General features: G+C 43.7%; 7 protein-coding genes and 1 long non-coding RNA gene across 23 annotated transcripts; 2 read left to right on the top strand and 6 right to left on the bottom strand.

Annotated features, from left to right (window-relative positions):
• The first annotated feature begins 5,110 nt into the window (after nucleotides 1-5,110).
• Nucleotides 5,111-16,837, top strand: LOC132513932 (uncharacterized). Of its 2 annotated transcripts, none has more exons than XR_009538584.1 (3): nucleotides 5,111-5,465; nucleotides 5,977-6,120; nucleotides 16,422-16,837. It is a non-coding gene; the product is annotated as an uncharacterized LOC132513932 (long non-coding RNA). The 2 variants fall into 2 exon arrangements; XR_009538581.1 differs by lacking the exon at nucleotides 16,422-16,837 and adding an exon at nucleotides 6,964-7,264.
• On the bottom strand, nucleotides 9,864-11,043 carry C2CD4D (C2 calcium dependent domain containing 4D). Its single transcript, XM_060142352.1, has one exon. It carries the CDS (start codon nucleotides 11,003-11,005, stop codon nucleotides 9,929-9,931), a length of 1,077 nt encoding a protein of 358 aa, XP_059998335.1. The 5' UTR covers nucleotides 11,006-11,043; the 3' UTR covers nucleotides 9,864-9,928.
• Nucleotides 16,838-21,194: 4,357 nt separating the features above from the next.
• Nucleotides 21,195-28,328, bottom strand: THEM5 (thioesterase superfamily member 5). Its single transcript, XM_060141875.1, has 6 exons — nucleotides 28,106-28,328; nucleotides 26,995-27,196; nucleotides 25,308-25,446; nucleotides 22,063-22,173; nucleotides 21,646-21,770; nucleotides 21,195-21,334 (listed from the first exon to the last, which is right to left on the bottom strand). Exons 1-6 carry the CDS (start codon nucleotides 28,226-28,228, stop codon nucleotides 21,195-21,197), a joined length of 840 nt encoding a protein of 279 aa, XP_059997858.1. The 5' UTR covers nucleotides 28,229-28,328.
• Nucleotides 28,329-37,467: 9,139 nt separating this feature from the next.
• Nucleotides 37,468-75,410, bottom strand: THEM4 (thioesterase superfamily member 4). Its single transcript, XM_060138486.1, has 6 exons — nucleotides 75,190-75,410; nucleotides 67,606-67,747; nucleotides 49,649-49,805; nucleotides 48,949-49,059; nucleotides 41,418-41,542; nucleotides 37,468-37,914 (listed from the first exon to the last, which is right to left on the bottom strand). The coding sequence occupies exons 1-6, from the start codon at nucleotides 75,286-75,288 to the stop codon at nucleotides 37,874-37,876; spliced, it is 675 nt and encodes a 224-aa protein (XP_059994469.1). The 5' UTR covers nucleotides 75,289-75,410; the 3' UTR covers nucleotides 37,468-37,873.
• On the top strand, nucleotides 75,197-221,267 carry LOC132513879 (uncharacterized). Of its 15 annotated transcripts, none has more exons than XR_009538579.1 (5): nucleotides 75,197-75,755; nucleotides 76,160-76,269; nucleotides 196,064-196,124; nucleotides 196,667-197,331; nucleotides 221,183-221,267. XR_009538579.1 is itself a non-coding variant. In XM_060138534.1 (4 exons), the coding sequence occupies exons 1-4, from the start codon at nucleotides 75,506-75,508 to the stop codon at nucleotides 118,104-118,106; spliced, it is 441 nt and encodes a 146-aa protein (XP_059994517.1). In that variant the 5' UTR covers nucleotides 75,199-75,505; the 3' UTR covers nucleotides 118,107-118,121. The 15 variants fall into 15 exon arrangements, 8 of the variants coding, with proteins under 8 accessions (XP_059994517.1, XP_059994509.1, XP_059994530.1 ...); XR_009538577.1 differs by having other exon boundaries at nucleotides 75,197-76,269; nucleotides 196,667-196,765; nucleotides 197,287-197,331; nucleotides 221,183-221,246; XR_009538576.1 differs by lacking the exon at nucleotides 221,183-221,267 and adding an exon at nucleotides 207,762-207,882 and having other exon boundaries at nucleotides 75,197-76,269; nucleotides 196,667-196,765; nucleotides 197,287-197,331.
• S100A10 (S100 calcium binding protein A10) lies at nucleotides 145,223-148,748 on the bottom strand. Its single transcript, XM_060138473.1, has 2 exons — nucleotides 148,565-148,748; nucleotides 145,223-145,635 (listed from the first exon to the last, which is right to left on the bottom strand). The coding sequence occupies exons 1-2, from the start codon at nucleotides 148,694-148,696 to the stop codon at nucleotides 145,474-145,476; spliced, it is 294 nt and encodes a 97-aa protein (XP_059994456.1). The 5' UTR covers nucleotides 148,697-148,748; the 3' UTR covers nucleotides 145,223-145,473.
• Nucleotides 181,529-186,744, bottom strand: S100A11 (S100 calcium binding protein A11). The gene is made up of 3 exons (XM_060138462.1): nucleotides 186,618-186,744; nucleotides 182,696-182,848; nucleotides 181,529-181,852 (listed from the first exon to the last, which is right to left on the bottom strand). Exons 1-3 carry the CDS (start codon nucleotides 186,618-186,620, stop codon nucleotides 181,697-181,699), a joined length of 312 nt encoding a protein of 103 aa, XP_059994445.1. The 5' UTR covers nucleotides 186,621-186,744; the 3' UTR covers nucleotides 181,529-181,696.
• Nucleotides 216,553-220,876, bottom strand: LOC132515459 (trichohyalin-like). Its single transcript, XM_060141874.1, is given in 4 exon segments — nucleotides 216,553-217,668; nucleotides 217,670-218,097; nucleotides 218,100-218,461; nucleotides 220,866-220,876. Coding segments are annotated over 4 exon segments (843 nt in total). The 3' UTR covers nucleotides 216,553-217,626.
• Nucleotides 221,268-238,743: the final 17,476 nt, after the last annotated feature.

Raw genomic sequence — 238,743 nt, 5'->3', positions numbered from 1 at the left:
GCCTTGGGGAGGCCAGTCAACTTCAGAGGCTCTGTGAGCCTCATAGCTGCTCCGTGGGGTACCTCAGCCTCGGGGTTCCCTCTTCAGGATCCCTTAGTAATCAGGCCCCCTCTTGGTCTGGGGGGTCCCTCTCGGGTTCCTCCCTCCTTGGGGTTGTCTTGGACCCCCTTTGGGGGGCTGTCTCAATTCTGGAGTCCATTTTTCAGAGCCTCTGGGCCTGGGGGAGGTGTTCATCGCTCCTGGATTCTCTGGGCCAACACTCCTAAGAGGTCTCCGATCTTGCCGGGACTCCACGACTCCTCAGCCTGGCACAAGCCTTTCCCCGCTGGCCTTCCTCGGGCTCTCAGGAGCTGGGCAGTGGGTTGGGGGAGGACACTCATCGGTGGGGGTGGGGTGAGGGGGTGGCTGCACGGGGCCAGTGGGTTGCGAAGGGGTAAGGGGGTGTGGTCCTGGCCGAGGTTTCTGCGGTAAGGGGTTAAGGGTAGGAATGGAGCTGAGCCTCTTCCAGTTCCAGATGCTCTGAAAGTCCCCCATCTCCCCCCACCCACATATGGTCCCTGGTCCTCACCTCCCCCACCTCCCCCACGTCACTCCTTGACCCGCTTTCCTCCCAGGGCCCTGCTCAGCATTTCCGTGGGGCCCTGTGGCTAGGGGGAGGCGAGGCACCGATCAGGATTGTGCTGAGCAAAGCAACCCCCCCACCAGAAGGATGTAGCCTCCCGGTGGCCCCCCAGCCCCTGTGTGACCAGCTCAGGGAGGAGGGTGAGGCTTTTGCCCTCTGAGATCTCTCTGCTTGGAACAGGGAGCTCTAGCAGTTTTGACAGCAGGAGGAGTCGCAGTGAGCTCTCAGGGGGAACTGGTAGGCAATCCAAGAGAGGGCCATAGAGAAATGCAGGTGGCCTCTCCTACCCCAGAGTTGTCCTCATCAATTCAAGGATGCTTAGAAGGCCTTCCTCAGAGTGCCCTCAGGCTGGTAAGGGCATGTGGATGGGACATGAGCTTTGAGACCAAGGTGCGGTGGGTGCATTTTCTGGGGGACTAGCCTCTCCCATGAACTAGGAGGATAGATCTGATGTGCTGAGAGTTCCCTAGAGAGGATGTTACTTGCTAGAATCCATTGGGAAGCCTTTCCTGAGCTCTAACCCCTTTCTCACATGCTGTAGCCTCAGTCTTTCAGGGCCCCAGGACCCAGAGTGTTCCTATCTATGTGTTTCCTACAGAGATGAAGGCTTTCCTGCTCTCTAGCCCTGCACAGGCTGGCCCCAGGCTTGTTCACACCTCGGGATGTGTTAACCACCAAGATGAACACCAAACCTGGCTCTGCCTCCACGAAGCCTGGTGCAGCCTCTCGGAGTCCCTGAGGCCACCCTGCCTCCCCGTCTCCCCGCTGGCCCAGCGATCTGCCCCACCCCCTTGCGTCTCCTGTGCCTCTGTCCAGCAGCTTCCTCTCCTTCTACCATGGCCCGCTTTCACTGTTCTCTCCTTGTTTCTTCGCGATGTTCCCTCTCTCTTCAGGCTTCTTTCTTACCTCTTCCGATTGCCCTAATCTTGAGGTTTCTTCACCTCTGACCCTCCTTTCCCCATCTCCCCATCTCCCCCGTTTTTCTAGGCTCCACCTCCCTTCAGGCCCGGACATCTCTGCCCAGCTCCTCCATCTCTGCACAAGGCACGCGCCTTTCTTTTACACGGACCTCCCTGGAACCCTTGCTAAATTCTTTGCCATCTCTCCACGCCCCAGCACCAGTTCCTACCCCAATTCTCTACTCACAGGTGTGGGTCTTCTTTGCAGCCAGCAGCTCTGTGAAGAGAAGAGAGGGGGTCAGGGCCAAAGGTTGAGGACCACGGAGGACCGAGAGACACTCCCCAATGCCCAGGCCCTCATCCCCACCCCATTCCTTCCCAGCAGAACCTGCCATCTGAGGAGAAGGTAGGACCACCCTCCAGTGCACCCTTCTCTTCACTCTCTGCCCTACAGTCACACGAGGCCTCTTCCAGGTCCTCAGAAGTGCCGGGCTCCTGACTACTCTGGGACCGCTCCACACTATTCCTTCTGCCTGGAATGCCCTTCCCTTGCCCCTCCTCAATCTAGATAACTTTTCATCCCCCAGCTTCCTGATTATGTCTTTTCCTTGGAGAGCTCCTCCTGCCTTTGTGCTTACACACTCAGCACGAGCATTTGAGTTCCTGGTACTCACCACATCATCTCACTGCTGTAACTGTGAAATCTGTGAACCGGGGCTTTCCTGCTAGACAGTGAGCCCCATGGAGGCAGGGACCGTGTCTGCCTTGCTCATCTTGTTATTCTGTTGTGCCTGCCCCTTAGAGGTGCACAATAAATACTCCGCAGCCCAGCCGGAGGTCAATCTCTTGGTTGCTCATTTGTGCCTGAGAGCAGCTGGGAATTCCAGAGGCGTGGTGATTGAGGGTAGGGGAGTGAGGATGTTAGAGGGAAGAGGAAGGGAGAGCTGCAAGCACAGACCCCTGCTATGCCTCCTGCAGGCTCTGGCTCCATTGGCTCCCCAGCCTGCAGAGGACGGGATCCCCCACACCCCGCTGCTGTGTGTGCCTGGTCCAGGGGGAGGGCAGGCAGTAGGGAGCACAGGCGGGTTGATGCGGGGTGGGCAGGGAGGCACAGACCTCCAGAGGGGCAGCTGCTGAGGGGAAAGCCTCAGCTGGAGCACTGTTGGAGTGGGGAGGAGCGTGTCGTTCATTCATTCATATGGTTAGCTTTTATTAAACACCTACCAAGGGAGCCCCTGAGAAGAAGCTTCCCCCGCCAGGCCTTGGTGCATTTCTTACATCCACACAGCGGCTTCTCACAGAGCACAGGGCCAGTCTTTCATTTCAGAAAACCCTGCAGGTCTGCCTTATGCCTCTTACAGTTTCCCTAACCTCTGACTCTGGTCGCTTGTCGTTTTTTTCCTTCTACTTGTCCAGTCCTTGACAGCCCCCGGCTTCGGTTCAACCCACCCGCGCCCCCCACCCCCAACCCCCGCACACACACACACACACACACACACACACACACACACACACACACACACACACACACACACACACACACACACACACACACACACACACACACACACACACACACACACACACTGTCCCTCTGCCCAGGAGATGCTTCTTACAAGCAGGCTTCTTCTACTGGGCTGGGTGGGGGCGGGCGAGTGGACTTGAAGGCCTGGGTTCTGCTGGGGGTGGGGTGGGGGAGAGGACTGCCCAGAGAGGGAGTGGCTCCATCCGGCCCCTCCCGCCTCCCCACCCATCCTGCCTGACTCCACCCAGCTTCCTCCCTGACGTGGCACCGTCTCTTTGGCCTCCAGCCTTGCGCCTCAGAGCAGGCCTGGGGTAGGGGTGGTCCCCGTGCTTGCCCCGGCAGTGGAGTTCTTCCTACACCAGGTGACCCTGCAGCCTCTCCCCCTCAGCGCTCACACCCTGACCTAGCACATGGCCCTGGGATCCTGCAGAGAGAGACTCTGAGTTAGACCATCTGCGGGCCCAAGGACCGCCTGACTCTCCGTCCCCCGCTGCCCCGGCTGAGTGCCCCACATTTTCTGCAGAAATGAGACCCCATCCCCCAGGGCAGTGGGGAGGAATGTGCTGGGGTGGTGGGCAAGGGCGGTGGACAGGGTTCTATTGCTTTCTCGCCGACCCTTTGTCATCCCTAAAGGCAGGACGGCTTCCTCCGTTGCTGAATGAACAGAAAAAGGTGGAGTGGTCAGCCTCCCACTGCTGCCTGGGGTCCCAGCCAGATGAGCAGTGTCTGCCTTTTCTCCCAGGGGGCGCTCACACTTGGGACGTGGACCCTTCCTCCCTCCAGCTTCCCTGACTCTGCTCCCCTCTCCTCCCCCGTCCCAGCCGTCTCTTCCTTCTTCAGCTCTCCCCTTCTTTCCCCTCTCTGTGCTTCCTGTCTCTCCCCCTTCCTATTTCTCCTCCTCTGTCAGGTCCCCAGCCCCTCCTCCCATTTCTCCTTCAGTCTCTATGGAGACCTGTCCTTTCTCACCAGCCTGCCTTCCCCTGCCGACTCATCTTTCTCTCCTTCTCTCTTTGCTTGCCCCTCCTCCCTCCTCACTTCCCGACCAGTCTCTTGCCATCTCTCCCTCTCCTCTAAACCTCCTGGCAGCCCCTTCCACCTGCCTGCAGGGCCCTAGGGCCTCTTACCCTGCGAGGCTCGGTGGTGTCTCTGTGGGGCCCTGTCCATGGGGCAACTCCCTTGGTGCCGTCCTTGCTGCCCTGGCTGCCCAGGAGGGCAGGGAGCAGGGCCCAGGGGAGGGAAGAGGGAGGAGGGAGGGAGCACCTGGCCCAGCATCAGGCAGGGGAAAGGAGTGGCTGGCAGAGCATCCTGGCATCAGGAGGGGACAAGGGGAGAGACGGGAGGAACAGAGTTTGGAGGCTTGAGGAGAAACAGGATAGGTGATGGGAAGGGGGCTAGCATTTATCGATCACCTTCTGTGTGCTGGGCCCTTTGCCGGTCACTTTATGTAAATCCGTGATTTTCTCCAATCCTCCCAACATCCACCATGAGGCCGGCATAGTCGCTCCAGATAACTATGTGATGCTTATAAGGTAAGTGATGCTCAAAGATAGTCATGAGTTGCCCAAGGACTTGCACAAGGACAATAAGTGGCTGAGCTGTGATTTGAACCCAGGTCTTTGTGAGTTTAGAATCATGCGCTTTCTACTTGACCAAGACAGGTGACGGGAACAGGGGAAGTGGGGAGGGGAGAGATGAAGACGGGATGGCTTATTCGGGGGATGGTGCCTCTTCTACAGGATGAGGTCAGACTCATCTCCGTGGTTCTTGGGTTCCTTGAGGCCTCTGCTTAGCCTCTGCCCTTTGCTGCCCTTCCCTAGAATTCCCTGGCTCCCTGGTGCCTCCACATCCTCCTGGTCTGCTGGGGCTGTGGGCAGGCCTGGAGGAGTGTGCTGAGGCAGAGGAGCCATGGGACAGGAGGGGAGCCACGTTGCACTGCACTAGTTGCGGGAAGGAGACCCCCCCCCCAGATTGGGCAGACCCACGCTGAGGAAGGGCTCTGTGGAGAGCTACAGGATACTGCTTCCGCGGGACCCGGATGCCACTAATCTCCTGCACAGACTCAGCCCAGAGTTTGATTAGCTGGGCCTGGCTCTCCTGCTTACCCAACAGGCCGGCTGGCCAGAGGCCAGGCTGCAGTGGGGAGGCTCCCTGGCACCTCCTCCGGCTCTCACTCCCAGCTGGTAAACAGCAGAGCAGGAGCCAGCCACGCCTCAGCCTCGTGACTGCAGCCCACTCCTCCCCGGTGCACGTGGCATCTGGCGTGGAGAGGGCAGGCAGCTGTCCCTTCCCTCACCTGCCCTCCCACCTCACCATCCTGCACTCGTGCCCCACCCTGGAACCGCACGCTCCGCTACCATCAACACCTCCGTTCCTGGGTGGCTCCCAGAGACTCCGGAGGGCTGCAGCTTACGGGACAAAGGTTAGAAGTAGAAAAGGACTTTCCAGCTCCCAGGATGGTTGACAAGGGTGCAGGGAGTGAGGAAGAGTGGAGTGGAAACTTTTGGGGACCTTCCTGTACCGAGAGTCTGAGGGCGTGTGTCTGTTCCTCTGAGACTCTGATTATCCCCGTGTCCTTTTGGTAAATGCATGGCCCACGCGTCTGTGTATACTTCTCTGCACAGAACAGGATGTTGGTCTGTTTTGGGGCTCAGCCCCTTGGGCAAGCTTGGAGTAAGAAGTAAAGCTCTCTAAAGCACCACCCAGGCCAGTGCCCAGCAGACAAGTAGAGCCAGCAAGAGGCAGAGGGGCAGGGTGCAGGGGCTGCTGGGGCAGAGTGTTGCTCTGCTGTCCCCTTCCCTGCCCACGATTGACTTTGCTTCCTCTCAGTATCCTCTCTCTGTGTCTCTGCCTGCCAACCCCTCCATGCTTACGGCTCTTCTGTTTTCTGTGCCTCGGTAGCTCATCCCTCTTTCTATTTTCTCCTCTTTCAGCCTCTCTTCCTCTGTGACTCTGGGTCCCTCAGGATCCTTCTTGACCTACCAAGCATGGGCATGGAATAGAGGCCGTGCAGAGCGCCTGGGGATGGGCACTTGGCCCTGGCATCATGCCAGGCAGCCCTGCCCACCCCAGATATGGTAGGTCTGGCTGCCTCTCTCAGCCGTGCCACTTCGTGCCACTGTGTAAGGTGGGGAGGAAGTGACTGGTGGTTGGGAAGACAGGGTCTTGGCTCTAGGCCTAAGCTAGTCTCAGGCTTCCCAGCGTATCTCTATGCCTTCCTTACCCTAAGCATGGATGGCTGGTGTTCTTTCTCCCTGGGGCAAGTAGGTACCCTGATCATCCTTTTGGGAAGTCCCCCCCTCATGCCTACACTTCCTCCCTCCTGCTCTAATCACAGATTCTTTTCTGGAGGAATCAGTCCTTTCAGAGCAGGGCAGTGGTTATTTCCTCCCCAAATACATTCTCACATTCTTATGCAAGGAAGAGGCTGATAGGGATCAGAGAATCAATTCACCCACCACGTGCCCAAGTTCCCTTATCAGGGGAATCTGAACGCCAGGGGCAAGCAGCCTGGGGGTGTGGAGGGTGGTGGTGGTGGCTTGGAACTGGGGAGCAGTCACCAACTTCTTCTTCCCTTCCTTTCCACCCCCTAGACCACAGAAACCACTTAAAGCTCGTGCAAGCCTGCCCCTCCTGGGAGGGCCTGGGGTGTAAAGGTGGAAAGTTTGTGGGGCCTGGGCAGACTGCATGCCACATACCACCTCAGCTCCATCCTTCGAGGGCCACCCGCTCTGGGAGGCCTGATCCAGTGGTTAAGAGTACCGTTTCTAAGAGGTCCATGCCTGGGGGAGACCTCAACCCACCGGAGGGACTCAGGGAGGGGGCACAGTCCCCTCAGCCATTAAAAAAAAGGACATCTCCGGCTCTATAAACATCTGTAGATCTCACAGTCACCACCCCTCCCCTTTCCTGTTACAAAGGCCACTGTGGGTGGAGGGACCGGTGGGAGTTTGACCTCAGCTCCTGGCCCTGAACTCTCCGTGTGACCCTGCCTGTGGCACTCATCTGTCAATTAACATCTGTGGTCATTTAGACTTGGACGTTGCAAGGAGGGTTGAAAAGCAGGAGCATTGATTTTTGGAGCCGAAAGACGGGTAAGAATGTAGCCTACTATTAGTCCTCAATTACCACATTGTTAAAAAGGGGACAGTAATATCTGTCCAGACTTGTGTCTGTGAACATGCTTTGAGGCCAGAGCAGTCTGCACACAGGAGGGGTTCTTACGACCTTATTTGCCCCAGGGCATGCTTCTGTGGCTTTAGTTTAGCCTGGAAGTTCCTCCAGGGACATTGTGGTCCCCATGTGGGGGTGGGGAGGGGGAGAGTCACAGCTGTGGATACTGAGCGAACTGCTCCTGACTGGAGTGGACTTGAATTCTCACCTTGCGAGCCTCCTCTGAATGGCAGGTGAGGTAGGAGGTCTGGATGGAGCCACAGTCCTAAAACTTCCCTGCAGTCAGGGCTGATCCTCAGGCAAGTTTACTTAACCTCTCTGATCTATCTTCTCCGTAAAATGGTAACAGTAGCCGCCTTACTGAGTGGTTGCAATGATTAACTGGCATAACAATAAAGTACAGAACCTACTGGTACAAAGTACTGTGGTTAAAAAGCAATGTTTCGGTCCCTCCCTCCCTCTTTCCATTCTTACAATCTTCCTTTCTTCTCTTTGTCTGACTCCCTTCCTAATCTCTCTCCTGCTTTATTTTTCTCTAGAACATATTACCAGGTGACGTTTCTACATTTTACTTATTCATTTTGTAAATTGTCTGATACCCGTGTCTGTTTTTTGTTTTGTTTTGTTTTGTTTTGTTTTTGCAGTACGCGGGCCTCTCACTGTTGTGGCCTCTCCCGTTGCGGAGCACAGGCTCTGGATGCGCAGGCTCAGCAGCCATAGCTCACGGGCCCAGCCGCTCCGTGGCATGTGGGATCTTCCCAGACCGGGGCATGAACCCGTGTCCCCTGCATCGGCAGGCGGACTCTCAACCACTGACCCACCAGGGAAGCCCCCCGTGTCTGTTTTGATCACTGCTGTATCCAATGCCCAGAACCTCCTGGCCTTCCCTAAGTATTTGTTGAAGGACTGCATGAATGAAGGGTAAATGGCCTCTACTTCTCTTTCCAGCTACTTTCAAATGGGCGTCAAATCCAGTTACTCACCAAAGGTTGTTAGGGGAGGATTTGGGACTGAAGTAGGACAGTACTAGGGATGGAGCTGGATCTATGGGTGGAATTCACAGGCTGAAAAGATCGGAGAGCTGTCATCCTGGGGAAGGAAGTGACCTGACTGGGAAGTGGCAGCTGGCACTTAGGGATATTATAGTGAGGTGATTAAGAACCCAGAGTCTAAGGCCAGACTGTCTGGGTTTGAATCCTAGTTCTACCCCTCACTGGATGAGTAAAACCCAAGGTCACACTGGATAAAAATATTAGCAATAGTACTTAACCCTCAATGGGGTTGGTGGCAAGTTGTTGGAACGGTTCCTTGCATGGCGATTATCTTGGCGCAGCTGTTAGCACCTAATATTATTTGATCAATGCTACCACCTAGTGGACATCTGGAGCAAGATTTCCCTGGTCTGGGGGGTTGAGGGTGGGGTGGGGAGGGACCTAATCAGGGGAGGGAGAAGGAACCGAGGGGTGCTCTGAATGCAAGTGTGTGTGTGTGTGTGTGTGTGTGTGTGTGTGTGTGTGTGTGTGTGTGTGTGTGTGTGTGTGTGTGTGTGTGTGTGTGTGTGTGTGTGTGTGTGTGTGTGTGATGTTAGCATTACACATGCTGAGGTTTATCTAGATCCAGCAGGCAGGCTTGGCCCTGGTTAGGGCCACCGGGCAAAATGAGAAAGCGGGGAGGGAGAAAGAAGTTGGGTTGGCACAGCGCTTCCCTTCCTCCCTCCCTCTCCCCCTCCCTTCTTTCCTCCTCCAAGCCTGGCCTGAGCCAAGAGGAACCAGCTCCAGGGAAGGTGGGGGAGAGAGAAGAAGGTCACTGCTGACGTCAGGGACATTCAGGTAGGAGGTAAACACAATGTGACCTACATTTATCCATTTTCCACATTCTGCCCCTACTCACTGGGGTAGCGTTTTCTGGGCACCCCTGAGAACAGTTCTCACAGTCCAGTGGGACCCCCTCTTCCCCCAGGACCTCAATCCCTGGGACATTCTATCTTGGTCTTTCATTACCAAGCACTGTTCTAGCTCCTGGCTCCAGCTTTACCCCCAAGGGTGGCACAGGTGTGGAAGGGACAGGCAAGAGAGAGGACACCTAAAGGCATAGTGTGCTAGTCTTACATCCACTGACTCACTCCCAAGACACGAAATTTCATGTCTCTTCAGAACAGATGGGGGGGTGGGTAGATGGGTGGGGTAGTGCTGCTTTCCCCTGTGCAGCCCCAAGGAACCCCCAGCGGAAGGTGGCTTTTGTTGGTTTCAGTCACAGAGTTTTTTTCTGGAGTGACTCAGTGATTGGAGGGCCCCCTGAAGGGGTAGGGACCTGGTTGAACAGGGAACCTAGAACCTACTCAGGCCAGACCTACTGAACTAGTGTCAGGGTCTCTCAGGAATGGAGCCCAGGATTCTTTCTGCATGTTTACCAAGCTCATCCAGGATTCCTGATGTCTGGTTATTGTGATGCTCATTCAAGTTTGAGAACCACTGCTTAAGGTCTGCTCCAAATCAGACAACTGAATGAGCTTCCTCCATCCCGTGTACGGCCAGGGCAGAGGGAGGAGGGTAGGCTGCAGATCTGAGAGCGTAGGGTGCCAACAAGTGGGAGAGATACCGCCAGAGACAAACAGATATTTTATTAGCAAAAATAAATACATGCCGGGCAGATGGAAAGAATGAGGACTGCAGACCCGCTGGAGACCTCCTGAGGAAGAGGCAGTCTCTCAGGCTACAGGCTGAGATGGGCAGGCGCCAGGGAGGCTCCGGGACCTAGCCCACCACGCAGGGTGGGCAGCAGGGCAATCAGGGGCGTCTCACACTCCCCCAGCAGCACGTCCCTGCGGAAGCCTGCTCCCCTGTCCAGCACCTTGGCCCTCAGACTGTGGGCGGCCAGGTCAGGCGGGCCGAGCCCGTCGAAGAAAAAGTCCTCATTGAAGATGGGGTTGGCGCTGCATTTGACCACGCGGCTCCGCTGGCCCCGCGCCCGGGCGCGCGGCTGCAGCCTCAGCACCACGCAGCAGCCGCCGCCGCCGCTCCCGGGGCCGGCCCGCGACCCGGGCAGGCCCTCGGCGCTCACCAGGCGCAGCCGCAGCCGCCCGGGCCAGGCCTGGTACTCGGCGGATAGCCGCAGCTGCCCGCCCAGGGGCTCGAGGCGCAGCACGCTCTCCTTGGCCGGCCGCAGCTGGCGGCACAAGAAGTCGAGGTGGAAGAGCGGCGGCGTGGGCGGCCCCGCTCGGCGCGGCGCGTACGGGCTGGTGTCGGCCGAGCTCGCCTCCTCTGGGGACAGCGAGCGCGGCCTGGGAGGCCGGGGCCGGCCGGGGCCTGGCCGCGGCGAGCCAAAGGGCGACGAGTCGGGCGACGAGGCCGTGTCGCTGTCGGGGGCCCGGCAGAGGCGCAGGTCCGGGGAGGAGACGTGCAGCCTGAACTGCGCAGGGGGCAGCCCCCCGGCCGGGGCGGGCGGCGGCGAGTGGAACAGGGACTCGCGCCGGCGCGTGTGTGGGCTCTCGGGCAGGAAGGCCCAACCTTCGCGGCCTGCCAAGTGCGGCAGCGAACAGGCCTCGGGGAGGCCGCGCCCGTCCACGTCGCGCCCGCCCACGTCGCGCCCGCTGAGGGGCTCGGCGCCGCCTGGGTCGGGGAGCCGAGGCGGGATGAAGAACTGCGGAATGCGATCGGGGGTGAGGACGTTGGGGCAGGCGCGAGCCAGCGGGCACGGGGTGCGGCGCTTAGGAAACAGGCCGGAGGGCGCCCACCGGGCCCTGGGCTCCGCGGCCCCCACCCAGTAGCCAGCTTTCTCCAAGAGCCACATGCGGTGGGGTGGGGGGGCTGAAAGTCCGAGTTGCACGAGGCCGAGAGGGTCCAAACCCAGCGTCTCAAGTGGAGGCCTGTACAAGGAAAGAAGGAAAGCCCAAGGTGGGTGATGCTGCAAACGAGCATCTGGTCTGCCGCCGTGCCCTTCTTTACGGGCCCACGGGGTGCACAAGCCCCTATTTGAGCGGGGTGGGGGGAGGATGGGGAGGGACAAAGGGCGGCAAAGTCGGGGGGTCCAGGGAGAAATAGAGGGAGCCCAGGGCTAGACAGTAACATTTTCGGATCAGGCCTCGGACATCCGAGTACACAGGCTCTCCCATTGCTCCCGCTGGTACTGAAGATGTACACCCACTTCAGAGTTAGAAGGCCTTACACACCCACTAGGAGAATAGAGTAACACCCTCATTAACAAAAGGTCTGTAGCCGCAGACACCGACCCGGGTTCGGAAGCCCCACTCCTATACACTCTCCCCCTGAAGAGACACCGCGGCCCTTGGAGGGTTCACCCCCTTCTCTCATGCCCAATCCAGAAGACTAAGGCTCTCCTCCAGTGTCTGATCTGGCGCCCCTTGGGACTACCCCCCTTTCCCCAGCACCCCATCCCCGCAGGCTGCATTCCCGGGCGGCACCGCAAGCTTCTCCAGGCTGAGCCATCCTTCGGCCCTAGCCACACCTGCCTCCTCTCGCGCCTCCTTCGCCTTCCCGAGCCGTTCCAGGCCAGAAGCAGACTCGCTGCACACTTGGCTGCTGCTGCCCTGCGAGCGAGCACTTAAGGCCGGTTCAAGGAGACGCACCTCTCGGGAGCACAGAATCCCACCCCTCCTAAAGCCCTGACTGTCCCTCTCCCTGCGTCCCAGCCCTACCGCATCCCGAGTTCTGCCGCGAGGGCCCAGCCGTTGCGCCGCCCCTCCCACTCCCCACTCCCTTTCTCCCTAGGAAACCAGTGAGCACAAAGACAGCATTGATCCTCTGCCACCCCCTGAGCTGACTCCGGGAGGCCCCGCCGCCAGCGCGCGCTTACCGCACCCCCTCGCCGCACCTCAGGGAGCGCGAGGTTCCGACTTTCTGCCTGGGAGTCTGAGCCCACGGCAGCAGGCTCGGTCAGGCGCCCAGAGTGCAGGCCTCACTGGTGGGCCGCCTCTGGGTCCTGGCCTCTGGCCAGGAGGCGTTCAGAGCCCCGGGGTGGGGGAGCAGCTTCCTCTCCAGCTTGCTACCCCAGCCCAGTCCTGGGAGGAGCTGGCAGGGGCCTCCGTTGCCTACGTACAACCTCTTTTCCTGGATAAACACAGCTCTGTCTTTGCGGCCGTCAGGCCAGCCTTCTTAACTCCTCCCTTCAGGTTGCTAGCAGCAGGCCAGTCCTGTGCCCTGGGGCCTTCTCTGCTGGGCCCTGACTGCTGGGGAGTTGGGGAGGGCTGCAGTGAAAAGGGAGACAGCCATTAGTGGGCAGTGGCCTCCATCCCTTAATGCTACGCTGGCCCCACCCAGCCCTCCTAGGTGAAAGCCACAGGCACTGCGACACAAATGGTAACTTCTGCAAAGCCCTCCTTGCTGGAATCCTGCCTTGGCCCCGTTGTTCAGTTCTGGAGACATCCCAGTTGCTCCCAGACAGAGTGATTTGTACTGACTGGTTCTCTCAATTACACTGGACCAGGGAAAAGGGACCAAGCTTGAAATTTCTGGACATAGAGACACTGAGGACAGAGCTGTTTCCATCAGTGAGTCAAGGTCAGGCTGTGTCCACCCACCCCCCCATCCTTGTCAGAAGTGTGTTAAACTGTAAACATGGAAGATGTCTCCCCCTTCCTTCCCCTCCTTGAAGGCAGATCCTAGGAGACACGGGCCACCACTGACAAGATGAGACCATCAACTGTATTCCAGGCACACTCACTATCCTTCATTCACTCCTTAGGATGTTTGCATAAGCTACTTCCTCTTCTAGGACCACTTCCCCTTCACCCTTCAGATCTGGAGGCCCTCACTGACATGCTCCCGTTGAAATTAGGGGGTTCTCTTGTCTACTTTCACAGCATCCCATACTTTTTCTTTATGGTACTGTTCACAGTTTTGTTTTGTTTTTTTCTGTGATTTATTGCTGTGATTATTTAATGTCCTCCTCCCTTAGCAGACTGTAAGCATCACAAAGACAGTGCTTAGAACAAGGCAGGTGCTCAAGCAGGATTGTTGAATGGATGAATGATATTAAGCAGAATTGTGTCTGAATTAGTTCATTTATCCCTTCATTGTGCTAGGTGCTGGGGAGACACAGAATGGGGAAGCAGACAGGCAATAACGACAGCAACAAGACAAATTGTGAAACTCAGGAAACAAGATGACTATTCTGACATCTGATACTTGAGGGTTTGGGGGGAGCAAATGTTTCTTTTATGGAGATCCCTGGTGGCACGCAGACCCTCCAATCCTGTGGCTGCTGACTCAGCTCAGCCCTGGTGTCATTTCTGGGGAGGGTGGTCTGTGTGGAGTGCTGCAGCCGAGAACTCACAGCTGTGGCATCAGTCAGGTGGGTCGGGGATCTGAGCTCTGGGACTTACTAGCTGTGTGACCTCTGGCCTGTAACTTAATCTCTCTGGGGTTCACCTTTCCCATCTGAAAAATGGAGAGAAAATACCTAACTCTCAGAGTTGGCATGAAGATTAAATAAGATCACACATGCGCATCAGTTAGGCTGACTTCTGCTAAAAGTACATGAAAAGAGAAACCCCACTTCAATCTGACTTGACAATAAGGACATTTTTGTCTTCTGTGATAAGCAGTCCAGAGGAAGGGTAGGATTTAAGGAAGTTTGATTCTGTGGCTTCATTCATTCATTCATTCATCCATAGTTATTGACTACCTACTATGTGCCAGGCACTGTATACTGCACTCTGGGGATATAGCAGTGAGAAAACAGAGAAATCTTCTGGCTAGATACTTTAGTGGGGGAAGAAAGACCACAGACAAAAATAACTGAGGAAAAAATACAGTTTATTAGATGGAAATCACTGTTGGGGAAAAAATTAAATTAGGGGAGGATCATAGAGGGTGTCAGGAGAGCACGCAATTTTACATAGTGTAGTCAAAGATGGCCACCTTGAGAATGTAACATTTCAATAGCGATATGAAGGAAGTAGGAAGGATACCTGAGGGAAAAGCATTCTAGGCAGAAGCAATGGAAATGCAAGGGCCCTGAGGCAGAAGTATGCCTGGAGTGTTCAAGGAGGCGAAGAGGCCAGTGTAGCTGGAACAGAAGGAGTGATGGGGAAGTGAGGTCAGAGAGAGCGGGGCCAGACTCTTTGGAGGCTTGTAGCATTTGTAACAATTTTAGCTTCTTTTTGTGGTGAGCTGAGAAGTGATATGACTTGACTTATGCATTAAAAGGGTTGCTCTGGTGGCTGCGTTGATAATAGAATAAAAGGGGTAAGGCTGTAAGTAGGGAACTCATATAGGAGAATATTGAAATAATCTTGGCACAAGATGATTGGGGCATGGATCTGTGTTGCGGTAGTCAGTTTCTGGATATATTCTGTAGATAGAGTCAGTAGGATTCCCTGATGGATCCATCCCCATTTAAGAGAAAGAATTATCCAAGGTTCTTGGCCTAAGCAACTGGAAGAATGGAGTTGCCATTTACTGAGAGGGGGAAATATCAGGGGCTCAGTTTTAGATCTATTAAACGAGGAGATGTCTGTTAGACATCTAGATGGAGATGTTGAGCAAGCAGTTGGATATATGAATCCGGAGCTCAGAGGAGAGGCCCAGACTGGAAGTATAAATGTGGGCACCAAGAGAAATGTAGATGGAATTTAAAGTCACAAGATTTGATGAACTGAAGGTAGAAAAGAAAAAGGATCCAAAGACCGAGTCCTGAGGGCCCAACAGTTAGAGTGGGAGAGGAGGAGGAGCCAGCTGTGCCAGATGCTGTGGGAAGGTCCGATAAAATAAGGACTGAGAGTTGACCATTAGATTTAGCCCTGCAGAGTCATTAGTGACTTTGCCGAGACCAGTTTCGATGGAGTGGTGAAGGCAAAAGCCTGATTGGAGTGGGCTTGAGAAAGAATAGAAGGAAGAGAGCAAAGACAACTCTCTGGAAGAGTTCGCTAAAAGAGTAGGGAGAAGTGGGGCAGTGGCCAGAGAGGGAGTAGCATCAAGAGAAAAAAATTTAAATGACAGAAATATGGTATGTTTGCTGATGGGAAAAATCAAATAGAAAAGGAAAACTGATAATGCAGAAGAGAGAAAGGAGAATATTTGGAGCAATATTGCCAAGTAGACTAGAAGAAATAGGTGTCATGCATAAGAAACAGAGCTAAGGGTGGTCCCCTGCCTGCTGTGTGAACAGTTCACCCACAGTTACTGGAGGGGAAGTAGAATAAATTGGTAGAGGTAGTAGGTGGAGAGGTGTGGTAGTGGGAGCTTGCTCTTTCTGAATGCTTCTGATTTCTCAGTGAAACAGGAAGCAAGGTCTTTAGCTGAGAGTGATGATGGGGGAGGAGGTGGTGCTAGGCATTTGAGTAGAGAGGACCAGGAAAGAAACAGTCGCCTAGGAAAGCAGGAGAGTGAATGATCTAGGAAACTGCAGGATGACTGCAGGGCAGTATTACGGGCCCACTTTAGGATAACGATCTAGGCTTTAAAGTGAGACCGGACAGCAAGGTTGTGTGGGTTTTCTCCAGCTGTGTTCAGCTGTGCAGTGCGCTGGGGAAAAATGGGCAGAGATTTGGATTTAGCCAGAGTTATGCTCAATCTTTGACAGTTCATTGTCCTCCTTTCTCTTGCCTTCCATTTCCTTCTCTTGGTGGATATTAAATTAAGGATGCACACAAGGGTGTACAGCAGTGGGATTGAAAACTGACCGCAGATAATCCACAACCTGGCTGTGTTAGTTGGGGTCTGGTGAGGAAAACAGCAGTTGTTAGATGGTTCAACAGAGGGAGTTTGACACAGGGAATTTGTTACCAAGGTGGTGGAAGAACAAAAAAGGCAAATAGGAAGATGAGGGCTGTCTAGCAGGATCTGTAACCATGGAGACACAGCCACTACTTGAGTTGCCTCCCAAAACAGAGAAGGGGAGAAATACCCTGACATCTCCTTACTTCCCACCTTCCAGTCTTCCACCAGCCTTCCAAAGCCAGATGACAAAGGCGACTGGGAAATGTATATTGCAGGCACTAGCCCTCTGCAGTTTAAGGCAGAGTAGGGGAAGGGTGGGGATGAGAGCCATCAAGCAAATGACTGACACACTGGGTAGCCAAACAATAAGACATCAGACCAGGAACTTGGAGATCACCTCATCTACTCTTTAGTTTTTATAGAGCAGGAAACAGACCCAAAGAGAAATGATGGCCAAACAGTAGCAGAGTTGAGACTAGAACCCAGATCTTCTATCTTAAAGAGCATGGTTCTTTCTTGTACCCCAGGGGTCTTCATAATTGAGCAGAGCTTCTCCCTTGAATGAAGGCCCAGGGTGTGGTCTCCGCACCTCTTCCAGCACCATTGCTGCCACTCAAGAACTATGTAGGTGGGCTTCCCTGGTGGCGCAGTGGTTTAAGAATCTGCCTGCCAATGCAGGGGACACGGGTTTGAGCCCTGGTCTGGGAAGATCCCACATGCCGCAGAGCAACTAAGCCCGAGCGTCACAACTACTGAGCCTGCGCTCTACAGCCGCAAGCCACAACTACTGAGCCCGCGTGCCACGACTACTGAAGCCCACGCGCCTAGAGCCCGTGCTCTCAAACAAGAGAAGCCACCGCAGTGAGAAGCCCGTGCACTGAAACGAAGAGTAGCACCCACTCGCTGCAACTAGAGAAAGCCTGCGTGCAGCAACGAAGACCCAATGCAGCCAAAAATAAATAAATAAAATAAATTTATTTTAAAAAAAAAGAAAAGGAAAAAGAACTATGTAGATGACCCAGGGCCTTGACCTCCTTTTTCTCGTCAGTGCCACTGTAGAGGGACACTTAGAGGACTGGGCAGTACAGAGTGCTTTCCTGGGTTCAAGCCAGATGAAGAGACACAGAGGGGACAGACCTTTCCTCCAGGTCAGCAGACAACTGCTACAAGACTCCCTGGGCTTTTCGGCTAAATTGTCCTGTGTCCTTGAGCGGTGGCCTCAGGCAGCATGACTTGGCCACCAATGCTCACTGTAGGTGCTAGCAGGTGATAGGGTTGGTGATATACTGTGTCTTGCAGCTCTGGCTCCTCACCCAGGACCCGTGATAAATGACCTAACTCTGTGGTCTTAGTTTCAGGAAGACCTTAGGGGCCCCTTTTTTAAGAGCTGGTATGAACTATTGATGTCCCTTGCCGTCTGGAACTGGTTGGTCTTACAATTGCCTTATTCACTCTTTGGTTTCTCTTGGCACTTGATTCAGACATTTGGAGAACACATATCCTTCAAGCAGAATAAGCTGATTCGAGCAGAATAACCTGCCACATTTGCCTGGATGGCCTGTTGGATTCCACCCCATCTGCCTATGTAGTAGCTGTAATTCCAATGAATGCACTACACATGGAATTGGTTTTTAAAGTGTGGAGGCAGAAACTCCCCTTGTTTCTGCCTAGAAAGCTGCAATACTTGGCCTCCTGGGAGAAGAGAGGCATCTGTCAAAGCCCTCGACACTAGAGAAGTATTCCAGCAGCTGATGACCTCATTCCCCTTACCAAGATCCCTGCCTGCCCACTTGGCCTTCTCCAGTCAAGGCTGACACTCCCAGCCTGGCTGTGGGGCCTTGCCTGAGAGCCTCCTACCTCTGTAGATTTCCAGCTTTTGCCTGTTTCTGTTAGAAGCTGGCCCCAGTAGAGAAGTGACAGTGTGCATCCAACCTCTGCCATCCTCAACACATGACTTCCAAAGTCATCCTGGGTGTTGACATCCAGTTTCCAGATGAGAGAAGAGAGAAGCAAGCTGTACTTGAGTTTCCAAGTACCACTGTTTCGGTTTCCTTCGTTTACTTGACTGCATAGGAAGGATAGAATATATTTCCCTTCTTCTCTTGGGAGTGTTTAAATGAAGATTAGGTCCTTTTTGACCGTGAATAAAGGACAATATGTTTTTGGTATACACTGATTTAGACTCTGGGCTTAATAGGTTATCAAAGGCAACTGTGAAAGCACAGGAGGAAGAGTTTTTATGTGAGTATATGGGGGAGGGCATAGTTGGCTGCCACAAGATTTCTTGTTATGGCCTCTAGTAAGTCTCCCGTTTTTGGAGGGCACTGGATCAAGTGCCTTCAAATCCACGTCAACCCATCTTTTGCTCGTTATTGAAGACAGATGGCTTAGGAAGTGTGTGGTCTAGTTACTAGAAAGAGAACCTTATCCACCCACCTCTCCACCACTGCTGAATTTGGGTCCAACTCTCTGACCCTGTTCCATTTCATAAAAACTTCCTTCTCTCTGATCCCCTGAATCCCAGGCCCTAGTCTCAGGTCCTGGAATCTTAGCTGAGGCCTGAACTTGAATTCTTCACTTGTCAGGATGAGGGTTTGGACACAGACCCATCCCTCCTCTGCCTATCCTCCTTTCAAACTGAGGCAGTGGCTGCTAGCTACTTACCAAACCTATTTCTCTTTCTTCTACAACATAGAGTTACATCATATTTTCCGGCCAACCTCCCTTGCAGTTTGGTGCGGTCTTGTGACAGAGGAAACACTTTGAAGTTTGGCCCCCTAAACCTCCCTTGTTATTCTCTCTTCTGGCAACTGGATGTCAACACCCAGGATGACTTTGGAAATCATGTGTTGAATCATGCTTGTCAGTCAGGTTCCTGAATGACTGCTAGACACCAAAAATTGGACTTTGTGTGAGTGAAAAGTACAGTCTATTTAAGATACAGGTTAGATTATGGAGATGTAAAGGTTTATCTGTGTCAGCACTTGGCATTACCATACCTAATAATAAAATCCTTTATGACATGTCACTTGGAGCTCTCATTCTTTGGTAAAACTCCTCTAATCTTTGACCCCTCCCTGGACATCCCCTCCACCTACTGGGCTTGATGGAATCCTGCCTATCCCTGTGGAAGCTGCCCAGTTTCCCACCCCTGTCCTCTGCAGGCCCAGAGGAGGCACAGTCTGCTCCTGGGTGGCCATTGCCTCCTCCAGTCCATTGTTCTTCCCCCTCACATCAAACCTTTCCTCCTTAGAAATGGGCACCCCTTCCTCCGGACCTCTTTCCCCACTGATGGCCTTGCCTCCTATTTCACTGAGGAAGTCGAGGTGCTCTGGGATAGATCCCGGCAACTTTCCATCCTGCTCTGCACGCCCCACTTCTTCCTTTTGGTCTCAGAGTCATGTTGATGCTGTCCCGTGACTCCTGTCTCCACTGTGCTCTTGATCCATCTCTAAGACCATAGAGCTGTTCTGTTGGAGGACACCTCTCTCTCTCCTAGGGTTTCAGCCTCTCTCCACTGGCTCCTTCCAAAACAATTTATAAATATACTCAAGTCTCTTTCTTTAAATAACATAACAGCAACAACAACAACAAAATTCCTAGAAAGAGTCATCTAGCTTCACTCTGTCATTCCCATTCAGTTTTTCATCCACCATAATCTGGATTTTGTTCCCACCTCCTGGCAAAGAAGACCACCACCTTCCTCTCTGCCAAGTCCAAAGGCCTCTTTTTAGTTCCCATCTGCCTTGCCTTCTATTTAGCATTTGATACTGTTGACTTCGCCTTCTTAAAGATGGTCCATCCTGTCCTATTCTTAGCTTCCTTAGTGGGTTTTTTTTTTTTTTTTTTTTTTTTGTGGTACGCGGGCCTCTCACTGTCGTGGCCTCTCCCATTGCGGAGCACAGGCTCTGGACTCACAGGCTCAGCGGCCATGGCTCACAGGCCCAGCCGCTCCGCGGCATGTGGGATCTTCCTGTACCGGGGCACGAACCCGCGTCCCCTGCATCGGCAGGCGGACTCTCAACCACTGCACCACCAGGGAAGCCCCCTTAGTGGGTGTTTGATTCTCTGCCCCAGCTTTAAGCCTTAGTGTGACCAAAGGTTCTGTCTTTGACCCTTTTCCCTGTCCTTCCTTTCTCTCCCATCCTGTCACTCTCCTCTTCACTTTCATTCTGCATAATCCACTCCCAGGGATTCGATGTCAGTTTTGATACTGATGACTTACAAATCGAGTCAGTATGTCATCAGTTCTGAGTTCCAAATTACAATATCCAGGCTCCTGCTGGGGATCACCATGCGATGGGGGTTCCATGGGGTTCCATGCATGTGAAACTGAGCTCATTATCTTCCCCCACCTCAAACCTGCTCCCCTGTATTCCCAATGATGCCACCTGGAACCACCAAGCTGGAAACTTGGAGTCATCCTTGAAGGCTCCCCTTCACAGATCCACTACATACAATTAGTGGCAAAGTTCTGTACTCTTTTGTTTGCAACATATTCCATATCTCTCATCTTCATGGCTTTGAACCATGTCAGGTCCTTCCTATCTCTAGTTTGGAGCCCTGCAAGGGTCTCCTAACCAGTGCTCCCACCTTCAGTCTTGCTGACCTCTTATTGCCACCAGAGTCATCTTTTGAAAAAACAAAACTTTATGTCACTCCCAAACACTTTAAAGGCTCCCTATTGCCTACAAGACACAATTCAAGCTCCATTGCAGGGTTTAAGGAGCCTTCCATGGCCTGCACCTGCCCTGACCCCTTCTCTTTCCCTAAACTCCTGCCCCACTCAACACCTTGCTGTTCTCCAAAGTCGCTGTGCTCTTTCATCCCTTTGTGCCTTTGCTCACAATAGTCCCTCTGTTTGGAATAGTCCCCTGCCTGCCTGGTGGATACCACTTAACTTCTGAGACTCCGTTCAAGCACAGCTTCCTCTAGAAAGCCTTCTTTGATCGCTTTCCTAGAGTAAAATTGACCGCCCCCCCCCTTTGTGTCTGCACTGCACCCATAACCAGAGCCACGGTGGGGCCTGGTTATGCCCCCTGATGGGGCACTCTGCTCCCGGCCCACAGTTGTGCATCTCGAGGCCAGGGGCCCTGTCTTTCATCGCTGTGTGCTTGGTGCCTCACCCAGTGCCTGGTCCCTGGCAGGTCTCAGTACATCGCTTCTATTGGTGCTGGATGGGAAGGTGGGTATGTGGAAGGCCCTGGAAGGATTTTCATTTCCAACTGCAGAAGGGTCTTGGACTGTGAACGGGGCTGTGAGACTTTATTTATGCAAAGGAAAGTGCCTTCTCCCTCACTTCACCAGTTACTTCCCGGACACCCCCCGCTGCTCTGGAGTGTGTCCCAGGTAGGCAAGGCGGTTGGCAGTAGGCTCTCCTGAAGGCATAGTGTGTAGTATTGAGATGAATCCTCTTCCAGCTGCAGCTGGAGGAAAGTACCTGCCAGAGAAGGGGGAGCCACGTGGCAGGAGCCAGAGCACGGATGGTAGGAGCTTGATGGGGTGCTCAGAGCATGTGCACCCAGTTACTCAGTACCTGGGTCCTCTCCTGTGGTACAGGTTGGGCCACTCATACATAGAAAAAAAAACCCTAGTTGGGTTTTCCCTCACTTTGTCTGTGTCTCCTGCAAGTACCCAACCCCACTCTAAAAAGCTGGACCCCGGCTTGGGATTGGATCCTTAACATTCCCCTTCTGTTTGTTCTGGGTGTCGGGGTGGCAGGACAGGGCCTGGGGCTGAGGCTCTCTCTACCTGAAGCTTTGGTGTAAATGGTCTGCTGGTCCGTGCTCTGGGCGACGCAGGATATGTAAAGCTTCTGGTCCTCAACCTTTTCCATGCCAACGTTCAGCACAGCCAGAGAGCCCATACGGATCAAGCTGGGAGAGGAGGCGGCTTAGCCCCTCCCTCACATGAACCCCTGGCCGCCATCCCTTTACCTCTCTGTCCCCCCATCCTTCTCTTCATCCCGCCCTGCCTCAAGGACTAAAGTGGTTCTGGGCTCAGGGCCCATCTGCCAGCGACCAGAATCTGACAGCAGAGGTTGCATTCCGGCCGGGAACCAGAGGACCGTGTGGCTGGGGAAGGAGAGTGACAGGCAGGACTTCTACAGCTCAACTGCCACGCATGGCTGTCCCCTCAACGGCCAACACCCCAAGGATCCGTACTTACTTTTTGAACCTGATGTTGAGATTGTGTGTGAACAGCCCCTCTCCAGCCAGGTAAGCAGTTTTAGAGAAGGTCTCGTCTATCATGGCTGCCAGTGACCCTCTGTGGGCAAACCTAGTGGTGGGGGCAGGGGGCAAGGCCAGGGCTGGAACAACCCCACCTCCACCTTTCCCCAGGAATGGAAAGGAAACAGATCTGGATCCCGTCTGATCAAACCAGTCAAAATCAGCTGATTTGTCTTCCATGTCGCTACAGCATGTGTTAGCAACCACTGATACCATGATTTTATTTCACCGGGAAAAAACTTTTTTTGTTGTTAGAGTTAATGGAAAAACCTTTTTCAGATTCATCAGCTAATTACTGGCGGCAACTACCATAATTTGGAAAGGTGCACTCCTACAGGGAATGATAAAGCCCCTGAACTTTTGGGCTTTAGTCTCTAAACCATGACCTTGGGCCAGCTCTCACCCACTAGTCACTATGGCCAGTGTTGAGCCCACATTTTCAAGATGGGTAAACGTGGAACTTAACTTAGGACCTGTAAAGTGCTGACGAGATAGACCCCCGAGCAGTGCTGCCGGTGGAAAGCCGAGAGCCGGCTTCAGCAGGATGATGCCAACACTTGCTTTGTGTATATCACATAAAACTCTCATTCTCACTTGTGTAAGCTGACCTTCATGCCAAAGCTCCATTGCTGGTTAAGCTGGGGACAATAGAAAGGCACCCAGCTGGGGGCCATGCAACCACACCCACCTGGTTTGACTCCTTGCCTCCACGTTCACTACATGTTTGATCTTGTGTAAGTTGCTAAACCTTTCTGAGCTTTAGTTTTCTCAGTGTGAATTGTGAGTAAAAATAATTTCTATCTCATCAGATCAAATGAGGTAATGTTTACAAAACCTCATGTACGCTTCTAGTCACCTCCCTTCTCCTATTGCTTGAAGGAGGGGAAGAGTTGTTGCCAAAGAACCCTAAGCCTGCTCTTCCCTCGTTGTCCTCACTGGCCAGGCAGGAGACCCATCCGCAAGTGTGTAGGTGCTTCAGGGTAGCTCTTGGTCAGCCAGAAGCCTACCCGGCCTCATTGCCTAGGGGCTGGGTGGGTACTTGTCAAGATAATAGAAAATACATATATTGGTCTCTGTCCTTGATTCCTGGCACAGAGCTCCTGAAACCCTCTATTTCCTGGGTGATAAGAGTGTCTTTTCTAATGAGGCAACTCCCGGCTGGTTGAGAGCTGGTCACCAGAAAGACCAAGCCATGATTGGAAGCTTGGAATTTTCAGCCCTGCCCCCCGCCCCTCCCCCAATTCTCTTGAGAAGAGAGAAGGGCTGAAAATAGAGTTAATGATTGATCATACCTATGTGTTGAAGCCTCCATAATAATTCCAATTAGTATGGGTCTCAGAGAGCTTCCAGGTTGGCGAACACATCCACACTAGAAGAGTGACGCACCCCAACACCGCAGGGACGGGAGCTCCTGCGCTTGGGATTCTCCCAGACCTTACCTTATGGGTTTCTTCCACCTGGATGTTCATCCTTTATCATATCTTTAATAAACTGGTAACTATAAGTGTTTCTCTGAGTTCTGTGAGTGGTTCTAGTAAATTAATCCAACCACAGGAGAGGGTTCTGGGAACCACCAACTGTAGCCAAATCAGACAGAAGTTGTGGGTAACCTGGGCACCTACACTTGCCATTGGCATCTGAAGAAGGGTGGGAGCAGTCTTGTGGGACTGAGACTTTAACCTGTGGGATCTGGCACTACCTCTAGGTAGACAGTGTCAGAATGGAGTTAAATTGTAGGACACCCAGCTGGCGTCACAGAGCATTGCTTGTTGTGGGGAAAAATCTGCGAACATTTGGTGACCAGAAGTGTCGGAAGGGAAGTGTTCTATATGAGAGTAAAGGAGACTCACAGGAAAGACAGACGTAGCAGGGAAGAACTGGGTTTTTCCTTACCCAGGAGATAGACTGAACTGGGTTTTTCTAATTTGGCGCTCATTTCTTCTCTGGACCCCCTCAGTCCTCTGGCCTCAGTGTTGGGTGGTCCTCTTCTGACTCCACGGCCCCACCTCCATGAGGCCCTAAATAAAGTCAGCCACACTCCATCCTATCCCTGCCTTCTTGGGGGTGTTCCTCTTCAGAAGGGAGGGGACCCATGGCCTGGGTAGAGCTCTGACCTAGTCCCCCAGTGTCTGCCTGCACTAGTGTGGAAATCAGTGTCCCCATGGAAGATACCTTAAGGATGGCCAAGGTGACAAAGGGCTGCAGTCTGAATCCATGGCCTGTAGAGGTGCTGACATCTATTAAGCTCTTTGAATTCTGTTTAACTGCAATTGAGTCTCTCTCAGGCCTTGGGACCCTAAAGCTTCTCCTTCCCCCTCCTCCCTCTTCTCCCTTGCAGGAATTCTGAAACCAACAATAGCATTCAGTGAGTGTCTAAAGCAGGAACAAGGATGGAGAAGGCAGACACCCGTGGACACGGTGACCCAGTATTCTCGGGCAAGAAGCTCAGGGCCAGCCTGATTTCCCTCGTGAATGTATTTATGTCCAGTGTGAGTTCTTTCCTGGGTCTATTGCCAGTTTGGAGGCAATGGAGTACAGTGGGAGAAGCAATGGACTTGGAGTCCCAGCTCCTGGATTAGAGACTGGTCCTGACCTTGATGGCCTGTGCTACCTTGGGCAAGATGACTTACCTCTGTGTGCCTCAGTTTGCCCATGGATAGAAGGTGAAGTTTGGATAGATGGCCTGATAGCTATATTGTGCTTTATGGTTTATGAGCACATACCTATAGGCCCATAATATCATATCTATCAGCTATTCTGGAAGGTAGATATTATTGCACCGAGATTTAGGTAAGGAGACCAAAGGCTGGAGGTTAAATTGCTTGCTCGGGATCTCCAAGCAAGCCTGACAGAGCAGGACTGGGAGCCTGGCTCCTAATTCCAGATCCTGTCTTCTTCCAAGTCCAACACATCCTTCTCAAAGTGGCTTCTAAGACCCCTTCTTACTGGAAAATTCCCAGACCTGAATAAGGAGGCTCTTTTTTATCTGCACAGTGGGGACTGAACCAGATGACAGAATATCCTTCCAAGTCTGTGAGACTGGAGCCCAGAGCTTCCCACTCCCAACCCAGCTCCTTAGAGAGAGGTACAGACCCCAGAGCCTGGTTGCACCCAATCCATCTCCTGAGCCAAGCCCAGGAAGCAGCCAAAGATGTCCCCCACTGGGCCTGCCTGTGGCCTTACCCTGGGGGCCCCTCCAGGTAGGGGCCTGGTTGGAAAAGACAGACAGACTTCTTCTTGGATGGGTGGAAAAAGATGACATACTCGTAGCTTTGTCCTTCCGTTTCAGTACACCTGGTGAAGATGTGACAGTCACTTTTGTCTGGGGAGAGATGGGGAGTGACAGCTGAAGAAAGGAGTGTGTGAGGGCATGGGGCCCAGTCAGGATGAAGGGCCAGTCGTTCAGCAGCATGGATGGAGCCCGGCCTCAGGTATAGGGCTGAGGAGAGAACCAGAGGACATACAGGCTCTGCTCTCAGGAAACCTTCAATTGGAGAGCAAGGTACGGACCTGTCCTCAGGGCCCTCGGTCTGAGGGGGACACAGCCCTGTCCTCAGGGAGCCCTGAGTCTGTGGGGACACAGCCCTGTCCTCAGGGAGCCCTGGGTCTATGGGGACACAGCTCTGTCCTCAGGGAGCCCTGGGTGTGTGGGGACACAGCCCTGTCCTCAGGGAGCCCTGGGTCTGTGGGGACACAGCTTTGTCCTCAGGGAGCCCTGGGTGTGTGGGGACACAGCCCTGTCCTCAGGGAGCCCTGGGTCTGTGGGGACACAGCTCTGTCCTCAGGGAGCCCTGGGTGTGTGGGGACACAGCCCTGTCCTCAGGGAGCCCTGGGTCTGTGGGGACACAGCACTGTCCTCAGGGAGCCCTGGGTGTGTGGGGACACAGCCCTGTCCTCAGGGAGCCCTGTGTCTGTGGGGACACAGCACTGTCCTCAGGGAGCCCTGAGTCTGTGGGGACACAGCCCTGTCCTTAGGGGGCCCTGGGTCTTGAGGAAGAAACACCTATGAAGTTCCCTGGCTGAGAATAGATGTAGAGTCGGGGCAGGTCAGACTTTAAGAGACCTTAAACATTGAAAATTAAAGTGTACGGTATTTAATTCACATATAATTCAAAATAACAATACTGAACAGAAAAATAAGCACAGAAGAGTCCCCCAAAGTTCTGATTATTTTTCTCAAGGTGACTATAAGAACTATATCCTTTTTGGATGGAATCCAAAGTCTTCAAAAACTTTTGGTGCACCTGCTTTGTTTTTTCCCTAAACCCAATGTACCACCCATTCATCACTGGGCTGGAAGAACACATATGTGCATGAGAGAGACAAGTTAACACACACGCGTGCTCACACACACGCACACGCAGAGAGATCAAAGTGGAAAACTCTATCACTCGGATCTGTGGGTGTTTCAGGAGAGCCTCTGGGCCTAGCAGAGCAGGGATGGTGTGCGGAGGTCTGCAGTGGTCAAGGGAGAGTCCTCAGACCTTTGTGGGGTGGGCAGGAGGACTTGGGATAAGGCTTGAGAGTAAGGGAAGCAGCCCTGGTGAGAAGGCAGCGGGGCAGGGAGCTGAGTCAGCAGTTCTCCAGTGGGTGCACTCTGGGCTGGGAGCACAGGTAGCTGCTAGGGTGTGCTCTCTTCCCCTGGGAGGAGGGGAGCCAGGGGCCTGAGAGGATGCTTTTCTCATCCACCTGCCTGGGGCTGCAGCGGGAGGGGCGGAGTTAGCAGAAAAAACTTCTGGCTGAGAACTGGCACAGAGCTTGTGAATTTCCTTTTTGAGCGACTCTGACCACAGGGAAGGGGGCTGGCTGATCTGACCCTGGTGGGCTGGGGTGCATGTGTGCCAATGGGCCCTCTGCGCCCAGGCCTTACCTGAGGAAACTGTTAACACTAATGGGAGCTTGAGCCCCTGGATGTGGTTTCTGTTGGACTTGAAGGAGGGCAGTCTGATCCAGCCATCGGCCTTAGTTTTCTCCAGAAATTCGTGGTACAGGTTCAGCATGTCTGGACACCAGCTGGCATTGGGGAGGGCATAATTCTTCAAATCTGTCTTCTCCTGACAGAATCTTGAGACCTGGGCAGGAAAAATCAGGGAGACTAGACAGCTTCCTGGGAGGTGGGCTGCTGCTTGGGCTTCGGGACCTGTAGGTAGTGTGCTCCTGGGTTCCTGGGCTCTTCAATCCCTTCCGCCAGTGTTGACTTGAGGGAAATGGCCCTTGGGGACTCCTGTGGGTGACCAGGGAAGGGGACACTAATGTGCAAAGGAAGGGAAGGAAAGGCATGGGGGCTGACAGAGGCATGCTGCTCTGTGGTGGCGCATTAAAATTGTCCTGTTTTAAAGCCTGTGAGCTGTTCTTTGAGGCTGAGAACAGCTAGTATTAGCCCCACCTTGCAGATGGGGAAACTGAAGAAACACGGCTAAGGTTGCCAAGCTTGTGAGTGTGCGAGCTGATGGTCAGACTAGAGCTCATCCTGGGACACTGTCTACCCTGGGGGTGTGACCACAGGTGAGGACCACTGTTATCACCCCCTCACTTCAGGGGCTACTCCAGCTCTGTCCATAGCCGTGGGCCTGCCCGGGGAAGGGGGGCTCCTTTGAAACCTGTTTTGGGTGCGGTACCTTCTGTGGGATGAGGAGGGGTCCTCTGTGATGCCGGATGCTCATGCACCAAACGCACCCATGGGCAGTCGGCCGCACGCAGGGTCCTTTGTCTGGGGGTGTCGCAACTCAGCTGCAACAGTCTGAGTGCCATAGGAGGAAAGTGAGTGGTGGCCACACAAGATTCAGATCAGGTTGAAAGTAACCTGGTAGTCTTAGTTGTGGATCTGGGCTACTTGGTTTCCTTTGCCAAATCAAATAGCTCCCAACAAACTGCTCACCTGCCCCGGCCACAATCTGGGAAGAGGAGATTTGGGGTGCTCCCTACACCCGCGGCCCCCAGGAGAAGGGCTGCCCATCTGGCTGAGCGGGGCACTCACTCACCAGGGAGTCCATGGAGGATCCGAATGCTGAGGCAGGGCTGAACGTGGGCAGGATGTAGGGGCCGCCAGGAAGGGCTCCGTGGTGGCTAGGTCTTGCTGCCACCTGGAGGCCTCTTCTCATCATGGCTGAGTGCTGGGATCGGGTCGGCAGGGCTGCGGCAGCGAGGCGAGTGGTGCACTTTTTCGTCTGCACCTTGGGGCTGTCGGGGCCGCCACCTCTGAGAGAAGCCTCCCTCTTTGTCACAAAGCTTTCATTAGCAAGCTGCCACCGCAGATGATTAGGCAAGGCTGGGCTGGTTTGATACAACACCCATAGATGCTTGGGGACTTTACCTGGTCCAGCGTCACCCCCCAACCCCAGCACTTGGGGAGGGGCAGATGCTGCTTGGGCATGAATGCATAGCAGGATTGGCCTGAGTTCAGAAAGAAATATTTATTAAAGGAGCAAAAAAGTACATAATGAAATCTTATAGCGTATATGAAACTTTGGAGAGTTGCCCCGGAGTTTTTCTGGGGAGAACTCAGTCATATTCCCAGAAAGATAAGGGAGGTCTAATCCTTGATTGGAGGCTACTGGTGGAGTGTCTGCGTGTGTTGGTGGAGTGTTTGTGGCAGGTGCTCTGCAGCAAGACTCTGAAACCTCTGGTATGATCCTGGGACTCAGAAAACTAACTTGCAGCCCTCAGCCACTCCCTTCTTCTATCTCATGCAGAGGGCAGCCCCGGCAAGCCTCCACCTGCTGGTTCCTGGTGAGGACAGGGTGGGGAGGCGTGGGGTGGGGTGGGGGGAGGCCTTGGAAGGGGAGGCCGGAAAATCATTCAGGGAGGGAGCAGCTTAGCAAGGGCATTCTGTGCTTTGGGAACCCCAGGGAGCGGGTGATGGCAGCAGACAATGCTGGGAGTGAGGCAGGGAGCGGGGCAGAGGAGGCTTTGCTGATGACGAGCCTGGAAAAGAGCCAGCTTTGAGTGGGGGAGTGGGGAGGAGTGTTCAGTGAGCATCTGCAAGGGTGCGTGGTATTTCTTGTACTGAATTAAAACTGCCAGTTTTCAACGAAAAGTCCCAGATTTTAATGCACTAGAATAAAGTGTGTTCTAAAGGTCAGAACTATGCAAAGATGAAATTATAATGATGATGATGATGATGATGAGTTTGGTAGGTTCTGAAAGATCTTACTGATTTAATATGGAAATTTAAAGACTTTATCCCACCTCCTGTAGTTAGCTGTCCTAGAAGACTAGGATATAAATGTTTTCGTCATCTCTTGTCAAGGTTTGAAGGAAACTTCTTCAAGGACCGGGGGAACCCAGTTTTTTGGTTGATTTAGTCTCTGGGTCTAATCATAAATATTTGAGTTAGTTGTCAACATTTAAAAACAGGGAGTTGGGACTTCCCTAGTGGTCCAGTGGTTAAGAATCCACCTTCCAATGAGGGAGACGTGGGTTCCGTCCCTGGTCGGGGAACTAAGATCCCCCATGCCATGGGGCAACTAAGCCCGTGTGCTGCAACTAGAGAGAAGCCCTTACACCACAACTAGAGAGGAGCCTGTGTGCCACAACAAAAGATCCCACATGCCGCAACTGAGACCCAAAGCAGCCAAAAATAAATAAAATAAAATAAAATAAAACAGGGAGTTTCATACAAAGCAGAAGGCCAAGGACCTCCAGGTAAGTGGAAAAATCTGGCAACAGGATCTTCATTCCTTTGCAGTAGCCGTGGAGAGGATGAGGATGCCCCGTGTCCTCTGGCTTGCCCCACCCTCCCCTGATACTGAGCATTTCTTCATTCCCTCTGCCAGCCTCTATGTGTGATACTTGATTTGGGAGATGGGACTCGAGGAGGAGACAGGAGTGAAAAGGGGAATCTTAGAAAGGGTAGACGGACTGAAGGGGAGGCTGAGGAAGAGGGAGTAGGGAGAAGGAGAGGGATCCACAGGGGGCCCCGGAGGCTGGAAGCTGATCCCAGGAAGGTTGTCCCAGGAGGAGGCAGGGTCTGTCATCCCAAGAAGAATCAGTAGCTGAACCTGGGAATGGAAATCCTTGTTTCATTGCCTGAGTTCATTGTCTGCTTCCTGACACAGAGCTCCTAAATCCCTTGAAGTTTCCTGGGTGACAGGAGTATCTTCTGTTCCAATGAGGTGACTCTGAGTGGACTCCAGATAGCCTCAGGAGTGGGGGTGGTCACCAGAAAGATCAAGCCATGATTAGAAGCTTGGGATTTTCAATCTCACCTCCCATCCTTCAGGAAGGGGAGGGGGTTGGAGACTGACTTAATGATCCATCATCCCAACGTGATGAAGCCTCCATAAAAATCCCAAAATTTAAAAAAATTCCTGGTTGGCACACCCCACCTCCATGGGGACAGAAATTCCTGCGCTCAGGATCCTCCCAGGCCTTGCCCTATGTATCTCTTCATCTGACTGTTCATGTGTATCTTTTATCATACCCTCCATTAAATCGTAAGCTGGTAAACGTAAGTAAGTGTTTCTCTGAGTTTGGTGAACTGTTCTAGCCAACAATCAAATCCAAGGAGAGGAGGGCTCATGGAACCTCTGATTTGTAGCCAAGTCAGACAGAAGTTGTGGGTACCTTGGTGACCTATTACTTGCGACTGGCATTTGAAGTGGGGCACAGTCTCGTGGGACTGAGCCTTTAACCAGTGGGGTCTGCACTAACTTTGGTTAGTGTAAGAATTGAATTACAGGGCATCCAACTGGTGTTGCAGAGAATTGCTTGGTGTGGAGGAAAACCCCACACATCTGACATCAGAGGTGTGTGTGAAAGTAAAGGGGAAACACAGGAAGCCTTTCCTGTAGGCACCCTCCTACGTTACTAGTTGTTTTGCAATTTTTGGTTAAGTCAACTTTCAAATCCTTACATCATCATGATTACAAAAATTTTGTTCTCAGCCTTGCCATATGCTATAGTTAGTTTTTATTTCTTGTATAACGTTTATTTTCCTTGAATTGATAATATCTAAGGTTCAACTGGATGCTGTGGTCCAGGAGAATACAGGGAAATTAAAGGACAGTGGTTGAGATGACCAGCCTCCATTTCCCAGCTGGGAGGTGGGGAAGAGTGAAAATAAAAGAAATGAAGATCTGGCGATGTCTGTGATATTTAAGAGCAGGAATAATGGGATCAAGGGTATGACAGATGGAAGGTAATTAGAGAGAAAGATATCTGAGGAGAACGTCTATGGGGATGGCAAAATCGTATGTGGGGTGCTGAATTCTGGTGGCTGGCATAAGATGGAGGAAGTTGGTTGTCCAAGGCCATCTAGGAAGAGAAAGATTAGGATTGTGAAGAAAGCGCTCTTTTCCCCCTTTTGGACTCCTTTCCCACCATTTCACACATCTTGTGGATTCTTTCTGCAACACAGAGCTCTTCCGACACGTGGGCTGGGAATTCACCTACCCGGGGAGGTGGAAAGGTGCTTGGCTAGTGTCTCGAACATGGTCTTTGGCCACAGCCCTTCTCCTTCTGTGTGAACTCAGCTCAGAGAGAACAAAGAACACTCGGCTCAGAGAAAAAGCTTCTCCCCAGACCTGGATAAGCAATTAGAAAACAGGGAAGTCAGTGAAGGTTCAGCGTAATTCAGAACTCCTGTTGGATTCTCATTTAGCTTGTTGTCTGCCTGGTGCATTTCCTGTTTGGGACCTTGTGGGGGAATGTTGAGTTTGGGGCTTCTCTGGCTGAGACATGACAAATCCCCAGAAGCACATCCTGGGCCTGACCTGGCAGGTGGTGCCCAGAAGAACCAGCGGTGGTGTGCTGGTAAGTGGTAAGGGATTAACAGCTCCTGGTGGGGCGGAGAACTCTAATTGGTAGCATTTGCCAGCTTTTGTTGTGTAAATATTCCCATGATGGCTGATTTCAGGCTACCAATATGATGCCACTGACCCTGACCATGAGGCTGGGAAGAGGTGTGCTCAACCAGCTCTTGCAAGCTGGTAGGCACTGGCTCCGGCACACCACTGAACTGGAAAATTCTTTGGCTTGGAGCAAAGCAACACGGGTAACCAAGGCCGTGGTAGGTTTGGCAGGTCACTTCTTGGTCCCGGGTCCTCCCAAATGTAAACTCGTGCCCTCTTCTCTCTTTTCAAGTTCCCTTCCCTCACAAGACTGACTATGCAATAGCACTTAGTCTCCCCAGCCTTCCCTCCTCCCTTGCTGCCTGCCAAACAAGTTCATAGGACATTTTTTTGTTTAAAGATTTTTGTGTTGTTTCAAGACATTTAAAGAGGAAAATTATAACATTTCCAGAAATCTTACAAAGTCCTCCTCATCTTGGGGGGAGCTGGAAGTCTTCTCAGATCATTCTGGACATGTGGTGGATCTCCCCTGATGGCCAGCAGGGCTGGCTGGCTCCCTGCTGTGATGGGGGATTCCCAGCACTTTGGAGGGGTTCTGTCTGGGATGACACCCATCTGGCCTTTCTGGATGAGGAAGGAACTTCCCTGGTAGCCTTCCTAGACACCATTGCTATTTAGTGCACTGTGAACTGAAATCCCTCCTGAAGACTCGGCCCTATAGGCTCACACAGGGCAATTTCTGGAGGGCTCCCTGACTGCCCATCTCCCTATCAGTTCATGGCTGATCTCCAGACTCCCGCCCAGGCTGGTCCTGCCCTCAGGGACACTTGGTTTCTTGACCTTCTTATGAGCTAAGCGTCAGGGGGCAGGCTGGACATGAGCCGCTGTGCACTCAGAGAGCGATGGGCAAACTTGAGGGCCCCAAGAGGGGGCTGTGCTGGCCATGTTCCATTCAGGAGTTGCCACCATAGAATCCAGGCCCAGTTGCCAGCTCTTCTCATTTTCCCAAAAAAGCCAGCACAAATCCAGATTTTTATGTGAAAACTTCTAACGTTTAAATGTTGCAACTAATGTATAAAAATTTTGCATGAGCCAGACTCTGATTGGATCTTGTCTTGCACGCAGCTGATCATGTCCCCTGGTTCTAAGCTCATTCTTGGGCCTTTCTCACATCGCTCTTCCAGAAGTTTCTTGCTTGTCTGCCCCAGATCTGTCCTCTCTGAGTCCTCCTAGGTCAGCTGTCTTTTCCTGGTTCCCTCTGGGAGGGGCTTTCCTGAGATTCATTTTATACTCTGGTACCCACAGTGGGCCCTTTGGAAAGGAAAATATGTTGGAACTGATTAATCATTTGGCTCTACGGTGCTTCAGGGTTTTTGCTTTATCCAGTTTCTAAGGTTCTTGGTCTTTGCTGTGGGTGGGAAGTGCTAATGGGAGGCTCGGCCTCAGGCTGGTCAAGACAGGAGAAAAAGCTGTCTTCACCGAACCTGGGACACCGGGTGGAGTTAAAAGCAGTTGTTGCTAAGTACTCTGCCCAGAGGGGCTCTGGGTGGGCTGCTGGGATGCTCACCTGGGAGAAGAATAACACAGGGAAGGCAGGGCTGTGGCAGAAGACCCCATGCCCAGGGGAGCTGGGAAGCTGATGGGCAGCTGCTGGCTCCAAGTGCTGCTGCCTGGTGTGGTCACTGGGCTGAAGGAGGGGGGCCCCCCCGGCAGAGTACAGGGTCAGGGAACTAGGTCAACCGAGGGAAGCCTGAGCTCCTCCCAGAAACGTGAGAGCTCTCCCAACTGCTCAGCTGGAACTGATTTCCTATTTGTGAAATGCTAAGAGGCAGAGAGAGGCAGGATCTCTAAGCTCAGAAAGTGACAAATCCTGAAGGTGTGTGTGTGTGTGTGTGTGTGTGTGTGTGTGTGTGTGAGAGTGTGTGTGTGTGTGTGTGCGTGTGTGTGCGCGTGCACATGTGTGCTCATAGGCCTGGCCAGGCCTGCACCTGAAATTCCCCCTTTCTCATACCCAATCACTTGAGAGGTGGTACCTTCAAAACCAATGGGACAGTCACATCTGTTCTCCAAGCGTGGGGTACAAAGTAAGGTCACATTCATTTTATTTATTTATTTATTTAACATTTATTTATTTATTTGGCTGCGCCAGGTCTTAGTTGCAGCCCGCGAGATCTTCGTTGCCACGTGCGGGACCTTTAGTTGTGGCATGTGAACTCTTAGTTGTGGCATGCAGGATCTAGTTTTCTGACCAGGGATCGAACCTGGGTCCCCTGCATTGGGAGCACAGAGTCTTAACCTCCTTGTGGCACAGTGATTAAGAATCCGCCTGCCAATGCAGAGGACACGGGTTCGAGCCCTGGTCTGGGAAGATCCCACATGCCACGGAGCAACTAAGCCTGTGCGCCACAACTACTGAGCCTGCGCTCTAGAGGCCACGAGCCACAACTACTGAGCCTGTGTCCCACAGCTACTGAAGCCCACCTGCCTAGACCCATGCTCTGCAACCAGAGAAGCCACAGCAATGAGAGGCCCGCGCACCGCAACCAAGCTGCTCGACGCAGCTAGAAAAAGCCTGAGCACAGCAACGAAGACCCAACACAGCCAATAAATAAATAAAATCATATTTTTGCTTTTACTAGAAACACCTTATCATAATAGTATTTTAAATGAGATCAATGAAACAGAATACGTCAGTCAGTTTTATGCTTGTAATGTGACTGACAAAGGACTCCTGGAATGTAAGTGACAGCTCTGCTGTTTTCTTGTGTTTGCTCTTCAAAAGTTTGCTTTACTCAAATTTGATTTTACAAAAGACCTATATTAGTACCTGTTTTCACTAACTGAAAGGTACCTGAAGAGGATTTTCGCTTTTATGAAAAAAGTTGAAAAGCAAAAGTAGCATTCAGCATTTTACAGCCAGCCTTTTATTTTTTTTATTTTAAAAAATTTTCTTGGCTGCCGTGCTGCATGGCATATGGGCTCTTAGCTCCCTGGCCAGGGATTGAACCCACGCCCCCTTCCATTGGAAGCACGGAGTCTTAACCACTGGACCGCCAGGGAAGTCCCTACAGCAAGTCTTTTAGATGTAGTGGGTACCCTGAGCAGCAGCAAGAGTGGCACTGCCAACTCCTTCCCAGGGAACTACACTCAACATCCCAGCAACAAGCAGCCACAGCTTTGAAGTGTGTCTGTGAGCATCTGTGCTTTATCTCAATTTATTTGCAAGATGTATCCTTAGGTAATTGCTTCTTTGCTTTACACTATTTCAGTTTATGAAAGGTTTCATAGGAACACTGTACTTTGGGATAATGGGGGAAACATGTACTTGCAGTTTTCTCAGTTACTTAAAAAAATTATTTATTTGGTTGCACCGGGTCTTAGTTGTGGCAGGCAGGCTCCTTAGTTGCAGCATGCCAACTCTTAGTTGAGGTATGCATGTGGGATCTAGTTCCCTGACCAGGGATCGAACCCAGGCCCCCTGCATTGGGAGCGCAGAGTCTTAACCACTGCGCCACCAGGGTAGTCCCTGTACTTTCATTTTAAGTATTACCTTTTTCAACAGCTTTGTTGAGATAAAATTTAACATACAATTCACATGTTAAAGTATATAATTCAATGCTTTCTGTATATTACATTAAATTTTAAAAGTTGTGGTAAAAAAATATAACATAGAACTAGACAGTTTAACCACTTTCAAGTGTACAACTCAGTGGCATTAATTACATCCACAATATTGTGTAACTATCACCTCTATTTCCAAATCACCTCTATTTCTATCATCCTGAAAAATTCTGTACCTATTAAACAATAACTCCCTATTCCTCCCTCTCCCTAGCCCCCTTTTAACCTCTATTCTATTTTCTGTCTCTATGAATTTGCCTACTCAAGAGACTTCACGCAAGTAGAATCATACAATATTGGTCCTCTTTTGTCTGGCATATTTTGCTTAGTATGTTTTCAAGGTTCATCCATGTTGTAGCATGTGTCAGAATTTCCTTCCTTTTAATGGCTGAATAATATTCTATTTTATGGATTTTACTTACCCATTCATCTGCTGATGGACACTTGGATTGCTTCTATCTTTTAGCCATTGTGAATAATACTGCAATGAACACTGGCATATGAGTACCTGTTTGAGTCCCTCTTTTCAATTCCTTTGGAATGGCTGGGTCATATGGTAATTTTATGTTTAGCTTTTCGAGGAACTGCCAAACTGTCTTCCATAGTGGTCACACCATTTTATATTCCCACTAGCATTGTCTGAGGGTTATGCCAACACTTGTTATTTTCCACTTGAGTTGTTTCCACCTTTTGGTTATTATGAATAATGCTGCTATAAACTTTTGTGTACAAGTTTCTGTGTGGACATATGTTTTCATTTTTCTTGGACATATACCTAGGAATAGAATTCCTGGGCCATATAGTAATTCTATGTTTAACCTTTTGAGGAACCACCAAACTGTCTTCCATAGCAGCTGCACCATTTTGTATTCTGACCAACAATGTAGGAGTGTTCCCATTTCTTCATATTCTCGTTGACACTTGTTATTTTCCATTAAAAAATTATAGTCATCTCAGTGAATATGAAGTGTGGTTTTGATATGCATTTCCTTAATGACCAATGATGTTGAACATATTTTCATGTGCTTGTTGGCAATCTGTATACCTTCTTTGGAGAAATGTCTAATCAAGTCCTTTGCTCATTTTTAAATTGTGGGCTTTTTTGGGTTGAGCTTTAAGAATTTTTAATACATTCTGGATATTAAACCCTTATCAGATATATGATTTGCAAATATTTTCTCCCATTCTATAGGTTGCCTTCCTACTTTCTTGATAATGTCCTTTGATGCACAAAAGTTTAAAATTTTTATGAGGTCTTGTATGCTGCAACTTTGCTGAATTCGTTTATTAGCTTTAGTTTTTTTTGTAGATTCTTTGGGATTATCTACATATAGACCCTGCCCCACCACCCCAATTCATATGTTGAAATCCTAATGCCCAGTGTGATGGTATTAGTAGGTGGGGCTTTGGGGAAGTGCTTAAGGTGGAGCCCTCATGAATGGGATTAGTGTGCTTATCAAAAAGGATCCAGAGAGATCTCTAGCTCCTTCCACCAAATAAGGACAGGTGAGAAGGTACCAGATATGAACCAGTAAGTGGGCCCTCACCAGAAGGTGACCATGTTGGCATCTTGATCCTGGACTTTCCATTTTAACTGTGAGCAATAAATTTCTGTTTTTTATAAGCTACCTGGTCTGTGGTATTTTGTTACAGAAGTCCAAATGGATTAAAACACTTAGGAAATGAATACAGGCTCCTTCCAGTGATGCTATTACCAATACTATGCTATTGGTAAGATACAATAACACAACCTATGTTAAAATGGCACAGTAGTTTAATCCTTAGAATCCAAGACAACAGATGTGAGGTATCCGATCCTACAGGAACTAGTTGTGTTTCCTATTGTAGCCAAAAAGATTTGTTTAGATACAACAAAGCTGGTTTTGTAATTTATAATGCACACACACACAACACACACACATACACACATATTCGTGCACCCACATATTTATTCCTTCCTTTGGTTTTCTGGCATTTCCAAGTTTGTGGTAAAAGTTTCAATATGATTTTTTTCTCCAGAATGCAATGGATCAGACATCACACCTATGCAAACTTAAGGAGCCCATTCAAATTTTAGGAGAACCAGACACTTATCCTAAGGAGACAGAAAGAACTGCTGATACTCTCACAGGGAGTGTCTCTGTGTAAAAAAGTTTGGAAGGTGGAAATGGAGCTCCTGGAATTGTATTCAAAAGACTTGTTTAGGAAGGTCCGTGTTAGCAGGCTTCACCCGATGGGGGATTCAACAGTGGGTGAGTAGAATAGGACTGAAGACAACTGCTTCTTCTGGAGGAAGGACAGCCTTACGCAGATTGGTGTGGAATTCACCAGAAGCTTTTACATCAAACTTTTTTCAGGATCCAGCTTTATAAATAAGCCTAAACAACAAAATAACAGAAGATGATTATAAGTCAACTGACTTCAATCTATCTGATGGGACTTCTCTAAGTAGAAATACATATATACACACACAAAAGCACTTTGATTCATATTGGTACATTCAGGATATCTGCCCACTCTCATTTTTCAGCCAAATTAAGAATCAACTTTTGGGGACTTCCCTGGTGGTCCAGTGGTTAAGAATCCGCCTTCCAATGCAGGGGATGCGGGTTTGATCTCTGGTTGGGGAACTAAGATCCCACATGCCGCAGGGCAACTAAGCCCACGTGCCGCAACTATTGAGCACGCAGGCCACAACTAGAGAGCCCATGTACAGCAACTACACGGCCCACGTGCTCTGGAGCCTGTGTGACACAACTAGAGAGAAGCCCTGCTCCACAATGAGGAGCCTGCGCAGCACAGTGGAAGATCCCGCAAGCTGCAATGGAGATCCTGTGTGCCCCAACCAAGACCCAACACAGCCGAAAACAAATAAAATAAAAATAATAGAATTTAAAAAAAGGAAAGAACCTTAAGAAAATTTATTAAAAAAGAATCAACTTTTGATTCTCACAATACTGTATTAGCTCTCCTGGGTAAAGAGGTCCTCTGCCTCTCGGTCATTTCATGGTTCATTACCACTTCCATTAGAGATAGTCAAGGAAGTGAAAGGAAGTAAAATTACAACTGAGCCATCTGTTACCTTTATGATACTGAAAGGTTTAGTGAGACAGAAAGTATAAACCACAGCCTGGAATAGGATTTTTACATTGACTGTGGATTCAAATTATTCATGATCTTCCTCCTGCTTCTTTTATCTATCATTCCAGCAAACAGCTGACACTTAAGGGAAAAATAAATTTCTTAAACAAGATACAAGAAGCATTAACCATAAAGGAAAAAATTTAATAAATGTGACTATATTTACATTAAAAACTTCTGTTCATAAAAAAGATAACTTAAAGCAAATAAAAGACAACTTATATACTAGAAGGAGATATGTGCAACTTATATAGCCAACAAAAAGATTCGTTTTATAAAAAATAAAGAATTCCTATAAATCAGTTAAAAAAAAAAGAGGAAAAAAACCAATAAAAGAGGCTGAGAAAACAGGAATTTCACAGAATAGGAAACAAATATGGTCAATAAATATATGAAGAGATGCTCAGCTCCATAGGTAATCAGGGAAATGCAACTTTAGATCAAACTGAAATACCATTTTATAACCATTTGATTGGCAAAAATCAAGAAATTTGACTTTACCAATTGCTAGAAAAGATAGGGATCAACAGAATGTCATATATTGCTGGTGGGAATGTAACTTGGTACAGCTTTAGAAAACAGTCTGGCATTTCCCTGTAAGGCTGAACACTCTTATACCCTCCAACCCAGAAATTCCACTCCTAAGTATATGCCAAGCTCTTGCCCATATACACCAGCAGGAGACATGAATAAGAATGTTAATAGTAGCGCCATTCATAATAGTCAGAGGCCCACCATTAGAGGAAGAGATAAATCCATTGTGGTATAGTCACACAATGGAATATTATACTGCAGTAAATGAGCAAACTTCATAGCCAACAACATGGGTGAACTTCAGTAACATGAAGCTGGGTACAAAAAAAAAAATCAAGTCCCAGAAAAGCACATATAGCACAATCTCTTTTCTACAAAGTTCAGAAACAAACAACTAAACAATATATTACTTAGGCACAAATATATTCTTTTTTTTTTTTACAAATATATTCTTAATCAAACTTAAAAAAAAACCCAGTAAGGTATAAAGGAATGAAAATCACAAAATTCTAGATCAGAGTTACCTCTGAAGGAAAAATAGGAGGATGAGGTGGGGAAAAGTAATTAGGTAGGGATATAATATTATTAAGATTCTGGTTCTTGCTTGATTGTAGGTTTCAGGATGTTTATTATTAAATCAGAAAAATAAATACATTAGTGAATGAGTAAGTAAAAGATGACCATTCACGTACCAATAATGGCTCTGTATCCTAAATCAAGGATTCTGAGTGACCCAAACATGTGCATCTGAGGTCCATTAAAATAAAAAATAAAAACAACAAAAAGGGACTTCCCTGGTGGTCCAGTGGTTAAGACTCCATGCTCCCAAAGCAGAGGGCCCGGTTCGATCCCTGGTCAGGAAACTAGATCCCACGTGCTACAACTAAGATCTGGAGCAGCCAGATTAAATAAATAAATAAAACAAAACAAAAAGCATTGGATATCTAAATTGACTTGTCTAAGTCTGAAGCTACTGAAGGTGAGGCTTCCAGGACCCCTCACTTGCAAAGGCCCTGTGACAGCTGACGATATACTAAGTTACTCATTACAACAGTATTTGCAAGAGCAAAAGACGGAGAAAATATCCATGTCTAGTATCTCCAACTCCAATCCAACACAACAGTGCTCATTCTTGTTAACTCTTTTTCCATATCTGGAACGCCTCTGATGTGAGAAACCTAGCTCCCGTCACGGCTGCCAGCCTGTGCAGACGCCACCCTCTCCCTGTGGGCTCTGACACCCACGCTGCTCCCCATGGGGACTCCTTCCTTCCCATAGTTGGGCTCTGCCATCCTGTGCTGGGCCACTCCCCTGTGCAGACACCCTCCACTCCACTCAGGCTCCCAGACAGCGATGGGCTGCTGTAGCCACCCCTCCCTGTGGCTTCCCCCTTATCCCCCAGCCTACCATGCCCGACTCTATCTAATAGCTTTAGAAATATTTAGGAAGGAAGGAAGGAAGGAAGGGGTGAAATGGAAGGAAGAAGAAAAAGGCAAGAGAATGGGAAGAACCTCTCTACCTTTTCTACACTGATGATAACATAAACACACTCACTGTCCTGTAGCCTGTGTTTTTCACTCAATATATAGTAATGACATATAGCTGCATATCATACAAAAAGGAGTTTCCTTATTCTTATTTATGGCACCACAATATTCCACAATAGTTTTTATGGCACACACAATATAGTTTATGGATGAACTGTAGTCTCTTTACCTGGTCTCCTATTGATAGATATTTATGTTTTGCCAATCTTTTGCTAGTCCAAATAACATTGCATGAGTAGCACAACTACTGGAACCCTAGAGCAACCTTACACATTGTAACGTTGCACACATGTTAGTATACCTATGGGATAAAATCCTGAAAATGGGTCAAAAGGAACATGACTATAATTTTGAGAGATATACCAGCTCTCTACCAGCAACCTAACACATTGTAACGTTGCACACATGATAGTATACATGTGGGATAAAATCCTGAAAATGGGTCAAAAGGTACATGACTATAACTTTGAGAGATATACCAGCTCTCTACCAGCAATGAGTAAGAATACCTTTAACTTGTTCTTTGCATGCAGGGAATTAAGAATTTCTTGGCATGTATGGGTTATAAAACCAAACCAAAACAAAACGAAAACCCCCCAAAACAAAAAAACCCAAAATAAATTAAACCAAACCTAAAATAGAAAGTGGCAGCTCCTTACCTGTTGCCTCTGAGTACAGGATCTTCTCATCAACACTTCGAACAGTACAAGAAAGAAAGAATTTCCTCCCCTCAATTTTATCAAGTTGGCTATTTATCACAACAACAGAACAGAGGGGGATAGGTCTGCAGAAAAAAAAAATGAAAAAATCCAGCTTTTATCAGATTTATGTAGCATTGAGAGATGATCAGGTGCATGACAGGGGTGGAAATTTATGATACCTGGTATCAGTGGGTGCTGTTTTAGATAAAATGCTGACACCACCAGTTGCTCACACCCCCTTCCTCCCAAGCACCATTGCGCTCAGGTAGCTCCTGGGCACCCAGTCCAGAGACTGCTGTTGTGGGTTAGGTTCAAAGAAATCACCAGATGATTCCAGCTCTGCGATGGCAGAGGCTGTCCCATCTGAAGGGAGCTGAAATCCTTTAAAGAAATGAAAATAGGACCATGGGATGGTCCCAGTCAGCTTCTCTCATTTTCTCTGTCAATCTCTGTCAATTTCTCACCCAATCCCCTTTAGAGTAACTGTCACTAGAAAGACACTGAATAACAAACTCCTGGTAACAGCTTAATGTGCTAATTCAGTGCTGTCCAACAGAACTTTGTGATGACAGAAATGCTCCACAGCTGAGCTGTCCAATATGGTAGCCACAGATGGCTACTGAGCACTCAAAGTGTGGTTATTGTGAATGAGAAACCGAATCTTTACATTTATTTAATTTCTATTAATTCAAATTTAAATTTATATAGCTATATGTATCTAGTGGTTACAGTCACCTCTGGGAATCTTAGAGATATAGTACTATAATGAAAAAGGTATCTCTTTAAAGGTATAATTTTAGTTGGTAGAAACATAATGTAGAGTAGGGAGATGTGTTTTATGTTCCTATAGTACCATCATGTGGGTGAAGGAACTACTCCATGTGGAAAGGAAATTAACACTCTGATTACCCCTCTGTCCAGTTTTTGCTCCCAGTAGATTTTCCTGAACTTCTCGATGGAACAACTGAGCTTTGCCAATCCAGGATTTACTAAGACCCGGGGGACATTAGGTGTTCTTGCCTGCTCAGCATCTCCCTTTCCTACTAACGTTGCGTCTTTCATTTATCCATCTGTCCTACCCCTCACCACACTCTCTCATTCACACACCTACATTCCCCTTTCTTTGGGGAATCACCTCAATTTTCAGCCCATGTAGGTTAACTAGAGTTGACAGCTGATTCCTACCCCCCATGCCCCCTGCCCCCCCCGCCCCCCCAGTGACTGGTTGTGCAGGTGGGCATGGGTTGAAACTGTCAATCCTGGAGCTTGTGCTGCAGCCCTTGGGGCTGGGTTCTTTTTCTGCTGGAGTTGCTAGGCTTGCAAGATACAAGCCTGCCTGGTAGCTGTAGCACTACATTGGGAAAGGCTACCCGAGGATGAAGAAGACCTAAAGGAAAAGTGTGGCTGAGACACAGGCACAGATTCCTAATGGCATCATTGAATACCTGCACCCAGCCATAACTGTCTTCTCAACATGTAAGCCAATATGTTCCTTTTTTCCTTAAGCTATTGTGAATTAAGAGATCTATCTCTGGGACTTCCCTGGTGGTCCAGTGGTTAAGAATCTGCCTTCCAACGCAGGGGACACAGGTTTGATCCCTGGTTGGGGAACTAAGATCCCACATGCTGTGGGGCAACTAAGTCTGCGTGCCACAACTACTGAGCCCGCCTGCCTCAACTAGAGAGCCTGCGTGCTGCAACGAAAGATCCCACATGCCGCAACAAAGATCCCATGTGCTGCAACTAAGACCTACAGCCAAAAATAAAATAAATAAATAAATAAAATAAATATTAAAGGGCTCCCCTGGTGGCACAGTGGTTGAGAGTCCGCCTGCCAATGCAGGGGACACGGGTTCGTGCCCAGGTCCGGGAAGATCCCACATGCCGTGGAGCGGCTGGGCCCGTGAGCCATGGCCACTGAGCCTGTGTGTCCGGAGCCTGTGCTCCGCAATGGGAGAGGCCACAACAGTGAGAGGCCTGTGTACTGCAAAAAATAAATAAATAAAAAAAAAATAAAAATGAATATTAAAAACATTACCACCACCACCGATACATTAAAAAAAAAGATCTATCCCTTACAATGAAAAAGTCCTTGAATAATAAGAGAAAGGAAAAATACAAAATAATATAATAACTGTTTATAGAGTATAATTTTCTAAAGTTCACATGAATCTCAAGGGACCCTGAATAGCCAAAGCAATCTTGAAAAAGAAGAAAAAAGTTGGAAGTCCCACACATCTTGATTTCAAAACATATTACAAAACTACAATAATCAAGACAGTGTGGTACTGGCATAAAGACAGACATATAGATTAATGGAATAGAACAGACAGCGTAGAAATAAACCCTCTCATATATGGTCAAATGAATTTCTACAAGTGACCAATACCACTCAATGGGGAAAGGACAGTCTCTTCAAGTGGTGCTGGGAAAACTGGATATCCACATGTAGAAGAATGATGTTGGACGCTTACCTTAAACCATATACAAAAAATAATGTGAAATGGACTGAAGACCTCCATTGGGGAAAAGCTTCATGACATTGGGTTTGGCAATGATTTCTTGGATATGACACCAAAGGTACAGACAACAAAATAAAAAAAATAGACAAATGGGACTACATCAAACTTAAAAACTTCTGTGCATCAAAGGACACAATCAACAGAGTAAAACAGCAACCTAAAAAATCGGTTGCAAATCATATATCTGATAAGGGGTTAATATCCAGAATATATAAAGAACTCCTACAATTCAACAACAAAAAAACTCACAAAAACCTGATTTAAAAAATGCTTCTTCAAGTGAAGGACATGAATAGACATTTCTCCAAAGATGATATACAAGCATACGAAATGGCCAGCAAGCATACAACAAGCATACGAAAAGATGCTCAATGTCACTAATCATTCAAAAAATGCAAATCAAAGCACAGTGAGCTATCACCTCACATCTATTACATTGGCTACTATTAAAAAACAAAACAAAACCCAAATAACAAGTTGTGGTGAAGATGTGGAGAAACTGGAACCCTTATACATCGCTGGTGGGACTGTAAAGTGGTGCAGCAGCAATGGAAAACAGTATAGTAGTTCCTCAAAAAATTAAAAGTAGAATTACCATGTAATCTAGCAATCCCACTCTGGGTATACATCCAAAAGAACTGAAAGCAAGACCTCACAGAGATCTGCACACCCATGTTCATTATAGCATTATTCACAATAGCCAAGAGGTGGTAGCAACCCAAATATCCATCAACAAATGAAAGAATAAACAAAATGTGGTATATACATACAATGGAATATTATTCAGCCTTACAAAGGAAGGATATCCTGTTATATGCTACAACATGGATGAATCTTGAAGACATTATGCTAAGTGAAATAAGCCAGTCATAAAAAGACAAATACTGTATGATTCCACTTATATGATGTAACAACAGTAGTCAGATTCACAGAAACAGAAAGTAGAATTATGGTTGTCAGGGGCTGAGGGAAGGGGGATATGGGAAATTATTGTTTAATGGGTATAGAGTTGCAGTTTTGCAAGATGAAAAAGTTCTGGAGATCTGTTTCACAACAGTGTAAATATACTTAATACTACTGAACTGTACATTTAAAAAAGGTTAGGACACTAAATTTTATGTTATGCCTTTTTTTTAACTATAGCTAGAAATTTAAAAAATATTTTAAAAATATAAGGCATGAAAGATGTTAAATCTAAAGTATCAGAGTGAACTCATGACCTTATTAAACATTAATACTTTCCAGCTCTGACACTGTAATAGCCTAGCAGAAAGGTCATCCTGCCCACCATGAGAATACATGTGGAACAATCTAATATTTTTCTGGTCTTTAGCACTATTCTCCATTAAAAGGAATCAGGGATCTTTGTAAACTAGCTATTCTATGTCTTGGCACAGATGAACCTTACTGTTGTTAGAAGTAAAAGTAATGATAATAACAACAATGTTAATGATAAAAATAACAAGCAGCTAACACTTACTGAGTACTTGTTATGGGGCCAGATTCTGTCCTAGATGCTTTGCATGGGTTAATTCATTTATTGCTCACAATGACCCTATGAGGAAGGTATTATTATCCTCTTTTTAAAGATGAGGACATTGAAGCACAGAGAGGTTAAGTAACTTGTTGAAGGTCACACAGCTAATAAGTGGCAAAATGGGCATTTGAACCTGTTCCAATGTCTGTCCTCTTAACTAGTGATTATACTGTCTCTCAGGAGACAAGAGTACTTAAAAGCTAGCACAAGGAGTCAGATAGCACAAGAAGTCAGTCTAAAGAGACTTCTATCGGCCAAATGTAACATAAGCATAGAAAAGAGGGTGATAATTGTAGTTAACTACATTATGGAAAGTTCCTAATGATTCTCAAAAAAAGGAAAAGCTAGCTCAAGGAGTATAAAACCATAGCTATAATTCAAGGACAACTATGATAGGATAAGTTTAATTTTTTAAGCAGTTTACACATAGAGAAGAGTATTGACAAGTAAGTGTTTCTTCTATGAAGTATGTATCTGTCTTATATGTATTTTACTCTGTAGAAGTAGGAAATGGTAGACACAGAGTAAGGGGTGTGTACAGGTAAGGTTTGGGGAGGCTGTATTCAAAGAATTATGCTTACACACACCATGGCATAAGCAAACCAATAGTTTTCTTAGCTGTAAAGTGTGGGTAGAGGTATGTAGAGGATACCTATGTTCATCAAGGAGTCTTTCATGTGTTAGTCAAAAAGGCTTGAGAGTCTGCATGAACAAGGCAAAGACTTGTACAGCCCTTAGCATCTGCATCAGGACTGTTACCTCTTATGTTCCCCCAAAGTGTGTGAGGTGCAGGTGAGCTGACAGGTGAAAAGAATATTTATGCACATTCAGTGGATTTACATCCATGGATGTATGCCATTTGGGTGTTCAAAGTCCTGCATAATCTCCATAAGAACCCCCAATAATCCCCTCCTCCACACCAATAGGCAGAGAACTGTGAGGAAGCCAAACAATTCTGGAAAATGCAAGAATTATTCCCTTAACAAAATGCAAGAATTATTCCCCTAACAGAAAGGACTGATTACAGAAAAGAACCAGCTAGAAAGAAGGTGAATGTCTTGCCCAGTTGAATATCCCTGAAAGAAAACTACATAGACACTTGTCCTATCTCCTGAGAGATGTTACCTCTGCCAATTAAATGAGATGCATTTAATTGTAGGTAATCAGTAAACCAAGGCAGAATAAATAGGACTAAGACAAGCAGATTTAGATACTAAATAAGGGGAAGTACTAGGTTGTAAGGACAGGTGTAGATTTGGAAAGTCCCCTGACACAGCAAGGAATCCTCAACTCCAAGAGGAGCTCAGCCTCATGAATTCAGGCTCATGTTCCAATCATCTTCAAAGGCAAAATCCTGTCATATCAAGAATCACCAGGTTGATGGATTAGAACCTACAAATTTCGCTGATATGAGTTGGTTTCTTTACAGTCTGACACAATTGCCATAAGCCTGGGAAGTTTATAAGAATGAGTTATTCTAACCTCAGGAAAATATAGGTATTGACAGCCTGAAGAAATTAATCAAACCCAGAATGAAAAACATTTAATAGGCTAAGTGTAGCTGAAATAATAAGTTTTGTAATCACTGAGATAATTTTGCTTAGAAAAAACTACCATACTAGGCTTCTTATTTTCTTTACTGAATTAGTTAAATCTGATTATGTTTTTAATTAATGCTTTAGTATTTAAAATAATTTATGTTGTATTATTTATAAGCATGGATTTATTAATACGTCTGTGGTTGTGTTAGTTGCTGACAATGAATTTATTTGAGGTGATAGTGATAGCAGTTAAGGGACCACTTTCCCAATCTCCCTTAATGCTAATGAGATTAAATGGGTGTGCTGTGTAGTACTTCCAGGAAGTCTCTTTGAAAGAGAGAAGACAGCTCTTCCCCACCTTCCTCAATCCTGCTGTGTAGGACATGTGATGATGGCTCTTGCTGCCACTCTGGACTGTAAAAAGATGAGCTACAAAGAGCCTGCATCTCTGGGAACCAGGGAGCTGCCATACTAGATTTCTTTCACATGATAAATTTCTATCTTAAGTCATTTTTATTTTGAAGTTACTAATATTGGCAGTTGGGGAGGAGGAAGTTAAAGCAGCTGGCCTCCAATTTATTCAGTGTGTGTGTGTGTGTGTGTGTGTGTGTGTGTGTGTGTGTGTGTGTGTCTGTGTGTGTGTGTGTGTGTGTCTGTGTGTGTGTGTGTGTCTGTGTGTGTCTGTGTGTGTGTGTGTGTGGTGGGGACCAAAGAGAAACACTCCTGGGAAAAAAAAGGAGGCAAATGACCCTGTCTAATTTTTTCTCACTGGGCCTGCAGGTAAATAGACCAGGAGTTGGCAAACTATGTTTCACTGGCCAGCTGCCTGTTTTGTAAATAAAATTTTACTGGAACACAGCTATACCCATTTATTTATATATTGTCTGTGGCTGCTTTTGTGCTACAGTGGCGAGTTGACTAGTTGTGCCAGAAACTGTATGGCCTGCAAAGCTTAAAACATTTATAGAAAAAGCTGTGATGACCCCTGAAATAAACTAATGATATTTGCTAGGGGGAAGAGTCCTTTTCTATAGAGTAGGATAGTAGCCCTGAGTAGGATACGCCTGACTAAGTATTACTTAAAGTATTCAATAAGTAAACCCATAATCTATGAAGCATGGCTCCCTGATGACTGCCACATAAGCCATACAACTCTCGGGTATAAAATGGAGATGTTCCTACATGCTTCCTACTGTGTGAAATAATAACCCACAGAACCTCGTTTGGAGATCTCTATTGAACTCTGTTCTTAAACTCTGTTCTGCCCTATTGCTCTCTTTCTCTGTGCCTATGCCAGTATCCATACTATTTGACTTAGAGATATAGCTGCATAATTGAAGAATTAAATAAGCTCATGCTGAGCTTTGTTTTTGACGGATACCAAACTTTTCTTGCTGCCCTTTTACTTCTTTGTGCGAAGTTATGTAAAACTTACGTTTTGTTATGTAGTGGATGTTGGTGCTTCACTCAGATCCCCTTCAATCCTTTTTTCACCTTTGTTTTTTGGATATTTTTCTTACAGCCTGCTTTGCTCAAACACAGTGAGCAAGAAGTACCTGGGAATTTATAGTCCCCAGGATAGCCCTTATCCTATGATGAACGTGTGAGAGAATATGAGGACTCCAGCTCCCTTGCCTGAGGTAGGGAAAATACTGAGGCACACATTTCACTCCAGAGTTCCTTACATGATCAGGCTGAAGCTACCCTTTGCAGGACTGAGCGCCTAACCTTGGGTGGCTTCTTCCCCTTCCTTGTCCTTCTTCTCCTACACCCTAGATAGTTTCCTCTGGGAGTACTTCCTTTCTTGCATAGAAATCCTTTTCTCAGGGTCTGCTGCTGGGGAACCTGACTTACGACATCTAAGAAGCAAAGAATACCCATGACTTTACCTTTTAAAATTGATGTTGAGATTGGCAGTCATGACAATTCCCCCAGGTATAGCTGCACACATACCAACAGTAGCATCAATCATTGTTGCAATGGCACCTCCATGAAGGAATCTAGTTATAAGAGGAAAAGAGAAATGTGTTCGCAAGTTCTGAAAACAGCCCCTTAAGAGAGAAAAATTATCCAAGCCTCCCATATAATCTACTTCTGAAAGTTCCACTTAATTCATGTTCAATGTACTGAATGTCAAATTATATCCATGTTCTCACCTTCATTTTGTTCATAGCATAACACTGTAGTATTTGTAACAAAGCCAGAACCTAATGATAACCAGGTCACAAGCAAGCAAAAAGCTAAAATCCAATTTAGAAAATTTATATTATGTTTTTATTAAACTAACTATACACATCATTGTTTAAAAATTTAGGAAATGAAGATAAACAGAAGAAAAAGAAATTAAAAATTATAAGGCTATCTAGTGACAAACCAATATTAACATGTTAATGATACTCTCTAAAATTATACTCTTTTGCCCTATGTCCTATACTTCTGTCATTTAATAATTTACAGTAAACATCTATCCATGTCAATAAATATAAATCTACATTACCACTTTAATGTCTTCATTGTAGTCCATGGATACAGGGCGATACTATAAGATAACAACCTCTTAGATCCGCATTTCTAGGCTATAATTCTTACCCAGGTACCCCTTGCAGATAAGGACCTCCTTGAAACAAGCAAACTGTCCTTTTCTCATCATCATTATAGAATATCACATATTCAAAGCCCAGGCCATCTTCATAGCCTCTGGTGAAGAGCTGGGCCTGGGACAGTTGTTCTTTCACAAGCTTTGAGTCTGTAAGCAAATGAAGTGGATGGGCACATGAGAAACAGGTATGAGAAAAATACCATGACAGAGACAAATATCTGTACCCTGCAAGAATCACAGGTCAATGGATGATTGATTAAAATGCCAACCAGGTGCAAAACTGAAGGGGCTGGGAGGGTCCCAAAGAAACAGAATACAGGATCTTTGCTCCAGTGGAATTAGTCTAACTGGGAACATAGTAAAAATAAATGAAATCAAAACAAAGTACTAACACATGGCAATCATGAAATATAGTACATAAATACAAAGGGTACATGGAATAAAATAGTAAGGTATAGACAGAAATCCTTCTTAGAATAAGTGTGATTTAAATGAGATTTAAAGAAAGTGAGTAATGTAACAGTAGAGAGGTTTTCCTTGCAGACATGAGTTTAGCCTGAGCAGAAGATAGTTATCATACTGAATCAGAAACAGAGGCAGGTCAGCCCAGTATTCAATGTGATTATGACTCCTGAGTCTCCAACTCAGGGTTAGAACCATTAGGGCTCATGAAATCAAATTCGTGGGTTGTAGGCAGACTTTAAAAAGAAAATGAATGCTTCACATATATCCTGGATAAGTACTAGTGTGCTCATTTAGATATGTTTTTTTTCAATTATACAACTGTGCACAAGTTGTGTGTTCTGGGTTGTGAGTCAAAATGTAGGTAACTTCAAAATAAAGACTGAAAGCTACTGCTGAGGGAAGGGCATGTTTGTCCTTTAATACCCATTTTAAGATTTAATTCCCCAAACTCTTAGCTTTCTTTCACAGCTCATTATGATTTGCCATCTATAACGGTGATTCTTTTATTGATACCAAATTTACATTTACAAACTTGGAAAAGGATATGAGATGAGAAGATCTGGGAGAAGTGGGGAGGACAAGGGAAGATATTATTTAGGCCTTGAGCATCTGGGGGCAGGCACCCTGTCTCTTGGACTTTGTGTGCTCAACAACTGGCAGATAGGTACATACTATATGCGCTCTAGCAGTGGTTGAGAAACTGAATGATTTGGAAGGCCAGACAAAGAAACTTAAAATTGAGAATCAGTCTTGTGGTACAGTAGAAAAGAACCTTGTTTTGGAAGTTGGGAAATTTTTCATGACTTAGCTTTGGCCTAGAATTTGCTCCCTTCTCCATACTTTATCCATACAGTGAGGAGATAAACCTAAATGACCTATAAGATCTGTTCCAACTCTAACACTCTGGGACTTCAGGATAAGATAGGCATCAAACCCTTCTAATTTTTTAGCTAGGAGTTCAAAATTTCTGGTTTAGATTACTAAACCTTGAGGTTACCTCATAAAAATGGGAAAAATAAAGATGGTGGGGAAGTCTGTTAGAAATGCAGAATATTGGGCTCTACCCCTGACCTACTGAAGCTGAACCTACATTTTAACAAGATTACCAGGTGCTTCATATCCATGTTAAAATCTGAGAGGAACTGATCTTTTAAGACATGGGATAACACTGAAGGTAGCAGAGGAGTAACATGATCAGATCTGAATTTTGAATCACTCTGCTAGCTGGACGAAAGGAGAGGGATAAGAAAGATGAGTGAGAAGATCACTGAAACACTATAAAATCACAATCACCCAACTTTTCTGCTTGTGGGGTGATTTTCTCCAGCTATGTTCAGCTACGTGAGGGCCTGTGCAAATAAGAGATAGCAGATGTTTAGATTCATCCAGGGCTGGGGTTTTCCTAGATAAGTACGCTACAGAAGTTCAGATAAAAGAAGGCTATGGGGACAATGAGAAAGTAGAGGACTCAATGAACTGAAGGTATTAATGAGGCCAAAGAATTTTTTCTGTGGGGCCTTTGAACAAGTAAGCTGGAAGGAAAAAGGCGGTGGTCAGAAAAAGGATGTCTAAATGTGTGGATTTCGAGGTTGTGCACTTTCTGAAGATGATAAGGCTCAAGATGTCCTCGGGAGTGCATTGCTGGGGCTGTGTAAAAGAAAGGTCATAGGTGGTGAGAAGGTAAATAAACTGAGGAGCCATGGTGTGGATGGTGGGTTGCTGAGAATGGTGAATAGAGTTGGGTAGAGAGGAAAACAGTTAACCAGGTGCTGAAATACTCAGCATATAGGGAAAGGTTGGTAGATGATAGCTACAAGAAGGGGAAGTTGAGGGTGATAAAGTCGGAAAAAGTGAGATGGTATAAACCTCAAAAGGAATGGGGGTTTTCTAAGAAGGAGGGGAAATAATAATTTGAAAGCAAGTATGGGTAGCAAGGAGGACCTCAAACTCCTCCCTCTTCTGAGAGGGTCAAGTTTCCGACAAGAGACGATAGTTAGGTTGGATGAAGGGATGAGCAGAAACATGTGGGAACTGAACCCTGGAAACTACAGACATTTAAGGAGTGGGTAGAAGGAGAAAGGGAAAATTGGTCAGAGATTTGTGAAAGCCAAGAGACAAAACATTTCAAGGAGAATGAGATTAACAGTTAGGTCCAGCACAGTAAGGGCTGAAAAATGCTCACAAAATATGGCAATTAGGTCGCTAGTGGCTTAAGTGAAGAAATTTCAGTAGAGCCATTAGAGTAGAAGCCAGATTGCACTGGGTTAAGGACATTCAATTAATTTTGTGATATGATAAATAGTTAGAATGGAATTAGTAACACAAATTACTAATTTCCCCCTTCATTTGTAAAACAGAGTTAATTCTTATTTCTCTCTATATTGGTGGTTCTATAAAGAAACTTATGAACTCTACCATTTTTCTTGGTTAAGGTAGTTTTATTTTTGTTTCATTCATTTCTTTGGCTGTGTTGGGTCTTCATTGCTGCACGGGCTTTCTCTAGTTGCGGTGAGCAGGGGCTACTCTTTGTTGAGGTGTGTGGATTTCTCATTTCGGTGGCTGCTCTTGTTGCAGGGCATGGGCTCTAGGTGCGTGGGCTTCAGTAGCTGCAGCACATGGGCTCAGTAGTTGTGGTTTGAGGGTCCTAGAGCATGTGAGCTTCAGCAGTTGTGGCGCAAGGGCCTAGTTGCTCTGTGGCATGTGGGATCTTCCTGGACCAGGGACTGAACCCGTCCCCTGCACCAGCAGGCGGATTCCCAACCACTGCGTCACCAGGGAAGCCCCTGTTTCATTCATTTCTTCAGCAAATATTGAAGTATTCAGCAAATACCATGAGGAAACTGAGGCAAAAAAAGGTAAAGTAACTTGCTCAAGGTCACACAGCTTTAAGTTGTAGAACCAGAATTTGAACCCACTCACTATATTTCAACCATGAAATTAGTTAAGTTGTCAGCTTTTGGATGGCCTCTAAAGGCGTGTGACTGCATGAGATTACCAAGAGAGTTTAGTGAAGCAAGGAGTACTAAGGATTGAGACATGGGGCACCCTAACATTGTTTGAGGACAAGGAGGAACTGGCAAAAGAAACTAAAAAGGAAGAACCAGTGAAGTAGAAGACTGTGGTGTCCTGGAAGCCAAGTTCAAGGAGAAAGGAGTTATCAGCTGTGCCAAAAGCTGAGCAAGGTCATTGGTTAGGAACATGAAGGTCACTGGTGACAGTAGTTTTGATGGAGTGGTGGGAGTGAGAGTCTGCTTGGAGAGGTTTAAGAGAGACCAGGGAGAGAGAAACCCAGTTGTGGCATGTCTGTACACTGATGAGAAAGATCTAGCAGAGAGGGATATCCTTAAGTAGGCCAAAGGGATAGAATACAGTGCACCAATAGAAGGCTTGGCCTCTCATAAGAGTACCGTCAGTTCATTCATAACAGGAAAAAGCAGAACATCGGGCACAGACGCAGGGAAGAGGGTAAATGAGGTAGGGGTTGCTTGGAAATTCTCTTCTGATTGCTTTTGTTTTCTGTGAAACAGGAGGCAAGGTCAGCTGAGAGTGAGGCTTCAGAAAAAGAAGGTAGGAAATAGTCATCTAGGAGAGCAGGAGAGTGAGTAGACGAGGGAAAAATGAAATATGATTGTCAGGCAATGTTAAGGGCCTACTTGAGGTCATTAAAAAAAAAAAACATTGGGCTTCCCCGGTGGCACAGTGGTTGAGAATCCGCCTGCCAATGCAGGGAACACGGGTTCGATCCCTGGTCCGGGAAGATCCCACATGTTGCAGAGCAACTAAACTCGTGTGCCACAACTACTGAGCCTGTGCTCTAGAATCTGTGAGCCACAACTACTGAGCCCACGTGCCGCAACTACTGAAGCCTGTGCTCCTAGAGCCCATGCTCCACAATGAGAGAAGTCACCGCAATGAGAAGCCCGTGCACTGCAACGAAGTGTAGCCCCTGCTTGCTGCAACTAGAGAAAGGCTGCGTGAGCAACAAAGACACAACGCAGGCAAAAGTAAATTAATTAACTAATTAATTAATAACAAAAAATAAACTGGTGGCTTAGGCTACCTCGGGGAGTTACTCACTTTTCCCTGGGCATCTCCCAGGTATACATGAGGTATATGTGCTAATAAACTTCTGGTTTTTCTTTTTTCTTTTTTAAAGAAAGCAACGGGCAGAAAAGAAGGCAGTCCACTGTTCCTCCCAATTCCTATATGAGGGATCTCCTTTTTTTTGTTGTTATTAAAGTGCATTTAGTTTTTTCACAACATGTATCACCATCTGACCTACTTTGTTTTTTTTTTTAGTGGTTTGTCTCTCATCACTAGAGTGTTCACTACAGGAGGGAAGAGATTTTAGGTAAAAAAAAAACCAAGTAGAGCATCTTAAGCAGGTTCCCTTGTGTGTGTTTCTTCCCTTCCTTCTTATCTTTCTTCGTCCTACAAATATGTATAAGGCACTTACTATGTATCAGGTACTGTTCTAAGCACTGGAGATATAGTGGGGAATAAAACATACAAAAATCTCTGCCCTTATGAAATGTCAACTATGAATTGGTATTTTCCATTGGCACTTGCCATCTACCTCTGCAAGGATTAAATCACGTGCTGCTGCAGCTGCTGATTTTCGACACCCCCTGAAAGGAGTTCAGCGTGGAGAGCAGAAATGAGGCATCCTGTGCTCTGGGAAAAACTGGCAGAAAAGGTCTTCAGATAGTTAGATATTTTCAGGAGCCAATTTTATGAGCCCAATTCTTGTATCTCCTCATATCTAGAAAAGCACTAAAATCCTTCACGGTGACGTCTGCTCCTTGTGACTGGCAGTAACCTTCACTAGAGACTTGCTCGATTGCATGCAATCCCCCTCCACCAAAATCACATATATACTTATCTTCCTCCCCTATCTCTTTGGAGCAGTTTTTCAGAGCTATCTGAAATGCTGTCTCCTGGGTTGCAGTCCTCATTTTGCCCAAAATAAAACTTAACTCGCAACTCTCACGTTGTGTATTTTTTTTTCAAGTTGACAGTTTTATGGCAACCACGAAGGGACCCAGAGTGGACTTCTCTCCTTCACCTAAACTGTACGAGGAACCGGAGCCTTGGTACCAGCAGAGAGGCCCCTTGCACCCATCTGCCTCCTTGGAGAGTCCAGATGAATTTGGGTAAGTCTCTCCTGGTTCTCAGATCTCCCGTGTTGGTTGATGATCCTGAGTTTTATTTGGTAGAGTAGCAAGTACCTGCCTCCTCCCAGTTGAAAGATATGGGGTGGGGGCCCTGGTTAAAAGATACCAGGGAAATATCCACCCAGTTGAAAGATACTGGGGGAGGCTCGGTTGAAAGATACCAGGGAATACTCACCCAGGTGAAAGATACTGTGGAGGGGGAGCTGGTTGAAAGATACCAGGGTTTGCTCAGTTGTAGGAGACTGAGTGGTGTGCACTGAGTAGTTAGGTAAGAGGCCGATCTGATGCTTTTCCTCAGTTCAGCTGCCTTAATAGAATTTGTCAAGATAAAAGTGAAGATATTATATGAGAGCTTTGCTTCGAAGAAAGGGCACAAGAATCCTCCCAGCCTGTTCTGGCTTTCTCAGTCGCCTGAGAAATTTACGAGAGTGGTGGAGGCAGGGTCCTCATGCCATGCAGTGATCCCATAGGGAAACCTACTCATTAATTAAAAGGCTTCCTCATCCAGGGGCATGCATAAGAATTGGCCATTCAGTGATCTGAGCACCCGCGGTGGCGTTAGACCAGTGAAGGGAGAAACTGAGACATGTTAAGAGGGCTGAAACAACTCCGGGGTGATGCCTAGAGGAGCTAAGCTCACAAGCAGCACACTGGCCCACCACACAATTTCACTAGTCAATTTTATCCCTGACAAATTCAACTTAAAATGGGAGATAGAACATTCAGTTTCAGACACAGAAACAAGGGGCATCAGAAAGCCAGCCTCTGACTAACACTCCAGGCAGGTTTATGTATGTACAAAACTCATATTTGCAAGTACCTACTTAATTGGGGAAATATACCAAAGGAGATCTCAACCTAAAATGACCAAATTGGGGTTCTTTTGATATTTTAAAATTAATATTTTTGCACACACAGTTAGAAAAAAGCCAGTCATGAGATCAAACAGACTGAATGGAATGGTTACTTTGATTGGTATCTAGAAGCTTCTAAAAGAGGAAATGATAGAGTAACTTCTTTTCAGGAAACCAACAATTAATTACTTGAAACTATATCAGACCAACTTTTTAAAACCATTAAAAAGAAAGAAAAGGGGGTATCTATGAAAACTATGAACCTTCAATTGTGCCACTTAAGTACACAATGCCAGTCGAAGGTTAACCAACCCCCATTTAATTCCCAACTAGTAGAGAAAGCTAGCTTGAAGGAAAAAAAGAACCTCAAAAAACAGAAACATATCTCTTCAGAATTCTGACCCTGAGGAACAAGTCCTACTAGGAGAACTTGATTTTCTCTCCCTGTGCCTTGAAACTAGGGCTCTCAGGAACAATGATCTTATATAGACCAGCTCTAAGTCCTGAGTCTGAGGAAAATACAGGGAACAAAGCCTTTAAAATTCTTTCTTATTCCAACTGTTAGTTATAAACTAGTGAGTTTTACATTTTGATATCTGATTCATGACTAAGTTTAGAAAATGAAGCTATATAGATCTCTCGTTGTGTCTCTCTAGATATATGTATGTCTCAGTATGTGTGTCCCTTTGGATAATGCTGCTGAGGTTAATTTGTAAATGACCTCTACTTAACTGGCTTAAGAAAAAGTAAGCACTAACATTCACAGAAAGATAGACAAGATGAAAAGGCAGAGGGCTATGAACCAGATGAAGGAACAAGATAAAACCCCAGAAAAACAACTAAATGAAGCGGAGATAGGCAACCTTCCAGAAAAAGAATTCAGAATAATGATAGTGAAGATGATCCAGGACCTCGGAAAAAGAATGGAGGCAAAGATCAAGAAGATGCAAAAAATGTTTGACAAAGACCTAGAAGAATTAAAGAACAAACAAAGATAAACAATACAATAACTGAAATGAAAACTACACTAGAAGGAATCAATAGCAGAATAACTGAGGCAGAAGAACGGATAAGTGACCTGGAAGACAGAATGGTGGAATTCACTGCTGCAGAATAAAGAAAAAAGAATGAAAAGAAATGAAGACAGCCTAAGAGACCTCTGGGACAACATTAAACGCAACAACATTCGCATTATAGGGGTCACAGAAGGAGAACAGAGAGAGAAAGGACCCAAGAAAATATTTGAACAGATTATAGTCAAAAACTTCCCTAACATGGGAAAGGAAATAGCCACCCAAGTCCAGGAAGTGCAGAGAGTCCCATACAGAATAAACCCAAGGAGAAACATGCCGAGACACATAGTAATCAAATTGGCAAAAATTAAAAACAAAGAAAAATTATTGAAAGCAGCAAGGGAAAAACGACAAATAACATACAAGGGAACTCCCATAAGATTAACAGCTGATTTCTCAGCAGAAACTCTACAAGCCAGAAGGGAGTGGCATGACATATTTAAAGTGATGAAAGGGAAGAACTGACAACCAAGATTACTTTATCCGGCAAGGATCTCATTCAGATTCGATGGAGAAATCAAAAGCTTACAGACAAAACAAAAGCTAAAAGAATTCAGCACCACCAAACCAGCTCTATAACAAATGCTAAAGGAACTTCTCTTAAGTGGGAAACACAAGACAAGAAAAGGACCCACAAAAACAAACCCAAAACAATTAAGAAAATGGTAACAGGAACATACATATCGATAATTACCTTAAATGTGAATGGATTAAATGCTCCAACCAAAAGACACAGGCTCGCTGAATGGATACAAAAATAAGACCCATATACATGCTGTCTATAAGAGACCCACTTCAGACCTCGGGACACATACAGACTGAAAGTGAGGGGATGGAAAAAGATATTTCATGCAAATGGAAATCAAAAGAAAGCTGGAGTAGCAATACTCATATCAGATAAAATAGACTTTAAAATAAAGAATGTTACAAGAGACAAGGAAGGGCACTACATCATGATCAAGGGATCAAACCAAGAAGAAGATATAACAATTATATATGCACCCAACATAGGGGCACCTCAATACATAAGGCAACTGCTAACAGCTATAAAAGAGGAAATCGACAGTAACACAATAATAGTGGGGGACTTTAACACCTCACTTACATCAATGGACAGATCTTCCAGACAGAAAATTAATAAGGAAACACAAGCTCTAAATGACACAATAGACCACATAGATTTAATTGATATTTATAGGACTTCCATCCAAAAACAGATTACACTTTCTTCTCAAGTGTGCACGGAACATTCTCCAGGAGAGATCACATCTTGGGTCACAAATCAAGCCTCAGTAAATTTAAGAAAACTGAAATCATATCAAGCATCTTTTCTGACCACAACGCTATGAGATTAGAAATCAATTACAGGGATAAAAACATAAAAAACACAAACACATGGAGGCTAAACAATACGTTACTAAATAACCAAGAGATCACTGAAGAAATCAAAGAGGAAATCAAAGATACCTAGAGACAAATGACAATGAAAACACGATGATCCAAAACCTATGGGATGCAGCAAAAGCAGTTCTAAGAGGGAAGTTTATAACAATACAATCCTACCACAAGAAACAACAAACATCTCAAATAAACAATCTAATCTTACACCAAAAAGAACTATAGAAAGAAGAACAAACAATACCCAAAGTTAGTAGAAGGAAAGAAATCATAAAGATCAGAGCAGAAATAAATGAAATAGAAACAAAGAAAACAATAGCAAAGATCAATAAAACTAAAAGCTGGTTCTTTGAGAAGATAAACAAAATTGATAAACCATTAGCCAGACTCATCAAGAAAAAGAGGGAGGGAACTCAAATCAATAAAATTAGAAATGAAAAAGGAGAAGTTACAACAGACACTGCAGAAATACAAAGCATCCTAAGAGACTACTACAAGCAACTCTATGCCAATAAAGTGGACAACGTGGAAGAAATGGACAAATTCTTAGGTATAACCTTCCAAGACTGAACCAGGAAGAAATAGAAAATATGAACAGACCAATCACAAGTAATGAAACTGTGATTAAAAATCTTCCAACAAACAAAAGTCCAGGACCAGATGGCTTCACACGTGAATTCTATCAAACATTTAGAGAAGAGCTAACAATCCTTCTCAAACTCTTCCAAAAAACTGCAGAGGAAGGAACACTCCTAAACTCATTCTATGAGGCCACCATCACCCTGATACCAGAACCAGACAAAGATACTACAAAGAAAAAAAATTACAGACCAATATCACTGATGAATATAGATGGAAAAATACTCAACAAAATAGTAGCAAACAGAATCCAACAACACATTAAAAGGATCATACACCATGATTAAGTGGGATTTATCCCAGGGATGCAAGGATTCTTCAATATATGCAAATCAATAAATGTGATACACCATATTAACAAACTGAAGAATAAAAACCATATGATCATCTCAATAGAGGCAGAAAAAGCTTTTGACAAAATTCAACACCCATTTAGGAAAAAACTCTCCAGAAAGTGGGCATAGAGGGAAACTACCTCAACATAATAAAGGCCATATATGACAAACCCACAGCAAACATCATTCTCAATGGTGAAAAACTGAAAGCATTTCCTCTAAGATCAGAAACAAGACAAGGATGTCCACTCTCACCACTATTATTCAACATAGTTTTGGAAGTCCTAGTCACGGCAATCAGAGAAGAAAAAGAAATAAAAGGAATACAAACTGGAAAAGAAGAAGTAAAACTGTCACTGTTTGCAGATGACATGATACTATACATAGAGAATCCTAAAGATGCCACCAGAAAACTACTAGAGCTAATCAATGAATTTGGTAAAGTTGCAGAATAAAAAATTAATGCACAGAAATGTCTTGCATTCCTATACACTAATGATGAAAAATCTGAAAGAGAAATTAAGGAAACACTCCCATTTACCACTGCAACAAAAAGAATAAAATACCTAGGAATAAACCTACCAAGGGAGACAAAAGACCTGTATGCAGAAAAGACACTGATGAAAGAAATTAAAGATGATACAAACAGATGGAGAGATATACCATGTTCTTGGATTGGAAGAATCAATATTGTGAAAATGACTATACTACCCAAAGCAATCTGCAGATTCAATGCAATCCCTATCAAACTACCAATGGCATTTTTTACAGAACTAGAACAAAAAATCTTAAATTTTGTATGGAGACACAAAAGACCCCAAATGGCCAAAGCAGTCTTGAGGGAAAAAAATGGAGCTGGAGGAATCAGACTCCCTGACTTCAGACTATACTACAAAGCTATAGTAATCAAGACAATATGGTACTAGCACAAAAACAGAAATACAGATCAATGGAACAGGATAGAAAGCCCAGAGATAAACCCATGCACCTATGGTCAACTAATCTATGACAAATGAGGCAAGGATATACAATGGAGAAAAGACAGTGTGTTTAATAAGTGGTGCTGGGAAAACTGGACAGCTACATGTAAAAGTCTGAGATTAGATCACTCCCTAACACCATACACAAAAATAAGCTCAAAATGGATTAAAGACCTAAATGTAAGACCGGACACTATAAAACTCTTAGAGGAAAGCGTAGGAAGAACACTTTGACATAAATCACGGCAAGATCTTTTTTGATCCACCTCCTAGAATAATGGAAATAAAAACAAAGATAAACAAATGGGATCTAATGAAACTTAAAAGTTTTTGCACAGCAAAGGAAACCACAAACAAGACGAAAAGACAACCCTCGGAATGGGAGAAATATTTGCAAATGAATCAACAGACAAAGGATTAATATCTAAAATATATAAACAGCTCATGCAGCTCAAAATTAAAAAAACAACCCAATCAAGAAATGGGCAGAAGACCTAAAGACATTTCTCCAAAGAAGACATACAGATGGCCAAGAAGCACATGAAAAGCTCCTCAACATCACTAATTATTAGAGAAATGCATATCCAAACTACAATGAGGTATCACCTCACACCAGTTAGAATGGGCATCATCAGAAAATCTAGAAACAGCAAATGCTGGAGAGGGTGTGGAGACAAGGGAATTCTCTTGCACGGTTGGTGGGAATGTAAATTGATACAGCCACTATGGAGAACAGTATGGAGGTTCCTTAAAAAACTAAAAATAGAATTACCAAATGACACAGCAATCCCACTACTGGGCATATACCCAGAGAAAACCGTAATTCAAAAAGACACATGCACCCCAATGTTCATTGCAGCACTATTTACAATAGCCAGGACATGGAAGCAACCTAAATGCCCACTGACAGACCAGTGGATAAAGATGTGGTACATATATACAATGGAATATTACTCTGCCATAAAAAGGAATGAAATTGGGTTATTTGTAGAGATGTGGATGGATCTAGGGACTGTCATACAGAGTGAAGTAAGTCATAAAGAGAAAAATAAATATCATATATTAACACATATATGTGGAACCTAGAAAAATGGTACAGATTAACTGGTTTGCAGGGCAGAAATTGAGACACAGATGTAGAGAACAAACGTATGGATACCAAGGTGGAAGAGTGGCAGGGGTGGGGAGGTGGTGGTGGGATGAACTGGGAGATTGGGATTGACATATATACCCTAATATGTATAAAATGGATAACTAATAAGAACCTGATGTATAAAAAAAAAATAAAATTAAATTTAAAAAAAAGTAAGCACAAATCAAACAATTCTAAATACAAGAGAAATTAAGCTAAATGAATTTCAGGTTCATGTGAACTGGGAAATATTCAGTATTAAATTAATATCTGGTATTGATGTTTTAAGTTTGTTGATCTAATTAATACAGACATGTTTTTAGAGTCATCAACATTAAGTGTAATACTTTTATTGTACCTAGGTGTAATATAAGCTAAATAAAACCTTGTTATATCTGTTACAAATATGTCAGCAGGGAAAGTAGCTTGATGTGAAGAAACTTTTAAGGAAAGAAAATGTAAATGAGATAGGTGCTTTTAGATAAACTCTATTAAGAATAATTATGCTTTACGAATGTCTATCTAAAATAGTCTCTCCAGGTTCTGGTAACTTGAAATTGTAGAGTTGTGCTAAATTAAGTTAAGTGATGGAAGCTTATTGAATAGCTAGGTCATTCCCAAATAAAATAAGATACTGAAACATTAATTACTGAACATTGGCTTCTTTTTACAGAGAAACAAAAGGTATTTAGGATTATAAATGAATATGTTTCGTGCCACATTCTCTAAAGAAAGCAAATGTTTTTAGAAAATATCACTGGTATTTATGTTCACCAATCTACAGAATGCTAATGTAAAGGACAGTTCATAATTGCTTACTTAGTTTTCAAAAGAAATTAAGGTTTTAAGAGCTGAGGATTCTAATTTAAACATGTAACTAAAGTTAACAGAAATAATAAAGGAAACATTTCAGTATACAGTAGGAAAGTAGGATGTATGTTTCTAGTAAAGAAGTCATGAGGAATGGAATCGCATTTTTTTAAGGGAAAAGGAAGTAGGTCTGACTTATAGCTGGCTGTTTCTGAATGGGAAATAAAGTGATGGATACAGAAAGTCATAAAAAGCTTTGTGGAAAGGGGACCCTGAGAAAAGAGTTTTGTGCATGGTCTGGATTGACTAAGGTTAAAATAAATTTAATTGAGTAAATGAATGTTATTTATTTATTATTATTTGTTCATTTATTTTTGGCCGTGTTGGGTCTTTGTTGCTGCACGTGGGCTTTCTCTAGTTGCAGCGGGTGGGGCTACTCTTTGTTGTGGTGTGCAGGCTTCTCATTGTGGTGGCTTCTCTTGTTGTGGAGCACGGGGGCTCTAGGCATGTGGGCTCAGTAGTTGTGGCTCGCGGGCTCTAGAGCGCAGGCTAAGTAGCTGTGGTGCATGGGCTTAGTTGCTCCGAGGCACGTGGGATCTTCCCAGACCAGGGCTCAAACCCATGTCCCCTGCATTGGCAGGCAGATTCTTAACCACTGCACACCAGGGAAGTCCTGTAAATGAATTTCAAAAGTAAGCGGGTGCAAAACTTGAATTTGTTTTTCTCTCTCAAGAGGGCAAGATTTCTGATAATGTTGAAATGCCTTTGATAACAGATTTCAAGTTTCTTTACCTTATAAGTGATCTGTTCTGTATTTGCCTTTGGAATCTTTTATTGTTACTTGGGCTAAGTGAATAACTATTGTTTCACAGTGACTTGTGATCCTATCTGACTGAGTGTTCGAAATCCTTTTTGATATTTTTTGACAGAACTTCCTTAATCAAATTTTAATGACATCCTTTTGACCTCTAGCTAACTCTGGGATGCTTCAAAGGGCCCCTGATACATCCCAAAGAGAGATGTTAAACTAATTAGATTCATTTGGTATGTTAAATTACATGGGAAGTAATGTCAAATGAGTAATAAATCTTCTTAGGTTATATTGTATGGTAAATGTTACTAATAAAGATATCCTAGAAATTATATGGAGTTCCTAAAATTCTGATATGTCCTGGTAAAATGTTATCAGTCATAATTCTAGTTATTATCTTAAAGTGTTGTATGTCACAGTAGTAACCAAGTTTCTTTGTTAATTGCATTGTAATCAGATTTTAAACGTGCCTTAAGTTTTCTGTCATTATAGACACAGTTTCACTCTAATGTCTTTGCAAAAATGCTTCTTCTTCAAGAAAACTTATAGAAAGGATTTTTGGATAAATACAAGTTTCTGACTTTCAGACCATAATGCTGAACTGGGTAAGAAATTGAAGAATTCTAATGGGAAACCTGATGGCTTCATAAAGCTGTTAACAAAAAGGATTAGTTACATAGGACTGAGTGAACTGGTGAATATGGTTGTAAATTTTATGGTTTCTATCTGAAAAATTACTGGTTTAAATCTGTGTTTTCCAGGTGTAAGGAAAACCTTCCCCTCAAACTAATTATGACTTATAGTAATTTGGTAAATTATACCTTTGTAAGCAGGATTGAAACATTTATCTTTGCTATCTGTCCGCTCCAGACACTGGAAACTCTCAGGTTGCCAGTAGCTTTATCAGATAAATTAGGAAGGCTACCTCACTAACAGGTACAGAAAACTCAAGGTATTTTGGGACCTTGAAAAGGGAGGAATTCACCTAGATCTGTTAGGTGAAATCTGTGATAAGCCGTTGGTGACTTTCTTAGCCCTGAGAGGTATTTTAAAAGTCCAGCCTGAGACTCCTTATAAAAGTTTCAGCAAGCAAAAATCCTATATGATCAATTATAGTTATATATCATCAGACCAAGTGTATTGAGACCAGATTTATTTTGCAAACAAATTAGTCTTAATTTGGTTATATTTGGTAGAAATGAGGGTAATTTTAGAGAGAAAAAGATGTTTCAATGAATGTTAAATCCCAGTTTTGTTAATGGAGGTCTGTATTTACTAAGACTCACTTCCAGGATAGTTCCTTGTTGCTATGTTATATTGATATAAAGTTAAATTGTATTATTAAAAGCACACTCTAAGTTTGTTTTTGAAGCTTATCTCAGTAATCTATCTTTGGATGAAGATCATTTGCCCTATGACCTGCAACCAGGGGACTATGTATATTGGAAAAGACATCATTTAAAGGACTCACTCCAACCCAGATGGAAAGGCCCTCACCAGGTACCCTTAACTAGCTCATGTGCAGCAAAACTAAAGAGATCCACTCTTGGATTCATATTTCCCACTTAAAAAGGGCTGCTGCATCGGACTGGTCTATAGAGAGGACTGCTGACCTCAAACTCACCTTAAAACACCGCTCAAACAGAGGAAACTACACTCACACCAGGATGAGAAGAAGACAACATCAGAAGCAGACAGCTTACCCAAGATGCTGGACCTGATTCGTATTATCATTTATAAAGTTTTCTTGACTTCGCAGACCTTTGCATATAAATCAAATGTTTTCTATCATGGACACGATCCTATGCTAGTTTAAAAAATCAATCCAATTGTTGGGTTTGTGGCCAATCACCTTTGTCTAGTACTTCTGGATTACCTTGGTGGATTGCTCTACTCCAAGCCTCTAATTGGATGGTCCTTAGGAAATTTATTTCAGAAGAAAGAAAGTTCAGTCCTGTTCAGGCTACTCTTGATATTACTAGATGGGATCCCCTCACCTAGACAATTAATAATACCTGCTCTGACCCTGGCCATAAAAAAATGAATTTTCCTCTAAAGTTACTCAAGCTCAATCAGAGCAACAGCAAAATTTCAGCCAAGGAATAAAAGCTCCCGCAATTATGGGATGGATTTATGTGGTTAACACCAGGCTATGGTCATTTAAGTTTTAAGGCACCCTTTTACCTTGGGAACAATCAAATTATACTAAGGATAACCAGCGTAGTAACTAGGAAATTGGGCTGGGAGCCTTATGGACAGTGACAATACACCATTTCCCTGAAAGATAACGATTGGTACAGAACAGACTAAGTCAGGTGAGCTGAAGATATACTGGGCTGTACCTAATGGAAGTTCTTGGCTGAATTCTCACTTATGACTTTAATAATATTGCTAGCTATGTTATTTGCATTTTTCCTGTTTTACAAGATTGTTGTTTCTTGCATTACCAAATGTGTGACTGAGCCTCCAACAAAAATATATAGTTTTATATGAGATCAATGATTGTAATACTGTAACTCTAGATATGGGAAGATACGACAAGAGGGAATTTTCCTGGACCATAACAGATTAGTAAGACAGGTGGTCCAGAGTCTTTAGTTACTGTTAAAAGACCTAGTCCAGTAATAGCACACTGAGTGGCCTATCAGCAAAATCTTCACCAGACCTAGGAATGAGCCTTCCTAGCACCATGGGACAAAATGGTCATGAAATGCCTCCCAAATCATGGTCAAATTTATGACCATGAGGAGGCGCTGTCAACTACAAATTGGCACTTGCCATTGGCACTTACCAACTCCCTTTACAAGGATTAAATCATGTGCTGCTGCAGCTACTGATTTTCAACACCCCCGGAAAGGAGTTCAGGGTGGAGAGCAGAAATGAGGCGCTCTGTGCTCTGGGAAAAACTGGCAGAATAGGTCTTCAGACAGATATTTTCAGGACCGATTTTATGAGCCCAATTCTTGTATCTCCTCATATCTAGAAAAGCACTAAAATCCTTCACGGTGATGTCTGCTCCTCGTGACTAGCAGAAACCTCCTGCAAAAAAATATATGCTTGATTGCATGCGTTCCCCCTTCACCAAAATCACATATATACTGACCTTCCCCCCTACCTCTCTGGAGCAGTTTCTCAGAGCTATCGGAAATGCTGTCTCCCGAGCTGCAGTCCTCATTTTGCCCCAAATAAAACTTAACTCGCAACTCTCACATTGTGCATTTTTTCTTAAGTCGACAGAAGCAAACACTCTAGTGGTGAGAGACACACTGTTAAATAAACACAAGGCATGCCAGATGGTGTTAACTGCTGTGGAAAAAATAAATGTACCTTAATAAATGTATATTATTAAGTGAAAGAAAACAATCTGAAAAGGCTACATACTGTATGTATTCTGGAAAAGGCAAAACCATGGAGAGAGTAAAAAGATCAGTGGTTGCCAAGGGTTCGGGAGAAGGAGGGACAGATGAACGGGGGACACAGTGAATTTTTAAGGCGGTGGAACTATTCCGTATGTTATATGTCATTATACATTTGTCAAAACTCATCAAGTATTACACAGTGAACCCTAATGTAAACTATGGACTTTAGTTAATGTATTAATACAGTCTCACCATTACAACAAATGTACTTTACTATCGCAAGATGTTAATAAATGGAAAGCTGGCAGAAGGAATTAAGGGGTATATGGGAACTCTGTTCTTTCCACTCTTTTTTCTATAGACCTGAAACTACTAAAAAAAAGAAGTCTATTAATTAAAACACATACACACACACACACAAAGGACAGGAAGTGCAATGTGTATGTGTTGGAGGTGGGGTAGTTTGCCTTGGGAGTTTAGAGTCTGGGAGATGAGGGGATGACTTGAGTACTCTGAGCTGCCTAGGGTGACAGAGCCATATATTGGGATAAACGGTAAACTGAGGTTAGTGATGACAGCCTCAAGACAGAGAGGTGATGAGAATGTGGTAGGGTGGAGTCTTTCTGGGGTCCCCTTCCTGATAATGGTGATGATGATGCCACGGTGGGGGCATTCTTATTAATGGCAACAGACTTCATGCTCTCCCACGATCTGTGAATTTTATTGAGATTTCTGGCCTATAAAACTGGAGAATATAGCAAACCCCCTGCACTATCCTCCTTCCTTTTTCAAGTGGTAACAAGTACTTCAATCTGATCTTAGTTTTATATTTGATATTTAAATATTCTTTATGGGAGTGTACCTATTCCTACCAAGAAAATAGGTTTTGAAATCTTCACTCTTTTGAGTATATTTACTTTTATATGAAGGTAAACGTTCCCAGGAGCCGTCTTCACATTTCTTCATGAACTGGTCAAAGAGGAGTCTTAAGTCCTTGCTCCAGCTGGGGTTGGGGAGAGCATAGTCCTTAGGAATGACTTTCTCTGTAGAAAACCACCTCTAAAAGAAAGGAAAAAAAGGAGAGTAATGGTAGGTACATCCTATTTCATAACATATTCTCTTATTTTCTAAGACTATCTTGCTGCTTTTCCTCTTCCCAAAAGCTTTTTTTTTGTTTGTTTTGTTTTGTTTTGTTTGCGGTAGGTGGGCCTCTCACTGTTGTGGCCTCTCCTGTTGCGGAGCACAGGCTCCGGACACGCAGGCTCAGTGGCCATGGCTCACGGGCCCAGCCGCTCCGCGGCATGTGGGATCTTCCCGGACCGGGGCACGAACCCATGTCCCCTGCATCAGCAGGCGGACCCTCAACCACTGCGCCACCAGGGAAGCCCCAAGCTTGTTGTTTTGAAGTGGAAACAAATTTCTAGGATCACCTGGTCCTCTCTCCTTGGGAGAATTGGGAGATTGAGAGAGGATAAATGATTTGCTCAATGTCACCCAACTAGCCATTAGCAGAGTTGGTATTAAGCCCAGGTCTGCAGACCCCCTTCTTTTTTTTAAACCTTCATCAAACACAGGTCAGCCACGTCAACTACAAACCGGCACTTGACATCCACCTCTACAAGGATTAAATCATGTGCTGCTGCACCTGCTGATTTTCAACACCCCCTGAAAGGAGTTCAGGGTGAAGGACAGAAATGAGGCATCCTGTGCTCTGAGAAAAACTGGCAGAACAGGTCTTCAGATAGTTAGGTATTTTCAGGAGCTGATTTTTTTTTTTTTTTTTTTTTTGGCGGTACGTGGGTCTCTCACTGTTGTGGCTTCTCCCGTTGCGGAGCACAGGCTCCGGACGCGCAGGCTCAGTGGCCATGGCTCACAGGCCCAGCTGCTCCGCGGCATGTGGGATCTTCCCGGACCGGGGCACGAATCCGCGTCCCCTGCATCGGCAGGCAGACTCTCAACCACTGCGCCACCAGGGAAGCCCCTCAGGAGCTGATTTTATGAGCCCAATTCTTGTATCTCCTCATATTTAGAAAAGCACTAAAATCCTTCATGGTGACATCTGTTCCTTGTGACTGGCAGTAACCTTCACTAGAGACTTGCTCAATTGCATGTACTCCCCCTTCACCAAAATCACATATATAGTGACCTTCCCCCCTGCCTCTTTGGAACAGTTTCTCAGAGCTATCTGAGATGCTGTCTCCCAGGCTATAGTCCTGATTTTGCCTCAAATAAAACTTAATTCGCAACTCTCATGTGGTGCATTTTTTTAAAGTCAGCAGCCAGGAACTGGTGATAAAGAGAGATGAAGGACAGACAGTTTTCCTCCAGGTAAAAAGTGTTACCAGTGGGAAACACACAGGAAGCCAGAGCACAGGGGAGAGGTATTCATCTGAGATTGGGTATTCAGGTAGGGGTTCTTTGACTTGAATCTTCATTAGACAAGCAGAAATTAGCCAGATAGAAAGGGTATTGTAGGCAAAGGAACACTGTGTGCAAAGGCAAGGAGGCATGAAACAGTTTTGAGGGGCCTTACAACAACCATATGAAGTAGGTACAAATTATTATCCCCATTTTACAGATGATGAAACTAAGGCCTCAAGGAAGCTTGGCATTGTTTCAGTACAAGGGGAAGAGCAGATGGCTGTAGAGACGTAGGCAAGTGCCTGACTGTGAGAAGCTTCTACAACAAGTTAACTGGTTTGAATTGCATCTGCAGTGCTCTCGGAGGGATTTTAAATAGGGGAGTGACAAGATCAGATTTGGCCATAATACAAAAGATAGTGGGAGTGATTTCAAGATTGGAATCAGAGGGCCCTGTCTAGAGGCTACTGGAATAACTCAGGTGAAAAATTATGAATGCATGAAGCAGAACTTGGTGACTATTTGGATAAGGAGAGTGAGGGAAGAGGAAAAATACAAGAGCCAATCTCAGGTTTCTGAACTGTTCAACGGAGTAGGTGACAGACCCAGATGTCAAGAAAGAGAATACAAAGATAGAGGAGGAGGGGGCTGGAGGGGGAAAGTTCTTGGTGTCATAATAACCACAGCTTCCACCAGTGCTATTTCTCTGTAGCACTCAGCACTGCTACCACTCCAGTGCCCACACAGCAGGTGGAAAGGTACATGGGCCCTGGAGGACTTGGGGGACAAAGTGTCACCTACAAAAGAGCTGGACAAAGCAAATGCCCATCGGCACCAGAAAGGAAAATCAGTTATTTTGACTTCTGCAGAAATCCTGGAACATTAAGATCACAGAAGCTATCAACTCTGTGGCATTCTACTTCCAGGCACCCTTATCAATTCATTCAGATTCAATGTACCTACAACACCGGGACTACACCCCAGGGTACAGGGAGGTGCTGTTATTGTGATGGAGGAACCAGCCAACCAGCCTTCTGCTGACCTCTGGGCTGGCTCTGATCCTGGCCTGATGGTAAGAATTTAGGGAGCCTGTCCCAAGAACTCTATGGAACTAAAAACTTCCCTGCTAACAAAAGGAAGTCTTGAATTCCTGAGGGGAAACATGAGTAGGGTTGAGACCACTCCACTCCCTAGCTCAGTATTTGTACCTTTGTTTTTTCCTATGGTTTTGGATTGGCTTATCCCTTCAGCCTTTCAGCTCAGAAAATCTGGGAAGGAAAGAAAAGAAAAACAAAAATTTTTAACCCACTCATTATCTCTCCATCTTAATATAACTAATGGTAAAATTTTGATATATTTCCTCCAAGTTATTTTTTTTAATATTTATTTATTTATTTATTTGGCCGTGCTGGGTCTTAGTTGCGGCATGTGAGATCTTTGTTGCCACGTGCAGGATCTTCAGTTGAGGCATGTGGGGTTGCAGCATGAGGGATCTTTTAGTTGAGGCATGTGGGATCTTAGTTGCAGCAGGTGGGATCTAGTTCCCCGACCAGGAATTGAACTCGGGCCCCCAGCATTGAGAGCTTGGAGTCTTAACCACTGGACCACCACAGAAATCCCTCCTCCAAGTTTTTTTAACTACAGCTTTTCTTAATATACTTGTAATCTCAGTAAGAAATATAATTTTTCTTTTGCTTCATCACTTAAAATTCTTTAGTGTTCACTTTCTCATGCCCTTAATCTCAGTTACCACCATTTTCAACAGCAGAAAAATAGTCCTTTAAAATGATATACTATAATTTACTTAAACATTTAAATTGTACATGTAAATTGTTTCCAATCTTTTGCTGCTTTAAATGAAAAGGATCATTGGAACACTATGAATATAGTCTTTTCTCTACTTTTGTTTATTTCCTTAGAATCCAGTCCCAATCATATAGTTTTTTTTTCTCTTTTTATTTAATTTATTTTTCAAAGCTATTACTCATGTGCCTATTCTTGCCATCAAATTCCAGTATGCACTGATGGCTTTTTTTTTTAACATCTTTATTGGAGTATAATTGCTTTACAATGTTGTGTTAGTTTCTGCTGTATAACAAAGGGAATTAGTTATATGTATACATATATCCCCATAACCCCTTCCTCTTGTGCCTCCCTCCCACCCTCCCTACTCACCCCAATCATGTAGTTTTTAAAGTACATAAATTCTAGAAGTAACCTAACACACACAATTAGTCATAAATTAATATGTATTGACTAATACCTGTCAATTAAGAGGTAGAATAGGATGTGTAAGCTTTGGAGTTGTAAATTTGGGCTTACCGCATCCATAGGTCTCATCTTAAATAGGGAACTCTAGGTTTGATCGGTTCTAGCATCCTTTCATGGACCAGTGCAACACAGATAATAAAGGCTTGTAGGAATTAGAATGACTCCCTTGACCCTGGGCTCTCCTACCTGATTGTAACTTTTAAAGTCTGGGGGATTCAGCTAAATGCAACAATCTTTTTTCTTCCCCCCCCTTTTTTGGCACTTCATGGCATGTGGGATCTTAGTTCCCTGACCAGGGATCAAACCCACTCCCCCTGCAGTGGAAGTCCGGAGCCTTAACCACTGGGCTACCAGGGAAGTCCCGCAATGAACTTTTTTTTTTTTTTTTTGGGCGGTACACGGGCCTCTCTGTTGTGGCCTCTCCCGTTGCGGAGCACAGGCTCCGGACACGCAGGCTCAGCGGCCATGGCTCACGGGCCCAGCCACTCCGCGGCATGTGGGATCTTCCTGGACCGGGGCACGAACCCGTGTCCCCTGCATCGGCAGGCGGACTCCCAACCACTGCGCCACCAGGGAAGCCCAAGAAAGGAGTCTTTAAAGAATCATGAAGGTGGTACTTGAGTGGCAAAGTACTTTTTCCATTATGGGGAGGCTTAAGGAGTTTTAAGCAAAGCAGTAACATGAAATTAGGTTTTAGAAAGCTCCCTCTGATGTAAAGGATGAATTGTAAGGTGAGAAGCAATGGTAAGGAAACCAGTTAAAAGACTGTGTAAAGGTCCAGGAGAAATGTGGTCAGAAGGTGAACTAGGTAGAGAGGAATGAAAAAGATTTAAGAGATATTTAGGATATTGGGACCAAGGATTGTGGCGTGGGGACCAGGGATTTATACCCAGGGTCAACTTGAAATCACGTTGGGAGGCACTGACTGCAGAACCTTGTTGACAAGCTACATAAATCCAAAGAAAACACTGTGTGATGTGATCCTTATGGTCCAGGAACGAAAGACAGCTGTTCACTGTGTTGTCCTTGCTGCAGCCAGTTATTTTTTAAACTTAATGTTCACAAATAACATACCTGAATCAAAGTTCTTTGAAGTAGAACTCAAAGATGCTGAACCTGACATTATTAAATAACCTGTGGAATTCACTTATAGCATTAGAATTTCTGTGAATAGCAACAATGTTCAGCCTTTGTTAGATGCAGCAAACCAGTACTAGATTGAACCTGTGAAGAAATGTGTGTTGATTTTTTTCAAAGAACAAGCTGATGCTTCCAATTGTCTTGGTATAAGTGGGCTAGCAGAGTGTCTACACTGTCCTAAATTGAACGCAACTGCAGATGACTTTATTCATCAGCATTTTACTGAATTTTATAAAACTAATGAATTTCTACAACTTGATGCCAGGTGAGTTACACATCTCCTCAATCAGGACACTCTAACTGTGAGAGCAGAGGATCAGGTTTACGACGCTGCAGTCAGGTGGTTGAAATATGATGAACCTAATTGCCAGCCATTTATGGTTGACATCCTTGCTAAAGTCAGGTTTCCTCTTATATCGAAGAATTTCTTAATTAAGACAGTAGAGGGGCTTCCCTGGTGGCGCAGTGGTTGAGAGTCCGCCTGCCGATGCAGGGGACGCGGGTTTGTGCCCCGGTCCGGGAAGATCCCACATGCCGCAGAGCGGCTAGGCCCGTGAGCCATGGCTGCTGAGCCTGCGCGTCCGGAGCCTGTGCTCTGCAACGGGAGAGGCCCCAACAGTGAGAGGCCCGCGTAACGCAAAAAAAAAAAAAAGACAGTAGAAGCTGAACCACTTATTCAAGACAATCCTGAATGCCTTAAAATGGTGATAAGTGGAATGAGGTATCATCTCCTGTCTCCAAAGGATTGAGAAGAACTGGTAGAAGACACAAGGCCCAGAAGAAAGAAACATGACTACCGCATAGCCCTATCTGGAGGCTCCCAACTTTAACCCAAAGTTGAAAAGAGAAGTATATTCCGCACGAGCCTGGAAGTGAGACTGTAACTTTAGAATTCTCTTTTGATGTCTTTGTTCTTATAAATGGCCCATACTTAATGCTCTTTTTTATATTCAACCACAAGTCTTTAGACTTCAAGTGGAAAAATTTAAATAACTGCCAATAAAAACATCCTCATTTCGGGGCTTCCCTGGTGGCGCGGTGGTTGAGAGTCCGCCTGCCGATGCAGGGGACGCGGGTTCGTGCCCCGGTCCGGGAAGATCCCACATGCCGCGGAGCGACTGGGCCCGTGAGCCATGGCCGCTGAGCCTGCGCGTCCGGAGCCTGTGCTCCACAACGAGAGAGGCCACAACAGTGAGAGGCCCGCATACCGCAATAAAAAAAAAAAAAATCCTCATTCCATCAATTATTAGTTATTCCCTAAAGCTAACACCATTAGAATCCCATTACAATATTTATTAAATGTTTCTATTAGAAGTGCCAGCCTCTCCTTTCTTTTTGCTAAAAACTTCACCTTAAAATTTTTAACATTTACTATTACTTATTTTAATATAAGCTGGTTATCTTTATTATTTCTAATATTAAAACAATCAAGGAAGCTGATTTCATTATAAATTATTATTAGTTACCTTGACTCTCCCAAAGTGAACATTATTTCATTATTCATTCAAGCAGACTGCTTAATAATAAGGACTGTATAGAAATTGTTTTAACATTCTTGAACTTGGGACTTCCCTGGTGGTCCAGTGGTTAAGAATCTGCTCTCCAATGCAGGGAACACGGGTTGGATCCCTGGTCTTGGGGAACTAAGCTCCCACATGCGGCAGGGCAACTAAGCCCGTGCACCACAACGAAAGATCCCGCATGCCACAACTAAGCCGTAACAAAGATCCCGCGTGCCGCAACTAAGACCTGATGCAGCCAAAAATAAAATAAATCAATATTAAAAAAAGAAAGTTCTTGAACTTAACATTTTCAGAGATGTTAAAATGGTTTTAACTATCATTAAATGGGATCCACTTGTGTGTGTCCTTTACGAGTCCAAAATGATTATTTTCATTGAACTGATCTCCTTCAGAGAGGACAATTTAAGCAGTACCACTTAATTTAATTATCTAGAATTAAGCCAATATCCCTATAAACTACTATCTTTAGATATTCCTTGCATATAGCTGGTGAGAGGCAGCAAATATCTGTATTGATTGCTGACTGAAAAATGGTAAGACAGAATATCTTAACAGTTTTTCTAGTAGATAAGTAAAGTAGTAGATAAACTAGTAGTAGAGAACTAGGATTAAACCCTTGTTAGTGACGTACTCTTCTCCTGAGGGTATAATGTAATGGTTAGGAGGCAGACTGCTTCGGTTCAGATTCCAACTGTACCACGTGTTTTCTATGTGACCTTGCTTAAGGCACAACCTTTCTTTATTAATATTAGTAGCAGCTGCATTCCTTGACCTGCTAACATGACTCAAGCATCCTGCACACTTATTCAAAACGGGTCACCCCACCTAGAAGGGGGGGTGGGAGGGGAGGCTCAAGAAGGAGGAGATATGGGGATATATGTATACGTATAGTTGATTCACTTTGTTATACAGCAGAAACTAACACACCATTGTAAAGCAATTATACTCCAATAAAGATGTTAAAAAAAACAACAACAACAAACGGCGTCACCCTCCTGTGCAGTTTTTTACGGCTTGAATCTCAGGACTGAAAGATCCGCTGACCCCGTTAACATTGATGCCTCTTGGAGCTGATGTTAGCTTTTACTCTGAGGTCAGCTGGCTGAGGAAATGGATAAACAGCTGAACATATCCATATCACAGGGTTGTTCCTGACGGAAAGTCACACCCTCTGCCCATTTCCGCCGCCCAGCGCCCGGGACTTACCCGCGCGAGTACCGGGTCCCTCGCAGCGGGGGACGCGCCTTCCCGCCTGCCGCGCAGGGCCCGGAGCGTGCGCAGTGCCGCGGTGCAGCTCCTCAACATGGCTTCGAGCGTGCGCGGGGCTCCGGCCGCCGGAAGTGCGGCGGCTGGCTCCCGGGCGCGGCAGAGGCCGACTCACCCAACCAGCCACCCAACGGCCCGCTCTTCCTCTTTAACTTAGGGGAGCGGAGGGCGGGGCGTGAAGGCAGCGTGGGCGTCGGCCTTTTCGTCCGGTAAAATCCTAGGCCAGCCTCAGGCGCCGGAGCCACTTCCGGAGCAAATGTCAAGCCTCGAGAGGGCGGCTGGAGAGGCGCGCGCGGCGCCGGCGGGTCGGCGGCCTGGGGAGGACCAGGAGGTCTGGGAGGGCGGGTCCGCGGCTGCAGCTCACGGCCCTCGGCCCCTCATCCCAGGCGGCCACGCGCTACTAATGAGGATTCGCTGGCTTTTTTCCCGACTCGCGCCGGCCGACCGAATTCTGTGCTCTCTGTTCCGTAGTAGTTCTACCTCCCGCAGAAGACTTAAGCCGTCAGGTGGGTAGGAGCGCACACAGCGGATTGTAGGAATAGAATATTTTCTTGGAGGCCATGGACAAATCCGTGGTTGGGATTGATCTGTAGAGAGACTTCTGGGTGCAGAGGACATACGCTTAGAAAGCTACGTTCTCCACCTCTTGCGCCACCCCTCCACACACACCCTTAAGGCTCCGGGCAGAGCTAAAAGTCCTCGAGTCTGGCTTTTTCAACTAGAAATTGTAGCAACACCTGACGGATGTATTCATCTCTTAGCTTTGGAGACATATCTGAGCTCCAAGTCCCACTCCACCACCTAACACCTTGTACGCTCTTTAATTGTACCTGGGCCCTTGTTTCTTCATTGTTGTATTAAAAAGAATATATCAAGTTTTACTTGTTGCCAGGATCTTCTCTTTCAGTAGGAGTCACCGAAGTTCGAAGTTACTTGAAGTTACCTTGTATTCACCTCAGAAAGAAAGTACCCCCAGGCCAGTGGTGTGTTGAAGGTGACTTGAACAGTCTCGTTAAAATTGTAAGAATTCGGCTAGCCAATCCTTAAACACTGCCATTATTAAAATTTAAATTATATAAACTTACAATTAAGTAATATTAAAAAAAAATGAAGGTATTTTAATGACACTCCCCAGTCAGTCCCCAGCAAGTGTCCTTCTGACCGGTATCTTGGAGCCAGTAGGAGACCAAGTTTGGTTCGAACGCAAAGGAAGTCAAAGAATGAAGAGGTGGGAGTTCAAGCTCTCAAGTACGTGCTGTTCCCCAAAGGCGTTTGGCTGGGGCTGCTTTATAGGGTTCTTTTGGATTGCAGGGGCCTGTGCAGCACTTCTGGACAGGGGCCCAGAGCTGAGGTGCCAGGCCCAGCCTTTTCACACTAGGAACTCTGGTCTGAAGGGCCTGGTGTAAGATCTCTGCATGCAGCACCCTGTGAACAAGTGAAACTGGACTAAGCACAAAGAAAAATAAAAAGGTTAAACTTTGTCTTATTACCCAGATTCTATTTTTATTTCCCGGGAATTGTTAATGGGCTTGGCCGGTGACAGTATTAGATACTAAAAACTGTAACTACCTAATTATTTTTACTACATTTTACTATTGTATGTGCTCTTGAGGTTATTTATTTTTATCTCATTTGTATGGGGGGGATACTAGGCACACATCTTCCCAACATCGCATTTAGTCACATCACAGTGGTAGCTTAAAATTGACTGACTGGGAGTATTCACTTAGATACTGCAAATGAGGGCCTTCCTTTCTTACCTTATTAAATATTTACCAATATACCACAGTCTTAGTCCATCCCGAGGTGAAGTTTTAAGACTCTTAATGGTTACTAGAATAACGGGTTACGAGAATTGCTTACCCCCAGCACATCATTACACAGTATTTTCCCACCAACACAGCTGTGTAACTACTCACATAGTAAAGGTGGGACTGGAGGGATTAGTATCAGGAGAGATTTATCAGAGATAAATAAACTTGGCTTTGGGCTTGGGTCTAAGTTCAGAGAGTCCCCTTCTACTTTTTTGTGTGTGTGTGAGCAATTAGTATCAGATATTTTCCTTGATTACATGATCTTCTCCATCAGTTTGTCAGTAGGAAAGAATGCCCGGTGTATTTTAAACCCACCATATTAACTGGGAGTAAGGATATAGCATTCTGAGGTAGAGGGAATTTGAGAGTTAAGGCGTGTAAGAAGAACTCAAACTGAAGATGATTTGGCATAAGGGGTGGCTGTTGATATTCTGTAATTTTAGGAGACTATCTCATGGCCCCCCTTCCCCCAACACATGTACCATACCCTCTATCTCTAAGAGAAGTTGTCTCCTTTTCAGTATAGTATTCCAGTTTCCTGAGGGCGTGGACAGTGCCAAATTGTCTTGTTAATTGTAGTACTTCTTTTAATAACTCACACACATTGCTTCAATACTTGTTTAGCAGCAAGAGCCCGAAGTATTTTTTGTGTTTATTGTCTTTCCATGTGGTGCGTTCAGATAGAGGCACATTATAAAACAAACCCATAAATCAGGATGACTTCTGTTAGTGAATAAGAAGATAGGTTATACAGATAACTTAAAATTGTATATATGTACAGATTACAATGTAGTTAGAGTCCATCAAAACCCATAAATAGACTCCAGCCCTGCTAAGATTGTAAATGTACCAACAGCTCTTCTAGGTCAATTTCACTCAGTATAACTTTCAAATTTGTCAGGTAGTGGCAGTGCATTTGGATCCGTCACCCACACTCTGACCTGGCTTCCTCACCAGGTATTTATCAGAGGTATTCATGTTGACAACACATGAAATGTCTGGCCGAGTTTGGAAGGAGATGGGGCGGATGACAGTCTAGGAATAGGATTGGTAGTCTTGGAAATGGAAGTTTTTCTTGGATGTTTGTGTGGCTTACGCAAAGAATAAATTTTCATCCTTGTTTTTGATAAAACTGTGCTTTAATGAAATAAGCCCACTGTGTGAAACTTGTGTTTTCACCATTCTCCTTTCATACTGTAAACAGCTTTATAGAGGTTTAATGGGGGCATATAATAAACTGCATGTATTTAAAGTGTACAAGTTGGTGAATTTTGCTACATGTAGACACCTATGAAAACATCACTACAATCAAGATAATGAGCCTGTCACCCACAAGTTTCCTCATGCCTCCTACCCTCAAGGCAAACACTGGTCTGCTTTCTTTCTTTTTTTAAAAATAAATTTATTTATTTTATTTTATTTGTTTTTGGCTGCGTTGGGTCTTCGTTGCTGTGCACGGGCTTCCTCTAGTTGCTGTGAGCGGGGGCTACTCTTCGTTGTGGTGTGCAGGCTTCTCATTGCGGTGGCCTCTCTTGTTGCAGACCACGGGCTCTAGGCAGGCGGGCTTCAGCAGTTGTGGCACGCAGGCTCCGTAGTTGTGGCTTGCGGGCTCTAGAGCGCAGGCTCAGTAGTTGTGGCTCACGGGCTTAGTTGCTTTGAGGCATGTGGGATCTTCCCAGACCAGGGCTCAAACCCATGTCCCCTGCATTGGCAGGCAGATTCTTAACCACTGTGCCACCAGAGAAGTCCCTGGTCGGCTTTCCATCACTTATAGTTTACAATTTCTCACGTTTTAAATAGAATCATATAGTATATACTCTTTTTTAACATCTTGATTGGAGTATGATTGCTTTACAATGTTGTGTTAGTTTCTGCTTTATAACAAAGTGAATCAGCTATAAATATACATATATCCCCATATCCCCTCCCTCTTGCATTTCCCTCCCACCCTCCCTATCCCACCACTCTAGGTGGTCACAAAGCACAGAGCTGATCTCCCTGTGCTATGTGGCTGCTTCCCACTAGCTAGCTATTTTACATTTGGTAGTGTATGTATGTCCATGCCACTCTCTTACTTCATCCCAGCTTACCCTTCCCCCTCCTCGGGTCCTCAAGTCCATTCTCTATGTCTGAGTCTTTATTCCTGTCCTGCTCCTATGTTCTTCAGAACCATATATATATATTTTAGATTCCATATATATGTGTTAGCATACGGTATTTGTTTTTCTCTTTCTGACTTACTGCACTCTATATGACAGACTCTAGGTCCATCCACCTCACTACAAATAACTCAATTTCATTTCTTTTTATGGCTGAGTAATATTCCATTGTATATATGTGCTACATCTTCTTTATCCATTCATCTGTCGATGAACACTTAGGTTGCTTCCATGTACTGGCTATTGTAAATAGTACTGCAGTGAACATTGTGGTACACGACTCTTTTTTTTTTTTTGCGGTACGTGGGCCTCTCACTATTGTGGCCTCTCCCCTTGTGGAGCATAGGCTCCAGACGCGCAGGCTCAGCGGCCATGGCTCACGGGCCCAGCCACTTCGCAGCATGTGGGTGGGACACGGGGCACGAACCCGTGTCCCCTGCATTGGCAGGCGGACTCTCAACCACTGCACCACCAGGGAAGCCCCATGACTCTTTTTGAGTTATGGTTTTCTCAGGCTATGTGTCCAGTAGCAGGATTGCTGGGTCGTATGGTAGTTCTATTTTTAGTTTTTTAAGGAACCTCTGTACTGTTCTCCATAGTGGCTGTATCAATTTACATTCCTACCAGCAGTGCAAGAGGGTTCCCTTTTCTCCACACCCTCTCCAGCATTTCTTGTTTGTAGATTTTTAAAAAATTTTATTTATTTATTTTTGGCTGCATTAGGTCTTCATTCCTGCACGTGGGCTTTCTTTAGTTGCGTCAAGCAGGAGCTACTCTTCGTGTGGTTCATGGGCTTCTCATTGTGGTGGCTTCTCTTGTTGAAGAGCACAGGCTCTAGGCCCATGGGCTTCAGTAGTTGCAGCATGTGGGCTCAGTAGTTGTGGCTCGTGGGCTCTAGAGTACAGGCTCTGTAGTTGTGGTGCACGGGCTTAGTTGCTCCATGGCATGTGGGATCTTCCCGGACCAGGGCTCAAACCCGTGTCCCCTGCATTGGCAGGCGGATTCTTAACCACTGCGCCACCAGGGAAGTCCCGCCAATACCATACTGTCTTGATTCTTGTAGCTTTGTGACGAGTCTTGAAATTATTTTCAACTTTGTTCTTCTTTTTCAAAGTTGTTTTGGCTATTCTAGATATTTTGCAGTTCCATATGAATTTTTTAAAATTATTTATTTATTTTTGTCTGCATTGGGTCTTCGTTGCTGCGTGTGGGCTTCTCACTGTGGTGGCTTCTCTTGTTGTGGAGCATGGGCTCCAGGTGCGTGGGCTTCAGTAGGTGTGGCTCACTGGCTTCAGTTGTTGTGGCTTACGGGCTCTAGAGCACAGGCTCAGCAATTGTGGCACATGGGTTTAGTTGCTTTGCGGAATGTGGGATCCTCCCGGACCAGGGATCAAACCCGTGTTCCCTGCATTGACAGGCAGATTCCTAACCACTGCGCCACCAGGGAAGCCCTCCATATGAATTTTAAAATAAGTTTGTCAATACCTACAAAAAACCTGTTGGGGATTTGAATTGACATCTTAGCATATTGAGTCTTCTCATGAGCAAGTTATACTCATCAACAAAACTTCTCATGAACAGGTTGTATATCTCCATTTATTTAAATCTTTTGTGATTTCCCTCAGCTATAATTTGTAATACAGGTCTTGTACATCTTTTGTAATATTTATCTTTAGGTATTTCATATGTATTGATGCTATTATAAATAACATTTAAAATTTCAATCCCTGATTGTTTATTGCTCATATATGGAAATACAGTTACTTTTTAATATATTGATCTTATATCTGTAAACTTGCTAAACTCATTTACTAGTTCTAGTAAGTTTTGTTTTTAAAAATTTTTTTTATATAAATTTATTTTATTTTTGACTGCGCTGGGTCTTTGTTGCTGTGTGTGGGCTTTTCTCTGGTTGCGGCGAGCAGGGGCTACTCTTCTTTTTGGTGCACGGGCTTCTTGTTGCAGAGCATGGGCTCTAGCCGTGCAGATAGTTCTGGTAACTTTTGATTAGATTTCTTAGATTTTCTACATGGACAAACATTTTATCTGCAACTTTTAATAGATTCCTTAGATTTTCTACATAGATGATCATGTTATCTGAGTTTTACTTCTTCCTTTACTCTCTGGACAGCTTTTTTCTTTTGCCTATTGCACTGGCTAGAACCTCATGTACAGTGTTGAATAGTAGTGATGAAAGCAGATATGCTTGCCTTGTTGCTGATCTCAGGGGGAAAGTATTCAGTCTTTCACCATTAAGTATAATGTTAGCTGTACGTTTGTTGTATTGATAGATGCTCATTAACACATGGAGAAATCCTTCCTATTCCTCATTTACTGAGAGTTTTTATTAGGAGTGGACGTTGGATTTAATCAAATGCTTTTTCTGCATCTATTAAGATGATCATGTCGTTTTTCTTTTTAAATTTGTTTAATATTGTGAATTACTCTGATTGACTTTGAATGTAAAACTAACCTTGCTTTCCCCAGATAAGCCACATGAGGGTTATTGGTCTGTACTTTTCTTTCCTTGTAATATCTTTTTCTGGTTGTGATATTAAAGTAATGCTGGACTTATAGAGTGAATTGGGAAGTATTATCCTCTTCAATTTTTTGGAAGAGTTTGTGTAGAATCGGCACTTTTTTCATAAATGTTTGATATAATTCACTAGTAAAGCCACCTGGGCATGGAGTTTACTTTGTGGGAAGGCTTTTAACCATGCATTCATTTTCTTTGATAGATGCAGGGCTATTCCTACTGTAAGAAGCTTGCAATAGTGTAATTTCTTCTCTTCTGGCCTTTATGCTCTTTTTGTCATGCATTTTACGTTTGTAAATGTTAAAACCCTCACAGTACATTGCTATTATTTTTGTTTATGCAGTCATTTGTCTTTTAAAGAATTTTAAATAATAAGAAAAAAAAATCTTATTCATTTAACCATGTAGTTTTAATTTCCGGTGCTCTTCATTCATTTGTGGAGATCCAGATTTCCATCTGGTATCATTTTCTTCTGCTTGAGAACTTCCTTTATTTTTTGTACTGTGTGTCTGTGTGTGTGGTATGGGGTTCTTCTAGTGGGTAGTGTGGTAATGAGTTCTTTCAGCTTTATGTGTTTGAATATATCTTTATTTTACTGTCACTTTTGAAAGATTTTTGTTGAGTATAGAATTCTATGTTGACAGTTTTTTTTCCTGTCAGTATTTTAAAGATACTGCTCTACTATATTCTCACTTGCATTCTTTCTTTCTTTTTTAAAAAATTAATTAATTTATTATTTTTATTTTTGGCTGTGTTGGGTCTTTGTTGCTGTGCGCAGGCTTTCTCTAGTTGTGGCGAGTGGGGGCTACTCTTTGTTGCGGTGCGCAGGCTTCTCATTGGGTGGCTTCTCTTGTCGCAGAGCATGGGCTCTAGGCACGCGGGCTTCAGTAGTTGTGGTGCTTGGGCTCAGTAGTTGTGGCTCACAGGCTCTAGAGCGCAGGCTCAGTAGTTGTGGCTTATGGGCTTAGTTGCTCTGCGGCATGTGGGATCTTCCCGGACCAGGGCTCGAACCTGTGTCCCCTGCATTGGTAGGCGGATTCTTAACCACTGCGCCACCAGGGAAGCCCTCGCTTGCATTATTTCTGTTGAGAGATCTGATGTCATCTTTATTTTTGTCTATATGTGAGATGTCTTTTTTCTTTGGATGCTTCTAAGATTTTCTCTTTATCACTGTTTTTTTTTTAACCAATTTGGTTATGATGTGCCTTGATGGTTTTTTTTTTTTTTTTCATATTTCTTGTGTTTGGGGCTCATTGGGATTCTTGGATCTGTGGATTAATAGTTTTCATCAAATTTGGGAAATTTTTGACTATTATTTCTTCAACTTTATTTTCAGTTCTCTTCTCTCTCCCCTTTCTTTTAGGGACTCCAAATACTTGTATGTTAGGCCACATAACATTGTCTCACAGCTCACTGTTGCTCTTTTCTTTCTTTTTAAGTTTCATTAAAAAGATTCTATTTTCTGTGTTTCATTTTGGATAGTTTATATTGCTATACCTTCACGTTAACGAATCTTTTCTTCTGAAATATGTAATCTGCTATTAAATCCCATCCAGTGTATTTTTCATCTAACACATTGTACTTTTATCTCTAAAAGTTTGATTTGGGTCTTTTTTTATATCTGCCATATCCCTACTTAACCTGTTGAACTTATAGAATACAGGTATAATAACTGCTTTAATGTCATTTTATGCCACTTCTAATGTCTGTGTCAGTTCTGGGTTGGTTTCGACTGGTTGATTTTTCTCCTCAATATGGGTTGTATTTTCCTGCACCTCTTCAAGCCCGGTGATCTTTATTTAGATGAGGAAGAACTGAATGCCAGACATTGTGAATTTTACCCTGTCAGGTGCCAGATAGTTTTGTATTCCTGTAAATCTTGAGCTTTGCTCTGGGATGCAGTTAATTTACTGGGAAACAGTGTGACCCTTTTGAGTCTTGCTTTTAAGATTTGTTAGGAAGGACCAGAGCAGTGCTGAGTCTGCGGCAAGGTTTCTCAACCTCAGCACTGTTGACATTTTGGACCAGATAATACTTTGTTGTCCTGTCCACTGCAAGATGTTTAGTAGCATCCTTGGCCTCCCCACTGGATGCTAGTAGCACCTTGCCTCTAGTCCTGACAAATCAAAAATGTCTCCAGATGTTACAGACATTGTCCCCTGGTTGGGGGCTGGGGAAGCAAAATTACCCCTGGCTGAGAACCATTAGTCAAGGGTTAATGATTTCCCACTACTGAAGAAAGACCTTTTTGATACTCTATCCAATGCCCTATGAAACATGATGTTTTCCAGTCTAAACTGTTGGGAACAGGCTCTCTTCCTGGCCCTCTGTGAGTGCTGGGCACTGTTTACTCTCATTCTTTCAATAGTTCTCTCCTCAGCATCTGTGGGATAGTTTCCTCACACAAAGGCACCAATCAATACTCTGAATACACTCTGCAGATCTCCGGAGTTCTTTCTCTGTACAGGTCTGTCCTCTCTAGCACTCTGTCCCACAAACACTAGCCACCTTGGGTTCCCCATACTCTGAGCTGCACTTCCTCAACTCAGGAGTCCAACAGGTTCACCTGAGTTCCCCTCCCCTGTGTGGCAGCCTGGAAACCCTCTTAAGTTAAATCGTAGGGCTCTCTCCTCATTTGTTTCCAGTCTCTCAGGGATCACTGTCCTTCACTGGCTGCTGTCCAGTATCTTGAAAATTGTTGTTTCATATATTTTGTGTGGTGGTGGTGTTTTTTGTGGGGAGTGGGGTAGGGTCAGTGTTCTTTAAGGTGAGAGGGTAAATCCAGTCCTTGTTACTGCATCTTGGACTACAAGTTGGTCCTTTAATTTTTAACCTTAAACTGGGTGCCTTATTTCCTGGTAAACTTCCCCCCCACCCCCGGTAAACTTTTACATTACTTTTTTAAAAACTGCAAACTTAGACCTCTTTATAAAACAGAAGTCAGAATGAACGTGAACATATAAGCTATAGTGGACCTTAGATATTCTTGAGAGTTAAGTTTCAAGACCTTCACAAATCTCCAAAATTTCCAATATTACCATTGAGGGGGAGCAGAATATGTGACCCCAAAATATACCACTTTGGCATGTGGATTTTAAGTTGATGACAAACAAGGCCCAACAGACTTTGGAAGAGCTGTTTACCTTCCCCTTAACTGCCTAAAAGAATTTAGATTGACAGCAGGAAAAGAGCTAATACCAAAGATAACTTTTTATCAGAGAGACTTAGCTATGTGGTATGGCAAACATTTGTTTATCAAATATTTGCTCACCAAACATTTGCTCTTCTCATCCTCCTGTGAATTGCCTTCCTCCCGTTTGAAGCCCCAGACCCTTACCCCTTCTTCTTAGCTGAGGGTGGCATGTAAACCTCAATTGCCTGAGTATCTTTGGGCCTCCGATATGCATGAAATTTGTTTTTCTTCTGTTAATCTGCTTTATGTCAATTTAATTATTAGACCAGCCAGAAAGGAAGAAGGGAAAAGTTTTCCACCCCTACACTGTAATATACCATCTCCTCTAAAATTTAATAAAGTAGGAAACCAGTGGTGATCCATTGGTTAGGACTCAGCGCTCTCACTGCCGGGGGCCCCAGGTTCAATCCCTGGTTGGGGAACTAAGATCCCGCAAGCCACAGGGCTCGGCCAAAAAAAAAAAAAAAAAATTAATGAAGTATAATGGAAAAAATTTAAGAGGTACCTTAATGAACCATGAACATACATGAATTTTTAAAATTATTATACTTATTATGTAATGAGGGGGCCAGTGAGATGTACAACTATTTTAAAGTAGAATTCAAAGAGCAAATACATAAATGCAATCACATATGCTAAAATGGATTTGTTAATACAAATATAAATTCACAAGGTAATAATTGCAAATTATTGCAAATACACAAGATAGAGTCAGCTACCCTCATCAGGAGTTATTTGCACTGTTGTCAACTCTCAATGTGAACATACATGAATTGTGAGTTAATCTCAAATTTATATTTCCTGGTTATAAATCTAGGGATCACCCTTGACCTCTCCTTGTTTCACATTCCTATACCCCATTCAGTTAGCGGACACTTGAGTTAACCCTGTAAGCCAGTGGTCTTCACATTTTTGTTTTTTTGCTAGAATAACCTGAAAATAATTTTGAAAAATTATGTATTCTCATACATCTTAAAATTGATATTTAAATTTTTTCTCATAAACTTAGTTATAAGGTTTATAATTTTTGTGTATTGTATAATGAATATGTACTTTAAATATATTTTTGTCAAAATCTTATGGCTGCATATTTAGCTCATTTAAGTTTTGGAAAATGTTTGCCATATGAATTAATTGGCAAAATCAATCCTCACTGGAAAATCAGTCAGTGAAATCAATCTTTCTATTAGAAAGAGGTCTGTAATTTTTCAATTCAAATAATGGTGTTAATATGTATCCCTCTGATAACCATTTCACTTTTGAATTTTAAATTAAATTCGGAACCTTGCATTTATACGTAGCCTGGATGACAGTAAGATGCTGCCTTGTTTAATATTTCTTGCTGAATTTCTCTCTGATTTGTTATCACAGGACTCTTCCTCAGGAAGGACTTATTCTTGACTTCTTATCCCCGGGACAATGCACCAAAGTGAGATGCTGGGTAGGTGAGGGAACATAGTGGGAGAAGGGTGGCTGTGAAAGGGGAAGTTGGAAAGCAGACTGCAGGGTAATTTTCAGGCAGATACAATTCATTTGCATCATTACTATTTTGGTGTAGTATCTAGAGTTGTTGTGTGGTTTCTTAAAATGATTTTCATCACTTGGGGGAAAGGGAGATTTCTACCTTGGGTGGCCAGGTAGAAGGTGTTATCATTTCCCAACTATCATGTGCTGTAGCCATACAAGTCCCCTTTCAGCTCTGGGAACATCCCAAGCTCTTTCCTGCCTCAGGGCCTTCTTGTGTGTTCTTCAGCTGGCAGTGCTCTTTCACTCCATTTTCTACGTAGCCAACTCCAACTAATCCTTTGCTGTCAGCATAATTGTCACTTTCTTAGTGAGGCCTTCCTTGGCTAGAGGGTTTACTGTGTGTCAGACACTATACTAAGTGCTTTACATATAATATTTTATTTAATATGATTAGGTCCTCATTAAATTCTTCCATAATGGCTGGAACTTTTCCTTTAAAGCACTTATTATAGTTTGTAGTTAAATATATATTTCTCTGCCTCTCTCAGGAGACTATAAGCTTTCTCTGTGTCTCTTTGGCTCACCCCTGCATCCGTAGTGTCTAGTACAGTAACTGACTGATCATGGGCACTCAGAAAATAGTTGTTGAATGAAAAAATGAATCGGAAACATTTGGAAAGAGGGCTGGGGCTTTTTATTTTTCTCTCTGAACCCTCTCTCTTTAGGTTATCTCATCAATTCTCAATTTAAACACCATCCATATGCTGATGCTCCCAACTTTTTACCTCCAGTTCAAAGTTCTCTTTAGTTAATCATCTGGATAATTGTGTGAAAGAACCATTATTATCCCTATTTTACAGATAAAACCCCTGGAGAAAATTACATGGTCCAGTGCTATCATCAAATGTAGGGTTTCATGGATGTTATAATGCATTCCTAAGAAGGTTCTACTATATCGTTCTCATTACAGAGTGCTGGATCAGTCTTTTTCAACATTACTTTCATTGAATTCAGAGTTAAAGACTCCCGTAAGATTTGTTATGTAAAGACACCTGGATTGGTTGATCCAAGCTGTTAGATAAAGATTCTGGTAATGAGTGACGTCTGTTGTACTGGATAAGAAGCATTCTTTACAGAATTCTGTTTAACAAAGCTTATTTTCGCCTTGGTATGCCATGAGTAATAAAAAGCACCATTTATAAATACTTACAAATGCCCAATACAAATTTTAAGGCACCAACATGTACATAAAGAAACAAATCCACTTCTGTAGTTGTGGCATTACTATAGGCCATACTTTCTTTACTTTTGTATAAAACCATTTAGGATTAGACACTAACCCAAATGCCTTAAGAGTCTTGGAAAGGAAAGCTACAATAGATTAACAATAACACTGTCTCTGTATGAGTTACTAAATCCCTGAGCAGGTGAAGTCTGAGTTAAATCTTGAGGGGCAGATGGGAGTTGGCCCAGAACTGAGGTAGGAGAGGACAGGACATTGCACGTGCTGGGTGTCCAGGCATCATCCTCCATGCCAGAGGACAGCATGGGAGTCACTCAAATTCAGGGAACTACCAACAGTTTCTGTGAGGTTTGGGCATTGTTAGGACAGGGGTGTAGGGAGAGAGATGAGGCTGGAGAAGCAGGTGGGGCCTTCAAGATCCTGAAGGATCATTACCACCCATACTAATATGCTGGGGGTTTACTCTGGGCAGCGGGAGCCAAGGAGGACTGTATGTCCTCTGAGGGTCATTATCTGATCGATATTTCAGAAAGATCATGATGGAGACTATTAAAATTGTATTGGAATCAGGAATATACTTTAGACTCGTGGGGGTGGGTGGGAATGAAGGGATTTGGTAATGGATGAGACCTGGGGCATGGAGAGAGGAGGAGTCAGGGTGTCACTCGGTTTCTGAGCTTGGATGGGGGATGGTGGAAGGTACTCTTTGAAGTGGGAAAAGAAGTGTTTGGGGGCAGAGGGAAGAAAGGTGAGCTCTGTTTTAGAGATACCTATGGAGATGTCCAGTGTGCAAATAGAAAAGTCAGGAATTTGAGAGACCTGAAAATGTCTTTTGATTTAATGACACAGAACATATTAGCGACCTGAACAAATGCTGATAATGTGAAGTGAGGCTGGAGGCCAGACTGGAGGTTGCAGAGGGATGAGTGGCATGTGGACAAATTCATACAAACAGGAATAGAATGACTGAGGAGGGGAGAGGGCAGCAGCCAGGGGTGAAGAAAGGATTGTTTGTTTTTTGAAATAAAGATCTTTCTTTGTTTTTTTTTTAATTAAATACAGAGAAAATATCAATTGTACATGCTGAGAAAATTTAACAACACAGAAGTTATAAAAATAAAAGTAAAAACTTATCAGCCTGATTTTTGACCAGACTCTTCAGCTGTGGGCCTGGCATCTACCATTAAGCACTCTCCACTTCTGGCCCATTTCTGTTTAAACCTGTTCAAGCCTCTTTCACCCAAAACAACAATCAATAATTATAGTAGAAACCCTCACTCCTATACTACTAACCCATTGCTATCCCTTCTCTTTCTACCATGGCCAAAGTTTTCAAGAAGAAAAAACAAACACATTTTTCAACTCTTTATGTTCAAGCCCCAGGTACTGTTTGAATTGTCATCCACAACTACTAAATTTAGTAGATATTTGTCAAGCCTTGTCTTATTTAATCTCTTCACAGCATTTAATAGTATTGATTACTTTCCTTTAAACTTCCTTTTCTCTTGGTTTCCTCAGCATCAACTCATCCAAGTTTAATTCCTATGTCTCTGGAAATTTGCTTCTTTGTGGAATCATTTACTTTCTTATTGAATTTTGTGACATCTGTCCTCTGCCCTCTTTTCTTTTCATGTGGCATGATCTGGCAGCCTTAGTTATTCTTTAACTACATTGTGGAACAAAATTTGGGTTCAAATCAGACTCTGTCCCTTCCTGACTGAATGTTTGGTTTTTTGAAACAATGACCAATTCTCCAATTTTCCGATACCAACTGGGTGTTCTATCATTTATTTTTTTTTAATTTATTTTTATTTTTTTGTGGTACGCGGGCCTCTCACTGTTGTGGCCTTTCCCGTTGCGGAGCACAGGCTCCGGATGTGCAGGCTCAGCAGCCATGGCTCACGGGCCCAGCCACTCGGCGGCATGTGGGATCTTCCTGGACCGGGGCACGAACCCATGTCCCCTGCATTGGCAGGCGGACTCTCAACCACTGCGCCACCAGGGAAGTCCTCTGTAATTTAATTCAATTATGACTCCAACTATCTGGAGTCAGTACAGACCCTGGATTCAGGGCTCAGTCTCACAAGACTGCTCCCACTTCAGATGCCCATTGCAAATGGGGTGCCCAGGTTACTGCCACTTCTGCCTGGCTGACTATAAATTCAGGGATTCTCATGTCCCTCTCCCTGTACCCCCCACCCCAATTCAATAATTCACAGAACTCAAGAAAGCATATAGTTTCCATAACAATTTTATTATAAAGGATATATAACTCAGGGACAGCCAAATGCAAGTTCTAGGGTAGAGGTGAGAGGGTGGAGGGGCATTAGTGCAGAGCTTCCATGCCCCCTCAGCATACTACCCTCCTAGCACATCAAGTTCACCAACTTGGACTCTCCCCCAAACCTTGTCAGAGTTTTTATTGAGGTTTCATTACGTAGGCACAATTGATTTACTCATTGGTCACTGGTGATTGAATTCAATCTCTAATACCTCTCCCCTCTCCAGAGGTCAGGGGGTGTACTGAAAGTTCCAAGCCTCTGATCACATGGTTGGTTCCCCAATCCTGAAGATAATCTAGGGCTCTGCCCTGAGTAACTTCATTAGTATAAATTCAGGTATGGTTGAAAAGGGCTTGTTATGAATAAGAAAAGACACTCTCACTCAGGAAATTCCCTTTATGTCTGGGGTATTAGACTCTCTTAGTTCTTTTTCCATCTCTGGCTGTTCCTTCTGTCTCCTTTGAAAGTTCATCCTCTTTCATTAAAACCTTAAATGTTGGCAGTCTTTAAGATGTGCTTGATTCATTCATTCATTCATTGAGTTTATTCAATAAAGTGTTTATTGAACATTTACTGTATATCAGGTTCTCTTCTCAGTGCTAGGGATAGAGCAGTCAACAAAATATACAAATATTTTTAAAAAGTCATTTATGGGGGCTTCCTTGGTGGCGCAGTGGTTAAGAATCTGCCTGCCAATGCAGGGGACATGGGTTCGATCCCTGGTCCGGGAGGATCTCACATGCCACGGAGCATCTAAGCCCCTGCGCCACAACTACTGAGCCTGCTCTTTAGAGCCTGTGAGCCACAACTACTGAAGCCCACATGCCTAGAGCCCGTGCTCCGCAACAAGAGAAGCCACCACAATGGGTGGCTTCACCCATTGTGAAGCCAACAATGAGAAGCCCACACACCACAATGAAGAGTAGCCCCCACTCGCGCAACTAGAGAAAGCCCGTGCACAGCAACAAAGACCCAACTCAGCCAAAAATAAATAAATAAATTTATTGAAAAAAAAAGTCATTTATGGATGTTATGATGCATTCCGTAGAAGGTTCTGCTGTATGTTCTCATTGTAGAATCTGGCCTGGTCTTTCTCAACATTGCTTTTGTTGAGTTCAGAGTTAGAAGATGATCAGAACTAAGGAAAAAGATTAAAGCAGGAAAAGCTGATAAGGAGTACTAGAATTGGGGATTGGGTTACAATTAAATAGGGCAATCAGGGTAAGGCCTCCCTGAAAAGATGACATTTTTAACAAAGACTTGATGGAAATGGGGGAGCTAGCCATTTTTGTATTTGGGAAGATGACAAATGCAAAGGCCTAAGGTGGGCGTATGCCTGATTTTTCAAGGCATATCAAAAAGGCTACTGTGTCTACATCAAAGTGAGTGGAGTGTATGGGAAGAGCTAGTGAAGGCCAAATTATGTAGAGCTTTGTTGGTCATTGTAAGGATTTTGGCTCTTACTCTGAATGAGATGGGGCACCACTGGAGGGTTTTGAGTAGAGCAGGGACATGATCTGACTTACACGAGCTAACAACAGTGTTACCTTGGCTGTTAGGTAGAGAAGAGACTGAAGGGGTGACTTTCTTCCCTCAACCCCCAAGCCAATTTCTTTCCTATCCCACTTTGGAAAGCAATTTCTACCATCCAAGCCCAGGAACCTGGATGGCATCTGACTCCCCCTTCTCTCCCATACCTTACATCCAATCAGTTACCACTAATCAGGGAGATCAGTCATGAAGTTATTGCAGTAGTCTAGATGAGGGAGGATGTTGGCTTGGACCAGGGTGGGAGTGATAGAAGTAGTTATTCCAGATGTAATTGAAGGTAAAGGCAACAGGATCTGCTGATGAATTACAAGTGGAATGTGAGAGAAAGAAACAAGTCAGAATGATACCAAGGATTTTGGCCTAAGCAACTGGAAGTGTGGAATTGTCCGCAGTTGAGACGGGGCAGACAGTAAGGAACAGGTTTAGGGAAGAAGATCAGGAATTCAGTTTTGGATGTATTAGGTTTGAGATAGACAAAAAGACCCATGCAATAGAATAGAGTGCATAGACACAGACCTACACATATGTGGACACCTGATTTACAATGAAGGTGTCATTGCAATTTGGCAGAGAAAATATGGTCTTTTTAACAAATGGTGCTGGATCCATTGGATGGCTGATGGAAAAAAAATGAGCCTTGACCCTATTATATCGCATGCACAAAAATCAGTTCCAGATGGATTGTATATGTAAACATGAAAGGTACACTAGTAAAGCTTCTGGAAGATAACATGGAAGATCTTCATGACTGTAGAGGCAATATTTCTTTCTTTTTTTTTTTTTTTAACATCTTTATTGGAGTATAATTGCTTTACAATGGTATATTAGTTTCAGCTTCACAACAAAATGAATCAGTTATATATATACATATATTCCCATATCTCTTCCCGCTTGCGTCTCCCTCCCTCCCACCCTGCCTATCCCACCCCTCCAGGCGGTCACAAAGCACCGAGCTGATCTCCCTGTGCTATGCGGCTGCTTCCCACTAGCTAACTACCTTACTTTTGGTAGTGTATATATGTCCATGCCTCTTTATCGCTTTGTCACCGTTTACCCTTCCCCCTCCCCATAGCCTCAAGTCCATTCTCTAGTAAGTCTGTGTCTTTATTCCTGTTTCACCCCTAGGTTTTTCATGACATTTTTTTTTTAAATTCCATATATATGTGTTAGCATACGGTATTTGTCTCTCTCTTTCTGACTTACTTCACTCTGTATGACAGACTCTAGGTCTATCCACCTCATTACAAATAGCTCAATTTCGTCTCTTTTTATGGCTGACTAATATTCCATTGTATATATGTGCCACATCTTCTTTATCCATTCATCCGATGATGGACACTTAGGTTGTTTCCATCTCTGGGCTATTGTAAATAGAGCTGCAATGAACATTTTGGTACATGACTCTTTTTGAATTATGGTTTTCTCAGGGTATATGCCCAGTAGTGGGATTGCTGGGTCATATGGTAGTTCTATTTGTAGCTTTTTAAGGGACCTCCATACTGTTCTCCACAGTGGCTGTATCAATTTACATTCCCACCAACAGTGTAAGAGGGTTCCCTTTTCTCCACACCCTCTCCAGCATTTATTGTTTCTAGATTTTTTGATGATGGCCATTCTGACTGGTGTGAGATGATATCTCATTGTAGTTTTGATTTGCATTTCTCTAATGATTAGTGATGTTGAGCATTCCTTCATGTGTTTGTTGGCACTCTGTATATCTTCTTTGGAGAAATGTCTATTTAGGTCTTCTGCCCATTTTTGGATTGGGTTGTTTGTTTTTTTGTTATTAAGCTGCATGAGCTGCTTATAAATTTTGGAGATTAATCCTTTGTCCGTTGCTTCATTTGCAAATATTTTCTCCCATTCTGAGGGTTGTCTTTTGGTCTTCTTTATGGTTTCCTTTGCTGTGCAAAAGCTTTTAAGTTTCATTAGGTCCCATTTGTTTACTTTTGTTTTTATTTCCATTTCTCTAGGAGGTGGGTCAAAAAGGACCTTGCTGTGATTTATGTCATAGAGTGTTCTGCCTATGTTTTCCTCTAAGAGTTTGATAGTTTCTGGCCTTACATTTAGGTCTTTAATCCATTTTGAGCTTATTTTTGTGTATGGTGTTAGGGAGTGATCTAATCTCAGACTTTTACATGTAGCTGTCCAGTTTTCCCAGCACCACTTATTGAATAGGCTGTCCTTTCTCCACTGTACATTTCTGCCTCCTTTGTCAAAGATAAGGTGACCATATGTGCGTGGGTTTATCTCTGTGCTTTCTATCCTGTTCCATTGATCTATCTTTCTGTTTTTGTGCCAGTACCATACCGTCTTGATAACTGTAGCTTTGTAGTATAGTCTGAAGTCTGGGAGCCTGATTCCTCCAGTTCCTTCTTTCGTTCTCAAGATTGCTTTGGCTATTCGGGGTCTTTTGTGTTTCCATACAAGTTGTGAAATTTTTTGTTCTAGTTCTGTGAAAAATGCCAGTGGTAGTTTGATAGGGATTGCATTGAATCTGTAGATTGCTTTGGGTAGTAGAGTCATTTTCACAATGTTGATTCTTCCAATCCAAGAACATGGTATATCTCTCCATCTATTTGTATCATCTTTAATTTCTTTCATCAGTGTCTTATAATTTTCTGCATACAGATCTTTTGTCTCCTTAGGTAGGTTTATTCCTAGATATTTTATTCTTTTTGTTGCAATGGTAAATGGGAGTGTTTTCTTGATTTCACTTTCAGATTTTTCATCATTAGTATATAGGAATGCCAGAGATTTCTGTGCATTAATTTTGTATCCTGCCACTTTACCAAATTCATTGATTAGCTCTAGTAGTTTTCTGGTAGCATCTTTAGGGTTCTCTATGTATAGGATCATGTCATCTGCAAACAGTGATAGCTTTACTTCTTCTTTTCCGATTTGGATTCCTTTTATTTCCTTTTCTTCTCTGATTGCTGTGGCTAAAACTTCCAAAACTATGTTGAATAAGAGTGGTGAGAGTGGGCAACCTTGTCTTGTTCCTGATCTTAGTGGAAATGCTTTCAGTTTTTCACCATTGAGGATGATGTTTGCTGTGGGCTTGTCATGTATGGCCTTTATTATGTTGAGGAAAGTTCCCTCTATGCCTACTTTCTGCAGGGTTTTTATCATAAATGGGTGTTGAATTTTGTCAAAAGCTTTCTCTGCATCTATTGAGATGATCATATGGTTTTTCTCCTTCAGTTTGTTAATATGGTTTATCACATTGATAGATTTGCGTATATTGAAGAATCCTTGCATTCCTGGAATAAACCCCACTTGATCATGGTGTATGATCCTTTTAATGTGCTGTTGGATTCTGTTTGCTAGTATTTTGTTGAGGATTTTTGCATCTATGTTCATCAGTGATATTGGCCTGTAGTTTTCTTTCTTTGTGACATCCTTGTCTGGTTTTGGTATCAAGGTGATGGTGGCCTCGTAGAAGGAGTTTGGGAGTTTTCCTCCCTCTGCTATATTTTGGAAGAGTTTCAGAAGGATAGGTGTTAGCTCTTCTCTAAATGTTTGATAGAATTCGCCTGTGAAGCCATCTGGTCCTGGGCTTTTCTTTGTTGGAAGATTTTTAATCACAGTTTCAATTTCAGTGCTTGTGATTGGTCTGTTCATATTTTCTATTTCTTCCTGATTCAGTCTTGGCAGGTTGTGCATTTCTAAGAATTTGTCCATTTCTTCCAGATTGTCCATTTTATTGGCATAGAGTTGCTTGTAGTAATCTCTCATGATCTCTTTTATTTCTGCAGTGTCAGTTGTTACCTCTCCTTTTTCATTTCTAATTCTATTGATTTGAGTCTTCTCCCTTTTTTTCTTGATGAGTCTGGCTAGTGGTTTATCTATTTTGTTTATCTTCTCAAAGAACCAGCTTTTAGTTTTATTGATCTTTGCTATTGTTTCCTTCATTTCTTTTTCATTTATTTCTGATCTGATTTTTATGATTTCTTTCCTTCTGCTAGCTTTGGGGTGTTTTTGTTCTTCTTTCTCCAATTGCTTGAGGTGCAAGGTTAGGTTGTTTATTCGAGATGTTTCCTGCTTCTTAAGGTGGGCTTGTATTGCTATAAACTTCCCCCTTAGAACTGCTTTTGCTGCATCCCACAGGTTTTGGGTCGTTGTGTCTCCATTGTCATTTGTTTCTAGGTATTTTTTGATTTCCTTTTTGATTTCTTCAGTGATCACTTCATTATTAAGTAGTGTATTGTTTAGCCTCCATGTGTTTGTATTTTTTACAGATCTTTTCCTGTAATTGATATCTAGTCTCATGGCGTTGTGGTCAGAAAAGATACTTGATACAATTTCAATTTTCTTAAATTTACCAAGGCTTGATTTGTGGCCCAAGATATGATCTATCCTGGAGAATGTTCTATGAGCACTTGAGAAAAATGTGTATTCTGTTGTTTTTGGATGGAATGTCCTATAAATATCAATTAACTCCATCTCGTTTAATGTATCATTTAAAGCTTGTGTTTCCTTATTTATTTTCATTTTGGATGATCTGTCCATTGGTGAAAGTGGGGTGTTAAAGTCCCCTACTATGAATGTGTTACTGTCGATTTCCCCTTTTATGGTTGTCAGTATTTGCCTTATGTATTGAGGTGCACCTATGTTGGGTGCATAAATATTTACAATTGTTATATCTTCCTCTTGGATCAATCCCTTGATCATTATGTAGTGTCCTTCTTTGTCTCTTCTAATAGTCTTTGTTTTAAAGTCTATTTTGTCTGTTATGAGAATTGCTACTCCAGCTTTCTTTTGGTTTCCATTTGCATGAAATACCTTTTTCCGTCCCCTTACTTTCAGTCTGTATGTGTCTCTAGGTCTGAAGTGGGTCTCTTGTAGACAGCAAATATATGCGTCTTGTTTTTGTATCCATTCAGCCAATCTGTGTCTTTTGGTGGGAGCATTTAGTCCATTTACATTTAAGGTAATTATCGATATGTATGTTCCCATTTCCATTTTCTTAATTGTTTTGGGTTCGTTATTTTAGGTCTTTTCCTTCTTTTGTGTTTCTTGCCTAGAGAAGTTCCTTTAGCAGTTGTTGTAGAGCTGGTTTGGTGGTGCTGAACTCTCTCAGCTTTTGCTTGTCTGTAAACGTTTTAATTTCTCCATCAAATCTGAATGAGATCCTTGCTGGGTAGAGTAATCTTGGTTGCAGGTTTTTCTCCTTCATCACTTTCAATATGTCCTGCCACTCCCTTCTGGCTTGCAGAGTTTCTGCTGAATGATCAGCTGTTAACCTTATGGAGATTCCCTTGTGTGTTATTTGTTGTTTTTCCCTTGCTGCTTTTAATATGTTTTCTTTGTATTTAATTTTTGACAGTTTGATTAATATGTGTCTTGGCGTATTTCTCCTTGGATTTATCCTGTATGGGACTCTCTGTGCTTCCTGGACTTGATTAACTATTTCCTTTCCCATATTAGGGAAGTTTTCAACTATAATCTCTTCAAATATTTTCTCAGTCCCTTTCTTTTTCTCTTCTTCTTCTGGAACCCCTATAATTCGAATGTTGGTGCGTTTAATGTTGTCCCAGAGGTCTCTGAGACTGTCCTCAGTTCTTTTCATTCTTTTTTCTTTATTCTGCTCTGCAGTAGTTATTTCCACTATTTTATCTTCCAGGTCACTTATCCGTTCTTCTGCCTCAGTTATTCTGCTATTGATCCCATCTAGAGTACTTTTAATTTCATTTATTGTATTGTTCATCGTTGCTTGTTTCATCTTTAGTTCTTCTAGGTCCTTGTTAACTGATTCTTGCAATTTGTCCATTCTATTGTCCATTCTATCTCCAAGATTTCGGATCAACCTTACTATCATTATTCTGAATTCTTTTTCAGGTAGACTGCCTATTTCCTCTTCATTTGTTAGGTCTGGTGGGTTTTTATCTTGCTCCTTCATCTGCTGTGTGTTTTTCTGTCTTTTCATTTTGCTTATCTTACTGTGTTTGGGGTCTCCTTTTTTGCAGGCTGAAGGTTCGTAGTTCCTGTTGTTTTTTGTGTCTGTCCCCAGTGGCTAAGGTTGGTTCAGTGGGTTGTGTAGGCTTCCTGGTGGAGGGTACTAGTGCCTGTGTTCTGGTGGATGAGGCTGGATCTTCTCTTTCTGGTGGGCAGGTCCACGTCTGGTGGTGTGTTTTGGGGTGTCTGTAGACTTATTATGATTTTGGGCAGCCTCTCTGCTAATGGGTGGGGTTGTGTTCCTGTCTTGCTAGTTGTTTGGCATAGGATGTCCAGCACTGTAGCTTGCTGGTCGTTGAGTGAAGCTGGGTACTGGCGTTGAGATGGAGATCTCTCCGAGATTTTTGCTTTTGATATTATGTGCAGCTGGGAGGCCTCTTGTGGACCAGTGTCCTGAAGTTGGCTCTCCCACCTCAGAGGCACAGCACTGACTCCTGGCTGCAGCACCAAGAGCCTTTCATCCACAGGGCTCCTTAATTTGGGATGATTCGTTGTCTATTCAAGTATTCCACAGATGCAGGGTATATCAAGTTGATTGTGGAGCTTTAATCCGCTGCTTCTGAGGCTGCTGGGAGAGATTTCCCTTTCTCTTCTTTGTTCTCACAGTTCCCAGGGGCTCAGCTTTAGATTTGGCCCCGCCTGTGCGTGTAGGTCGCCGGAGGGCGTCTGTTCTTTGCTCAGACAGGACGGGGTTAAAGGAGCCGCTGATTCGGAGGCTCTGGCTCACCCAGGCCGGGGGGTAGGGAGGGTCACGGAGTGTGGGGCGGGCCTGCAGCGGCAGAGGCCGGCGTGACGCTGCAGCCTGAGGCGAGCCGAGCGCTCTCCCGGGGGAGCCGTCCCGGATCCCGGGACCCTGGCAGTGGCGGGCTGCACAGGCTCCCCGGAAGGGCGTGTGGCTAGTGACCTGTGTTCGCACACAGGCCTCCTGGCTGCGGCAGCAGCGGCCTTAGCGTCCCATGTCCGTCTCTGGGCTCCGCACTCTTAGCCGCGGCTCGCGCCCGTCCCTGGAGCTCTCTCAAGCAGCGTTCTTAATCCCCTCCTCGTGCACCAGGAAACGAAGAGGGACGTAAAGAGGCAATATTTCTTAACAAAATACAAAAATTGCTAACCATAAAGGAAATATATTGATAAATTGAACTTCATTACAGTTAAGAATTCTTATTAATTGAAAGATACCAGTAATCATGAAAAGGCAAGCCTCAGAATGGGAGAAGATATTTGCAAAAACACACATCTGATGAAGGACTTTAAGTATAAAGAACTCCTACACACCAATAAGGAAAAGTCTAACAACACACATACATAAGACTTGACCAGGCACATCAAAAAAGAGGATATCCAAATGATTAGAAAGCAAATAAAAGGGTACTCATCTTTCTTAGTCATCAAGGAAATGCAAATTAACAGGTACACACCTATCAGAATAGGTGTGTATAGAATAGAATAGCTGCTAAAAATAGCTGCTAAAAAATAGAATAGCTGCTAAAAAAACCCTGACAATACCAAATTTTGATAAGGAAGTGGAGAAACTGGAATCCTCATGCTCAGCTAGTAAGAGTTTAAATTGACAAAACCACTTTGGAAAACTTTGGCTGTATTTACTAAGGCTGAACATATACACTCCCTATGACCCAGCAGTTCTATTCCTACGGTATATACCTAACAGAAGTGACTGAAAGAGACAAGGAAAAGAATGTCCATAGTAGCGTCTTTTATAATAGCACTGTAGTGGGAGCAACCCAAATATTGACCAGCAGTAGACCGGAAAAGTTGTGGTAAACGCATACAGTGTCTTTACTGCAATGATGAAGAATAGACCCAACAGCCTGGTCAATCTCATAATATTGAGAGAAAAAAGCTAGGCACGCAAAGGTATTTTTAAGTTTCATTTCTACAACCTTTGAAAACAGGCACAACTAAAATGATAGAACTCAAGATGGTTTTACCTTTGGGGAGGTAACACCATTGTTGATAAGGAGAGGTCACAAGGGGATCCACAAGGATGCTGGTAATGTTCCACTTCTTGAAATGAGCCGTGGTTACATGGGTATATCCATTTGTATAAACCCACTGAGCTGCACGTAAGATTTATATCATATTCTTAATGTCTTGCAGCTCATTTTGAAATAATAGGTTACCGCTTTGGTCTGTTTTGTGGGTATGTCTTTCTGGATGCTCTGTTGTTTGTAGGGATGTTATTCTGTTCCTTACTCTTTTTTTTTTTAACATAACAACTTTGTGAGAATTCAACCTAAATCCTTTTTTGTTGCTGATTTTTATGTATTCTTCCTGAACTTTTAGAATGAGGCAGGAAAGCTTTTTATAACTTCACAAAGACCCCTCTGTGTTTTGGTATAATGTTAAAAATATGAAGCCTGCTTTCTGAGATTTGTGGGATCTGTTCTTCCTGGACTTTGATCAGGACCTTACCTCTCTCTTGTCCTTGTCCTGCTCAATTTTGATTCTACTCCCTGCATTTTCTCTCCAGGAGGGGGCCCTGTTCTAGAAGGAAACCCTGGGAGTTGAGTTCTGAGAGTTCATAGGGGCCAAACTGCCCCAGCCTCCTCAGTCCTTACTGGGTACCCTTTGTACTCTCCCAGTTTCACCTATGCCTTCTGTGCCTGTTGCTCTTTTGGAGTTCTGTTCTCAGGTCCATCATACACTGCCTCATTTCTTCCTTCTTCTCACACATGCTGATACAGTGCAGGTTTTGTGACTGTTGATTTGTCCCTGCTTGCTTTCATTTGGGGGTTCATGGGGATACTTCATCATTAAAGCTTTACTGTGAATGTCCGTGGGGTTTAGTTTTGCTTTCTAGTTGCTTATCTGATTTTATGTGAGGATTCAGAGATCGAAAAGCTGTGCTGCTGCCACTGCTGCCGCTATTTTCCCAGAATCTCCTGTATGTATATTTTAAAAAGACTTTATTTTTTAGAGAAGTTTTAGGTTTATAGAAAAATTGAACAGAAAGTACAGAGAGTTCCTATATATACTCCCTCTCCTCCAGTTTCTCCTACTATTAACATCTTGCATTAGTGGTACATTTGTTATAATTGAAGAACCAATAGTGTTACTTAACTGAAGTCCATAATTTACATTTGTGTTCATTCTTTACGTTGTATAGTTCTGTGGTTTTTGACAACTGTGTAACGTGATGTATATTATATTTCTATAAGAGTTAAAAAGCAGAATCACCCTCTGCTTAGAAGCAGCTTACCTGTTTCTGGTACTGAGACCTTAAGACATGGATTTATACAGAGGTTCTCATAGAGGGGATTCTATTCAATATATAATGAAGCAAAGAACTTTCTCAAAGACAGCAAAAAGTCTCTCAAGGGCTCTACCATGTAATGTCTCTCAATATAAGCAATGGCACTGAAGTCCAGTGAAAGAAATTCAAGGCGAATGGAAGAGACCCAGCAGGGGAGGCAAAACAAAATAGTATATGTATACAGCTTTCTGATAATCTGGCCTAACTCAGAGGGTAATGTACAAGCATACCTCATTTTATTGCCCTTCACAGATATTGTATTATTTTTTTTTACAAAGTGAAGGTTTGTGGCAACCATCTGTTGAGCAAGTCTGTTGGCGCCATTTTTCTAACAGCATTTGTTCGCTTTGTTTCTCTGTGTCACATTTTGATAATTCTTGAAATATTTCCGACTTTTTCATTATTATATTTGTTATGGTGCTCTATGATCATTGATCTTTGATGTTACTATTGCAAAACAATTATGACTTGCTAAAGGCTCAGATGATGGTTAGCATTTTTTAGCAATAAAGTATTTTAAAATAAAGGTATGTACTTTTTAAGACATAATGTTATTGCACATTTAATAGACTACAGTATAGTGTAAAAATAACTTTTATATGAACCAAAAAACTCATGTGACTTGCTTTATTGTGATATTTGCTTTATTGCAGTGGTCTGGAGCCAAACCCACAGTATCTCTGAGGTATGCCTGTTCTGAGACTTATATATACTTTAGGTAATCCTACATAAAAATGTTGATAGATATTGAGAAGCAACAGCAACGTTATAGAGCTCTTTGCTTATTAAATATTCTTTCTCCAGTGCATGCCATTTTTTAGGAGCCTTGAGAAACTATAAATCTGGATTTTTAGGCTGATATTCTATATGGGGAGAGGTGGGCTTTAAGCATGGTTAATAGTCCACTGACAGCTGTGATATCTTACTAGTTGTGGAGACATGCATTGGGCATAACACCAGATTCCTTATAGCATTTTTATTACCCTCTTTTTGTGTCTCTGTGGAACTGCTTACAGCTATATATTCCATAAAGTTTGTGGTTTTAATCCTTCCACTTAGATTATAGTAACTCTGCCTTCCATTTCTTTCTTAAAATTTTTTCCCCTTTCATTTCTTTTAAAATTACCTTATAGTATCACTGAGCACACACAAAAAGAACATCACAGAATTTGCTGACAATTTTGATCAATATGTTCTCACCAAAATGCACATTAACCTTAATAGCCAAAAAAGTTTCCTATTGATGCTGGAACAAACAAAAAAACTTAGTGGCTTAAAGTGACAAAAATTTATTATCTTATAGTTCTGGGGTCTTTGAAATGGGTCTCATGGGGCTAAAATCGAGATGTAAGCAGGGCTGGAGGATTTGCGGGAGAGTCTGTTTCCTTGCCTTTTCCAGCCTCTAGAGGGTTCCCGCATTCCTTGGTTTGGGCCCCCAGGCAGCAATTGTATATAAATCCAACCTCTCTTTATGTTATCACAACTCCTTTAACTCTTCTGCCTGCCTCTTTCACACCTTAAGGACTGTTGTGATTACACTGAGCCCAACCAGACAATCCAGGATCTCAAGATCCCTAACTCAGTCACATCTGGCAAAGTCCATTTTGCCATGTGGGGTAACATATTCCAAGGTTCTGGGGACTAGATGTAGACATCTGTCAGGACCCACTATTCTGCCTGCCACAAATACATTTAGATAATTATCTATTTCTTCCATTTACTTTTTAAAAATTGAAGCATAGTTGATTTACAATATTATATTAGTGTCAGGTATAAACATAGTGATCCATATCTTTATCGATTATACCACATTTAATTCTTCCATCCTGAATCCTCTGAATTTCTGGTCAGTAAAATTTTTGGTAATTAGAAACATCCTTTGAGTAATTAGGAAAATTTTATACATCATTATTTCCTAATATACTTTAAGGCTATTTTTCCTTAATAAGCTAATAGGTATGTTTATCTCAATACCTAATAATAGTTTGTACCTTTAACTGATGACCACTGTCTTATTAGGGGCTTAGAAGAACTTCAAAATTTAGTCTGCTGGGCCTCACACAGAGATAGATTTCTCCATTATTTAACCTTTTTGGTTTCCAAATTGGGTATAAAAGAGCCAACAGATATATAAAATGAGATCTTGGCAACTCTTTCCTCTTCCATAAAAAGAGTGGTAAGATGCTCCCCTCGTATTTCTACAATTCTTATATCCATGGCAGGACTAAATATGCTAGAGGATGATGAAGTATGTTTAGCGATTCAAACTAGCTCAGAAATTACCACCAAGAATACCTATCTAACTAGTTCTCCTTGAAACCTGGACTGTAGTGCTTCTCACCATCAAATCTTCTGGAATAGCAGAGGGGATAGACTTTTGAATTGTTACTTTTGGGTGCTCTGCCAGTGTGGCTGTGCAGCAGACACATGAAGAGTGGCTAAAGAGCAGTACCTATGTCCTCCCCCAATGGGATTAAGGTCAGAGAAAGCAGGTTCCAAGGCACAGAAATCTATTGTGTGAAAAGTCTGTAGGTGGAGGCTCTGCCAACTTTCTAGGGCTGCAAGATGATAGCACTGTGAGCTCTAAGGGCCCTCCTGGAAAATGCGTCACACGGAGGACAGTGCTTTCTCACAGGGGAGCTGACAGCTGCAGGTAGCAAGGGCTCTACCTCTAGAACTTCTCACTTCAGAGCACAAACCACAGAAACTACAACCATCTTTAGCATGGAGGAATAGGCGAAAAAACAAAAGGAGAGAGGGAGGAAGAATAAAGAACATAAGACTATTATTTACATTTACTTGGTTTCTGGTATGACAAGGGATATAGAACTCTTAATGTAATATTTCAGTATTTTTCTCTTTGGAATGAGGTAATAAAAGCTACCACTTACTGAGGAGCTACCAGGTACTAGGTATTGAATGAGGCACTTTATACCCATAATATCTCACTTTATCTCATAGCAACTGATAAGTCTGTCTTGATATCTCCATTTTAAAGGTGAAGAAATAGCTTCAGGAGATTAATGAACTTTCCCAGGATCACACAGTTAGTAAGTTATAGAGCAGGAATTCAAACTCAGGTCTTTCTGACAATATAAATCATGGTGAAATATCTCATTTCATAAATATGAGGAATTCCAAGGCATAATCTCAATATCATTCCCAGAAACATACACTTGTTGAAGCCTGTAGTTGCTCTCTCTCATTGCTGGACCCAGGTTTCTATGTAAAGATTAAGCACCATCTGGTAAATCACATTAAAAAAGAGAGCAGTTAGACTTGAGGACCTGCAGGGGGCATCAGAGGACCACTGAGCCTTAGGACTCAGCACAATTCAGAAAGAAGCCAAAGGGCACTGTGACTAGGGGTGTGGCTCTGCGTGTGGGGATGAGGGGCAGGAATAAAGTGAAATGAAGCTGACAGATGGAAGGAGATGTCTCACTTTGCTCCCTGCTGTTTTCCTACCACATTTCTGTTCCTCTTTTTTTTACATTTTTTGTTTTGTTTTCATGCTCTTTCAACTTTCTTCCTAATCCTGTCTACCATTAATTGCATTTTACTCTCCTCCCTATTTTTTTCCCCTTCCCTTTAGGTTATTCCTCTCTCTCTCTTTTTTTTTTTTTGGCTGCAGCTGCGGCTTATGGGATCTTAGTTCCCCGACCAGGGATTGAACCCGTCCGTGGCAGTGAAAGCACCGAGTTCTAACCACTGGACCTTCAAGGAATTCCTTTTCTCTTATTTTTAAGAACCTCAAATTTGTCTTAAAATGTACTCATTTAAAATTGTCTCTACACATGTAAATTATAGGTAACACTGGCCTTCCCTGGTGACGCATTGGTTAAGAATCCACCTGCCAAACCCATGCACATATGGTCACCTTATTTTTGATAAAGGAGGCAAGAATATACAATGGAGAAAAGACAGCCTCTTCAATAAGTGGTGCTGGGAAAACTGGACAGCTGTATGTAAAAGAATGAAATTAGAACACTCCCTAACACCATACACAAAAATAAACTCAAAATGGATTAAAGACCTAAATGTTAAGGCCAGACACTATCAAACTCTTAGAGGAAAACATAGGCAGAACACTCTATGACATAAATCACAGCAAGGTCCTTTTTGACCCACCTCCTAGAGGAATGGAAATAAAAACAAAAATAAACAAATGGTACCTAATGAAACTTAAAAGCTTTTGCACAGCAAAGGAAACCATAAACAAGATGAAAAGACAACCCTCAGAATGGGAGAAAATATTTGCAAATGAAGCAACTGACAAAGGATTAATCTGCAAAATTTACAAGCAGCTCACAACAGCTCAATATCAAAAAAATAACCCAATCCAAAAATGGGCAGAAAACCTAAATAGACACTTCTCCAAAGAAGATATACAGATTGCCAACAAACACATGAAAGGATATTCAACATCACTAATTATCAGAGAAATGCAAATCAAAACTACAATGAGGTATCATCTCACACCAGTCAGAATAGCCATCATCAAAAAATCTACAAACAATAAATGCTGGAGAGGGTGTGGAGAAAAGGGAACCCTCTTGCCCTGTTGGTGGGAATGTAAATTGATACAGCCACTGTGGAGAACAGTATGGAGGTTCCTTAAAAAGCTAAAAATAGAACTACCATACCATGCAGCAATCCCACTACTGGACATATACCTGAGAAAACCATAATTCAAAAAGAGTCATGTACCACAATGTTCATTGCAGCTCTATTTACAGTAGCCAGGACATGGAAGCAACCTAAGTGTCCATCGACAGATGAATGGATAAAGAAGATGTGGCACATATATACAATGGAATATTACTCAGCCATAAAAAGAAACCAAATTGAGTTATTTGTAGTGAAGTGAATGGACCTAGAGTCTGTCACACAGAGTGCAGTAAGTCAGAAAGAGAAAAACAAATACCGTATGCTAACACATATATATGGAATCTTAAAAAAGAAAAAGTTCTGAAGAACCTAGGAGCAGGACAGGAATAAAGACGCAGATGTAGAGAATGGACTTGAGAACATCGGGAGGGGGAAGGGTAAACTGGGACGAAGTGAGGGAGTGGTGTAGACATATATACTACCAAATGTAAAATAGATAGTGGGAAGCTGCCGCGTAGCACAGGGAGATGAGCTCTGCTTTGTGACCACCTAGAGGAGTGGGATAGGGAGGGTGGGAGGGAGACGCATGAGGGAGGAGATATGGGGTTATATGTATATGTATAGCTAATTCACCTTGTTATAAAGCAGAAACTAACACAGCATTGTAAAGCAATTATACTCCAATAAAGATGTTAAAAAAAAAAAGAATCCACCTGCCAATGCAGGGGACACGGGTTCGATCCTTGGTCCAGGAAGATCCCACGTGCTGCGGAGCAACTAAACCCGTGCACCACAACTACTGAGCCTGCGTTCTAGAGCCCGAGAGCCACAACTACTGAGCCCACGCACCACAACTACTGAAGCCTGTGTGCCTGGAGCCCATGCTCTGCAACAAGAGAAGCCACCACAGTGAGAAGCCCGCGCACTGCAATGAGGAGTAGGCTCCATTCGCCACAACTAGAGAAAGCCTGCACGCAGCAACGAAGACCCAACCGAAAAAAAAAAAAAGGAACACGGCAGCAGCACCGACATTATAAATAATTACTACCAAGAGAGGAGAATGCTAAGTGCTACTGGGTGCTCATTGGGTTTTTTTTTTTGGGGGGGGGGGGCGCTGAATTAAAATGATATGGAATTGGGTAATTCACTGGCAGTCCAGTGGTTAGGACTCTGTGCTTTCACTGCTGGGGGCCAGAGTTTAATCCCTGGTCAGGGAACTAAGATCCCACAAGCTGCGCAGTGCCACCAAAAAAAAAAAAAAAAAATTGAAAGTAATAGCAATACCTATACCTTAATTTGGAAAAAAGGGGAAGTTTAACAAAGGTGCTTTGAATTGAGATGCATTGAGATTGTGCTTTCTTTTACTGTTTTAGAGAACATTTTTCAGTGATCTAACTTCACGTAACTGCTTCCTGCAATCTAAAAAAACTTATGGACTCAGGCAACCTAACAAAACCCATCCATGAAAGGTAGTAAGCATTAAATTCTATTTAGACTCAAGGATTACAGACAGTTAAAGATGAATGAGACCTCAGAGAGCATCTAGTCACCCCCTTTCTCTCCTGCAGTGACTGAATCTCCTTGAGACCAAGGACAAGGTCGCATTCTTTGACTCCATAAAGCCTAGCCCAAACCCTCATCAGTAGCAGGTGTTCTGTAAATACTTGAATGAGAACACTTGAGGCCCAGAGAGATGACTGGTTCTTATAACTCCATATAGCAAGTCTGTTGTGGAGCCAGACTCAGATGGCGGTCTCCTGACCCTTGCTCACTGGTCTAGCTTGTCCATCTTGAATCACTGCAGCACCACCTTTGCACTCATCTGTCCACCTGAATTTAAAACCAGCTGTGGGCTGTGTGTGTGTGTCTGTATTCTGAATTCTGCTTTTTTCATTTAGTAATATTTTATACTTTCAGGTATATTGGTTCTCTATTGCTGCTGTAACAAATTACCACAAGTTTAGCAGTTTAAACAACACAAGTGTATTGTTATCTTACAGATCTGTAGATTAGAAGTCCAACACGGGTCCCGCTGGGCTAAAATCAAGGTGTTGGCAGGACTGTGATCCTTTCTAGAGGCTCTGTGGGAAAATGTGTTTCTTTGCCCTTTCCAGCTTCTAGAGTCTACTCACATTCCTTGGCTCAAGGCCCTTTCTTCCATCTTCAAAGCCAGCAATCTGTACCTTTCTTTAATCACATCTTCCTTGACTCTCACTCTTCTGCCTCCCTCTTCCACTTTTAAGGACTCTTGTGACTACATTGGGCATACCTGGATAATTCCTAGCTTAAGGTCAGCTGATTAGTAACAATTCCATCTGCAACCTTAATTTCCCTTTGTCATGTTATCTAACATATTTTTATGTTCTGGGGATTAGGACATGGACATCTTGGTGGGGGGGCATTATTCTGTCTGCTACATCAGTTCCCAACATAGCTAACATACTTAACATCTATTGACTAAAGAATTTGTTGTTTGCATAATCTGTTGGTTAATGAATTCTCTTTTAATCGTGGGCTCTGAGTATGGTCCTTCCATCACTTATGGTCCAACATCCCCTTTCATAACAAATACTTTGTAATGATCCCTTTACTCTCCTGAAACAAAATTCATAGATAATATAACATCTACATGCATAACTTAAAAAAACCTAACATCCAAATAGTCATGTAAAAGAGAAATAAAAGGGAAGTAATTTATAACAAAACACTATCAGTTCCAATATGTAATTGCTCAGGCATAGCTCCCTTAGAAGACATAATGATGCAATAAGAATCTTGCAAGTACACATAGAACCACTGTGATTGCAATAGCTATAGATACTGGCTGATACAGGTATGCTGATGACACAAATCATTGTTGGTCATCTAATTTTACAAAATGTGAACACTTCTTAGGAAGGTTCTGAATAACATAAAGTTTATGATAGTTGCATTCCTGGAAAATTCAGTAATATTTAAGCTGTGTAAAAAATGCTTTGCATTTATATGTGAAATGGAATTAGGCTCCAGGTTCAGATAATCGAAGTTTTTTCACCTACATGAAGACTGGGAGGATATATAAAGTTGTGTAGGATGTGGGGCCGTTGACCATTGCACTGACCCATGAATTGCAGAACATCTAGTATCTAACGCCAGCCCTAACCCTACCCACTGAGTGCTGGCAGTGCTTGCTGATCATCAAAACATCACACTTGTAAATTTCCCAGGCTAGAGGTGACATCATGCTTGATGAGAAACACTGGTTGATGGGGTCAGCATTTTTGAGTTACCAGTGATTTTCACTGGGAGAGATGATAATAATAAAGTTGACATTCGTTGAGTACTAAGTATGTGCCATCCACTGTTCTAAATAAATATTTAATCTATTTAAACTCATTTAATCCTCACAACAACCCTACTAGGTAGGGTCTATTATTATTCCCTATTTACAGATAGGGAACTTGAAACTTACTAAGTTTAGGCAACTCATTCAAGAAAACCTAGCAAGGGAATTTCCTGGTGGTCCAGTGGTTAGGACTCTGTGCTTTCACTGCTGAGGGCTTGAGTTCAATCCCTGGTTTGGGAACTAAGATCCCACAAGCCGTGCTATGTGGCCGGGAAGGAAAAAAAAAAAGAGAAAGAAAAAAGAAAACCTAGCTGGTAAGTAAAGAAATCGGAACTCAAACCTGGGCAGTCTGGTGCCAGAGCCTGTGTGAGTAACCATTGCACCCCACTGCTTTACATCAGAAGCTGGTCAGTCTTGAATCACTTCTCCCCAAATAATAGTGATTCCATTATAATTTATCAGCGTGTCCTAAGCTAATCTGACTAAGCCTGCTGCTGGGGAAATTGATCAAGATATTTGACTCCCTTTCTAGCTGTCCTGCCCCATTTCTCACTTATACACACACACACATGGCAGTCACATTTTTTTCTTTCCCTCTGGCTCACTGAAAGGAATGATGATATCAAAGCTACTGTAGATCTCTGAGCGATGGTAGTAAGGACTGGAGAAAATGAGTCAGGAGCCATTCATTGGAAAGATCATGTGTGTGTGTTGTCACTACAGATGTAGTAACTTGGTTACAGTTGCTTGGTAACTATTCACCGTTATACGTAATTAAAAAAAATTGAAACTGGCTCTGGTAAAAGTCTACACGGCTTTTTCCACCGCTTTTACAATCTCTAGTTCTCACTACTGTCATGGGAAAACAAAACAAAAAGCTAGTAACTCCATGCTTTACCTTTCCCCTTAACTCCTCCCTTGGGTTTGGCAGCCACTAACACTCTTTATGCCAAATTTTGCAGATTCAGACATTTGAATGCAGGGCATGGAATTGCTTCACAGTAGCTTTTTAGATTGCTAATTTTAGATATTTACTGGCAAAACTGTAACACTCCTTCACTGAAGGAGAAGAATTAAATACATTTTGTATTTGGAGTGGTCAACATCCTACCACACTGATTTTTTTAAAAAAATAAATATCGTATATATGTATATATTTTTAAATAAATTTATTTATTTATTTTTGGCTGTGTTGGGTCTTCGTTTCTCTGCGAGGGCTTTCTCTAGTCGCGGTGAGCGGGGGCCACTCTTCATTGCGGTGTGCGGGCCTCTCACTGTCACGGCCTCTCGTTGCGGGGCACAGGCTCCAGACACGCAGTCTCAGTAGTTGTGGCTCACGGGCCCAGCTGCTCCACGGCATGTGGGATCCTCCCAGACCAGTGCTTGAACCCGTGTCCCCTGCGTTGGCAGGCAGATTCTCAACCACTGTGCCACCAGGGAAGCCCTACCACACTGAATTTGAATGTAGTATTACCCCTAGTCTGAGAGGTGGGACCGGTGGAATCCCAGGATTTTAGGCCCGAGGTGCCAGTAGAGCCCCACTCCTCAGCTAGAGTGCATGGCTGCCCCGTGACAAATCCCCAAGGTGTACTTGCTCTGGGACCTTGGGTACGTTACTCACAGTCTTCAAGACTCACTTTTCTCATCTGTGGGTGGAAATAGTACTAGTCTCTAACTCAGTGTTGTTGTGGGGGGTGAAATGAGATGATGGGTGTCCAACAGCCAGGCCCGTGGGCACCTAAGCAAGGAGTAGCGTGGGACACTAACTTAATATCATGAGTGCTCCAAGGTCACCAGACCTTTAAAGGTGAGATGCAGATGTTCAGGGGGTGTCATTAGTGGTCAGAGGTTATGAATTACATATTTAGTCACCCATGCAGTCCCTGAAAAACATTTTAGTAATTTGTCAACTTTAAAAATCGGGAGATTTCATGTAACAACCTGAATTTCTGGCTTCTCTTAAAAATGTGGGAATATCTGTAAATCTGCCGTCTTTCCTACCTGGCAGCAATAAACCTGAACTGAGATGGGGTTGTACCCCCAGGCACTCTCTCTTCATTTGTCACCTGCCAGCTCCAAGCATTTGAGTTAGCTGCTACCCGGTATGCAGAACATCTTAACCAGTGCCTGTACCTAGAAACTGTAATAGCCATTGTGTGTCCAGCCCTTCCCACGTAGAGGAGCTGGGAAGCAAGAACCCAGTAAAGCAGAGTTACTGAAAGTCACATCATCCAAGAACTCCTGTAACTGAACTGGAGTATCAGTAAGCTTACTAGTATTAGCAGCTTTAGGCCCATTCTTGAGAAACATTTCAAGCTAGTGGACAAGAATGTATTTACATGCCCGTCACATTGGGGTATTTAGCTGGAAATTCAAAAGGAAGTTCTCGAATCAGGAGAATGGCTCTGGTCAAATAGTATTTATATGGCCTGTCTTTTTCCCTTTTCTAATACATCGAGACAAAGCCTAGTTTTGAAATACTCCTGGATGCCTCATTGATCTTGATGGGGGAGGGGAGAGTGGGAAAATAGGAAATTCTCAAAATACTCTTAAAACATGATTGATAGACATCCTTGATGTAACTGAACACTTCTGCCATAGAGTATGAAATGAGAGAAGTGGCAGTAAGCAAGGGGCAATTTGGGGCCCTTTGGCACTTTATTCTCCTCATGAGTACCTGCCACAAGGCCCTGCAATTAAATAAGTAAATATGCAACCAGGTCAAATAATCCTTTTTGCTATTGCAAAAAAAGCTGCAAGGTAGATTACCCATGGCCCCCCACTGCCCCCCTGACTGATACCTCTAGACCCCTGTGGCTGATGGCAGCTTGCACCCCTCTTGCTGAAGGGTACTGTGAGTTAAAACAATGGGGATTGGGTCCCCTTCCTCAGAGCTGGCCATCCTTGCATTAGCGGATTCATAGCAAAGAAGGAGGTGGCTTTATGGTTCGTTTCTCTGAAATCCATCTGACCCCACCCGACTCCCCTTCAAACTTGATCCAGGTGCTTGGTTGGGACTGTGATCTGAGTTACAGGATTTTAAAAAGTGACTGTGCTTGACTTTGCCCTGTTAGGGCTCCAGTATTCTGCGGAGGCCCCTTTGGCTGTAAATACTTCAGAAAAACTGAACATGAGGAACATAGAGACAAATTAGATAAATTAAAAAAAAAACTTTTTATATAGTGATTTCCCAGTTAGCAAGCAAACTGTCCTCCCCCACAAAGCATATTTCAGAGGTCAGGCTGAGCTCAGGTAGAAATAAGTAAGCTCAACTGAACGGCAAGTTCTTAAATCTAAGATTGAAATGTGTGGCAGGATGTCCAGGAAGCACCTGGCATGAATTAGTTTCTTTGATCCTCACAATCACCTTAAGAGGTAGGAACTATTACTATCCCCCTATTTTGAGTAATGAAACTGAGGGACAGAGAATAAGGTAACTTGCCCAGTCCCAGAGCTAGGAGATGGCAGAGATAGGGGATGAGCCCAGGCAGCCCCACTGCAGGGTCCGCACTGTGACGGTGAGATGAATTTCTGGCCACCACAGGTTGCTGACCTCTCCGGGGCAGGCCTCACAGTGACAGGCTGGTGCACTTGTTTATTGTGGCATAGCCATTTTGCATCATGACACAGCATAATGCCATAAGCCCACAGGGACTTCATCTTACCTTTAATGACCTGAATTAGGTCTAAGAAAACTGCTAGCCAACAGTGACAGAATACTTAAATCACTTCAATGCCTTAAAAAGTGATTATATTTAATTCTCTTTGCTTTTGAATTTAGGTTCAACCAAATCTCTATTCTTAGCTGCACATTAAATGAATGTGGTCACTGCCTCCCTTTTCATCTTCTTAAATAATGGCTCTGGACCCAGAGTTAATAGCCCTTTCTTGAGTTCAAACAATTCAAACAGCAGATGGGGCATCCTGGCAAATAAGGACATTTCTTCAGGATATAACGCTGTCCTTGGTGTCCCTGATGGCCCTCTGTTGGTAGGATAGGTTCTGTGGGTTGTGTTTCCAGTAATGGCGGTGGACTTGTGCTGATCTGTCCCCAGCAGAACACCCCTGTGATGAGGGCTGGGATTTGTGAGATGCCTGGCCAAAGTGGGCCAAATCTGTGGTTGTGGAAGAGTGAAGCTGCCTGCCTGGTATAAGGAGGAATTTAGGTTGATTGGCACCAAACACAGAACTTTCTCCATGCATCTGTGTGTGGAGCATGTCCGTCCTACTAGTTGGTCTCTGCTGTACCACTTCTTCCGTTTTTTGCTTATTTATCAGTTAACCTTCAAATTAGAAATCCATCCTGTTTTAGTCTTTAAAGCCTTGATATAATTTGACTTTAGTTGGGAAAACAAATAAACCAACAAAGAACACAATCAGACAACTTGTGAGGCTCCCCCTCTCCTATAAGCTGTGGTAATCAGATATAGCTGGTACGAGTGTGGGTTCTTGGATCAGGCTGCCTGAGTTTGAATCCTGGCTCTGTAACTTACCAGTTGTATAACCTTAAGCTCTGAGTGTCTCAGTTTCTTCATCTGTAAAACAGGAATAATAATAAGTGATGCTGGAGGATTAGGATGCCTCATAGTAAGACCTCAGTAATTATTATCTCTATTTCCCATCTTCCTCAGGTCATTCAGTGTTGTCTGTGACAAAGTTAAAAGTTATTTGTTTTGGTAACAAAAAGTTACTTTTATTGTTTTGGGTCTCCCTCTTTTCTTTTTGCCTCTTGCACTGCTGTATGACAGCTCTGTCGTACCAAATGGCCTCTTCCTGTGATTAATATTTCAAATCTATAACTAGTCAAATAAACAGAAACAAAAAATAAATTAAAATGTACTTAGTACTAAGTACATAGTACTTAGTCTAACCTCACCCAAGTGAGGGCAGATGCTTGGCTATTGCCATGGTGATGCACAGTATTTTGTAAAACACTTGGCCTGGGGGACAGGTGATGAGTCATACTCATGGCTGGGTGGGGAGAGGGCAACTGCTTTCAATTAAAACCGCCAGCCAGACCAATAGCTGAGGTGGGAGACTCCCCTGTTTCCTGCAGTAAATCAGAGACATCTCAAGTCTGGGGGTTTGGTTGTACACATGGTTCATTTGCCGTGTGAACATTTTCTCCTATTTTCTTCCTCTGGGTAGAGGGAACTATAGATACCCTTTTGCTCTTCCATGTATGTCAAGAAACTGCAAACTTAGTTCTGATAAAAATAAGGTCTGTTTTCCCGTGCAGTCCTGACACAACTAAACCTAGAAAAGGCTTTTTTTGTGAGCTGCTTCTTCGCTCATTCCCTGTCTCTTCACACATACTCATTGTCCGTAAGTAAGGCATGCTGAAATGTGTTATTCAGCATTTTCTTTTTAGTAGGAGTTAAGCACATGGGAGGACATTTTTCAGACAGAAGTGTTTGAACAACTACAGGCATTGTAATTTCAGGATGGAAAATCTGTACCAGATACTCTGGAATTTACTATCTGGCTGAAGTCAGTAAATCCGCATCAAGCAAGCTGAGAAGCAGAGTGACATGCTATCCCCTGATTAGGATGTGCCATGGGTCTCAAGTGGTTCGTCTGGATTAATATTGCTCAGTTGTCATTGATCATCCATAGCATATTGGGCAGGAGCAGAATTTACATATGCCCTCTAGGTCTTATTGAGCTGTCGTCATGCCCAAGGTAACAGGCTAGGCCACGAGCAGAGATGTAACCACTCTAAAACACAGCTCTTACCTTCTGAGAGTTTCTAATCTAGGCGAGAGAAGACAAAAAAAGCAGGAAAAAATAATTAGCAATAATATGATGCACAAGGTAATATAAAATGAATAGTATCAGCAATGGGTGGTGGTACATGTGTGGAAGAGAGAGAAATCGCCATGGGTTGTGGTCAAGGCAGGTGGGATTTGAGATGAACCTTGAAGGATGGGTAGAGAAGGGGGAGAGGGCACTCGGGAACGGGAAAGACAAGAGCAACATGCAAAAGTCGAGTCTCAGCACTGGAACTTGGTCTAGGAAGGGGTGTTAGCACAGGCCTAAGGAGGGTCAGAAACTGAGGACAAGGCAAGGCATAGGTGGGGGGTGTTATTAGCCTATGGGGGGGGGCGGTCAGCAGCACAGAGCCTAATGATTGTGGAGCCAAACAAAACCAGGAGACACATGTAGAATCCAAAGGAGGCTATTTAAAAATTTGTGAGTTATGGCCTTGCCAAGAAAGGAAAAGACGAGGAGAATACAGAATTTGGTCAACTCAAATCATGCAATAAAGCACAAAAGTTTACAACGTAATTCCATTAGGATCAGAAGATCTGATGATATTACAATGACTTGAGAGCCAAATAGAAGGTCTCACTAATAGAAAAAAAATCAAAAGTAAAAGCAAAATATACTAAATCTACGAAGTCAATTTTAAATTACTTAAGGGCATTTAATTAATTTGTGAAGACACACCTTAAAAGTGATTGTTGAATTTTGCTTGATTAATAACTAGAATATGAAGATTTATACTAGAAATACTAGGCTTTAAATTTTAACTTTAATAAACCAAATGTTAATCTTAAAAATCAAAGCATCTGCAAATCATTTTTTCTCTGTACAACTGGACACCAACAACCTGATCTTGGTGTGGGGCAGGTTTCAGTAGCAGACCTTCTGGGGAGGAAAACTGTGGCTGCTGCTGAAGGGCAGGGATGGCTGCGGGCCCAGCGCAGCGTGGAGGTGTCCACGGTAGGCCAAAGGTTGTTCAGGCCGGCAGGTGGTGAGCACCAGAAGAGGGCTGTCAACCGTTGGGCTTGAGGTTTGGGGAGGGAAGCATGGAAAGGAACAAGATACAATGACAGCATAGGGTCCCGGGCAGGAAATGGAGTCAGCTGTCAGACATTCTAAGTGGCAAAAGGTCTTCTCTCAGAAGGTAATTGAGCACAGGGAAAAAGAGAACTTCTTACAAGGAAGAACATGTGGAAATCTAACTAAATATTTTGCTTTTGCTTTGTATCTAATGAAACCCTATGTAACCATGAATAGAACTGGTACTGGTCTCTTTGTTATACTGGACATTAATTATCATTAATCTGGACCTTTAAGTAGAATTCAGTGTGCGCTGAGATCGGGCCACAATTCAGAGGCTTGATGTAAAGCACATAAGAAAAGGAGAGCTTTTAAAAAATAATAACTGATTTAGGTCCCGCTGCTGACCAGCTGAATCAGAATCCCTGGGGTGGGGACCTGGCATCACGGGGTTTTTTTTGTTTTGTTTTGTTTTTTTGCTGTACGTAGGCCTCTCACTGTTGTGGCCTCTCCCGTTGCGGAGCACAGGCTCCGGACGCGCAGGCTCAGCGGCCATGGCTCACGGGCCCAGCCGCTCCGCGGCATGTGGGATCTTCCCGGACCGGGGCACGAACCCGTGTCCCCTGCATCGGCAGGCGGACTCTCAACCACTGCGCCACCAGGGAAGCCCCATCACTGTTTTTTTAAAAAGCTCCCCTCATGATTTTATGCACATCCAGGGCTGAGTTTTTGAACCACCAGTGTGATGGAAACCATGTTCTGAACTGGAAGCTGAAAGACTAGTCTTAGAGTCCCTGGTCTGAAATAGCTCACTGTGTATCCTCAGGGAAGTCATTTTGACTCTCTGGTTATCTGTTTACTTCACTAAATAAGATTGGTCCCTAACTAGTTCCAACATTCTGTGATTCACTGAGGAGAAACTGCTTACTTTATTAGCTCAGATACTGACCTGTCCACAACCACAACCCAATGGCCCACTCATTCTGGAGGAAGTTCACACCGGAAAGAAGATGCTTGTAGTCACTCCAGAGGCAGGCAGGGCTGGTCAGGAAAACAAATGAGAAGAGAAACAATAGCAACAACTAAAGCAGACTCTTCCCTTGGCTTGCCTGCATCCTTGTTTCTAAAGTAAACTTGAGGGCTTCCCTGGTGGTGCAGTGGCTAAGAATCTGCCAATGCAGAGGACACGGGTTCAAGCCCTTGTCCGGGAAGATCCCACATGCCATGGAGCAACTAAGCCCGTGCACCACAACTACTGAGCCTGTGCTCTACAGCCTGTGAGCCACAACTACTGAGCCCGCGTGCCTAGAGCCCGTGCTCCGCAACAAGAGAAGCCACCTCAATGAGAAGCCCGCGCACCGCAACAAAGAGTAGCCTCCACTCGCCACAACTAGAGAAAAGCCTGCGCACAGCAACAAAAACCCAATGCAGCCAAAAATAAATAAATAAAATAGATACAACATTAAAAAAAATTAAAAAATGAAATGAACAGGCAAAGAATAATTAACTCTCAGGAGGCTTATGTCTTGTGTTAATTTTCTACTGTTGCTGTAACAAATTACCACAAATTTAGCATTTTAAACAACACAGATGCATTATCTTATAGTTCTCTAGTTTAGAAGTTTGACATGGTTTCACAGGGCTAAAATCCAGATGTCCACAGGCTGCATTCCTTTCTAGAGGCTCTAAGGGAAGACTTGTTTCCTTCCCCATTTGGGTTGTTGTAGTTCCTGCTGTTGTAGGACTGTGATCCCTGAATCCTTGCTGGCTGTCAACTGAGGGCTATTCTGGAGACCACCCACGTTCCTTGACTCATGCCCCCTTTCCTCCCTCTTCAAAGTCAGCAATGGTAGGTTGAGTCCCCCTTACCCTTCCAATCTCTTCTTCTCCCCTTTCTTCTCTCTAATCCAGCCAGGAAAGTTTCTCAGGACTAGTGTGATAACATGGAACCCACGCATATAATCCAGGATAATCTCCCTATTTTAAGGTCCTTAACTATAATCACATCTTCAGAGTCTCTTTTGCCATGTAAAATGACATATTCACAGGTTCCAAGGATTGGGATGAGGATGTGGGGGTGGGGGAGCATGGGACGAATAAGGCAGTTTTCTGCCCACACTATGCCTCTAGGTGAAGATTTTTTTAAAAGATAGGAAACAGGAGTGGGAGTTTGTGGTATGGGGTAGGTCTGAGTTTTATTTTCAGAATCACTGCCTACTGATCCTGGAGGGGATGAAAATATTTATCTGATATAAATGATTTCCCATAGTAGGTAGAAGGGAATCCCAGACACTGAGAATGATAGGTTTCGTCTTTCTTTTTAGTTCAGGCATAAGGAAATAGCATGTCTAATTCTATTAGTGTACATTCTTTGAGAGCAGGCATCAGGGGCTAAAAACACCCTACCTTCTGGGCAGAGCTTTTCATCCCTGTCCCATGGAATTCTCTGCTTTTCTAGGGATCCTTTTTAGAAAGAAGGTCTGGCCCTGTTGGTTATGCTTAATTTGCTTCCAGTTCATCTTCTTTAGCACTAACAACATCAAGGAATGGAATTTGGGGCATTGACAAAATGAATGAAAGAAGCTTCAAAAAAGATGAAAATAATTTCTATTTTTCAGATCCTCCATATATTTAGGATCTGAACTCCAGGTTGGATGGCTTTGAACTCTTAATACAGGCATGGCGAGGATCTATTTGTTCAGTAAGTGTTTATTGGGTGCCCACTGAATACAAGACACAACAAGTCGAAAGATCTCTGGGAGGAAGAGGCAGGGTGGTGTTCTAATCAAAACAGGCATGGAGCCAACTCTGTGTTCTTGTGAAAGGGCTGGGCTTGTTGACTTGGAGTGTGTGCACCTCCCACAATTGTTTGATGGAAGAGAGGACTCTGAGTCTCCCTGGAGTTATGTCCCTTAATTATGTAGTCAATTAATTATTCAAAAGATTGCTTCCACTTTATAGCAGGAGGAAAAAAGATACAGTCTTTTGACTTTTTCTTAGCTTTCTTAGAAACATTTTTTCCTGGCACACTCTGGCAGAGAAAGGAAACAGGTTTGTTTTGAAGAGGATGGAAATATTGCATTCCAGTGCTTTCTACTCTGGTGGTTGATTCTGATAAGTGGAATTTGGAAAATGTTGCTGGAAAAAAATGATTTTTCCCGATCTTCCATTGAAATGCTGTGCATGACTTTCTCTATGTTAATTTAACAGTTTCTTTGATTTGAAGGATTTCAGTTCTGGATATTGCAGTGTGCCAGAGTGGGAAAAGCACAGACGAAGAGAGACACATGGGCCTAGATCGAAACCAGCCCTGCCACTCCTGGGTTATATCTTATTTTGTGGGTCACTTAATCTCTCTAAGATGTTGATTTCCCTGTGAGGGAAATGAGATAACATCCACCTGTATTAGCCGGGGTTCTTAGTTTATAACAACAGAAACCAACTACACATTTAATTGCACACTTAAGCAGATACGGATTTATTAAAACGGTATTGGATAACTCATGGAGTCTCGAGAAAGGAAAATGTATAGGAACAGGAGAGGCCAGGCAGCTGCCAGGACTACAGGGGAAGTATGTTACAAATACTTCTCCTCCACAGGTGGAGACAGCACTGTCCTGTAGCTAGACACTGATGCTGCTGACACTGGACACTGGATGTTATATGGTACCTTTGCCCTCTCTGCTTATGGAAACTCAGGATTGCTGCCCCCCTACCCCGCCACTGAGTCAGTGGATTCTCTGCAGTCTCTAACTAGTGTCACTAACTTCCAATTCAGTGTTTGGGGCAAGGTGTGTCTGCTTGGAGAACTTAGGTCATCTGCTGTTCTCTAGCAGTGAAGGAATCTGGGAAAGCAAGTATGTAGTGTTTCAGCTTTCAGTGAGAGGTGGGCTCTCCCCATTCACCCAAACTCTGAAGACTGGAAAATTTCCAAACACAGGAAGAGCATCCAGATGCCAGGTAGCCCAAAAAACCCCCACAAAAAAACAAAAAACACCCCCTACTGGAGTCCATTCCATTGGTAGCCCAACAGTGACCTACCTCCTTTCCCCTATATTTATACTTCCAAAAGAAAAAATTTCTCCCACTCAACATAACGCAACTATAATTTGTATAATTTAAAATGCTTTCACTTTTCCCCCAAGGGGTATACAAAAGTCTCATTTATTCATCTCCATGTTCAAGATCTGTAGGTGGTGTCCATTCCTTCTTCAGGTCTAGCACGATCCCATCTCAATGTTCTGTAATATTACAGACTGAGTTGTAAATTTAATCATCACCAACGTACCCTATGTAAGAGAGAGAAAGAGAAAATTAGTTTAAATATGTATTTACATATATATCATTGCAAGAAAGAAACTATGGATAAATGCTATATTCCATGCTACTGCATCAGGTCACAAGGCCAAAGTAAGTATTTGACTTCCCTCCTTCATTCCCCCATTCCACACCCTTTTATCTTGGCAGACTGATGTTCTTTATACAGTGGTGGTGTGACCCAAACCTCCACTCCTGGGGATCCAAGCCTTTGGCAGTCCTATCTGTATCTTTTCATTCTGGTCATTGGACATCATGGCAGTACTAGGAGTTACCTCAAGGATCTCCTGCATCCAGCCATCCTCTTCCCAGCCTTATTATATGGCAGCATCCCTATTTCCTCTTAATAGTCAGGGTCAACCATCTCTAACAACTCTGTAACAAGCAGAAAGCCATTTCACCAATGGCATCAGGAGTCTGACCTTGTAGTTGGCTCTTCAGGGCATGTTGAGATCTGCTCTGGTCAAAGGCTCAGGACGATGAGTGTCGGTGTGGGTCAATTGATAGGAGATGAACTGGCTTCCCCTTGTGCAGTGCCTCACTCAAATGGCAGAATCATCGGGGGAGGCTGTAACAGTCTCATTGGACAAGGAGGGAGTGGCAGCTTTGGTTGATGAGTGAGAGTGAGATTTTTGAGTGCTCTGAGTTGGCCAAATGATACCATATTTCCCAATTCCAGTACAGATATACCTTGGAGATATTTTGGGCTCAGTTTCAGACCACTGCAATAAAGCAAATATCGCAGTAAACGGAGTCACACAAATGTTTTGGTTTCCTGTGCATATAAAAGTTATGTTTACACTATACTGTAAGGTGTGCAATAGCATTAGGTCTAAAAAAACAATGTATATACCTTAATTAAAAAATACTTTATTGCTAAAAAGTGCTTACTATCATCTGACAATGCAGGGTTGCCACAAACCTTCAATTTGTAAAAAATGCAATATCTGTGAAGTGCAATAAAGTGAAGTGCAATAGAACGAGGCATGCCTGTACTTGGAGTTAAATTCTTTATGCTCAGTGCCCTGAATCTCTGCCGTTGTTGATCTCAAAAGGTCTTGCAAGGCTATGAATTGAACACATAATTTGGTAACCCACAGAATCAAACTTTGTGATGTTTTTTTACTATCTCAGTCTCGTGACCATAAGAGATAAGAGTTTTATATTTATTTTTTAAGCATTTAAAAAATTGTGGTAAAATACAGAGGAGAGCTTTAATTTTTGAGATATATAGTTTTGGATTTCAGTCTACGTTGTGCAGGTAAAATGTAGGAATTTGTGCTTATTATTGTCTTCGTTCTGTCCAGTAATATTAGAAGAAACCACTCTACTACACAGTCCTTGGAATGGAATTCCCTATACTGTTCATATTGGTCTATGATTGTTTTGGCCGTCATATCTTCCCTGCTTTGGTTCTTTATGCCATGTGACCACAGGTAAGCATTTAATTAGCAGAGATTCTTCATAGTTCCTGCTTCTCTGGGTCACTAGCTTCTGATTCAAGTCTGGATCTGTCTATCTGATAGGTGGCCCAGGTTTCCTGCTAACTTCCTAGTTGTAAGGGAGTCTTAGAAAATGAGTACCTGGCTTCCCAGCCTTTTAGAGGGAGCCAGACTGCGTCCCACAAGACTCCTAAGATAGAGAATTCCTCAAACACATGCAGGGATTTCAGATGCTGGGCAGCCTGAAACCTGTCCAGGGTTTACTGCAATTCCTTATGAGGTTGTTAGGGAGATTAAAAAAGATGATATATATAAAGCATCTAACATAGTACCTGGTATGTATTACATCTCAATCAATGTTATTTCCTAGCATCTCCCTGGTTAATAAAATTATCAGGACTGTGAAAATATAGTTAGACTCAAGCATTGAAACTATGATGTATGATTCATCATTCATATCAAAGTTTAATAGGCAGGCTAGGAAAGGTTATATTAAGGCATTGCCTTCTGATACTTAGAAAACTTCTATTTTTGGTAGAAATATTGACATTTTAATTGAGGAAAAGTGTGAATATACTAGTCCCTCAGCATCCATGGGGGGATTGGTTCCAGGACCCTCAGCGATACCAAAATTTGCAGATGTTCAAGTCCCTGGTATAAAATGGCATAGTACAGTCGGCCGTCCTCATCCAAGGATGCGGAACCTGCGGATACCAGAGGGCCGACTGTATTCAACTTTTTCCCTAAAAAGTTCTTTAATAAAATCAGTTCACCTATTTTTATCTGGTTCTTGTTATTATAAAGAAGATTAAAAATTAAACAAAATTGAGTCCATCTTCATCCATAGAAACTTGTTTAGACTGGACATAGATTCTGTATTGCGTTGATTTCTCATTGGACAGGAACTTGTTCCTGCTTGCTGTTGCATCTGGGTGTCTGAGTTGGTTTTGCGTGTTTGGTTTAAATTTATGAATATGTGTGAAAGGATTAGTAAAAATGAGAAAATACTGTTTTGACCTCCTAGCCAAATCTGAAATCAGAATGAAATTGTTCGTGAATTTTCTAGTCACAAGCTGCATTGAAATTAGAGGCCCCAGAGGCATATTTATTGGCTTGGAAATATTATCTTCATCTGTTGGCTTCTATAAGCAGCAAAAGAATGTCACCACTGAAGATTTACTCTGCATGACTTGTGATTCCTTCACATGTATATACATGCATTAGCTCATTCATCAAACATTTATTGAGCTCCTAGTACATATTGGATATTTTGTAGACTCAGAAAACACATGAAAAGACTTGGTCCCTGAACTTAAGGAGTTCACAGTCTAAAGGTAAGGTAGATGTTTAAAGCAAGTAGTTGTAGTGTAGTATGATGGTCCATGTATGTACAAGAAAAGTGGTGGCTCAAAGGAGAAGATGGTTAACTATAGTGAGGCAGGGTGGGGGATGTGGATTTGCAGAGGAAGAGGGACTTGAACTGAATCTTGAAGAATAACATAAGGGTGCCCTGGGAGAAGGGGAGAGGGCATTTCAGATAGAGGCATGGCATGTGCACAAGCTTGAAGGCATGAAGTTGCCTGATGCTTTGGGGAACTGCAGGTAGTTTGGAGCATAGAGTGAGAGAGGGAATGGCAGGGGATGAGATTGGAGGGGTAGGCTGAAGCCAGACCTTGGTGGGCCTTTGATGCCATGCTGAGGAATGTACACTTCATCCTAAAAGTACTGGAGAACCATTGATATGATTTAAATGGGGCAGGTTTGAATTTAGAACAGTGACTCTGAAAGGCAACTGTATGATCAATGGGAAGTGGAGATGAGGGTGGAACAGAGTGAAATTGGAGGCAGGGAGATCAACAAGGGCAGAGAATATTGCGACGGTCCTTGTGAGAGAAGCTAGCAGTGTCCATCTTTGACTCTGTCTCCATTCAATACGATGAAGGTATTGGAGCTGTAAGCTACAATTCAGTTTCCTGCAGCAGGTGGCAGAGGCAGCTAGCTGACCACCAAAGATCTGTGTTCCCCTTCCATGGCCTAGGGCAGTTGTTGGGAAGCAGATGCCCAGCCAGGAGCTATGTTTGCAAGTCCCTGACCTTGCATCTTGGTGGGGACATGTGACTGGTACTCACAGAGGAATGTAAGTGGAAGGGAAGTTGTTTACTTCAGGGCCAAGGCAGTTAAATATCAGATGTGGGCTCTTCATACTCTCTGTTTTCCCTTTCCCTCCTCCCCGCTTGTTGACTGAAGTCCCTGAGTTGCCACTTGAAGGAGAGCTGCCAGGCCTGATTGGACTTTATTGTGCTGTTTGATGCAGCAGTTAACCTACTCTGATACAGCCTCTCTTCTGTTGCCAAATTACAGAAATTTGTTATTAGACTTTGAGGATCTGCTGCTAACTTATTAAAGCTAACCGTAAATTAGTTCATCCAGTTATGGATTATTTTGACAGTGATACTATCCAAAGACCTACATAATTTGTGTCCTATTTATTGAAAGCTATTTTCATGATTTCTGGAGTTGGAGGTGGGTCCATTCTGTGTTCCACAGAGTCTCAGGTGACAACCAGAAGGAAGTTGAACCATAGCATCGTATGCTGCTTCTCTGAACTGTGTCTTGCCTGTTTGGCTAAGTTATGCTGTAACTTGTTTTTTTTTTTTTTTTTTTTTTTTTGCGGTACACAGGCCTCTCACTGTTGTGGCCTCTCCCATTGCAGAGCACAGGCTCCGGACGCGCAAGGTCAGCGGCCATGGCTCACGGGCCCAGGCGCTCCACGGCATGTGGGATCTTCCCGGATCGGGGCACGAACCCGCGTCTCCTGCATCGGCAGGTGGACTCTCAACCACTGCGCCACCAGGGAAGCCCTGTAACTTGTTTTGAACACTGCTTCAAATTCTTTCCTTTTCATTTCCACATATATTTTGGGGCAACTATCATGTGCCAGGCACAGTCATAAAGTTTTGCTTTGGGCCTAGAGCTGTGCTAGATTGTTTTGGTGCAGTAATGAACAAGTACTCCTGAAACTTAGTGAGTGCTGAGGCAGAGAATTGAGGAAACTTTTACAAAGTGATATGATAAGTGCTATGTTTGGGAAGAACAGGATGTTCTGAGAGCAGATAGAAGGAACACAAAACATGAATTTGGAAATTCAGGAAGGCTTCCTGGAGGAAGTGACATTTAAGCAGATATTTCAGGGTTGAATAGGAACTAGTCAGATGAAGAGTAGGAGATAGAGTGTTCTAGGAGAAGAAAGATAGAATGTGTAAAGGCCTAGAAGAGCAAGAGCATGAAAGGAGCTGATAGAAGGTCTACACACCTTGAGAACAGAGTGCAGATTGGGAAGTGGTAAAGGAGGAAGCAGGGCCCCAGTGATGAAGGGAATTGTAGACCGTGTAAGGGCACTATCTTACGTTGAGGTACCCTGAAAGCAGCAACTGAGGCAAGGGTTTGGGCAGAATTAGTTTATTTGGAAGGTGGTTCCAGGAAGCATGGTGAAGCAATGGGGAAGTAAGACAGAGAAGGAAGAAAGCTTGTAAAGGCTGTATTAAACAGCAGGGTACTGCTCTGGACAGCTGAAGCTCAGTGCCACTGGAGACCCCTGAGAGACCGTGTAGGACATGCCTCTTAGTTGTCACATTGATGTGAGGAAGGAGGCACATTTATCCAGCACTCTTGTCCCTCGTGGGTTGGAGGTTGCTCCTGGGGACCTGCCCCAGCTTCTTAGAGAATGCCCTCAGGCAGGCTGAGAGGCACAAAGTCATTGCCTGTATGGGAGCGGTCTGTAGGTGATATCCAGGGTGGGCCAATGGGTTGTGAGCAGGGCACTAACAGCAACACCTAAGTTTCTAACTTTGCCCTAAGAACAAATGGAATCAACTGCAGGGTTTTCAGGAATGCATTTTAGAAAGCTCACTTTGGCTGAACGGAGAGGGTTGATTGGAATGGGGCAAAACTGAAGTAGACAGATGAGTTAAGAGTTACATTAATAAAATTGCCCTTCTGCTTCAATAAGCCCAAGTGACTTTTATTGTTTGAACCAAGAACCCCCAAAAGGTCAGCTTTTTATTTGTGGGGTGGGCTAGTGTAGGAAAAATGATGAGTATAGGTTTTTTAAAAATTAGACTTTATTTTTTTAGAGCAGTTTTAGGTTCAGAGCAAAATTGAGCAGAAAGTACAGGGATTTCCCATATACCCCCTGCCTCTACCCACACACAGCCTTCTCCCCCTTTATTAACATCCCCCACCAGAGTGGTAAATTTGTTACAGTGATGAGCCTACCATGAGGTATCATTACCATCCAGAGTCCATAGTTTACATTAAAATGTTCACTGTTGGTGTCGTAAATTCTGTAGGTTTGGGAAAATTTATGATGACATGTATCTACCATTATAGTATCATTCAGACTAGTTTCACTGCCATCTGTGCACCACCTGTTCATCCCTCCCTACCCCTTAGCCCCTGGCAACCACTGATCTTTTTACTGCCTTTTCTAGATATAGTTGGAATCATACTATATGTAGCCTTTTCAGATTGCTTCTTTCACTTATATGCATTTAAGTTTCCTCTGTGTCTTTTCATAGCTTATAGCTCTTTTTAAAATAAATAGCTAAATAATATTTCATTGTTTGGATATACCACAGTTTATTTATACATTCACCTACATCTTTGTTGCTTCCAAGTTTTGCCAGCTATGAATAAAGCTGCTATAAATATCCACGTGCAGGTTTTTATGTGGACATAAGTTTTTTCAGCATGTTTGGGTAAATACCAGAGCATGATTGCTGAATTGTATATTAAGAGTATGCTTAGTTTTGTAAGAAACCTCCAAACTGTCTTCCAAAGTGGCTGTGCCAGTTTGTATTCCTACCAGCAATGAGTGAGAGTTCCAGTTGCTCTACATCCTTGTCAGCATTTGGTGTTAATCAGAGTTCTAGATTTTGGTCATTCTAGGGTATATGTAGTGGTATCTCATTGTTGTTTTAATTTTCATTTCCCCAGTGACATATGATGTGGAGCATCTTTTCACATGCTTATTTGCCACCTGTATATCTTCTTTGGAGAGATATCTACTAAAGTCTTTAGCTCATTATTTAATGGGCTATTTTTTTTCTTATTGTTGAGTTAAAGAGTTCTCTGAATATTTTGGATAACAGTCCTTTATATGTCTCTTGCAGATATTTTTTTCCAGTCTGTGGCTTGTCTTTTCCTTCTCTTCTCGCAGAACAGAAATTTTTAGTTTTAATAAAACCTATCTTATCAATTCTTTTTTTCATGGATTGTGCCTTTGGTGTTATCTAAAAAGTCACCACTAAACTTAAGGTCATTAGATTTTCTCCCATGCTATATTCTAAGAGGTTAATAGTTTTGCATATTACGCTTAGGTCTGTGATCCATTTTGAGTTAATTTTTATGAAGGTGTAAGGTCAGTGTCTAGATTAATTTCTTTTGGCATGTGGATGTCCAGTTGTTCTAGCACCATTTGTTAAGAAAATCATCTTTGCTCCATTGTATTGCCTTTGCTCCTTTGTCAAAGATCAGCTGACTGTATTTATGTGGGTCTATTTCTGGGCTCTCTTTTCTGTTCCATTGATCTATTTGTCTGTTCTTTCACCAAGTCATCCAGCTTTGTTCATCTCCTTCAATATTGTGTTGGCTGTTATTTGTCTTTGCCTCTCCGTATAAACTCTAGAATCTGTTTATATCCACAAAACAAATTTCTGGGATTTTAATTAGGATTGCATTGAATCTATAGATCAAGTTGGGAAGAACTGACATTTTTTCTTCTTTTTCTTGAAATATAGTTGCCTTACAATATTATATTAGTTTCAGGCATACAACATAGTTTTTGATATTTGTATAGATTATACTACATACAAAGTTATTATAAAACGTTGACTATATTCCCTGTGCTGTTCATTACATCCTTGTAAGTTATTTATTTTATACTTAGTAGTTTGTACCTCTTAATCCCCTTCACCTATTTTGCCCTTCCTGCCACCCTTCTCCTCTCTGGTAGTCACTAGTTTGTTCTCTGTATCTGTGAGTCTGTTTCTGTTTTACCTGTTCATTTGTTTTATTTTTTAGATTGCATATATAAGTGAAAACATACAGTGTTTGTCTTTCTCTGTCTGACTTATTCACTAAACACAATACCCTCCACATCCAGAAGAACTGACATCTCGACAATATTGAGTCTTCTATCTGTGAATGTGGAATATTTCTCCATTTATTTAGTTCTTTGATTTCTTTCATCAAAGTTTTGTAGTTTTCCTCATAGATCTTATACATATTTTGTTAGATTTATATCTAAGTATTTCATTTTTGGGGGGTGCTATTGTAAATGGTATTGTATTTTTAATTTCAAATTCCACTTGTTCATTGCTGGCATATAGGAAAGCAATTGACTTTTGTATATTAACCTTGTATCCTGCAACCTTGCTATAATCACTTATTAGTTCTAGGAGATTGTTCTTTTTTTTAACATCTTTATTGGATATTAGTTCTAGGAGATTGTGTTTTTTTAACATCTTTATTGGAGTATAATTGCTTTACAATGTTGTGTTAGTTTCTGCTGTATAACAAAGTGAATCAGCTATAAATATACATATATCCCCATATCCCCTCCCTCTTGCATTTCCCTCCCACCCTCCCTATCCCACCCCTCTAGGTGGTCACAAAGCACTGAGCTAATCTCCCTGTGCTGTGTAGCTGCTTCCCACTAGCTATCTATTTTACATTCGGTAGTGTATATATGTCAATGCTACTCTCTCACTTTGTCCCAGCTCTCTCACTTTGTCCCAGCTTACCCTTTCCACTCCTGGTGTCCTCAAGTCCATTCTCTACATGTGCGTCTTTATTCCTGTCCTGGCCCTAGGTTCATCAGAACCTTTTTTTTTTTTTTTTTTTTTTAGGATCCATATATATGAGTTAGCATACAGTATATGTTTTTCTCTTTCTGACTTCACTCTGTGTGACAGACTCTAGGTCCATCCACTTCACTACAAATAACTCAGTTTCGTTTCTTTTTATGGTTGAGTAATATTCCATTGTATATATGTGCCACATCTTCTTTATCCATTCATCTGTCGATGGACACTTAGGTTGCTTCCATGTCCTGGCTATCGTAAATAGTGCTGCAGTGAACATTGTGGTACATGACTCTTTTTGAATTATGGTTTTCTCAGGGTATATGCCCAGTAGTGGGATTGCTGGGTCATATGGTAGTTCTATTTTTAGTTTTTTAAGAAACCTCCATACTGTTCTCCATAGTGGCTGTATCAATTTACATTCTCACCAACAGTGCAAGAGAATTCCCTTTTCTCCACACCCTCTCCAGCATTTATTGTTTGTAGATTTTTTTTGATGATGGCCATTCTGACCGGTGTGAGGTGATACCTCATTGTAGTTTTTGTTTTTGTTTTTGTTTTTGTTTTTTTTTTGCGGTACGCGGGCCTCTCACTGTTGTGGCCTCTCCCGCCGCCGTGGAGCACAGGCTCCGGACACGCAGGCCCAGCGGCCATGGCTCACGGGCCCAGCCGCTCCGCGGCATGTGGGATCTTCCAGGACCGGGGCACGAACCAGTGTCCCCTGCATCGGCAGGGGGACTCTCAACCACTGCGCCACCAGGGAAGCCCTCATTGTAGTTTTGATCTGCATTTCCTAGGAGATTTTTTTGTCAGTTCTTTTGGATTCTCTATATAAATGATTATGTCATCTGTGAACAAAGACAGTTTTACTTCTTCCTTCCCATTCAGCCTATCTTTTGTTTACTTTTTCTCTCTTATTGCATCAGCTAGGACTTTCAGTATGATATTGAAAAGCAGTGGTGAAAGGGGGTATTCTTACTTTAATCCTGATCTCAGTGGGAAAGCTACTTGTTTCTCAGCATTAAGTATGATGTTAGCTGTAGGGTTTTTTTGGTAGATGTTTTTCATCAGGTTGAGGAAGTTTCCCTCTATTCGTAGTTTACTGATAGTTTTTATTACAAATAGGTGTTGGGTTTTATCAAATGCTTTTTCTGTATATGCTGATATGATCAAGTGATTTTTCTTATTTAGCTTGATTTGGTGGATTACATTAATTTATATTTTAAAAAAATTTTATTTTATATTGGACTATAGTTGATTTACAATGTTATGTTAGTTTCAGGTGTACAGCAAAGTGATTCAATTATACATATACATATATCTATTCTTTTTCAGATTTCCCATATAAGTTATTACAGAGTACTGAGTAGAGTTTCCTGTGCTATACAGTATGTCCTTGTTGATTATCTATTTTATATGTAGTAGTGTGTATATGTTAATTCCAACATCCTAATTTATCCCTCCCCCCCCCACCTTTCCCCTTTGGTAACCATAAGTTTGTTTTCTAAGCCTGTGAATCTGTTTCTGTTTTGTAAGTAAGTTCATTTGTGTCATTAATTGACTTTTTTTAAGTTTTTTTTTTTTAATTTTTATTTATTTATTTTTGACTCTTTTGGGTCTTTGTTGCTGCACACGGGCTTTCTCTAGTTGCGGCGAGCGGGGGCTACTCTTGGTTGTGGTGAGTGGGCTTCTTATTGCAGTGGCTTCTCTTGTTGCAGAGCACAGGCTCTAGGAGCCTAGGCTTCAGTAGTTGTGGCATGTGGGCTCAGTAGTTGTGGCTTGCGGGCTCTAGAGCGCAGGCTTAGTAGTGGCGAACGGGCTTAGTTGCTCCATGGCATGTGGGATCTTCCCAGACCAGGGATCAAACCCAGGTCCTCTGCATTGGCAGGCGTATTCTTAACCACTGCGCCATCAGGGAAGTCCTATATCATTAATTGATTTTTGAATGCTGAATCAACCTTGCCTATCTGGGATAAATCTCCCTTGGTCGCTGTGTATAACTCTTTTTATACATTGTTGAGTTCGATTTGCTAATGTAGGTGGCCTTTGAACAATGAGAGGTTTAAGGGCACCCTCCCCACAGCCAAAAATCTGTGTTTAACTTTATGGTCTGGCCTCTGTTTCCATAGTTACACATCTATGGATTCAATGATGTGGTATTGAACTACTGCATATCATGTGGTACTGTAGTATGTACTTATTAGAAAAAAACTCCATGTATAAGTGGACCCATACAGTTCAAACCTGTGTTGTTCAAGAGTCAACTATATTTTGTTGAAGATATTTGCATCTGTGTTCATGAGATATATTGGTCTGTAGTTTGTTTTCTTGTAACATCTTTGTCTGATCTTTGTATTAGTGTAATGCTTGCCTCACAGAATGAGTTAGGACGTATTCTCACTGCTTTTCCATTCTGAAAGAGATTATATATAGAATTGGTGTACTTCCTTAACTGTATGGTAGAATTCACCACTGAAACAATCTGGGTCTAGTGCTTTCAGATTATCTATTCTTCTTCTGTAAACTTTGACAGATTGTGTCTTTGAAGGAATTGGCCCATTTCATCTACGTTATCAAATTTGTGGGCATAGAGTTGTTTATAGTATTCCTTTATTATCTTTTTAATGTCCATGGGATCCGTAGTGATGTCCCTATTTCATTTCTGATATTAGTAATTTGTGTTCTCTCTCTTTTTTATTTTATTGATATTTTCAAAGAACTAGCTTTTGGTTTTGTTGACTTTCCCTATTGCTGTTTTCAGTTTCCTTGGTTTCTGCTCTAAGTTGCTGTCTTCTTCTTCTTTTTTCTGCTTACTTTGGATTTAATTTGCTCTTCTTTTTCTAGTTTCCTAAAGTGGAAGCTTGGGTATTTGATTTTTTTTGGCTGTGTTGGGTCTTCATTGCTGTGTGCAGGCTTTCTCTACTTGTGGCAAGTGGGGGCTACTCTTTGTTGTGGTGCGCAGGCTTCTCATTGTGGTGGCTTCTCTTGTTGCAGAGCATGGGCTCTAGGCGTGTGGGCTTCAGTAATTGCAGCACTTGGGCTCAGTAGTTGCGGCACACGGGCCCTAGAGCACATGGGCTTCAGTAGTGGTGGCACGTGGGCTCAGTAGTTGTGGCTCACAGGTTCTAGAGTGCAGGCTCAGTAGTTGTGGCGCATGGGCTTAGTTGCTCCGTGGCATGTGGGATCTTCCCAGACCAGGTCTTGAGCCTGTGTGTCCTGCATTGGCAGGTGGATTCTTAACAACTGCGCCCCCAGGGAAGTCCCGGTAATTGATTTTAGAGCTTTCTTCTTTTATAATATATGCATTCAATGTTACAACTTTCCCTCTAAGCACTGCTTTCACTGCATCCCACAACTTTTGATAAGTTGTGTTTTTATTTTTATTTAGTTCAAAATATTTTTAAGTTTTACTTGAGATTTCTTCTTTGACACATATGTTATTTAGAGGTGTGCTTTTAATCTCCATGTTATTGATTTGTAGTTTAATTTCATTGTGGTATTAGAGCAGTCATTGTATGATTTCTTTTAAATGTGTCAAGGTATGTTTTATGGCCCAGGATATGGTCTATCTTGGTGTGTGTTCCATATGGACTTGAGAAGAATCCAACTGTTGTTGGATGAAGTAGTCTATAGATGTCAGTTATATCCAGTTGATGGTACTGTTGAATTCAACTATGTCCTTACAGATTTTTTTTCCTGTTGCATAATTGAATACAGTGCTATTATTATTTTGAACAATGTATTTTCTGTTAGATCAATTAAGAATAAGAAAAATAAAAGTTTTAATTTTACCTTAACGTACTCCATTTCTGATGCTCTCTCTTTCTTTATGTAGTTGCAAATTTCTGACCTATATAATTTTCCTTCTCCCTAGAAAACTTTTTTTTTGTATATTTATTTATTTATTTGGCTGCGCCGGGTCTTATTTGTGGCACACGGGATATCGCTGATGTGTGCAGGACCTTTGTTGCAGCATGCGGGATCTTTAGTTGAGGCACGCATGTGGGATCTAGTTCCCTGACCAGGGATTGAACCCAGGCCCCCTGCATTGGGAACGTGGAGTCTTAGCCCCTGGACCACCAGGAATGTCCCGAGAACTTCTTTTAACACTTCTTGCAAGACAGATCTACTGGCAACAAATTCCTTCAGTTTTTGTTTGTCTAAGAAAATCTTTATTTCTCCTTCATTTAAAAAAATTAATTAATTTATTTTTGGCTGTGTTGGGTCTTTGTTGCAGTGCATGGGCTTCTCATTACGGTGGTTTCTCTTGTTGCGAAGCATGGGCTCTAGGCGCACGGGCTTCATAGTTATGGCATGCAAGCTTCAGTAGTTGTGGCTCACAGGCCCTAGAGTGCAGCCTTACTGGTTGTGGTGCACGGGCTTAGTTCCTCCGTGGCATGTGGGATCTTCCCAGACCAGGACTCGAACGCATGTCTCCTACATTGGCAGGCAGATTCTTAACCACTGTACCACCATGGAAGTCCTCTCCTTCATTTTTGAAGGGTAATTTCACAAGATACAAAACTCTAGGATTTTTTTTTTTTTTTTTTTTTTTTGCAGTACGTGGGCCTCTCACTGTTGTGGCCTTTCCCATTGCGGAGCACAGGCTCTGGACGCGCAGGCTCAGCGGCCATGGCTCACGGGCTCAGCCACTCCACGGCATGTGGGATCTTCCCGAACCGGGACACGAACCCGTGTCCCCTGCATCGGCAGGCAGACTCTCAACCACTGCGCCACCAGGGAAGCCCCTCTAGGATTTTTTTTTCCTCTGAACACTAAATATTACACTCTACTCTCTTCTTGCTTGCATAATGCTGGGTGTAATTCTTACCTTTGCTTTTCTATAGGTAAGGTGTTCTTTCCCTCTGGCTTCTTTCAGGATTTTTTCTTTATCTTTGATTTTCTGTAGTTTGAAAATGATATGCCTAGGTATAGTGTTTGGGGCATTTATCCTGCTTGGTGTTCTTTGAGATGCCTGGATCTGTGGTTTGGTGTCTCACATTGATTGGGGGAGTTCTCAATCATTGTTTCAAATATTTCTTCTGTTCTTCTCTCTTTCTTCTCCTTCTGGTATTCCCAATATGCATATGGTACACCTTTTTTAGTCATTCTACAGTTCTTGAATATTCTGTTTTTCTCAGACCTTTTTTTCTTTGCTTTTCAGTTTTGGAGGTTTCTACTGAGATATACTCAAGCTCAGAGATTCTTTTCTCAGCCATGTCCAGTCTACTAATAAGCCCATTCAAGGCATTCTTCATTTCTGTTGCTGAGTTTTGTTTTCCTTTTGCTGTATGCGGGCCTCTCACTGTTGTGGCCTCTCCCGCTGCGGAGCACAGGCTCCGGATGCACAGGCTCAGTGGCCATGGCTCACGGGCCTAGCCGCTCCGCGGCATGTGGGGTCCTCCCGGACCGGGGCATGAACCCATGACCCCTGCATCAGCAGGTGGACTCTCAACGACTGTGCCACCAGGGAAGCCCTGTTGCTGAGTTTTTGATCTCTTTTCTTTTTTGCTGTTTCTTAGAATTTTTATCTTTCTGCTTACATTGCCCATTTGTTCTTGCATGCTGTCTATTATATCCATTAGAGTTCTTAGCATATTATTCATAGTTGTTTTAAGTTACCTGTCAGGTAATTCCAACAACAGTGCCATATTTGAGTCTGGTTCTGATGCTTGCTCTGTCTCTTCAAACTGTATTTTTTGCCTTTTAGTATGTCTTGTAACTTTTTCTTGATACCCAGACATGATGTACTAGGTAAAAGGAACTGCTGCAAATAGGCCTTTAGTAACAGTACTGGTAAGGTGTCAGGGGAGGGGAAGCATTCTGTAGTCCTGATCAATCTCAGTCTTTTGGTAGGCCTGTGCTTCTAGACTGTGGACTTCACACATACTTCTCAGTTCCTCCCTACCTCCCTTTAGGTGGAACAAGGTGGCTACAGTGGGCTGAAGTTTGGTATTTCCTTCTCCCAACTGTGGAAGGCTAGAGCCAGCTGGAGTTGGGTGTTTCCCTTGCCTCAGGTCAGTTAGGCTCCGATAAAACCCTAGCAAGTTCTGGTTTTAATAGTTTCTTCTGAGGACAGACCTTGTTAAGAAAAACAGAATGCTCTGGAGTATTTCATAATGGTTCGTTCCTCTTCTCCCCGCTGGAAGCACTTTGGGATTTTTCTTTAATAGTCACTGTGAGAACCTGGTGGAACTTCAGGAGCTAAACTTTTTAGAAGTGTGGGGGCCTCCCAATGACTGGGCCTCCCTGGAGTTTTTGTCTTTCAGACTTGCCCACATTGAGCCTCCAGTAATTTATCAGTTACAGTTCAGATGTCCCTACTCTGACACTGATTCTTATGGACGTGTCTGTTCTAGTGGGTTGTGATTCTTTATATTCTCCTGTTGACCTATCCAATTTGGGGGGCAGTGGTTTTCCCTGTGACCTCACTTCTCCCATGGATCTAAGAAGAGTTTTGATTTCTCAGTTTGTTCAACTTTTTACTTGTTGTTAAGGTGGAGTGCTGACTTCCAAACTTCTTACATGCCAGACTGGAAACTCATGACTGTAATTTTTATGTTGAGTTTGAGCAGCCTGTGGAACATCCAAGTGGGGTTTTTACAATATTGATGGTAACTGAATGGGGGAAGAGGTGTGGTGAATGAAACTACCCGGGGCAGAGTTAATGTGGGAAGAGAAAAGGGCCAAGGCAATATCCTTAAGAAAGATCAACATTTAAGGAAGAAGAGATGCCAACAAGGGAGAATAAGAATAAACCTGAGAGGCAGGAGCAAAATCGGAAGAACGAGACCTTGTGGAACCCAAGGGGAGAATGTTTTAAAAGAAGGAATAGCTAACAAGAGTGAATCCTGCTGAAAGGTCAAATATATTAAAGGCTAAAAATTATCTATTGGAGGGAGTTTTTTGGTAGTTTAGGCGAAAACATTTTCAGTGGAGTGGTATGGACATAATGTAGAGCAGAAAGAATTAGGAAGGAGGAGGTGAGGAAATGGAAAGAGCAGGTGAGATTAATTTTTTTTCAAGAAATTTGTGGAATATGAATCTGAGGGAGTAATTTTTTCTTCTAGTAGGAGGATTTAGGCATACATAAACACTGATGGAAATGAGTGGAATGAGCTGGTAGAGGGAGTGACGGGAAGAAGGTATAGAAGAGAGTAGATGACTGGTGGAGTGAAATCTCTTAGAGGTCAGGGAGGAGCTGAAAACTAGAGCACAGGAGGAGGGATTAACCCTAGGGGGAAGAGAGATGTCTGGTCTATTTGAAAAGGAGAAAGGCAGGAAAGAATCAGTGTGGGTTATATATTATGGCATTTAGTCATTACAAAACTCTACAGGGATGGATATTGTTTTCCCCAATTTTCAAGTTACCCGGCAAAGTTAGATAACTTGCTCAAAGTCAAAAAGGAGAACCTAGGTCTTCTGACCCCTGGGTTGCTTTGAACCCAAACTGTGATGCTCACTTGTCTGCAGTGTTTTATAAGCTTAAGTTCCCCATAGGAAGTCCCCTGAAAATGCCTAACATTTAGTTACTCCCTTGTTTTATGACTTGATAAGCTAGAATGGAAAGAGCTTTTACTGGCACAAATGTGCGGTGTCATTTGGTAGACATCTAGCAGAAGAGGCTGCCCTTAATTAATGTTTGACCAACTCAGTACCAAAGGTCTGCCTTTTCTCGCTGAGAAAGACTTTGCTAGAATAAAGAACCTTGCTTCTGCCTCTGTGTATGGCTGAGAAACACCAATATGCATATTTTATATAATTATCTCCTTTGTTCCTCCTAACAGTCCTGCCACTTGGATATAATTGGGTCTGTCTTACAAATGAGAAAACTGAAGCTCAAAGAGGTCAAGTAACTTGCCCAGGGCTACAGAGGAGGTGGTGAAGTAAGCGTTGAACCCAAGTCTTTGTGACTCCAAAGCTCTTGCTCTTTCAACAAAGCATTATTTTGTGTAGCTTGAGGGTAGGGAGGGACCTGCTGGTTGGAAGGTGAATTATGTGGCTTTATAATATTCCCTGGCATATAACCTGTCTACCAGGATTTTGTCTTTCTCCTTCCAACTTCCTAAACTTAAACTGAGAAAAAGTTGCATGACTAATAATAGTCAATATTTATATAGTGCCAAGCATTGTTCTAGGTGTTGTAGACATAGTAACTTAATCCTAGAGCAATGCTTTGAGGTAGGTTCTGTTATTGTCTGCATTTTACATAGGAGAAAACAGAGGGACAAAGAGGCTGAGTAACTTGTTCAAGATTACATAGCCTGTAAGTAGCAAAGCCGGAATTTGAACCCAGAAGATCTGGCTCCTGAGTGTGGACTCTTAAACAATTATGATATTGCCCTGCAGGCTGGGACTGTTGGTCTCTAATGACGAGAATAACTGGACTTGATTCTCAAATCTGTTTTTCTGACTTCTTCCCCGTCTACTCAATAGTTATTTGACTAAAGGCATAGACTTCGGAGTCAGACCTAGGTATGAATCACAGTTCTACCACTTAAAAAGTTTTGTGACCTTGGACAAATTGCTTAACTTCTCTGCAGCTCAGTTTCTTCATCTGTAATGTGGGGACAATAAGAATACTCAACTCAAAGTGTTGCTGTGAGGATTAAATGAGATAAAGCATATTAAGAGCTCAGCAGATGCCTGGCCAATAGAAAATGGGCAATAGGTGGTACCTGTTCTTACCGATATGTCATAAAGTTGACAGTAACAGGCAGGATTTGAGCACAGGTCTGCTTGACTCCAGAGCCCTAACGTTAAGTACTGTACCAGGTACCTCCCAAGCATTCTCATCACAGGGCTCGCAAGCCCCTCTCCCAGGCTTCTGGGATGTTGTCAGTGGACCTCTCAATCTTCTGTCCACTCAAGCAGCTCCTCTGACCCCTCCCTCTTCCTGTTCCCACTGTGATGAGTGGTCAGTGCTGAGAAGGCAGAACCAGGCCTAGACTGAGAGTTGGAGGCCAGTGAAGGAGGGATAAGAAGGCAAAACCTGGTCCATGAAGTGTAAGTGGAGGCCACAGGAGCAGCCAAGGTCACACACCTGACCCACAGTGTTGCTGACAGATCCCAGCAGGGAATGTGCAAAGTCTATGGGCTAATGCCAGATCAAATTCAGGATTTGGTTTAGACAAATCCTCGTATATAATGATTCACTGCAGTTGGGCTTCTTTTGGAAGTCTGCCACCCCAGCCCCCAGCCCAAGGGGTCAAGCTTGCATAGATTTTGAAGGTGCAACTAATACTTCTATTTTCCACCCATTTTAATGGGTCATCGAGTCCTGTTACATTTTTAAAATACTTTGTTTTGTGTTCTGGTCCCTGGATCTGTGACCTGAGAATGCCTGGTGGGAGTGGTGCTGCCTAGGAGACTGCAGTCGTGTAGAAGGTTCTAGATTTTTCAGGGTGGTCTGAGAAAACATAGATAGGGAGAATCTCTGTTAAGGAAGGAAGTCAGTATTGTTAGCATGCAAAGTGTGAGTGTGCCTCAGTCCTAAAGTTGGAGCAGGGCGGTAAATAAGAGCATAAACAAAGAGGTCAGACATGGGGGAGACAGGAGAGTGAAGGGCCCAGAGGGTCAGGGTAACTGGTGGGGGTCTAAGGGTAGAAGGGGTGTGAGGATGCTGGAAGCTTGCCACATGGGGCTGTTTGCATTGCATGGGGTGAGCCTGGCTGCCCAATGTGGGCTTCTCAAGTGGATCCTCCAAAGTGCTGGTTGTAGCAGAGGAAAGTGAACACCTGCCTTGTGTGTGTGTGTGTGTGTGTGTTGTGGGGAGGTATCCAAAAGGTGCAGCCAAAAGGAACACCCTGTAGGAGGGAATTTTCTTAGAAGTCCTGTGTTTTATGCTGAAGATCTGTTTTAGTATAAAATTGTTTTAAATGACACCATTAAGTAAAGTGGGTGCTCCAGAAAAGTGCTCCCTACTGAGGCTATAACTTGAGTAAACTCTGTCGTTGACTGTCACCCAAAACCCCCTGGCCACAGTGTGAAGAAGCACAGGCTTAGGGAATCCTTAGCAGATCCTAATTATCTGCTGTTTATCGTATATATTCGGTGTGAAGAGTGGCCTTTGAAGAATAAATTCTTCTTCAATTCCAGTACCCATCCTCACTTTCGATATCATTCTGTCTGTTTGCATCCACCTCATCCTTACATTCTTGCCTCAAGTACTCTAGTCTGAACCTTAACTTATCTTACTCAGATTATTACAATATGCACATAAAACCTTAAGAGAATAATGTGAAGCTTTGATTATTAAAACAATACATGTTTACTAAAGACAGGAAAGTTCTTTAAAATATTTTTTAAAACAATGAATTATTTTTTAAAGTATAATTTTATTAATTTTTTGTATCTCTACATGGACTCAATTTCTAATGATACAAAAGGACACATAAATATTCTCCTTCCCAATTCTTGTTCCTGCAGCCATCCTGTTCTTTCTGGGAATCATCCAGTTTCATCAGTTTCTTGTATATTCTTTTTGGATATGTTTTTTGCATATTTAAGTAATTATGTGCTTACATTCTCCCCTGTCATTTCTTCACAAATGGTCGTTTAATAGACACATAGACAGACAGATGCATACTCTTCTGTACTTTATTACTCTAATACTGTGTCTTGGAGACCATTCCAAATCAGCACATTGAGATCTCCCTAAGTGTTTTCACAGCAGTCCAGTGAGCAGTAGACTTGATTGGTAGGTCTCTAGTCTCTCCCACATCTGTTACTTGTGTCGCATTAATTGTGCTGAAATACCACTCCCTTGCTCAACACCTTGATGAATCCTACCAGCGGCCCCCACCCCCCATTAGCCGTGAGGAGGTCCGTGTCCATCCTCCATCTGACAGCACTCCCATCCCAGGTCACAGCCCTGCCAGGCTTCTCACTGCTCCTTCTTGCCTTTCCATGTTTTCTATGTGTTCCTTTCTGTTCTTCCCAGCCTTCCCTGCCCAAAGTGGATCTTCCTTTCAGTCCTTTGTGGCCAAGATGCTTCCTCCATGAAAGCCCCAACCCTCAGAGCTAACACCACTGATGCTATTTCTTTACCTCACACACTGTCATGTATTGTTGCTGTGATATGTACAGCTCTTGTTCCACCAGACTGTAAACTCTTTGCAGGCCAGTGACCACATTTTCTGTGTCGTTTGCTACTCCTGTAGTGCTTTAAATCACATCGTTGAAAGGAAATTTTAACATTTGTAAAATTTGTAAGAATGCCAAGAAACCTGGCTCTGTGCGCTGACTCACCCAGGATTGGGTAGGACAGAGCAGAGTCCTCCCTGCTGAGACCAAAGCTGAATCATCTCCCTCCTCCTTCTAGAAGAACAGGCTTGAGGCTAAGTGCTATTAATGCTCATTAGAGCCTTGATGGATATGCCCAGAAGAGCTTGAAAGGGACAGGCTGAACCTTTGCAGGAAGAACCCGAAATGCAGGGGCTGCTCATTAACGTGACAAATAGGATTTTTACATTGAGCAGTACAAGTTCTGTGTCTGGAGAGCTAATTGAAATTATTTTTCCACCTTTGGTCAATCTTTTTGAAAGGATGATGTATAAATGTTAAAGAAAACTTTAATAACACAACCATTTTTACTTCTACATAACTCTTCCAGACTTTACCCTAAAAAAATATAGGATAGGGACTTCCCTGGTGGCGCAGTGGTTAAGATTTGCCTGCCAATGCAGGGGATACGGGTTCGCTCCCTGGTCCAGGAAGATCCCACACACCACGGAGCAACTAAGCCCCTGCGCCACAGCTACCGAGCCTGCACTCTAGAGCCCTTGAGCCACAACTACTGAGTCCGCGCGCCTAGAGCCCGTGCTCTGCAGCAAGAGAAGCCATCGCAATGAGAAGCCTGCGCACCACAACAAAGAGTAGCTCCGGCTCACCGCGACTAGAGAAAGCCCGCGCGCAGCAACGAAGACACAACACAGCCAAAAATAAAATAAATTAATAAATTAATAAAAATATATATATATAGGGTAGCTACAGTTGGAGTGAACATTGCCATTTTGCAGGTAAATGGGACTCATGGTGGGAAACAAGGTGAATTCGTGTTCCATGGAGGCAGCTTTCTCACCCAAACCTTATGGCCCCGTCATCTTGATTTTCTCCCTCTCTTGGTTTTGGCATGACTTGGCAGAGGTCAATATTTTTCCTTCCTCCTCTGTTTTCAGAGCTTCTTAGAAAGACAAATAAGAATCCCCACCCTGCTTTATCTTTTGTAGCTGGAATGTGACTGGAATGTGAAAGCTAGAAAAAAGTGGGTAGAACATTCACAAGAACACATTTTCTGCTGATTACCTCCTTTTAAACAAAAGGCTCATCTCTGTCTCCCAAAGGAGTAGAGATAACTCAGACCTTAGATTTGTAGAGTTTTTAATCCAGTGACCTCACCCACCACACTTCTCATATCATTTACTATTTCCCAGTTATCATTCACTTATCACCTCCTACCTTTCCTGTGCCACCTACATGCACTTCCTTACGTGAATACACTCCATTCTAGCCTGCTGGACTGTGAAAGGCCTCCCAGGTGTTCTTTGTCTGGATATTACTTTGTGCTATCATTACCATGTCCAGAGATGCACCAGGGAAGAGTGGTTAAAACCTTAGATGGTCTAGGTTCAAATTCTGCCCCCACCACTTATCAGCTTGGTACCCTGGTCAAACCACCTGTAAAGTAATAGCACCTACCTCATAAGCTGGGAGGAGCAATGAGTTAATATTTGTAAAGCACTAGAACAGAACCTGGATTGTAGTAAGAACACTATTATCCAAATTTCTTCTACTCTTTGAAGACCAGATAAGATCCTACCTCTTTTACAAAACCTTCTCTGACTAGTCTTGCCCAGCCCACAATGATTTCTTACTCTTTTGAATGTTATAACATGCAAATAGCATCTTGACACAGCTGCAGAATGGAAGGAAAGAAAGAAGAGAAATAAAGAAAGAAAGGAAAGAAAGAAAGAAAAAGACAATATCTGAGTTCAGATCTTGACATTGTCACTGTGGGACTTTGAGGGAGTTACTTGAGTCTTAGTTTTGTCATCTGTAACATGGATATCATAATACCATAAGAGGGTTACTGTGAGGGCTAAATAAGATAATGTTTAAGAAGTAACTCATACAGGTCTTGACTCATGGTAGACCCTCAATAAATACACATGCGCTTTTTTTTTTTTTTTTTTTTTGCGGTACGCGGGCCTCTCATTGTTGTGGCCTCTCCCGTTGCGGAGCACAGGCTCCGGACGCGCAGGCTCAGCGGCCACGGCTCACGGGCCCAGGCGCTCCGCGGCATGTGGGATTTTCCCGGAACTGGGCACGAACCCATGTCCCCTGCATCGGCAGGCGGACTCTCAACCACTGCGCCACCAGGGAAGCCCCTCACGTGCACTTTAAAAAAATACTATTTAGAATTTTGTTTCCCAGATTGCAAAAGTAGAATTATTATAGAAAATTTAGGTAACGTAGCAGTGTGTAGAGAAGAAAATTAAAATAAGCTCATAAACTTGTTTTGGGAGACAACAATTTCCCAGGCCAGTAACTCCTACCTTGGAAACCAAAACACACGTGGGTATATTTCCTTTGGTCTTTGTGTGTGTATGCAGACACATATTTTAAAAAGGGAAGAATCCCATTATATACCAATTTTGCTGTCTGCTTTACTTTACATAGACAATTCCCCATCTTATTTAATATTCTTCAGTCATGGTTTTCATGAGTCATATAGTATCCCATGTGCATCTACACTTAACTTATTTAACCATAACCGTATCGTTGGACATGGAGGTTTTATTTGGGTTTTAACTATTCTAAAGAATGCTGCGTTAAACATCTTTGCATATGAATCTTTGTCACTATCTTTGATTACTTTGTTACGAGAAATGCTTAGGGATAGAAATATTGGATCCAAGAAAACACATCAGAGGATCCTGGTACCTACTGCCAACTTTTGCCTCCTCCGGAGGTTGTATAAATTACATTCTTACCAACAGTGACCAAGGGTGCCCATCACATCTCACTTTTGCCAATCCTCTGTTGTGTTGTTATTTAACTTTTTGTCTGTTTTATCTATTCACTTGCAACCCGATTATAATCTCTCCGAGCAGGCCCTGTTCTGCTTCTTTATATCTGCCACAGAACTTTGCTTGGTGTCATTCATATAGTCCCCCTCGTAAATATTTGCCAAATGACTGAACTTCTATTCACAACTATTCCTCTGTGGTTAAGAGCCAGAGAAGTTACCTGAACAATCACTTTCAAATTGGTCGAATTGAGAGAGAGGTTTATATACTTGCCCTTGGTCTCCCACTGAGATGAGTTGGATAGAAAAGTATTAAATCACAAGTAACTGGCTCATGGTCAGGGTCCAAGAGAGAAAATGAGGTGTTTTTCAAGGTCAGCTCTGCAGCATGTTTGAAACTGGCTTTCTGTAACTGTTAGTTGTTCTTCCTTCACAGCTGGGTGTGGGGAGGGGCAGAATCTGCTTTTACAACTCAGCCGTGTAGCAGAATGAGTGGAATTTTCCAGATGGTTCCTCTTGATGACTGTTGGCATAATTGCAGCTTTGCCCCTGGGAGCCATTAGGCTGTGGCTCCGAAAGCCTGAACGGCTGTTTCAGCAGGTCAGATTGTGGGAGCCCTGTGTTTTCGTTGGCATGGAAAGCCGTGTAGGATTTCAAACCATAAATAGCCTTTTAATTTTCCTTGTACTAGCTCCCTACTAAGTGCTTCAAGCAATGAGGCTAAGGTGAGAAAAAGTATGTTATTGTCCACTTTCCCTCTCCTCTCCTCCCAGCCCCACCACACACACATCTCAAATACAGTGACTCAGATGATTCCCTGGCCAGAGCATCTGAGGCCATGTGCTGGGGATAATACGTTGCTTTAGAAATTTTTAGACTCTACAAATCCACTGTGAAGATGAATGATACTTCCTCTCTCCTAGCCACAGAGCCCTCTCTCCTGGAATAGTTCTCTTTCTGTTTTCAGGTAAAGAGGCTTAGCGTGTGAAAGCTTGCTATGGATTTCGGGACATCTGAGCCTATAATATCCCTGTGTTACACTTTCACCTCCCCATTTGCAAACTGAACACCAATTTTATAACACCCAGTAAACACAGTTGCCCCAGGATGCAGGTGGTGTAAACTAAAAGGGTAAATTTGGACTGATACAAGTTTGCCTTACTGGGATGGGCCAGTTTGCTTCTCTATTCCCTGTAGCTGTCAGAGGTTATCTTTTAAAGTCTCGTTTCCTTAGAGCAATAATCTCTTTAACCTACAGGTTGGAAGAGTTCTTATTTTTTTAAATTAATTTTTAATAGAGTATAGTCACTTTACAATGTTGTGTTAGTTTCTGCTGTACAGCAAAGTATATCAGCTATATGTATACATATATCCCCTTTTTTGGATTTCCTGCCCATTTAGGTCACCACAGAGCACTGAGTAGAGTTCCCTGTGCTATATAGTAGGTTCTCATTAGTCATCTATTTTATACATAGTAGTGTATATATGTCAATCCCAATCTCCCAATTCGTCCCACTCCCCCTTCCCCCCTTGGTATCCATGTTTGTTCTCTATGTCTGTGTCTCTATTTTTGCTTTGCAAATAAGTTCATCTGTATCATTTTTCTAGATTCCACATATTAGCAATATTATACAATATTTTTCTCTTTCTGACTTACTTCATTCTGTACGACAGTCTCTAGGACCACTGGAAGATTTCTCTTAGAATTAAGAATTGTCACTGTGGCAGATATGGTGGACCAGCATGCCAACTCCTAGTGTGTAGAGGTTGGAAAATGTAAAACTTTATTTGCCAGACTCCCTTGCACATCACATCAGGTTTTGATGTGATTGAGTTTCTGGTAATGAGATGCATTTCTTTGATACTTGGATGTGGGAGCCAAGTCATGTGTGGAAAGAGGCAGGGTAATGGGTACCCATATTTGGTAGTGTGGACTGTGCCATGGGTTGTGTGGTTCTGGAGCTGCTAGCTTTAGCAACGGCTTCCCAGTTCAGCAGGCAGCTTCCTGAGCCAGCAGCTCCCTTGGGGGCCCAGTTCTATAGCACGGATTTGGGAATCACTCCTCGAGTCAGTTCTTTAGCTGGCCAACTTCCGCTCCTCCATTTAATATCTTGTAGTAAATCCTTCTCTTTGTAAACCTGCTGACTGATATAACTCTATAGCAGCAAAGCTATCTGTTAACTATAGCTAACAAAATAAGTTGTCTTACCTTGTTCATTTGTTGGCTGAGACAAAATAAAATCGTTGGAATTTTATCTTTGGCCTTGATTTTATTACAGATATCCTTTCCCCAAAGATAGTTTTGGACTATCCTGTTCCCTTTTGCATGCTTTTCCTTGTGATGGTGGATGACCTTATATTGAACTTTCCCCCAGAGTTATATTGATGTTTCCATCTTCATTGACCTATTTAATTGGGACAATTTCATGTGCCAATTAATACCTCATCTCTCCATAAAAATATAGAATACTGTATTATTAATAAGCATAGCTATTTAATAATAGCTGTGGAATGCATATCTGCTGAAGCTTGTAACAGACACAGAAAGGGCTGGGAGAAACATTCTGCTATTTATCAAGACATAAGTACTGGCATTTCATTTTCAACAAAAAAGCACCACCCCATTATATTATAAATCATGGCTAGCCTATTTCCTGACATCTTAGTACAATCATGGCATCTCATGACAGCTCTAAAAATGTTAATGTTATATTGTTAGAGGCATCACACTAGACTGATTTTGATTAGTTGTCTTATGGAACTATTCTTACCCTAGTTTGCTGAAACTTTGCTATGAAAAATGGACTCAGACATCTCAGGCATACAAAGTGCTGGTTGGAAAGGCACTGATTTAACTGGGCAGGACTATGCTCAGGAATTATAAAGGTGGAATATACCCTGAAGTGCCTTCTTTTAATCCTTGGAGTTGTTGTCCTTCAGCCAGGAACAGCTACAGGGCAGATCAATTTGAGAAGTTAGACTCCAAGCCTGAGTGGAGAGTGCTTTCCCATTTTGCAGGTTCTGTGGAAAGAGCTCTGCCTTGCGCTAGATGCTTAAGGGCATGTGGGCTCTTTGTGAATGAAGCAGGGAACAAACATTTCTGAAGAAGAACAAACATTCTGTCTCAAATTCAGAACTAAAAAAGGAATTTGTTTATTGAGGGCAAGAGGATGCAAGCAATATAAAAATCAAAAGCTTATCTGGCTTTAATTGACTTTTCTTTCTCTGCTTCTCAAGGTGGAGCTGGATTTTATTTGTACATTTTCTAAGGGTCCCAATCTGCTCAGGAAATCCTTATACAGGGGTAGCTGTGGGGCAGATTCCTTAAGTGACCCTTTATGAGAATTCTTATCAGGGTGGGAGTAATTGCTCAGTGCTGCCTACTTCTTTCCCTTCTGCTTCATGTGTACTACAAAATAGTCATTGCACGCGATGGTGAGCCCAGCGATTAGTGAAAAGAAGCTCTGGAAGCCCACTTTGCCGTCTCGGCACTGGTCCAGGTCCTTCATTATTTTGTCCACAGCCAGAGGGTCTTTTTGATTCTGAAAAAAAAAGACAGAGGCAAGAAATACGAGTCAATGGTTGCAGTGATGAGCTTCTTTGATTTGTACTGCTGACAGCTATATATATAATCTCCTAATTATTTGAATTCTTGCTTTAGGTCATAGTGATCTTTGGAGGTCGTCTAAATGTATTTTTCTGCTTTGAGGGAGCATTTCAGTAAATTCATATTTATCAAGCTAGGAAAGAGGTTTCCATGGCACTCTTTTATATAACTCCACTCTTTTATACAACTCAGGGACTAGAAACAGCCTATTTCTAGAAAGAGGAGATTCAGTGCCAGAGAAGGGAGACTCACGACTCTGAACTCTCAGTCCACTTAGAAACCAGCATGCCCTTCTGACATGCTTTACTTACAGTCCAACTGTTACAATTTTCAAAATCACAAAATTCTGTCTGAGAACCACCCCAAATTCCCCCATTTTTTAGTTTAAACTTATATTCTCTGGACAAGCTTTCATTCCTGATAGCATGGTCAAGTCCTTAAAGAAGGAAACTCCTATGAAAGACCTCATGCGATTATTTAGGGAGTAAATTTCAGATCATTGTCCTATGGATTTTAAAGAGGTGTTAATGATGCCCTGGGGTGTGTTAGGTTTAAAGAGTTCAGGCAGATGGTCCTCAGTTCTTGGCACAGCTGAGGCCAGTCTAGGGTGGCTTCCTATCATATTAGCCAGGTGACCTAGAGTAAGTCACACAGCTTGGTGGGCCTTCGTGTAACAACTAAGAATTGAGGTTGGACTAGAGTGTTTCTAAGATTGCTTCTGTTCTTAATAAGTTGGTCAATCTATGCCATCCTATATACTCTTTGCTGGATGTACTCTTTGTTTTACACTGGACGTACTTCAAAAGCAGTATGTGTGATGGAGTTATAAAACTCCCCATGATTCTCAATGCCTAGCATGAATACATGGAACTAAGATGAGCAGGTAAGATCCCCTTTGTTTTTTCTTTTACTCTGTTTTCAAGGTGATTGGCTTGATCATTCCTTTTCGTAGTGATGATGCTTAGAAGTGGGAAAGTGTGGTTTCTCCTGTAGGGTCCATGCCATCAACCAGAGGGAAATATGGCCCTTTACAGGTGTTAAAGGACTCAGGTAAAATATTTATGAATTTCATTGATTGTATAAATGAGTGAGGGAACTGATACTCAGTGTCTCAAGTGTGCTGGATGTTTATAAAATGCACTCAGAAATCCCTTAAGGTAAAGCAGCATTTCCTACACGCCCTAAGCAATCAACTATAACCTGTCTGTGCAGCTACATCTGCTTTTGGTGGGTTTCAGTTAATTCTGGCCTTAACCCCAGCTTCCTGGCCGTGGTCAGGAGTGAAATTTGGATGACGTAAGCGGTCAACTTTAGAAACAAAACGATCTGTGAATGCAGCGAGTGTGGGTGTGCTTGGAATTATGACCCCATGCTTAGAATAAATTATACTGCCATGTTCAGTACTTGGTACTGAACACTTTATGTTTACCAAGCCACAAAGCCTTTAGGGAGGAAGGATCTTCGTCTCATGTGATATCATCCTGGCTTCTAACTTATGCGACAACACAATTAATGAGTGTTCAGAAGTAGACCGAGAACGCCTTTGTTTGTGTGATGGGCAGGTTTACAATGAGCACATTTTGTCTTTGAATTTTATGCTTGCCTGGAAGGGTCACAGAAAGTGAAAGTGGTCTTGGAGATAATCATGTCCAGCCTCTCATTTTCCAGAGGCAGGAACTGAGGTACAGAAAGCTGAAGCAACCTTCCCAGTTAGGGTCCTGGTCTGGGGCTCTATCACAGAACTGTACAAAAGCAGAACAACTGTATCCTCTAACTCATTCTGGGATAGAATTGTGGTAACTGCAGCTCTGAGATACTAGTTAAGCTATTTATATCTGTTTATCTGACTGGTATTGATAACATGTAAATCATCATGTACTACAAAACCCTATGTTTAATGAGTCAGGAGTCAGGGGCTTGATTAATGCTGTTTACCAGGCAGATGACAAGAGGCAGAACCCTGTCTTTTACCATCTCCTCCCTTCACCCTTTAGAGGCTAATGCACACCAAACACAGTACTGATCCCTTCAAATGGCTCTGGCTGTGGCAGGGAGAGAAGGGCCTGCATTTCAATCTAATATTTTGTTAGGCAATGTTTCACCTTCAGTGAAACGCAACAGCCATCTCTTGAGGGCCTATGATGTAAAAGGGCAACTGTGCCTTGTTGCCTAATGTCCTGAGTGATGTATCTGAGCTCATGGCAGATCCTCTTCTGGTCTTCACGGACCCCTCGATCTGTCAATGGTGAGGCATAAACTCAAACTGTGCTCCTGTCTCATTGTATTTTCAATGTGAAAAGAAGTTATTTCTGGAGTGCCGCTTCGCACTCATTCAGCAGATACTTGACACCATTGCTTTAGAGCAGTGTTGGAAAAAAATTTTAAAGCCTTTATCTAAAGGGATTTAATTTAAGAAGGGAGATTCAAGTTGCTCAAAGTGGATGTGACCAGGATGTGGTACCTCCAGTGCCAGGTTTATGGACCCGAGGGCAACAAGGCAACCTGGTTGATTACTCTGGTGAAAGGCCTTCTTTCCTGCAACTCTGTCTCAATGGACACAGATGACTCCAGATGGATTCCTTCTAACACCTTGCATTATGGTGATTTGTGTGTAGTCTCATTTCACTTCCAAACTGTAAGCTCCTTGAGGGCAGGGGCTGTGTCTTCTTTACCTTCTGTTTCCTCCCCTAGTATCTTACAAACAGTAGGCATTCAATAATGTTTAATAAGTAAATGAATGAAAACACCTTTCTAGTAGTGACTTCCACAGGGAAGGGCTGGAAAGAGGAAGGGAAAGGAACTAGGGCCCAGAAACATTGATTTTTACATCTGGTCTGGTTCTTTCTGAGCCTTTCAACACTTACTTCCAAAAATCCAGGGAACTCCTTTTCCATGAGTACTCTCAGGTCCTCCTTTGTTAAGTAGCCTTTATCCCCAGCAAACTTGTGAAATGTGAACATCATGGTTTCCATGGCGTGTTCCATTTGAGAGGGCATTTTGGTGAGGTCTGTTGGAACCTATTAAAGGATGTAAAGAAACAATTTACATTAACTTGTAAGTGACATGAATTATCAGTCTTTTGAGAATGATTGGAAGAGGGTGATAAGCTCATTCATTCAGTCCTTTTCAGCTGTAAAATTCAATGAATATAAGGACCAGTTCACTGAGGTTTTATGCCTCCTGCTGATGGAAATAGGCAGTTTAGGTATTGGTGCTCTGAATAAGGGATTTATCTAGTTGCCTGCTAATTTTGCATAAATCACCTAATGAAGAATAAAAACACTAATTATTTGGAAAAGCAAGATCAGTGCCCCTCCTTTTAACTGACAAAGCACCTACTGAAAGAACAGACGTTTCTCCATTTCTCTTAGCGCTGGTAAATGGCACTCTTCAATATGGATATGGCTGAATACCAACAACCCACACAATCAAGCCTGGTTAATATAAAAACTTCAACTCTCCAAGCTTAACTAGGTAACCTTGTTCAGTCATTCTAGGGTTTAGAAATCTGCTTAAAAATGAATTTTGTCTCCTGAGCATGTATTGGCCTCACTGCGTGGCTTGCGGGATCTTAGTTCCCCGACTGGAACTGAACACAGGCCACTGCAATGAAAGTGCTGAGTCCTAACCACTGGACCGCCAGGGAATTCCATGTATTCTTTACTAAAGTTCTGAACTTGTTATTGATTGTAACAAAGACATTTGCATCTTTGGTAGTAACATGCAGTTGCCCTACCCAAATAAAAGCTATCCAAAGCCCGTTATCTACTTCCTTGAGAAGGAACAAGTAATAGTATATCCTCATTCCTTTGGGGATCTGATATACTTTTGGCAGCACTAGACAAAAGAGCTGCTCTCACAGTCTGGGGTGGAGTGGGAAAGGAAGAGCTTTTCATTGTGAATAGTTTAAAACAAAGTTAAGGGACGTCCCTGGTGGTGCAGTGGTTAAGAATCCGCCTACCAATGCAGGGGACGTGGGTTCGAACACTGGTCTGGGAAGATCCCACGTGCCGTGGAGCAACTAAGCCTGTTTGCCACAACTACTGAGACTGCGTGCCACAAGTACTGAAGCCCACACACCTAGAGCCCGTGCTCCGCAACAAGAGAAGCCACCGCAGCGGGAAGCCCATGCACTGCAACGAAGAGTAGCCCCGCTCACTGCAACTAGAGAAAGCCCACCCGCAGCAATGAAGACCCAACACAGCCAATAAATAAGTATATAAATAAATTTAATTTAAAAAAAAAGAAAGGAAAGGATTTGTCGGATCATTATATTCAGGTATAATAATCTAGGGGCATATGTCTCATCAAGACCCAATGCCTGGTACTTAATAGGAGCCCAATGAATTTTGCTTAACTGGAGAGCATGCTTCAGCCAGAATGGAGTAGCTTTGGCTAACACCACCTAAAATCATTACTGGATAGGAAACAGGTGAATTTGAATTGAGACTGTAATATACCACTCCAAAAAAAAAAAACCCACAAAAAAAACCCCGTCAAGAATAAGTTTAGAGCAGAGATTGAAGGAGAGGCTGGCAACTTCCCCTGAAGAGTCTCAATAGGAACCGGAGACATGCTTTCAGTCTGGTTCCTTCCGCTGACACATGCATACTCAACACAGATCCGTAAATGCTGTCTGTTACAGAGAAGGTGGAGTTGGTAAACATGAGGATTGAAAAATTACACTTTAAGAGTCAAAAGTTCTACCCCTTAATCCCCAGAAAAGTACAGAAATCAGCATGCCAAAGAATGCTATACTCTAGAGAATGCTATAAACCAGAATCTGGCATGATTCATCTGGAAAGCAGTTCTCTTGGAGAGAGCAGCCAATTCAAGGTCCACTGTGGGATGAATTCCAGGGGAACCACACCCTTTCCCCTCTCTCCTGACACAGCCAGGATCTGGCTTCAGATGGCAGTGGGCTTAGAGGGAGTCAGCCTTGCCTGGATTGGCTCTGGAAGTCCAGCAACATAAGAGAACTGAACTGAATGAGTCACCCATGGGAGAAGGCTGTGGCATCCCACCCCAGTTCTGAAATATCTCAGGAAAGGAGTCAGCCACCACAGAGGTTTAAAAATACCCGTGCCCAAGCTCAAGTGGCAGAGCACTTCACAACAAATGCCCAAAGATCCCAGATACTGGAACTGGCTGTGGGACACCTAGTTCACATTCTTCACAGGGCAGAGCAGAAGGAAAATGCACTGCAAAGCCAGAGAAGTAAGAAAGGGAATACAGCAGGGTAAGGACCCCTAAAATAGGAAACAGGCTAATTTAGGAACCTCTAAGAAATACAGCTTGTAAGCTGAGGAAGTCCTGGCCACCCCTGAATACCTTCTTCAAGAGAGTGAGGCCAGTCTTCCTCTAGTGAGCACTCAGGTCACTCCAAACCCACCCCGGGATTGTCTATGCTCATTATGAAGTTACAGAGCTTTCCTGCCCCACTGGATCTCCCTCTGCTGTTTACTCAGCACATGGGCTGTGGACACCGCAGTCAGCACAGACTCCGTTTGTTCTGCAATAAGAATGTAGATCAGGGGCTACTCAGGAGATCTAAGGTTGTGAAAGTGAAAACAGCTTTGAAAACCAGAGATGACCACCCTCTCATCAGTAACCAGGGCCCCTGAGGGCACTGACCTGGGCTACGAGCAAGTTATTCCGTTTTGAAGGTGAAGCAAGTACACTGGTTTTAAAGTAAGATGAAGGAAAAGGGGAAGATGTGATTAATACTGTTCTTTCGGCTAGTGGATGAATCATACAGCTCTTCCAGAGTGCAGCGGTTGACCTACTGAGTCAGCCTGCCTGGCCCTCCCATTTTGGGCGGGGCTTGCCCGTCCTGGGCTGACGGAAGCACTGACCATTGGTTGCTAAAGCAGCAAGCAATTCAGGAACTTGAATTCGCCGTTTCCACCGCCCCAGAAGAGTCCCACCCCGGGACTCTATAGCTTCTGGATCGGAAACACTTCCAATGGATAGCCTTGGGCCTGGGGTTGAGAGGCCGCAGCGTCCTCTCTGTTCCCCAGACAGCCTACTCCGGCACCTGAAACACTCCATCCAATCAATCATTTGCCCGTCTCTCTATCTTAGATTTAAGTTCCTCTACGTTAAGAACTGGAAATTATTCAGTTCTATCCACTAACAACTAAATAGTGGTTTAGTGTTTGCTAATGAATGAATGAATCAATCAAACAATTCCCTTGGCTGGAGCTGAGGTGCAGGTGTGATTACCGGGTCTGGGCTGAAACCCTTGAGGCTGGGAGCTCTGTGGGAGGAGGTGAGGGCTGGGAAGGGCCAGGAAAGGGGCGGCCTATGAATGAACCGCAGAGTACATTCCATAGCAGAGTACATTCCCTAGCGGAGGAGAAAACGGTGTGTCCTGCTAAACAGGTCTGGTCACCCAACGCGACCTGACTTTTCTTTCTCTTCTCACTCTTACCGTTTTCTTGAGTTTTGGTTTATCCCATTTTACTGCTCTCTCACTGTCAGCTCCACAGGCTCTAACTAATTCATCATTCACTCACCTTTTATTGAATCATTTTATTCTGATGTCTGTGTATCTCCTACACAGGTCTGAAGAGTGGAAGCTCACGTGTCTTTCTTGGTGTAGTTTTCTCTTCCGAAAAGAATTCTGAGCTTTACAAATTTACAGTGGTGGGAATTCAATTTTCCATTTTTTCTGTTCCTTCACCAAGCACCTACTTTGCATGACCCTGTCACGGTGTTAGGCACACATGGGTGTGCTCTCCACCACCTCTATCCTGTGATGCTTGCCTCTGGGGAGTTCACCAGCTACGGTCATACTATTTTAAAATATGTCCTGAATTCTAGTTAACTGTGTTCGTTTCTTTCCGCACTAAACTGTGGGCTCCAGTAGCAGGGTCGCATAAGCTAGCACCCTGTCCTCAGAGCCTGCTCAATGAATCAGTAAGAAGGAAATTGACAATAATGTAAATTTTGATCCTTCTGGGAGTAGCAGGGAAGTAGGAGGCCTCCTTAGAAAAGTGTCTGCTCCTAAGTAATACCAAATGTTTGCTCTGGACCCATGCCCAGATCCAGGCCATAATTTCAAAAAGGAGACTTCCAAAGAGCAAGAAGTCTGATCTACTTTGCTGTTTTGTGTCTTGTCCATACCCTACTTTTCTTACAGCCCACCCAGAAAACAATTGGCAGAATGTCGGTAAAAACAAACATCTGTTATCTAAAATGTGTTTTAGGTTTCCTTCCTTTTGCTTTGAGGAATTTAAAAAGAAAAAAATTGGGGGGGTGGGATGGGGAATTGAACCCAGAAGGCATTCTTGATTTGATCCCTAAAAGGAATTCAGAAGAAGTGAGTGGAAGCAATGAATCTGATCCAGGCTGTCTCTCCCACCTTTCACCAAATGTAAAACTTTCCCACTGAAAAAAGTGAGCAGCAAAAGAAAAGCTCCAGATGCAATTCAACAGGAGAACTCTGAAGCCGTCTCCACCCTAAAAGAGTACATCCAGTTTTCCTTGAAGAGTTGTCAGGCATCACCAGAACTGGCAAACAATAGCCACTGTGACAACTGCTATTAAAACCACTGAAGGGCTAGGAAGTGCTGAAAATTGTTAAAAATAAGCAAATTCATTCTTTTTGCTTTTGATGTGAGATTCCTAAATTGTTGAGTCCCGGGAAAATGAGAAGCTTAAGAAAGATCCTAATAAAAAGATCAGTCTAGCTTTCCCAGCACTCTGAGTGCTAATCTGCACATTATAACTCTGAAAGGATTCCATTGTTTCCCTCAACTTTAAAAGACTAGACTGGATCAAGGCCATACCAAGTGGGTAGTGCTCTAAAAAATTCACATTTTTGGAGCTGTCCATGGAAAGCAAGGAGGCACTCAGTCTCAGCTCCACCTAGCGCAAGGCCTGACCTCACTGGAGTGGCTGCTGGAGAGGCTGGACAGGGGCCAGACATGGAAGGAAAAGGGGCCATCTGATGTATGCAGGAAAAGCCAGGGAAGACCATCACCTAGAAGTCAGGGTGCTATGCTCAGTAGACCCTCAGGAAAATTGAAGAACCAAAATAATCTCCAAATGGTATATCAAGGACCCAGTGAAGAAAGTAGCTTCTGGCTGTCAAGGAAGGAATACATCATTTGGAAGAGATGATTAAATAGAAACTGGAGAGGAATCTGTGGGGGCAGGGCTGATGAAGAAATTCCAAATGAGTTATACGAACTCATTCCTGCCCTAATGCCTGTCATTACCTTTTGCAATTTGCTGAAACACGCTGGAGGCAAAGATCATTGACAGAGTGTTGAGCCTGGCCTCACCTGAGGTGCAGGATATAAAAATCCACTGCTGCAGGTTGAAACTCAGGCTGCAGGGGAAAAAGCATCTGCAGCAACTGCAAACCTCTTAACGGGAAGAGCTACCTCCCAAATAAAGCCAGGGCAGCCTGCCAGCAGGCATACAGGCCGATAATCCAGCAGCAGTTCTGCCACGGCCATACCAGTCTAACTGCTGTCTTCACCCACAGTTCAGTCAAGAAACCTCTCCTTCAGGTTGCGGGCCAAGTCCTGGTGTGACTCACTTCCTCTTGGAAGATGCCCTCTAAGATGGCACAGTTCCCCTTTTCCTTCAGGGAGTGTTCTGTCTGAACCATCTGCAGAGAGGATCTGGAACCATCCGGGCCACACCCACATGGGCTTACAACTGAGTCACAGGCCTCCACTAGGAGAATCCGGGAGCCCTTTGTGCTAACCACGCCCTGCAGAAAGCTCCCAGCGAAGGGGGTGGGCTTAATGTATTCCAGAGTCCGGCCCAGGGCTCGGCTGCGCCTGGCACGGGGCTTGCTGCTCTGCTTTCCCCACCATCCCGGCCCAACAAGGCAGATTCCGGGTTTCAGTTAGGTGGAGTCCGGCCGCGGCTAGAGAGTGTGGTATCCAGACCTGGGGGAAGCGCCCCTCCTCTGGCCAGGCTCAATTGTGACCAGGTACCTACAGCTCACTGCACTGGGACAGATTAGTCTGGGTTAGAAGATCCTTCATTAAGCCTGCTCTTCCTCTATCTCTGTATAGTTCCACTTGTTTAAGACAGCAAGAAGGGATCCCTTTCAGTACAAAAATCACTTCACACAGGTTTCACATGGGCTTCCCTCCCCCTCTTACCCCCACACCTCAGCAAAACTGCGTTATAAAGAAAACTAATAGACTTTCCTCCCTCGGTCGGCAGTAAGAACCTTCCCGTCTAGCAGACAAACAACAGGAAGCCCAACCTGAAGCATCGGGGAGAGGGGCTGAGGGGTGTCCTTTGGGTAGGGAAACCGCCAGCCCTCCCCGAGCCTGCACGGGCCGTCCATCTAGGAGGTGGCTACGAACATCTGGACAGAGGTCAGCCTGCAGCCGGAGCACACAAAGAAATACGCCGGCCAGGACAGGGGGCCAGAAGCGGGGGTTCGGGTAACTGGGGAGACTAGTCGAAAAGTAGGAAAGTGGGTGTAAAAAAAGATAAACCGAAAGGTAGGAGAGAGCAGACCCCGGGTCAACCAAAACGGAGGTACAGTAGTGAAGGACAAGGGCTCCCTCCCGCCCCCCCCCGCGAGGATCTGGGGGGTCGCGCCGGGGCGGGTCGGGGGCGCTGCTCGCCAAGCCGGGGTGTGGCCCAGATACCTCCCCATCTACAGCTGATCCTCGACCAGGCCCCCCGGCGCCCGGGACACCCGGCGAAGCCAGCCGGGCGAGCCAGAGCCGCCGATGCGGGGGTTTCCACGGGCGCGGGGTCTGGGGCTGGGGACCGCCCGGGACCGGCGGGCGGAACTCACCGTAGCAGGAGGCGCGGCGGGGACGCTCGGCAGGCGGGGGTGCTCGGCTGGCGGGGGCGCTCGGCTGGCGGGGACGCGCGGCCAGTGAGCAGAGCGCCGCGGGCTGGGCGCCTTAGTAAGTGGGGGCGGGGAGCGGGGGAGGCAGGAGGAGCCTGGGCCGGTGTCAGGGCCTCCGCTCACCCCACCCCTTCTCCTCCCTCCTCTTCCTGCCCCCGCACCCAACACTCACACCCCGGGCGCAGCGCACACACCCTTCTTTCGCTGTGCGGAGGAGCCTCGCTCCAGGGCTCCACACCGCCCCCAGTGAGAGCAATACTGTAAACTTCTCTTCCTACTCAAATACTCTGGAATATTTTAGGACATCCCCACCCTCGGCCATGCCCTTCCTCTCGGGTTTGGTTTTAGAGAGCGAATGAGTGTGCAAATCCAAGAATCCAGCCATTCTGCGGGTGGAGCGCGCTGGCCCAGAACCAGATTGTAAGCGCTCATCCGTAACCTACGGGTCTAGGAATTATTTTCTAGATGATACTGCAGGGAGGGGCTCGTGGAGTCCTAACGACCGCGAGGGCGTCAGACTTGGTTGATTTCAGATAAGGCCCTAGGAGGTCAGTTGGGAGGGTCTCCAAGGCCTGGGCCCCCAGTCCACGGGCAGCTCTCAGAGAAGGCGAGTTCCCTGCCGGCGCCTGCTCGCGGAGTGGAGGGGGGTGGTTGCCGTTTGGTGGCTAGTCAGCTCGAGGGCGTTACAAACCCTTTGTTGAACTGGAGATTTACCCCTCTTAGTGTGAATGGTTTCTGTCGTAGTTGATATTGTTAAAACCTGTTTCAGGGTCTCCTTTTTTTGTCCTGAAATTGGCCTGTTTGGTCCTCAAACTCTTTAGAAGAAATTTAGAGAAAACCTAAGTGTTTCCTAGCTGACGCTATTCCCCCCGCCATTTTTTAAAAAAAATATTTATTTTTTTGGTTGCACCAGGTCTTAGTTGCAGCAGGAGGGCTCCTTAGTTGTGGCACGCAAACTGTTAGTTGCGGCATGCATGTGGGATCTAGTTCCTTGATCAGGAATCCAACCTGGCCCCCTGTACTGGGAGCACGGAGACTTATCCACTGCGCCACCAGGAAAGTACCCCCCCCTTTATTTTAATTGTGGTTTAGGGTTAAATGCAAACTACTAGCAGCTGTTGTTGGAAAAGGGCCCAGTCCCAAGTCTTGGGTTTTCCTTTGTTCCCAGGGGAGGTCCTGGGAGGAGTGAGTGATCCCAAAGGAATGAGCAGACTTGGGGAATCCTCCAAGTGCCTCTAAGTGACTAATCTTGGCTCTTGCCAGGAAAAAACTTGGATTTCAGCTCTCACTCTGCTGGATTCCTGCAACACTGGTGCTGAATGTTCAGGGGGGCACTCCTGCAAAAAACATAGGCTTCCTAAATTCTTGCTAGGCCCTAGGTTACAGTCAAGAATGGAGAAAATTCTAGATCCCTTTAGTTCCAGGAAATATGCAACTGGGTTTCGAATGAGAATACCTGAGTTCCGTATACTGTAGACTCCTTATTTGATTTCTTCATTTGATTCACAAACATTTAGGAATGCTTAATGTATGTGCTAGGGCCTGGGGATTCAGAAATCAAAGAATCAGTCCTGTCTCTCAAAGAGCTTCAAATCTTGTTGGAAGATAGATTAGCAAATGGCTAAAATCCAGTGAGCTCAGTGAATGGTAGAGGACACGAAGGGACACTGTGAGAACATTGAGGAGGGGCCTCCAAGTCCCCATGGAATGGTCGCAGAACAATTCCTGGAGGAGAAACATTTGATAGACGTTCTTAAAATAATAATAACGTTTACCATGACTTTTTTTTTAACATCTTTATTGGGGTATAATTGCTTTACAATGGTGTGTTTCTGCTTTATAACAAAGTGAATCAGTTATACATATACATATGTTCCCATATCTCTTCCCTCTTGCGTCTCCCTCCCTCCCACCCTCCCTATCCCACCCCTCCAGGTGGTCACAAAGCACCCAGCCGATATCCCTGTGCCATGCGGCTGCTTCCCACTAGCTATCTACCTTACGTTTGTTAGTGTATATATGTCCATGACTCTCTCTCGCCCTACCACAGCTCACCCTTCCCCCTCCCCATATCCTCAAGTCCGTTCTCCAGTAGGTCTGTGTCTTTATTCCTGTCTTACCCCAAGGTTCTTCATGACATTTTTCCCCTTAAATTCCATATATATGTGTTAGCATACAGTATTTGTCTTTTTCTTTCTGACTTACTTCACTCTGTATGACAGACTCTAGGTCTATCCACCTCATTACAAATAGCTCAATTTCGTTTCTTTTTATGGCTGAGTAATATTCCATTGTATATATGTGCCACATCTTCTTTATCCATTCATCCGATGATGGGCACCTAGGTTGTTTCCATCTCCTGGCTATTGTAAATAGAGCTGCAATGAACATTTTGGTACATGACTCTTTTTGAATTTTGGTTTTCTCAGGGTATATGCCCAGTAGTGGGATTGCTGGGTCATATGGTAGTTCTATTTGTAGTTTTTTAAGGAACGTCCATACTGTTCTCCATAGTGGCTGAACCAATTCACATTCCCACCAGCAGTGCAAGAGTGTTCCCTTTTCTCCACACCCTCTCCAGCATTTATTGTTTCTAGATTTTTTGATGATGGCCATTCTGACTGGTGTGAGATGATATCTCATTGTAGTTTTGATTTGCATTTCTCTAATGATTAATGATGTTGAGCATTCTTTCATGTGTTTGTTGGCATTCTGTATATCTTCTTTGGAGAAATGTCTATTTAGGTCTTCTGCCCATTTTTGGATTGGGTTGTTTGTTTTTTTGTTATTGAGCTGCATGAGCTGCTTGTAAATTTTGGAGATTAATCCTTTGTCAGTTGCTTCATTTGCAAATATTTTCTCCCATTCTGAGGGTTGTCTTTTGGTCTTGTTTATGGTTTCCTTTGCTGCGCAAAAGCTTTGAAGTTTCATTAGGTCCCATTTGTTTATTTTTGTTTTTATTTCCATTTCTCTAGGACGTGGGTCAGAAAGGATCTTGCTGTGATTTATGTCACAGAGTGTTCTGCCTATGTTTTCCTCTAAGAGTTTGATAGTTTCTGGCCTTCCATTTAGGTCTTTAATCCATTTTGAGCTTATTTTTGTGTATGGTGTTAGGGAGTGATCTAATCTCATACTTTTACATGTAGCTGTCCAGTTTTCCCAGCACCACTTATTGAAGAGGCTGTCCTTTCTCCACTGTACATTCCTGCCACATTTATCAAAGATAAGGTGTCCATATGTGCGTGGGTTTATCCCTGGGCTTTCTATCCTGTTCCATTGATCTATCTTTCTGTTTTTGTGCCAGTACCATACTATCTTGATTACTGTAGCTTTGTAGTATAGTCTGAAGTCAGGGAGCCTGACTCCTCCAGCTCCGTTTTTCTTTCTCAAGATTGCTTTGGCTATTCGGGGTCTTTTGTGTTTCCATACAAATTGCAAAATTTTTTGTTCTAGTTCTGTGAAAAATGCCAGTGGTAGTTTGATAGGGATTGCATTGAATCTATAGATTGCTTTGGGTAGTAGAGTCATTTTCACAATGTTGATTCTTCCAATCCAAGAACATGGTATATCTCTCCATCTATTTGTATCATCTTTAATTTCTTTCATCAGTGTCTTATAATTTTCTGCATACAGGTCTTTTGTCTCCCTAGGTAGGTTTATTCCTAGATATTTTATTCTTTTTGTTGCAGTGGTAAATGGGAGTGTTTTCTTGATTTCACTTTCAGATTTTTCATCATTAGTGTATAGGAATGCCAGAGATTTCTGTGCATTAATATTGTATCCTGCTACTTTACCAAATTCATTGATTAGCTCTAGTAGTTTTCTGGTAGCATCTTTAGGATTCTCTATGTATAGGATCATGTCATCTGCAAACAGTGACAGCTTTACTTTTTCTTTTCCGATTTGGATTCCTTTTATTTCCTTTTCTTCTCTGATTGCTGTGGCTAAAACTTCCAAAACTATGTTGAATAAGAGTGGTGAGAGTGGGCAACCTTGTCTTGTTCCTGATCTTAGTGGATATGGTTTCAGTTTTTCACCATTGAGGATGATGTTGGTTGTGGGTTTGTCATGTATGGCCTTTATTATGTTGAGGAAAGTTCCCTCTATGCCTACTTTCTGCAGGGTTTTTATCATAAATGAATTTGAATTTTGTCAAAAGCTTTCTCTGCATCTATTGAGATGATCATATGGTTTTTCTCCTTCAATTTGTTAATATGGTTTATCACATTGATAGATTTGCGTATATTGAAGAATCCTTGCATTCCTGGAATAAACCCCACTTGATCATGGTGTATGATCCTTTTAATGTGCTGTTGGATTCTGTTTGCTAGTATTTTGTTGAGGATTTTTGCATCTATGTTCATCAGTGATATTGGCCTGTAGTTTTCTTTCTGTGTGACATCCTTGTCTGGTTTTGGTATCAAGGTGATGGTGGCCTCGTAGAAGGAGTTTGGGAGTGTTCCTCCCTCTGCTATATTTTGGAAGAGTTTGAGAAGGATAGGTGTTAGCTCTTCTCTAAATGTTTGATAGAATTCGCCTGTGAAACCATCTGGTCCTGGGCTTTTGTTTGTTGGAAGATTTTTAATCACAGTTTCAATTTCAGTGCTTGTGATTGGTCTGTTCATATTTTCTATTTCTTCCTGATTCAGTCTTGGCAGGTTGTGCATTTCTAAGAATTTGTCCATTTCTTCCAGATTGTCCATTTTATTGGCATAGAGTTGCTTGTAGTAATCTCTCATGATCTTTTTTATTTCTGCAGTGTCAGTTGTTACCTGTCCTTTTTAATTTCTAATTCTATTGACTTGAGTCTTCTCCCTTTTTTTCTTGATGAGTCTGGCTAGTGGTTTATCTATTTTGTTTATCTTCTCAAAGAACCAGCTTTTAGTTTTATTGATCTTTGCTATTGTTTCCTTCTACCATGACTTTTAAATCTGATTGTAAAAAAGATTACATTCTTATTGTAGAAGGTTTGGAAAATATACTAATGTATAAAAAAGAAAATAAGATTATTTGTAAACTCATGGACCAAAGAGACATACTTTTATATATTTCCTTTGATGGAAGAAGTTTTTACATTATGAGGTATGGGGAAGCCATTTTGGCTTATACATGATTTCACCTAAACTTTATGCTAACTAGAACAGCCTATTTTGTGGCCAAACATGCACTGTACATCTGCTTTAATCATTAAAGAAAAGAGTGCATTTAAAAAATCAAAATGGAGTAAGTGTGGCTCAGGCATCCTAAATGGAGTTGGATGGCCATTGTGAATGTGATTTCAGATAGTTCCTACATCGTTAAGAACTTGAATTTTCTGAACTGTATCAGACTCAAGAACACCACCAGCCCCTCTCAAAACAGTATCTGCTAGGGACTTCCCTGGTGGTCCAGTGGTTAAGACTCCTCGCTTCCACTGCAGGCGGCGCCGGTTCCATCCCTGGTCCGGGAACTAAGATACCGCATGCTGTGCAGCGTGGCTAAAAAACAAACAAACAAAACAAACAAAAAACCCAGTATCTGCTAGCAGCTGCCAGCTGCAACCTCATGGTCTTAAGGTCTTCCTTTGTAACTGTGCAGCCATTTGGGGCACCAACCAACCCTTACTTAATAAGCACACTTACTTCTTGCCAGATCTAATTTTAATTCTCGACAAACAACTTATGTAATTTTGCAGTTTTTGCGTTTATAAGCCTCCTCATTTGTAGTCCAGTGGAACACAATTTAAGTGCTTCTTGAATCTGTGTCTCCCTTGATATCATCCTCAGTTTGGCTCAAATACAACTATTTTTTATTCCTTTTATAGATTTTTTTTGATTATTTCTGTCCATACCTTTTAGTCTTTTTATGCACATATATTACATATATAAATGTCAATAAATATATATATAATTTGGGGATTTAGAATTATTTATTTTTGGCTGTGTTGGGTCTTCGTTGGGCGCACAGGCTTTCTCTAGTTGCAGCAAGCAGGAGCTACTCTTCATTGCAGTGCACGGGCTTCTCATTGCAGTGGCTTCTCTTGTTGCGGAGCACGGGCTGTAGGTGCGCAGGCTTCAGTAGTTGTGGTGCACGGGCTTAGTTGCTCCACGGCATGTGGGATCTTCCCAGACCAGGGCTCGAAGCCACGTCCCCGACATTGGCAGGTGAATTCTTAACCACTGCGCCACCAGGGAAGTCCAGGGAGGATTTTTTTATTTTGAAAATTGACCCCAGAAGGGATTGTTGAATTTGATCCTTAAAGGGAATTCAGAAAAAGTTAATTGAGGCAATGGATCTGTCTCTCCCACCTTTCACCAAACTTGCTCACTAAAAAAGTGGGCAGCAAAGGAAAAGTTCCAGATGCAATCCAATAGGAAGAAAGAACTCCAAAGCTTTCTCTACTCCAACAGAGTACATCCAGTTATCATCAGAGTTGTCAGGCATCAGCCAGAATTGGCAAACAATAGCCATTGTGACAGCTGCTATCAAATCCATTGGTGGGTTGGGTGGTAGTTATTTAGTGAAGAGCTAGGAAGTGCTGAAAATTGTTAAAAATAAGCAAATTCATTCTTTTTGCTTTTGATGTGAAATTCCTAAATTGTGACCACACTGATTATAAAATTATGTATTCTATTTTGTCCCATAATACCTTATCTTTATTACTTTGTATGTCACTAAATATCAAGAGCATGATTGTTCATTTACTCACTCATTTTTTTTTTTTCCCACTCAACAAGTAACTACAGTTGGCTGTCCATATCTAGGGGTTCCTCATCCTCAGATTCAAACAACCATGGATCGAAAATTTTCAGAAAAATAATTCCAGAAAGTTCCAAAAAACAAAACTTGAATTTGCCTTTCTGGCAACTATTTACATTGCATTTACTTACTATTTACAACTATTTGCATGGTATTTACATTCTCTTGGGTATTACAAGTAATCTAGAGATGATTTAAAGTATACCGGAGGATGTGTGTAAGTTTTATGTGATACTGTACCATCTTATGTAAGGGACTTGAGCATCCATGGATTTTGGTATGGGGGGAGTTTCTGGAACCAGTACCCACAAGGGTACCAAGGGAAAACTGTATTCAATTACACTGTGGCTTCTCTGCTCTCTTCTTCGGCCTGCTGGCCAGATTCTGAGGGCTCCCACATCTTAGTGGCTGCAGCTCCACAAGATGGACAGGACTTCCAAAGTCCTGGGTTTCCAAAGCATTGTATTAATGGTTTGAATCATAGTTGTAACAAAAGGAAACTTTATTCACCAATTACAGAGCCCTAGTAAGGAGTCACAACAGTCCTCCATGGCAGTTCATTTGAGAACTACCAATTTACAGTTGCCTGGTCAAGACTCTTTGCTGGCAACCCCCAAAACAAAACAAAACAACAAACCCCCAAGTGTGGCTTTACTAGTACACCCTAAATAGGGAAATACAATTTATTAAACATTTCCCATATTTTTCAAACATTTAGGTTGTTACCAATTTTTTACTGTCATAAATAATAATTGTATATAAAAGAACTACTTTTGAATAAACATCTTTGCCCATGTTTATTTTCTTAGGATAGATTCCTATCAGGGACTGTCCTTTTTGTTTGTTTGTTTCTGGGGATCTTAAAGGACCAGTAGGGTTAGCCACATTCTGTGGGTGGGCAGATAGGAGGGAAAAGCATGTGCCAGGGCATGGAATTCTGAGGTATTGTGTCTATTCCAGGAATTGCCTCAGTTCTGCATGGGGAGAGTGCTAAGTCCATTAGGGCCTCAGATGGGGATGAGTCTCAAGAGGAAGTGCCTTTCTCCAGGGCACCTGGGATACTCTGCTTGTTATTGAACCAAACTTCGCTCTGCTCGCCAGTGTACAGTAAAGTCAATCTACTGACCCCAGGTTGTGGCGAAGGAAAGTGCAACGTTTATTATAGGTGCCAGACAAAGAGTCCGGGCAGCTAATGCTCAAAAACCTGAACTCCCCCATGGGTTTCAGAGAAGCATTTTTATTATGTTTTACTTTTTAAAATTTATTTTTATTGGAGTATAGTTGCTTTACAATGTTGTGTTAGCCTATTGTACAACAAAGTGAATCAGCTACATGTATACAAATATCCCCTCTTTTTTTGGATTTCCTTCCCATTTTGGTCACCACAGAGCATTGAATAGAGTTCCCTGAGCTACACAGTAGGTTTTCATTAGTTATCTATTTTATACAAAGTATCAATAGTGTATAGATGTCAATCCCAATCTCCCAATTCATCCCACTCCCTCTTCCCCCCCTTGGTGTCCATATGTTTGTTCTCTACGTCTGTGTCTCTATTTCTGCTTTGCAAATAAGATCATCTATACCATTTTTCTAGATTCCACATATGTGCATTAATATATGATATTTGTTTTTCTCTTTCTGACTTACTTCACTCTGTATGACAGTCTCTAGGTCCATCCATGTCTCTACAAATGACCCAATTTCTTTCTTTTTTATGGCTGAGTAATATTCCATTGTATATATGTACCACATCTTCTTTATCCATTCCTCTGTTGATGGACATTTAGGTTGGGGAAGCATTTTTAAAGGCAAGGTGAGGGAGGGGAGTCGCAGGGTGTGTGATCAGCTTGTGCACAATTCTCTGATTGATTGATGGTGAGGTAGCAGAGCTGTGTCACAGGGGTTAACATTATCAATCCTCAGGCTCCGGTAGCTCTGGGGGCTACAGTGCTCATGGTCATCAAGTAGTTAACTTCTTCCATTTGGTGGGGGTTTTAGCATCTGTAAAACAACTCAGGAAATGTGCATCAGATACTGTTATCTATATACTTCAGATAAGAACTAAAGATTCTGTGACTGCCATATGGCCAATCTACTGTTTAAATTCTTATCAGTTCTCCTGGCCCAACTGCTATTTTTGCCACTACATGTTCACATCCTTTCAGTCCTTAACTCTTGAGTCAGGCTTTTGTGACTCAGGGGCGGCCTGGGAGACTACAGCTTTTCTACAGAAAGGAGGCAGGCAGAGGACAAGGTGGTGAAGGGTCTGTCCCAGGAAAGTTCTATAGGGTCCTGCTCTGTTACGTGCTAAAGAATTTGGAGTTCATTTCTGAAGGTGACAAGGAGCCACTGAAGAATGTTAAAGGGGGAGTGAGTGACTCTCCCACTTACCAGCTGCGTGGCTCTGGGAAAGCCATCTCACCACTGTGAACCTGAGTCTCCTAATGGGTAAAATAGGGATCGATGCCTATCGTCTGGGGTGATGGCAAAGAATGAACTGGCTCATGACCACGAGGCATCCAGCTCAGCCCTGGTATGCAGCAGCTTCTAGGCAGCAGATTAGATTCTGTGTGATCCCTCCCTGTGGAGAAGAAGCTTTAAGGAGGCCAAGCAGGGCTGTTCTGTGGCCCAAGGTCCCTGGTGTGGGATTTGTGGGTGAACACCTTTGAGCAGGCATCCTGCTAGGGCACTGGGAGGACTCCATCCAGGCTGTGCTAGCTGTGCTAACTTACCTCTTGGAGCAGCAGAAACTGAAACCTTTTTTTTTTTTTTTAAACACAAGAGAACTCTTAGCTTGTGGTTGGAAACCATCTGCTTTCTTCTATTGGTGAGCTGCAAATTCTAATGATTATAATCTATCAAATATTTACAGAGCACCTATTAATACCTGGAATCTTCTGGCTACTGGAGATATGTCAGGGACCAAGACAGACAAATTTCTGCCCTCATAGGCCTTTCATTCTAGCGGGAAAGGCAAATAAAATACAAGTAAAATGAAACTAATAAAATTTTGGGTAAGTTGTAATGAGTGCCTTGATGGGAAAAACAAGGATCTGAGTGAGAGAAGAATCAAAGTAGAGAGTCAGGGAAGACTACACTGAAGAGGGGACATTGGAACTCAGACCTAGAGGAAGAAGAGGAACTAGGGTTGCAAATAAGGGAGGGACCAGGAGGAAGCTTTCTGGGTGGAGGGAAAAGCACATGCAGAGGCTGGGAGGTGGGGAGGGGCTTGATCTGGGATGGGAATTGAAAACCACCAGTGTGCCTGTGTCAAGGGGAGCACGGGGGAGGGGGACTGGACATTCGGAGAGACAGTTTGGCTACATATCACAGGGGTTAAGAATGCAGGCTTGGGGAGTGAGTCATATTTTCTCTGCCGCTCATTAGCTATGTGATCTTGGACATGTCACCAACCTTTCCAAACCTCAGTTCTCAACTGGAAAATGGACTCAAAAGGAATACCTGCCTCCTAGGAATATTGTGGCTATAAATGAGTAAATACTTAGCAGTGTGCCTGGCACATAGTAAGTGCCCCACTCCTGTTAACTATAATTATTATTAATAAGTGGAGGGCAGGTTGGAGCCAGACAGACTTGTGTTGAAACCTGGCTCTGCTGCATGATTGCTTTGTGCCATAGAAAGTAAGCCTCCATGCCTTCTGTCTCCTCATCCATAAAATGGACTTCATATTCCTATCCTGGTTGGTAAGTTATTATGGGGATTATATGAAGTGATTTATGTGCAGCCATCCTGAAGGTAGCAGCCAACCTCTCAAGGTCTTTTAATTATTTTAAAGTATTTTCCCAAATACATCCAGCCTCTTTTTAAACACTCAAAAAAGAGACAGACAAAACCTTAATGAGGGACTTCCCTGGTGGCACAGTGGTTAAGAATCTGCCTGCCAGCGCAGGGGACACTGGTTCAAGCCCTGATCTGGGAAGATCCCACGTGCCACGGAGCAACTAAGCCCGTGCACCAAAACTACTGAAGCCCGAGTGCCTAGAGCCCGTGCTCTGCAAGAAGAGAAGCCACTGCAATGAGAAGCCCGTGCACTGCAATGAAGAGTAGCCCCTGCTCGCCGCAGCTAGAGAAAGCCTGCGCGCAGCAACGAAGACCCAAAGCAGCCAAAAATAAATAAATTTATTTAAAAAAACTTAATGAAAATCAGTCACAAGTTTGCGGGTCTACTTATGTTATGGATTGGGGTAGTCGACAAAGAAAAACCTGGGAATTCTAGCCTTCCTCTTCCATCTTCTAGTCATAAGGGACTCTGATTTTCCAGAGCTCTTCAAAGGAGGAAGAAAAAGGATGCTGTACCTTGAGTTAAGTAATCAGTCCAGAACAGAACACCAGCTTGTCTGGACCCCAAGAATGCTTGGAGTTGGGGGAGAACTCTGCAAGATGAGACCTGCCCATCATGGGCTGTAGTCTGCCAGTCTCATATGCAGTTACCTTTTCTTTATTAAAACTTGAGAGGAAGTGGTGTTCCAGACAGAAATTCTGGGGGCTGTATGAAAGAGAAAGTTATTTAAGCCCCAGATACTCTGTGTTCATGGATAATGGAATGTGGCTGAGGAGTTCTCAGACCCACAGAAATGTGACTCCATGGGGCCCTGGTGACACAAACCCCTTGTGAAAAGCTGGCCACTTAGTATGAACTGGTGCCTCAATAGTATTAGCCAGCAAGTAGCTCTGGGGGTTCCAGGCAATCCTGTTTGGGGGCTGGAAGCTAGGGGAAGCTGCTGTGAGGCACCGGGGAAGTGTAAGCTTGGTGGAGATTTGTGCTAGGAGAGGGTGTGTCCTTGCTTCCTAGCTAATGCTGTGGGACCCTCTGGTGGCTGCAGAGTGAGTAGCTCTGCAGTTGGGTTTGCTTTCTCCTGACTGGGCCTGGCAGCATATGGAGCAGGAAGCCTTGTTGAGAAACCCGAGGGATGAAGATGGTGCTGGGAAGTGTTCAGAGCTGTACTGAGATGGAGGCTGTGATTTAGGTGGGAACCCTGCCCCAGTGGCTCATTCCTTTGGTAGCATTTCTCAGGGCTTGAACAGTGGGAACAGTAATGCTCTGTGTACATGATGAAAAAAAAAAAGCATGAAAATAGAGACATTAGGTTGAACTAGCGTTTGGTGCTATATAGATAAAAGCCTCAATCGGGACATAGAATTCAACCAGTTTTATTGGTTGGCTTTTAAGCGCATTCATTCTAACAGTTTTGGGCACAGATATTCTGAAAGCCAAAGTGCCTGGATATTGGAGGATATACTTGCTGGTAATTAATGGGGGGCATCTTTGAGGTCTATATTGGTCATGTCCTATAAAAAGAAAAATGTAATCCAGGTCTCGCTTATTAAAAATTAACATAATAATTTTATAGTCTACAAAGCTCTGTCTCATGTGTTATTTTTTTTGTTCCTTATAATCACCCCAAGAAGTATTTTAGATCGATTAGAATTATGATTATCGTTATTTATTGAGGTTTACATATATTATTTCTAAGTCTCATAAAATCCCTGTAAGACAGATGCTAAGTGTGTTTTCAGATGAGGAAAGGAAGCTCAGAGAGTTTAAATAATAACTTACCTAAGGGCATCTGTATGGCCCTATTAGAACCCAGATAAGCCTACTGTTAAAGCCTCCCTATTGCCACCACCACCCTCTACTTTTTTGGGGGGGTAGAGCAGCAACAGGACAGCTGCTTAGGAACGTAGCCATAATCTAGGCAGGAACATGGGAATATTCCCAAATAGCTCTAATAGGAGGTAGTGTGTGTGGCCAGTGTTGCATGGGTGTAGACAGTAAGACCAGCAACAATTTAGAAGAGCAGGCTTCCTTTGCTGGGATCCTTAAGAATAACTTCATGGGAGATAAGATTTGAAGAGAGCCTTGAACACTGGGTCTCTATCCCATTTGATAGGCATCGATGGGGCATGTGGAACAGGTGCTGAGAGGAGGACCATCCTCTCAGCACAGAGGAGCGAATGTGTGGGACAGGTTTGGAGAAGGATCAAGTACAGCTAGAAAAAGGGTTAGGGTGAGGGATAAGGGCTAGATTATTGATGCTTTTGAGTTGCAGACTAAAAATTTAAATTGTAGACACAACTAAACAGCAGAAGCCAGAGCCACTGACAACCGGAGGTGAGAGAGAATGGGGGCCAGGAGATGATGGGGGTGAAGCTGGTGATGATACAGGCCTGCACTGGAATGGTGGTGGTAAGAGTAGACAGGAAGGTACAGATCTGAGAAAAATCTGCAGGAAGAGTCCTGCCATTACTGAGCTGCAGGGCATGAGGGAGAGGGTGAGCACAGCTACCCAGAATTGTCCAGCCCGGGCACCTGGAGTATTGTGGTACCTGCCCAATGCGGAGAGGAAATACTGGCTTCGGAAGGAAGGTGATAAAAACGCTGCTGGTGGGATTTCTAAGTGGAAATGACCTGCTTTGTGAGAGTGTGTAGACACAGGCTGTCCCAGTTGTCTGTTTCCCTGAGCACTGACCTTTGGCTACCTGTGCGTGTTTCATGGTCAGGCAGGGTCCTGGCAGGATTCCACTCCTGCAGAGTTCTTCCCAGCCAGGCTCAGTCCACATCCCCTGGACCCCAACACCATTCACTAGCAGGCAGACACTAGCCCCAGGACCACTGCAGCCCTGCAATCTGCCGTGGCAAGACACAGCCAACACATCAGCAGGCCAGAACAAGCCCTGGGAGCCCCCTGGACCCTGGCTCTCTCTACCAACTGGCCAACACAGCCTGTGGGCCCCTCAACCAGTGGTCCTGGGATCCAGCCCCACCCACCAGCGGGCTGACACCAGCTTCAGGACCCCCAGGGCCCTGTAACCAGAGACCACTGGGCCCCAGCCCCGGCTACCAGCAGGCCAACACCAGTTATGAGACACATTGGACTCTTCAGCCAGCCACCCCAGGATCTATCCCCAATCACCAGTGGGCTAGCATCAGCTTTGGGACACCCCGGAAACTGTAGCCATCTGTGTCAGGAACCAGCCCTGCCTACCAGCAGGTCAACACTAGATCTGGGAACCGTGGCTTCACAGCCACCCACCCTAGAACCTGGCTGTGCTCACCAGTGTGCCAGCACTAGCCCTAGGACCCCCCTGGGGTTCTGCAGCTAGCCGCCTTGTGACCCAGCTCCATCAACCAGCGGCTGGCAGCCTCTGCCCAAGGCAGGGCCTGGCAGCCAACTGGACAAGGGACGAGCCATGCCAGCAGACTACCCACAGTAGTCAGTCACCACAACAGGACCCACGCAGCCCACATATAAGGGGTGCCCCTGGATCATATAGCTCTGGTGACCAGAGGGGAGTATGTTGCTGGACACAGGACATCTCCTATAAAAGGCCACTTCTCCAGGGTTGGGAAATATAACCAACCTACCAGATACATAGAAATATAAACAACAAATTAGGCAAATGAGGCACCTGTTTCAAACAAAGGAATATGATAAAATCCCAGAAAAGCTAAGTGAAGTAGAGATAGGTAATGTATTCAATAAAGAGTTCAAGGTAGTGATCATAAAGATGATCAAACAACTTGGGAGAAGAATGGATGAATACAGTGAGAAGTTTTTAATAAAGAGAAAATATAACAAAGAACTAAAGAGATGAAGAATATCTGAAATTAAAAAAATACACTAGAAGGAATCAACAGTGGATTAAATAATACAGAGGAATGGATCAGTGATCTGGAAGACAGAGTAGTGGAAATCACTGAAGCTGAGCAGAGAAAAGAAAAAAGAATAAAAAGAGATGAGGATAGTTTAAGAGACCTCTGAGACAATATCAAGTGTACTAACATTTACATTATAGCGGTCCTAGAAGGAGAAGAGAGAAAGGGGCAGAGAACATGTTTGAAGACATAATAGCTGAAAACTTCTGTAACCTGGGAAAGGAAACAAACATCTAGGTCCAGGAAGCACAGAGAGTCCCAAATAGGATCAACCCAAAGAGGACCATACCAAGACACACTGTAATTAAAATGGCAAAAATTAAAGAGAGAATATTAAAAGCAGCAAGGGAGGGGCTTCCACTACTTCTGGTGGTCCAGTGGTTGAGAATCCGTCTTGCAATGCAGGGGATACCGGTTCCATCCCTGGTCGGGGAACTAAGATCCCACATGCTGCAGGGCAACTAAGCCCATGCACCACAACTACTGAGCCTGTGCGCTGCAACTGGAAAGAATCCCGCGCACTGCAATGAAGAGCCTGCGCACCGCAATGAAAGATCCCACATGCTGCAACTAAGACCTGATGCAGCCAAAAATAAAATAAATAATAAAATAAATAAAGCTTAAAAAAAAAAAAAACAGCAAGGGAAAAGCAACATGGGAACTCCCATAAGGCTATCAGCTGACTTTTCAGCAGAAACGCTGCAGGTCAAAAGGGAGTGGCACAATATATTTAAAGTTATGAAAGGAAAAAACCTACAACACGAATACTCCACCCAGCAAAGCTCTTGTTCAGATTTAATGGAGAGATCAAAAGTTTTACAGACAAGCAAAAGTTAAGAGTTGAGCAACACCAAACCAGCTTTACAAGAAATGTCAAAGGGGGACTTCACTGGTGGCGCAGTGGATAAGAATCCGCCTGCCAATGCAGGGGACGTGGGTTCAAGCCCTGGTCCAGGAAGATCCCACATGCCGTGGAGCAACTAAGCCCGTGCGCCACAACTACTGAAGCCCACGCGTCTAGAGCCCGTGCTCTGCAACAATGAGAAGCCCGTGCACCGCAACGAAGAGTAGTCCCCACTCGCCACAACTAGAGAAAGCCCGTGCGCAGCAACGAAGATGCAACGCAGCCAAAAATAAATAAAACTAAATCTTAAAAAAAAAAAATAAAGAAATGTCAAAGGAATTGCTCTAAGCAAAAAAGAAAAGGTACAACTAGAAACATAGAAATTACGAAAGGGGGCTTCCCTGGTGGTGCAGTGGTTGAGAGTCCGCCTGCCGATGCAGCGGACACGGGTTCGCGCCCCGGTCTGGGAAGATCCCACATGCCCCAGAGCGGCTGGGCCCGTTGAGCCATGGCCGCTGAGCCTGCGCGTCCGGAGCCTATACTCCGCAGCGGGAGAGGCCACAACAGTGAGAGGCCCGCGTACCGAAAGAAAAAAAAAAAATTACGAAAGGAAAAAACTCATTGGAAAATGCAAATATATAGAAAAAGTAGTAAACCAACCATGCACAAAGCTAGTAGGAAGGTTAAAAAACAAACGTAGTAAAATCATCTATATCTGCAATAAATAGTTAAGGGATACACAAAACAAAACAATATAAAATATGATGTCAAAAACAATAATCATGGGAAGAGGGAAGTAAAAATGCAGGGCTGTTAAAATGCATTTGAAATTAAGACATCAGCAACTTAGAATAATTATATATATATATATATACACATACACACATATACATATATATGTATATATATATATATATATATATATAGACCTCATAGTAACCAGGTTCTACCATTCATTAGCTTTGAGACTTAGGCCAAGTTACCTAACCTCTCTGAATTTGTTTTTTCATCTTCAAAGTGAGGATAATAATAACCAATATCTGGGAAAGCCATTGCACTTTATTATACAAATCATTTTTGTATATTCATTCAGAAACTTACTGAGTGCCAACTATATGCCTGGCACTATCTAAATGCTGAGGATATAGAAATATAGAAAATATAGGAAAATATAGAAAGACATAGTCTCTGTCTTCAGGAACCCCGCTCTAGTAGGCCAGGCAGACAAATAAAACATGTAAGGTGAAAAGTATTGTGGTCAAAGTGCTTCTGGTTGTTGGCTGGAGTGCAGAGAAGAGAGCAGAGATAGGGGAGTTGGGGAGGCTTCCTGGAGGAGGAGCCACTTGAGGCTAACCTGAAGGATGAGTAAGAGCCAGGTGAAGAAGGTGGGGGGATGAGGGAATAAGGGAGAGGCATCCAGAGAACCACAGATGATTTGGAAGGTTTGGTGGGTACTTGGGATGTGTGGGTACATGGGAGCTTCAGGAGATCAAGACATAGAATCTGTAAAGGGCCAAATCACAAAGAGCTACTGGTGCTGAGTGAAGAAATCTGAACTTTATTTTGAATACTGTGAGGAACATTGAAAGCTTAATACTTTTTTTTTAATACTTTTTAAAAATAATAAATTAATTAATTTTCACTCTGCCGGGTCTTAGTTGTGGCACGCAAGATCTTCTTTGTGGCATGCAGGATCTTTAATTGTGGCATGTGGGATCCTTAGTTGTGGCACGCGGGATCTTTTAGTTGCGGCATGTGGGCTTCTTAGTTGCAGCACATGGACTCTTAATTTCAGCATGCATGTGGGATCTAGTTCCCCGACCAGGGATTGAACTCAGGCCCCCTACATTGGGAGCATGAAGTCTTACACACTGGACCACCAGGGATGTCCCGAAAGCTTAATACTTATATACCTTTTTCTGATTATAAGAGTAAACGGTATCCATTGATAGAAAAATGAAAAATACAGAAACATATAAAGAACAAAAGGAGCATCCAGAGATAACCATTGTTCATATTTTGGTAAATATAGTTGATGAAGTTATATATGTATGTCTGCTATATCCTGGCTACTTAACATGTGGTTCATGGGCCAGCAGCAGCGGCATCACCTGGGAGCTTGTTAGAAATGCAGAATCTCCCGTTCCACCACGGACTCAGGGAATCAGAATCTGCAGCTGAAATGGAATGAAGCTGCATGGCAGTGTATTCTTTTTTTTTTTTTTTTTTTTTTTTTTGGCAAACGTGCATAAGTATTTACTTAAATCATCATTGATTGCTTTTATCATCATTTAAAAATTTTCAACATACAGATACTTACAAATGTTAGATTTATATCTATTTCATTTTTGGACCTTTCATAATTGATACTGGTTTTAAATTTTTGGTTTCCAGTTATTCATTATTTGTATCTAGAAGTAGGATTAATATTTTTGTGTTGATTTTTTATCCTGTGACCTTGTTAATCTCACTTATTAGTTCTGGAAAGCTTTTTTGTAGATTTCTTGGGATTTTCTAAGTAGACAATCAGGTTTTCTGTGAATAAGGACAATTTTGGCAGTGTATTCTTAAGTGCCTCATGGGTAGTGAAGTAGTTGAGGGACAGGGGGAGTCACACTGGTCAGACTAGGAAGGGAGGCTTCTCAGAAGACCTGAGACTTGAGGTAAGTTTTGTAGAATATGTGGTATTAGGCCAAATAGAGGGGAGGGAAACAACAAATGGATTAGTGGTCAAGATAGGGTTTGGAAGTGTTTTAGTCAGAGTTCTCCAGAGAAACATAACCAAGAGCATATATAGATACATATAGAAGGAAATTTATTATATCAATTGGCTCATGAGGTGATGGAGGACGAGAAGTCCCATGATATGCTGTCTGCAAGCTGGAGATCCCGGAATGCTGGTGCGATAATGTAGTCCAAGTCCAAAGGCCTGAGAATTCGGAGGGCAGATGTTGCAAGTCCCCACCTGAGTCTGAAAGCCAGAAAACCAGGAGTGTCGAAGTCTGAGAGCAGGAGAAGGTGGATGTCTCAGCTCAGAGAGGGCAAATTCGCCCTTCCTCTGTCTTCTGTTCTATTCAGCCTCTCAAGGGATCTGATGCTGCCCAGCCACATCGGGAGGACCTTTTGCTTTACTCAGTCTACCAATTCAAATGCTAATCTCTTCCAGAAACACCCTCACGACATACCCAGAAATCATATTTTATCAGCTATCTGGGCATCCCTTTTTTTTTTTTTTTTTTGCGGTATGCGGGCCTCTCACTGTTGTGGCCTCTCCCGTTGCGGAGCACAGGCTCCGGACGCGCAGGCTCAGCGGCCATGGCTCACAGGCCCAGCTGCTCCACGGCATGTGGGATCTTCCTGGACCAGGGCACGAACCCATATCCCCTGCATCGGCAGGTGGACTCTCAACCACTGCGCCACCAGGGAAGCCCCTGGGCATCCCTTTTGCCCAATCAAGCTGACACATAAAATTAACCATCATGAGGAGTCAGGCAGACTTGGCCTTGCCTCTTATTTGCTGTGAGACCTGGGAAAACTTCTCAGTCTCTCTGTGCCTTAGTGTCTTACTCTATAAACTAGGCATTAATAATCGTGCTTATATTATAGAATTGTTGAGGAATACTTGTTAAGATATAATATATGTAAAGCTCTTAGACACACAGTAAGTACTTAATAAGTTTTAGCTATTAGAATTATTACTATTAATGCCAACAATAAGGGTACAACATTTAGGACATGGAAGACAATAAATTTAAGTTGAATCATGTCAAATTGAATTCCATGTGAAGGAAGAAACAGCAAAGGTGCAGAGGTAATCTATTTGTTGTTCCCCTCCCCTCTATTTGGCCTAATTCCACATATTCTACAAAATTTACCTGCAAGCTGGAGATCCTGGAAAGCCGATGTGATAATGTAGTCGCAGTCCAAAAGCCCGAGAATTTGGAGGGCAGATGGTGCAGGTTCAAACCAGGTTGAAGAGCTTATTCTTGTTAAGAATGCAGAAATTGGACTTCCCTGGTGGTGCAGTGGTTAAGAATCCACCTGCCCATGCAGGGGACACGGGTTCGAGCCCTCGTCCAGGAAGATTCCACATGCTGCGGAGCAACTAAGCCCGTGCGCCACAACTACTGAGCCTGCGCTCTAGAGCCCGCGAGCCACAACTACTGAAACCCACATGCTTAGAGCCTGTGCTTCGCAACAAGAGAAGCCACCGCGATGAGAGGCCTGCGCACCACAACGAAGAGTAGCCCCCGTGTGCCACAACTAGAGAAAGCCCGCGCGCAGCAATGAAGACCCAACGCAGCCAAAAATAAATAAATAAATAAATTTATTAAAAAAAGAAAAAAAAAAGAATGCAGACATATAGGCCAGCTAGGAGTGCTAGTTGAAGTGTGACTGGTTATGACTTTCATTGATGGGAGAAACTAGGGACATAAGAGGAGAAGGTCAAAGACTGAGTTTGAGTCTTAAGGTACAGAAAGAAGAGTGGGCAAAGGAAACAAAAAGGATGAGAGGTTGCTAAAAGGAAGAAGGGATCCTTGAAGAAAGGTCTGGTGCAGGAAATGCACTAGATGATCTAGGAACATCTTATACCAGGAAGAAGGAAGTTATCAAAGACTACTAGGGTCATGTCATAGGAACTTAGGCTCCACCTCAAAGGAACTCCCACTGGCCAAACATGAGACAGTATGAGCATTGATAAGGAAAACAATGGAAACATATTTAATATGCTTAATTCCATGAGTTACTAATGATACTAAATAATGACAGCAAAACGATCTCATTGCTCACTTTTTTTTTTTGGCCGCGCTATGCGGCATGCGGGATCTTAGTTCCCAGACCAGGGATCGAACCTGTGTCCCCTGCATTGGAGGCACGGAGTCTTAACCACTGAACTGCCAGGGAAGTCCCCCATTGGTCACTTTTAGAGGATGCTAGGTAATGATTCTGACACCAACTACTGTATGCGTGTTTTTTTCCCCACATGACCAAGCGGTTCTCTGACACCAGCTGGGTGTCCTATGATTTAACTCAATTCTGACACTATCTCCCTGGAGATAGGGTCAGATCCACATGGTAAGGGCTCAGTCCTTTCCCTCCCCTCACTTCAGAGCCAACTGAAAGTCCAGGTTGTCACCTGTGCTTCTGACTGACTGGCTATATTTTGGAGGTTCTCATGACCTCCTGCTTGGGTTCCGTCACTTTGTTACAGTGGCTCACAGAACACAGAGAAACATTTTATTTATTAGATTACTGGTTATATAAAGAATATAACTGAGGAACAGCCAGGTGGAAGAGATGCATAGGGCAAGGCTTGCGGGAAGGGGCTCAGAGTTCCCATGTCCCCTCAGAGCGCTCCCCTCTCTCCTTGTCTCCATGTGTTCACCAACCCAGAAGTTCTCCAAACCCCGTCCTTTTGGGTTTTTATGGAGACTTCATTACATAGGGCTGATGGATTAAATCATTGGCCATTGGTGATTGAACTCAATATCTAGTTCCTCTCCCCTCCCCAGAAGTCAGCAGGGTGAGAACAAAAGTTCCAGCCATCCGTTCAGGAGGTTTAATGGTGATGAAATGAGGAGAGGGTCGCTAGCATTTATGAAGCAACCTCTGCTGCCTAGGTGATGTTAATGTACACCTTCTCCAACTTCCGCATTTGGTTTTCTTGCTCTGTCAGAAGTTAATCTCTTTGTGGACTGGATTTACAACGTTCCTGAGTTGTCTTTGTTTTGCATTCCTACCAGAAGTTCTGGTGACTCCATGCATCATGTTTAAGATAACGTTGACACTAAGTCGCTGTGAGGATGAAATATGAATCTGGCAACAGCAACATTTCTCTCTGTGTGGGCTGCAGTCTCAGCCGGGAGAGGTGCGGCGAGGGCCCGGGATTATCGTTGTTCCTCTCCGCCCTCGCTGCCTGTTCTCACAGGGTGCTTCAGTCACTGAGAGCCAGTTCCCAGCCAGTGCAGACTTGTCTTTCCCTCTCAGAGTCTTCTTTCTTGACTGTGGCCATTCAGGAATGTTTTCACTGGTGACTAGGGGAGATTAGAGACAGCAGAGAAACAAAGCGTGAATTATTGATCTTGCTGTACAGGTGTGGTCCTCTCTGTCTCTCTGCCCAAATTCCCAAAACATCTCTCACTAGGTTCGTGGAGAGTACAACAGGGTCGTTGTGAGGTGGGCGGGTGCAGTGAGTCAGTGAGGTCTTCCTGAGGTCTAGCGGGCGGGGACAGATCCTCCCGTCATCACCCCAGCAGGGTCAGGAATTGTTGGTGAAACGTCCAGCTTCATGATCCTTTATATATCTGCATGACTATATATTTCACGTATAGACTCTCTATTTGCTTCTCTTTTTTTTTCCTACTTCATGTATCCCTGTTCTTGTTTTATGTATCCTACTTCCTGCCTGTATTTATTTGAACATTTTAAACAAACTCATGTTAAAGTCCTTTCCAGATTGCTCTCTCTCTTTACTTGGGTGCAAAGTCTCTCATCTTTTGCACATACTGATAGCCTCTCATGTGCAGTGTAATGTTTGTAATGTTTGTAATGTTTGCAGCCTATTTTAGCAGGATTTGTCTTCTGTGGAAATCCTCCAAATGCCTGGGGTGTCTCCATGAGGTGGTTTGCATTTGCCTAGGGTTTTATTGTGTTTACTGCTCTGGAGCACTTTTAAGGTAATTTCTTAGCCTGGAGATTCTGTACAAAGCAGCAATGTGTGTTTGAGCCCCATGCCTCCAGGAAGCACAAGTGCAGCATTTTGACTTCTCTCAGATAACTTTGTTCCCCCTATGGTTTATTCTGAGTCTTGTCTGGGGTGAGTTTTTCAGTCTTCATCACTGATAGGGCAACTCTTTAGTGGTTTGTCTCCTTTAGCTAAGAGCTCCTGTTCTGCAGCCTAGGTTCACATGACCTCAATTCTGGCATAATTACAACTGTGGGTTCCTTTTTTGCTTTGGGCATCTGGATATTTCTCTTTCTGAATTTTGAACTAAGTATTTAAACTTATTTTGGAGGGGGGTGTCCATTTTATCCAGCATTATTTGCAGTAGGAAGGCGCTTGCTATATTTGCTCCATCGTCAATCTTGACAGAAGTCCTAACATCATGGCCCAAACCTTCCGAAAAAGGGCTAGATCTTTGCTTGATTTTTTTTTCTTTTTTTTTTAAATTCTACATTCGGTCTGGCAATGTTTTTTGTTTTTTTGTTTTTTTTTTTTTATGTGGGCCTCTCACTGTTGTGGCCTCTCCCGTTGCGGAGCACAGGTTCCGGACGCGCAGGTTCAGCAGCCATGGCTCACGGGCCCAGCCGCTCCGCAGCATGTGGGATCTTCCCGGACCGGGGCACGAACCCGCGTCCCCTGCATCGGCAGGCGGACTCTCAACCACTGCACCACCAGGGAAGCCCCTGGCAATAGTTTTTTGGATGTGAAACCAGGAACACAGGCAGTAAAAGAAAAATAGACACATTCAAAAATAAAACTTTATCAAGATTAAAAACTTTTGTGCATCAAAGGCCACTATCAATAGAGTGAAAAAGCAACCCACAGAATGGGAGAAAATATTTGCAAATCATGTATCTGATAAGGGATTAATATCCAGAATATATAAAGAACTCCTACAACTCAATAATAAAAAACCACACAACCCAATTAAAAAATGGACAAATTTACCAAATTGTATACATAAATTATGTGCAGTTTTTTTATACCAATTATACCTCAATAAAGTCGGGAAAAAATGGGCAAAGTACTAGAATAGATATTTTTCCAGTCGAGATATATGTGACTAATAAGTACATGAAAAGCTGCTCAACATCACTAATTACTAGGGAAATGCAAATGAAAATAATGAGATACCATTTCATGCCTGTTAAGTTGAATATTATCCAAGACACAGAAAATAACCAGTGTTGGTGAGGATGTGAAGAATTGGACATTGCTTGTACATTGCTGATGGGAATGTAAAATGGTGTAGCTGCTGTGGAAAATGGCATGGTGGTTCCTAAAAAATTAAACACAGAATTTCCATATGATACAGCAATTCCACTTCCGGGTGTATAATCCAGAAGAATTGAATGCAGGGACTCTAATGGATATTTGTACACCCATGTTTATAGTGGCATTATTCTCAGTAACCAAAAGGTGGAAGCAATCCAAGTGTCCATTGGTGGGTGAATGGATAAACAAAGTGTAATATATACATACAATGGAATATTATTCAGCCTTAAAAAGGAAGGAAATTCTGACATGTGCTGCTACATGGATGAACCTTGAGGACATTATGCTAAGTGAAATAAACCACTTACAAAAAAACAAATATTGTATGATTCCACTTGTATGAGGTACCTGCAGTAGTGAAATTCACAGAGACAGAAAGTAGAATGTCTGTAGCCAGGGATGGGAGTAGAGGGGAGTGGGGAGTACAAAATTTCCGTCATGGAAGAAAAAGTTCTGGAGATGAATAGTGGTGATGGTCGCACCACAGTGTGAATGTACTTAATGCTTCTGAACTGTATACTTAAAAATGGTTAAAATGTTAAATTTCATGTTATGTAAATTTAACCACAAAAAAAAAATTTAATAAATTAAGGATATATACTAAAAAATATTTATTTGCATTAGCGTTGGCACTTTATCCTCTGCTTCTCTCTCTGACAGGAGTTAACTCTGTGGTAGGGAAATAATAATCTCACCTTTCTACGATGTGATAGATATTCTCTTTGCCCCTCCATATCCACTTTCTATGCTTCTCTGCCCTTCTCAGCTTTCCAGCTGGCTTGTCCCATGGGAGTTGCTGGCAGGAGATCATGAAGATGGGAAGAGAGAGAAATCGGTATTTATTCCCCTGGCTCCCTCCTGCCGCCTGTGGTCTGATAGTGGCCGTATTTCTATGAACAAGGCCACAGCATCTGTGGGGACCCCTCTCCCTTGCCTATGGTTCTTGCTAGCTTCCAGTAACTGCTCCTTGGTTTGCCCAGTCAGGCCTAGTGGTGGTAACAGCTTCCTAATTTTGCTAGTCCCTGGTGCTTTGACATCCCTTCTGTTTCTCTTATCCCTGAGCACAACTTTGTAATAGTCTCTTCAGTAAACTTTCTTCAGTGACCCTGGTGAGTGTGCATGTGTTTCCTGTGGGAACCCTGACTGATATGCGTAGTGTCCCAAGTCTGATTTTATAGCACTATCTACTTTTTCAGACCCACTATATGCCGGGCACCACACTAGGTACTAGTGATACAGTGATGCATTTAACTAGATCCCTTTTCCTGAGTTCAAAGTCAAGTCTGGGAAGACATCACTGTTGCGATACAGAGTGATAAGTGCTGTAAGAGAGGTGAGAACAGAGTGCTGTGGAAGCACAGTATAAGGGGAGATGACACTTGTGCTGCTCTATAGAGTACGAAAAGGTGGGAAAGGGGCAAAGGGCTTTCAGGGCAGCAAGAAGAGATTATGAAGGGACAGAGGCACAGCACTTAGTTATCAGCTCAGGAGTATTTGGCAAGTCTAGAGAGAAGTGGAAATGAGGCTGGAGAAGGGGTTAGGGACCCACCATGAAGGCCCTTGGGTGCCCAAAGATAACTGTGGATTTCATCTCGCTCATTAAGAGGAATCAATGCTTGGTTTTAACCAAGGGAGTGACATCATCAAGTTTGCCTTTAAAAACTCTTTGGTCACAGGGTGGAGAAAGGAGTGGAAGAGATCAAGCTGGGGCAGAGAGAATACGAGTTTATTGGGAAATGGTAGAGACTGTCTTTTCTGAAGGGTAGGGACCAGTAGCTAGCTGGCTGGTTAACTTAAAAAAAAATCAGTTAAAATGGGTATTCATAAAAATATTCTAAATATTTAAACTTAAAACATGTACATTTACCAATATTTTGCTATACTGCCTTTCTCGCATAAATCACACTTATGATTTTCAGTTCCTTTTTTTAAAAAAACAACTTATTACTTATGTATTTATTTGGCTGCACTGGGTCTTAGTTGCTGCACGAGGGATCTTCATTGCAGCATGTGGGATCTTTTTTTTTTTAAGTTGCGACATGCAGTATCTTTAGCTGTGGCATGTGAACTCCTAGTTGCAGCATGTGGGATCTAGTTTCCTGACCAGGAATCAAACCTGGGCCCCCTGCATTGGGAACGTGGAGTCTTAGCCCCTGGACCACCAGGATGAAGTCCCAGTTCCTTTAAGTGGAGGAATTTAAAGATACTTGTGAGGCAATCTGAGTGAAAGATGCTTCTAGATTTTTATGAGGCTTTTCACATTTGTTTACAGTTGTTTCAGCTACACCTACATCAACCACAGTTATCTTCAGTGAGTTTCTCTAATCAAGTTTTTGAAAAGAATTCAATTTGGCTTTCAGAAAGACAACAACTATCTTTTTGCACTCATAGTTCTTTGTTTGTTTGTTTATTCGTTTCCCCCCCCCCCCACTAGAAGGTAACCTCAGTGAAGGCAGGAACTTATCTGTCTTGCTGACTGTATCTTCAAAGCCTATGACAGTGCCTGTAGTAGGGGTGTATAGACGTTTAATGAGTGAACAATAAGTGATGTCTCTCCATCAGTCTGAGTAATTTAGATGATTATGTTGGTATCATTAGTCATGATTATTTATACACCCAAGATGCATTTTTACTATTTACTTTGCAACTTCTGGTAACTGTTTCCATCAATCTAATTTATATTCCTCCCAGTCATCTCCCTCCCTTGCACAAATTTACTGACTCTCCAGTGTGTGCTTTAAAAAACAATATTGTTTTATTACTACCAGCAGGAGTGGCCTGCATGGGGTGGTGGGTACACTGGGCTCAGGGTATGTGTGGGCTGTGAGGGGTAGATGATAATTGGGAGGCTGAAGGAAAGGGAGTGGGGCTGGAGGCCAGGCCCAAAGGCTCCTCCGATTTACTTCCGGGAAGAGGTAGACTTAATAAAGGAGTCATGGCAAGCTAGGGCCAGGCCGCCAATAAGATTAAGAAATTCTTGGAAATCTAACTGTCCATCAGAGTCGAGGTCCAGCTTCTTCATCATGCGGTCAAGGACACCAGGGTCCTTCTGGTTCTGCAAAGATAATAATAATAATGATATTAGTACCTTTATATTGTACTTTCTAAGATGCTTTCAAAAATGTTTCCACATTTTATTCTTACAAGAGTGTGAGGTACCGGGTAGGGGTTATTAATATTCGCACTTTTCAGAGACAGAAACAGACTCAAACAGGTGAAGTGAGTGGCCTAAGCGGAAGACCTAGGACACGAACCCAGCTTTTCTAGCTCCTAGTCCAGGGTTCTTTCTGTGACCATCAGGGGTTACTCAATTTTGTAAAAACTGTGGAAAACTTTTTCTAAGTGTTGCATGCAACTCCAATATACAAACTACATAAAAGCAGAGTGACTGGAGGTGGAAAGAGGATGCGGGCCCTGCCTAATCAGCCCCATCCTCCACTCATCCAAGCCCCCAGCACATACACACACTTACATCCACTGGTTACATATGGCTACTTAATTAATTTAGAAAGTCAGTCCTTTAGTTGCTAGTGGCTACCATATCAGGTAGCGCATATATAGAACATTAATTCCATCACTACAGAAAGTTCTACGGCTGCCCTAGAGGCTTTGGGGTGGAGGAATAAAATTTGAAAACTCTTCTATTACTCCATTTACCATTTTGTAAGCCCCTCTCCTTAAATGAAAAAAATCACTGTTCCCTATGTCTGTGTAGTTTGATAACTTTGATCTTTAGAACATACTTTATTCAAAGAAGAGGAGAACAGAAGGTCCTTTAATAGTCATTCAGAGCTTACTCAGCCCTAGGGGCTCAGCTGCTGTCCTTCACTCCTAGCCATTATCCCAGGGTCTTGTTTCATGCTGTGTGTGGCCTGGGGGTGGGGGCAGGGACCAATACCTTTGTGAAGGCACCCAGCTCTGTATTCATGAAGATAAGGAACTCAGCCTTGGAGAGTTTGCTGTTGTTACCGTCCCTTCCAGCATGCCTTTGGAAAACAGCAATCAGAGACTCGATGCACCGTTCAGTCTCTGTAGGGCTCAATGTTTTTGCCTTTGGAAAAAAAAATTCAGGGTTCAGACAAGGGCAAGATATCAAAAGCTGGGTGCTAGAGAAAACTCCAGAGGATCTTGTCTCTTCATTTTGGGTCAAGCAGTTTCCTGAAAGACTCGGTCGTTGTTTAGGGGGCTAAGGGGCCCAAGACAATCACAGAAAGTCACATTCGGTGAGCTTCCTCCCCACATCTCCTCACATGTTTATTCCAGGTGAAAATTAGTGAGGGTAAATATGGAGCATGCTGGTATGTTTGAAAGCAGTAGACTGCCTAGATGAGCGTGAGGTGACAGGGTTTACTGATATTTTTAGAATGTGTGGATAAATATATGTATAACTATATATCCACAAATCCATATACATACCAAGCATTGTCTATAGATTAAAAAGTTCCCTATTTTCCAAGAGTATATGGAGGCTACTGTGATAAGTGAAATGGCATTTCTTTTTAAAGGAATACTGAATTCCCAGGACTCATACATTTTCTAGAAGAAAACTAAAAGCATAGTTATTATTGTGTATGGGGTAGGAGATCTGAGAACTTTATGGATGTTGGAAAGCAGCTTTCGTATTTGAGAGAACCCCTTAATTTTACACGTGAGGAAACAGGCATGAGAAGGGAACTGACATGGCAGAGCTACTTCTACAATCTCAGCCTCCAGGTTGCTTTCTGCAGCCCTTGGCCTTTGCTCCTTCTATTCCCAGATGCCACTAATTCCCACAGAAAAGGCTGGCGGAACTTCTCTGGTCACTTCACACCAGGAAGGTTGATATGGGGGCTCTTAGGTTGCCGCTCACACAGCTCCCATCGCATCTACGGAGCTGAACCACAGCTGTGGTTGCACTAGAAGGAGCACAAGGTTCATATCCTGTTCTGGGCTCTGCTTTCCTTACAACAGATGTGTTCAAGGAAATTCTGTCATGCCGAGTCTGCCCCTCATTCCAGCCAGCACCTAGGCCCCAGACGTGAGGAACTCGTGGGCTCCCCCTGGTGGATAAGAGGGGGAACTGCAGACTTTCTGGAAATCTTGCAGGGCCACACCCTTCCTCCAAAGCTTTCTCTCTGGACATTAACAATGTCTACATTGGATGGTGACATTCGCAATGTGGCACTTAGCCCGTTAATCTGTTCTTGGGATGGACTTCCTGGAGCCCAGAGCTGGAGACTTTCAGGCCCCATAATTAATATGTTAAGGATTGATGTGAGCCCTGTTATTGATCTGAGCTCTTAGCTGCACAGCTGCCAGTCTCCTTCCCTCCTTCAGTCTCTCCAGGTGCTTTAACTGCCTAGCCAGGTGCCTGGTGCTCATTGCATCCTGAAGCATCTATAAAGCCCCTTCTGGAGATCTATTCTTCCTCAACGGTCACATTGTCAGAACTTTTTCTTTAGAAAAGTGTTGGTAGCTTCAGAGTTTTGGTGAGAAACAAAATACCACAGCCTAGAAACAGATGTGTTTGCACAACAGCTTTTCTTACCAGGACTACAATCTCACAGTCTTACTAACGTGTCAGATTACAGGAACAAGGCTGACTGGAAGGGCACACCAGATGGGGTAGAAGGTTCCAGGTTGAGGAGCAAGGGCTTTGTGATCTTTTTCTAGACCTACAGATGTGTCCTCTGCCTCTTTTCTTTGCGGAATTCAGATTGCTTTTTGATTTTCCAGTTTCAAAGTGGCTTTCTGCTTTTCCTTTTTCTCTCCTTAACGTCAATCTTGACAGATTTTTTTTCCCCTTTAAAACTGTTGCTATCAGCCACATGGAGAAAGTTAAAACCCCTGCATTTCTTCCCAGAGGTAATTTCCAGAGGAAAAGAAACACAATTATCAAATTACTTAAATGTAATTGCAAAATTTGTAGTGCTGGAGGGGCAGAGAGGCCCAGAGACAGGAAAGCTTTGCTCAAGTTCGAGCAGTGGCTGAAGGAGGAGATCTCCCGCTTGGATGGAGGCCAGTGCTCCCCATCACTGCATCCTCAGAGTTGTATTTGATGGGAACAATGATAGGAAGGAGAAAACAGCGTGATAAATGGGTGCTGTGAGAGAATTAAAAAAATGCATGCTAGGGACTTCCCTCGTGGTGCAGTGGTGAAGAATCTGCCTGCCAATGCAGGGGACACAGGTTCGAGCCCTGGTCCGGGAAGATCCCACATGCCGCGGAGCAACTAAGCCCGTGTGCCACAACTACTGAGCCTGCGCTCTAGAGCCCGTGAGCCACAACTACTGAGCCTGCATGCCGCAACTAGTGAAGCCCGTGCACCTAGAGCCTGTGCTCTGCAACAAGAGAAGCCACCGCAATGAGAAGCCCTTGCACTGCAACAAAGAGTAGCCCCCGCTCACCACAACTTGAGAAAGCCCACGCACAGCAACTAACCCAACGCAGACAAAAATAAATGTTAAAAAAATGCATGCTAAACACTCAACATTTGAGAAAGTTAAAAAAAAAAAAAGTAACGCCTGAAAAAACTCAAGTATTGCAGTTCTCATTCTTAACTAACATGCTCCCTTTCCTCCCAAGGAGCCCTGGTGGCATCCACCTTCCGCCGGGGCGGTCATTCCAGGTCTTTACCACTTGGTGGTGCTGGGTCTGCCTTTTCTATGTTCCACGGGACATTGATTCCTCGCTTTCGCACGGAAAGGAGAAAGCGCAGTCGGGGGTACAGACTGGCAGACTAAAGCAGGGGTTGGCAAACGTGTTTTGTAAAGGGCCAGATGGTATAAGTTTTAGGCCAGTGCGGCTCATATGGTCTCTGTCACTCTGCTTTTGTAGCAGGGCAGCAACCACACAGAAAACTCATGAATGGGCGTGGTCGTGCGCCAATAAAACTTTATGAACACTGAAGTTTGATTTTCATATAATTTTCACGTGTTACAAAGTATTATTCTTCCTTTGACTTTCTTTCAACTATTTAAATATGTAAAATCCGTTCGTAGCTCGTGGGCGAACAGAACCCCGATTTGGCCCTTGGGCGGAAGTTTGCAGACCTCCCTTCACTAAAGAGAGGCCAAGGAAGAGGCAGATATTGGAGGTGTATTAATGGAAAAGATAGAAAAGAGTTCAAAATGGGGATGGCAGGAGCTGAGAGAAGAAAAACAGGAGACGGGGTGAGCACCTAACAAGATGGTGGGCTAGGGGGAAAAAGAAAGGAGGAGGGGGCTTCCGGTCGCCGGGCTCCTCCCACATTCCTGGGCGCCGCTCGGCTAGCTGGGACCCGCTTCAGTTTCAGTCTCTGCGCCTTGGCCGTTTGCCGGTCGTTTACCGAAACTCTGATTTCCCCTAGGGGTCAGACCATTAGGTCTGAAACGTTCCCTTTCTGGTCTCTAGAACTGTACATAACTAGCGTCGCCGCGCAGAATTCCAACCCCTGTCTTTAGGTCGTACCCCGGGCTCCGCGGACACCGGCGGCGAGGGGCGTCCCGCACCGGCCGGACACCCCTGCCCCCGTCCCGGCTGAGCGAGGGGTCGGGGCGGCTTCACCCTGTGCGGGGCTCCGAGCGGGGCGCGGCTCGCAGTGCATTTCCTCTATCCCAGCCCTAGACCTTCGCCTGGAAAACGAAAGAACCTCCCGTTGCTACCCCTAGGCTGTTATTACAGGTATAATTCAGGGCTTCTTCCTTCCATCCGCTCTTTCCTAATTCCCTGCCATAGATTAATTCGTCCTGCTCTGGTTCCTAACACGTCCCTATAAAAATCAAAGACCAAGTCTGGTGAAAAGTATGCTGTTGCTTTTTTCTTTTCATGCAAGAGGAAGACAAATAAAAAGCGCGGCTTACCATGTTCGGAGAGGAGCGAAGCACGGGGCTGCGAGCGAGGAGCAGCGAGGCGCGCACTGGGCGGCGGGCCGGGTCTGCTACTTCCCCGGTCCGGCCCCACCCGGCTCCGCCCCGCGCGGCTTCCGCCTGACTCACGCGCCCCCTCCTCCGCTCCGTCCGCCGCGGCGCGGATCCGGACGGGTCACCGTTGCCTTTCTTTGCCAAGCACACGGCTTCACCTTAAAACTCACACAAAACCCATTGTCCTCGCTGAGCCCTAAATAATCTCTCTCCCCTGTCCCGTGAACCTTGAAGATTTTGGACTTTTCCGAATTGAAAGTTTTGCATAGCGGTCTTCTGGAAGTCTGTCCAAGTCTGTGGGTCTTTTCCCTGTACAAGCTCACGAGCTCATTCTGGTCATTCATGTTAGACAGGCAGAAAGGTCCCTTTGAAAAACGTGCAACGTGGAGTGTGGGCTATAAGTTCCCTAGAAACCAGGGCTGTCTCTTTCGCACTGGAGACGTTAACAGACTAAACGGTAGTTAGTGATTTGTGCCAGCTGCAGCACCGTTGTCTCAGACTTCTCTCTAAACCGAAAACAGTTAAAAAAACAAAACAAAGCAAGACCCTAGACCCCAAAGAACTGCAACGGTACAGTACTACTGCAAACTACTGAACCCTGCAAGTAGGGCATTTATCTGTGTGCAGTTGGCAACGGAGTTGGGGGTTGTATGAAGAATCAGAAGCTCTGGGTTCTAATCCTAGATCTGTAATTACTTCGTTGCAATACTGCCCCTCAGTTCTCTGAGTCTCCATTTCCTTACCTGTAAAAGTAGGTGCCCTTTCCTTTCCTACTTCACAAAATTGTTATGACTATCAGATAAAATGATGTCTTTGGGCTTCCCTGGTGGTGCAGTGGTTGAGAGTCCGCCTGCCGATGCAGGGGACACGGGTTCGTGCCCCGGTCCGGGAAGATCCAACATGCCACGGAGCGGCTGGGCCCGTGAGCCATGGCCGCTGAGCCTGTGCGTCCGGAGCCTGTGCTCCTCAGCGGGAGAGGCCACAACAGTGAGAGGCCTGAGTACCGCAAAAAAAAAAAAAAAGACATGGCTTTGGGAGGGCTTCAAAAACGGGAATAGATGCAAAGGAAAGATAATGGGCTGCAGGGCATTGTGTAAACTGCTTCCTGGCATCCCCTCTGCTCCTGCAGCTTCAGCTGGTCACTTCTGATCAGACCTTCATCTCTTCTCACCTACGCCAGACCCACATTTTCAGTTGTTCTTGAATCCACTTGAAAGTCTCACCTGAGCCTCAAACTCAATTCAAGAGATACTTGTTTTCCCTAAATCTGTTTCTCTTCTGTCTTCCTTACCTCTGCTAATGGTATTGCCACTCTTCTGTTCTCCCGACTTGAGAACTTTGGAGCCAGGTTTTGACTCTAAATCCCTTTCTTACCCCCAAATGTTATCGAGTGCCAAGTACCATCAGTTTTTTTTTTTTTTTGCGGTACGCGGGCCTCTCACTGTTGTGGCCTCTCGCGTTGCGGAGCACAGGCTCCGGACGCACAGGCTCAGCGGCCATGGCTCACGGGCCTAGCCGCTCCGCGGCATGTGGGATCTTCCCGGACCGGGGCGCGAACCCGTGTCCCCTGCATTGGTAGGCGGACTCTCAACCACTGCGCCACCAGGGAAGCCCCATCAGTTTTATTTTTACACTTTCTCTTGGATCTGCCCCTCATATTTTATAGTCTCACCTCCAGTGTTCTAGTTTAGGTTTGCATTCCCTCTTTCCTCCAGTTTCCTAACTGGTCTCTTGCCCTCCAATCTGTTCTATTGACTGTTAAAGACACATTTTTCTAATGTACAGCTCTGATCAAGTGCCTGCTTAAAAACGAAACACAACAAAAGAACCAAACAAGATGGCTCTCTAATGCCTTTTATATCAAATCCAAACTTCTTAGCTTCTGTCTGGCTTTGAAAATCCTCTTTAACCTTAATTAATGAATGACTCCTTCAATTTATTCATTCAAAAAATATTTTTGGAAAACTACTATGTACCAGGCCCACTGCTAGGTACAAGAGATACAAACATAAATGTGATATTAATGCCTGCCTTTGGGGTGGTCTATGGATAGACTTTAGACCTATGGTGTTTTGGGGGGTGTTCCATGGATGGCTGCTGGGATCCACAAATACCCTAAAGGTATATGTGAAATTTTCTGCATAAGAGAACTTCTTCTTCAGAGCTTTCATCTGTTTCTCAGAAAAATCTATGATCAAAAATAGTAAAGAATCATTGGTCTAAATTACTCCATACCTGAATCATGGGACCTCCCATACAACATTCCTCTTTAAGGAAAAACACCCCATTTATTGCCTCTGCTGAAAATCCAGCCCCATTAGTGAATTTTTGCATGATTTGACCCTGTGCCCACTGTCACAGCTGATTGGATTGAGGTTAGTGCTAGACTCAAGGACTGCTAGTCCATAGAATGGATAGTAGTCGATGTTTCACGACGTGACGTGAAAAGATGAGCTGGGACCCTTCAGCTTTTTGGGAAACTGAAATTAGCAACACATAGCAAATTAGGCATTGAGAAAAGTGAAGCTGAACATTTGCATGGACAGAATCATGAGGTCACGGCAAATAAAAATTATGAAGAAGCAGACACCATAAATAAGTAGGAGCTGTGAAGTTTGGAAAAAATGTGCAGAATAGTGTTCTTGTTCTCCCTGCACCTGATTGTTTAGTTTTCCTGATTTCATGTAAGGCCTCTATTCTTTCAATAACTTCCCTGCCCTATGAGGTAGCTTGAGTGAAACCAAAGAAAAGAGCTGAATCAAATAAGTATGAATTCTCCAGAACCAGGTTGGGGAATCAGCCCCGCCCAGTGAGGGCTGTCTGTGTTGACAACTCACCAGGGTCATGATGAAAGGGGTTTTCAGTTAAAGGAGGGGAGAGTTCAGGAAGATGGCACGCAAAGTAGAATTGGCAAAGTAGGTAAATGGTGTGTCAAAGTGAAGGGCTAAAGTGGGCAGGGAGCTGAGGATGAGTGAGGGCTGGTAAGTTGATACCAAGAGACAAAAATGAGGTACAGATGAGTCAATTTATTCAGGAAATAAATGTGGGGACTTCCACTGTGCAGGGTAATTCTTATGTGCAACCTGAGCTCTGTGCAGGGCTGGGCAGGATCTTAAATGGATACAATAATCAACCATAATAACAGGGGTGTGACCAAGGCACAGTGATACTGCTGGGAATGAAGTGAGTGGTTAACTCTGGAGGAGCAGAGAAAGTGTTGTGGAGAGAGTGATGCTTGAGTTGGGTAGTGAAGGATGAATAAGAATCCACCAGGTGTAAAAAAAAAAAGTAAATAAAAGAATTCATCAGGTGGATGGGCACAGTGGTGAAGCAAGGTGAAGTCAGTATAGCACAGTGCTGCAACATATTATCTGTATGAGCTCCAGCATGTCATTTATCTGCTCTGTGCCTTGGTTTCCTCAACTATAAAGTGGAGAGTAGTAGTACTCACTTCATATGGTTGTTGTGAGGATGAAGATGTAATCATGTAAAATACTTAGAACGTAGAGTGGTGTCTTCAGAGGAACCCTTCCGTAATGGCTTGTGCAAAAGTAAGCAGGGGGGAAGCATATGTGTATTCTCAGTACTTGCAGGTGGTTCGGTAGTCCTGGGCTTTGGGTATGGGGTGATGGTAAATGTGAGCCAGGAGCTGTGGGACTGAGCCTGGAGAGGTAAGGGTCAGAGCACTAAGGGCTACGCTTGGAAATTTGGATTGTATCTGAGGGTTATCTATCAAGAACCACTGAAGATTTTAAATCAGGAGATTTGATCCCCTTCACCTTTTGGGAAGCATAGAAAATGTACCAGAGAGGAGGGAGACTAGAGGCAAGGAACATATTAGGATATTGTTGCAATAACCAAGGTGAGATGGCCATGGAGGTGGGGCAGGGAATTTCCAAGTACCGAGAAGGCAAAAGCAATCAAACTTGGCCTCTGCTTAGATGTGGGGGGTTTGGAAGAGGGATGAAATCACTTTAGGAGAGAATAGGACCGGGAACAGTCACATTTACTTATAGCTCTTCAAATCTCTGTCTCACCTCAGGGCCTTTGCACATCTGTCTGGTCTGCCTGCAGTAGTCTTTTTCTCATCTTAGTCGTCTTGGACTCTCATAACAAACTCCCACAGACTGACTGGTTTAAACAGAAATTTGTTTTCTCACAGTTCTGGAGGCTGGAAGTCCAAGATCAAGGTACTAGTCGACTCAGGTCCTGATGAGGGCTCTTTTCCTGGTTCGCAGATGGTTGCTTTCTCGCTGAGTCTTCACATGGTGGAGAGAGGGAGGGTTCTCTGTCTTCCTTTTGTTATAAGGCCACATTCCTACTGAATTAGGGCTCCACTCTTATGACATTTAAGCATTTAATCATTTAACTGTAATTGCCTCCTGAAGACCCTATATCCAGATACAGTCACATTAGGGCTTTAACATATGCAAATTTTGTTGTTGTTGTTGTTGGGACAGACACAGTTAAGTCCATAGTGTCATCCTTCATATAACTTAGAAATCATCTTCCCTAAGCATTCCTCATCTCCTAAGAGAGTGCTAGGTATCTATGCAAAAAAAGAGTTAGCATAGCTGCCCGAGACTGCTGTCCTTGGAAAGGCCTGCTTGCAAGGCTGGACTTCGGCTGGCATCTGGGAACTTGGATTTCAAGAGGGTTCTCATCTGTTCCCTCACTGTGCCTCACTGTGCCTAAGGTGGCTCATTGTGCCTAAACTGTTGGTACAAACAATGTAGTTTATGCCAAGCACCTGCTTTCCTTCTGGGAGTTTGGAGTTTTCCAGTACATGCTGGAGAGAGTGTGCGAATGCAACCAGCCTCCAGTAAAAGCCTTGGGCACCGAGTCTCTAATGAGGTTCTCTAGTAGACAGAACTTCGCATGTGTTGTCACAATTCAAAGCTGGAGGAATTCAGCATGTCCTGTATCCACTATACGTTCCCCCATAGCTCCTTGTACTGTAATTCTTACTATACTCTACGGTCATTTTCTGTTTACTTGGTTATTTTCCTCACTAGACAGCAATCTACTTGAGGGCAGAGCCAGTATCCTGCTTACTGCAGTGTTCCCTTGAGGGGGTTCACAGGGTATGGAGGAGTCACCAGAATAGGAAGGCACATGTACAAGGTTGAGATGATACAAACGATAGAGCAAGGTCTCAGGAGCTATGGTGGATGAATTACTCCACAGAGTGGAAGAGGGGAAAATGAGGAGTGAGACTATAGAGGGACCATAGCCTTGGGAGGGCTGCAGAGGAGTATCCTTCCTGATACCCTTGTTGGCATACGAAGAGGGAGGTAAGGACATGCTTGACAGAGCCCACAGGATTTGAGTAGGAGACTTGAAGAGGTTCTCTATGGTCCCAGAGGGAAATGGAAACAGGAGCTGACTCAGATGGCTGAGTGGTGCAAAATCTTAGGAAGCTATAATTTTGCAGTGACTCTAATACACATGATTGTATGATTGTGAGGCTGTATGGCTTTCTTCTGGTGTGTTTAGAAATCTAGTCACCGGATCCAAGAGAGAGGCTTGTGAAATAGGTTTAGGGTTTTACAGAATGGATATAACAAAAGGATAAAGCAGTGAAGGAGTTGAGGGTGTGGGTGAGAAAGTAATCCACTTGATTGGGCATTGAGTACAGGAAGAAAAAGGAAGGAGTGAGGACATGGAAGGTGGGTGGGCACAAAAAAATTTCTCCATAACATCAAAGAACAAGTTAAATGGAAAAGAGGGATGGAGAGAGCTGGGGATTTAAGAAGTTATTCGTATAATACAAACTTCCAGTGAGTTTAGTAATTTGTAGATAGAACTCTTATGATGGCAAAATCCAAGCATGCCTAAGGGCCTCAAACTGACTGCAGTGTATGTGGCGTGGGCATCAAGGAGGGAGGTCAAGAGCTATGAGGGTGGGGCATTGGGTAGGTGATCCTCGTCAGTGCTGAGCTCAGCCGGGATGATGAGAGGAGCTGGAGTGGAGAGCAAGAGTGTGAAGCAGGTTATGCTGTCTGAAGTGAAACAGGTATAGAACGCTGACAGGTTGTGGCAGGGGTTCTCAGCGTGTCATCTGCCACTTTCCTTTCTATGCTCCATGCTTTAACAAATGGAACCACTGTTTATCACTCAAAGATCCTCTGTACTTTCTTACCTCTTTGCTGTTACCCAAGCTTTCTCTGCCTTTGAAACATCCTTAATTTCAGTTCCCTCTGATGAAATTCTATGGCTCCTTCAATGAAGTTCCTCCTTCATGAAGCTTTTCTGATCTCCACCACCCACATTTACCCTTCCTTCCATAATATTTTGTAAATTGTTTCTTGTGGGGAGGGATTTTAATATTCTGCTGTGTATTACAGGGATTTATGGTAATAGATGTATCTTTTCTGATAGCATGTGAGTTCCTTGAAATTATGGATCCGTCATGTTCATTTTTGTGTCATTCATAGCCATCTGCACATAGTAGGACCCAGTGAACATTCATGGGATTGAACAAATAGTATGATTTCAGAGTAGGGGCTGTATTTGGTTTAATTCTGTGTGATTTAACATTCAGGACAATGTTAAATAATTGTTCCAAGAATTGTTGACTCTTTGTTTTGTTTTTCTTTTTGGGGGGAAGGATCGCAAGCTATTTCTGTTAAGAGTTTTAAATTTTATATAAGTTAAGTTATTCAGCAAGTATTTATTAAGTACCAGATCCTGTGCTAGGGCCTGAGGGTACAAAGATAAAAAAGTCATGGTTCCTGCCTTTGAGGATCCCCAAATCTAATTTGATTAATAAAACAGGAATGGGCTGGGATTTCCCTGGTGGCGCAGTGGATAAAACTGCGCTCCCAGTACAGGGGGCCCAGGTTCCTTCCCTGGTCAGGGAACTAAATCCCACATGCATGCCACAACTAAGAGTTTCCATGCCACAACTAAGGAGCCCTGGAGCCATAACTTAAGGAGCCCTGGAGCTGCAACTAAGACCGGGCTCAACCAAATAAATTAAATAAATAAATAAGTATTTTTTTAAAAAAAAACAAAACAGGAATGGGCTCCTTCTAGAAACTGAGTCATCTGCATCAGAAGGTGTACACTCAGTCTCTTGAGGCTCTTCCCATTTAAGTCCTGGGCTGGAAGATTTACCTCTTGAAGATAAGGACTGTAAGGGGAGAGCCTTTGATTTCTCCCATAATCTGCAGTGCTTGCCCACAGCACTGAGGCCACATTTGCAATATTAAGGAATGACCCGTCAATCTCTGAGGCCACTGTGATGTAAATGTAAATGCTGGACAAGAAATCTAAAGGTCTGAGTTTGAGTTCCAGCCCTCTCCCTAGATAAACTGTTTTTACTTCTGAGCTTCAGTTTTCCTTGTGTAAAATGGTGATAGCAATAAAGGAGAAAATAAATATAAAAGGGCTCTTCAAATGGTGGTGTGTTATACAAATGTTAATTACTACTTGCAGTATTGCTGTGTGGATTAAATGAAAGTGTGCTTTGTAGGCTCTACTTTGCAGATCTTGGTGTCACTATTGTTATCCCTTCAAGCCCTTGTCTTTTCACTTCCCGTTGCCTCTGCCCTAATTGCTGGCCCTCACTAATTCCCTCATTTGTCCTATGGTGATGGCATCTTCAGGACAGACATGGAGTTCCTGGGCAAGCTGGTGGAAGTTAACTGCTTTCCTCCATTGTCTGCACACATCTACATTTTCCTTCATATTCTTCTAGACATCTTTCATGCTGGTGGCTGGAAACCATTAAAGTCCTCCACATAGTTGTTTTTAGTCTCCAACTGTCGTTAGGCAGAGTTGAGAAATTTTCTCTTTCACAATGACCCACAGCAAATAGTTGCATGTATGTTACATTTCTACTCCGAGGAGGCCACACCATATCAGATCCATGTCTAATCCGTTGTGATCTGAATGTGTCATCAAAGTGTTCTCAGTGGATCTGTATTGCTCATTTTTTGTCCAAATTTTTCATCTTGGAATTCAAGATGAAATTCGAATCCCAGCTTCTGTTTTTTCATTATTTTCTTTCATTTACTGCGAACTCTGGTCAAGTGGGAACTTTTCGCTATTGCCTGTAGGCAGGGTTGATCCTCCTGCCGGTTCTCACTGGTTGCCCACACTAGTTGTTACAATATTGAAGTTCTTCTCTACCAGTTGCTAAGTGTCCTCTCTAATTTTTTTAAATTAATTAATTAATTAATTAATGGCTGCGTTGGGTCTTCGTTGCTGCACGCGGGCTTTCTCTAGTTGCAGCGAATGGGGGCTACTCTTCCTTGCAGTGCACGGGCTTCTCATTGTGGTGGCTTCTCTTGTTGCAGAGCATGGGCTCTAGGCTCACGGGCTTCAGTAGTTGTGGCACACAGGCTCAGGTGCTCCGCAGCATGTGGCATCTTCCCAGACCAGGACTTGAACCCGTGTCCCCTGCATTGGCAGGCGGATTCCTAACCACTTGCCCACCAGGGTAGCCCTGTCCTCTCTTCTTGCCTGAATCCCTGAGTGCCATTCACCTGAAGCCCCAGCCACCTCAGTCCCTCTCCTGGGCCATGTGATTCCCATAATCAAGTAACTTAAGGATTAATGCACGGAGTGGTGAGGGTCTCTAGGACTTGCTCCAGCCTCGTAGCCTGGCCACTGTTAAGATTGGTCAGTGCTAGGTCACAGTTTGAATATCTTCCTGTCTTTAGGAGCCCCAGAATTTCCCACTTACTGATTTTTTTTCTTGTGTTTCCTTCCTTTCATCTGGAATTTTCCCTTCATCTTCTCATGTCCAAATTCTACCTGTACAAAGACCCAACTCATAAAGAACCTTCTCCAGGAAGCTTTTTACTTATCTCTTCCAACTAAAAAGGATCTGTCTCTTCATTGATCTACCACAGCCTTTTATCTGCACTTTTTTTGTGGCATGTATTACAGCCTATCTTGAATTATAGCTATTTAAGTATGTACCACCTTTTTTCCTGTTAGACTGTCAGCTCCTTGAGGACCAGGTATAGTATAATGCCTTTTTTGTGGGGCACCACCCGCTCATCCTAAATGTCATTCAAACTACTACTACCCATACTCTGGGTCTAGGACAAGTGTGTGATGGGTTAGTAGTAGGCATGAGGACTTTTATGTGACAAATGAAGAATTTAAAGTTCTTGTGGTCTGCATTGCAGTCTTTTTCAACAGTTTGACATTTTTGTGCAATAAGACTTCCTTCTGATTCACCTCTCCCTGGTCCCCATATCCCCACCCCCCAGCTCTTGGAAGGCCTAGGAGTGGGCAGGTTAGTTCAGCTCTGTTCCCAGGCTTTAGAGAGAAAATATATGAGTTAGGGTGCTTTTGGGTGAAGATAATAGGAAATTGACTTAAGACAGTTTAAGGAACCATAACATTATTATTTATTGTCTTTACAACAGGAGTCCCCCGGAGCAGAAGAGCAGGGTTGATTGATTCAGCAGCTCAGTGATGTCATTAGGGGTGAGATTCTTTCATCTTTTTATCCCATGATCCACTTTACCATTATAATCATAGGTGACACATCCAGGGCATGTATTTTCTTGTTCACATCTCGGGGGAGAGACTTGCTTTTCTTTTCCAGAAATCCTGAACAGCCTTCTCTTAAATCCCATTACCTCACACAGTTTAGGCCTGCCTATCCCTGAAGGAATAGATGGCCAAAGGGATGGAATTACCTCAATTAGCTGAGACAAATTGTTTAGGGATGGAATACCTCAGTTAGCTGAGACAAATTGTTTAGGGATGGAATGGGTGTTGGGGAGCTGTGTTGGGAGATTATATTTTCCAAAAATGGCCGTAACACTGTCTGCCCTCCCACACGCCCTTCTTACAATGTGACCCTCACACTCCCCTCCTCAGGAGGTAGGATCTATGTTTCCTCCCCTTGAACCTGGGTGGGCTTGTGGTGACTACTTTGGAGGTGACACTATGTGATTTCTGAGACTTGATGTTAAAAGGTGACATGGAGTCTATCTGCTTCTCTCTTGGGGTGCGCACTCAAGGAAACCAGCCACCATGCTGTGAAGAAGCCCAAGCGGCCACATGGACAGACCCATGTGCAGGGAAACCACCAGCCAGCACTGAACAGCCAGCCGTGTGAGGTGTGCTATCTTGGAAGTGGATCCTCCAGCCTCAAGCTACCCCACTGACACCATGTGAAGCAGAGGAGAGCCGTTCTATGAGGCACTAAGTTTTGGGGTGGTTTGTTATGCGGCACTAGACAGCTGGAACAGGGGTGCACTCTGGAAAGAACTGTGTTTCCTCAGTGCTTTCTCTGGTGTCTTACTCTTTTTGTCATTGGATTAGTTAGGTATCAAGGGCAAGGCCTAAAGTGAGGAAAGAGTTGAAGCCTGAAAGGAATTTTATTGTTTAGTTCAACTTATTCGCTGTCTGGGATTTCTATATGGGATTTGGGGGTTCATGATTTATAATAACAAGCAGTGATTTTGCACATCTCCCTTGAGAAGTTGCAGTAGGAGATGGCTGGTTGTGATTTGGATGTTCAGGATCCAGGGAAAATAATCAATGACAACTATCTACTCCCTTTTTACTTAAAGTACAGCCCACCCTGGAAGGAGTAATCCTTGTTAAGGCATCTTCTTAGCCGTTTTGCCTATTCTAGGCACCAGGATCTTGACTCGCTGTCAGAAGGGTCCACTCAGCTCAAGTAAGTATTCCCCAGAGTAACTTATTTATTTGTTTTAATTGAAGATGAGAATGACTGAATTCACACTTCAGAAAAATCTATATACTGTTTTTAAAGTGTTAACTCAATCATAAATATATAAGTAATAGAGTAATATGGTGTTATTTATTTATTAATTTTTTTTCTGTGTATTTTATAATTATTCTTGTTTTATTTTATTTTTTTTCACATCTTTATTGGAGTATAATTGCCTTACAACGGTGTGTTAGTTTCTGCTTTACAACAAAATGAATCAGTTATACATATACATATGTTCCCATATCTCTTCCCTCTTGTGTCTCCCTCCCTCCCACCCTCCCTATCCCACCCCTCCAGTCAATCAGAAAGCACCTAGCTGATCTCCCTGTGCTATGCGAGTGCTTCCCACTAGCTATCTACCTTACGTTTGGTAGTGTATATATGTCCATGCCTCTCTCTCGCTTTGTCACAGCTTACCCTTCCCCCTCCCCATATCCTCAAGTCCATGCTCTAGTGTTATTTAAATGGTAACAAATTCTGTGTCTCTTAGGGATCTGACTAAACTCCTTAAGTAGGTGTGGTTAAAGGAATTATTGCTGTCTTGATCTTCTACTTTGTAATCTTGAGTTTGCTTATTTCCCTGACTTTTATGTACCTGCTCTTTGCCTTGCTGCCTCCGTCATATGATCCACATCGGTCCTTTCCTGATATTCAAAGCTCCTACTATGAAGTCTAAGAATTTGTTGACAATTTCTTAAAGTTCAGGCTTCAAGCACTGTCTTCACCAGCTAATTGGCGGTTGCAGACTTGAATCTCTGTTGAGTGCATTTTACAGTGTTCTGCTAAAGTGGCCTGTTCCCGGAATTGGCTTTCCGTTCTCTGCACGTCTTTTGCCCTGCAACCTGGCAACAGTTGGGCTTATGTAGAACATCTGAGCCTTTGGCAGGAAGAGAACAACTTCTAGATTCCAGAGGAGAGAATCTCTCCTCTTTCTCCTCCACTGATCAAATGTGGAGGTAACTTTGGTTGCTTCCTGAATTATAAGATGAGACATCCCTAAGACTTTGGTCCCTCTGGGTTTTTATTATTTCAAGGTTTCTGTTATTCGGACCACTGAGATACTCAGTAAGTATTTGCTGGGTGAATGAATGATTTTCTTTTTTTGTCTAAATTTATTTAAAAATTTTTTTTAGTCTACACAAGCCACACTTTATTTATTTATTTATTTATTTTTTATTGAAGTATAGTTGCTTTACAATGTGTTAGCTTCTGCTGTACAGCAAAGTGAATCAGTTATCCATATACATATATCTCCTCTTTTTTGGATTTCCTTCCCGTTTAGGTCACCACAGAGCATTGAGTAGAGTTCCCTGTGTTATACACAGGGAACAGGTTCTCATTAGCTGTCTATTTGAATGATTTTCTATGGGTTGGAATTCTTGGAGCTGATTGCATTAGAGATAAAGAAGCTGAAGTCCAGAGGGGTTGCAGGAATTGGTGAGGACTCTTTAGAACTAGGTCTCCGGCTTTACTGTAAATACTTGCTCATCCTAGGACTCAACAGACCAGCCCTTTCTTTCTGAAGGTGATCCTGATGGCCTCTCCCATCCACTCCCCATCCAGTAGAGCTGACCAGTGTCTCCACAGTACCCTGATGTCCTTGACTGCTGCAAGCAGTTATTTATCTACGCGTACATCTCCTCCTGTTGAGACTATAAGCTCCTTGAAGATGGACGCCATATCTTAGTTATTTTTTTTTAATTAACACATAACGCAGTTGTGGCCTTCAATATGTAAATGAACAGATGAAAGAGTGAGTGCATATAGTGACTGCATATCTTGGATTTTTCTCCTGTGATAGTGAATTTCAGCCCTTCTGTAGACCTGTCAGATCAAGTGCTTCAACACTTTATAATAAAATATTTTCCTTAGACATTGTATATATGTCTGTATATATGCATTTTAATTGTTTCTCTTAAAACTCATTGTTATTATTAGAAAAAGAAATACAGGCTTATTATTGGAAGTTCCAATAATGTAGAAGGCTTTAGAGTGAAAAGCAGCAGCTTCTCGTTCCTTCTAGATACACTACCCTCTGTAATCTGTTTCTTGAGGAGTTTATTTTGTTTGATTTACATATATGGAGTCACACTGTGTATAATCATTCACCACTTACTTTGTTTTCACTTAATGATTTATTATGGACATCTTTTCATATCAGTGCATATATTTCCACCTTATTCTTCTTAATGACTACATAGCATTCTATAATACAGATATAATATCAAAGGTCTAGTAGTGGACTTTTACTGAAAGACAGTTAGATGGTTTCATTTTTTCCCTAAGAAATGTTCCAGAAATCCTGTACACATACAGGTATAACTGAGGAGAAATTCTTGGAAGTATTACGGAATCAATGGTTTCCCTGATACGAGCATTTAAATTTTTAACAGATGTTGCAAAATTGTCCTTCAGGGGTTAGTAGTTTTTGATACAGAAAGCAAGTCACTTCTTAGGTCTGTGGATCAGCAAGTCAGCTGAGGCATAAAACACCAAATGGGTACAAAGGAGTTAAATGCTGTGGTACATTTTTGTGTTTTATCCTAGATATGAGGCATTTCTGGAGCCCACTGGGAATGTTGCTCTGGTTCTGGTTGGCTTCCTTTAGCCACCCTTTCCTCATTTCCAGCCCAGCCTATAGAGCTCCCTTTGCTCCACTGTGAGCCTCTCAGCACTTGGCAAAATCCCCCTCTGTTGCTTAGTTACCCCTTGATAAGGAGCCAAAGCAAAAAAAACCCGTCAGCCCGAGGAACAGGAATTTCCCGTTTCTCAGTCAAGCCCCTGCTGCCAGAAAGGTCTATGATTTCCCAGTTATTATCCAGAGTGTGGCCTCTCCTTGTGGTTTGCTGGGTGCGCTTTAGAGGAAGAGAGAAAAGCAAATGCTCTTTTAGAGCAAAGCAGTATGAATTTTTAAGTCGTAAACTTAAAACACGAAAGAAACCAGGTTAAACAGGCTCACAATGTGAGGATGGGAAGGTTATTTAGTCAGTAAATATTTATTGAGCACGTACCCTGTGCCAGTTCAGAGCACCAAGGCACAGACTGAATGTGTGAGGGAGTGTTGGGCACAGCAGGGCTGAGTGCCGCTGCGCCTCCTGTTCTGGTCCCACAAATCAGGAGCAGAGAGGAACCCTGTCTCTAGTCTGTCTCCTGATTTTCGTCCCTATGGAGGAAGACCCACTGCTCTGTCTCTCCCCTCCAAGCCAGGCTGGTCAGTAAGAGATCTAGCAGTGGACCAGGAAATGTGGTGGTTTTGATGGTCTGAGTGGAAAAAATTATGTTTGCTCGTGCAGATTTGGGGCCTGGGGCAGGGTAGAGGCTCAGAACCACTCCCCAGGAAATGACTCAGAAACATGTACTGTCTGAGTTGCAGCTTTCCTTATCTCTCTGGAGAGCTTGTGGGTGGGTCCCTGAGTAGAGCTGCTATGGGCTCAATGATCCCAGCCCTCAGGGTGGTGCGGCTCTGTTCCACTCAATTTCCTGAGTTTGGACACCTTGGTAGCCAGAACTCTAGTAATTTAGAGATGTGAGCACCACCTGTTGTCACAAATCTTTGGGGGCTCTAAAAATGCCAGGAAGCCGTGCCCCAGCAGTTGCCAGAGAGAAATGCTGTCATGCTACCTCACGCTCTCCACCCACCATCATTGTCCACAATCCCAGAAGGTGGCAGCCCTATGGCTTCAACCGTGGGCACAGCAGCCGGGGCTGGAGTTACTGTGGGTCGCAGAGCTGGTGTTGGGAGGGTGGGGAAGACAGACCTAATTCATTACAGGTTTCACCTAGAAGGAGTTGTCAAATTATAGGAGTCACATGACGCCTTACACCCTTAGTATACCAGGAAAAATAATGATCACCATTTACCATCTGGGTCCAAGGCACTCTTTTTAACTATCTATCTATCTATCTATCTATCTATCTATCTATCTATCTATCTATCGAATCTATCTACCTACCCACCTATCTATCTTTTGAATCATTTTATAATTTATAGAAGAAGAAGGAAATAGTAAAAAATAAATTTATTAGAAATTATAATAAGAATTTAGATATAGCAAACTCAAATATTTGTTCCATATTTTCCTGGATTTGAAGATACACACACATACTCACTTTGTGTGTGTGTGTGTTTGATGTGTGTATACATTCACACACACACATATATAGGCTTATATGTATGTGTATCATCTTTATTCCATAATTGCAAAACATTTTCATTTTTAGATTTATAAATACCAAATAATCCAATGAATGTTTTTATTTCTATATCACCTATTTCTTCCCAGTTGCCTTGTTACACACACCTGTCTTCAGCATTGTTATGGCAAATATATCAAGTACATTTTAGTGCATAAACGTTATAAGAGATGAAAGAATAAAGTCACATGTCTTTTTAGCAAAATGGGATAATTAAGGTTCATGCATAATATTGTGTGAAACAGTTCTTCCTGTTGAATAACTAACTGGATGAAAATACCATATTTCTTTTTGTCCTTAGAAACATATTCTTCACTCTCTGATTCTTGCAAGCTTATTTGGAGGGCAGCACAGCTACTTGTATTACCTTTATGAAATAATGATCTTCTCTACTAGGGAACACCATCTTCCTCTACCAAGCATTCAGCTTTGGGAGAGACAGACACCGAGGTGTGAGGAGGGCAGGCTGCACCCAGCTAGCCAGCCAGAGCAGCAGAATCAACCCTGGTAATCAGCGAGGTGACAATATCTCAATGAGACCATGTGTCGCTCTCCCATGCAATGATCCCTGAGCTTGAGTAAATTCACTGAGAATACTGTCATCTGAAGACTCAAAGTATGAGATTTCATTTGTTTGATCAATTTTGCCATGCATTAGAGAGTTTTGCTATGGGTCTCTTTGCATTTATCTTTTGATTCATGAGATAGTTGAGAGATGTGTTCTTTTGCCAATTTTCTTCTCTTTGCCATTAAGTGAAGAAAATGAAAAATTCTAATTATTCAACTGTGTTCAAGAAAAACTAAAACAAATACAAATCAACACCATACATTTATGTATTTGTATTTGAAAGATTTGTATTTAAAAGATGATGCAATGCTTTGGGTACCTCCTAGGAAAACTGAAGGATGTTGCAGATGCTGTCACAGTGATGATTTGTTTCACTCTTGCAGTATTCTTGAAGCGTTCCCATCATTGTTGTTTTCTTATATCTTGAAATGTTTCATGATAGAGAAAAAATATGATCATTAAGACCTCAAACTGTAGCTTAGATTTCTAAAATGGTCCAATGGACCCATATGATAATCACAAGACAGAATGAGTTTTATTCTACTTTTTTTTTTTTTTTTTTTTTTTTTGCGGTACACGGGCCTCTCACTGCCGTGGCCTCTCCCATTACGGAGCACAGGCTCCGGACGCGCAGGCTCAGCGGCCATGGCCCACGGGCCCAGCCGCTCCGCGGCATGTGGGATCTTCCCGGACCGGCGCACGAACCTGCGTCCCCTGCATCGGCAGGCGGACTCTCAACCACTGCGCCACCAGGGAAGCTCTATTCTACTTTTTAAAAAGTCAGTCAGTCTTCCCTAGTTCTTTAGAAGAACTGTAAGAAAGAATAAGACTTATGAAATATAAATCTTTGCAAATAGACAGGACTGCTGAAAAAGGAAACCCTAAATATAAATTGTATGCTTCTTTAAAGCTTACAGGGACTTCCCTCGTGGTCCAGTGGTTAAGACTCTGTGCTCCTAATACAGGGAACCCGGGTTCGATCCCTCGTCAGGGAACTGGATCCTGCATGCGGCAGCTAAAAGATCCCGCATGCTGCAGCTAAATGATCCCACACGTGGCAATGAGGATACCGTGTGCCACAACTAAGACCCGGGGCAGCCAAATAAATAAAAAAAAAAAGCTTACAACAAAAACCAATGTTTGTCTGACATCATAATTTCCTTTTTTTCCTCCCAATATCTGGAGGCTTTGTTGGGGAAGAGATCAACCACTTATGTAGAGGTGAAATGGTTCTCTTTCCAGGGTGGCAGGTGTCATTAGCTCAGAGCCTGGTACCATGGTCCTATAAGAACTGACATGGACCTCACCTCCTTATCTGCTTTCACCTAATGGAGTCCCTGATCCCCTTGTTTCTCTGTCTGTTGAATGCCTCTTTTCCTGACCTCCCAGGCTGGACTCCATGGACCACCTGAGTAATTCAGTCAACGACAGTCTCATTTCCCTTCAGTTCTGTCTTGAAGTGGTTGTCTGTCCAACAGGACCCTCATGACCCTCATCGTATCTTTGCTGCACCCGCTCAGCTGTGGTCGGGTCCAGTGGGGAAGATCAAGTAGTCATGGATCCTGTTCTTTCCACTTTAGCCTGTGTTCTTATCAGCCCCTTTACTTGTCTTTGGTTAATGATCTTCATTCCCCTCAGGGACCTCTCCACATCTGAAGATGCTTCTTCTCATCTCTCATCCTCCCACCTCTGCAGGGGGGCTTTCCTCCTAATTCCTGGAGAAACACAGGCCCTTAGGCACAGTTTTCCTCAACTTCTGCCATCCACAGTCATGTCTTCTTTCACACCCATCCTGACCTCTTTCCCCCCTTCTCTTCTAGGCCAGCACCCTCCTGCCCTTGATCCTGCCTCTTTTGTATACTCTCCGACTTTGGCCATAGTTTTCTCCTCTTTTCTGTTTCTTTGATCCCTCTCTCTAGGGGCTCCTTTATCATAGTCTATTAATACACTCTAGTTTCATCAATGTAAGAAAAAGTCATTATTTCCTATGTATCAGGCAGCAGACAAAAACACACCAGCCACTATTATTTCTTTTAATTGAAGTACAATTGATTTACAATATTGTGTTAGTTTCAGGTGCACAGCAGATTCTTTTCCATTATAGGTTATTACAAGATACTGAATATAGGTCCCTGTTCTATATGGTAGGTCCTTGTTGTTTTATCTATTTTATATATAGTAGTGTGTATCTGTTAATCCCAAACACCTAATTTATCCTCTCCCCACCCCAACTTTCTCCTTTGGTAACCGTAAGTTTGTTTTCTATGTCTTTGAGTCTGTTTCTGTTTCGCAAATAAGTTCATTTGTATCATTTTTTTAAGACTCCACATATAAGTGATATCATATGATATTTGTCTTTCTCTGTCTGACTTACTTCACTTAGTATGATAACCTCTAGGTCCATCCATGTTGCTGCAAGTGGCATTATTTCATTCTTTTTGTGGCTGAGTAATATTCCATTGTGTATATGTACCACATCTTCTTTATCCAATCATCTGTCAATGGACACTTAGGTTGTTTCCATGTCTTGGCCACTGTAAATAGTGCTGCTATGAACATTGGGGTGCATGCATCTTTTCAAATCAGTTTTCATCTTTTCTGGATATATGCCCAGGAGTGGGAGTGCTAGATCATATGGTAACTCTATTTTTAGTTTTTTAAGGCACTTCCATACCATTCCCCATAGTGGCTGTACCAATTTACATTCCCACCAACAGTATAGGAGGGTTCCCTTTTCTCCACACCCTCTCCAGCATTTATTACTTGTAAACATTTTGATGGTGGCCATTCTGACTGGTGTAGGTGATACCTTGTAGTTTTGATTGGCATTTCTCCAATAATTAACGACGTTGAGCATCTTTTCATGTGCCTGTTGGCCATCTGTATGTCTTCTTTGGAGAAATGTTTATTTCGTTCTTCTGCCCATGTTTTTGATTGGGTTGTTTGCTACACACCAGTTATTTTAACAGAAAGAATTTAACAGAGAGACTCGTTAACTAGGTAACAAAGGGTAAAGAGAACTCTAGGGAAGTGGTCCCCAACCTTTTTGGCACTAAGGACCGGTTTTGTGGAAGAAAATTTTTCCACAGACGGGGTGGGTGGGGGATGGTTCAGGTGGTAATGTGAACGATGGGGAGCAATGGGGAGTGGCAGATGAAGCTTCGCTCTCCTGCCTGCCACTCACCTCCTGCTGTGCGGCCTGGTTCCTAAAAGGCCGTGGACCCTGCAGCATGGGGGTTGGGGACCACTGCTCTAGGGTATATGAAAGTAGCAATTTCAGGAACCAGCAGTTACCCCCACGGCTAACTTCCAAGGGGAGAGGTTAGAATTATCAGAAGGTTGGAGGAGGGGGACTGAGACTTAAGCCTCTGAGAAGGGGTGCCTCTTGCTGGTGCAGAGGTCTCAGAGCTGGTTCTGTGAGGTTGGAAAGACTGCACACTGGATTCAACTGCCTTTGGGGAACAAAACCCAAGCTAGTTCAGCTTCCTCCTGCAGGGCTTCTCAGTTGCGAATACATGGTTCCTTTGTGGGGAAACTGCCCTGCTGGGTGAAGAAATGAAGCTGGCATGACACTGCAGTGAACCAGAAGCCAGGGGGAGTAGTAAGTTCCTCTCCTCTTCCGGTCTCCCTCCAGGGTCCCCATTGGCAGAGGTAACTGGGATTCAGCTGCAAAGTGGAGTCCCAGCTCCAACACCCCAAAGTATGCACGGAAGAGTGGTTTTGAAGCCAACAGATACTAGCTTAATAACTGGTGCCCCTACTCTCCTCTCTTATTTCTTAATTATACATCCATATGTGAGTAGTTTTCATGCAACATCTGCCCTCTCTCAGCTCCCACTCATTTCCTCAAGCTTCTGCAATTTGGCTTTATTATCATCATTCTAATGTACTTCTTGAAAAAGGCCTCCTAATGACCAAATCTCCTGGGCCTATTTCTGGGCTTGTTTCACGTGGCCTCCCTGAGTGAGGGGTATGAATGACATTGTGGATCTGTCCTCCACATGCTAGCTTCTGGGATTGCTCACATCCCTGTCTCTCCATGTACCTCTATGGTTGTTTCTTCTGCTTCTCTTTCTGGGGTCCCTTCCTTTGCTTTCCCCTTAAACGCTGGTGCTCTCCAGGCTTCTGTCCTCGGCGCCCACCCCACTCTTCTTATTGTGCATCCCCCGCCCCCAACCCTGGGCATCTCATTCTGTTTCCTAGTTTTTTTGTTTTTTTAATATTTATTTATTTATTTCGTTGCACTGGGTCTTAGTTGAGGCAGGCGGGCTCCTTTAGTTGCGGCTTGAGGGCTCCTTAGTTGTGGCATGCGAACTCTTAGTTGTGGCATACATGTGGGATCTAGTTCCCTGACCAGGGTTCGAACCCAGGCCCCCTACATTGAGAGTGTGGACTCTTAACCACTGCGCCACCAGGGAAATCCCTGTTTCCTAGTTTTTATTATCACTATGCTTTAACAATTCATTTTGCAAACTACCTTTTTTTTTTTTTGGCCGCACCGCGTGGCATGAGGAATCTTAATTCCCCAACCAGAGAGCGAACCCTTGCCCCCTGCAGTGGAAGCGCGGAGTCTTAATCACAACAGGACCTCCAGGGAAGTCCTGTTTCCTAGTTTTAACCAGCACTTATATACAAGTTGACCTCCAAATCTTTATCTCCGTACTCCATAGTCCACTGGCCATCTCCACCAGGGTGTCTAACAGCCACATCAAATTAAATATGTCTAAAGGTGAGCTCATCATCTTGTCATCTTCTCCTTCATATATACTTCTGTTTTCTTTCCCTTTGAAGATTTTTTTTAGGCCAATGAGAAAAATGTCCATATTTAAGTCCATTTTCTGTTCTAGGGTTTTTCATAGTTTTGTATTTTGAAGATTTGAATATACAGAAGTTAATGAAAAATTGTTTCAACAAAATATTATGATTTCATAGGAATGTATATTTTATAAACAGTGCTTAATAGAGCATGTAATAGACTATCACCAAATAATGTAATTACAAATTAATAGTACATCAGTGATTTTCTTAAGCACAACATGGAGCTATGCCTGTATTTCCTTTGAACTTTGATTTTTAGTTTTTATCTCATATCATGCCCAGTCTTTCATGTCTTGGCTTTCATGAAACCTAAGATGATATTGTTCTCCTTCAAGATTTTCATCACTTTCACAGCATCAGTCAACTCTTCCTTATTCCATACTGTGCAGCACTTTCTTCATGGCGAGAGATGACTCTTAGGATTGAAAGAGGAAGGAAAGTCAAGACCTTATCAAAAAACTGTACTTTTAGTAGATTGTGCTAACGCAGGTGTCACACAGCCCTGGGATTTGTGGTCCTTCAAGCACATAGTTTCTAATCCACTTCAGCCAGCACCCCCCACCCCCACTCCACCAGTGTAATGATATTAGCTGCTATTTAGTCAACATTTATTGTGTGCCAGGAAAATCCCCGCCCAGGGTTAATATTTTACATACATTTTCCCTGATCCTGACAATAAACCTATGAGGTAAGTATTATAAGCCTCTTTATAAAGATGAAGAAACTAAGGCTCAAAGAGTTTTTAATTAATTAACTAATTGATTGATTGATTTTAGTTTTTTTTTTTTTTCAGTCGCTCTACGCGGCTTGTGGGATCTTAGTTCCCTGACCAGGGATCAAACCCGCACCCCCTGCAGTGGAAGCATGGAGTCTTAACCACTGGACCACCAGTGAAGTCCCCAAGGCTCAAAGAGGTTTTTTTTTGTTTTAACTGCACATATTTCTTTTTTTAAAAAAATTTAATTAATTTATTGGCTGCGTTGGGTCTTCGCTGCTGTGTGTGGGCTTTCTCTAGTTGCAGCGAGCAGGGGCTACTCTTCAGTGTGGTGCGCATAGGCTTCTCATTGCAGTGGCTTCTCTTGTTGGGGACCACGAGCTCTAGGCACGCAGGCTTCAGTAGTTGCGGCGTGTGGGCTCAGTAGTTGTGGCGCATGGGCTTAGTTGCTCTGCGGCATGTGGGATCTTCCCGGACCAGGGATCAAACCCGTGTCCCCTGCATTGGCAGCCGGATTCTTAACCACTGTGCCACCAGGGAAGTCCCATCAAAGAGTTTTAAAAAAATCTCACAAAGCCAAAAAAAGAGGCAGATGTGGAGTTGGCTCTGAAGCCTTCCCATGCTTTTGTGCTGCCTCTTGTCACAGCCCATGGGTGCTCTGGTGTGATATCTGTGATCTGCTTCAGGAATGCTCATAAGTACACTCCATCTGGCCAAGGAAGCCTCTAGCATATTCTCACACATCATATCTGATATGCCCCCTGCTCTGTCTACACCCCAATGCTCCCTAGCAATCTCCCATCCTCAGTCTTAGAGATGTACATGCAGCTCTATCTTGTCGCCTAGCACCGTGCTTCCTTCCTCCTTATAGCGCTGTTTATTTATTTCTGATGAGGGTATGCACTTCCCTCATGTATTCCATCCACAAGTCTTTTCTCCCCAAGTCTTGGAAATTCAACAGTTACATTTATTGAGCCCCATTATATGCTTTTCATTGTGCTGGGTGCTAGGGATAAGGCATCATACTTTCCCCTTTGAGTCACAATATCAGGTCCAGTCTGTTCACTGCTGTATCAATTTCTGGAGTCCTAAGTATTACATCTGGCCCCCTTAATTTTCTCTTGTGAATTACTGGGTACCTCTCACCTGTCATATTGTAGTTGACATCCTTTAGAATAACTATTCTCGCAGTTGTGCATAGTAAGGGGTTTTAAAGATGTTAGATGAAATGATAAATGTTAAATGCTATTCATATTCCTTCATAAATTGAATATGTGTTCAATCAAAGTGTCAACTACAAATATATAAGCAACATCATTACTGTTTAATTGTGAATTCACCCAGCACGCACCCTCAGTCAAAGCCATTTATTTATACTATAGTAACCTGGTATTAGGAATCATATCTGTGTTCAAGGTAGATTAAGTTAGGTCATATTTGGAATTTTTTTTAAAAAGTTAATTTCCCTTTATTATTTATTCAGCAAGTACCTATTGGAGACCTTCCTGTGCCAGAGTCTTTTCTAGGGCACAAGAATTTAGTAGGGAACAAAACAAAGTCCCTGATCTCACAGAAATCTCATTATGCATATGTATTTGTGTACCTGTTACAAAAATATAGAAATTGCTGATAAGAAGGAAAGAAAGAAAGAAAGAAAGAGAGAGAGAAAGAAAGAGAGAGAGAGGGAGAGAAAGAGGGAGGGAGGGAGAGAGGGAGGAAGGAAGGAAGGAAGGGAGAGAGAAAACACAATTCTATCATCCAGGTTAATTTTTCAGTGTATGCTCTTCCTGACTTGTGTTCTATGCATATGTAAACATTCCCTTTTCACACAAAAGTGGGATAACATTTGATTATTTTAATGTGACTATACATTGTAAATACCCTTTCATATCACTGAATAATCTACCTCCTTGTTTCTAATGGCTGCATGAGGTAATTGGAATCTATTTGATTAGAATGTCTAGCTGGCCAAGAGCATTCAGTCCCTAACTGTGAGAGTGTCTCCACTTAAGTACATTCCATTTGTTTGAGGATGGTTCTCAGAATTTAGTATGCATAAGACTTACCTTGGGAGCTTATTAATGATTCAGACACTTGGGCTCCACGCTCAGAGATTCTAATTCAGAAGGTCATGAATCTGCATTTTAATAAGTCTCAGTCACCAGCTAGGTGCTTAGGAGGTAGGTAGTCCCAGAGCCCTCTCTGAGAATCTTTGGTATGACTTATAGGAATAACATATACAGGCATAATTCCCTTCTTCTCTTCATGGGGGTCTTGGGAGTTAGGTTTCCCTCAAGGTAAGTTGGTTTAAGCTACACTAGATATTTAAGAGAACGAATCAGAGGGTTGGATTTGGGTTGGTAGGAGTCAGAGCTGGCGAATATATCACACCAAGTCTAAGGGACAGGGACACGTTTGGAACCAGGACATCAAGCTGAAGGTCAGCAGACAGGAGTTCCTGGATCAGAATGGAAGCAGTGAGGGGATTCTAGCCATGCCTATCAGATAATGCCAGGGGTGCTATTCTGTGCTGTCTTTGTGCTGTTGGGGGCTTGATCAATGGGTGGGTCAGCTTGGCTTAAAGGTGTAGAGTCAAGGAAAATGAAGGTTTGAAAAAGGCTTTGACATATATTGTCCATAGGTCAGCCAGAAATGGTCTGACTCTCAGAGCTGAATGAAATTAACTTGAACCATCTCCACACTAAATCTTGTCCAGCAGAAACTCCAAGCCTTCTGGGTGATCTCTGTGTATTCCTGAAGCTCCTATTCTCGTGGCGGCCTCCTACCTGTATTGGCTTTCTGCTTCCTTGACATGGATAATTCAGCCTCTTTTTAGATTTCTACCAAAAAACCACCCACACAAGCATCTGTGTTTATTTTAGATTTGGGGGTCCTGGGAAGGGGTACATCACACCTCACACAGCCTTCCGCCACCTGTGGACTCCTCCCTCTTCTTTTCCTCTTTCCTCTTGGAAAAACCCAGATTTCTCTTTCCATGACTAGAAGTTTATCAGTCATCTTTTATCACTTATACACACCCTCTGGGTCTTGCCTTCCACTCTGAACTTATGTCAAGACATTTTTCTCAGCAGCTCCACTTCAAAGAGATATTTTGTTATTATAATAACAACACATTCCTGTGCCTGTACCCACCCAGAGAGTGGGATGGGGAGGGGTATTCATTTCTAGATCTAAGGTTACCTGATTGGCCAGCTGCAGGCTCAGCAAACTGCAGGCTGGGAGTCGGTAGCTAGTCCTCAGTCTACAGCCCTGGTCATTAACAAATGAATAACCATCTCTTAGCACTGTACAACTCCACTGATGGAAGTCAAGTTATTTTTGTAGTTTCTATCTTGGTCTTTCCTTCCATACAGGAGTTTTCTTCATTTTTTAGCAGGTGGCTGGCAGGGGAACACCTCTAGGTAGTGATTTTTGAAACACTTGCCCTCCAGAGCTGGCTGTGATCATGAACAGTATTATAGATGCTGAAATGAACACAAAGCGTGTAGTGGATACCACCCTTCCTTTCAGGGAGATTTTATGGATGAGAGCCACATTCTAAGAACTATTTATTCACATGTTACAACATTGCTGAAATTCAGATGTGTTTTAAAATTGAAAGCCACATTTAATATAGTGCTCCCCTATCCCCCCAACAAAAATGATGCTTTTTAATCAATGGTGCCTCTTACAACCCACAATATCTTAGAATAAAGGGAATGCAGTAGGCACACCTATCCGTAAAGGATCTGGGTTTCAGAACCGTGCAGCACTCTCCGCCTTACAACCTCAGTTACAGATGAATGGAAGGCGAGAATTTCCTGTCCATTGGCAATTCCAAGAAGGAACACACAACATCACCTCTTCCTGTCAGCCCAGGGTCAGGGCAGTGCAGTGAGAGGTCCTTTCCACGTTCCCTGTTGCTTAATGATGGATCTACTCGGGACATTGCAGTCAGTCACCACGAGGTGGCGCACAAACCCTAGGCATGAAGTCTTGAGGCCCACATGCCTCCCAGACGTGGGTGGTTCTTTCTAGATGGCCGTTAAGAAGCTGCTGACTTGCTCTATTACATGGGTGGGCAGGCTGAGCCGGTGTAGGCAAAGACTCCGTGGAGCAGCTGGAGGAGGGTTTGGGCAGCATGAATAGGGAGAGAAGTTAGGATTCGTTCATTAGAGTAACAATATCTGTCGAATGAATGCCTACGATTGCCTAGATGGATATGGGTAGAGAATATAAGACAGGCACAGTCCTCAGCCCCGTAGAATTTGTGGTCTAGTAGAGTTAGCATAACTAGTGTACTTCAGTGGAAAGAGCAAGGACATTTGGTTGTTATGGACTTAATTCATATGCTGAAGCCCCAGCACTCAGTATCTCAGAATGTGATTATATTTGGAGATGGGGTCTTTAAAGAGGTGTGATATGGTGATTTGTAATAAACATGTATTTGGTTTTCATCCCCATTTGGGGCACAGAGCTCCTAAAATGCTTGGAATGTCCCAAGTGCTGAGAGCCAGAATGGTGTCTTTTGTTAGGTTGATGAGGTAACTTTTGAAAAGCACCTAATGATGGGGGCTGGCTACCAAGAGAACCAGCCACTTGATTAGAAGGTTGAACCTTTCAGTCCATCCCCCCGACCTCTGAGAGGGGAAAGGGGCTGGAGGTTGAATCAGTCACCGTTGACCAATGATTTAATCAGTCATACTTTCATCAAAACCCAAAAAGGACAGGGTTGGGAAAACTTCCATGTTGGTGAACATGTGCAGATTCCCAGAGTGTGTTGTGCCTGGAGAGGGCATGGAATCTCTGCACCCTTTCCCTACACCTTGCCTTATACATCTTTTCCACCAGGCTGTTCCTGAGTTATATCCTTTTGTAATAAACCGGTCATCTAGTGAGTAAATGGGTTTCCTGAGTTCTGAGCCACTCTAGCAAATTAATTGAACACAAGGAGGAGGTTGGGGGAACCTCTAATTTGTAGTCAGTCAGTCAGAAGTACAGGTAACAACCTGGGCTTGCAACTGGTGTCTGTAGTGTAGCTATATCTCATCTCCTGTTTCTTTCCCAGCCAAACTTCTGGAAAGAGCATCCAGATTTGAAAATATCTTCTTCATAAAATACTAAATTCTCATAGTTATGCTTGGATATGTTCCTGAGCTTTTTATTATGTTGCATTGACCTTTTCTCTTTCATTTTAATTACCACTATTATTGCAGTATTTTAATTACTTCAGCTTATGATAATTTTAGTATACAATAATATGATATAGTATAATAACACTATGTGTACTACATAATAATATTATATAGTATAATAACAATATAGTATATAGTAAGCCCTATTATTGACATCCTTTCCCAAATTTTCCTGCCTGCCCTTGCTTCTATATTTTCTGATAAATATTAAATCACTTTTTTTTTTTTTTTTTTGCAGTACGCGGGCCTCTCACTGTTGTGGCCTCTCCCATTGTGGAGCACAGGCTCCGGATGCGCAGGCTCAGCGGCCATGGCTCATGGGCCCAGCCGCTCCGCGGCATGTGGGATCTTCCCGGACTGGGGCACGAACCCGTGTCCCCTGCATCAGCAGGCAGACTCTCAACCACTGCGCCACCAGGGAAGCCCCTATGGCAGATTTAATAAAGAAATTGTCTTTGAGCAACCAGGACCTGCTTGTACCTGTACAATGTCAAAGGATAAAGATCATCAAAATACTGATAGATTTCCCTAGAAGCATAACCTCACCTTCCATGGTATATTAGTTTTCTAGGGCTATTATAACAAAGTGCCAAAGACTGGGTGGCTTAACCAACAGAAATTTATTTTCTCAAAGTTATGGAGGCCAGAAGTCAAAAATCAAGGTGTTGGTAGGTTTGATTTCTTCTGAGAGCCATAAGGGAAGGATCTGTTCCAGGCCTCTATCCTTGGCTTGTATTGGGTTGGCCAACAAGTTAGTTCACTTTTTCTGTAACATGGCTCTAGTAGTGCTTAGCTGTCTTTAACTTCATTTGAAACAATTTTGTTAGATTGTATTATGACAGCTGTCATACCAGCGTGCATGTAAAAAAAACTTATCAAAATTGGTGAATTTTTGTGTAGCCATTTTAATATTGAAGATGGAAGAAAAAAGCAACATCTTCGGCATATTATGCTTTATTATTTCAAGAAAGATAAAAACGCAACTGAAATGCAAAAAAAGATTTGTGCAGTATATGGAGAAGGTGCTGTGACTGATCGAACGTGTCAAAAGTGGTGGGCAAAGTTTCTTTTTGGAGATTTCTCGCTGGACCATGCCCCACAGTTGGGTAGACCAGTTGAAGTCGATAGCAATGAAATCAAGACATTAACTGAGAACAATCAATTTTATACCACGCAGCAGATAGCTGACATACTCAAAATATCCAAATCAAGCGTTGAAAATCATTTGCACCAGCTTGGTTATGTTAATCGCTTTGATGTTTGGGTTCCACATAAGGTAAGTGGAAAAAACCTTCTTGACCGTATTTCCACATGCAATTCTCTACTTAAATGTAACGAAAATGTTCTGTTTTTAAAACAAATTGTGACGGGCAATGAAAAGTGGATACTGTACAAGAATGTGGAACAGAAGAGATCGTGGGGAAAATGAAAGGAACCACCACCAAGCACACCAAAGGCCGGTCTTCATCCAAAGAAAGTGATGTTGTGTACATGGTGGGATTGGAAGGGAGTCCTCTATTATGAGCTCCTTCTGGAAAACCAAACGATTAATTCCAAAAAGTACTGCTCCCAATTAGATCAACTGGAAACAGCACTTGACGAAAAGCAGAATTAGTCAACAGAAAACGCATAATCTTCCATCAGGATAACACAAGACCGCATGTTTCTTTGATGACCAGGCAAAAACTGTTACAGCTTGGCTGGGGAGTTCTGATTCATCTGCCGTATTCACCAGACATTGCACCTTCAGATTTCCATTTATTTTGGTCTTTACAAAATGCTCTTAATGGAAAAAATTTCAATTACCTGGCAGACTGTTCCTGGCACCTGGAACAGTTCTTTGCTCAAAAAGATAAAACGTTTTGGGAAGATGGAATTACAAAGTTGCCTGAAAAATGGCAGAAGGTAGTGGAACAAAAGGGTGAATACATTGTTCAATAAAGTTCTTGGTGAAAATGAAAAATGTCTTTTTTTACTTTAAAACTGAAGGAACTTTTTGGCCAACCCAATAGATGGCCATCTTCTTCCTATGTCTTCACATCATTTTCCCTCTGTCCTTGTCTATGTCCATATTTCCTCTTCTTATAAGGACACTATTCATGTTGGATTAGAGCCTACCTAATGACCTCATTTTAATTTGATTACCTATGTAAGTACTCTACCTCCAAATGTGGTCACATTCTAAGGCACTGAGGCTTAGGACTTCATCAAATGAACCTTTGTGGGGACATAATTCATAAAACGTGGAGACCAGCTTTTCCATAACAGAGCATAATAAATCCTCAACCCCATTTTCCGGCAGCAGCCAAGGTGATGTTAATAGAGCTCCCAGTTTATAGTTAAGCAGACAGTTGCCCAACAGCCTCAAGGTTCTGACCATGCATATACATTATCCTTGTGGAGCAGGAATGTTGGCCTGCCAGCATGTTCTCCTGCCAGCATGCTAAAAGTAGAGCCCTAGGGCATTGGCTGGCTGATTTTTAAGTACATGCTATTATAACTGTGACAAAACAATACTTTCTTCTTTGGAAATTGGCTCTTTCCTCATCTTGTGAAGTGATACAAGAAGTGAAGGGCTTTGATTGTTTTTATCATGATTATTATTGTTGAACTGTAGCTTAGATGATGATGAGTGTGTATTGCAGGAGCATCCTGGGGCTGGCACTTATAAGGAGGCTCTGGTATGAGTGCCCATTGAGAGGATCCTGGGGAAAGCCAGTGAGGCTCTTTCCAGGGTTTCTGTAAAGGTTCTTAGTAAGTAAAAGCATATACTTACCTTAATAGGGAAGTACTTTTGCAGATAGAAATCATTTGAAAGAGACAAAGCTCCAAGTCAGTATCAGGGGATTCCCAGGTTTTATCTTTGGTGGGCATCTGCTATTTGTGTTAAAGTGAGAGGGAGGCTTGTGCTCCTTGCAGAAAATGCCACCTTACTCTATCAGAATGATATTCAGGAGCTATAGGCTTAGCTTTCTTGTCTCCACCATTGACCAAAATGTTTAGTGTCTATAACTTAGGAAATCTTCTCAACCGTGACCCTCACAATTAGAAATGATACTATCCTGCATCAGGGCCTTCTCGGATTTACTCCTAGTTACCACGCTGTGAATACCGTGGTATAGAATATAGATTCCAGCAGGTGGCACAGGGGTGTTTGGATCTTTAGAGGATAATCTGATACTTTTGGCCTGATTATTATTAAGCACCTTCTGACTAAGTCACCTCATGGATTGTGTTGCTTAAATCAAGAGGTCATTTAATTTCTGTAATGCTGAGCTGAAGTTTCAGGCCATTTTCTACTTTTGCCTCATCAGACTTCAGAGACCAAGAAGTTGCTGTATTCTTAGAAGAAAATATTAACACACACTGGAAGCACCATTATTTGTCATGAGCAGTGAGTCACCGCAAGAAAGGGCAAAGAAAGCTGTAGGGTCAAGAATAAAAACACTTGGAAAAAGAATCCTAGCTTGGGGATGGAAATAATATAGCATTCACCCTAACAGAGAAAAATGGTTTGGGAAAATAGAGAGGTTTTTTTTTTTTTTTTTTCTTTTTTATACTTAGACATAGATAATAGTAACCAAACACCCTTAAGTGATTGGAAACTTATGTCAGTTCCCAACCATTAAATCTTGAGTTATGGTTTGATGCATAGTTAAAACAGACAAAAAAAATAATTGTTTGCCAAAACATTTATTATTTTTTACACAGTGCAATTATTTTAACAAGTATGTCTCCAAAGTAGTATCAATAGGCCTCAAAGGATTGTGGGCTGATGGGTCTTGTCAAAGGGCCTCCAGGGACATGCCCCTCTGTCCACAAACATTCCCCCTTCCCTTCCCCAAAATGCTCTGTGATCTCTGGTTGGCTCTAGAGCAAGGTAGATGTTTACAGGATCCTGAGCAGGTCCCCTCTCAGCTAAAATTAACAAAGGTAGTAATATTCTCAAGCTCATCGAAGACTGGGGGAAAGGAACTGAGCACTACAGACTACAAGCAGACATGGTTTTAAGGTTTGAGCTCTGGAGTTGTTTGAGAAACACCTTGCTTTTGCTTCATGAGATTTTAAATACTTATAGAGTTAAGTGTAAAAAAAATCGAATTCAAATTCTAAGTCTTCAAGCTAAACCTTATTCTTAACAGATATTTCTTCCAGTTACGGGCTGATTTCACAGGGAGTTTTTCTGGAGAAGCCATTCCCCCTGCACTATTCAAGCATTGTTGTAAAAATTCAGTCCCCTGGCAGAATCTGTGCTAATTATGCTACAAAAAGTGACAAGATATTTGGAGGTAAATATTAATGTAATTTAGGCCCAAGAAGAAATACCAACTTTAACATCAAATATATCTGAACTCTCTACAAGATGGATCAACAAATTAAAAAACAGACCCATTCTTTTGAATCTCAAATCTACATAATATTCTTGTTACTTTTGAAAGCAATAAATGAACGTGTTCCCCAAACAAAACTCCTTAAAGAAATGAAATGGCTTATATGTTTTTAAAAAATGCACACCACATCTGCACCAAAGAGCAAAGACATCCTGCAGTAAAGAACTACTTAAGGAAGAATAAAAGGCAGGAGTACAAAGTACATGAAAGAGTGTAGCTTAAGATTTTGTAAAAAAGAGATATTCTAACACTAGAGAGTTTTCCCCCAACCGGAAACATTAGAGTCATTTGTTACTTAGTGTTTCTCGTTTTCCTTTGCTCGAAGCTTTGGCAGGTGTCGGGATTTGGCAGCATCTCTTAAAGGCGGTATTGAGATCGCTGCTCTTGGATGTACTTGTAACAGAGGGCTGGAGCGCACCGGGGCACTGGCAAACTGACGCTTGCCGGGCTCCAGAACCTGCCGACGGCCCTTGTCCTCCTCCCAGACTTGGCTGCAGCTCTGCTCCTCCTGCTGCTGGCGGCGGAGCTGTTCTTCTTTCCGGAGTTTTCTCTCCCGCTCCTGCCGGCGCCTCAGCTCTTCCTGCCCCTCGCGCTGCCGCTGCTCTTCTTGCTCGAGGAACTTACTGTCCTTCTCCTGGGCGCGTCGCTTTTCTAACTCTCGCTCCTGCCGGAGCCTCTGCTCTCCCTCTAGGAACTTCCTGTCTCTCTGCCTCGGACGTCTCTGTTCTTCCTCTTGCTCGGCGCGCCTAAGTTGTTCCCCCTGGGAGAAGGCATCCTGTAGCTCCTGGCGGCGCAGCTGTTCTTCCCTTTCCCGGCGGAGCTGTCCCCCTCGCGGAATTTTCTATCTCGCTCCCGGTGAAGCTGTTGCTCGCGTTCCGGCCGGCGCAGCTTCTATTTCTCTTCGCGGAACTCTCTGTCTTCTTCCTGATGGCGTATTTTCTCTTCTCTTTCCACTCTCAGCAGCTGCTCTTCCTCTCGGAAATTTCTGTCTCGCCTTTTGGCTTCCTTTTGCTCCTCCCTCTCCAGCAGTTCTTCAGCTGGGAATTGCCTTTCGCGCTGTTGCCAGCTCCTCCTCTCTTGCTCTCGTTCTCTTACCTCTTCTTGTTCATCCTGCAGGGGCCACCGATCCTGATGGGATTGTCTCTCCCGCACCTGGGAATCATCCAGTTGCTGGATCTTTTCTTTATTCTCTCTGCGTTTGGAGTAAACCCTGTTCTTACGAACTTAATTTTCCTTTTTTTTTTTTTTTTTTTTTTTGCGGTACGCGGGCCTCTCACTGTTGTGGCCTCTCCCGTAGCGGAGCACAGGCTCCGGACGCACAGGCTCAGTGGCCATGGCTCACGGGCCCAGCCGCTCCGCGGCATGTGGGATCTTCCCGGACCGGGGCACGAACCCGTGTCCCCTCCATCGGCAGGCGGACTCTCAACCACTGCGCCACCAGGGAAGCCCTCTGGGGGAGTGTTTTGAAGAAAAGTTTTTATTAAAATATAGTGGATTTACAATGTTGTGTTAGTTTCAGGGGTACAGCAAAGTGATTCAGATATATATATATATATGTATGTATGTATATATATATATATGTATGTATGTATATATATATATTCTGTTTTAGATTCTTTTCCATTATAGGTTATTACAAGATATTGAGTATAATTGCCTATGCTATACAGTAGGTTCTTGCTGTTTATCTATTTTATATATAGTAGTGTGTATATTTTAATCCCAAGCTCCTAAATTAACCTTCCCCCCCTTCCCCTTTGGTAAACCAAGTTTGTTTTCTATGTCTGTGAGTCTATTTCAGTTTTGTAAATAGGTTCATTTGTATCATTTAAAAAATTCCCCATATAAGTAATATATTTGTTTTTCTCTGTCTGACTTACTTCACTTAGTGTGATAATCTCTAGGTCCATCCATGTTGCTGCAAATGGCATTATTTCATTCTTTTTTTAAGGCTGAGCAATATTCCATTGTGTATATATACCACAACTTTATCCATTCCTCTGCTGATGGACACTTAGGTTGCTTTCACGTCTTGGCCATTGTAAATAGCGCTGCTACGAACATTAGGGTGCATGTGTCTTTTTTTTTTTACATGTGTCTTTTTGATTTATGGTTTTCTCCAGATATATGCCCAGGAGTGGGATCGCTGGATCATATGGTAACTCTATTTTTAGTTTTTTAAGGAACCTCCATACTGTTCTCCATAGTGGCTGCACTAATTTACATTCCCACCAACAGTGTAGGAGGGTTCCTTTTTCTCAGGGTAACTTTTAAGAATCCACATAGCTCAGGTCACAACACAGACCTATAAAATTAGAATTTCTGGGAATAGAATCCAGGCACCAGGGATTTTTTAGAACTCTCTTGATGATAAAGTGGCAGCCAAGGTAGAGAAGCACTTGGCATAAGGAAGGAAGAGTGGGAAAAGCCTCATAAAATGTGGCAAAAAGAAGCTCACGAGGGAGCCTAAGAAGAAGTTTCCTGAGAAGTAGGAGAAACTGGAGAGAAGGGGATATGGATACTTAGGGTGTGAGAGGTAAAGAAGAAAGGAGTGCGCACCCCTCTTCTACATAATCTTCAGTTGCTTCTTAAAATGGCCCTTTCCTATAGGTACCTAATCTGTTTCCTATTCCCTGCATTTAACTGGGTAGATGTTCATCTGTATCTCTACTCAAACTACTCCTGATGCCCAGGATTCCTGCCCTTTTCCAGATGTCAGTCCACATCCATTCCATGTATAAGACTTGGTTCAAAGCTCTTCCTCCAAAGATCTGGTTAATTTTATGAGATTCTGATTGCTCCTATTTAGATAGTCCCTTATGCATTTAGTTGTTTATCAAAGATGGCCAGCTGTGGGGCAGTGCAGAGTCCTGGACATAGACACTGTGGATCCGGGTTCAAGTCCTGGCTCTGCTGCGAGTTAATTGTCTGGAACTTTCCAGTGATGTCATTAAAGCTCATTAGTTTCTTTACTGTAAGGTATTCAAATTTATAACTACTTTGAAGGGTTGATAGAAGTTTTATGGGTGAGAATGTAAGAAAGCTAGACATGTGTTATAGTATAGGGTAGTATTATTAAATTTTACACTTGTTAGAAGCTTGCTTTGCAATCATCCCGAAGTCTCTCTCTCTCTGAGTATTTGTTTGATTTTCTAACTGTATTATAAACTCCTTAAAGTTTTGACTTTAAAAACGGCTGTTTTGTTTCTTTTCTGCCTCCCTAAAAGGGACATAGTGTGCTGTTGAGATTCTTAGGCAGCCATATGTTTGCAGGCTCATGCTGGTTAACCAAGTGCAGCATCCCTGATGATGTTGCTTCCGGGTGCAGGAAACTTTGTGCAGGGACCAAGAGTCAGATGACCGCCTGCACAGACATGGATATCATTTGGGTCACTATCATCTAGTCCAGATCTGTAGGCTCCAAACACACAAGGGAAAAAGTCTAGGTATGTACAGGAAATGGGAAAGGATTGAGGCAAAACCATCTGATGGCTCTCTCCAGCTTGTTCTGAGGAAAATTCAGAATCCTTAAGCCTACCAGACATGATTAGTGGGTCTACAGAATGACCTCTCTGACCTCGCCTCCTGTGACTCACCCCTTGCTCATTTTGTATCCACTTGTCACTTTACTATTCCCTGAACATACCCAGCAGCATGCTGCCTCAGAGCTTTTGCAGCTGCTGTTCCCTCTGCCTGGAATGCTCTTCTCCAGGCATTTGTTTCTTTCCTTTACCTTCTCCAGGTCTTTGCTCCAATGTTACTTTCTCAGCAGACCTACCCTGACCACCCTATTTAAAATTGTGACCCTCAATCTTCCTTATCTTCCTGCATTCCCTTTTTTCCACTGTAGAAATTGCCATTATCTGATGTAAGATGTATTTTACTAATTTGTTTCCTATTGTCTCTCCATTAGGATGTAAATTCTACAAGAACCATATTTTCTATGTTTTTTTTTTAAACTGCTGCATCCCTGGTGCCTGGAAGATTCTTGGAACATAGTAAGTACTCAATATTTGTTGATGAATGAATAAATTAGTAAATGAATGAATGAATAAAGTTTACTTATCAATGGCCAAGATTTTTTGAACTGGTAGAGACCCATTAGGTCAAGGAATCTGACTCTATTCCTTACTTTGGTTTCCTCTTGGTTTCTTTACAAGGTTTTATTTAATCAAATTACCGTGAAAACTCGTATTAATTCCTGTGGAACAATGGCTCTTTAGCCTTCTGGATTTTGTTTGTTTGTTTTCTCTCAAAGGGAATAAATCCTAAAGAGGAGTTTCCTGAATCTTACTTCAAGCTCTCTCCTCTTCTCCTCTTCTTTTTTTTTTTGCGGTACGCGGGCCTCTCACCGTTGTGGCCTCTCCCGTTGCGGAACACAGGCTCCAGACGCGCAGGATCAGCAGCCATGGCTCACGGGCCCAGGTGCTCTGCGGCATGTGGGATCCTCCCGGACCGGGGCACGAACCCGTGTCTCCTGCATCGGCAGGGGGACTCTCAACCACTGCGCCACCAGGGAAGCCCTCTCTCCTTTTATAACTCCTGAATGTGGCTCCTAGTCTTCCTACCTGTCTTTGGAAGAAATTTTCTAAGAATAGCCAGCCTTTCCTTTGAACTTCAAAGACAAATGAAGAGAGAGAACTAGGAAAATGTGGTTTGTATATATGTTAGAACTCTCTGATGAGGTTGATAGGGTTGGAAGAGTTTGGATGAATTTTCAGAAGCTAAAACAATGAGGTACTAGTGAAGGGATATTTGAACTTGCCTCTACTTCTTTCAGAGTGAATGTACAAGTGCATGAACCATTGGTCCTACCCAAGAGAGCTGCTGTGGTATGATCCAAAAGCCCCTTGGTTCTATGCTCAGACACATGGAGGGATTAAATGTGAAGTTCGATTTCTTTTATTTCTTATCTGACTCACCACAAACTCATCCAGCTACACCATAGGTGGGAGTAAGGCAATAAGTGACAATTGATAAGTGACAAGAGATAAGTGACAATATCTCAGAGCTTTATTGTTTTAAAACCAGTTCTGACAGAGGTTGGGAAACCATCTGGCAAGAACACCAAGGTACAAACAGTGACAGCTTTATTTCTTCTTTTCCGAGTTGGATTCTAGTACTGGCACAAACACAGAAAGATAGATCAATGGAACAGGATAGAAAGCCCAGAGGTAAACCCACGCACATATGGTCACCTTATCTTTGATAAAGGAGGCAGGAATGTACAGTGGAGAAAGGACAGCCTCTTCAATAAGTGGTGCTGGGAAAACTGGACAGCTACATGTAAAAGAATGAGATTAGAACACTCCCTAACACCATACACAAAAATAAACTCAAAATGGATTAAAGACCTAAATGTAAGGCCAGAAACTATCAAACTCTTTAGGAAAACATAGACAGAACACTCTATGACATAAATCACAGCAAGATCCTTTTTGACCCACCGCCTAGAGAAATGGAAATAAAAACAAAAATAGACCAATGGGACCTAATGAAACGTAAAAGTTTTTGTACAGCAAAGGAAACCATAAACAAGACGAAAAGACAACCCTCAGAATGGGAGAAGATATTTGCAAATGAAGCAACTGACAAAGGATTAATCTCCAAAATTTACAAGCAGCTCATTCAGCTCAATATCAAAAAAACAGACAACCCAATCCCAAAATGGGCAGAAGACCTAAATAGACATTTCTCCAAAGAAGATATACAGATTGTGAACAAGCACATGAAAGGATGTTCAACATCACTAATCATTAGAGAAATGAAAATCAAAACTGCAATGAGGTATCACCTCACACCTGTCAGAATGGCCATCATCAAAAAATCTACACACAATAAATGCTGGAGAGGTGGTGGAGAAAAAGGAACCCTCTTGCACTGTTGGTGGGAATCTAAATTGATACAGCCACTATGGAGAACAGTATGGAGGTTCCTTAAAAAACTAAAAATAGAACTACCATACCACCCAGCAATCCCACTACTGGGCATATACCCTGAGAAAACCATAATTCAAAAAGAGTCATGTACCACAATGTTCATTGCAGTTCTGTTTATGTTAGCCAGGACATGGAAGCAACCTAAGTGTCCATCGACAGATGAATGGATAAAGAAGATGTGGCCCATATATACAATGGAATATTACTCAGCCATAAAAAGAAACGAAATTGAGTTATTTGTAGAGAGGTGGATGGACCTAGAGTCTGTCATACAGAGTGAAGTAAGTCAGAAAGAGAAAAACAAATACCGTATGCTAACACATATATATGGAATCTGAAAAAAAAAAAAGTTCTGAAGAACCTAGGGGCAAGACAGGAATAAAGACGCAGATGTAGAGAATGGACTTGAGGACACGGGGAGGGGGAAGGGTAAGCTGGGATGAAGTGAGAGAGTGGCATGGACTTATATATACTACCAAATGTAAAATAGATAGCTAGTGGGAAGCAGCCGCATAGCACAGGGAGATCAGCTCGGTGCTTTGTGACCGCCTGGAGGGGTGGGATAGGCAGGGTGGGAGGCAGGGAGACGCAAGCGGGAAGAGATATGGGAACATATGTGTATGTATAACTGATTCATTTTGTTATAAAGTAGAAACTAACACACCATTGTAAAGCAATTAAACCCCAATAAAGATGTTAAAAAAATTTCAATTTTCTTAAATTTACCAAGGCTTGATTTGTGACCCAAGATATGATCTATGCTGGAGAATGTTCCATGAGCACTTGAGAAGAAAGTGTATTCTGTTGTTTTTGGATGGAATGTCCTATAAATATCAATTAAGTCCATCTTGTTTAATGTGTCATTTAAAGCTTGTGTTTCCTTATTTATTTTCATTTTGGATGATCTGTCCATTGGTGAAAGTGGGGTGTTAAAATCCCCTACTATTATTGTGTTACTGTCGATTTCCCCTTTTATGGCTGTTAGAATTTGCCTTATGTATTGAGGTGCTCCTATGTTGGGTGCATAAATATTTACAATTGTTATATCTTCTTCTTGGATTGATCCCTTGATCATCATGTAGTGTCCTTCTTTGTCTCTTGTAACAGTGTTTGTTTTAAAGTCTATTTTGTCTGATATGAGAATTGCTACTCCAGCTTTCTTTTGATTTCCATTTGCATGGAATATCTTTTTCCATCCCCTCACTTTCAGTCTGTATGTGTCCCGAGGTCTGAAGTGGGTCTCTTGTAGACAGCATATATACGGGTCTTGTTTTGTATCCATTCAGCCAGTCTATGTCTTTTGTTTGGTGCATTTAATCCATTTACATTAAAGGTAATTATTGATATGTATGCTCCTATTACCATTTTCTTAATTGTTTTGGGTTTGTTATTGTAGGTCTTTTCCTTCTCTTGTGTTTCCTGCCTGGAGAAGTTCCTTTAGCATTTGTTATAAAGCCGGTTTGGTGGTGCTGAATTCTCTTAGCTTTTGCTTGTCTGTAAAGGTTTTAATTTCTCCATTGAATCTAAATGAGATCCTCACTGGGTAGAGTAATCTTGGTTGTAGGTTTTTCCCTTTCATCACTTTAAATATGCCCTGCCACTCCCTTCTGGCTTGCAGAGTTTCTGCTGAAACATCAGCTGTTAACCTTATGGGGATTCCCTTGTATGTTATTTGTTGTTTATCCCTTGCTGCTTTTAATATTTTTCTTTGTATTTAATTTTTGATAGTTTGATTAATATGTGTCTTGGTGTGCTTCTCCTAGGATTTATCCTGTATGGGACTCTCTGTGCTTCCTGGGCTTGATTGACTATTTCCTTTCCCATGTTAGGGAAGTTTTCAACTATAATCTCTTCAAATATTTTCTCAGTCCCTTTCTTTTTCTCTTCTTCTTCTGGGATCCCTATAATTAGAATGTTGGTGCATTTAATGTTGTCCCAGAGGTCTCTGAGACTGTCCTCAGTTCTTTTCATTCTTTTTTCTTTATTCTGCTCTGCAGTAGTTATTTCCACTATTTTATATTCCAGGTCACTTACCCGTTTTTCTGCCTCAGTTATTCTGCTATTGATTCCTTCTAGAGACTTTTTAATTCCATTTATTGTGTTGTTCATCATTGTTTGTTTGCTCTTTAGTTCTTCTAGGTCCTTGTTAAACGTTTCTCGTATTTTCTCCAACATATTTCCAAGACTTTGGATCATCTTTACTATCATTACTCTGAATTCTTTTTCAGGTAGACTGCCTATTTCCTCTACATTTGTTTGGTCTGGTGGGTTTTTATCTTGCTCCTTCATCTGCTGTGTGTTTCTCTGTCTTCTCATTTTGTTTAACTTACTCTGTTTGGGGTCTCCTTTTCTCAGGCTGCAGGTTCGTAGCTCCTGTTGTTTTTGGTGTGTGCCCCCAGTGAGTGAGATTGGTTCAGTGGCTTGTGTAGGCTTCCTGGTGGAGTGGACTGGTGCCTGTGTTCTGGTGGGTGGGGCTGGATCTTGTCTTTCTGGTGGGCAGTACCACGTCCGGTGGTGTGTTTTGGGGTGTCTGTGAACTTAGTATGATTTTAGGCAGCCTCTCTGCTAATGGGTGGGGTTGTGTTCCTGTCTTGCTAGTTGATTGGCATGGGGCATCCAGCACTGGAGCTTGCTGGCCGTTGTCATGGAGCTGGGTCTCAGCGTTGAGACGGAGATCTCTGGGAGAGCTCTCGCCAATTGATATTACATGGGACATGGGGCCAGAAGGTCTCTGGTGGTCCAGTGTCCTGAAGTTGGCTCTCCCACCTTGGAGGCTCAGGCCTGAGACCTGGCTGGAGCACCAAGACCTTGTCAGCCACACGGCTCAGAAGAAAAGGGAGAAAAAAAGAAAGAAAAAAAAATTGAAAGAAAATTATTAAAATTAAAAAAAATAATAAAAAGAAGGGAGCAACCAAACCAATGAACAAATCTACCAATTATAACAAGTGCTAAACACTAAACTAAGATAAACATAAAAATCAGAAGCAGGTCAGTCGCAGACAGCAAACGCCAAGTCTACAGTTGCTCCCAAAGTTCACGACCTCAATTTTGGGGTGATTCGTTGTCTATTCAGGTATTCCACAGATGCAGGATACATGAGGTTGATTGTGGGGATTTAATCCGCTGCTCCTGAGCCTGTACAGAGAAATTTACCTTTCTTTTCTTTGTTTGCATGGCTCCTGGGGTTCAGCTTTGGTTTTGGCCCTGCCTCTGTGTGTAGGTGGCCCTCTGTCATCTGTTCCCGCCCGGACAGGAAGTGGTTAAAGCAGCGGCTGATTAGTGTGCTTTCGCTCACTCAGACTGGGGAGAGGGAAGGGTATGGTAGTCATAATTGGGATGCGGGGCAAGCCTGCAGCAGCAGAGGCCGGCGTGACGTTGCAACAGCCCGAGGCACACAGTGTGTTCTCCCTGGGAAGTTGTCCCTGGATCACGGGACCCTGGCAGTGGCGAGATGCACAGGCTCCCGGGGGACGTGTGGATAGTGACCTCTCTGCTTTGCCCTCCGCACCCCTGTGGCTGTGCTCTCCTCCATGGCTCCGAAGCTTCCCCCCTCTGCCCCCTGCAGTCTCCGCCAGTGAAGGGGCTTCCTAGTGTGTGGAAACCTTTCCTCCTTCACAGCTCCCTCACACTGGTGCAAGTCCCATCCCCATTCTTTTGTCTCTGTTTTTTCTTTTGCCCTACCCAGGTACATGGGGAGTTTCTTGCCTTTTGGGAAGTCTGAGGTCTTCTGCCAGCGTTCAGGAGGTGTCCTGTAGGAGTTGTTCCACATGTAGATGTATTTCTGATGTATTTGTGGGGAGGAAGGTGATCTCCGCGTCTTACTCCTCCACCATCTTGAAGGTCCCTGGGATGCTATATTTTAAGGCAAATATCAAGAAATGAACCTAGTAGAATTCTATTAATACCTTCCAAAAATGAGTATGCTCAATTAAATTCATATTTGTGGATTGATATCAGTATTTGGCAATATGTATCCATGTGAGAAGACATTTTAAAATATGAAATATGTAAAATTTCATTACACAGCAGCAAAAGCAGATGAATATTTGCAATAGACTTTGGTGTTAGGAAAAAATAACTTTGAGCTTCAATTAAATGAAATATTACTCCTTAAAAAGGAATTGCAATTTTTCTCATTGGTAGACCTCTATTAAAAAAATTGTATTCAATTATTATTTTTATATTTCGAATTTTGTCAAAAGATGGTGGAAATTTGTTTTCCCTCTTGTTATGTATAAATAACTATGTAATATAGTCACAAATGCCTAAAATATTTATTATCTGGCTTTTACAGAAAGTGTTGGTCCACCCCTAATTTCATCTATACTGGAACTGTCCAGGGCCAAAACAAACAAGCAGACAGGCAATGACCAAAAGATCCCATTTTCCTGAATCTCAGTTAATACTTAAATCCTTAGATGAATGAATGTAACAAAACAGAAACAGACTCAAAGATACAGAGAACAAACCCGTTGTTACCAGAGAGAAGAAGGGTGGGGGAAGAACAAAGCAGGTGAAGGGGATTAAGAGGTGTAAACAACTAGGTATAAACTAAATAAATTAACAAGGATGTAATGTACAGCACAGGGAATATAGCCAATATTTTATAATAACTTTATATGGAGTATAATCTATAGAAATATTGAATCACTATGTTGTACACATGAAACTAATATAATATTGTAAGTCAACTACATTTCAATTTTTAAAATGTTCTTAGTCTTGCAGTTTAGTTGATTTTTTTTTGTGCTGCCATATCATCAGTGAAGAGCAAGGTCATCAGGTCATTGTGGAAATCAATTTTAATTTGCTGTGAGTCCGTTCTGTACAACAGAATAATTAAGCCCTTTATTTGCAGAAAGAAACCCAAGGTTTTCAATAAAGAAACCCAAGGCTTTGGTGGTCTGAACTGGCTAAGCAGATTTTTGGGATTTTATGGGAACTGTCTCCTCTGAAGCAGGTAAATGCCTCTGGGGATGGGAAGGGCAGAGGTTGAGGAAATCCTCTGGAGTGCTTGAAGTGGCTGTGGAAGGGAGTGAGTTCAGAGGCCTTTGAGCATACCTCGGATGATGGGAGAGAACAGAGGGGCCTCCTGAGTGGGGACAGAACCCTGGGATCCAGGCAGGAACGAGGCATGGTCTATAGCTCAGCTCAGCCCCCTCCCTGGGTCAGAGCTGATGCTTCTCCTTCTGTGTTCCCTCAGACCTCTTTTCTCTGCTCTTTGTATGTTTGTGTTCAAGAAGGCGGGCCGTAACACTATTTTACCGATGAGGAAAATGAAGCTCAGAAAAGCTAAGTAACGAATCAGTAACTTAACTGACATAGTCAGTATAAGGTGGAGCGAGGGCTTAACCCAGGACTCTGCCTCCCAATGCAGTTCCCTTGCTCTCTGACTAGCACTATGCTGAACACGGTTAGGTTCTGAGCCCTGTTGCTTGATTGATCGGAGGGTCCCCGAGAGGACTTTCCCATTCAAATGCTACTGTGCTGCAAACCCAGCATTAGATTTGCTCATTGCTTTCTTGAAGCACCCTCTTTCAAAATGTGGATTGGTATCTTAAGGCATTAACGCTCTTAAGTAAGTTCTTTTCTTTGTTTACTCACATCCAAGACAAGAATGTTCATGTTAGGAGTTTTACAAGCAGGATGACAAGTGTTCTGAAAAGGTAAGTGAGGGAGGCTAAAGTCAGATTTTCCCTTTTCATAGTTTTGTTCAGGGCCTCACAGGACTCATGTCACATGAAAACCTGTTCTCCTTCTGAGGGAAGGGAGAAATGAATCTGGACTCTTCCAGGTAATCTCAGCGGTTAGTCTGCACCTCACAAAGTGCAGGCCCCTCCCTGTGCCCCTCCCCATGGTGGTGTCCAGCCTCTGATGGAGGAGGCCCTTCCCAACAGGCAGCCTGTCCCACACCTGGGTAGTTCCAGCCGTGGGGAATATCCATCTGCTTGGAGCTATAATCTACCTGGGAACTCTGCTCCTTGGCTCCCATTCTGCCTTCTGAAACAATGTAAATCAAGGCTCATAAAATTCTTCCTCCTTCTTTCTGATTTCAGAAACAATTGTCCAGTCTCCCTCTTCCATCTCCTCTTCTCTGTTTCTATCTCTTCTGTTAACTTTTTGTCACGTGACGAGGTCTCCGGAACACTCACAATCCTGGCTGCCGGCTCTGGTCATGCTGTAGTTTGTCAACTCCTCTCATAAAGCTGGCACTCAGAACTCATTAGTCACATTAATTCACGTTTATTTATTCAACAAACATTTATGCGAGCTTGCTCTATGCTGAGTCCTGGGCACGTGTCTGGGGGATGTAAGGTCAGATTCAGTTCCTGACCGTGGTGCTGATCAATTTAATAATCAAGTAATCAGACTCATTCTCTCACTTCCAGTCTGTCTGTCTCACCCCCTTTTCTTCTCTTTGAGGAAGACGCAGGCAGAGACAGGCCAAAGTTGCACAAAAAGAGTCTTGGCAAAGGCTCTGGAGGAGTTTTGAGGCACATCTCTCTAGACTCAGCCAGTTCTGGGGAATGTCTGGGCAGCCAGCCATTTTTCACAGATGTCACGGGGTGCCCCTCAGTTCCCTCTAATATCTTTCCTGGCCCCAGAGCATCTGTTTGAACCAAGGCCGGATCAGTTGTCCCAGGCTGGCCCACTGGCTGAGTCTCAGAGTTCTGGCTCCACTGTGGTCGGAGATGGTGCAAGTCAGTGTGGCCCCTCTTGCCAGCCTCAGTGTACTGACAGCTCGGGTGCAGACCACATGGCAGTAGCGAAGGAGACTTTGCTCCGTGGAATCTTGGGCTCCTCCCCTGGGCTCATAAATAACAAAAGAGGCCAATTGATAACAGTATTATTGTTACTCTTTTTTTTTTTTTTACCTGAGTGGCACCTTTATTGCACTTGGTGAACCTACCTTGACATGTCATTATTACCCAAGGTCCATAGTTTACATTAGTGATTATTGTTACTCTTGTTGCTCATGTTTCATTATTGTTGTTATTACTGTGCACTGATTGTTCTGATCATGAAAAATCTAATGAGGAGTTTCATCTCAGCCAGACACCCTGGGGCCTGGTAGTTCACCCAGGTCAGAAGAAGCCAGAGGGCATTCTGAAAGGGCCATACCTGAAGAGTATGCCCCCCCCTCCCCCAGGTGACAGAGCTGGAGCTGGAGCTGGAGCTGGTGGCAGGGTTCTGACTTTACAGAGGATGAGGCACATTGGGATGAGAAGACTGAATGGCCCCTTAGTCAGACTTGAAAGGAGTTTAATTTCAACCTATCTCCCACATGGTAGGTCAGGCAGCACGGGGCCCACCCCCAATGTTCCTTCCTGCCCGAAGCACTGAAGACCGGGATATGGACTGTGACCCAGTTATTAGAAGGGAAGTGGGTTATAAGGTCAAAAGAGCTCAAGATCGAGGCCAAAATTAATAGGCACAGAAAGTCTGGAAGATAATAAAAGGTAGAGGGACGGTGATATGATGGAGTTTTAGGTTCCTCCTGGGCCTTGGATTCTTGCTTTGAAATCTGTTTGTCCTCCTAGCCCTGGAGCACTTTGGAGCTGGGGTTGAGCACTAATCAGCCACTCAACCCTGGGTTCTAGTGCAGAGTCCTTCACTGCCAAACCATCTGCCCTTGGGCTAGTTATTCCCTCTCTGTTCCAGCTTCCACTTTTGTTGACTCAGGAGCCATAGAGGGGAAGTATGAGTGTCTATAGACACCTGGTGAAAGTTTAGAGGAATTAAAGCCACTGCCATCAGGGAACAGAGCCCTGTATACATTGCTCAGGTGTGTTTCATGTGCCCCAAAGCACAGCCTGGGTTTGGAAGCTAAGTTAGTCAATCTGATATTTGTCTGAGGAGTTCATCCTGGGAAGATGGTCCTGTTTTCTAATTCAGGTTTGTCTAGAAATTTATCCTTGTTCCTGGCCCAAACGTTCACATTTGGTTTGATTTTACTATTCCCAAGACTTCTGCAAAACATTTCCTTTCTTGGTCCCACAGATTTTATTCTAGAGATAAAATGCTTGTGGATCTGGGACTAACACAGCATGTGAAACATACCAGAAGTATTATGGTGTTTAGCAAGTCTTTTGAGTTCCTATTATCATCCCCATTTTATAGATGAAAAAACTGAGGAACAGAGAGGTTAAATGACCTACCCAAGGTCACATAGCTAGTCATGGAGAGGGAGAGGATTTGAACACAAACGGTATACTCTAAATCTCTACTTTTTTTTTTTTTTTTGCGGTACACGGTCTTCTCACTGTTGTGGCCTCTCCCGTTGCGGAGCACAGGCTCCGGACGCGCAGGCTCAGCGGCCATGGCTCACGGGCCCAGCTGCTCCGTGGCATGTGGGATATTCCCGGACTGGGGCACAAACCCGTGTCCCCTGCATCGGCAGGCGGACTCTCAACCACCGTGCCACCAGGGAAGCCCCTAAATCTCTACTTTTAACTTTGAATAAACCACTGACTGATTGACAGTCATGTATGTTTCCTGAGGGATCCCGGAAAATGTCTTACTCCAATATATGTTTTCCATCAAGGGTGTATAATTGTATAGTGTTTACCATCAAGCTTTGCCCCTTCTCAGTTTCTTATAGTACCTATGAAGGGTTACATCGATCCATGAAAGAGAATTTATTCATTAGATGTCTTCATCGTCTTATTGAATGGAAGTGGTAGAGGGGCTAGAAGGAATTGTTAAATTGTACAACGAAATGTCAATAAATCGCATCCTACCCCCTGCTCTATTTCTGAACAGGGTTGGAAAATTAAACAGGAAGAAAGTGTGGTAGCCAGAATGCCACTTTCTTGCTGATAGACATTCAGTTATAGGCTGTGGCTCTAGGTCTGTTGTTAGGGCTTGCTCATGGTAGACCCCATGGTTAGGCAGAGTTACCCACCTAATGCCAGCCCTGGGCTGGGGCAGGCCTCCCTGCACAGATGTAGGTCCCTGTTATGGCATGGAGGATCTCTGCAGCTCCCAGTAGAAGAAGGGGAGACCTGAGCCGATCATGCTTACAAAATTTAGCAATCAGTTAAGTCTTTCTACCATTTCGGGGTCAAAGACAAGAAAGGGGTGGAAAGAGGCCAGGCGTGGGGAAAGGCACTCACATCCTGCAGAGACCTTAGACCTTCTAGTCATGCCCTCTTATCCTACAGATACAACAGAATTCCAGGGAAGGGAAAAGACTCTGATAAGCAAGTGCTGCAAGGTCATCAGGGAGAGGAGCTAGGAAACTAGATATCCTGAACTGGGGACAGACTCCACCTACTTTGCATTACTTAGTTCTCCAGGAAGAATGAGCAGTGGGAATGCCCCAAGACCTGGTGTGCAAGGGCCCTGGTGGGAAGGGGAAAGAGGACAGAAGCAGTGAAACCGGGGTGAGTGTGCCTACGGAATAGGGCATAGAGTGACCCCTCAGCACTTCAGAGCATCAGGTATTGGAGCCAAACGTTCTCTCCCCTGCTGTCCTCCTCACAGCTCCACCTAGTGTCAGTGTGGAAACTGGAAGGACTGCTTGAGATGACCCACTCTATTGGTCAGAGTTCTCCAGACAAACAGAACGAGTAGGATGTGTATATATGTAGGAAAAGGTTTATTATAAGAAATTGGTTCATGCAGTTATGGAGGCAGCCAAGTCCAAAATCTGCAGCTTGGAGACCCAGGAGATCCCAAGGTACAGATGAAGTCTGAAGGCATTCCACTGGAGAATTCCCTCTTGCTCAGGTTGGTGGCTCTTTTTATTCTATTCAGACCTTTAGCTGATTGGATGACACCCACTCAAAGTGCACTGATTTAAATGCTAATGTCAGGCAAAAACTCCCTGCAAGTTGACGCATAAAATTAACCATCACACCCACGTATTCCCCTCATCGTCCTTGGAGGGCTGATAGTTTTCCCGGATTTAAGTCATTTGAGTACCACTACCATGATTTTTTAGTGCAACATCTGTTTATTTTTTATTCAATATCTCCTTTAAACCAATGTTAACCACTCACTTTAAAAAAGTTAGCCTCATAGCAAAATAATATTCAAGAAAAGGGGTTGTTGTACTCGTAATTTCTTTCTAAAACACCCAAGAGTAAATAAGTCAAGCATTTCAAAAAAGCGTACTTAGCACCTAAAACCATCTTGCATCCTCCTTTTGGGAAACACTGTAATCAGGGCTGCAGTTGAGGAAAGAGCCCGAGGCCCCGCCTGACCACCAGGGGACGCAGTTGTTCGCCTTCCCGGAAGCCCGGGCTTTTATCCCACCTGGGGGTCTCCCCCACACCCCTCGGGGCGCTGTGCTCTCTGCCCTGGAGTGGCTGCCCCGGAGCGCCCAGACCCGGGCCTCCTGAGAGGCCCAGAGCTGAGCCCTGCGGCGCCAATGGGGAGGGGCTGCTGGGGCTTGTCGGGGTGGTCAGGCCTGGACTAAGCGCGGCGTCCTCCGAGATGCGGAGGATCCTCGGATCAGAGGCCTCCCCGCGTCGGAGGTGGAGCGTGCGGGGTGGGCGGGCAGCCCGGCGGCCTCCTGCGTAGCCCTTCGCCCGCTCGGTGGTGCGCCTGGAAACTGCGAGAGGCCATGCCTCAGGCATCCGCCCTCAGAAGCGCTGCTGCCCGTGGCGTCCCCCGGCCTGGCCTGGCCTCGCCTCGCCTCGGAGGAAGTGGAGGAAGCTGCTTCTGGGAAGAGGGATTGCACTTCCGGAGAGGGGGCGGGGCCCACCCTCTCAGCTGAGAAAGGCAGGTGGGAGCATCTGAGGCCTGGAAACAGCTCACATGGCCTTCTGGGGAGCGTCATCCTTCTTCTCTGAGGTGAGCAGGATGAACCGGGCGGCCCTGGGAGCCAGAGCCCAGGACTGAGGTCGTGCCTGGCTTGGGGGGTGGGCTGGTTGGCCTGGCACACCTGCCAGCACAGGCCCGCTAGGCCTCCCCAAGCGCCACGTGCACATCACGTCTTGGTTTTTCTTATCGATATTTTAATTTAGATGGGTTCACTGTTTTACTTAAACGAAAACATTTATTTTAAAAACAAACTTTCTGGGACTTCACTGGTGGCGCAGTGGTTAAGAATCCACCTGCCAATGCAGGGGACACGGGTTCGAGCCCACGTGGCACATCTGCTGAAGCCCGTGCACCCAGAGCCCGTGCTCTGCAACAGAAGAAGCCACCGCAATGAGAAGCCCGCGCACCACAACGAAGAGTAGCCCGCTCGCTGCAACTAGAGAAAGCCCACGCTCAGCCACGAAGACCCAACGCAGCCAAAAATAAATTAATAAAAAACTTTCTTCAGTTATAAAATGGTAGTAATGGTATGAGCGTCAACGGCTTGATGACGTTTAACAGATTAAACAGAATAGTACATGAAAGTTCTTTAAACAGTGCCTGACACATAAGAGCTTAGTAAGTAGTACTTACTGTTATTATCGTAAGTGGAAAGAAGTTCTGGGAAACACTGGGACATATGGTCCTTCAGAGAAATTTTAACTCTTTCTTCCAGAAACTTGGACGCTTCTGATTTGTAGTCTAGCTCTCTTCTTCCTTTTTTTAAAAAAATAAATTTATTTATTTATTTTTGGCTGCACTGGGTCTTTGTTGCTGCACGTGGGCTTTCTCTAGTTGCAGCAAGCAGGGGCTACTCTTGGTTGCAGTGCATGGGCTTCTCACTGTGGTGGCTTCTGTTGCAGAGCACAGGCTCTAGGTGCGCAGGCTTCAGTAGTTGTGGCACCTGGGCTCAGTAGTTATGTCTCACAGGCTTTAGAGCACAGGCTCAGTAGTTGTAGCGCACGGGCTTAGTTGCCCCGTGGCATCCCAGACCAGGGCTTGAACCCGTGTCCCCTGCATTGGCAGGCGGATTCTTAACCACTGTGCCACCAGGGAAGCCCTTTTCTTTCTTTTTTATCTGTAGCCTGAGTGTGCTCAGTGGCTGAAGGGAGACGTTCCCTGCAACTCCATACTCCACTGGAAATTCCTGTCAGTTTAATTGCTGAGGTAGCTACTAGGTAGAGCTGCCAGCAGATGGCCCCAGAGCACTGTGGACGTGTTTGCTTTTTTGGGTTCCCTCAAGAGGGTATTAAGTAATTTTAGGGATGCTTGAGGGTGTGGGCAGATTTGTTATTGTAGTTTTTTTATTTCACAAGATTTTGGCCTTTAATTGATTTGTTCATATATTCATTCTTCAAATATTTATTGGATGCCTACGCTGTCCCAGGTGCTATTCAGAGACTTGATAATATCAGTGAACTAGAACAGACAAAGATCCTTGCTGTCATGGGGCTTACACTCTAGCAGGCAGCAATAAAGACAACAGATAAATTATATAGTGTGTTAGAAGTGTTATGGAAAAGAAAAGTGTAAACCAGAGTGTGTGTGGGTGGGGTGTTGGCATGGGCTGGTTGCAGTATTGAATAGGGTGGCTAGGATAGGCCTCATTAGGGATGCAGGATTTGATCAGAGATTAAAAAAAAAAAAAAATGAAGTTAGCCAAGCAGAGAACTGGGTGAAGAGTGTTTTAGATACCATGAAAAATTTGAAGCAATTACATTTGCCCTCTTATAGATGGGGTAATTGTGGCTCAGAGAAGTGAAGTGACTTGTCTAAGGTCTTACAGGAGGTTGCTGGCAAAGTTGGTGTAGTTTCCCCTCATTTCTAGCCCCATCTTCCTTCACCACATCACATTACTGCTCTGTGTTTGCCACGGTGATGGAGGTTTCTTGTAAACCTGCAAAAATACATAGCTTGCTTAAATGATGACTCAGGTTGGCTTGGCTTATTTCCTCAACTGGGTGACGCCAGACTCTCTGTGATCTTCCTCTTTTATGTAATCAATAAATATGTATTTGCTAAGTGCTGTGGAGGATAGAATTGAGGCTTGGGCCCTGCACCCGGGGGACTAGTAATCTATCCATGGACATTTTTGGCCTTCATTTCTTCTCTTTCATCTACTTTCTGTACTTTCCCCAAACAAGTCCACTGATGATCTCTACCTACAGCTTAAACTTTGAATTGAGCCAGATTATCAAACTTAGTCACCCAGTCTTGGTGTCTAGGTTCCTGAATTCTCCCTCAGATTCCTTTTGTTGCCAGTTGATATGTGGTGCCCCTGGTTATCCCCCGGTCACAAGTCTGTGCTCCCTCTAGCCTGTGTTGGACCAGGTCTGTGAGACCAGGCTTATGCTTTATCCTCTACTCCTAGGCTTTGATTACATACCCCACCTGGCCTTTTAGTCTCCCCCTAGAACTGTCTCCTTGCCACCTGTATTCACAACTATAGAGATCTCTCCACTTGATTGGAGACTCTGTGTCTTGCTATTTGGAAATTGTGCTTCTTGGACACTGATATGTGGACTTGTGGACTTGGACACTGTTCTTGGTCCCCTCGAGCTGCTTTTCTGAGCCTGAGTCCATTCTCTCAGCCTCTGGCTCTGAGAACTCTGGACGTATACCGAATCCCCTTCCCTTCCTGCCCACACTTGTTGCAAGGAGATGGTGGTTAGGGTCTGTGTTAAAGTCCTTGGTTATGGTGCTTGTGAAACAGCAGTGAAAGACAGCAGGCTTTATTTGGAGGTAATTGTTTGCAAACTAGTAGTGTAGAGGAGAGGGAAGCTTGGTAAGCCTGTAGTGGATAAAAATGAGGAAGCCTGGTCTTGAAGGGTGGGTAGAATTAATAGGTGAAGGGAGAGAACAGGGTGGGTGAACGTGAGGTGTTGCGGGACAGTGAGACATTAGCCTAAATGGAATGGAGAGGGTGTGTTTGGAAGTGGTGGTGGGAAGAGGTAGGTAGGTAGGTCGGGGCTGCAGCAGGGCCTGGAGCACCAGGTCAAGAAGTTTGCATTACAGTGTCCTAAAGTATTCTTAGGGAAGTTCCTGGGAAGTTGGCATAAAGTCATAAAGTGGGGCATGTCATTAGGACCTATATATCCACCTCCCAGTCTTTGAGGATCTCAAATTTACTATTTACATTTCTGAACGCCCGTATAAAAGAGGTTCCCTGGGTTATTTTGTCATGGCATCCTGTTTCTTACGTACTGTTTGCTTGTTTTTTCTCAGTCTCCTCTAGCATATCCTGCAAGGAATGCTGCCAGACTCTGGTTCCCTGTTGTGTCCCCAGATTCCCCCACAGTGTCAGATACTCAATGCTCTGAAAATACTTGTTGACTGGCTGAATAAACTAAACTAAATATCTGTTTCTCCAAACCTGCTCTGCCCTCTGAATGCCTGAATCTGTTAGTGCTGACATTGTCTCTCTGGTCTGCAAAGTTGGAAACTTGGAGTCACTCTTGGTGAAGACATGAGCACATGACCTGACTGCTCCTGAACTTGGCATGGGGACGGTACTCCCACTGAGATCTTGTTTTCTACTCCATTATGACAAGATAAAACTACATACCCTGTTGCATTTTAGATGTGAAGCCTGAAAGCCTCAAACGTAAACATTGAAAGGAGTGAAAACTCATTGGGAGGCAGGGCTGCAAATTGTAGATTACATATTTCTCAACGTAACAATCATATTAGCTGTTCTGAATTCCTCCAAAGGGCAGAATCACACAGTGGGTAAGAGTATGGGCTCTGGAATCAGATTGCCTGGGCTGAAATCCTTGTTGGGCCACTTACTAGCAGTATGTCTTTGGGAAAGCTGCTTAACCTCTCCATGGTGTAGTTTTCTTGTGTGTGAAATATGGGTGAAGATAATACTTCCCTCACACAGTTATAGTGATTGAGTTCTCAGAGCAGTGCTACCATGTATTAGTGCTCAACAAGGCTTGACTATAATTACTAGTTCTGGGTATTTAATGGGCCATTGAGACAACCTCTGTTCTCTTGCCATTTGGGGGCTGCTGCTCAGAGACAGGCAGCCTGGCTTCATCACGATGTGGCCAAGGGTGTGGTAGGAAGGGATGTTGGAATTTGTTGAGTGAGGGGTGAGCTCCTGCAGGAGATGACAGTGGCCACAGAGGGAGGCCCCAGGTGCAGACGGGATTATTTCAGGTGGAATATACACATAATTCCCTGACACAGTGAAGGACGTGTTACTGCCTAGCTCTGTATACGCAAGGCTGCACAGAGACAGAAAGATCTGTGCTTCTGCCCTGGGTTTGCTTTGTAGGAGGATAAGGCAGCCAAGTCTGAAGACTGAGTGTTAGGTCTCATCGCAGTCCTGCTCTACTTCCCCATCCTCTCCTTCCTCAAATGACACTCCCCAGCTCAGTGAGTATAGCTGCACAAGAATGGTGCTGTTGTCAAGGTGGCCCAGGAGGGTTTGGTGCTTTCACCAAACTGGTGAACCATAAAAAGTTACTTGTCACCACTGGGTCCTAGTTCCCCACCATATCAGGCATTTAATTCTCTTACTACTTCCCTCTACAAACAGAGCAAAGATGGATTTGATAACCAGTTATTTTACACTATAGAGTGGTTTTATTGTGCTGACTTTTGAAATACTTGGAAGTGAAACATTTTATAGGTACAGAAACATCCGTGTAGTAATAATGAGGTCTTTCCCAGCTCCCTGTGGGCTTCACAAAGTGTACTCTGAGGGCCCCTCAGTCCA

Source organism: Lagenorhynchus albirostris, chromosome 2, assembly GCF_949774975.1.
Source record: "Lagenorhynchus albirostris chromosome 2, mLagAlb1.1, whole genome shotgun sequence".
Lineage (NCBI taxonomy): Eukaryota > Metazoa > Chordata > Mammalia > Artiodactyla > Delphinidae > Lagenorhynchus > Lagenorhynchus albirostris.
This window is presented reverse-complemented; position numbering and strand designations above follow the sequence as displayed.

What these genes read in the sequence shown, in the direction of transcription:
- C2CD4D (XM_060142352.1), bottom strand. Translation starts at nt 11,005, where the DNA reads ATGTGGCTCTTGGAGAAAGCTGGCTACTGGGTGGGGGCCGCGGAGCCC.
- THEM5 (XM_060141875.1), bottom strand. Translation starts at nt 28,228, where the DNA reads ATGATGAGAAGAGGCCTCCAGGTGGCAGCAAGACCTAGCCACCACGGA. An exon ending in GATCCTCCATGGACTCCCTG is followed by an intron (nt 27,197 to 28,105) that starts GTGAGTGAGTGC and finishes TTTCCTGCCCAG; the next exon opens with GTCTCAAGATTCTGTCAGGA. An exon ending in AGTGTTAACAGTTTCCTCAG is followed by an intron (nt 25,447 to 26,994) that starts GTAAGGCCTGGG and finishes ATCTCTCCCCAG; the next exon opens with ACAAAAGTGACTGTCACATC.
- THEM4 (XM_060138486.1), bottom strand. Translation starts at nt 75,288, where the DNA reads ATGTTGAGGAGCTGCACCGCGGCACTGCGCACGCTCCGGGCCCTGCGC. An exon ending in GGGACCCGGTACTCGCGCGG is followed by an intron (nt 67,748 to 75,189) that starts GTAAGTCCCGGG and finishes CCTTTCTTTTAG; the next exon opens with AGGTGGTTTTCTACAGAGAA. An exon ending in TATCTGCAAGGGGTACCTGG is followed by an intron (nt 49,060 to 49,648) that starts GTAAGAATTATA and finishes TCTTATAACTAG; the next exon opens with ATTCCTTCATGGAGGTGCCA.
- LOC132513879 (XM_060138495.1), top strand. Translation starts at nt 75,506, where the DNA reads ATGTCAAGCCTCGAGAGGGCGGCTGGAGAGGCGCGCGCGGCGCCGGCG. An exon ending in CAGAAGACTTAAGCCGTCAG is followed by an intron (nt 75,756 to 76,141) that starts GTGGGTAGGAGC and finishes ACTTGTTGCCAG; the next exon opens with GATCTTCTCTTTCAGTAGGA. An exon ending in TGAACAGTCTCGTTAAAATT is followed by an intron (nt 76,270 to 76,384) that starts GTAAGAATTCGG and finishes GACACTCCCCAG; the next exon opens with TCAGTCCCCAGCAAGTGTCC.
- S100A10 (XM_060138473.1), bottom strand. Translation starts at nt 148,696, where the DNA reads ATGCCCTCTCAAATGGAACACGCCATGGAAACCATGATGTTCACATTT. An exon ending in AGTTCCCTGGATTTTTGGAA is followed by an intron (nt 145,636 to 148,564) that starts GTAAGTGTTGAA and finishes TTTTTTTTTCAG; the next exon opens with AATCAAAAAGACCCTCTGGC.
- S100A11 (XM_060138462.1), bottom strand. An exon ending in AGCTGGGTGCCTTCACAAAG is followed by an intron (nt 181,853 to 182,695) that starts GTATTGGTCCCT and finishes TTATCTTTGCAG; the next exon opens with AACCAGAAGGACCCTGGTGT.